At 43.9% G+C, this 288358-nt stretch overlaps 1 protein-coding gene across 1 annotated transcript; it reads right to left on the bottom strand.

Annotated features, from left to right (window-relative positions):
• Positions 1–40959: 40959 nt before the first annotated feature.
• On the bottom strand, positions 40960–42351 carry LOC134929553 (paraneoplastic antigen Ma1 homolog). Its single transcript, XM_063925147.1, has one exon. It carries the CDS (start codon positions 42349–42351, stop codon positions 40960–40962), a length of 1392 nt encoding a protein of 463 aa, XP_063781217.1.
• Between the last annotated feature and the right edge of the window lie 246007 nt (positions 42352–288358).

Raw genomic sequence — 288358 nt, 5'->3', positions numbered from 1 at the left:
AAACTGCAGCGAGCGATCCAGTCGGAATGACCCCCCTTTATTCAATGTGGAATCCAGTTTACCTCGCAGAACGATATTTAACAAAGGTAATTTCTTACCATAAATCTCCTTTTTCCTGTCTATTAGATAGGAAAAAACAGACTCCAAACTGACTTTTCAAACATTTGACTCCACCAGAAGTCATCCTGGCATCATCACCAGACCTCGAAAACGCTGCTCATTGCTCCGAACCAGGTAAGTCACCACTAGACTACCAGCGATGTTTCATTAACATTCTGATTATGTCTAGATTTAATCAGTGTCAACATGATAAATGACAACGGGGTCAATGGCGACATACCAAGCATGTCAGCACACTGCATGTCAACAGTACCACAATGTTGACATTCTTATGTTGACATTATGAATGTTGACACAAGGGCCCTCATTCCGAGTTGTTCGCTCGCAAGCTGCTTTTAGCAGCTTTGCACACGCTAAGCCGCCGCCTACTGGGAGTGAATCTTAGCTTATCAAAATTGCGAACGAAAGATTTGCAATATTGCGAAAAGACTTCTCTGTGCAGTTTCTGAGTAGCTCGAGACTTACTCTGCCAGTGCGATCAGTTCAGTGCTTGTCGTTCCTGGTTTGACGTCACAAACACACCCAGCGTTCGCCCAGACACTCCTCCGTTTCTCCAGCCACTCCCGCGTTTTCCCCAGAAACTGTAGCGTTTTTTCACACACTCCCATAAAACGGCCAGTTTCCGCCCAGAAACACCCACTTCCTGTCAATCACATTACAATCACCAGAACGAAGAAAAAACCTCGTAATGCCGTGAGTAAAATACCTAACTGCATAGCAAATTTACTTGGCGCAGTCGCACTGCGGACATTGCGCATGTGCATTAGCGACTAATCTCTCCGTTGCGAGAAAAAAATAACGAGCGAACAACTCGGAATGACCCCCAATATACCACCCTCTAAAAAGTCTGCCTTTAGAGTGTGCAGGTAACCTGCACTTTAAAAAAACATTGTTTCAGAATAATATATATATATGTGCTGGGCATACAGTAGGCCTTGTACCGCCATTCCTTTAATGAACCATTATGATTAAAAGCTATTAATCATGCATTTCTGCCTTTTCACACTTAATAACAGCGTGTTCATACCAAAAATATAAAACACTATCAGAATGGAGAGCGTGTGGGAGTCTTAATGCAAATAGCGGATTAGCAATCCTGAATATTTGCCTTCACTCCAGTCCTTTCCTGCAGAGCACTTTTTGATTAGCTCAAGGAAATGAAATTGGAAACATTTCATGTAATTTTAGAAAAGATCTGACTGGCAGAGTAGTCAATTGCCCCCTTTGCTTTTTCCATGTTCAATTGTACAGCTATAATTACAGATCCTTTGCAAAACTTTGATGTCAATCCTTATTAATTTCTAATCACAGGCAGAAGGAGTTTTAAAACTTCATCTAATACCTTACAAGAAAACTTCAATCCAAGGTGAAATTATATATTTTGCACCTTTAAACAGCTTTTAGAGCTTTTATAATGTGTTGTACTATAAAAGAATCTTGAAACCTTTACAAAACAAAGTGACTGCTTTTAACTCGCTGGAGATTTTATGTTGTGACTAAGTGATAATCACGAAGCATACAAAACAAAAACTCGTAATATTTAAGGGGAGATTTACCAAGTCTTGAGAGAGAGAGTGGAGAGAGATAAAGTACCAACCAATCATCTTCTGTCATTTTACAGTCTGTGCTTGCAAAATGACAAGAGCTGATTTCTTGGTACTTTGGGGGTCATTCCGAGTTGTTCGCTCGTTATTTTTTTCTCGCAACGGAGAGATTAGTCGCTAATGCACATGCGCAATGTCCGCAGTGCGACTGCGCCAAGTAAATTTGCTATGCAGTTAGGTATTTTACTCACGGCATTACGAGGTTTTTTCTTCGTTCTGGTGATCGGAGTGTGATTGACAGGAAGTGGGTGTTTCTGGGCGGAAACTGGCCGTTTTATGGGAGTGTGTGAAAAAACGCTACCATTTCTGGGAAAAACGCGGGAGTGGCTGGAGAAACGGAGGAGTGTCTGGGCGAACGCTGGGTGTGTTTGTGACGTCAAACCAGGAACGACAAGCACTGAACTGATCGCAGTGGAAGAGTAAGTCTCGAGCTACTCAGAAACTGCACAGAGAAGTCTTTTCGCAATATTGCGAATCTTTAGTTCGCAATTTTGATAAGCTAAGATTCACTCCCAGTAGGCGGCGGCTTAGCGTGTGCAAAGCTGCTAAAAGCAGCTTGCGAGCGAACAACTCGGAATGACCACCTTTATCTCTCTCTCTCTCTCTCTCCATTTTATCTCTCTCCAAGGCTTGATACATCTCCCCATAGTATAATAAAATAGCACATTGGTGTAAATACAGTTGAGATTGACTAATGTGGTGTCTGGAAGAAAATGAATTTAGTTATGGAACATATGTTATTGCTATAATATTTGCTTTGAAAAGTACACAGCAGGTAAAATGTCTGAGTTTAAAAAAGATTAGATTAGAATTTGACGGCAGATAAGAACCACTTGGCCCATCTAGTCTGCCCTAAAATACAAGTACACACACTCACTTACACACTAGGGTAATTTTTATTTTAGGAGACAATTTACCTATCAGTATATTTTTGGATTGTGGGAGGAAACCGGAGTACCCGGAAGAAACCCACACAGGCATGGGTAGAATATTCTCTCCACACAGCTAGGGTCGTGGTGGAACTCGTCTGTCTGGCAGTAATGTTAACCATTACACCATCCAAGATGTTCAACAAAAACATTTTTATTACTTTTTTTATAGTAAATACACCACTCCTATGTGCCCCAATCAGCTGCTGCTCCTACCTTTAGATTTGAGGAGGGCTACGGCTGCATGAAATTCTTCATGATGAGGTCACTCAGACTTATGTTGTAATTCAGCTGCTGTCAGCATGCCCATCAATTGTCGTTCATGTGCAGTCAGGCCCGGCTCTACCCACTCAGCGAAGGGATGCAGTGCAGGGAGGCGCTGGGATGGAGAGGCGCTGTCCCTGCTCTGCATCCCTTCTCTGCTGCTGCGATGTCCTGTCCTCCCTGCTGCTGCTGCCAGCTGCTGTGGCTGTCACTGTATGACAGGCAGCGGCGCCAGTAGCATGAAAAGCCTCCTCCCCTCCCCTCACCTGTGTGACAGCTCTGTGTACGGATCAGAGAAGGGGGCGGAGCTACATGGGGGACATAATGGGCGGAGCTACACGGGATGAGAGGGGGCGGAGCTACACAGACCAGGATGCTGTACAGAGGGAGACTGGAAAATAATTACAGTGGCAACCAGACAGACTTAGGTAAGTGGAGAGTGAGAGAGAAATGTATGTGTGTGTGTGGTGGGTGTGTATGTGTGTGTATGGTGTGTGTGTGTGTGTGTGTGTGTGTGTGTGTGTATGGTGGGTGTATATATATGTGCGTGTGTATGGTGGGGGGGTGTATGTGTGTGTGTGAGGTGTGTCTGTGTGCGTGCACATTATGGACGCTACTACTATTGGGTTGGCATTACATATAAGGACGCTATTATTATTATTATCCTTTATTTATATGGCGCCACAAGGGTTCCGTAGCGCCCAATTACAGAGTACATAAACAAATAATCAAACAGGAAAACAGCAACTTACAGTTGATGACAGTATAGGACAAGTACAGGGTAAATAAACATAGTTACATCAGCAGATGACACTGGAATAAGTTTCAGGTGGCAGAAGACCGCTGGATTTGGTGCAGCTGAAGATTATTAAAGTAAGAAAAGGGTAAGCACATGAGGGAAGAGGGACGCTACTACTGATGGGCATTATGTATAACGATGCTACTACTGGGGGGGCATTATGTATAACAACCCTACTACTGGGGGGGAATTACATTTATGGACACTACTACTACTGGGGGGGGCATTACGTATAATGATGGTACTACTGGGGTAGCATTACATTTACGGATGCTACTACTACTGGGGGTGCATTACTTATAAGGACACGTCTACTGCTGGGGGTGCACTACGTATAAGGACGCTACTACTACTGGGGGTCATTATGCATAAGGATGCCACTACTACTAGGGGGGCATTATGTATTATGATGCTATTACTGGGGTGTATTACCTATAAGGATGCTACTACTACGGGTGGGGCATTACGAATAAGTTGAATAAGATTGTGGTACTGTGTGGCGTAATTTTAAATGGCGGTACTATTGTGTGGCCATGCCCCTTCTGCGCGCTGACCCTTTGTGGGATATGGGAGGGCGCAAATTTATAGTTTGCAGGGGGGTGCCAAACACCCTAGCACCGGCCCTGTGTGCAGTCGCACTCATACAGATTCTATGCAGGGACTGCATAGTCTGCAGCCCCTAGAAACACTGTAAGTTCAGTGTTTAGCTGTGTGGGCTATCTGCTGGAAACTTTTAAGCCCTGTACACACTGGACGACCTACCCTAATTATCAATCAGCGCTATATCGTTCAGTGGCGTCATCCTCTGCACTTTCCAAACATGCAGCTCAATGATATAGTTAAAGTTGAGCTGCATGTTTGGTTGATAATGACTGAACGAGAAAGACCCGTGGGTGCGCGCATCGTTCATTATTCAGAATTATCCACTAGACGATATGAACAGTAGATCTTTTAAAAAAGATTGTTATCATTCATATTGTCTAGTGTATCGCCTAGTGTGTATGGGGCTTTAGTGCTGCTAATTGAACACTGGGCTGGCATTCCCAGGAGGTAGTGGTTCCCCCACCTGGTACTGCGAGCCTGGTGTGAGATTAGCACAAAGAGTTTCAAATAGGAAGTCACTACTTGCACACCCCTTCTTAGGTCTATGTGCTGCAGGGTCCATGCCCACCTACACTCCTGCACTACGGATGCAACCGGGACCAGGGCTCACTGGGGTTGGTGTGCGGTTGCAGGGGAGACTGCAGTCACTAATTAAAATTCACTTTCATTTCTTAGACCTTAGTGATTACTCTACTTGCACTTGCACTAGCCTCCATCAGAATCACATGGACCTTTAGAAATTAGCTCACAACACTCCCATAACACTCGTTGCCCAGTTCCCACCCTGAAACTCCCTATTCCACAGACATACTGATCCAGCCAAGTTCCATAGATTAACATCTGTGCATTCACAGAGATCCATTCAATTCAGAATCCTGTCCAAAGTGGTTTAAAGAGATAGTATACTTCAACTCTGTCAATACCCTAATATTGCAAGACCTACAACAACCAGAGAAAGTTATATTCTTGATGACATTAGTTCTTAAACAATTGCCTTAGATTACTTGTGTGTTAAGGGAAAGTCGACCAGAGAAAGTTATATTCTTGATGACATTAGTTCTTAAAAAACTGCCTTAGATTACTTGTGTGTTAAGGGAAAGTCGACCACATTGATAAGTCTTTTGCTCATATTTACCACCACCTGTGTTATTGGGTCAAGACAAGTTGGACCTTCTTGCCCTGTGAAATGAAGGAAAAAGTATGTTGATGGTCAGTAAAATTAAAAGCTGGAAACAAAAGAAAGAACACCATAAGGACTGGGTTTCTCAAGAAATCCTGTTAGGAGAGAGTGTTCACCAGAAACCATACAGATTTTCTGCAGGAAAACAATCCTATAGAAGAGTCTACTAGAGAGGGGTGTTGCTCATGTTGATGGTTCCTAAATCTGATGAGAGCACTAAGTTTTGTATGGATTTTCAAACAGCAAATATGGTCTCTAAGTTTTATACATACCCTTTTCCTACCATAGGTGAGCTCCTCGATTGTATGGATTCTGACAAATAAATCTCTACTCTTGATCTTGCAAAAGGCTGTTAACAGATTGAGCTGGCCAAAGGGTCTAAATATAAGATGGCTTTCTCCACCCACTTGGGTTTACATCAATTTGTAACCATGCTCTTTGGACTATATGGTGCTCTGACAACCTTTCAGCACCTAATGAATTCGGTTTTCCAGCCTCACCTAAGTTATGCTGGTAGGAATGAAAAGAATTGTCTTCCATTATGCACATAAAAAATATATAAAATATAACTTTTATGTGTTCCTTTTAATATTTTCAAGTGAAAATGTGATTTAAACATACTGTGAATGGTGTGTCCACTCAGCTCCCTCTATAATAAATATCCATTTTATATTCAAAACATTAAGTCTTGTGTTGTTTTCCTTGCACTCACATTTAAATGCAGGATGGAATTGGAGTTTTGGACTTCCATCTCAGTCAACCAGGGATCACCCATTAACAGGTGAGTTATGTGGCAAAGTTGCGAGGAATGGGTTAACCACCTTCTTTCAGGTGGTGACTCCACCCCTTTCTCACAGATAGTTGACCTCTGGCCTATTTGAGGTCTTTGTTTTAAATATATAAATGGCTAGTGTTAAAATAGTATGTTTGCTATCTCTTCATCCCACTGCAAAGCCTGAGCTGTTATCCATCTTTTTGCTGTGTGTTTGCCATGGTTACTAAATAAAGCTGTATAAGTATATATGCATATGAAATACAGTAACAACTCCAGACCTATCGGCTCATAGGATTGCTCACATTTTTACATTGCATTATATACAGGGCCGGTTCCGGGGCTTCTTGCGCCCCGGGCGGCATTAGGGGGCGTGGCTTCATACAGGGGGCGTGGTCAGCTCCGCCCCCTGTACTGTATTAGGAAGTGCGGTGCGCGATGACGTCATTGCGCACCGCACAGCAAAGGTCCTCTCCACGAAGGAAAACTAGACGCTAAGCGTCTAGTTCCCTTGGTGGAGAGGACCTATGCTGTGCGGTGCGCGATGACGTCAACGCGCACCGCACATCATTACAGTAAAGGTCCTCTCCACGAAGGGAAACTAGACACGTAGCGTCTAGTTTCACTTCACAACGGGCAGCCGACGATGGAAAACTAGACGCGTAGCGTCTAGTTTCCCTTCACAGCGGACAGCGGGCAGCAGCACGGGGGGCACAGCAGCAGCGGATCTTACCATGGTGCGGCGCCCTCCGGATGGCGCCGGCGCCCTCCGGATGGCGCCGGTGCCCTCCGGAAGGCGGCGCCCCGGGCAAAAGTCCTGCTTGCCTGTGGCAATATCCGCTACTGATTATATAGTAGAATGTGTTCCTCATGACTGTCCATGCACTGTCAGATGGAAGAAGGCTCATCCACGTTCCACATTTTGGCATTCCCATGTCTTGCTTTTAGAGTTCATTTTTAAATTGCTCATTATTTGGTTTTATGCTGTGTTTCCCTGCTATATTTTTAGAACATGGAAATGGAAATAGTAACTGATATTTCCATTAGCAAATAGGTAAAAAAATATATTCACTCCGTCATCACACAAAACACATTTATAAAGGATTGCAAAAAATGTGTATTTCTTTAGATTATTTTTGCTTTGTATGGGATATTTATTTTACTAATTTAAATGTTGTACATAAATTATGTGCAACTCATTTTTAAATGTTTTTTTTACATGAGAATACCTAGAAACAAGCAAAAACCACAAGTCAATATCACATGTAATGTAATTTAAAGTGCATCACTGTAAGTGTGATTATAAACTACTGTATTCAGCAATTCTACACACATATATACAATTAGCAACTTAATATATATTTTAATGAAGAGCTAATCATTTCTAATTTCAAAGCTTGTTCTGTGATTACAATGTATGCAGGTATAGTTTTCAAAATATTTTTCTCAAAGCTTGTTTTTCATCTGTGCCGTAATTAGACTCATATCAATAAAATGTATTTACATATGAAAGTGGTCTTTCATCAGGACCAACATGTATTTGTTTTCAAATTCAGGTTTTGTTGTTTTATTAAAATATCTGCTTTTAATCATGCAAATTAAAATTCATATTATTCATGCATTATTTATAAAATCTAGGTCATTCAGCTCATGTGAAAACAAAAACTTTAATTTTTATCTTTTTTTTTTGCTTTGTCTTATTTCTGTGTGTCCCCCCCCCCCATTTTGTATATTATTTGGACCAGATGGGATAATTCAGGGTTCAGGAAACTACTTTCATGGAAAGATAAAAAGTGAAATATGACGTAATTTATTTCAATTTAAAAAGATAAAAGGCCAAATTTATTTTCTTTTTTGTTCCCAGATATGATACATTTACTGAATTACACATTATATGACTGTCAATACAGAGTGAGTAAAACTGAAATATACTTAGATGAATTAAACCCATTCTGGACCAAAGAGATGAAAGAGAAAAGTGTGGTGAAAATATTAAGTCGCCCATAACTTTATTGTGACACACATCTACAATTTAGCTAGCTTAGCAATAAGAAATAACCACTTGATACCAACAGCTAGATTTAAAAGGTCAAAACAGGTATTTATTGTTTAGTGACCCAGATTTAAACTCATTATTGGAGAATGGCAAAGAAAAGTCGTTACCAACTCACCAGCACTAGTCAACTATAATAAAACCAATTAAACTAGGAGGGGACTTACAACCGCCCTCTAAAACATAAACCGCACTGTGCAGGACTCAGCCTCTTTACTCTAGCAGAGCCTTGGACTAAACATCATGGGAACGTCCGTAGTCCACCCGCAGGGTGAGGACACACTCGCCATCTAACCAAAAGGGGGTGCCCAACAATGACCACTCATGTAAACTTTGACCGCTGGCTGGTAGCGACTCTCCGCCCATCTGGCTATCAAAGCCAACAATTATAATGATCATTTAGCCCGAAAGCGGACCAAAAAGCACCAAATTACAGGGTGGGTGGGAGGGCATGCAAAATGGCAAGAGGAAGATGGCTGCCAAGCTTGACTATATATACCATGTATACACTCTTCCTACATAAAAGCCTGATAGGCCAACCAGGCCACATGACCCCCACATGTCAATCACTAAGGCCAGCCCTGCCCTATACTAACAAAATAGTCCCAAAAAATTAGGGCGCTTATGTGGCTTTGGGCTTATGCAGCTCCCCGCCTGCTTAAGTCGCCCTTAACTTTATTGTGACACACTTACATCTACAACCTAGCTAGCTTAGCACTAAGAAATAACCACACGGACACCAACAGCTAGATTTAAAAGGTCAAAACAGGTATTTATTGTTTGGTGACTCAGATTTAAACTCATTATTGGAGGATGGCAAAGAAAAGGCGCTACCAACTCACCAGCACTAGTCAACTATAATAAAACCAATTAAACTAGGAGGGGACTTACAACCCCATCCTAAAACATCCCACACTGTGCAGGACTCACCCCCTTTACTCTAGCAGAGCCTTGGACGAAACCGCACGGGAATGTCCGTAGTCCACCCGCAGGGGGAGGACACACTAGCCATCTTACCAAAAGGGGGTGCCCCACAATGACCACTCATGTAAACTTTGACCGCTGGCTGGTAGCGACTTTCCGCCACAACAAGGATTTCTAAACAGCAGACCGCCATCCAACAAGAACCAACTAAAAACCTAACCAGCCAAAACCCGAAAAATACTCTCCAAAAACACATTAATACCCGCAGGGGAAAGGTGAACACCATCTTCCCTATAAAACTGAGAATTATGGAGGACCAGAAGCAGATGCCTAACCACCAAACCACCTATCGCCTGAACATATACCGATACTGTGGAATTAACTTTTTTACGAGTCTTTTCAATGGCAGAAAAACAAACTGCACCCCACCAGTGAAAACGGGACAAAATGTCTGACCAAACCACTGTCACCTGAGGCCAGGAAGCTCGCAGCACGACCAAGTCCGCCTTGACACTCAGGATGAGGTCGATGCCCTTGACCCGACCCATATCATTCCCCCCTAGGTGAATGACGATCCAGCCGGGCCGGCCCCACCTTCGTTCATGGCGAAACAACAGCCGAAGCAAGCCAACCCAACTCAAGCCCCTAACGCTGAACCATCTGACTACTCTGTCCTCAAAGAAATCACCAGTTTGCCTTGCCATAGGATGCCTCTCTGCCCAAAAAATGTAAGAATGACCAATAAGCCAAATCTGTTACGAGAAATTCAATGCGGCTGCAAAAGAAAAAATAACATCAGCAACTATGCAAAATATTGAGATATAAATAAAAACAGCATGCATAAAGAAAACTCAAAAAACCTCCCGTGGACCGTAAATTATGCCAATTGTAATTCGGCCCCCTCGGAGGAAAATTTAAAAATTCACTTCACACCCTCAATTCCTGAATGTTAGCCATTCAAAAACTGACGGATAAAACACGTTTTTGGGTTAGCACAACAGGCGCAACAAACTAAAACTGAAACACTCTAACGTAAGCCTCCCAACAGCCCGGTCCCAAGACCAGCCGAATGAAGACACACTTCCACGGCCCGAGCAGCCATCCTCATCCGCATGTATAGGACCCACTCCCCGCAGCACCGCACTAGGGCTTAATACTGATGCCCAACCATACTCTGCTCATCTGGAACAAATACCACCAGCCAAGAAAATGCCTCCCACTTCCGAAACGTAGTCAATGAGCTTCCAAAGGAAGGGTGGAGCAGGTAAACCATATAATACGGCATCTGTAACAAGCTCCCGGAATTTTGCGAACTCAAAACGAGTAAGCGCATCCGCTATTCTATTGTCTATACCCGGGACATGCTTGGCCGTGAAATGAATATTATGTTTAAGGCATTTGAGAACCAAATATCGCAACAAGCGCAAAGCCTGTGGAGAGGAAGTGCGTTGATTATTAACCGCATGCAACACACCCAGATTGTCGCAGCGGAAAACAATGCACTGATCCGACAAGCTAGAGGACCATAATTCCACAGCCACAATTAATGGGAACAGTTCCAAAAGAAGCAAGTTCTTTGTGAAACCGCATGTAACCCATGAAAGGGGCCAAGGCGAAGCACACCACTCCCTCATAAAAAACGCCCCAAAGCCCGAACCACCGGCAGCGTCAGTAAAAAGTTGCAAGGAAACGTTCGAACAACACTCGGATGGCCATAACACCTCCCGGTTAAAAGAAACCAGAAAAGTGGACCATACCTGCAAATCTTCCCTGACATCGCGCGAAATGTATACTGTATGGTGAGGCTTACGAACACCCGCCGTGGACATCTCAAGTTTACGGCAGAAAACTCGCCCCATGGGGATGACCCTGCATGCAAAGTTAAAAGACCCAAGCAACGATTGAACCTGTTTCAGTCTGACCCTACGTCTGCGGAGGCATTCCTCTATGAGACCCAGCAGTTTGTGCACCTTATCGGCGGGCAGCCGTCAACAACCGAATCGATTTTCAATGCCCAAATAACTGAGACAATCAGTGGGCCTTATTAGTGGTCACAGGCACCCCAAGAAGATGGAACAAATGTTGGGCGAAACCCAGAACATCCTCGCAAACCGAACTATCTCTTGGGCCTATGAAGAGAAAATTGTCTAAATAATGGGCTACCCCCGCATGACCGGAGGCCGACTGTATACACCAATGTAAAAAAGAACTGAATTTCTCAAAGTAGGCGCAAGAGATGGAACAACCCATTGGTAAGTACCTATCGACGTAAAAACTACCCCCTAAGCGGAAACCCAGAAACCGCAGGGAATCGGGGTGAATAGGAAGCAAGCAAAAAGCAGACTCAATGTCCAATTTGGCCATAAAGGCGCCGAGACCGCCGTCGGAACCAAATGAAGGGCGTCATCAAAGGATTGATACCGAACCCTGCATGCCGCGGACGGGATCGCATTGTTGACCGAACCTCCATGAGGGTGTGACAAATGCTGAATAAGGCGGAATTGACCCGGAGCCTTCTTGGGGACCACACCCAGGGAAGAAATACAGAGCCCCGGCAATGGAGGGGACGGGAAAGGTCCGCACATGCGCCCGAAGCGAACTTCAACCTGAACCTTATGGGAGACCACTAGTGGAAAATCTTGCGCGGACCTCAAATTGCATTGGGCGACCACGACGACCGAATCTGCAATGGGCAGTTTAAAACCGTAACGGAAACCATCTAACAAAAATTGACCAGAGGGGATATCAGGATAAGAAACCAACCACTTGGCTAATTCCTCAATCTTAACGGGAGAAAGCGCTTTATTTACCACTGCAGAGTGCGTCAGCAGCGTCAGAGGACCGGGGCCCAGAAGTGGAAGTGCAGTCTTTTGCCGCGTGACCCCCACCACACATTTTGCATGAGTGGCGAAAACGGCAACTCGTCTCTTTGACACACTTGCAGTCTTTGAAGGCAAAACACTTTCCTTTATTCCCAGAGGCCAGACTTGGACGGACACCCGAGACCAATTTTCTGCCTTGGGAATCGACTGGGGGCTTACCGTGCTGCGTGACCTCAAGCCACACTTCAACATCCTTAAACCCTAACGGTTAGGTTGGGTTGCCGTCCTGGTTGCGACGGAACTTTTCGTCATTGTCCAGTCAAGCGTAACCCTTGGAGGTTAAGTACATTTCGTGGACCAGAAACAGATATTTGACCGTTTTGGGATACTCAGCTGGCCTCGTCTCGGTGTAGCACGCTGCAAAGACCCGCGGAGCCACTGATGAAAATTGCGAAAAGCATTTTCACCAATGCCTCCAACCTTCCTAGCTTTAGCGAAAGCCTTCCTCATGTCGTCCATAAGGGTGAGCATGTCACATATTTACCCTTCTTAATATTTTCCCTCATCCGTTTTCGTAAACCTCTGGTGACCGCCGTGTTTGCGCAGTGTACCATTTCAGTAAAACTGGGAGGCTCCGACGCACCCGCAGTACCCTTGCTCTTGGCCTTCCTATCCTTCTCGTGTATGCAATGCGCAATGAGTCTGGCTAATTTACGCGGGTGCCTAGGGGACCCAGAAGACCTAGTATCTGAAGAAGAACTGGAAGAGAAATGAGTAACCATCTCACCTGTTCCACAAGGACCTCTCGCCTCTTCGGACGCGGCGGCAGGGCCAGACAGCTCCTCTTCAGGGACCCGAGATCCCCCAGCTTGGCCTGCTCCTGATGGGTGCCTGCCGCTGCCCCCGGAAGGGTGGTCGAGCGGCCCTAAAAGTCGATGGAGGTGAGTGCACCTAAACCACACCAAACTGTAAATCACTACAGCTAACAATACAAACTACAACCTGCCGTTCTTTTCCGCCAACAGCGAAAGACTCCTCCCCAGAGTCTTCGCATCGCCACCATAACCTTACCCTAACTCCTGCAACACTAGACACAGATCCTCCAGGAAAAGCATCATCCCCTCTTTGGATAGATGCACACCATCAGGCCGAAAAAGGTGACTGTCTCGGAACCGAATCCTAGGGTGGCGAACCACTTTGCCTCCGTGAGACAACACCCACTTCACCACCGCCCCATTCACCTTTTGCCTGGCTTCATCAATCAGGCGACCATCCGCCACACCTCGCCAACTCAACCTTGGCACCATCAAAGAGAACACCAAGATACAATTGGTCCATGCTGCGGCCACACTGGCCAGATCCTTTATCATGGCCCACCGCAGCTCCAAAGATGTCCTCTTCCCCAGGTCGTTACCACCTAAATGGACAACCAGCACCCTAGGGACTCCATGCTCGCTGGCCTGACTGACTAGTCTACTCTTCAGATCTTTCCACATCATTCCCCGCCAACCAAGCCAACGAACTCCATGAGCCCTAGGAAACATCTGTGCCCCCTCCGAGGCCAAAAACCTGGCTCCATGATGGTGTGACAAATGCTGAATAAGGCGGAATTGACCCGGAGCCTTCTTGGGGACCACACCCAGGGAAGAAATACAGAGCCCCGGCAATGGAGGGGACGGGAAAGGTCCGCACATGCGCCAGAAGCGAACTTCAACCTGAACCTTATGGGAGACCACTAGTGGAAAATCTTGCGCGGACCTCAAATTGCATTGGGCGACCACGACGACCGAATCTGCAATGGGCAGTTTAAAACCGTAACGGAAACCATCTAACAAAAATTGACCAGAGGGGATATCAGGATAAGAAACCAACCACTTGGCTAATTCCTCAATCTTAACGGGAGAAAGTGCTTTATTTACCACTGCAGAGTGCGTCAGCAGCGTCAGAGGACCGGGGCCCAGAAGTGGAAGTGCAGTCTTTTGCCGCGTGACCCCCACCACACATTTTGCATGAGTGGCGAAAACGGCAACTCGTCTCTTTGACACACTTGCAGTCTTTGAAGGCAAAACACTTTCCTTTATTCCCAGAGGCCAGACTTGGACGGACACCCGAGACCAATTTTCTGCCTTGGGAATCGACTGGGGGCTTACCGTGCTGCGTGACCTCAAGCCACACTTCAACATCCTTAAACCCTAATGGTTAGGTTGGGTTGCCGTCCTGGTTGCGACGGAACTTTTCATCATTGTCCAGTCAAGCGTAACCCTTGGAGGTTAAGTACATTTCGTGGACCAGAAACAGATATTTGACCGTTTTGGGATACTCAGCTGGCCTCGTCTCGGTGTAGCACGCTGCAAAGACCCGCGGAGCCACTGATGAAAATTGCGAAAAGCATTTTCACCAATGCCTCCAACCTTCCTAGCTTTATCGAAAGCCTTCCTCATGTCGTCCATAAGGGTGAGCATGTCACATATTTACCCTTCTTAATATTTTCGCTCATCTGTTTTCGTAAACCTCTGGTGACCGCCGTGTTTGCGCAGTGTACCATTTCAGTAAAACCGGAAGGCTCCGACGCACCCGCAGTACCCTTGCTCTTGGCCTTCCTATCCTTCTCGTGTATGCAATGCGCAATGCGTCTGGCTAATTTACGCGGGTGCCTAGGGGACCCAGAAGACCTAGTATCTGAAGAAGAACTGGAAGAGAAATGAGTAACCATCTCACCTGTTCCACAAGGACCTCTCGCCTCTTCGGACGCGGCGGCAGGGCCAGACAGCTCCTCTTCAGGGACCCGAGATCCCCCAGCTTGGCCTGCTCCTGATGGGTGCCTGCCGCTGCCCCCGGAAGGGTGGTCGAGCGGCCCTAAAAGTCGATGGAGGTGAGTGCACCTAAACCACACCAAACTGTAAATCACTACAGCTAACAATACATACTACAACCTGCCGTTCTTTTCCGCCAACAGCGAAAGACTCCTCCCCAGAGTCTTCGCACCGCCACCATAACCTTACCCTAACTCCTGCAACACTAGACACAGATCCTCCAGGAAAAGCATCATCCCCTCTTTGGATAGATGCACACCATCAAGCCGAAAAAGGTGACTGTCTCGGAACCGAATCCTAGGGTGGCGAACCACTTTGCCTCCGTGAGACAACACCCACTTCACCACCGCCCCATTCACCTTTTGCCTGGCTTCATCAATCAGGCGACCATCCGCCACACCTCGCCAACTCAACCTTGGCACCATCAAAGAGAACACCAAGATACAATTGGTCCATGCTGCGGCCACACTGGCCAGATCCTTTATCATGGCCCACCGCAGCTACAAAGATGTCCTCTTCCCCAGGTCGTTACCACCTAAATGGACAACCAGCACCCTAGGGACTCCATGCTCGCTGGCCTGACTGACTAGTCTACTCTTCAGATCTTTCCACATCATTCCCCGCCAACCAAGCCAACGAACTCCATGAGCCCTAGGAAACATCTGTGCCCCCTCCGAGGCCAAAAACCTGGCTCCATGAGGGTGTGACAAATGCTGAATAAGGCGGAATTGACCCGGAGCCTTCTTGGGGACCACACCCAGGGAAGAAATACAGAGCCCCGGCAATGGAGGGGACGGGAAAGGTCCGCACATGCGCCCGAAGCGAACTTCAACCTGAACCTTATGGGAGACCACTAGTGGAAAATCTTGCGCGGACCTCAAATTGCATTGGGCGACCACGACGACCGAATCTGCAATGGGCAGTTTAAAACCGTAACGGAAACCATCTAACAAAAATTGACCAGAGGGGATATCAGGATAAGAAACCAACCACTTGGCTAATTCCTCAATCTTAACGGGAGAAAGCGCTTTATTTACCACTGCAGAGTGCGTCAGCAGCGTCAGAGGACCGGGGCCCAGAAGTGGAAGTGCAGTCTTTTGCCGCGTGACCCCCACCACACATTTTGCATGAGTGGCGAAAACGGCAACTCGTCTCTTTGACACACTTGCAGTCTTTGAAGGCAAAACACTTTCCTTTATTCCCAGAGGCCAGACTTGGACGGACACCCGAGACCGATTTTCTGCCTTGGGAATCGACTGGGGGCTTACCGTGCTGCGTGACCTCAAGCCACACTTCAACATCCTTAAACCCTAATGGTTAGGTTGGGTTGCCGTCCTGGTTGCGACGGAACTTTTCGTCATTGTCCAGTCAAGCGTAACCCTGGGAGGTTAAGTACATTTCGTGGACCAGAAACAGATATTTGACCGTTTTGGGATACTCAGCTGGCCTCGTCTCGGTGTAGCACGCTGCAAAGACCCGCGGAGCCACTGATGAAAATTGCGAAAAGCATTTTCACCAATGCCTCCAACCTTCCTAGCTTTAGCGAAAGCCTTCCTCATGTCGTCCATAAGGGTGAGCATGTCACATATTTACCCTTCTTAATATTTTCCCTCATCCGTTTTCGTAAACCTCTGGTGACCGCCGTGTTTGCGCAGTGTACCATTTCAGTAAAACCGGGAGGCTCCGTCGCACCCGCAGTACCCTTGCTCTTGGCCTTCCTATCCTTCTCGTGTATGCAATGCGCAATGAGTCTGGCTAATTTACGCGGGTGCCTAGGGGACCCAGAAGACCTAGTATCTGAAGAAGAACTGGAAGAGAAATGAGTAACCATCTCACCTGTTCCACAAGGACCTCTCGCCTCTTCGGACGCGGCGGCAGGGCCAGACAGCTCCTCTTCAGGGACCCGAGATCCCCCAGCTTGGCCTGCTCCTGATGGGTGCCTGCCGCTGCCCCCGGAAGGGTGGTCGAGCGGCCCTAAAAGTCGATGGAGGTGAGTGCACCTAAACCACACCAAACTGTAAATCACTACAGCTAACAATACAAACTACAACCTGCCGTTCTTTTCCGCCAACAGCGAAAGACTCCTCCCCAGAGTCTTCGCACCGCCACCATAACCTTACCCTAACTCCTGCAACACTAGACACAGATCCTCCAGGAAAAGCATCATCCCCTCTTTGGATAGATGCACACCATCAAGCCGAAAAAGGTGACTGTCTCGGAACCGAATCCTAGGGTGGCGAACCACTTTGCCTCCGTGGGACAAAACCCACTTCACCACCGCCCCATTCACCTTTTGCCTGGCTTCATCAATCAGGCGACCATCCGCCACACCTCGCCAACTCAACCTTGGCACCATCAAAGAGAACACCAAGATACAATTGGTCCATGCTGCGGCCACACTGGCCAGATCCTTTATCATGGCCCACCGCAGCTCCAAAGATGTCCTCTTCCCCAGGTCGTTACCACCTAAATGGACAACCAGCACCCTAGGGACTCCATGCTCGCTGGCCTGACTGACTAGTCTACTCTTCAGATCTTTCCACATCATTCCCCGCCAACCAAGCCAACGAACTCCATGAGCCCTAGGAAACATCTGTGACCCCTCCGAGGCCAAAAACCTGGCTGCCCAATACACGTAAGAGTGGCCAAGCACCCAGATAGCCAAGTCATCGTCAAACCAACCTGAAGAGAAGGAAAGGGGGGTAAAATCGGTTACTAATTATCTATAGCAGTGTTATTAAACGCATTAACCTGAAGGATCTGCCAAAAGAAAAAATTGAGTTTTCGTTATTGCAGAAGTCACGGCCTAGCCGATCTGCACAAGCTTCCAGCCAATTTGAAGCAGAACATAAACACACAAATGGGAAGATCAAATTAAAATAAGAAATTAAAAGGGGGGGGGGTATAAAATGGGGAAAAAACATGTAAGAACGCAGCTGGAGGTGAAAGCGTAAAAACCTGCTGAGGGACTTTGATTAGAACTGATCAGCCAAATTGTGGATTAGAATTCAGTCCGTCAAGTCAGGCAAAAAATCGCAAGAGAACTCCAGACCCCCGCTGCTAGCAGCGGCGAGTGGCTAATCCCTGAGTAGGATAAAAAACGGTGAGACAAACAAACGCACAACACAATAACGTACTGAACTGTACAACATGACTTATAACAATTAACTAAACAAAAATTTTATGCAAGCAAACATTTCCCGCAACGGGGCGAATATATCATCTGTAACTTGACGACTTCCATCGCCCCACCGCCTGGATTTCAGCCACGGAAAACCCTGCCGACGCAGCCGACGTCGCAGCCCCGATGCGGAAGGAATGCGTCCCGAAAGCAGCGGGTGGAAGGCCCAAGCTCGCCAGACAGCGACCCAGCATCCAACGAAACTGATATTTCGTCACTGGCAGACCGTCATAATGCAGCAACCATGACCCCCGACCATCGGGCCGTACTGCCGCATATCGAACTGCCAACCTCACTGGGCAAAAGCTCTCCTCAAGTGCCGGAACCAAGGTGACCTCTACCTACTTGGTCCATCTTAGAGCGACGCAATCTGCACAGCAAGGACCTCTCACCCACCACCACGTCCCCGACAAGCATGCGCGAATCTGCTCGCTTAGAAGGCGCTACCAGCTCCGAAAGGCACCGTGATAAGCCATTGGAACGCCAAACTGAACAGCAGCAACTCGCGGCATCGGCGCCACGCGCGCCCATCCCTTCATCGCCTTAATCAGAATCCCGCTTTTCGTCACGTCAGGGACGCCCTTTATTCTGCTAAAGAACGAAATACCAGCCAAGTACCGGGATACCACCGCTCTGGACCTACCCGTAACATACAGCTGCCAAACAAACGAAAGCATCATCCGATGGCTACTCTTACCTTGTTGACTTCGTCCTCGAACAAACTCCTCCCACTCGCTCCAAGCTTGTCCGTACACCTTAAGCGTGTTTGGAGCGACTGACCGCATCGCTAGACCCTCCAGTCCGGCCCGTTCACCTGCCAGACATAACCGGGACATTGAAAACCTTGCTCATCGGCCTCGGGTGCCAACAAACAAAACCTTTCCCACTGCCCTCGTGACAATGCGTCGGCAATTCCGTTTTCCAAACCAGGCACATGCTGCGCGCGGAACCACACATTCCTATGCAGGCATGTCAACAGCAACTGCCCCAGCACCCTAAGGACCACCAGCGACTTCGCCCTCTGGTTATTTATCGCATGCACCACGCCCAGATTGTCACATCTAAACAAGATGCTGCGATGCGCCAGACGATCGCCCCACACCTCAAGCGCCACCATAATGGGGAAAAGCTCAAGCAGCAAAAGGTCCTTAGTGAAACCCTCGCGATGCCATTACGCCAGCCACGAGGCCGTGCACCAAGATCCCTCCAGATAGCAACCGAACCCAGAGGAACCCGCCGCGTCGGTAAACAGCTGCAGCCCGGCGCTGTCGACCATTGGGGCCTGCCATATACACACCCCATTGAAATACTCCAGGAACGAGGCCCATACGGCCAAATCCCTCTGAATCTCGGAGGACAAGCACACGAAATGATGTGGTCTGGCACACCCTGCAGTCGCCCTTTCCAGCTTCCGGCAGAAATCCCCGCCCATCGGGATTACCCGACAAGCAAAGTTCAAAATGCCCAGCAAGGACTGCGCCTGCCGCAGAGTGACTTTGCGCGACCTTCTGAACCGGCATATAGCCTTGCGGAGCTTCGCAACCTTATCCTGAGGCAGTCGACACGATCCCGACACCGTGTCGATTTCAATCCCCAAAAATGACAAACAGGAGACCGGCCCCTCTGTTTTATCCTCGGCCACGGGAACGCCGAAGTGAAAAAACAGAGCTCGGATGCTGAACAGCAAGTCGCCGCACCGTGGTGAATTCACCGGACCCACACACAGGAAGTCATCGAGGTAATGGGCGACCCCGTGACCCCCTGACGAAGACTCCACGCACCAATGAAGGAATGTGCTAAACCGTTCGAAGAACGAGCAGGACACGGAACATCCCATCGGCAAACACTTGTCAATGAAATACTCCGATCCAATCCGAAAACCCATAAAACGGAATGAGTCCGGATGCAACGGCAGCAACCGAAACGCTGGGTCCACATCCATCTCAGCCATAAAGGCCCCAGGCCCGTAACCACGGACCAGCTCTAGCGCCTCGTCAAACGACTGATACACCACCGAGCAATGAGCCGGCGGTATCGCGTCATTGACCGACGACCCCGACGGGTAAGAAAGATGCGGAATGAGCCTAAAAGCACATGGAGTCTTCTTGGGAACCACCCCCACTGGGGAGATGACCAAGTCATCCACCGGGGGTGAGTTAAACGGTCCCTCCATCCTACCCAGCCTAACCTCCTTATCCACTTCCTCCCGCAGAACTGACGGCAAGGCACGAGCAGACTGGAGATTCCGTTGGGCCCGGACCGAAACCTTGCTCGCAACAGGCAAGCGAAAACCAAAACGAAAACCGTCAAACAAAAACTGCGCGTCCGCCCTATTTGGATACCACTTCAACCACTTGCCATTGTATCCAAATTAATTGGCGTGGGAGCTCTGCGGAGCGCTCCCGCTTGCGCCAGGTCTTGGGTAATTTTGCTTACCCCAGGCACCCTGGCGACTGCCTTTAAAGCAGGTAGAGGCTGGGCGGGAGCTGCCACATTGCAAGCACAAATGTCGAAACCGACACTGCTTGCCGAAGGAACTGGACGCATTGTTAAACGCGAAGCACTTCCCTTTTGCGACGGCCTGCCCCCCACCGCGGACGGCCGACCTACCTGCCTTGCCCGATCCACCGTCCGCGCCAGTCCCTTGGGCGGACGACCCTGCGCGGTGCCCGTCCGCCCCCGGAATCCGGAGCTCCCTAGCCTGTTGAGAAGCCAGGGTGACTTGGAGGCAGACTTCGACGTCCTCGCAACCGAAGTCTATCACTTGCAAGCAGTCCTGCTTTTCCCAGAATTTCTCGTCGTACATACGCCATTCGATGCCCAACGATGCGTGCTGCCTGTCATGGATTACATGCAGGTATCTAATGACTTTCACATGCTCGTCCGGCCTATCCTCCAGGTAACAAGCCGCGAAGACACAAAAACCGGCCAGCCAGTTATCGAAGGTACGGAAAGCCTCAGCTCCGATGCCCTTCTTTGCTGACGCCGACTTATAGGCCTTCTTTGCGTCCTACGTCAATACGAACATATCAACGCAATCACCCCTGCATATTTACCTACGGCAGCTGTCCCTCAGTCCCCTCATCACGGCAGTGTAATCGCAGTGGACTACCCCTGGCAAATCGCGGCACTTCTTGGCCCTGCGAGCGTCCTCGCTAAGCCGCTTCCGCCTCTTCCGTCTCTCCTGCTGACCCGCCGTCCTTTTGGCGTATGTCGTCGCGCGCTTCTTCGCCCTAGTCGTACTACTGACTTCGGACGCCGGCGACGACAGAGAAGAAGAAAAGGAAGAGCTGCGAGAACTAGAGCGCGTGCTGGAGCCCGACCCCGATTGTTCCACCTTACCAGATGCCGACGACTGCTCGGACACGGAATCCTCCGGTGCGGCAAATGCGACATCCTCATCCTCGGTCTCCGCCATCTCAACTTCTCCGCGATCACCTGGAGAAGAAGACGGAGCAAAGGACCCAGACAAACATTGCGGCGCATGCCTAGCACCCCTGGGCGTAGGCGTCCCCGCTTCGCTCTCCCGTTCGTCCTGCATGGCACGATAATCCAGCTGCTCCGCGGCCGCCCCCAGCTCCCGGCAGGCGCGAGCGACTCGTTGCGCCGCCGACAACGACCGCGTACCGGACCCGCCCGCTATTGCATGTGAGCCGGTACGCCTTGCCGCCCCCGGGGGACGTGGCAGCGGCCTGCGGGCCCAGTGCCGCCACCACAGTGGACAGGGCCGACGCCAGCTGCCCAGAGGGGTCCGGACCACCCCAAAACCCGTTGCCGTCCTGCGCGGGCTCCCCTGCTGATGCCGCGTGCGCCTTCCTGCCCGACATGTGCCGACGGGGGGCCCGACTCCCGGGGCCCAGACCGGCCCAGTGGGGAACCGGCAGCGCCCCCTGACCGGCAGCGGCCCGGTCCCCCACCAGTCGCTGATCTCCCCTTGCGCCTGCCTCGCGGTGCCAGCAATGCCCTAACTTCCAAAAAACCCCGCGCGCATCTTCCCCCCCGCAGGTCGGAGCTCCCTCCGCCTGCTGGGAGGGCGCCGCGGCATGACTCTCCCCTGCCCTGCATACTATACCCCCACTCTGTCTCCCCCACTGCCACTCCCCCTCCCCCGCTCCCTGCCGGACTCCGGCTGTAAGGGAGTGAGCCGGGGAGACAGGGAGACCCGCGGCGCCGCTGCGCGCACACGTGCGCGCACGGCACCGCTTGTGGAGAGCACGGTCGCACACGCACCCCGTGAGCGCGGCCCGCCTCTTTCCGCCCACCAAGCCGCCGACCGCGCCGTCATGGGATGCTGAGGGACGAGACCCCGCGACGGGCCTCGTCCCCCCTGTTACCGCCGCCAGTCCCCCCGGCCCCCCACGCCTGGCACCGCTCCGCGGCCGCGACGAGGGGGAAGAGACCGGGAACGATTCCGGCCCCCTTGACGGGCGCCCACCGCGGCGCGCGGGCGCCCGGCACAGGTTTTCACCGCTGAACCCGGAGGGGAGGGCCGATGCCCGTCCACCTCCGGGCGCCTCTATCCCCAGTATACAGTCAAATGTGTTCCTGGCTGGCCTCAAACTGACAACCCTTCTCACTGTAGCTCAGTTGCTTGTTCGCTGGGCTACTCTGTATGTAATAAATCACTAAGGAACAGTACACAGGCCAAATTAGAGGGGAGACTCTGCTATGCAGCACTCACCCAGGCAAAGGCAATTCAGCAGCAAGAGAGACCAGGCTGGGCCTAGCATTCCCTATATATATTAACCCTCCCCTTTTTCCAAAGGCTGTACTTTCCTCACAGCTGGGTCCACCCCCTCACAGGATGTTTAACTCTTTCATTTCCTATGCAGTCAATTCTCTCTCCTTAATGCTGCATTGAAATCCTGCAAGACTATGAAATGCTGTGCAAGGAACACCTCCTCGGCGGCGCTGTTAATTAACAGCTGAGCTGAGCCGCCAGGAGAGGGGAGACTACCATGCTCCTGGGTGTGGGGGCCCCAGGATGACCGCCCCTTTCACCCCACCCTTAATCCGGCCCTGATATTGGCCCTTATTCCGAGTTGATCGCTCGTTAGCTGCTTTTAGCAGCAGTGCAAACGTTATGCCGCTGCCCACTGGGAGTGTATCTTAGCTTAACAGAAGTGCGACCGAAAGGTTAGCAGAACTGCTCAAAAAAAATTTCATGCAGTTTCTGAGCAACTCCAAACCTACTCCTACCTTGCGATCACTTCAGCCAGTTCAGTTCCTGTTTTGACATCACATACACACCCTGCGTTCAGCCAGCCACTCCCCCGTTTCCCTAGGCACGCCTGCGTTATCTTCTGACACACCTGCGTTTTTTAGCACACTCCCGAAAATGGGCAGTTACCACCCAGAAACACCCACTTCCTGTCAATCACTTACCGATCAACAGAGCGACAGAAAAGCGTTGCTCAACCTTGTGTAAAACTGCATAGTTTTGTGTGAAAGTACTTTGCGCGTGCGTACTACGGCCCGTACGCATGCGCAGAAATGCCAATTTTTTTTGCCTGATCGCTGCACTACGAACAATAGCAGCTAGCGATCAACTCGGAATGAGGGCCATTAATATGTAGATGATGTATACACAAACCAATAACTGAAGTGTGCCGGTTCCCAGAGCAATTTTATAAGGAAGAAACAGCAACAGGGAACAAACTAGAGATGTGTGGCAGGCACTTTTCGTGTGTTTTGTGTTTTGGTTTTGGTTCTGGTTCCATGCTCGTGTTTTGGATCTGGATTGGTTTTGCCAAAACCACCCTTTCATGTTTTGGTTTTGGATCTGGATGATTTTTGGAAAAAAACACAAAAACAGCTAAAATCACAGAATAATTTTGATTCTACGCAGGGGCGTCCGAACATTTATAGGTTGGGGGGGCAAGATAGATCCTCATTTTGGCGCCCTTGGGGGCGGAGCCACCACCATGGTGGAGGAGGAGATGCACTATGTAGATGGAGGCCGGGACTCCCTCTGACGGAGGTGCTGTGATGGAGGAAAGAGGCAACAGGAATATTGGGGACCAGTATGCAGATATCTCTGGGCACCCTTCCCTACCTTGACCCCATACATCCCCATCCACTGCCACTACAATTCCCCTTAGGGGAGCAGAAGACAGGGGAGTGAGAGAGAAACAAAGAGGGTGTCGGCGAGGGGAAGCATTTGATATCCCGGCTGTGGGGATCCCGGCATTCAGCATACCGGCACCGGAATCCCGACCGCCAGGATACCGACAACTTTTCTCCCTCTTGGGGTGTCCACAACACCCCTGGAGGGAGAATAAATAGAGTGCCACCATGCCCGCAGCGTGGCGAGCGCAGTGAGCCCACAAGGGGCTCTTTTGCACTCGCCCCACTTCCGGCAGTCAGGATACCGGTGTCGGTATGCTGGGCGCTGGGATCCTGACAGCCGGGATATCATAGTCCCCCGTCGGCGAGAGAGAGAGGAGCAAGAGGAGAAAGTGTTAGGGAGAAAGAGAGGAGAAAAAGAGAGAGTGTCAGAGAGAGAGGGGCAAGAGGAGAGAGAGTGTTAGGGAGAGCGAGCATACGCGCACGCATGGGGGTTCTGAGTACCTCATATATAATATGAGGTAATCAGTTTGCGGCTGTCGCTATCCCGGCGGTCAGGATACCAACGCCGGAAACCCGTCAGCCAACTATACCGACAGCCGGAATACCGGCTCACAGGGGCTTTTCCCACTTGTTGGTGTCTACGACACCCATAGGGTGGGAATAGAACCTGTGGCAGCGCTTCATTGCGCTCCCCCCTGCTAGCATTTTGACGTACATGCTTTATGAATATATATATGTGTATATATATATATATATATGTGTGTGTGTGTATATATATATATATATATATATGTATGTGTATATATATATATATATATATATACAGGTTGAGTCTCCCTTATCCAAAATGCTTGGGACCAGAGGTATTTTGGATATGGGATTGTTCCGTATTTTGGAATAATTGCATACCATAATGAGATATCATGGCGATGGGACCTAAATCTAAGCACAGAATGCATTTATGTTACATATACACCTTATACACACAGCCTGAAGGTAATTTTAGCCAATATTTTTTATAACTTTGTGCATTAAACAAAGTGTGTGTACATTCACACAATTCATTTATGTTTCATATACACCTTATACACACAGCCTGAAAGTCATTTAATACAATATTTTTAATAACTTTGTGTATTAAACAAAGTTTGTGTACATTGAGCCATCAAAAAACAAAGGTTTCACTATCTCACTCTCACTCAAAAAAGTCCGTATTTCGGAATATTCCGTATTTCGGAATATTTGGATATGGGATACTCAACCTGTATATGTATATATGTATATATGTATATATATATATATATCTATCAAGAAATAGTATATCTCTGTGGAGCGCACTTAATGACTGAAATAAATATATTTATGTCTAATATAATTTAATATGGTTATATTGGTTTCTGACAAAGAGAGGATGACATCACACAAACACCCTTTAAACTTTAAAACATCTGTTGCTTTTTATTGCTAAAATAATTAAATTTCAATTATTGAAATTTAATTATTTTAGCAATAAAAAGCAACAGCTGGCATTACAGGAACCTGTCTGTAGAGCCGGAGCACCCAAGACTTCCTGTTCTGGAAACAGTGTAGCAGGTGGTGCGCAAGCTGTGCGTTGCCACAGCAACATGATGCTAGGAGCGGAAACGGAAGGGAACGTGGCGGCCGCTGACGGGAACCAGGTGCACAGCGGTGGTGATCAGCGGGAACTTTCACAGGTATTTAAATGTACGTTTGTGTCTGTATTGTTGTTTACTGATCTTGTAAGGTACTGAGGACGGAGCTTTAGCTCCAAAACGTGCATCTACCTGAATACAAGTCATTTGCTCATATACAAACTGTCTCCAGTGCCGTGATTTCAGGAGTATATATATATATATATTGTGACAAGAACACTGGGATAGTGTTTGAGGGCAGGTATATTTGTCCCAGGTTCTTGTCTTACATGTTTTAGAAAATGTTAACTTCTAGGAAAAATGCTTTTTGTTTTGTCTGAACCTTTTCAGTTTGCTGTAAAAGCTGGGTAAAGGCTCTGAGAGAGAGATAAGGCGAGTTCTAGACATTGGGCCCAGTTCGGGTCTTTGGCCTCACAGAGGGCTAATCAGGGTTTCAGCTGTGTAAGAGTGATATAGTGCTTCTAACCTGATTAGTATGGGCAGACTGCCTGGGAAGGCTGCAGGATCTGTGTGTGAGAGACACGCTTTCTGATGCAAGTAAGCTATACAGTATGTACTGAAGAACTCTGTGTTTTGTTTAGTGACAGTTAGGAACATCTTATGTTTAGTTAGTGCCGGACAGGCAAGGTATTTTTATTTTGGGGTTTGTTTTATTTTCTGTTTCAATAAAACTGGCCGGGGTCAGTTGTACCAGAAACTGGACTTGTGTTGTTCCTCAGCTGCTGCGTGCTGCCATATTCCCCAGGAAAAGGCACCTTGCACCCCTACAGTGTTACAACTTGGTGGAGAATGCGAGCAGGCCGTTCTGCGCATAAGTGAAAGCAGCAGCTTTGTGAGGCCTGCAGAAAACGGTGGTTTATGCAGATACAGCCCAGTGTGAAGTTACTGAGACTCACCCCTGAGGGTTTGATATATGTCCTGGGTGAAAGCAGCTGCAAAGCCGCCTGAAAAATCTGTTGACATGGAGGATCTGCTTAAAGCCTTGCTGCAAGCTACAGCGGCTCAGCAGGAGGCCAACCGACAGCAGCAGGTGGCAATGGAGGAAAATTGGAGACTACAGCAGGAGGCCAACAGACAGCAGCAGGTGGCAATGGAGGAAAATAAGAGACAACAGCAAGCAGTTGTTGATGAACTTTACAGGCAACAGCGTCAGGATAGAGAGGCCTTAGCAGAAGTGGTGCAGAGACTTGCAGCTCGGGTTGGAGATGTGGCCGTCAGTGCTCCAACCAGCTCTAGTTCTATACGAGCCAGTCACTTCCTGCAGAAAATGACAGAGGCTGATGATGTGGAGGCCTATCTAACCACGTTTGAAAGGACTGCCGAGCGTGAGAACTGGCCGAAAGCACAGTGGGCCAGTCTGCTGGCACCTTTCCTGTCAGGTGAGCCCCAAAAAGCTTACTTTGATTTAAGCCCTGCTGAGGCTCGGGACTATGATAAACTAAAGACTGAGATCCTGACCCGCCTGGGAGTCACGCTGTCAGTACGAGCACAACGGGTGCACCGTTGGCTGTACGCCATGGAGAAGCCTCCGCGCTCCCAGATGCACGACCTTATTCAGCTAACAAAAAAATGGCTACAGCCAGAGACATTAACTGGTCCCCAGATGGTGGAAAGAGTCGTCATGGACCGCTACTTGAGATCTTTGCCCATGGTCCTGCGCAAGTGGGTGAGCCATGGAAACCCGGGTACTGCTGACCAATTAGTGGACATGGTAGAGAGGTATTTGGCAGCAGAGGAACTACTGATGACCACCCAGCAACCCATAGATCCTCGACAGCGCCCTTCAGTAAAGACTGGTAAGACTGTTCCGTGGGAAAACGTTGCTGGGCGGTTAAGAGAACGCAAGGCTGGAGAGACTGTAAACACTGGCCCTGGAAACAGGCCAATGGGGCTAGAACGGTCTATGGTGCCCAAGTGGGTTGATAATCGTGTGGTTAAATGTTTTAGGTGTGGTATGCCAGGTCATGTTATTGCCAATTGCCCAGTCACGCAAGAACCCATGCAATGTGATGCTGCCTTTGAATGTCGCAGAATGTCTTTCTTTGCTAGGTTAGCCTGTACTGTGGTTCCTTCACCTGAGCTGGAAAAACAAATGTGTGATGTGTTCTTAGAAGGTAACCGGGTAGAGGCCTTGCTAGATTCAGGAAATTTAGTTACCCTCGTGAAAGCTGGGTTAGTGAACCCCTTAAAGGTCCAGCAAATACCTATTGGGGTAACTTGCATACATGGGGATACCCAACATTATGCCACTGCTGAGGTGAATATAGAAACTTGTTGTGGGTCAGCAATGGTTAAAGTGGGACTGGTCCCTACCTTGGTGCATGAGGCCATAATAGGGAGGGATTTTCCTCATTTTTGGAAACTGTGGGAATCACGGTTATCAACAGATGTGAGAAGTAAAAAGCCAGTTGATAATACCGGTGATTTTATGGATGTACGTGGGTCTTCGGAACTTTCTGGCCCTTTGCCTTTTGCTAGTTTGACTGGGGAAGTGACAGATGGGGAGTCCAGTGAGGACCCTCTTGCCGGGAACAGAGACATAGTAGTTAGAACTGAAAGCGTGCCTGACCTGGAGGTAAAGAAGGATCTGTTTGCGTCTGAACAGTTAAAGGATCCTACCTTAATAAAGGCTAGAGAGAATGTTAAGATTGTTAATGGGGAACCTGTGGTACCAGGTGACAGGGTTACGTATCCCCACATGGCCATCTGTAATGAGCTCTTGTACCACATTGTCAAAAGGGGTGAGGATGTGGTGGAACAGCTGGTAGTTCCCCAGCCTTATCGGAGAACGGTACTAGATTTAGCTCATAGTCACGTTACCGCAGGACATTTAGGGGCAGAAAAAACCACTGAAAGAGTTTTACAAAGGTTCTTTTGGCCAGGGGTTTATAAAGAAGTGTCTGAATATTGTTCTTCCTGTCCTGAATGCCAGTATCATGCCCCTAGACCCCATTTCAGGAGCCCACTAGTTCCCATGCCTATTATAGAGGTCCCGTTTGACAGAATAGCCATGGATCTCGTGGGGCCCTTGTTAAAGTCTGCTCGGGGCCATCAGTATATCCTGGTAATTATGGACTATGCCACTCGATATCCTGAGGCTGTCCCTTTACGCACTATCACAACCAAGGCGATAGCTAGGGAGCTGGTGCAGGTATTTAGTAGAGTGGGAATACCAAAAGAAATTTTGACTGACCAAGGTACTCCATTTATGCCAAGGATCATGAAAGAATTGTGCAAGTTATTCAAGGTCACTCACCTCAGGACATCCATCTACCATCCCCAAACTGACAGGTTGGTGGAAAGGTTTAATAAAACATTAAAAAGTATGTTAAAAAAGGTTGTTGAGAGAGATGGGAAAAACTGGGATTGTTTGTTGCCCTACTTGTTAATGGCCATCAGAGAAGTTCCTCAGTCCTCTACGGGGTTTTCTCCATTTGATTTGTTGTATGGTAGACACCCCAGAGGGCTGTTGGATGTTGCCAAAGAGACGTGGGAAGGACAGCCCACTCCTTATAGAAGCGTTATTGAGCATGTAACACAAATGCAGGATAGGATTGCAGCCGTGGTACCTGTTGTCAGAGAGCACATGGAACAGGCCCAAAGTGCTCAACAGAGGGTCTATAACCTGAGTGCCAAGATACGGGAATTTGCTCCTGGAGATAGAGTTCTTGTTTTGGTACCCACTGTGGAAAGCAAATTCCTAGCTAAATGGCAGGGTCCATTTGAGATTAGGGAAAAAGTGAATGAGGTTAATTACAAAGTTTACCAGCCGGGAAAGAGAAAACCCGAACAGATCTACCATGTTAACTTAATCAAACCCTGGAAAGATAGGTTGTCTCTGTCAGCGGAGCCTTGCCCTTCGGTGTCTTCACCCCGGTTGCTTCCCGCAGTGAAGGTGTCAGAGACATTATCAGCTGATCAGAACAATCAGGTTAAAGAATTTCTCATCCAAAATAGGGAGGTATTTTCAGAGCTGCCTGGCCGAACGACCATAATAAAACATGACATTGTCACAGAACCAGGGGTCAGGGTTCATTTAAAGCCATATAGGATTCCTGAAGCTCAGCGAGAAGCTATTTCTAAGGAAGTTAAAACCATGTTAGAACTTGGAGTCATAGAGGAGTCTAACAGTGAGTGGTCCAGTCCCATAGTGCTCATCCCGAAGCCCGACGGTAGCGTACGCTTCTGTAATGACTTTCGTAAGTTAAATGAGGTGTCCAAGTTTGACGCATACCCCATGCCCCGTGTGGATGAGCTTGTAGAAAGGCTGGGAACAGCCAGGTTTCTCACCACATTGGACCTGACCAAAGGTTACTGGCAAATACCTTTATCTGATAGCGCCAAAGAAAAAACAGCCTTTTCGGTTCCGGAGGGGCTGTACCAGTATAAGATGTTACCCTTTGGGTTGCATGGGGCTCCAGCAACCTTTCAACGGGCGATGGATAAAATTTTGAGGCCCCATAGAAAATATGCAGCTGCCTATTTGGATGATGTGGTAATTCACAGTACAGACTGGGGGTCACATTTGGTTAAAGTACAAGCAGTACTGGACTCAATCAGAGAGGCAGGGTTAACTGCTAACCCAAAGAAGTGCTGCCTCGCAATGGAGGAGGTCAAATACTTGGGCTTCACCATAGGCAGAGGTCTGATTAGGCCCCAATTGAATAAAGTTGATGCTATTCAAAACTGGCCTCGTCCAGTGAATAAAAAACAGGTAAGGGCTTTTTTGGGAATTACTGGGTACTATAGACGGTTTATTCCTAATTTTGCGACCACAGCGGTGCCGTTGTCAGACCTTACCAAAGGGAAGCAGTCAAATGTGGTGAAATGGAACCCTGATGCAGAAAAGGCGTTCCAAGCGTTAAAAGTGGCTTTGTGTTCACAACCGGTGTTGATAACACCAGATTTTTCAAAAGAATTTGTGGTACAGACAGATGCCTCAGAGGTAGGGATAGGTGCTGTGCTGTCCCAAACCAGAGATGGGGACGAACACCCTATCATTTATTTGAGTAGGAAACTCAATGAGCATGAAAAAAGGTATGCCATTGTGGAAAAGGAGGCTTTGGCCATTAAGTGGGCACTAGATACCTTGAGATATTACCTCTTGGGTAGACAATTCAGACTAGTGACAGACCATGCCCCTTTAAAATGGATGTATGTAAATAGAGGCAAGAATGCTCGTGTAACTAGATGGTTTCTAGCGTTGCAGGACTTTAAGTTTACTGTCGAACATAGACCGGGAACACAATTGGCCAACGCAGATGCATTGTCTCGCATCTTCTGTTTGGGGGCTACAAGTGTTCCGGCCCCTAGGTCGAAACAGGGGAGGGGGATATGTGACAAGAACACTGGGATAGTGTTTGGGGGCAGGTATATTTGTCCCAGGTTCTTGTCTTACATGTAAAAGCTGGGTAAAGGCTCTGAGAGAGAGATAAGGCGAGTTCTAGACATTGGGCCCAGTTCGGGTCTTTGGCCTCACAGAGGGCTAATCAGGGTTTCAGCTGTGTAAGAGTGATATAGTGCTTCTAACCTGATTAGTATGGGCAGACTGCCTGGGAAGGCTGCAGGATCTGTGTGTGAGAGACACGCTTTCTGATGCAAGTAAGCTATACAGTATGTACTGAAGAACTCTGTGTTTTGTTTAGTGACAGTTAGGAACATCTTATGTTTAGTTAGTGCCGGACAGGCAAGGTATTTTTATTTTGGGGTTTGTTTTATTTTCTGTTTCAATAAAACTGGCCGGGGTCAGTTGTACCAGAAACTGGACTTGTGTTGTTCCTCAGCTGCTGCGTGCTGCCATATTCCCCAGGAAAAGGCACCTTGCACCCCTACAGTGTTACAATATATATATATACATATATACAGATGTATCCTCATACAGCGTTGCTCATAGCGCACTATTTAGGGTCCTGTGTCGCGAGTTGGAAATAACGTTATGGCGTGCGTTATGTCCCGCGCCATGTAATACACAGTTTAACCGCTGGGTGGTGAATGCTCCACGTTGAGACTACAGTGCTGAATACAATGCTGTGGCAGTAAGCAGTGATCTGTGAAAGGCTGGCCAATCACATTCTTCCCTTTATAAAAAAAATCCCTTTCCACAAATTACAGTGCCACGCTGCCGCCCGTTCAGTCAATTAATTTTTTCGTTACGTTGTGTACAAAATACCGGATAGCATTAATATGACTCCCAGATGGTCTACAGCCACACTGCTGCCCGATCACGCTAGATATGGATATTGTCGTTATAGTACAGGTTGGGTATCCCATATCCAAATATTCCGAAATACGGAATATTCCGAAATACGGACTTTTTTTGAGTGAGAGTGAGATAGTAAAATCTTTGTTTTCTGTTGCTCAATGTACTCAAACTTTGTTTAATACACAAAGTTATTAAAAATATTGTATTAAATGACCTTCAGGCTGTGTGTATAAGGTGTATATGAAACATAAATGCATTCTGTGCTTAGACTTGGGTCCCATCGCCATGATATCTCATTATGGTATGCAATTATTCCAAAATACGGAAAAATCCGATATCCAAAATACTTCTGGTCCCAAGCGTTTTGGATAAGGGATACTCAACCTGTATTAGCATAACAGCATTCATATTTCGGACTAGCTTCGGCAGAAATATTGAATGCAAAGTGCACTGGGTCCCTACTGTACCTCATGATGGTATCCGTATTCAATCCGTTTTTTTGTTTTTTTTAAAGCACTCAGATACAACACATCACATATATACCCGGAGGGCCTGCCTGTATCGTGGTCGGCTGTGGCCTAACGAGGACAGCATCCGCCTGCAATGCTTGCACTCGTGGGTTCGATACCCATTAGTGCTTGATCACTGCTAGGGACAATGTTAAAGTTGTGGCCGATGCGTTGACCATAATTTTTTTTTTTGTGTATTTAGATATTCTATTTTAATACAATAAAGTTTTTTGGTGTATTGCTACTTCTCGTTATATAAAAAAAAGTCCGCTTCTACTAAATACAAGGCTACGCTGCAGCCCTGTTCACGCTATTCATCTAGTCGTTACGTTGTGTACAAAATGATGGTTACATTAGCATAAGCAGCAATACTATTTCGGACTAGCTTTGTGTCTCTGTTGTTTCAAATGGGCAGAAATATTGAATGCAAAGTGCAACTGGGTACCTACAGTATCTCATGAATGCACAGTATGACTACCAGATGGTCTACAGGCACACTGCCGCCCGATCACGCTAGCTATAGATATTGTCGTTGCAGTGTGTACAAATTGCAGGATCACATTGGCGTAAGCAGCTACCTTTATTTTTTTTAAAAGCACCAAGATACAACACATGACATATAAACCCGGAGGGCCCACCTCTACCATGGTCGTCTGTGGCCTAACTAGAACAGCGGCCGCCTGCAATGCTTGAAGACCCAGGTTTGATACAGAGTTCGGCACCCATTTATTATTTTATTCAATTTTTTATTCTTTTTTTAATACAATAAAGTTATTTAGTGTTTTAAGTTTCTACTTCTCGTTATATAAAAAAAGTCAGCTTCTACTAAATAAAAGGCCACGCTGCAGCCCTGTTCACGCTTGTCATCTAGTCGTTACGTTGGGTACAAAATGATGGATAACATTAGCATAAGCAGCAATCCTATTTCGGACTAGCTTTGTGTCTCTGTTGTTTCAAATGGGCAGAAATATTGAATGCAAAGTGCAACTGGGTACCTACAGTATATCATGAATGCACAGTATGACTACCAGATGGTCTACAGGCACACTGCCGCCCGATCACGCTAGCTATAGATATTGTTGTTATGTTCTGTACAAATAGCCGGGTAGCATTAGCATAAACACTCCATGTTAACTTGCTATCAAATACTGTATGACAAAGGATGACATTATTTTCCAAATTCTGATACAGGTGCATTTGCATTGTGTTCGACGAATAGCAGGGCAGACCCACCGGCAATGCACACAATGGCAATTAGCAGCATTGTCTAAGGTGTCAGCCGCTAAGAGCTCACACAAATGAGTCTTGCTTTTTGATAATTGGTATTACAGACTTGAGTGGCCAAACACTTTATAGACACCTCATACTGTATAAAGCCACTTTGTAGACACAAGAAGCTATCCATTCTGTGATTCTGCATCTTACAGTGTAGACTTGCTACTGGATTCGTCTCTTCGGCCGTATCACCCATACAAGCCCTTGAGATACATTCTGCCGCTTCTGCTGACTTCAAAGTCAAGTTGTTGCTGTATTCTACTTTTTCTACCACAAACTTTTTCTACTGAAGGATCATCTCGCTGGTATAGTAAGCACAGTAAGTACATGTAACCCCTCCCCTAATATTTTAATATAAGATCTGTAATTATCTCGATAAGGGGTGGTTACTTATCTCTGTGCCTCCACCCAAACTAATTATTTTGGGCTTGCCTGGGTAAGCCTTTTATTTTTTTAGTGATGAAATTGCAAATCAGTCTGTCTCATGAATGTATATGTATGTGCACAATCCATACAATATTATACCTGTTCTTCTGTTTGCTTTCCAGGATCTCCGGATGGAATTTTTCAAATCACATTACATATGGTAAGTATAAGTAAATGTATTTATTCTTTCACATAAGTGTTTAAAGAGTTAAAAGCAACCACATTTCACCAGCATAGTAAGACACATCACTTTTACAATCCTGTCTCACTAATCCCCCCTTTAGAAACCTATACAGGTTATTTGCATGCAATACAAAAATTACCTTTGTTAAGCAACACCGTTAGGTGTTAGAGTGACCCGGGTACTTTCTATAAGATAGTGCACTATTAGGGCCCATAAAAACTCATAAAAGAAACAATAAATGATTCTAAATATTTAACATCACACTTTAGTAATAATATTCTCCTTTCCTTTTTCAGTCTGTGGGAGAAATGTATGTATCTATACAGAATGCTACTGTAACACTTGCTGTCTAATATATTATAATATATTGCCACTTATGTTTCTCTTTTGTCGGCTAAGTAAAAAGTATCTTTTCCTCAGGTGTGGCTTGCATCAGAAAAAACGACTTCCTTATTTGCCATACAAGTAATAAAAGTGTGGTTGTAGCTGTACAATTCTATACTGAACTCCCTGGGTAACTTGGAAATACTTATTTCTGGCAGCTGTATTCCATTAGCAGGCTATATGTTGTAGTATTTCATGGCCATGTTTGTCCTCTATCCTGGTGTGGTGCAGCTTAAATGTAAACTGTCTCTTTGGCAAGGAGAAGTCTTGGTTAAAGGCACTAAATGAAATATACTGTGGATCTCAGTTAATTTAAACACTCCAGCTTTTAAACTGACAGTCTCTTCGCAATTAACATACAGTGTGGCTGGGTTTTGGTCAATAAACTCTTCAATGTGAATAACGTAGAGCTATCTCTTTACTATTTATTAACTGACTTGGCTTTTATCCACTTTACATACACTGTAGCTGTGATATAGGTTTCTGTCCCTAATAATCCTCTGGACTGCTTAACAATGCCTCTTTCCTCTGCTTAAACATTGCTTTATTTGCTGACAACTGACAACACCATAGTTATTTGCGCATATTAATATAATCTGTTCCACTCCAGTGACAACTAAAGCTATATTGCTGCTGGTATATGGTGTAGGTAGCGGATTAAATGCACCAACACCTCCGCTCACTGATGCTGCAGTATAAACTCCCCGACTCTCCTTCTCTGAACAACTGACAGCTCTTTCCTATGGCTTCAGGAATACATGTGGCACAATTAGATTAAAACGCTGTGAGTTAGCACATAGGCTTGAATGGCATGCTATTAGTAGTTCTTTTTGGTATTTATTCAATGTCCCTGAATATTCAGATCCTGCATAACTTTTTGTTCTTCAAGATATAGTTAACAGCTGCAGGAGACTACATGACTACTTTCCACTCATATAGCAATAAAATGTCTCTTACTCTCCTTCCCACTTTTAGTAATGCAAAGTATAGTTCACCCTGTGCACATTATATACTGTATATGTTCTCTGCTTAATTAATGCTGCCTAGCACTGTTGTTCATATCCTTTGTATAAGAGTTACTGGATATATGATAGTTAATTATACTTCGATGTGCTAGGGTAGGGTGTTAGTGAGGTGCATGATAATTTTCACTCACGCTTCAGTTGTACTGCTGTTGAACTGACTGCTTCCCCGACTCCTGCTAGATAAGTGTTGCGCTCTCTCTGCCAGTGCATACGTCAGCTTCAAGCCACTCTGTATTCTTGTGAGGAGAGACACATCTAGCATCAGCGTTGCTTTGGCGCTGGTCGGCTTCACCTGCCTCTTCCGGTCTCAGCACCCGCGTTGCTATGGCGCTGACCGGAGCTTCCCTCAGCCTCTTCCGTCGCTGCTCCCGGCCCCAGCAGGCCACTGCAGGCACCCCGCCAGACCACACCGTCCTCTCCTGCCGCCCGGACGACCCGGTGAGGCACAGCAGCGGCGCAGCAACTCCGCGATCTCCGCTTCCTCTCTGCTGCCGCGTCCGGAAGGCAGCTGGCAGGTACCCTTGACTCCGCTCCCCGCTTCTCCGGCCACCTTGTTTTGGCCGCGCTCTCTGTTGCCCTTTGCCGGCTGCGCTCCCTAGGCTCTCTGGCCGCCGCTCAGCTCTTATCGGCGCCAGAGGCTCAGGTGCTAGCACTCCAAAGGGGGATCAGCAGACTGGCTCCCCTCCAGTGAGGAGCTTTATTTATACTAATCTAAACTCACGGCTCGTGCCCCCCTCTTCCCGCCTAAGCCACGAGCTATACCCCCGGTCAGTAGCGCTCGTGAGGCGCTCGTGGCATTCTGGATCATTCTGTCAGAGCTGATATTGTCTGAAAGAATGATTACTGACAGCATTTATTGAGTCCATATAGCCTCTCCCTCTCTATATTTTATGCTACGTTAATACAAGCTGGATTGTTAAAAACTCCTGCACTCATAATAAATAAATTACAAATATTTAACCCCTTCAATCCATCTATACACATATATTTACATATCCATACATACATAATCAAATATATATATATATATACATCCATTAACACCACATTTCTCCTTTTAATATAACTTGCATTAAATATATACATAAATATATATATACACCTCAGAAATATAACATTTCACATATTAATAATTCAATAATTATATTACACTCTCCCCTTGGTGATTCATTTCAAATAATCCTTAAGCAAATGGATCACCATCTTTAATTTAATTAACTCTAAGCTTGTATTAGTAAGTATCCATAGTAAGGCCATACATCTACCATATTGGGATGTATTATTCTGGGTACAATGCTAGGTGTTCCCAACTCATCATAAGTAAGCATGGATGGGGGTTTACATACCCTTTTTGGCTTATCCCATACTTGCTCCCTCTCTATTTCGCTATAAGGATATGAAAACCTATCAGATTCATCTGATACTCTTGGACTTTCAGTATTACAATAGTCCAGATTTCCTTCCCATGGATAGTTATTATTAGACTTTTGGATATTACCTTCCACATGTTCGAGGGGACCCACAGTAACATGGTCATCATTAAATTTACCAAAGCCCAAACATTCATCCTTATAATAATACCCTTGTAACTCTGGTTCATCATCTAGGTCATTTATCATACTTAGTTCATTAAGTATTTCATCTCTACTTCTTGTTCTTTCATTAGTTATACTGGTAATATCGTTTAGTTCAAGCCCTTCTAACCGAACTTCTTTCCCTATAGGTAATAGATGCTGCCTATGATATGTCAGTATCCTGTTTTCTCCTGACTCAGGCTTGATCTTATATACAGGTAAGTTTGAAAATTTCTCAACAATCACAAAAGGATTTTCCCTCCACCTATTTGTAATTTTAAACTTTCTAGGTGTCCCTAGGTGTCTCAGTAGAACTCGATCCCCTGGAACTAACTCATGGTCACGTATTCTCCTGTCATATCTGGTCTTATTTTTTAATCCCAATTTCCTGGCTGCACATTCAGTAATATCATAAGCCTCCTGTAATTCCTCCCGCAATTTCTTTATGTATTTTATTTGGGAGATAGCAGGTTTGTCACTAGTGGATATCCCCATACACACATCTATGGGAAGCCTGGCTTCACGACCAAACATTAAATAGTAGGGGGAATACCCTGTGGCTTCATTTTGGGTACAATTATATGCATGAACTAACCGGTCAGTATGCCTTTTCCAGTACTTTTTATCAAAGGGGTTCAATGTTCCCAACATATCCAACAAGGTTCTGTTGAACCTCTCAGGTTGAGGGTCACCTTGAGGATGATAGGGAGTTGTCCTAGATTTAGTTATTCCACAGGTTACACAAAGCTCCTTTATTAGTTAACTTTCAAATTCCCTGCCTTGGTCAGAGTGAAGTCTGTTTGGAAAACCATAGTGGACAAAAAATTTGGTCCATAATGTGTTTGCCACTGTTGATGCCTTTTGATTTGGTGTAACATACGCCTGGGCGTATCTGGTGAAATGATCAGTTATCACCAATATGTGGCATTTCTTCCCTGGTTCTACTTCTAGTGTCAAAAAATCCATGCATATCAAATCCATAGGCCCACTACTTTTAAAATTTACCAAAGGGGCAATTTGTTTAATTACAGTTTTTCGAACTATACAATTTCCACAGTTCCTACAATAGGCCTCTACTTCTTCCCTCATTCCAGGCCAATAAAACCTATCCGATATTAGCTTAAAGGTTTTGTCATACCCTAAATGGCCATGGTCATTGTGCAAAGCTTTCATTACTGTATTCCTATGCTTTTTAGGCAGTACTAACTGTTTCCTTTCATCTCCTTCAGGTTTCTTAGTTACACAATATAATAACCCATCTGTTAGAAATAACTTGTTCCTCTGTCGTTCCAATAACTTGGCTCCCTTGGTAACTAGTGGGGGCTTAGGATTCCAACTCTGTTTCATTTTTTTTATTACATCTCTTATATCTGGATCCTGGTTTTGATCATTCTGTATCTGGCCTCTACGGAGTCTTGGCATCCCCTCTAGCTCTAAATTACTCAGCCAACAATATGATAATGGGAGAGCTTTAGAAGTGGCTCCCAAAGGACTCAACATTTCTCCTGGCATCATTTCTCCAATTTGTATTTGATGACATATCCCTTTCACATCTCCCATAGGCACTTCAATCCATTTTTCTTTAACGTCATTACTGCCTTGGTTGGGGATCCTAGACAATGAGTCAGCATCAATGTTATTAGTTCCAGGTCTATATTTCAGAGAGAGATTATACAAGGCCAATGCTGCAAGCCACCTGTGTCCAGTAGCATCGAGTTTTGCTGTTGTTTGTATATAAGTTAAGGGGTTATTGTCAGTGTGTACCTCAAAAGGTACACCATACAAATAGTCATGGAATTTTTCTACCACACACCACTTTAAAGCCAAAAATTCCAACTTATGGGTAGGATAGTTCCTTTCACTAATAGATAGGCCCCGGCTCGTAAAAGACACAGGTTTCAGTTCACCTTGGTGCTTCTGATATAATACCCCTCCAATTCCCTCTAATGAAGCATCTATGTGAAGTACATATGGAAGGGTTGGATCAGCATATGCTAGGACTGGAGCACCGGTCAGTTTTTCTTTTAAAGCTTGAAAAGCCATTTCACATTTAAGATCCCATCGATTTCCAAATGGTTCACTTGGTCTGAACCATTGGTTGGATATTGTTTTAGTGGTTTTCTTTTTATTATTTGGGGGATACCCTTTAGTTAAGTCAGTGAGAAGCTTTGAAATTTTAGAATAGTTTGGGACAAAACGGCGGTAATAACCACAGAAACCTAAAAAAGATCTAAGCTCTTTCAATTTAGTTGGACAGGGCCAATTTTTCACGGCATCAACTTTGGCAGGGTCAGTTGACACCCCTTCCCTGCCTACAATGTGTCCCAGGTATTTCACAGAGGACCTACACAGCTGGCATTTATCGATGGATAGCTTTAATCCTCCCTCTATTAATCTATCCAACACTTTTAATAGACGGGAGTTATGTTCGGCTAGGGAATTTCCAAAAACAATAATATCATCTAGGTAGACAATAACTTCTCTGTAATTCATGTCTCCTATAATTTTTTCCATAGTCCTTTGAAAAGTAGCAGGAGCTCCCTTTATACCTTGCGGCATCTTCAAAAATTCAAAGAATCCCAATGGGCAGATAAATGCTGTTTTTTCTCTGTCTTCTGGGCACATAGGGATCTGATAAAATCCATTTCTTAGGTCGAGTACAGAAAACCACCTGCTCCCTTGTAAGCAATCTAATGCCTCGTCAATCCTAGGAACTGTGTACTGGTCTGGTACGGTTCGAGAATTCAGTGTCCTATAATCTACACACATACGGATCTTTCCATTTTTTTTTTTGCTATTACAATAGGAGAGGCATATGGGCTACGGGACTCTATAATGATTTGGTTCTCCAGTAATCCCTTTAGATGTAACCGAACGTCTTCAAAATCTGCAGGTGCTATCCTACGGGAGCGCTATCTAAAAGGACTTGTATCATTCAGCTTTATGCCATGCTCTACTCCTTTTGCTTCTCCTAAGTCCCATTCTCCTGTTGAGAACGCTTGTTTCCTATTTTCTAATTCCTTAATTAAAGAGATCTTATTTTCTTCTAACATGTCACTTTCCTGAAAACAAACATCAAATTCGTTTCCACTTTCACTAAGATTTATTTCTGGTTGCACCAGCAAGGTATGTCCTACATCCATAATTCGTCCCTCTTCATTCTGGCACCAATTAGATAGTACGTGGTATAACTGAGTGTTAGTCCCCACAATCACAGGGGGTCCATTTCTTTCTCCCTGAATTTCAGGACATATAAGAGCAATAAAAAGTACTTCTAAAGGATCTTCAGGGGTTTTCCTATCAAACTTAAGGGTTACTTGTACATAACCCAAGTACGGATATCTTTCGACACTTAATCCCCAGATAACTAGCCCACTGAGTGGTTGTATGGGTACATCTGATATATGATCATCATACCATGTTTCAAATATTATGGACACCTGGGATCCACTATCTAAAAGTACCTTACAATTATTCCCATTAATAGATGCAGGAACTATGGGGGCAGGCCCCAATAAACCCTCTGGCACTTTCCCATTCCACCAGGAATTCCCCATGGCACAGTAGCTGACATCTAGGGGGACTGTGAGGGGTTCACAGCCCTCCCCTGTTCGTTTCCCTGCCCCGTAGCATTTCCTCTATGTGCGGTGTAATTAGTTACAGGAGTTCTTAAAGATGATTCGTCAGTATTAGTATTACATTCAAAGGCTCTGTGTCCCATTCTACCACATCTAAAACATCCTCTTCCCCTATTATTGTAAGAGTTTCCTCTTCCCATGCCTCGATCAGATGAATTGTTATTTCTCTTCTGAGAAGGGTTTCCAGAGTTTCTGCTACTTTGAGAGGCTATAAATTGCTCTATTTTCTTATTTTGTTCCTCTATCATTTTAACTATCTTATCTTCAAAAGGATTTACTTCTATAGAGAGTTGAACGACTTTAACCTTTTTTATAGTTTTTTCTCTCATTTCGATTAATACTTCTTCTTGCTTTATTTCTTTTAATAGTTCATTAAAAGTAGGAATAGGTTCCCTTGTTCCAGAGCATCTAATTTTCTGGGCTACAGAATCAGTTGTCAGTGCTCCCCTCAGTAACTGTTTCATTCTGCTTCTGTCTACTTCGTCCCGGGTGATTCCACCCTTTTCTACTATCTTGTATAAAAGTTTGTCCAATCTTATTAAGTATGCACTTAACTTTTCTCCAGGTTCCTGGAACGTATGATGCAACCTAGATGTTAAATCCCCTACATCTTCTAATGTACCATAGGCATAATCTAGAGCCTCAAAATACGTCTCAAGAGTAGCTTGTGGATTACTTCGTCTAGCTGCCTGTATTATTCCCATGGCAGGCCCTCTTAGGCTTTCAACCACTCTTTGCCTTTTTATTTTATCAGGGCATTGCCATTCCTCAGCTTGCTGAACAGCAGCATCCTTCCAGGACTCGTACGTTTCTTCACCTAGTGGTACAGGCACTATCCCCGAAAATATTCGTAATCTCCTATAGCTCCCTTCATAGTGCCAGCGTTCTAACTGGGTAACCACTCTATCTACCATTGTCTCAAACTGTGACGCTTCTACGTTTTCACCATTTCCTTGTGTATTACTATGTGCATTTTCCCTTTCAGGGGTATCCCTGGAAGTGGATATGTGTGCATTACTAGCTTCCTCATCTTTCCTCTTAGGCCAGATAATATACCACCGCCTGCCAATTTCCTCATTTACCATTATCATCATTGGTATCATACATGGATCTAACTCCCTTTCAGCTTCTATTAATATAGCTATTTCCTCTCTCCATTTATCCACAATTTTAGGTCTTTTAACCCCATATAATTTGTCTATAATTGTTCTAATGACTTCTTCATCTGAAAATTCAGAGAAATTTCCTCCTATTGCTAAACATTTTTTAGGATTTTTCTCCTTTTGCATACAACAAGTATATATATCCTCTCCTGTTAAATTCTCCATCCTTACTAACTCGTAATCTCAGCAGTGCCTCCAAAATGTAACCCCTCCCCTAATATTTTAATATAAGATCTGTAATTATCTCGATAAGGGGTGGTTACTTATCTTTGTGCCTCCACCCAAGCTAATTATTTTGGGCTTGCCTGGGTAAGCCTTTTATTTTTTTAGTGATGAAATTGCAAATCAGTCTGTCCTATGAATGTATATGTATGTGCACAATCCATACAATATTATACCTGTTCTTCTGTTTGCTTTCCAGGATCTTCGGATGGAATTTTTCAAATCACATTACATATGGTAAGTATAAGTAAATGTATTTATTCTTTCACATAAGTGTTTAAAGAGTTAAAAGCAAACACATTTCACCAGCATAGTAAGACACATCACTTTTACAATCCTGTCTCACTAATCCCCCCTTTAGAAACCTATACAGGTTATTTGCATGCAATACAAAAATTACCTTTGTTAAGCAACACCGTTAGGTGTTAGAGTGACCCGGGTACTCTCTATAAGATAGTGCACTATTAGGGCCCATAAAAACTCATAAAAGAAACAATAAATGATTCTAAATATTTAACATCACACTTTAGTAATAATATTCTCCTTTCCTTTTTCAGTCTGTGGGAGAAATGTATGTATCTATACAGAATGCTACTGTAACACTTGCTGTCTAATATATTATAATATATTGCCACTTATGTTTCTCTTTTGTCGGCTAAGTAAAAAGTATCTTTTCCTCAGGTGTGGCTTGCATCAGAAAAAACTACTTCCTTATTTGCCATACAAGTAATAAAAGTGTGGTTGTAGCTGTACAATTCTATACTGAACTCCCTGGGTAACTTGGAAATACTTATTTCTGGCAGCTGTATTCCTTTAGCAGGCTATATGTTGTAGTATTTCATGGCCATATTTGTCCTCTATCCTGGTGTGGTGCAGCTTAAATGTAAACTGTCTCTTTGGCAAGGAGAAGTCTTGGTTAAAGGCACTAAATGAAATATACTGTGGATCTCAGTTAATTTAAACACTCCAGCTTTTAAACTGACAATCTCTTCGCAATTAACATACAGTGTGGCTGGGTTTTGGTCAATAAACTCTTCAATGTGAATAATGTAGAGCTATCTCTTTACTATTTATTAACTGACTTGGCTTTTATCCACTTTACATACACTGTAGCTGTGATATAGGTTTCTGTCCCTAATAATCCTCTGGACTGCTTAACGATGCCTCTTTCCTCTGCTTAAACATTGCTTTATTTGCTGACAACTGACAACACCATAGTTATTTGCGCATATTAATATAATCTGTTCCACTCCAGTGACAACTAAAGCTATATTGCTGCTGGTATATGGTGTAGGTAGCGGATTAAATGCACCAACACCTCCGCTCACTGATGCTGCAGTATAAACTCCGCGACTCTCCTTCTCTGAACAACTGACAGCTCTTTCCTATGGCTTCAGGAATACATGTGGCACAATTAGATTAAAACGCTGTGAGTTAGCACATAGGCTTGAATGTCATGCTTTTAGTAGTTCTTTTTGGTATTTATTCAATGTCCCTGAATATTCAGATCCTGCATAACTTTTTGTTCTTCAAGATATAGTTAACAGCTGCAGGAGACTACATGACTACTTTCCACTCATATAGCAATAAAATGTCTCTTACTCTCCTTCCCACTTTTAGTAATGCAAAGTATAGTTCACCCTGTGCACATTATATACTGTATATGTTCTCTGCTTAATTAATGCTGCCTAGCACTGTTGTTCATATCCTTTGTATAAGAGTTACTGGATATATGATAGTTAATTATACTTCGATGTGCTAGGGTAGGGTGTTAGTGAGGTGCATGATAATTTTCACTCACGCTTCAGTTGTACTGCTGTTGAACTGACTGCTCCCCCGACTCCTGCTAGATAAGTGTTGCGCTCTCTCTGCCAGTGCATACGTCAGCTTCAAGCCACTCTGTATTCTTGTGAGGAGAGACACATCTAGCGTCAGCGTTGCTATGGCGCTGGTCAGCTTCACCTGCCTCTTCCGGTCTCAGCACCCGCGTTGCTATGGCGCTGACCGGAGCTTCCCTCAGCCTCTTCCGTCGCTGCTCCCGGCCCCAGCAGGCCACTGCAGGCACCCCGCCAGACCACACCGTCCTCTCCTGCCGCCCGGACGACCCGGTGAGGCACAGCAGCGGCGCAGCAACTCCGCGATCTCCGCTTCCTCTCTGCTGCCACGTCCGGAAGGCAGCTGGCAGGTACCCTTGACTCCGCTCCCCGCTTCTCCGGCCGCGCTCTCTGTTGCCCTTTGCCGGCTGCGCTCCCTAGGCTCTCTGGCCGCCGCTCAGCTCTTATCGGCGCCAGAGGCTCAGGTGCTAGCACTCCAAAGGGGGATCAGCAGACTGGCTCCCCTCCAGTGAGGAGCTTTATTTATACTAATCTAAACTCACGGCTCGTGCCCCCCTCTTCCCGCCTAAGCCACGAGCTATACCCCCCAGTCAGTAGCGCTCGTGAGGCGCTCGTGGCATTCTGGATCATTCTGTCAGAGCTGTTATTATCTGACAGAATGATTACTGACAGCATTTAATGAGTCCATATAGCCTCTCCCTCTCTATATTTTATGCTACGTTAATACAAGCTGGATTGTTAAAAACTCCTGCACTCATAATAAATAAATTACAAATAGTTAACCCCTTCAATCCATCTATACACATATATTTACATATCCATACATACATAATCAAATATATATATATATACATCCATTAACACCACATTTCTCCTTTTAATATAACTTGCATTAAATATATACATAAATATATATATATATATATATATATATATATATATACCTCAGAAATATAACATTTCACATATTAATAATTCAATAATTATATTACATACAGGTCATTTGTACATTATGCAGTATGCCACTGATTTCTGCATTCAAAGTATACACTAATGCTACGTCCAGTTACATGGCAGTTACTGTAGGTTCTGATTGGCTGGTACTTTGGGGAACATCTACTAAGCAGTGATAAAAGTGGAGAAGAAAGCCAGCTGCTCTGTATACTTTTATAGTATGCAACTTATTAATGTTACGTTAATGCTTATTGGTTGCCATGGGCAACTTCTCCACTGGCTAACTTCTCCACTTTTATCGCTGCTTAGTACATGTTACCCTTTATCTTCTACCACTTTATCTCCATCCAAGGCTTAGTAAATAGTCCCCTAAGCCCCCTGCTGCTACTGCACTGTATCATACTGTACCTCCCAACATGACCCTCTCCACTGGAGGGACAAAATGCTTTATTCCTGGAATAATTAAATTACCTGTGGGGAACTACAGTGTACTGTAGTTATTTGAATATGAAGGTGTTTCACCAAAGGTGATGGCTAGCATTAATAAACAGTGTGTCCTGTTGCTTTGCCCCCAGTAGATTTGCCCCAGTAGTTGTGCCCTCTGTTGCTTTGCCCCCATTAGTTGTGCCCACTGTTGCTTTTCCCCCAGTAGATTTGCCCCCTGTTGCTGTGCCCCCTGTAGCTGTGCCCGGGTGTAGTATGGTATGACGGCGGTCGGGCTCTCGGCAACCAGCATACTGGCGCCGGGAGCCCAACCTCCGGCATACCGACAGTGTGGCGATCGCAAATGAGCCCCTTGCGGGCACGGTGGGGCGCTATTCGTGCCACGCTATGCGCGCCACGCTATTTTATTCTCCCTCCAGGAGGGGCGTGGACCCCCACGAGGGAGAATAAGTGTCGGTATGCCGGCTGTCGGGATCCCGACGCCGGTATACTGTGCGCCGGGATCCCAAGAGCCGGCATACTGAAGACCACCCGCTGTGCCCCAGTAGTTGTTCCCCCTGTTGCTATGCCCCCCTGCTATGCATGGCAACCCTCCCCCCAGTCAAACATACTGTATTTCTAAACAATAGATGATGTCTCCTTTCACTCCAAAAGAGTTAATCCAATTAGCCCAGAATACACATCCATATGCAGATAGTGAATTTCTAAACAATAGATGACTTCTCCTTTCACTCCATCTGATCAGGCCGGCTCTGATGTTACACACTCGCCCAGAAAATGTTTGGGAAGGCCTGTATTTTTCCTCAGAAAACGGCCAGTTACTACCCACAAATGTCCCCTTCTTTAAATACTGTATTTTGTTTGAATTCATATCATTGTTTGGATGTCATTAGTCCTAGAACACAATGAAATGCATTGGTGTATTAAATATTGTATTATCACCCAAGATTGCATGGCAGAATGCAGTCACATTGGGTGAATGTGTCACCTGGAACAGGCAGGATCATACTGCATCTAACAGTATACTGTACTTCTTATTAGGCTCATTCAGATACTTTATACCCAAAATAGAAGGGATAAGCAAATACAGTACATTGTGCTCATTTATCAATGAGTACATCGCTGACTGTGTGTGGGCACCCTCCTCTCCTGTAGCTGTGACTGTCTCTGCTATCAAACTGAGCACTAGAGACTGTGGCACAGTGCCAGAGTCTACAGCGCGTGCGTAGGACTTTGAAAAAATGGCGCAGCGGCCATTTTTCGAAGTCCCGCGCATGCGCTGTAGACTCTGGCACTCAGAGTGCTAGCAGCAGTGGTGACAGCTACGAGAGAGGAGGGGGCCCAAACATGGAGTCTGCACACGGGTCTCCTCCTCTCTACAGACGCCCATGGTACTACTGTGTAGCATAACGTGAATAATGCCCTGCCTGACAGTACTCAATTCCAGACATCTACAGTATACTGTACTGTACTGTAGGCTGTATCTGAAACGTCAGATTTAGAGAAACACTTTGTTAGGTTTGTTAGGCATTGCTGTGACATGTTGCGAACATACGAATCATACTACTGTACTAACGATATTTTTATTATCTTCTTCCCGCCATGCACTGAACTACTGAGAAAAAGGAGGAAGAACTGCGTCGAAGAAGGTAAGCTTGTGATACTTACTGTGTACAGGTTAACAGTCTTTGGAAACTCTGTCCCTGATATTGGCCCTCATTCCGAGTTGTTCGCTCGCTAGCTGATTTTAGCAGCATTGCACTCGCTAGGCCGCCGCCCTCTGGGAGTGTATCTTAGCATAGCAGAATAGCAAACGAAAGATTAGCAGAATTGTGAATAGAAAATTCTTTGCAGTTTCTGAGTAGCTCGAGACTTACTCGTACACTGCTATACGTTTAAAATGGAGAGTAAACTTAACCAGCGCTTGTGTTTAGATGATCAGGGTCTGATGTATTCCTTATCTATCCGTCCTCATAGTGGATCCTCTCTCCTTGCAGGTAGACCGTAGAATGGTATCCAGTGACAGGGTCATGTTGGGAGGTGTGCTCTCATCAGTTCTCATCTAAATGCACAAGATACCATTCTACGGTCTACCTGCAAGGAGAGAGGATCCACTATGAGGACGGATAGATAAGGAATACATCAGACCCTGATCATCTAAACACAAGCGCTGGTTAAGTTTACTCTCCATTTTAAACGTATATTTGTGCACTTTTTGGTGAGGGGTTGGAGGAAACCTCACAGGAGTTTATACATTATTAGCAGCTTTTTGCGCACGGGACACTTTCATCTTGTTTTTGTTACAATATTACTCGTACACTGCGATCAGCTCAGGCCGTTTCGTTCCTGGTTTGATGTCACAAACACGCCCTGCGTTCGGGCCAGCCACTCCACCGTTTCTCCAGACAATCCCGCATTTTTCCCTGACACGCCTGCGTTTTTTAGCCAACGCCGGGAAAACTCTGAGTTGCCGCCCAGAAGCGCCCCTTTCCAGTCAATCATTTAGCGAACACCAGTGCGACTGAAAAGTGCCGCAGACGCTACAGCAAAACAGCTAAGTAAAATAACTAAGCGCATGCGCTCTGCGTACCTTGCGCATACGCAGTAAGCGACTATTCGCAGTATAGCGAAAATGGGCAATTCGGAATGACCCCCATTGTCTCTCCCCCTGAAACTGTATCTCTCTCCCACCCCACCCCACCCCTCTCTCTCACTCTCTCTCTCTGAAATTTTTGCAGGGCTACGATCTGGCCGGAATTAGCCCCTTAGTCATGAAGTAGTGACAAACATGAAAAAGTGGAGAAGTTACCCATGGCAACCAATCAGATTCTCGGTATTATTTAATACTATGCAATTTAGAAATGTTACCACAATGCTGATTAGAATTAGAATACTCTAATTGAACCATAATTTGCTACTGTACTGTAACTACTGTACTGTGCATGTACTTGAGTCTTATTATTGTGTATTGTAGAGTGCACTGCATAGTGTGAAGATGGTGAAAACCAAAGCATTCTATTCTGGAGCACAACCCTAGGGCTGGTGGAGACCTTCTGGGCAAGGTAACTCACCTTCAAGCGCAAATTGATGGACTGACAGGAAAACTGGATGGACTTTGTAGTGATAACAGCAAGGGGGAGGGAGTTTCAAGGCTCGTTACTGATACATTATACAGTGCACTGTAGACTCTTTCTACTAAGGGGAAAAATAACACAAAACAGAACTGTAAACTAGAAAAAGTTTAATAAAAAAAAAAACATGAACGAAATAAACAAAAATGAAATGTGCTGCAAAATAATTGCGAACATTCTGTTCACCACCGCCCACAGTATCAGAATCAATTGCCGGACTTGCTCTGTGAAAATAAAAAACAATGTACAGTATTAGAACAGTAACACAGGTTGAGTACTGTACAGTATACTGTACAGCACTTCAAAGTTTATGAACAGTATGCATGTAAAATAACATTATTATTATTATTACCGTACCCCTTGAAAGATTGTCCGGCCCATAGCCCCTCTGTTCTGGTCCTGTTTGGGTGGTGGTGGTGGTGGTGGAGGTGGAGGTGGGAGCCGGAGGGCGCAGTGGGCCCTGGTCCGCCTGGAGGCCTGTCAATGTGGAAAGATAATTAAACACATTGGACCCTGTACATTAGTTACTGTATCAAACACATTGGTCACAGCATTAACATTGTCCCCAGCAGTGATCAAACAGAAGCATTCACCCCCACAGGAATAAAGCACATTGGCGCCCCCACAGTAAGCAAACACATTGTTCCCCGTACAAGCAAAATCAGCAGGCCCAGCAGTAACTTTTGGGGTAGTAAAGCATAACACAGTATACAGTACTTACCATACCCCTAACCTTTAACCCACATTTTCTGCAACCTAACCCTAAAAACTCCTCCACAGCTTAGCCCTAACCCTCCACACCATAGAGTAACCTTTACCTCTACCAGCAATGCCTACACTTAACCATCCCTGGCGGTGACTTAGGCAAAGCCCTCTTCCCTGCAGCCTATTGACTTAGCTTACTTATTGAGGGTCCAGGAATGCCGGATGGTGGGGTGGTGGTGGTGGTGGTGGTGGTCATCACAGGACCTAGTAGGTCCAGGTAAGCCTGGAGGACTCTCACTGTGGAAAAAAAAATAAACATCATTGGCCCCTGTGCAGTAGTTACTGTATCAAAGACATTGCCCACAGCAATCAAACACAAGTATTCACCCCCACAGGAATAAAGCACATTGCCCCCCGCTACAGTATGCCTCATTTCCCCTGTCAAATACTGCATGTACTGTACTTTTTACTGTATATCCATATCCAGTATACTGTATTTAATTTGTCTGTTTGTTCATTCTCCATAACATGTCCATTGGTGCTCACCCAATACTGTGTTTAAATCAACCTACTGTAAATATTGTTAATACAGTATATGCAATTGTGTTATGTTATCTGTTACCTTTTAGATAATGTACCCTACTGTATATTTACTTTATGTTACACCTACTGTACTGTAGATTCCTATTGTTTTCATACACCGCAGTGGACCCTCAGAGGGTGAGTCATATAAGGTACCATTGTCTACTCTATGTTTGATTACTCCCTATTGTCCAAAAGTGAGCTGACTAGACAGGGTGGCTCTCTGGCTGATGTAATTACCTTGATTAGAATATATATTGTATTCCAATGCTGTAAGATCCTAAGACACAGAGGTCACACACACCCCAGCAATATGAAGCTTTGGGAGGTTCAGAATACAGTAAGTAGAGCTACCCAGAGAGGTGAAGAGAGATTCTTGGATACCAGGCTAAGAAGTAATGTTCTGCCAGGGATCGGCTTGGGACCCATTATATTGGATTTATCTGGGTCTCTGTGTTGCTAGAAGAGACTCTCTGCTCCCAGACTAAGAAGTAATGTTCTGTCAGGAGATTGTGGTGAGAAATGTCATGTGGAATTGGATTACGGAAGTGTGCTGAACTGTGTTATAGCCTATTCTGTCAATAAACCACTGTTGGTTTTTCATCTACCACCGTACCTGAGTGATTTGGAACACGGTATACTGTACTCAAAAAAAAATTCGAATCTGAAACGTCCGTTTTTTTGTCGAAAAGTACTGTATTGCATTGTCGAATCCAATTCGACATGTTTTTTTGTCGAAAATGCCCCGTTTTTTGACTTTTGCGGCAATTCGACCGCAATTGCTTATTTTGTACAGAACATAACGACAATATCCAGAGCTAGCGTGATCGGGCGGCAGTGTGCCTGGAGACCACCTGGTAGTCATACTGTGCATTCATGAGATACTGTAGGTACCCAGTTGCACTTTGCATTCAATATTTCTGCCCATTTGAAACAAATAGACCAGAAAGGATGTCTGAAATAGAAATGCTGTTTATGCTAATGTGATTCTGCAATTTGTACACACTGTAACGACAATGGGCCATATGCAATTGCGGTCGAATTCATGGAAATGTCGAAAAATGGGGCATTTTCGACAAAAAAAAACATGTCAAATTGGATTCGTCAATGCAATACACTACTTTTCGTCAAAATACCTGCCGTTTCAGATTCGACTTTTTGCAAATCGACATTTTCAAAATTCGACATGTCTGCAATGGTCAAAATGCGGCTTTTCGACAAAAGTATATTCAATTGAAGAATGTCGATTCTACAACTGTGCTTTTCAACAGCAATTTCGTCAATTTCATTCCGCCTCACTTTGCTGGCGGGCTCTAATAAAATAAAATAAAAATTATAATGGTTTTTTTTTTTTTTTTTTGCTTTTTGGATTGCTAATAGCATATCTATTTATATTTGAAGGGATTATCTACTTGGTTTGTCTTTTTATGACTCACAAGTATTATTTATTTGATTTTTTAAAAGAATATTTTTTTTTCACTCTGCTGAGGGAAATGTACCCATGATTTCACAGTTTTACCCATGATACACTTCTGCAAAGCCACTCCAGTATTGGACCAGTTTACCCCACTCTACCATGGACGTCCTACTTGTGATGTGGACCTGAACCACCGCCATGTTAGTCACTCTTTCAGGTGAGATGTATTGGCCAAAACTCCATCTTGTCTGAGTAACCTGTGTATATGTGCAGTGTTGCTGGGATCTTTTGTTCTTTCCCAGGGTGTAGGAAACGCTCTCAAATTAACTCCTCATTCTCTTCCACAGGTCTTGCGGAGTATCCTTCCCAAGGTGCAGAAACCAGCGTGGATGAAGTGACAGGACAGTTCCCCTGCTGTACCATGGTCGACCTACATGTGATGTGGACCTGAACCTCCGCCATGTAGCAGACACCCCCCCTCAGGTGAGATGTATTGCCCAAAACTCCCTCTTGTCCAAGTAACCCAGGCTTGTCCCAACTGCGGCCCTCCGGCATTTGCAAAACTGCACATCCGATCATGCCCTGATACACCAATGCTTACGCAGTGTCAGGGCATGCTTGGATGTGTAGTTTCTCAAGTGCCGGAGGGTTGCATTTGGGACAAAGGCCGATGTAACCTGCTTGTACCTTGTCTTTGGATGACACAATACTACTCTCTTCCACAGATCTTGTGGAGTATCCTTCCCAAGGTGCAGGAACCAGCGTGGATGAAGTGACAGGACAGTTCCCTTGCTGTACCATGGTCGACCTACATGTGATGTGGACCTGAACCTCCGCCATGTAGCTGACAACCCCCCTCAGGTGAGATGTATTGCCCAAAACTCCCTCTTGTCCAAGTAACCCCGGCATGTCCAAAGTGCAGCCCTCCGCCATTTGCAAAACTGCACATCCAATCATGCCCTGATGCACCAATGCTTACGCAGTGTCAGGGCATGCTTGGATGTGTAGTTTCTCAAGTACCGGAGGGTTGCATTTGAGAGAAAGGCCGATGTAACCTGCTAGTACCTTGTCTTTGGATGACACAATACTATTCTCTTCCACAGGTCTTGCAGAGTATCCTTCCCAAGGTGCAGGAAACAGCATGGATGAAAAGGGACACGACAGTTCCCCTGCTGTACCATGGGCGACCTAACACAATACCACGGCATCTCTGAAATTTTACATTTTATTTACTAATTATTTAAAGAAAAACACACAACTTCTCATTTTAAAAATTTATTGAAGAAATATAATTGTATTTAATTTTGGATTAAAAAATAAAATGTAATTAAACAAAAAGTAGTGTTTGTTCTTCTTTACATTCTTTTCTTGTGTAGATATCTGGAAAAAAAATACATTAAGTAAAGACACTAATGATGTCATGTTCATTCCTTTCCAAAGAACATTTGTGGAACCACACAGTCCAGCATGACCCAATGCTGGACTGTGTTGTTCCCAGGTTCAGACGTTGCAAAGTGGCAGAGTCAAGAAAGCGGTCAGCACTTTGACACGGCTGCACTTGTGGAACCACACAGTCCAGCATGACCCAACGCAGGACTGTATTGTTCCAAGGGCAGGCGTTCCAAAGTTTCTTGAATATATACATTGAAACATGTCTTTACTCACCTTGGTACGCACAACACGAACTACGCCGTCCACTTCAATTTTCCACCCAATCCTATGAAGAAGCCAAAAATAAACAGTAGTGAATAGTAAATTCACACAACAGTGAAAGCCTAATTTACACCAATACAAAAAGGAGTTTGTTTTTAAAAAAAGTGGTGTCAGAATAGCTCTTTGGCCCATCATATATGTAACCACAAGGAGCTTTCATCACTGACTACACGCGCGCGCATACATGCCCGTGCATGTATGCCTAGACATAAAGCTCCTTGGTAGTACCCGGTCACGGGTGGGGGAGCCCAACACAAATAAAAAACAATAGTAAGAAAAACAACAAACTAATGGGAGGGGGAGAAAGGGAAACATGAAAAACATAATAAAAAACAATAGTAAGAAAAATAACAAACTAATGGGAGGGGGAGAAAGGGAAACATGAAAAACATAATAGGGTAAATAAAACAATACGACCGGGCCTAGGGTGGTTGTCCGTCCGGATCCTGTTCTTCCTCCTGGTGTGGCGTCGATGCCCTGGGTGGCTGAGGGGTGCGTTGAGGTGGCCTCAGTGGCCGTGCTGGTGTAGACGTGGTGGCCGGTGGTGGAGGCATCTGGTAGGTGGGGTACATCCCTGGATATCCTTGGTACAGCTGTGACCGTCCATACCAGGATTGTGGTGGAGCAAGGGCAGGAGGCGTCCGTGTTGCTTATGGTGGCGGATGTGGTGGTTCACCAGCGTGTTGTTGAGCTGGCTCTGGGAGCTTGTCATAGATCATCTGTAGCGTAGTTGCGATGATCTGGCTGGCTGCCGAGTGTCGTTGGCTCTCCGACATGTTGTCAACGCTGTGTGCCAGGCACGATGTGTTATCCACCAGCCGGTTGATGGATGTGGCCAGAATGTGAAGGATGTCCATAGATTCCCTGTGATCTACTCTTCTGGTCTTTTGCATTTCTGCCATGCTGTCGGAAAGAGCCTTTTGCATGTCAACCAAACCGTTTGCCATCTTCTCCATTGTCTTCTCAATGGCGTCCAGTCTGGTTCCAATGACACTCGTGTAAGTATCCTGGCGGGAAGTCATCTCGGCTGTCAGGGTGTGTACCCTCTGTACATTTGAGGGATCCTGCCCTTGCTGTACTTCTGCCACCAATTGCATTTGTGAAGCTGAAAAGAAAAACTAGAAATTAGTATACACATTCATACATTTGTTTGAAGGCTCACAATTTGATAATTACTCACACAGGGATGTAGAAACAGCAGGCTGCTGCACTTCCACCTCGTCGTCGTCCGACTCATCCCGCAAGAGATCCGGCCTGAAGTAGGGACCAATCCCTGACGCAAGTCCGCTGCTGGTCCGTGGCACCTCTGTTTGCAAAAGAAAAAGAAAAAAAAAAGTTAATAAACTATACAAAAATGGCGACCCCCCCACACCCAAAAACCCCCCACCAAAAATAAAAACTTGCTCCATCCGATGGTGCCGCTGCTCCAGGAGCTTCACTTGTCCTCAATTTGGGAGACTTTTCAAGGGTCCGGCTGGATACTTCTGCACGGCTGTCTTCAAACCCTAGAAAAGTCTCGTCCGTTAACCCTGTTGACTCAAACAGTGCGGGTGATGGGTCCACAAGGGTAGTGTCTTGAGGATCTTCGGTCACAGTCCCAGAGCTCCTGGAGAGATGAGCTGGTGATGGCCTGCGCGCAGGAGCTGTAGTTTGTCACCCAGCTGGTGGTGTGGTCGCAGACGGTGTCTGGCGAGCAGGTGACGTTCTGCGCGCTGTCTGGCGCGCAGGTGACTTTCTGCGCGTTGATGACGTCTGGCGCGCAGGTGAAGATCTGCGCGCTGCCGATGCTTGCTGCGCAGGTGATGGTCCGCGCGCTGCTGCCGATGCCTGCTGCGCAGGTGATGGTCTGCGTGCTGGCGATGTCCTGTGCGCAGGTGATGTCCTCTGGGCAGGCGTGTCTGTGGGAAAGAACCAACACATTAGCAAATAAAAAATAAATAAAGATTTAGCACAGCTCATCTGAATGTATTCTTACCATCAGGCCTCCTTTTGGACTGCTTATCTCCCGCCGTCTTCCGTCTTCTTGGCGGTTCTTCCTCCTCAGGAAAGCCAGCAGGACGGCTGGAGTCCACACCTCCGCGAACTCCTTGGACCATGACAGTGTTCATGCGCCTTTTAATAACGTCCTCCCAGGGTAGCCACTTCAGATTGAGAGCCGGACCACCTCCCGTAGCTTTCTCATGTCGGCGCTGCATCCCCATCTTCTTCTTGGTCTGTCTGCGGCAATCACTGTACCGCTTCATGCAGTTTATGGTGCTCCGGCGGTTTCCAGATACTGCAGTGACTTGTGTCGCGATGGCATCCCAGATGTTTCGCTTGGTCTTAGCTGCTGTGGTCTGTGCCCTTGGTCCATACAGAACATCGTAGGACCTGTCGACACCATCCACTAGGGCACAGTTTTCCACCTCAGTGTATCTGGGTCCACGCGGCTTCTGTCCTGCGTCTTCACCAGAGGCTTCCTCCTCCGACTGATCCTCTGGCTGGCTTCTTGCCTTTAGGGATAAAAAAAACATGCAATTAATATGATTGGTATGTACCTGCGAGTGTGTCAGTATCCCTGGCAGTGCGCAAAGATACCTGTAGGTGTGTATGGCAGTGCGCAAGCTAGGGTGTGTCAAGTTGGATGCTATTGTGTCTGCAGGTGTTGTCAGTATTTACCTTTCTAGGCCTTTTCTTTTGCTTCCTCCTTTGGTCCCTTGACGACCGCGGCTGGTCACTGGATGCCTGGTCGGTCGTATCCTCCTCCTGGGTCGGCTCCCACTCCTCATTACTGTGCAGGGGAAATTCTTCTGAGGGGTGGGGGGAAGGGGGGGATCGGGGCCGCTTGTCACTGGACATCTCTGTTGTAAAAATAAAAAAATAAAAATTTTTTTTAAACACACATTACATAATTACATGCAACCACACGTCATGCTGCTGGGACCCCAGTGCTCAAGCAGGACAAACACACATCATTTTTTTTTGAAAATTTGAAGAAAAAAAACTCAGCCAAACAAGCCAAAAAGTATCTCCAGCATGTGCAGGGACGCACCAGTGCTAAATTAGAAGCCAAAAAAACACATTTTGGAAACAAACAAGACCACATGTGAGTTACCGACATACTCAAAACTACCCCAAACAAGCCAAAAAGTACCTCCAGCATGTGCAGGGACGCACCAGTGCTAAATTAGAAGCCAAAAAACACATTTTGGAAACAAACAAGACCACATGTCGGCCACATGTGAGTTACCGACATACTCAAAACCACCCCAAACAAGCCAAAAAGTACCTCCAGCATGTGCAGGGATGCACCAGTGCTAAATTAGAAGCCAAAAAACACATTTTGGAAACAAACGACATCACATGTCGGCCGCATGTGAGTTACCGACATACTCAAAAACACCCCAAACAAGCCAAAAAGCATCCCTGCACATGCTGGAGGTACACCAATGCAAAAGCATGACCCAAAATACATTTATGGCAAAAAAAACCAACGTGAAAAACCACCCAAACATGAAAAAAAAAACATTTAAAAACCACCCAAACATTACATACTGCACTCATACCTCATCCACAACAGTAGCCAAGCACTCAGAACACCATCCATACACTACACAAACACTTACATGCAACGCCAGACCACATGTGGTACTTACCTACAAATGCAGAAATCCCTCCAAAAACGACTCCCCTCCGGGGCAACAGGTATCCTGTCCGTCCTGGATTAAAGCCTGCTGGGTGTCCAAACGATACCACAGCAAACAAAACCACTTTGATCGCTCTGCAACACCTCCTCTCCACACTGCAGGGTCACAAAATGGCTGCTGAGCACGCAGCAAACAAGCCCTACAAAGGATTCCAAATGGCGGGAAGTCGAATCCAGGACGCCCACTACTCGACGATTGGTCCGTTATTCGACAAGGGGAGTGTCGAATCCGTTATGTATTGAATACTGTGTGTCGAATTCATGGTCCCGGGTGGAGGGTTTCGACTGTTGAGTACTGTCGAATCCTAAAACGGTCGAAAAAAAGGCGCAATTCATCCGGAATTGCCCATTTGAAACAACAGAGACACAAATGTGATCCTGCAATTTGTACACACTGTAACGACAATAAATATCTATAGCTAGCATGATTGGGCGGCAGTGTGGCTGAAGACCATCTGGTAGTCATACTGTGCATTCATGAGATACTGTAGGTACCCAGTTGCACTTTGCATTCAATATTTCTGCCCATTTGAAACAACAGAGGCACAAAGCTAGTCCGAAATAGGATTGCTGCTTATGCTAATGTTATCCATCATTTTGTACACAACATAACGACTAGATGAACAGCGTGAACAGGGCTGCAGCGGGGCCTTGTATTTAGTAGAAGCGGACTTTTTTATATAACGAGAAGTAGAAACTTAAAACACTAAATAACTTTATTGTTTTAAAAAAGAAAAAGAAAATGAAAATAAAATAATAAATGGGTGCCAAACTCTGTATCGAACCTGGGTCTTCAAGCATTGCAGGCGGCCGCTGTTCTAGTTAGGCCACAGCAGACCATGGTAGAGGTGGGCCCTCCGGGTTTATATGTCATGTGTTGTATGTTGTATGTGCTTTAAAAAAAAAAAAGGTAGCTGCTTACGCTAATGTGATCCTGCAATTTGTACACACTGTAACAACAATATCTATAGCTAGCGTGATTGGGCGGCAGTGTGGCTGGAGACCATCTGGTAGTGACTGAAACACAAAGCTAGTCCAAAATAATTCCCATATTATAAGGGAAGTGATTAATGGTTCGTCATTGTCACAATAAATGTCAGCCAATCAGCAGGCGGCGCTATGAAGGGTCCGTTGGCTATTTGAGGCATGCGCTGTAGAGTTTAGGAAAAGCGACATCTGGTGGACAGAAAGTAGAATGAACGTTACAATTATAACGTGACGTCACATTTACAACGCAACTTATAACGGGAGTTATAGCGCAAGTAGCTGGCGCGAGTTGCATGGCACCCGCTATGCGGTACGCAGCAACGATATATCAGGATACATCTGTATGTGTGTGTATATATATATATATATATATATATATATACATACATACATACCTACATACATACACACACAATATTTGCAGGGGGTCAGGGGTTTCCATATATGTGCATTTTACACATAGATATATACTGTATATAATATATATATTTTTTTATATGACATACAGTATATGGAAACCCCCACCCTCCCCTACAAACCCTGCATTTGCAATTGGAGTGGGTGAGAGAGAGAGGGAGTGGGAGGGAGCGGGGGAGACTCTTACCGGTCACAAATCAGCCACAGGTCTCTAATGAGGGGAAGGCAGACACTTCTCTTCATTAGGCCACGTCCCCTACACACCCGCGAATCGTGGCACTTCTCTAGGGCCGTGAGCCGACCCTGGTAAGAGGGGAGGGGCGGGCAGCAGCACCGTTGAAAACTGGGTCTGGGAGCAGGAGTGGCTGCACAGTGCACACAGCCACATCCTGCTGCTGCTGCCCAGTTCCTGCCTGCACGGGTCTTTCAGCTGACCGCACATCGCTCCTCCTGTATATCGGCGGCGGCGCCTGTCATATTTTGAGGGGGGCGAGCTGCCCCCTTGCCCCCCCCCCCCCATTCCGACACCTCTGATCCTATGGTATTTTTAACCTCAATAACATTCATTTCCACCCATTTCCAGTCTATTCTGAACACCTCACACCTCACAATATTGGCCATTATTCAGAGTTGTACGCTCGCTAGCTGCTTTTAGCAGCATTGCAAACGCTAAGCTGCCACCTTCTGAGAGTGTATCTTAGCTTAGCAGAAGTGCGACCGAAAGGTTCGCAGAATTGCTACAAAAAAAGATTGTGCAGTTTCTGAGTAGCTCGAGACTTACTCCTAGCTAGCGATCACTTCAGACTGTTTAGTTCCTGTTTTGACATCACAAACACGCCCTGCGTTCGCCCAGCCACACCTACATTTCCCCATCCACTCCTGCGTTTTTATCCGACACGCCTGCGTTTTTACACACACTCCCCGAAAACGGTCAGTTACCACCCAGAAACACCCACTTCCTGTCAATCCCTCTGTGGCCAGCAGTGCGACTGAAAAGCGTTGCTAGACCTTGTGTGAAACTGCATCGGCTTTTGTGAAAGTACGTCGCGCGTGCGCACTGCGCCCCATACGCATGAGCAGAAGTGCCGCTTTTTAGCTAATCGCTGCGAAAGAAAGCAGCTAGCGATCAACTCGGAATGAGGGCCATTGTTTCTAGGCCAAAAGGTTGCACCTAGGTGGCTGTATGACTAAGCTAAGCTAAATAAGTGTGCGGCACAAACACTTGGCCCATCTAGGAGTGGCACTGCAGTGTCAGACAGGATGGTAGATTTAAAAAATAAGTCCCAAACAGCACATGATGTAAAGAAGAAAAAGAGGTGCAATGAGGTAACTGGATGGCTAAGCTAAGCGACACAAGTGTGCGGCACAAACACCTGGCCCATCTAAGAGTCGAACTGCAGTGGCAGACAGGATGGCACTTAAAACAACTAGTCCCCATACAGCACATCATGCAAAGAAGAAAAAGAGGTGCAATGAGGTAGCTGTATGACTAAGCTGAGCAACACAAGTGTGCGGCACAAACACCTGGTCCATCTAGGAGTTGCACTGCAATGGCAGACAGGATGGCACTTAAAAAAAACTTAACCCCAAACAGCACATGATGCAAAGAAGAAAAAGAGGTGCAATGAGGTAGCTGTATGACTAAGCTAAGTGACACAAGTCTGTGCCACAAACAACATGGGACGTGCTGGAATTTGCCCAGATGTAATACATATACAGCAGTACCCCGGTACTTATATGGCAGTACCCCTGGAGTTGTACGGCAGTGTCAGACAGGATGGCATGATTAAAAATCTAGTCCCCAAACAGCACATGATGCAAACAAGAAAAAGAGGTGCAAGATGGAATTGTCCTTGGGCCTTCCCACCCACCCTTATGTTGTATAAACAGGACATGCACACTTTGACAAACCAATCATTTCAGCGACAGGGTCTGCCACACGACTGTGGCTGCCACACGACTGTGGCTGAAATGACTGGTTTGTTTGGGCCCCCACCAAAAAAGAAGCAATCAATCTCTCCTTGCACAAACTAGCTCTATAGAGGCCAGATGTCGACCTCATCCTCATCCTCCAATTCCTCACCCCCTTTCACTGTGTACATCCTCCTCCTCACAGAGTATTAATTCGTCCCCACTGGAATTTACCATCACAGGTCTCTGTGTACTTTCTGGAGGCAATTGCTGGTGAAGGTCTTCCTGCAGGAATTTATAATTCATTTTGATGAACATCATCTTCTCCACATTTTCTGGAAGTAACCTCCTATGCCGAACGCTGACAAAGTAACCAGCTGCACTAAACACTCTTTTGGAGTACACACTGGAGTTGGGGGGGGGGGAGGCAACTTAGGTAAAATAAAGCCAGTTTGTGCAAGGGCAATCCAAATTGCCTGTTTCCTACCAGTATACATACGAACTGTCTGACATGCCTACTTGGATGCTGTCACTCATATAATCATCCACCATTTGTTCAATGAAGACAAAATCATATGCAGTGACAGTAGATATGTCATTAATCGTTGGCAGGTCCTTCAGTCCGGACCAGATGTCAGCATACGCTCCTGACTGCCCTGCATCACCGCCAGCGGGTTGGCTAGGAAATCTTATCCTTTTCCTTGCAGCCCAAGCTGCATGAGAAAATGAAGGAGGAGCTGTTGATGGGTCACGTTCCGCTTGAGTTGACAATTTTCTCACCAGCAGGCTTTGGACCTCTGCAGACTTGTGTCTGCCGGAAAGAGAGATACAACGTAGGCTTCAAACCTAGGCTCGAGCACGGTGGCCAAAATGTACTGCTCTGATTTCAACAGATTGACCACCCTTGAATCCTGGCAAAGTGAATGAAGGGCTCCATCCACAAGTCACACATACTTAGCGTAATCGCTCCATCTTACCCCCTCCTTCAATTTCTTCAGCTGCTTCTACAAAAGCCTGATAAGGGGAATGACCTGACTCAAGCTGGCAGTGTCTGAACTGACTTCACATGTAGCAAGTTCGAAGGGTTGGCGATCTTGCACAAGACGGAAATCATTCTCCACTGCGCTTGACTCAGGTGCATTCCCCTTCCTTTGCCTATATCATAGGTGGATGTATAGGCTTGAATGGACTTTGCTGCTCCTCCATCCTCTGAAGCATATAGAGTGTTGAATTCCACCTCGTTAATAGGATGTCAGTGGTGTGCCTCTTACGGAAAGCGGTGATACATAGCGGAGGCTGCCTAGGAAAGAGTTGGCGTTTGCGAGATGCTGCTACTGGTGCCGCTGCTGTTGTTTCTGCGGGAGGCAATACATTTACCCAGTGGGCTGTCACAGTCATATAGTCCTTAGTCTGCCCTGCTCCACTTGTCCACATGTCCATGGTTAAGTGAACAGTGGGTACAGCTGCATTTTGTAGGACACTGAGGACACTTTTTATGACGTCTCTACATTCTCGGTATCGCCTGCATAGTGAAGTGGAATCTAGATGGGATTTGGTATGGGAGACATACTAACTCCATCAATTCTCTAAGTTCCACGGTGGATACCGGACGCACGTCTAACACCAGCACAGCTGTCAAGGCTTCAATTATCCACATTACAATAGGATGACTGCTGTCATATTTCATCTTCCTCGCAAGGGACTGTTGGACAGTCAATTGCTTAGTTAAAGTAGTACAGGTGGTCTTCCGACTTCCCTTCTGGGATGACGATCGACTCCCAGCAGTAACAACAGCAGTGGTGGCAACAGCAGCAGTAGGTGTTCCACTCAAAAATCCTCCAGAGGAATACCGGTTAGGAGAGGACTCCTCAGTCTTGCCAGTGACATGGCCTGCAGGACTACTGACATTCCTGACTGAGTAGGAAGTTGATGTTGAGGGAGTTGGTGGTGTGGCTTGCAGGAGCTTGAGTACAAGGGGAAAAAGGGATTTAGGAGTCAGTGGACTGCTTTTGCTCTTACCCAGAGTTTCTGAATTTGACAAGGACTTATGATGAATGCGCAGCAGGTGATGTATAAGGGGGATGTTCCGAGGTGGTTAACATCCTTACCCCTACTTATTATAGATTGACAGAGGTAACACACGACTTGACACCTGTTGTCCGGATTTGTGGAGAAAAAATTCCAGGCATCACAATGGGCTTATTTATCCCACGGACAACAAATGTCTCCCCTGATGCCTGATTTAAACAAACCACATCACCATTAGAATCCTCATCGTCAACTTCCTCCTCAGCGCCAGCAACACCCATATCCTCATTCTGATGTACTTCAACAGTGACATCTTCAATTTGAATATCAGAAACTGGACTGTGGGTGCTACTTCGAGCACTTGCAGAGTGCGTGCAAATGGTGGAAGGAGCCTCATCTTCCCGTCCAGTGTTGGGAAGGTCAGGCATCACAACCGCCAACACACTTGGACTCTCCTTGGGGATTTGTTATACCATCTTAGAATGCACAGTTCTTTGCTGTGCTTTTGCCATCTTAACTCTTATCATTTTACTAGCAGGAGGATAAGGGCTTCCATCGTCATGTGAAGCGGAACCACTAGTCATGAACATAGGCCAGGGCCTTAGTCGTTCCTTGCCACTCTCTGTCGTAAATGCATATTGGCAAGTTTACGTTTCTCCTCAGACCATTTAAATTTCTTTTTTTTGGGCCTTTTTACTGAACTTTGGCTTTTTGGATTTTACATGCCCTCTACTATCACATTGGGCATCGGCCTTGGCAGATGACGTTAATGGCATTTCATCGTCTATGTCATGCCTAGTTTCAGCAGCTTCAGCACTAGAAGGAAGTGGTTCTTGATCTTTCCCTATTTTATCCTCCAAATTTTTGTTCTCCATTATTTTTCTGGAGTTATATAACACAATATGCAGTACAGGAGAGTGTACCTCTACACCACACAGGCAAACCCTGTAACATTTATTTGGATTAAAAATTAATAACCCCTTTATTTGGAGTAAATAATATACAGCACAGGACTCTACCACTGGACTTATACGGCAGTACCACTTGAATTATACGGCAGTATCACTTGAATTATACGGCAGTATCACTGGACTTATGCGAAAGTACCACTGGACTGGATTTTTACGGCAGTATCACTAGATTTATATGCCAGTACCACTGGAATTATACGGCAGTACCACTGGACTAGATTTATGTGGCAGTGTCCCTGGATTTATATGCCAGTACCACTGGAATTATACGGCAGTATCACTGGAATTATACAGCAGTACCACTGGAATTATACGGCAGTACCACTGGAATTATACGGAAGTATCACTAGATTTTACGGCAGTACCACTGGATTTATGTTAGTACCACTGGACTGGATTTATATGGCAGTACCACTGGCATTATACGGCAGTATCACTGGAATTATACAGCAGTATCACTGGACTGGATTTATATGGCAGTATCACTGGATTTATATGCCAGTACCACTGGAAGTATATGGCAGTATCACTGGAATAATACGGCAGTTCCACTGGACTTATATGGCAGTATGGCTGGACTGGATTTATACAGCAGTACCACTGGAATTATACTGCAGTATCACTGGAATTATACACCAGTACCACTGGATTTATACGGCAGTACCACTGGACTGGATTTATATGGCAATATCACTGGACTTATACGTAAGTACCACTGGAATTATACGGGAGTATCACTGGAATTATATGACAGTACCACTGGATTTATACGGCAGTACCACTGGACTGGATTTATATGGCAATATCACTGGACTTATACGCAAGTACCACTGGAATTATACGGGAGTATCACTGGAATTATATGACAGTACCACTGGACTTATACGGCAGTACCACTGGACTGGATTTATACGGTAGTATCACTGGAATTATACGCAAGTACCACTGGAATTATACGGGAGTATCACTGGAATTATATGACAGTACCACTGGATTTATACGGCAGTACCACTGGACTGGATTTATACGGTAGTATCACTGGAATTATATGGCAGTACCAGTGGACATATACGGCAGTATCACTTGACTGGATTTATACACCAGTGCCACTGGATTTATACGGCAGTACCACTGACATATACCACAGTATCACTGGAATTATATGGCAGTACCACTGGACATATACGGCATTATCATTGGAATTATACGGCAGTATCACTGGATTTATACGGCAGTACCACTGGACTTATACGGCAGTACCACTGGATTTATACGGCAGTACCACTGGACTTATACGGCAGTACCACTGGACTTATACGGCAGTATCACTGGACTTATACGGCAGTATCACTGGACTGGATTTATACACTAGTGCCACTGGATTTATACGGCAGTACCACTGGAGATATACAGCAGTATCACTGCAATTGTATGGCAGTACCACTGGACATATACGGCAGTATCATTGGAATTATACAGCAGTTTCACTGGACGTATACGGCAGTACCACTGGATTTATGCGGCAGTACCACTGGACTGGATTTATACGCCATTACCACTGGATTTAAACGGCAGTACCACTGGACTTAAATGGCGGTATCACTGGACTGGATTTATACGCCAGTACCACTGAACATATACGGCAGTATCACTGGACATATATGGCAGTACCACTGGACATATACAGCAGTATCACTGGACTGGATTTATACGGCAGTACCACCGGACATATACGGCAGTATCACTGGATTTATACGCCAGTACCACTGGATTAATACGGCAGTACTACTGGACATATACGCCAGTATAACTGGAATTATTCTTCCCGGTCACCGGAAGAAGCCCCGAGTCCACAGCACTTCCAGACCAGGTCAGTGATACCAACAAATGCTCTTTTGGGTTACAATGTGGTAACTGAGAAGGCCATGACATATGCATACCATTAGTGTCATTATCATTAATCCAGTGGACAAACACATGTGCACTATGGATGGAGACATTAGCGATGTACCAAACCTTCAAGAGACAGATAAAGTGAAGAAGTTCTCCACAGAAACCAATCAACATCTACTGTAGCTATAATTTCTCTAGCACAGTCTATAAGATGTCAGTTTGAAGCTAATTGTTTGCTATGGGCAAACTTCTCCACTTTATCTCTTTCGAAGGTTTGATAAATCTACCCCATTATCTGAAAACACCCCTCACCCAAGCAGGGCTGTAACTAGAGGTGTTTCAATGGTGCCGTCACCCAGGACCCTGGGGCTGGCACCAACTCTGCCTCACGGCTGCTGTATTTGGCTTGACAGTACCCGGAACATTACCCTACAACCAGTAGTGCTACTGCAGAGCCATCCAGGCAGCATTCTACTTGCTAGGTATGGCAGACTATTGTCACAATCCTTACTGAAATTCTCATGTTGTGTGACTTACCTCTTCCATCACTCCTGCAGTTCAGTCTATCCTACATGTTGGGTTTAAGACAATACACCAGATCCAGGTACATCCTGACTTGCTTGACTTCAGCATACAAGCTGTAGTCTGTGTTTCTTACTCCTGATTAGCCACCGGAGTAGGAATTCCTCTGTGAGAGTAATCTGCAGAATCCTCTGTCCAGCATCTGGTCTCTCTGCTCATTGTGTCCACATGAAGTTCCCAGCAGCTACTGCTGTCTCTGTGAAAATTGCTGCACTGTGCTTGCTGCCACTGACTGCTGTTTTGGCATTGGTCCTCTATGATGTCCGCTTCCTGGTGTTTGGGCCTTGTCCAGAGTTCCCTCCAAAACCAGAACTGGGCGCTGTCATCTTGGATTCCATCAGCTGATCCTCCATTGTCCAATCCTGGAGCTCTTTCCAACCAGCTGATCGCAGCATCCAATCTCTGAGCACTCTGTGCTATAAAGGTAACTTCCTGCTGACATCAAATCACCAGTACAACAGTCTCTTCCCAGGAAGTACAGCTCTGAGCTGAGCTCCTACTTCTTGTGACTTTGCTCTGATCCAGTTCCAGCCTGGTTATTTCCAAGTATCAAGTGTTTCTGCATTTACATCTGCATCTTTCAGGACTTTTCAGTGTCATCATTCTGGATCCAGCCCGGTCATCACTTCAGTCTATTCCGGTTCCATTCCGGTCATCATTCTCTGCAAGTACAGAAAAAGTATAAACTGGCGCTAGGTGTTTCCCCAATAATAAAAACTGTGGATTGATTTCAATAAAATAACATACAATTTATTAATTAATTAACTAGACATCACATGCTAAAAGTAGGAATAAATTCCAATAAACACATGTAGTTAGGGCATTGATGGAGCTCAGAAAAATTCAATAATAGCTGCTGGTAAGTGTCCACAAAGGATCCCGGACTGAATTATTAAGCAGAGTTCCCTGGGGAGAAGAAATGCAAACAGCTGGTGTTACCCTTGTCGATGGAGGCTTCCAGAGAATTGCAATTGCCAGCAAGCAAGCTGTGCTGTTGGTGTAAGTGCTGGGTCTCTCCAATCGGTGCTGTATAAAGTCAATCCCACAGAGGAAACTTTTCAAGGTGGTTTATTCAAAAGTCCATATCTGGATCCATTTTAAGAGCAGGACACTGATGTGGTAGCAGCATACACACTTAACGCGTTTCCCTAGGCTCGGTCACCTAGCTTCATCAGAAGAAGAATTCTCTACAAGTACATCTGCATCTCCCAAGGACTCTCCAATGTAATAATTTAGGCTCCAGCCCAGTCAACACTCCAGTTCATTCTGGTTCCATTCTCATTCCATTATGGTCATCATTCCGGTTGTAGTCCAGCCAGCATTCCAGTTTAATTCCGGCCAACTTTCCATTTGCATTTTGGTACTAAATGTGGCTCCAGTCTGGTCACCATTCCAGTCACCAATCCAGTTACAGTTAACTCATTCTTCAGTACCAGCAGGGATCCACAGTTCCTGTTTAATAAAGTCGTTACTCATATTATTCCTCCTTTGGGCTTATCACTGCTAAAACACCTATAAATATTCTAAGTATTCAATGTCTACCAGTTCCAAGTTCCATGCACAAAGCCTGCTTAAAGCCTTGTTGCTTTATTCACATTCCCTCTGAGTCAGCTCCTTCCAAGAATGCCTGGCGCAAGTCGAACCCAACCCTCAAGCACCTAGAGACCTGCTCTGGCCCTGCACTCAAGTAAAGAAATGCAACATAGAATGAATCCATTGACCCTAACCCTTCCTCTACTGCCTAACCCTAACGTACCCTCCCACAGCCTAATCCTAACCCCTCGCTCCTGCAGGCTAAACCTATTCCTCTGTTCCCTAAAAAGAATGTCAACATTTTGAACATTTTGACATTTCAACAATGTTGACATAACTATCGACACAGTAGTGTTGATATTATGAATGTTGACATTGAGGGGTAAATGTAATAAGGTGTGAGAAGTCGGGGGTGCGGGAGTTTGTGCAAGAAAGCCCATATTTTTAAAGTGGTAATCATTTACAAGGCAAAACCAACATGGTTTTGCCTTCTGCTTTTCGTACCTTATGACATTTATGCTTGTAAATGTCAAAATTATAACTGCAGTCCAAAGTCCTTTTTGTAAGTTTATTATTTTCTATGATTATTCTAAGTCAAGAAACACCAATTTGGTCTGGCTGAACAAATTATATTGTCAAATCTTTACAGACTCAAATCAGCATTCATGTTATTTTTTTTGTCTTATATAGTTGTAAATAATTTAAAAAAATTGCAAGTAAAGATGGAAAAACACAATTTTTTTTGTTTTTGAAGTTTGATAAAGTAATATAATAAACTAGAACCCTATCAGTAATTGTTCTTTATATTTTTTCCTTTACTTATAAATGGAAGTTAGCCGGCTACAACTACTAATTGATGACGGTTTAATACTAAACTAAGCTGATGATTAAAATACTAAAGAATATTAGTTGACATCAATTTACTTTGACTCATATACTTTAACGATGTACACCTTCATTATTCCTTTCTAATTTCTTCAAATCTTTAAAACTTTCTGCGGCTTGTTTTAATTAATTCAGATCACTTAACTGCAAATAGTAATTAAAACAAAATATTATGTGGCATTTACCAAATGGAATTTAGTACTGTCAAGTTATTAAGTATAAATGTGAAAATTGAACCCATTACAACGACAATAGTTTTAATTTACTGTAAGGTTAATCAAAAGTATAATTATTCATTTATATTAAAAAGTGTAATAATTATTTTTTTAAATCTAATTTTGTGAATTGATAGCAAGATAACTATCCGAGCATCCATTTTATAAATATCTTGTTTAAATTGCATTTTTTTTTATATTTTAGTACTATTTCATTATATTATTATACTATGTCTACTGGACCTCTTCCTTTAATATAGAATAATCATTCTGCAACAAAATGTGTTTTGCATTAAACTGAACAAAACCACATACAGTATAAATGAGATGTGTGACAAAATCACCAATGTGCGCATAGTATTACAGTAATTGCGGCATTGGCCGCAACCGGGGCAGGGACTAATGACGTGGAGAACTGGTCCTGCCCCCAAAGTTACAGTATTAACCATGTCTTCTCCCCAGCCCAGGCATCTCCTAGTGAGGAGATAAATAAAGTAGGCAAGCAGAAGAAATATAACAATTTTGAGAAGAAAATTCAGTAAGATCTTTATATCATCTAGGCACAGTCCAGTTATTTTTTTCTAAAGATGTGTCCTCATACCCTGAGTGTCTTTACATCATACGACGCTCCAAGATGGCTATTGTACCATATTTTTGCATGGCATACTAGAGAAGCTGGGCTGTATCTTTAATTGTACAGGAATTAATATAACATACAGTACATACAAAGTCTCAGATAATGCCCAATTTGTCATATCGGAACCCTTTTTACACAGTTTCAGACTCAGTAGCACACAGATATACTGTACAAATGCATCAAGCTCCAATGGTCAGTGTACACTGGCAATGTAGTTTTATTGCTTTTAGTTGTTCTAATTATGCAAAATAGAGTCACAGTTTAAAAAGATGCTCTGTGCAACCTGGTGGGCAGAGAGGGGCTATTTGGTGTGATTTGAGCCAGTGTATAAGGACACATCTCTAATTATTCACTGGTATTGCATGAGCCAAATAAGCACTGTACATTGTAAATCATTTAATTTACAGAGCCATATTTCTCATAATTTCCACATACAGTATTGTATAAACCTCTTGTCTTGATAGGATACAGTCAATTTACCTACAATCAAAATCCCGGTGGTCAAAATACCGACAACCATTGACTGATGGTCAAAATATCGACAAGGTCAAAATATCGACAAGGTCAAAATACCGACATGGTCAAAATATCGACATTTAAAATGTCAACAGGTCAAAAAGTCGACATGAGTTTCTTCATGATTTTTTAATCGAAACCGACTTGTTCATACTTTACCATCCCAGTGGACCTGGAGGGGGAATGTAATAGTGTGCCGAGCGCAGCATGGCAAGCACAGCCACTTGTGTTGACTTATTGACCTGTCCACATTTTAAATGTCGGTATTGTGACCCTGTCGGTATTTTGTCCCTGTCGGTATTTTGACCATCGGTCAATGGTTGTCAGTATTTTGATAGTCGGGATTTTGCTGGTAGATAAATCATACTAAACCCATCTAGATGCTATAGAACAATGTAACCTTCAAAACATAGCACGATACCCTAAATCAGTAAGGTAAAGTAGGGGTGTTTTAAGAGATGGTGGGGCCTGTGTATAGCGGATTCCCACCACAGTCTAGCTAGCTTTCTGCCTACCTTTTGCCAGTGGTGACATTTTTCGGAATGATGGTACATCTTCAGAAAATAATGTGGTAAAGACTCTTTGCTATTTCCTGGTTCCACACCTACTAAAAATATAACAATGAGTTAAGCAATACATTGACTCAAAGAAATACTTATCTGTGATACCATATCAAAAGGCATTTTAATTTTTTTAAGAAACTGTAACTAACAAATATGACAATGAAAAGGGGGCACTGTAGTTGGGGACACAGGTGAAGGCTCGAAGGGTGGCATGTGCCCATGACTTAAGAAATAATAAAATGAAGTAAATATTACTGTTCTGTAAAGTATACACTTTTTCATTTACTTATGTTACAAACTTAACAACAACAAGGATACAGTAATTGACTTCGCATTTCCTCACCCCTACGTAGACTAAACATTGGCTTTGGATATTTGTTGGAAATATACACACTTCAAAAGGACAAATGTTCGAGTAGGTGCAATGATATGTCACTGACATACAGTACAGGCAAGTGAAACATTCTGAGCGATAGCATTTATCTCACAAAATATCAGAAATATTCATAGATTCAGAGGCCAGAATAGATTTATTGAGTGCTATAAATAATATACGATTTTGATAAACTGCTTTCCTGACCTTGGAGAACCTGGTTGGCATATTAAGGGTTTGTGATACACATGGAGAGCAGACAGTGTCTGTGTTGTGTTGTCATCATTCACTTAGATAGTGACTTATAATAACAACAGCACTGTGTTGTGTTCTTAGCATTGCCTTTTAATATTTTTATGTTTCGCTATTATATATTTTTTATTTGCTATTTTTTTATTAACTTCTTTTTATGTGTTGATAGCATACTTTACTGTCTTTTCATCTTTCAAATAAATGATGATGATTATTATTATTATTATTACTAATAATGACAACTATACTGAATGTTGAGATGTTTAAACAAATGCAATTTTAGTCAATTGCGTATCTTTTTGAGTCATGTTTTGGGTTTTTGTTTTTTTACTTGGCTGTTTTGTTATGATTTGGCAAATGTACTTTCTACATGATAATTGTGTAAGGCTGTTCCATCTCCTCAGTGCATGAGCTACAATGGCACCTACTGCAAGAGTGAGGAGGATTGACTGCCGAGGTAAGTATGGGAGCAAGATGGGGGTCATGATTCTGATGGGAAGTGTGAGGGGGGTATGGGAAGGATGAGATTGGGGTTAAGTTATCTGCACTGAGCTGTAACAGAGACGAGAAGAGCAAAGAGGGGTTGAGGTCAGTCGGAAGGGGAGGGGGCCATGCAGTGGGTGGAGACTGATGTGACCAGACATGTTCTGGGTCTGTTAAACTAGCCATTTTGAAATCATTACCATCATTTCAAAATGTTGAGTCCCATGTTAGTAATATTACGGCATGTTGCAGTTGTACATATTATGTCCAGAACTGGCAGTATGCTGAGCATATGGAGAACTTCATTCAAAGTTGCTGATGGGCCTTATAATTTTTTATCTGAGTATATAGAATGTGGCTTCATATTCATACATTTAATCATAACTAATCATTGCAATGTGCTACAATCTAACCATAGCTATCAAATTAACACACACATTTTCCTGATCATTTTGACACTAAGCATGATATGTTTAACTTGTTCCGTTCCAATAATACATATATATATGATATTATAACTCTCTTATATAAATAGATTATAATGTCTGGTGCTTGACATATGTGTTGAATATATCTTTGTGGCTTGTCTGTGTGAATGCGTAGGCTACCATATATAGCTGTGCACGCTGCGTGTATGCGCACACACAGAGACCCATCTGTTTGGAGTTTGTATTTGTTGTGTATGTAATATTTTTGACTTTGACAAGGTGTTCGTAAGTACTGCAGGTCATCTTGCACCTGTGGGTCACCTGCACATGTGCCTGTGGGGCAAATGCAAAAATTACAGTTAGATCGCGAATTGCGCTCCGACCTGAATTATCCCCCAGATTGGAGCATGCACAGTGTGGTTCTTTGCTGGAGAACAGCATGTAACAACAATGTACTGTTACTTTATGAACAGAACAGTTACAGATGTGGCCTCTTACATTGTTGCTGCGTATTCCGGTGCTGCCGTGATGCATACGCATCACAGCATATCACTTCCTCCTGAAGCCTCCTGAAGCCACAGGCTCCCCTATTATGTCATATGGGTAGCGGGAGCATGCGTACGTGTGCACCCTGCTGGCATATGCTATGCTGCGACACTTAGCCCACGATTCGAATGCATCGCAGGCAACAATGTAATAGGACACATCTGTACATAACAAGAACCAGGAAGTAACAGGTAATATGTTCAGGTGACTCCTTCCAACCAACTGTCTAAAACAAATAGCACTATAAACACCACAAGGTGGGTATCCCTCTTTTGAAGGAGGAAGCCAAGGAGCACATAGTTTGAAAGAAGGCACTCTGTCTCCCTGCAATTGTTTCACCTCTCACATCTTACCCTTCAAGTTTACCAGTTGCTACTGTGGGCATTAATGCAAAGGGATGAATACATTATTTCCAGGCTATACATGCACCTTGCCTTGGTCACAACATGATACAGACCTTACAACATGACCCCTTGCATCATGAACACAATGCTCTGCTCCTGGACTCTCTCTTAATCTATGATTGCTATCACCTGTGTTGAAACACCTTTCTCATCAATTAACTCCAGTACAGTATTCAGCACAGGTGGCTGCAATCACAAGTTAAGAGGGAAGTTCAGGAGCAGAGCATTTTCTATCTGATGGAAGGGGTCGTGCTGGAGGTTCTGCACAATATCTTCCAGTTATGGACCATCTGTCTGTTTGTAACATAAAGTAGCATCAAATTGGGTTCATGTACTGTGACATTAGCTCCACTGAGATACCAATTGTGTCAGTCCTTCTTACAAGGCCAGTTTTACATAGAAGGTGTTATACCTAACCTATGCTATTCTAGTATTATTGTACAGTAGTTTTCAGAAGTTCTGGCTGTTTTCTATTCATCACAACCTAATGATAATAGTTTCTGTCTCCCATAGGGTACCACTGACTGATTTACTTGCACACACTAATGAAAGTTCTCAATCATACACAGACAAACATCAGTTCTGTTCAGCTACTTATCATGCTTCTTTCCCAAACTGAATTAATAAAAATATACTCCAACAAACAAGTAAGAAAGCTAACGGATTCCACAAAGTGCACTATGTAATCACGTATCGTTCTCTTATAAATCTTACATACAGTGCCAATTATTAAGAAGAATACACATTAAAAATCTATGTGATGATGCTATCATTAATTCTTGTACTGACTTACATTAGTACCATATAGATCTCTGCTTTTCCTCCCCTGTTATGCACTGTATTCATAAGTTTGCATTTTGATAACTTGATAAAAATTGACTGCTGATAAAAAATGATGTCATCACTTTGGAATGTAATGACAGTTGGCCTGACCTCTGATCCCTCCCACCTGTGCCAGAGATGCACAGGAGAGAGTGAGAGGTAGCTGATACTGGAAGGGAGGGAGAAGAAGAAGAGGTGAGGAAAAAGTGTTGGGATGGAGAAAGGACCAAACTGGGGTGAGAAAAGAGAGAGTGTCGACAAGGAAGTGTCAGGGGAATAAGGAGAGTGGAAGAGGGCGGGGGGGGGGGGGTGTAATGAAGGATGGATAAATACAAATGGTAGGTTGCAGAGACAGAAAAATAAATAATCGTCTGACAAAGATGATGAATAAAGTAGTTTATAGTATACTGTATGAATTGAGCTGTGACATGTCAGCACCATAACAGGGTTTTACTGCACCCTGTGCCAGCCACCAGGGTTGGACTGGCCCACAGGGACACGGGGAAACCACAGCTTGGGGCCAGGGCCAGAGCTTCCACTAGGCAGCTGCCTAGGAGCGCCTGAACCTGAGGGGGCAACCTGCTACAGCTGCCTGAAAAAGGTAGTGTGGTCCTACCTCACAGCCGCCGCAATCCCCCCGGCACTCGTATCCTACAGTCGTTGCGACTGGCAAGCTCCGGTATTGCAGCCTCCAGCTCTGCCTCCACCTGGCACAGGTAGAAAGTTTGACAGCTCCTGGAGTCCTGGCTGGGGGTGACATATGGAGCTGCTCTTCATTCCAGACTCTTTCGCAGACTACAAAAAATAAGAACAAGAGAAAATTCTCTTTTATGGGGCACTCTTCAATTATATTGCTAAAACATAACTTTTATGTATGGACTCACTTGCAGACAAACACACGTTTAACATATAAACTATGACTGGTTAGGTCAAATTTGTGGACAAACTGGGTATTAGCATCCATAGAACCCAAAATGTATCTAATTATATAATTTTAGTAATGCGGGTTGTTATATATTGTGTGAAGGACACTTGTTCTACTAGGTGTTACTTGTATTGGCAAAGTATGATTTTTGTGTTGCCCATGAGTTGAATTGTATAGCCGTATGTAGGATCAAACTCCTCTGTAGTACCACATATTGCAATTCAAACATTATTCCTGCGACATCAGAATGGTACAATTTCTATATAGAAGACTTTTTTGTGCAGGAATCAATTATCTAAGCATTGTGCATTAAGACAGTACTGTCACTGTCTTTTGGAGACTACTCAGTCCCAACTCTGCTTCACAGCCTGCAGGTAAGGTGGCTGCACAGTGCACTGTCTGCATTTGATAAGGAAAGAGGAGATGAGCAGCAGGCATGCACACAGTCTGGGGGGATGAGGAGTAGCACGCACACAGATGGTGGGGGAGATAGAACAGCAGATATTTAACAGAGAGAGGTGGTGGGTGAGAGCAGCAGGCATGCACACAGTCTGGGGGGGGATGAGGAGCAGCATGCACACAGTCTGGGGGGGATGAGGAGCAGAAAGCACACAGTCTGGGGGGGATGAGGAGCAGCATGCACACAGTCTGGGGGGGATGAGGAGCAGCACGCACACAGATGGTGGGGGAGATAGAACAGCAGATATTTAACAGAGAGAGGGGGTGGTGGGTGAGAGCAGCAGGCACCCACATGGACTGGGGAGATTGGGAGAAAAGAGCAGCCATGCAACAGACTGGGGGTGGGGGAGAGCAGCAGCATGCCTTTCACCTGAAGGGTGGGTAGGGGGAAAGGGCAGTAGGCAGAAGTTTTACCTTGGGTGCCGAGAAACCTTGCACTGGCCCTGCTCTAGGAATCTGGTTCCAGACTGTGCACTCAAATTCATATTACCTTCTGCTTCACAGGACTATGATGCATTCCTGCTATTAATCTGATGCATTATTATGTATGTACTAACAGTATGTATTATATATGTTTATTAAAGGACCCAGACAATGTACTCTCTGATGGTTAGCCAAACCTCTGTGGCTGCTGGCCACACCCAATCTGGAGACCGACCACACCCCAAAACATGGGCCCCTGCCACTGCATTCCTTTGATGGGCCCTTCATGCCCCAGTCCGACACTGCCAGCCACTTCCCCTCAGTGCATGATGTCATGTATGCTCCGGAGAGCTGTAAGAGCTACAGTGTGCACATCTCAAGCATCCAAAGGATAATCCAGCCAACACTGCAGTAGAGACTTGGCTGCAGGGTCCCATTCAATGCACCTTGCTAGCCAGATGCATGGGTTGTGGGTGTCTGCAGTGCTGCCTACGTGGCTCTGCGCACCCCTGGTTACAGCCTGAGCTGTGTTATGTATTTGTGGTAGGACTGGAATGACTTAGGGCCTAATTCAGAGTTGATCGCAGTAGCAAATTTGTTATCAGTTGGGCAAAACCATCGTGGTCATTCCGAGTTGTTCGCTCGCAGCAGTTTTTAGCAGCCGTGCAAACGCTATGCCGCCGCCCACTGGTAGTGTATCTTAGCTTAGCAGAAGTGTGAACGAAAGGATTGCAGAGCGTTTTGTGCAGTTTTAGAGTAGCTCAAAACCTACTCAGCGCTTGCGATCACTTCAGACTGTTCAGTTCCTGTTTTGACGTCACAAACCCGCCCAGCCACGCCTCCGTTTTTCCTGGCACGCCTGCATTTTTTCGAACACTCCCTGAAAATGGTCAGTTGACACCCAGAAACGCCCACTTCCTGTCAATCACTCTGCGGCCTTCAGTGCGACTGAAAAGCTTCGCTAGACCCTGTGTGATACTACATCGTTCGTTGTAATAGTACGTCGCGCGTGCGCATTGAGCTGCATACACATGCACAGAAGTGCCGTTTTTTAGCCTCATCGCTGCACAGCGAACGAATGCAGCTAGCGAACAACTCGGAATGACCACCCATGTGCACTGCAGGGGAGCAGATGTAACATGTGCAGAGAGAGTTAGATTTGGGTGAGATTTGTTCAAACTGAAATCTAAATTGCAGTGTAAAAATAAATCAGCCAGTATTTACCCTGCACAGAAACAATATTACCCACCCCAATCTAACTCTCTCTGCACATGTTACATCTGCCACACCTGCAGTGCAACATGGTTTTGCCCAACTGCTAACACATTTGCCGCTGCAATCAATTGTGAATTACCCCCTTAGTGCTGAAATCTGCGGAAAAACATACAACATTTTTCAGGGAGCGCAGGATAAGTTGCAAAAAATCATACATGCTCCAGAAGAGTTTCACTTCAGCTGTTTGGCCCCATCCCATCCCCACCCTGTCCCAATATAGTAATCCCCCACCCCATTGCCAGTCCTCTTTTGTCCCATCACTGATAATGTGAAGTGCACACGTGAGCCACAGCCACGTTTTTTGCAAATGTAGAATGAATTTAAAAGCAAAATAAAAGATACACAACACACATATTACTGTGATTCTGGCACAGCAATTTAAGGGTTAAAGTTGTAGCCAACGATCATGGGATAATTCACCACAGTTCTCGCAGATCAGTGTAAAAGCCTTCTTCCCACTATTAGTCTTTCTCCTATATGCAGGTAATAGCTTCTGAAGCAATACAAGTGTCAGGCTAATGCCTTGTGCCAAAGGATGAGATGGACAGTGTGAACGTTTGAACTCTGCCTACAGTTTTAGGTTATTCTCAATGCAGAGCTTGTAAATTACTGTCAGTTGTCTGTGCAGCTTCCTTTCACAATAGATGTTAGCTTGGTCTTCAATACCATTCCCTATCACAGATATACTCATGCCTGTAAATCCTATCATTAGTTTCCTCTGATACTGTGCATGAGCAAATACACATGGCTGCTCTGACACTGCTCCCCTGAATGCCTGACAAAGAAATGATGTAATATCAAGAAAACAAAATACCTTTGCATAAATTCCCAATTGCATGGGATGTACCTGGGAGTCAGGGGGTTACAGGTGGAGGCTCAAGAAACTTGGGGCCTAATTCAAGGTTGATTGCAAAAGCAACATTTTCCTCTAATGGGCAAAACCATGTGCAGTGCAGGTGGGGCAGATATAACATGTGTAGAGCATACTTACCTACATTGTTTTTCTACTCTCCGGGAGAAGCCCGGAGAGGAGACGCTGCAGGTGCCTTCGGGGGGCGGGGCCGGGCTGTGACATCACTAAGCCCCGCCCCCACATCGGGAAATGCCGCGATTCGCGGGTCCGCGGGAAGGGGGCAGGGCTAAAATGACGCGATTAGCGTCATTTTAACCCCTTCTCCACCCGACGGACCCGCAAATGCGGGAGGTTATCTCTCCATCCTGCTTGCATCACTAGGGTGCGAGCAGGATGCGGGAGACCTGCCCACTCTTCCGGGGGTGCGGGGGGCTACCCCAAAAAACGGGAGCCTCCCGCAGCTTCCGGGAGAGTAGGTAAGTATGGTGTAGAGAGAGTTAGAGTTGGGTGGGTTATAATGTTTCTGTGCAGGGTAAATACTGGCTGCTTTATTTTTACACTGCAATTTAGATTACAATTTGAACACACCCCACCTAGATCTAAGCTTCTCTGCAAATGTTGGCCTTAATTCAGATATGGGCCAATATTTACTAAAAAGCCCTTTTTTGTCCGATTTGTGGTTTTTTTTTCTAAGTCCCAACACGGGAATTCACTAAGCACAAATCTCGGCAGTGTTTGGGCTATTCGTAATGGTTTGATTGGCAAAGTTCAGAAATACGAATGAATAGACCATCGGTCAAACGCGGCTGTTATTTCATACAACACGGGTATTCACTATTCATTCGTATTTGGGTGTAAGTCTCTGAGTGCTCAAGTGCGGGTGTATTTTTTTGCAAATCGTTAAAAAAAGCAGCAAAAAAATAGACCTGCTTTTTCCAGTCGAGTTTGGATAACCATGCACGGATCAGTGAGATCTGTGCATGGTTATCTATGGGAAAGGGTCTGTTTACTGTAAAAACTGGGAATTTTTTTTGCATGGGGTCCCCCCTCCTAAGCATAACCAGCCTCGGGCTCTTTGAGCCGGTCCTGGTTGAAAAAATATGGGGGGAAAAATGACAGGGGTTCCCCCATATTTGATCAACCAGCACCGGGCTCTGCGCCTGGTCCTGGTGCCAAATATACGGGGGACAAAAAGCTTAGGGGTCCACCTAAGGTGGACCGACCCTCGTGTGAACATAGGTAAGTATGTGTGAATGTAGGTGTGCATGTATGTAATAAAGTTTTACTTTCAAGGTGTGTGAGTTCTGTTTTTATTTGGGTATTTTTTTGTAGTAGTACTACAGGTTCCAGCGGGCCCGTTTTTCCACCGCATGCTAGTACTTGTGGTTCTCCAAGTACCAGCTTGCGGGGGAGGCTTGCTGGGACTTGTAGTACTGCTACAAAAACAATATTCTTATTTTTACACATGGCTATCAGCCCCCCATCCGCAGCCCTTGGATGGGGGGGACAGCCTTGGGCTTCACCCCTGGCCCTTGGGTGGCTGGAGGGGGGGACCCCTTGATTTAAGGGGTCCCCACTCCTCCAGGGTACCCCGGCCAGGGGTGACTAGTTAGTGATTTAATGCCAGGGCCCTATATAAAAGTGTCCCCCGGCTGTGGCATTATCTCTCTGACTAGTGGAGCCCGGTGCTGGTGTTAAAAATACGGGGGACCCCTACGCTTTTTGTCCCCCGTATTTTTGGCACCAGGACCAGGCGCAGAGCCCGGTTCTGGTTGTTAAAATATGGGGGAACCCCTGTCAATTTTTTACCCATATTTTTGCAACCAGGACCGTCTCAAAGAGCCCGAGGCTGGTTGTCCTTAGGAGGGGGGACCCCATGCAATTTTTTTCTTGATTTTTAACACTTTAATTTTTTTTTTAAAGGTGCACAATGAAGCCCTGCACGGATCTCACAGATCCGTCCGGGATTCCTTGTGTTTTTTCAGGCAGTGTTTTACTTATCACTCCCGTAAAACACTGCCTGACATTACGAATCACATCGACATCGGAAAAGACGAATGTTGCAAACTCGGCAGCTTAGTAAATGACCGTATCAGGATTCAAAAAGTTGCAGTAAAATGCACCCGATACCATTCGAGTTCAAATACCCTTAAAAACGGCTAAAACACGAATATTAGTAAATATACCCCATGGTCGCAGCAGCAAATTTGTTCTCTTATGGGCAAAACCATGTGCACTGCAGGGGGGGCAGATATAACATGTGCAGAGAATGAAGAGTAGGGGTTTATTCAGTAAGAATCACTTATGTGATTCAAAGTGCAGTTTCGCAATAATCCGGAAATGCACATGCACGGGACCCGTTCTGCGCATGTGCATAATGGGTCTTGCAATCACATCGCTGTATTGTGAATGCCTCTGCCTGACTGACAAGCAGAGGCATTCGGGAGGAGGAGCAGGGGTGGCCAGTGTTGCTGGAAATGGGAGTGGCAAGTCCAAGGATTGCGTTGCATACGAAGTTTCCTTGGTCTCACAAGCTGCCCTGCGGCAGGTAGTCTGAGTAAGCGCTGGCTTACAGAACAAAATGTAAGTTGCTCATATCAATTAGTCAATACAATTCAGGTGTGTGAAAGGGAGGGGGTAGTCTAAGCTAGAAATGCATTGGGGTTTAACCCCCTGTGACCCCCAGCACACCAAGCTGTGCCTGTACCAAGACTTGAAAGACTATATATATATATATATATATATATATATACACTGCTCAAAAAAATAAAGGGAACACTTAAACAACACAATGTAACTCCAAGTCAATCACACTTCTGTGAAATCATACTGTCCACTTAGGAAGCAACACTGATTGACAATCAATTTCACATTGTGCAAATGGAATAGACAACAGGTGGAAATTATAGGCAATTAGCAAGACACCCCCAATAAAGGAGTTGTTCTGCAGGTGGTGACCACAGACCACTTCTCAGCTCCTATGCTTTCTGGCTGATGTTTTGGTCACTTTTGAAAGCTGGCGGTGCTTTCACTCTAGTGGTAGCATGAGACGGAGTCTACAACCCACACAAGTGGCTCAGGTAGTGCAGCTCATCCAGGATGGCACATCAATGCGAGCTGTGGCAAGAAGGTTTGCTGTATCTGCCAGCGTAGTGTCCAGAGCATAGAAGCGCTACCAAGAGACAGTCCAGTACATCAGGAGATGTAGAGGAGGCCGTAGGAGGGCAAAAAGCCAGCAGCAGGACCGCTACCTCTGCCTTTGTGCAAGGAGGAACAGGAGGAGCACTGCCAGAGCCCTGCAAAATGACCTCCAGCAAGCCACAAATGTGCATGTGTCTACTCAAACGATCAGAAACAGACTCCTTGAGGGTGGTATGAGGGCCCGACGTCCACAGGTGGGGGTTGTGCTTACAGCCCAACACCGTGCAGGACGTTTGGCATTTGCCAGAGAACACCAAGATTGGCAAATTCGCCACTGGCACCCTATGCTCTTCATAGATGAAAGCAGGTTCTCACTGAGCACATGTGACAGACGTGACAGAGTCTGGAGACGCCAAGGAGAACGTTTTGCTGCCTGCAACATAGAGATGAGCGGGTTCGGATTTAACGCCAGAATTAACGCCAGTTCGGTTTTATCCGGATTTTTTCTATTGGCTATCCAAAACACGTGACACCCGTGAGCCAATAAGATGCCGTTTTGAGAACCGAGTAAATCCGAGTAAAACCGAGTAAAACAGAACCCGCTCATCTCAGTGCAACATCCTCCAGCATGACCGGTTTGGCAGTGGGTCAGTAATGGTGTGGGGTGGCATTTCTTTGGGGGGCCGCACAGGCCCGGCGCTGACCGCTCAGCAAGGTCCTGCAAAGCAGGGAGGCGCTGGGTCGGAGAGGGGCTCTCCCCGCTCTGCGACCTTACTGATGTGCGTTATTGCTGCCGGCTGCCAGCGCCGCTACTGCCTGTCAGAGTGACGGAGGAAGCGCGGCTCCCCCTCCCTGCCTCCTCACTGACAGAGCGTCACTATCCTGGCTGTTACTGCCGGCTGCCGCTGCTGCCAGCGCCTATCACACTTACCACAGGCAGCATCGGCACCAGCAGCATGAAGAGAAGAGAACTTAGCATGCGCCTGGCCGCCCAGAAAGACCAATCAGGGCCACAATTCCTGTAATAAAAAAAAATGAACAGGTCGCGACCCCCCTCCCCCTTGTCACATGGTCCAGTTTGTTGGCCCCGCCTCCTTTTCCGACGTCTCTGTCATTAATTTATGCGCGCTGCGCCTGTCCTTCCCCCTACCTTTCTCCTGCCGAGGAGCAGATAGAATATAGGGGGCAGGGCAAAAGAGTGAACAGGGCTTGTTTCCTGGACACTGAGGCAGAGATCACCCTCTTCTCCCATCACACAGTGCAGCTGCGATGTGCTGGCAGAGGGAGTCCAGCAGCCACAGCCAGCCTCTAAACACGGCAGGAGCTAGGACCCAGCGACTGCAGCACAGGAGATTGGACCAATCGGAGACTGTGCTCTCCGAAGTTCATTTCATAGTGGGGAAAACTGAAAAGCATGGCTTCAGCAGGAGGAGGACCTTCATCCCTAACAGTGGACGCCAGAGGTATGAGTCCAGCTAGTATTAAGAGGGATCTGTGACAGGTGCTTAGAGGAATAACATTTTCCCTGGAGCTGTGTGAGGTGGTCAGCCTCACTAGTGAACAGAAAGTGTCTAAACACTGGTGTATCCCTTAGAGATGAGCGGGTTCGGTTCCTCGGAATCCGAACCCCCCCGAACTTCAGCCTTTTTACACGGGTCCGAGGCAGACTCGGATCTTCCCGCCTTGCTCGGTTAACCCGAGCGCGCCCGAACGTCATCATCCCGCTGTCGGATTCTCGCGAGGCTCGTATTCTATCGCGAGACTCGGATTCTATATAAGGAGCCGCGCGTCGCCGCCATTTTCACACGTGCATTGAGATTGATAGGGAGAGGACGTGGCTGGCGTCCTCTCCGTTTAGATAGAGAGTGAGACACTTGATTTACTAGTAATTTAATTTTAGTAATTTTGGGGAGCATTAGGACTGGAGTACTCAGAGAGTGCAGAGTTTTGCTGATAGTTATACTAGTGACCACCAGTTTTATTTATTATTTAAAATCCGTTCTCTGCCTGAAAAAAACCGATACACAGTCACATACCATATCTGTGCTCAGCCTCAGTGTGCTGCATGATTGATAATATCATCTATGTATATCTGACTGTGCTGAATGCTCACTGCTCACACAGCTTAATTGTGGGGGAGACTGGGGAGCAGTTATAGCAGGAGTACATAATAGAGATGAGCGCCGGAAATTTTTCGGGTTTTGTGTTTTGGTTTTGGGTTCCGCGGCCGTGTTTTGGGTTCGACCGCGTTTTGGCAAAACCTCACCGAATTTTTTTTGTCGGATTCGGGTGTGTTTTGGATTCGGGTGTTTTTTTTAAAAAACACTAAAAAACAGCTTAAATCATAGAATTTGGGGGTCATTTTGATCCCAAAGTATTATTAACCTCAAAAACCATAATTTACACTCATTTTCAGTCTATTCTGAATACCTCACACCTCACAATATTATTTTTAGTCCTAAAATTTGCACCTAGGTCGCTGGATGACTAAGCTAAGCGACCCTAGTGGCCGACACAAACACCGGGCCCATCTAGGAGTGGCACTGCAGTGTCACGCAGGATGTCCCTTCCAAAAAACCCTCCCCAAACAGCACACGACGCAAAGAAAAAAAGAGGCGCAATGAGGTAGCTGTGTGAGTAAGATAAGCGACCCTAGTGGCCGACACAAACACCGGGCCCATCTAGGAGTGGCACTGCAGTGTCACGCAGGATGTCCCTTCCAAAAAACCCTCCCCAAACAGCACATGACGCAAAGAAAAAAAGAGGCGCAATGAGGTAGCTGTGTGAGTAAGATAAGCGACCCTAGTGGCCAACACAAACACCGGGCCCATCTAGGAGTGGCACTGCAGTGTCACGCAGGATGGCCCTTCCAAAAAACCCTCCCCAAACAGCACATGACGCAAAGAAAAAAAGAGGCGCAATGAGGTAGCTGTGTGAGTAAGATAAGCGACCCTAGTGGCCGACACAAACACCGGGCCCATCTAGGAGTGGCACTGCAGTGTCACGCAGGATGGCCCTTCCAAAAAACCCTCCCCAAACAGCACATGACGCAAAGAAAAAAAGAGGCGCAATGAGGTAGCTGTGTGAGTAAGATAAGCGACCCTAGTGGCCGACACAAACACCGGGCCCATCTAGGAGTGGCACTGCAGTGTCACGCAGGATGGCCCTTCCAAAAAACCCTCCCCAAACAGCACATGATGCAAAGAAAAAAAGAGGCGCAATGAGGTAGCTGTGTGAGTAAGATAAGCGACCCTAGTGGCCGACACAAACACCGGGCCCATCTAGGAGTGGCACTGCAGTGTCACGCAGGATGGCCCTTCCAAAAAACCCTCCCCAAACAGCACATGACGCAAAGAAAAAAAGAGGCGCAATGAGGTAGCTGTGTGAGTAAGATAAGCGACCCTAGTGGCCGACACAAACACCGGGCCCATCTAGGAGTGGCACTGCAGTGTCACGCAGGATGGCCCTTCCAAAAAACCCTCCCCAAACAGCACATGACGCAAAGAAAAAAAGAGGCGCAATGAGGTAGCTGTGTGAGTAAGATAAGCGACCCTAGTGGCCGACACAAACACCGGGCCCATCTAGGAGTGGCACTGCAGTGACACGCAGGATGGCCCTTCCAAAAAACCCTCCCCAAACAGCACATGACGCAAAGAAAAAAAGAGGCGCAATGAGGTAGCTGTGTGAGTAAGATAAGCGACCCTAGTGGCCGACACAAACACCGGGCCCATCTAGGAGTGGCACTGCAGTGTCACGCAGGATGGCCCTTCATAAAAACATTCCACAAACAGCACATGACGCAAAGAAAAATTAAAGAAAAAAGAGGTGCAAGATGGAATTGTCCTTGGGCCCTCCCACCCACCCTTATGTTGTATAAACAGGACATGCACACTTTAACCAACCCATCATTTCAGTGACAGGGTCTGCCACACGACTGTGACTGAAATGACGGGTTGGTTTGGACCCCCACCAAAAAAGAAGCAATTAATCTCTCCTTGCACAAACTGGCTCTACAGAGGCAAGATGTCCACCTCATCATCATCCTCCGATATATCACCGTGTACATCCCCCTCCTCACAGATTATCAATTCGTCCCCACTGGAATCCACCATCTCAGCTCCCTGTGTACTTTGTGGAGGCAATTGCTGCTGGTCAATGTCTCCACGGAGGAATTGATTATAATTAATTTTAATGAACATCATCTTCTCCACATTTTCTGGATGTAACCTCGTACGCCGATTGCTGACAAGGTGAGCGGCGGCACTAAACACTCTTTCGGAGTACACACTTGTGGGAGGGCAACTTAGGTAGAATAAAGCCAGTTTGTGCAAGGGCCTCCAAATTGCCTCTTTTTCCTGCCAGTATAAGTACGGACTGTGTGACGTGCCTACTTGGATGCGGTCACTCATATAATCCTCCACCATTCTTTCAATGTTGAGAGAATCATATGCAGTGACAGTAGACGACATGTCCGTAATCGTTGTCAGGTCCTTCAGTCCGGACCAGATGTCAGCATCAGCAGTCGCTCCAGACTGCCCTGCATCACCGCCAGCGGGTGGGCTCGGAATTCTGAGCCTTTTCCTCGCACCCCCAGTTGCGGGAGAATGTGAAGGAGGAGATGTTGACAGGTCGCGTTCCGCTTGACTTGACAATTTTCTCACCAGCAGGTCTTTCAACCCCAGCAGACTTGTGTCTGCCGGAAAGAGAGATCCAAGGTAGGCTTTAAATCTAGAATCGAGCACGGTGGCCAAAATGTAGTGCTCTGATTTCAACAGATTGACCACCCGTGAATCCTTGTTAAGCGAATTAAGGGCTCCATCCACAAGTCCCACATGCCTAGCGGAATCGCTCCGTGTTAGCTCCTCCTTCAATGTCTCCAGCTTCTTCTGCAAAAGCCTGATGAGGGGAATGACCTGACTCAGGCTGGCAGTGTCTGAACTGACTTCACGTGTGGCAAGTTCAAAGGGCATCAGAACCTTGCACAACGTTGAAATCATTCTCCACTGCGCTTGAGACAGGTGCATTCCACCTCCTATATCGTGCTCAATTGTATAGGCTTGAATGGCCTTTTGCTGCTCCTCCAACCTCTGAAGCATATAGAGGGTTGAATTCCACCTCGTTACCACTTCTTGCTTCAGATGATGGCAGGGCAGGTTCAGTAGTTTTTGGTGGTGCTCCAGTCTTCTGTACGTGGTGCCTGTACGCCGAAAGTGTCCCGCAATTCTTCTGGCCACCGACAGCATCTCTTGCACGCCCCTGTCGTTTTTTAAATAATTCTGCACCACCAAATTCAAGGTATGTGCAAAACATGGGACGTGCTGGAATTTGCCCATATTTAATGCACACACAATATTGCTGGCGTTGTCCGATGCCACAAATCCACAGTAGAGTCCAATTGGGGTAAGCCATTCCGCGATGATCTTCCTCAGTTGCCGTAAGAGGTTTTCAGCTGTGTGCGTATTCTGGAAACCGGTGATACAAAGCGTAGCCTGCCTAGGAAAGAGTTGGCGTTTGCGAGATGCTGCTACTGGTGCCGCCGCTGCTGTTCTTGCGGCGGGAGTCCATACATCTACCCAGTGGGCTGTCACAGTCATATAGTCCTGACCCTGCCCTGCTCCACTTGTCCACATGTCCGTGGTTAAGTGGACATTGGGTACAGCTGCATTTTTTAGGACACTGGTGACTCTTTTTCTGAGGTCTGTGTACATTTTCGGTATCGCCTGCCTAGAGAAATGGAACCTAGATGGTATTTGGTACCGGGGACACAGTACCTCCAACAAGTCTCTAGTTGGCTCTGCAGTAATGATGGATACCGGAACCACGTTTCTCACCACCCAGGATGCCAAGGCCTCAGTTATCCGCTTTGCAGTAGGATGACTGCTGTGATATTTCATCTTCCTCGCAAAGGACTGTTGGACAGTCAATTGCTTGGTGGAAGTAGTAAAAGTGGTCTTACGACTTCCCCTCTGGGATGACCATCGACTCCCAGCAGCAACAACAGCAGCGCCAGCAGCAGTAGGCGTTACACGCAAGGATGCATCGGAGGAATCCCAGGCAGGAGAGGAATCGTCAGAATTGCCAGTAACATGGCCTGCAGGACTATTGGCATTCCTGGGGAAGGAGGAAATTGACACTGAGGGAGTTGGTGGGGTGGTTTGCGTGAGCTTGGTTACAAGAGGAAGGGATTTACTGGTCAGTGGACTGCTTCCGCTGTCACCCAAAGTTTTTGAACTTGTCACTGACTTATTATGAATGCGCTGCAGGTGACGTATAAGGGAGGATGTTCCGAGGTGGTTAACGTCCTTACCCCTACTTATTACAGCTTGACAAAGGCAACACACGGCTTGACACCTGTTGTCCGCATTTCTGTTGAAATACTTCCACACCGAAGAACTGATTTTTTTGGTATTTTCACCAGGCATGTCAGTGGCCATATTCCTCCCACGGACAACAGGTGTCTCCCCGGGTGCCTGACTTAAACAAACCACCTCACCATCAGAATCCTCCTGGTCAATTTCCTCCCCAGCGCCAGCAACACCCATATCCTCCTCATCCTGGTGTACTTCAACACTGACATCTTCAATCTGACTATCAGGAACTGGACTGCGGGTGCTCCTTCCAGCACTTGCAGGGGGCGTGCAAATGGTGGAAGGCGCATGCTCTTCACGTCCAGTGTTGGGAAGGTCAGGCATCGCAACCGACACAATTGGAGTCGGACTCTCCTTGTGGATTTGGGATTTCGAAGAACGCACAGTTCTTTGCGGTGCTACTGCTTTTGCCAGCTTGAGTCTTTTCATTTTTCTAGCGAGAGGCTGAGTGCTTCCATCCTCATGTGAAGCTGAGCCACTAGCCATGAACATAGGCCAGGGCCTCAGCCGTTCCTTGCCACTCCGTGTGGTAAATGGCATATTGGCAAGTTTACGCTTCTCCTCCGACAATTTTATTTTAGGTTTTGTAGTCCTTTTTTTACTGATATTTGGTGTTTTGGATTTGACATGCTCTGTACTATGACATTGGGCATCGGCCTTGGCAGACGACGTTGCTGGCATTTCATTGTCTCGGCCATGACTAGTGGCAGCAGCTTCAGCACGAGGTGGAAGTGGATCTTGATCTTTCCCTAATTTTGGAACCTCAACATTTTTGTTCTCCATATTTTAATAGGCACAACTAAAAGGCACCTCAGGTAAACAATGGAGATGGATGGATACTAGTATACTTATGGATGGACTGCCGACACAGAGGTAGCTACAGCCGTGGACTACCGTACTGTGTCTGCTGCTAATATAGACTGGATGATAATGATATGAAATCAATATATATATGTATGTATATATAATATCACTAGTACTGCAGCCGGACAGGTAGATAATATATTTATTAGGTAATGATGACTGATGACGGACCTGCTGGACACTGTCAGCTCAGCAGCACCGCAGACTGCTACAGTAAGCTACTATACTATAGTAGTATGTACAAAGAAGAAAGAAAAAAAAAAAACCACGGGTAGGTGGTATACAATTATGGATGGACTGCCGAGTGCCGACACAGAGGTAGCTACAGCCGTGGACTACCGTACTGTGTCTGCTGCTAATATAGACTGGATGATAATGATATGAAATAAATATATATATGTATGTATATATAATATCACTAGTACTGCAGCCGGACAGGTAGATAATATATTTATTAGGTAATGATGACTGATGACGGACCTGCTGGACACTGTCAGCTCAGCAGCACCGCAGACTGCTACAGTAAGCTACTATACTATAGTAGTATGTACAAAGAAGAAAGAAAAAAAAAAACCACGGGTAGGTGGTATACAATTATGGATGGACTGCCGAGTGCCGACACAGAGGTAGCTACAGCCGTGGACTACCGTACTGTGTCTGCTGCTAATATAGACTGGATGATAATGATATGAAATCAATATATATATATGTATGTATATATAATATCACTAGTACTGCAGCCGGACAGGTAGATAATATATTTATTAGGTAATGATGACTGATGACGGACCTGCTGGACACTGTCAGCTCAGCAGCACCGCAGACTGCTACAGTAAGCTACTATACTATAGTAGTATGTACAAAGAAGAAAGAAAAAAAAAACACGGGTAGGTGGTATACAATTATGGATGGACTGCCGAGTGCCGACACAGAGGTAGCTACAGCCGTGGACTACCGTACTGTGTCTGCTGCTAATATAGACTGGATGATAATGATATGAAATCAATATATATATGTATGTATATATAATATCACTAGTACTGCAGCCGGACAGGTAGATAATATATTTATTAGGTAATGATGACTGATGACGGACCTGCTGGACACTGTCAGCTCAGCAGCACCGCAGACTGCTACAGTAAGCTACTATACTATAGTAGTATGTACAAAGAAGAAAGAAAAAAAAAACCACGGGTAGGTGGTATACAATTATGGATGGACTGCCGAGTGCCGACACAGAGGTAGCTACAGCCGTGGACTACCGTACTGTATCTGCTGCTAATATAGACTGGATGTTAATGATATGAAATCAATATATATATGTATGTATATATAATATCACTAGTACTGCAGCCGGACAGGTAGATAATATATTTATTAGGTAATAATGACTGATGACGGACCTGCTGGACACTGTCAGCTCAGCAGCACCGCAGACTGCTACAGTAAGCTACTATACTATAGTAGTATGTACAAAGAAGAAAGAAAAAAAAAAAACCACGGGTAGGTGGTATACAATTATGGATGGACTGCCGAGTGCCGACACAGAGGTAGCTACAGCCGTGGACTACCGTACTGTGTCTGCTGCTAATATAGACTGGATGATAATGATATGAAATCAATATATATATATGTATGTATATATAATATCACTAGTACTGCAGCCGGACAGGTAGATAATATATTTATTAGGTAATGATGACTGATGACGGACCTGCTGGACACTGTCAGCTCAGCAGCACCGCAGACTGCTACAGTAAGCTACTATACTATAGTAGTATGTACAAAGAAGAAAGAAAAAAAAAACCACGGGTAGGTGGTATACAATTATGGATGGACTGCCGAGTGCCGACACAGAGGTAGCTACAGCCGTGGACTACCGTACTGTGTCTGCTGCTAATATAGACTGGATGATAATGATATGAAATCAATATATATATGTATGTATATATAATATCACTAGTACTGCAGCCGGACAGGTAGATAATATATTTATTAGGTAATGATGACTGATGACGGACCTGCTGGACACTGTCAGCTCAGCAGCACCGCAGACTGCTACAGTAAGCTACTATACTATAGTAGTATGTACAAAGAAGAAAGAAAAAAAAAAAACCACGGGTAGGTGGTATACAATTATGGATGGACTGCCGAGTGCCGACACAGAGGTAGCTACAGCCGTGGACTACCGTACTGTGTCTGCTGCTAATATAGACTGGATGATAATGATATGAAATCAATATATATATGTATGTATATATAATATCACTAGTACTGCAGCCGGACAGGTAGATAATATATTTATTAGGTAATGATGACTGATGACGGACCTGCTGGACACTGTCAGCTCAGCAGCACCGCAGACTGTTACAGTAAGCTAATATACTATAGTAGTATGTACAAAGAAGAAAGAAAAAAAAAAACCACGGGTAGGTGGTATACAATTATGGATGGACTGCCGAGTGCCGACACAGAGGTAGCTACAGCCGTGGACTAACGTACTGTGTCTGCTGCTAATATAGAGTCTAGACTGGATGATAAATTATTGATAATGAGATGAAATCAATATAATATCACTAGTACTGCAGCCGGACAGGTACTATATATATTTATTATGTAATGACTGATGACGGACCTGCTGGACACTGTCAGGTCAGCAGCACCGCAGACTGCTACAGTAAGCTACTATAGTAGTATGTATAAAGAAGAATGAAAAAAAAAAAAAACACAGGTAGGTGGTATACAATATTATATATATATATATATATTATATACAATTATATATATATATATATATATATATATATATATATATTAAACTGGTGGTGATTGATTATTAAACTGGTGGTCAGGTCACTCACGTTGCAACTTGCAACTAGTACTCCGAGTCCTAAGCAGACAATCACAAAATATATTATTATACTGGTGGTCAGTGTGGTCACAACAATGGCAGTGTGGCACTGACTCTGGCAGCAAAAGTGTGCACTGTACGTTATATGTACTCCTGAGTCCTGCTCTCAGACTCTAACTGCTCCCCACTGTCAGTGTCTCCCCCACAAGTCAGATAATACAATACACTTACAGTCACACTATCTAATCTATATCACTTCAGCAAGTAGTATAGTAGTATAGTAGTACTCCTCCTAATAATGCTCCCCAAAATTACTACTACTGTGTCTCTCTCGTCTCTACTGTGTCTCTCTCTTCTCTAAACGGAGAGGACGCCAGCCACGTCCTCTCCCTATGACTCTCAATGCACGTGTGAAAATGGCGGCGACGCGCGGCTCCTTATATAGAATCCGAGTCTCGCGATAGAATCCGAGCCTCGCGAGAATCCGACAGCGGGATGATGACGTTCGGGCGTGCTCGGGTTAACCGAGCAAGGCGGGAAGATCCGAGTCGCTCGGACCCGTGAAAAAAAACATGAAGTTCGGGCGGGTTCGGATTTCGAGGAACCGAACCCGCTCATCTCTAGTACATAACAGTGCACACTTTTGCTGCCAGTGTGACTGACCAGTGACTACCAGTATATTGTCTGCCTGAAAAAGTTAAACACTCGTGTGATGTTTTTTTTTTTTATTCTATAAACGCATTCCTCTGACAGACAGTGTCCAGCAGGTCCGTCATTCATTATATTATAATATATACCTGCAGTAGTGATATATATATATATTTTTTATATCATTATCATCCAGTCTATACTAGCAGACGCAGTACGGTAGTCCACGGCTGTAGCTACCTCTGTGTCGGCACTGGCAGTCGCTCGTCCATAATTGTATACCTACCTGTGGTGGGGTTTTTTTTTTCTATCTTCTTCATACTAGTAGTTTAGGAGTCTGCTGACAGTGTCCAGCAGGTCCGTCATTATATAATATATACCTGTCCTGCAGTAGTGATATATATATTTTTTTTATATCATTATCATCCAGTCTATACTAGCAGACGCAGTACGGTAGTCCACGGCTGTAGCTAACTCTGTGTCGGCAGTGCTCGTCCATAATTGCATACCTACCTGTGGTGGTTTTTTTTTTCTATCTTCTTCATACTAGTAGTTTAGGAGTCTGCTGACAGTGTCCAGCAGGTCCGTCATTATATAATATATACCTGTCCTGCAGTAGTGATATATATATATATATTTTTTATATCATTATCATCCAGTCTATACTAGCAGACGCAGTACGGTAGTCCACGGCTGTAGCTACCTCTGTGTCGGCAGTCGCTCGTCCATAATTGTATACCTACCTGTGGTGTTTTTTTTTTCTATCTTCTTCATACTAGTAGTTTAGGAGTCTGCTGACAGTGTCCAGCAGGTCCGTCATTATATAATATATACCTGTCCTGCAGTAGTGATATATATATATTTTTTATATCATTATCATCCAGTCTATACTAGCAGACGCAGTACGGTAGTCCACGGCTGTAGCTACCTCTGTGTCGGCAGTGCTTGTCCATAATTGTATACCTACCTGTGGTGGGGTTTTTTTTTCTATCTTCTTCATACTAGTAGTTTAGGAGTCTGCTGACAGTGTCCAGCAGGTCCGTCATTATATAATATATACCTGTCCTGCAGTAGTGATATATATATATATTTTTTATATCATTATCATCCAGTCTATACTAGCAGACGCAGTATGGTAGTCCACGGCTGTAGCTACCTCTGTGTCGGCAGTCGCTCGTCCATAATTGTATACCTACCTGTGGTGGTTTTTTTTTTCTATCTTCTTCATACTAGTAGTTTAGGAGTCTGCTGACAGTGTCCAGCAAGTCCGTCATTATATAATATATACCTGTCCTGCAGTAGTGATATATATATATATATATTTTTTATATCATTATCATCCAGTCTATACTAGCAGACGCAGTACGGTAGTCCACGGCTGTAGCTACCTCTGTGTCGGCAGTGCTCGTCCATAATTGTATACCTACGTGTGGTGGGGTTTTTTTTTTCTATCTTCTTCATATTAGTAGTTTAGGAGTCTGCTGACAGTGTCCAGCAGGTCCGTCATTATATAATATATACCTGTCCTGCAGTAGTGATATATATATATTTTATATCATTATCATCCAGTCTATACTAGCAGACGCAGTACGGTAGTCTACGGCTGTAGCTACCTCTGTGTCGGCAGTGCTCGTCCATAATTGTATACCTACCTGTGGTGTTTTTTTTTCTATCTTCTTCATACTAGTAGTTTAGGAGTCTGCTGACAGTGTCCAGCAGGTCCGTCATTATATAATATATACCTGTCCTGCAGTAGTGATATATATATATATTTTTTATATCATTATCATCCAGTCTATACTAGCAGACGCAGTACGGTAGTCCACGGCTGTAGCTACCTCTGTGTCGGCAGTGCTCGTCCATAATTGTATACCTACCTGTGGTGGTTTTTTTTTCTATCTTCTTCATACTAGTAGTTTAGGAGTCTGCTGACAGTGTCCAGCAGGTCCGTCATTATATAATATATACCTGTCCTGCAGTAGTGATATATATATATATATATTTTATATCATTATCATCCAGTCTATACTAGCAGACGCAGTACGGTAGTCCACGGCTGTAGCTACCTCTGTGTCGGCAGTCACTCGTCATCCATAAGTATACTAGTATCCATCCATCTCCATTGTTTACCTGAGGTGCCTTTTAGTTGTGCCTATTAAAATATGGAGAACAAAAATGTTGAGGTTCCAAAAATAGGGAAAGATCAAGATCGACTTCCACCTCGTGCTGAAGCTGCTGCCACTAGTCATGGCCGAGACGATGAAATGCCATCAACGTCGTCTGCCAAGGCCGATGCCCAATGTCATAGTACAGAGCATGTAAAATCCAAAACACCAAATATCAGTAAAAAAAGGACTCAAAAATCTAAAATAAAATCGTCGGAGGAGAAGCGTAAACTTGCCAATATGCCATTTACCACACGGAGTGGCAAGGAACGGCTGAGGCCCTGGCCTATGTTCATGGCTAGTGGTTCAGCTTCACATGAGGATGGAAGCACTCAGCCTCTCGCTAGAAAAATGAAAAGACTTAAGCTGGCAGAAGCACAGCAAAGAACTGTGCGTTCTTCGAAATCACAAATCCACAAGGAGAGTCCAATTGTGTCGGTTGCGATGCCTGACCTTCCCAACACTGGACGTGAAGAGCATGCGCCTTCCACCATTTGCACGCCCCCTGCAAGTGCTGGAAGGAGCACCCGCAGTCCAGTTCCTGATAGTCAGATTGAAGATGTCAGTGTTGAAGTACACCAGGATGAGGAGGATATGGGTGTTGCTGGCGCTGGGGAGGAAATTGACCAGGAGGATTCTGATGGTGAGGTGGTTTGTTTAAGTCAGGCACCCGGGGAGACACCTGTTGTCCGTGGGAGGAATATGGCCATTGACATGCCTGGTGAAAATACCAAAAAAATCAGCTCTTCGGTGTGGAAGTATTTCAACAGAAATGCGGACAACATTTGTCAAGCCGTGTGTTGCCTTTGTCAAGCTGTAATAAGTAGGGGTAAGGACGTTAACCACCTCGGAACATCCTCCCTTATACGTCACCTGCAGCGCATTCATCATAAGTCAGTGACAAGTTCAAAAACTTTGGGCGACAGCGGAAGCAGTCCACTTACCAGTAAATCCCTTCCTCTTGTAACCAAGGTCACGCAAACCACCCCACCAACTCCCTCAGTGTCAATTTCCTCCTTCCCCAGGAATGCCAATAGTCCTGCAGGCCATGTCACTGGCAATTCTGACGAGTCCTCTCCTGCCTGGGATTCCTCCGATACATCCTTGCGTGTAACGCCTACTGCTGCTGGCGCTGCTGTTGTTGCTGCTGGGAGTCGATGGTCATCCCAGAGGGGAAGTCGTAAGACCACTTTTACTACTTCCACCAAGCAATTGACTGTCCAACAGTCCTTTGCGAGGAAGATGAAATATCACAGCAGTCATCCTGCTGCAAAGCGGATAACTGAGGCCTTGGCATCCTGGGCGGTGAGAAACGTGGTTCCGGTATCCATCATTACTGCAGAGCCAACTATAGACTTGTTTGAGGTACTGTGTCCCCGGTACCAAATACCATCTAGGTTCCATTTCTCTAGGCAGGCGATACCGAAAATGTACACAGACCTCAGAAAAAGACTCACCAGTGTCCTAAAAAATGCAGTTGTACCCAATGTCCACTTAACCACAGACATGTGGACAAGTGGAGCAGGGCAGACTCAGGACTATATGACTGTGACAGCCCACTGGGTAGATGTATGGACTCCCGCCGCAAGAACAGCAGCGGCGGCACCAGTAGCAGCATCTCGCAAACGCCAACTCTTTCCTAGGCAGGCTACGCTTTGTATCACCGCTTTCCAGAATACGCACACAGCTAAAAACCTCTTACGGCAACTGAGGAAGATCATCGCAGAATGGCTTACCCCAATTGGACTCTCCTGTGGATTTGTGGCATCGGACAATGCCAGCAATATTGTGTGTGCATTAAATATGGGCAAATTCCAGCACGTCCCATGTTTTGCACATACCTTGAATTTGGTGGTGCAGAATTATTTAAAAAACGAGAGGGGCGTGCAAGAGATGCTGTCGGTGGCCAGAAGAATTGCGGCACACTTTCGGCGTACAGGCACCACCAAAAACGCCTGAACCTGCCCTGCCATCATCTGAAGCAAGAAGTGGTAACGAGGTGGAATTCAACCCTCTATATGCTTCAGAGGTTGGAGGAGCAGCAAAAGGCCATTCAAGCCTATACAACTGAGCACGATATAGGAGGTGGAATGCACCTGTCTCAAGCGCAGTGGAGAATGATTTCAACGTTGTGCAAGGTTCTGCAACCTTTTGAACTTGCCACACGTGAAGTCAGTTCAGACACTGCCAGCCTGAGTCAGGTCATTCCCCTCATCAGGCTTTTGCAGAAGAAGCTGGAGACATTGAAGGAGGAGCTAACACAGAGCGATTCCGCTAGGCATGTGGGACTTGTGGATGGAGCCCTTCATTCGCTTAACAAGGATTCACGGGTGGTCAATCTGTTGAAATCAGAGCACTACATTTTGGCCACCGTGCTCGATCCTAGATTTAAAACCTACCTTGGATCTCTCTTTCCGGCAGACACAAGTCTGCAGGGGTTCAAAGAACTGCTGGTGAGAAAATTGTCAAGTCAAGCGGAACGCGACCTGTCAACATCTCCTCCTTCACATTCTCCCGCAACTGGGGGTGCGAGGAAAAAGCTCAGAATTCCGAGCTCACCCGCTGGCGGTGATGCAGGGCAGTCTGGAGCGACTGCTGATGCTGACATCTGGTCCGGACTGAAGGACCTGACAACGATTACGGACATGTCGTCTACTGTCACTGCATATGATTCTCTCCCCATTGAAAGAATGGTGGAGGATTATATGAGTGACCGCATCCAAGTAGGCACGTCAGACAGTCCGTACTTATACTGGCAGGAAAAAGAGGCAATTTGGAGGCCCTTGCACAAACTGGCTTTATTCTACCTAAGTTGCCCTCCCACAAGTGTGTACTCCGAAAGAGTGTTTAGTGCCGCCGCTCACCTTGTCAGCAATCGGCGTACGAGGTTACATCCAGAAAATGTGGAGAAGATGATGTTCATTAAAATTAATTATAATCAATTCCTCCGTGGAGACATTCACCAGCAGCAATTGCCTCCACAAAGTACACAGGGAGCTGAGATGGTGGATTCCAGTGGGGACGAATTGATAATCTGTGAGGAGGGGGATGTACACGGTGATATATCGGAAGATGATGATGAGGTGGACATCTTGCCTCTGTAGAGCCAGTTTGTGCAAGGAGAGATTAATTGCTTCTTTTTTGGTGGGGGTCCAAACCAACCCGTCATTTCAGTCACAGTCATGTGGCAGACCCTGTCACTGAAATGATGGGTTGGTTAAAGTGTGCATGTCCTGTTTATACAGCATAAGGGTGGGTGGGAGGGCCCAAGGACAATTCCATCTTGCACCTCTTTTTTCTTTCATTTTTCTTTGCGTCATGTGCTGTTTGGGGAGTGTTTTTTGGAAGGGCCAGCCTGCGTGACACTGCAGTGCCACTCCTAGATGGGCCAGGTGTTTGTGTCGGCCACTAGGGTCGCTTAGCTTACTCACACAGCTACCTCATTGCGCCTCTTTTTTTCTTTGCGTCATGTGCTGTTTGGGGAGTATTTTTTGGAAGGGCCATCCTGCCTGACACTGCAGTGCCACTCCTAGATGGGCCCGGTGTTTGTGTCGGCCACTTGGGTCGCTGAGCTTAGTCACACAGCTACCTCATTGCGCCTCTTTTTTTCTTTGCGTCATGTGCTGTTTGGGGAGTGTTTTTTGGAAGGGCCATCCTGCGTGACACTGCAGTGACACTCCTAGATGGGCCAGGTGTTTGTGTCGGCCACTTGGGTCGCTGAGCTTAGTCATCCAGCGACCTCGGTGCAAATTTTAGGACTAAAAATAATATTGTGAGGTGTGAGGTGTTCAGAATAGACTGAAAATGAGTGGAAATTATGGTTATTGAGGTTAATAATACTTTGGGATCAAAATGACCCCCAAATTCTATGATTTAAGCTGTTTTTTAGGGTTTTTTGAAAAAAACACCCGAATCCAAAACACACCCGAATCCGACAAAAAAAATTCGGTGAGGTTTTGCCAAAACGCGTTCGAACCCAAAACACGGCCGCGGAACCGAACCCAAAACCAAAACACAAAACCCGAAAAATTTCCGGTGCACATCACTATGACCCTCCCTCACTCACTGCCCCTGGTCTCTGTGTCTCTCTTTTCTGTCTTTCTATTTCTCCCTAGTGTCTCCCTCTCTCTCTGTCCCTGATCTGTGTCTCTCTGTGCCCCAGGTCTTTCCCTGCTGCTGCTGGTCCCCCGCCCCCTGTCTCCCTCACTCTCTGTCCCTGGTCTGCCCCCCCCCCCCCCTCTCTCTCTCTCTCTCTCTCTCTCTCTCTCTCTCTCTCTCTCCCCCTCTCTCTCTGCTCCTGGTCTCTCCCTCCCTCTCTCTCTCTGCTCCTAGGTGGTCATTCTGACCCATTCGCACGCAGCAGCTTATCGCTGCGGTGCGAACGGGTACAGAATGCACATGTGCAGCAGCCACAGTGCGCGACATTGCGGTTACGTCAAGAAGAACGAACAAAGCGGTCGCAGAGCCAACATCAAGAAGATTGACAGGAAGAAGGCGGTCCTGAGCGGCACCGAAGCGTTTCCAGACGTTTTCGGGGAGTGGATTTGAAAACGCAGGCGTGTCCAGGAGAACGGAGGGCGGATGTTTGACGTCAAAGCCGGGACCTGCATCGCTGAGATCGTCGCACAGGGTAAGTATGTCCAGGGCTGGTCTAGTTTTACTTGAATTTTTTTTTAGCATAGCAGGACTGCACAAGCGATCGCAACCCTGCTAAGCTAAAATACACTCCCCCATAGGCGTGTACTAGTTGATCGCACCAGCAGCAAAAAGTTGCTGGCTGCGATCAACTCGGAATGACCACCCTAGTCTCTGTGTTTCTCTCACTTTGGTCTGTCTTTCTGTCTCCTTGGTATCTCCCTCTCTCTCTCTGTCCCTGACCTGTGTCTCTCTGTGCCCCTGCCCCCCCCCCCCCCCCCATCTCTCTCTCTCTTTCTTTCTCTCAGCGCCTGGTCTCTCTCCAAGCCTCTGGTCTTACCCACTCTTTCTGCCCCTGGTCTGTCTCCCTTTTCTCTCTATCTCTGGTCTCTCCCTCTCTCTCACTCTCTGCCATTGTAGTAAATAATTAAAATTAATCATTTGAATGATATATATAGAATTATATGTGTGTGTGTGTGTGTATGTGTGTGTGTTAAGGAGGGCCCCGGAGATATCAGAGTAACGGGACCCAAGATTTCTGTTGCCGGCCTGCTTACTCTGCACATATCTGGTAAGTGACGAAAAGTGGGGGGGCTGGCTCGCTCCATAGCTTATAGTCTGTACATGAATGTTTACAGTATTTTATTTATTCTAAAGCTATTTTTTTAGGCCCCTGCCCTCACCCTCCTTGTAGCTCCCCCCCTCAGTGTGCCTTCACCCTCCCTCTAACTCCCCCCTCAGTGTCCTTACCCTCACCCTCCCTGTAGCTCCCCCCTTGGGATCCCTACCCTCATCCTTCCTGTAACTACCCCCTCAGCATCACAGCCCTTACCCACTAACTCCCCTGTCACTGTCCCTGTCCTCACCCTCCCTGTTACTCCCCCCTCAGTGCCCCTGTCCTCCCCCTCCCTGTTACTCCCCCCACAGTGCCCCTGCCCTCACCTTCCCTGTAATTCCCCCTCAGTGTGCCCCCACCCTCCCGTAGCTCCCCCCTCAGTGTCCTTACCCTCACTGTCCCTGTAACTCCCCCATCAGTGCCCCTGCCCTCACCCACCATGTAGCTCCCCCCTCAGTGTGCCCTCACCCTCCCTCTAACTCCCCCCTCAGCATCCCTACCCTCACTCTCCCTGTAACTACCCCCTCCGCGTCCAAGCCCTCACCCTCCCTGTAACTCCCCCGTCACTGTTCCTGCCCTCACCCTCCCTGTTAGTCCCCCCTCAGTGCCCCTGTCCTCACCCTCCCTGTTAGTCCCCCCTCAGTGCCCCTGTCCTCACCCTCCCTGTTAGTCCCCCCTCAGAGCCCCTGCCCTCACTCTCCTTGTAGCTCCCCCTCAGTGCCCCTGCGCTCACCCTCCCTGTAGCTCCCCCCTCAGTGTGCCCTAACCCTCCCCGTAGCTCCCCCCTCAGTGTCCTTATGCTCACCCTCCCTGTAACTCCCCCTTCACTGCCCCTGCCCTCACCCTCCATGTAGCTCCCCCCTCAGTGTGCTCTCACCCTTCCGCTAACTCCCCCCCCAGCATCCCTACCCTCACTCTCCCTGTAACTACCCCCTGCAGCATCCCAGCCCTTACCCTCCCTCTAACTCCCCCGTCAGTGTCCCTACCCTCACCCTTCTTGTAGCTCCCTGTCAGCGTCCCTGCCCTTACTCTCCCTGTAACTCCCCCCTCAGTACCCTTGTCCTCACTCTCCCTGTAACTTCCCCCTCAGTGCTCCTCACAGTTCACACTCCTTCCAACTCCCTGTCAGCTTCCCTGCCCTCACCCTCCCTGTAACTCCCCCTCAGCGTCCCTGCCCTCACCCTCCCTGTCACTCCCCCTCAGCGTCCCTGCCCTCACCCTCCCTGTAACTTCCTATTTAGTGGGATTAAGAAGGGGAAAGAGGGGATGGAAAATAGATGGGGAAAGGGGTTACTGAGAGAGTGGAGGAAAACGAGAGAAGAAAAAAATAATAGCTTAAAAATAAAAAACCCAGGCAATGCTGGACATAAGTATATGGGGCACTACTATGTTGTGTAATATGAATCATGGGGACTTTGTGCAGTATATATCGAATAAGATTGTGCTACAGTGTGGCGTAATTTGAATTGGAGGTACTGTTGTGAGGTGCTATTGTGTGTCCGCACCCCTTCCATGTGAGACCACACCCCTCTTTTGTGACGCACACTGACCCTTTATGAGTCAAGGGAGGAAGGGCGCAATTTTATAGTTTGCAGGAGGGCGCCGAACACCCTAGCCCCGGTGGGCCGCACAGCCTTCCATGTGCTCGCCAGAGGTAGCCTGACTGCCATTAGGTACTGAGATGAGATCCTCAGACCCCTTGTGAAACCATATGCTGGTGCGGTTGGCCCTGGGTTCCTCCTAATGCAAGACAATGCTAGACCTCATGTGGCTGGAGTGTGTCAGCAGTTCCTGCAAGACGAAGGCATTGATGCTATGGACTGGCCCACCCGTTCCCCAGACCTGAATCCAATTGAGCACATCTGGGACATCATGTCTCGCTCCATCCACCAACGCCATGTTGCACCACAGACTGTCCAGGAGTTGGCGGATGCTTTAGTGCAGGTCTGGGAGGAGATCCCTCAGGAGACCATCCGCCACCTCATCAGGAGCATGCCCAGGCGTTGTAGAGAGGTCATACAGGCATGTGGAGGCCACAGACACTACTAAGCCTCATTTTGACTTGTTTTAAGGACATTACATCAAAGTTGGATCAGCCTGTAGTGTGTTTTTCAACTTTAATTTTGAGTGTGCCTCCAAATCCAGACCACCATGGGTTAATAAATTTGATTTCCACTGATAATTTTTGTGTGATTTTGTTGTCAGCACACTCAACTATGGAAAGAACAAAGTATTTAATAAGAATATTTCATTCATTCAGATCTAGGATGTGTTATTTTAGTGTTCCCTTTATTTTTTTGAGCAGTGTATATATACTGTATACTAACACTTTACCTTCTCACATTGTGCTGCCCTTGGGTAGCTGGCCTTTGCCGGTTTATAGGGTTCTGCACTGCTGGCCCAGACCTAGAGTTAGGGACCACCTGCATCAGAGGAGCCTTGTTGGGGCCTGGTGGCTTTTCATATATTTGCAATTGTAAGTAACAAAGACCTCTGGATTTCTAGTATATATATATATATATATATATATATAGCAATGCATACAGGGTCCCTGGCACTCCGGTCTTACGTATATCTTGCTCCGGTGCCCTCCCCTCAGATCAGCATCTGAAGATATCTCCTTTCTTATGGGCGGCACTCAGAGACTTGTATGAAACGGATTAAGTGAAAAAAAGACCCCACCGGGCCGTTTTATTGGTCTCTGAGTGCCGCCCATAAGAAAGGAGATATATATATATATATATATATATACTGCAAAGTCGGTGCGGCACTCCAATGATTTTCACACAGAGTATGGTTTGAAAGTATATATATATAGGGTATAGACTTTCAAGTCTTGGTACAGGTACGGCTTGGTGTGCTGGGGGAAGCTGGGGGTTAATCCCCAATTTATTTCTAGTTTAGACTCCTCCCTCCCTCCCTTTTAAGTACCTGAATTGTATTGGCTAATCGATATGAGCAACTTACATTTTGTTCTGTTAGTATGAGGGTCACGGATGAGTCCAGTGTTTGGAGGGTATGCTGGTCTCTGTAGTGCTATTTGGAGATCCTGGGGGGATCTTTAGGTAAGTAAGCTCTCAATTCGGATACATTTTTTCAGATACCATTATCATGTGGCATTATGTTATATTTAGAGATGAGCGGGTTCGTTCGCCGAGAATCGAACCCCCCTGAACTCCACGTGTCAAACACGGATCCGAACCTGGCTCGGTTGTTCCCGCCTGACTCGGAAAACCCGAACGAGGCAAAACGTCATCATACCGCTGACAGATTCTCGCGAGATTCGGATTCCATATAGAGAGCCACGCCTCGCCGCCATTTTCACTCGGGCATTGTAGAGAGTACAGAGAGGACGTGGCTACGTTCTCTCAGTGTCAGTTCTCAGTATCAGTGCTCAGTATCAGTGCTTATTGCTGCTCAGTAATACTAGTACAGTGTCTCTCTTGTGCTGCATCTTGCTGTTGTAGGGTGCTCTGGTAGTAGTGTCCTGTGACTGTGCATCGGTCATCATCATTCCACTCACAGTGGCATCTGGGGGGTGACAATTCTAGAGTGCTTTTGTGCTGCTCACTAATACTAGTACAGTGTCTTGTGCTGCATCGTGCTGCTCAGTGTCACTTCTCTGAGTAGTATCATCAGTACTCAGTATCAGTGCTCAGTATCTTCAGTGCTCAGTATCACTGCTCATTGTCTTGTGGTGCTCAGTAACACTACATTACTAATACCAGTACAATGTCTTGTGTTGCATCGTGCTGCTCAGTATCAGTGCTCAGTAGTATCATCAGTGCTCAGTATCAGTGCTCATTGTCTTGTGGTGCTCAGTAATACTATATTACTAATACTAGTACAGTGTCTTGTGCTAATCGTGCTGCTCAGTATCAGTGCTCAGTAGTATCATCAGTGCTCAGTATCAGTGCTCATTGTCTTGTGGTGCTCAGTAATACTACATTACTAATACTAGTACAGTGTTTTGTGCTAATCATGCTGCTCAGTGTCAGTTCTCAGTAGAATCATCAGTGCTCAGTATCCCTGCTCATTGTCTTGTGCTCAGTAATACTACATTACTAATATTAGTACAGTGTCTTGTGCTAATCGTGCTGCTCAGTGTCAGTTCTCAGTAGTATCATAGTAGTATCACCAGTGCTCAGTATCAGTGCTCAGTAGTATCATCAGTGCTCAGTATCACTGCTCATTGTCTTGTGCTCAGTAATACTACATTACTAATACTAGTACATTGTCTTGTGCTCAGTAATACTACATTACTAATGCTAGTACAGTGTCTTGTGCTAATCGTGCTGCTCAGTGTCAGTTCTCTGAAGTATCATCAGTGCTCAGTATCAGTGCTCAGTAGTATCATCAGTGCTCAGTATCACTGCTCATTGTCTTGTGGTGCTCAGTAACACTACATTACTAATACCAGTACAGTGTCTTGTGCTGCATCATGCTGCTCAGTATCAGTGCTCAGTAGTATCATCAGTGCTCAGTATCACTGCTCATTGTCTTGTGGTGCTCAGTAATACTACATTAATAATACTAGTACAGTATCTTGTGCTAATCGTGCTGCTCAGTATCAGTGCTCAGTAGTATCATCAGTGCTCAGTATCACTGCTCATTGTCTTGTGCTCAGTAATACTACATTACTAATACTAGTACAGTGTCTTGTGCTAATCGTGCAGCTCAGTATCAGTGCTCAGTAGTATCATCAGTGCTCAGTATCAGTGCTCATTGTCTCGTGGTGCTCAGTAATACTACATTACAAATACTAGTACAGTGTAACAGGCTAGAAACGGCAGGGCTGGAGCAGCAACAAAGAACCGACCAAGCAGGATCAGGAGGAACCAGAATACACCAGGAATCCTGGGAGCACAGGCTAAAGCACCTACAACAGGGTTGTAACTTGAAGCACTGGCATCCCTGTCCTAAACCAGCCCCCTTTTATAGGGAGAGCTTCCCCTGGATTGGCTGGTAGAAACAGGAACTATGCTTAAAACTTGGTCTCCAACATGGCGGCGCCCAGTAATGCAGACCTTTTTGCAAAGCCACAATGCTCACTGCCCCTGGTCTCCTAGCAACGGCTCAGCAAGAGCGACCCGCTGTAGCGGCGTCCCGCCGCCACGAGCGGACCCCCTCACCGCCGCTACTGCTGCCCACAGATCCGGCGCAGCAGCCCACCTCCGCCACTGCCCGCACATTGCCAAGGAAGCCAGCCCCGCGGCCCCAGCGTACCGGTAAGACTCCGGACGCTGACAGTACCCCCCCCTTTGCGGGTGGACTCTGGACACCTATGTGGTTTAGTTGGAAACTTGGCATGAAATGTCCGAAGAAGTCTTGGAGCATGGACATCCTCTGCATCTACCCAAGATCTCTCCTCTGGCCCATACCCCTTCCAATCAACAAGGTACTGGATGCGACCATAACGTCTGCGAGAATCGTAGATCTTTTGAATCTCAAATTCGTCTCCATGTGCTGATTGGATCTTGGGTGATTTAGGCACAGCGGCTATGAACCGATTAAGTACCAATGGTTTTAAGATAGAAATATGAAATGCATTAGGAATTCTCAACTGCGGAGGTAATTTCACTTTGTAAGCCACAGGATTCAACACTTTTTCGATTGGGTAAGGCCCAATAAATCTGGGAGCAAACTTTTTTGTAGGAACCTTTAATCTTAGGTTACATGTGGAAACCCAAACCCGATCTACTACCTTAAGGCTTGGTACAGCTTTTCGTTTCAGATCTGCATAGGTCTTATATCTCTTGGATGTTTTGAGCAAAGTCTTGTGAACTTGTTTCCAGGCTTCAGTAAATTGTCGAAGTGTTGACTCTGCGGCAGGAACCTCGAGCGTAGTCAGAAGTTGGAAGTCAGGAACTCTTGGATGGTAACCATAATTAATGCAGAATGGAGAAGAGTTTGTGGCAGAGTGATAAAGATTGTTATGGGCAAATTCTGCGAATGGGAGGAAGTCCAGCCAGTCGTACTGTGAGGAGGACATGAATAAACGCAGAGTCCTGGTTCACTCTCTCTGTTTGACCATCCGTTTGGGGATGATATCCTGAGGAGAAGTTTAATTTCATGCCAAGAGCAGAACATAGGGATCTCCAAAACTTGGCCACAAATTGAGGACCTCTATCAGACACAATTTCCTGTGGTAGACCATGGAGTCAAAAAATCTCTGCTATAAACAATTTTGCCAACTGGGATGCAGATGGAAGATTAGCCAGAGGAACAAAGTGTGCCATTTTAGAGAATTGGTCAACTATGACCCATACGGTGTTCTGCCCACCAGACGTAGGTAAATCTGTAATAAAGTCCATAAAAATATGCGTCCATGGTCTTAGTGGTACCGGCAAAGGATGGAGTAACCCAGCTGGTGGTCCCTTGGGATTTTTATGCTGAGCACACTTTGGACAGGCAGCTACGAATTCCTGAACGTAAGTCCTGAGATGAGGCCACCAGTAGGAGCGCTGAATGAATTTAAGTGTCTTATGACCGCCCGCATGGCCCATGAAGGAGGAGGAGTGAGCCCATGTTAGAAGTTTTTTACGAAGATCTTCCCTGGAGGAGGAAGTGGAGAGGTAATCGTTGCAGAAAAAGAGGTGGATTCCAAGATAAATTGCTCTTTTGAACGGTCAGAGGGTTCTTCTGAACTTAGGGAGCGATATAATGCATCTGCCTTTTTGTTGAGGGAACCTGGTCAGTAACTGAGTTTAAAATTAAAACGGGTAAAGAAAAGTGCCCATCTTGCTTGGCGTGGGTTCAGACATTGGGCTGACTGTAGATACAGAAGGTTCTTGTGATCCGTGATCACCGAAATTGGATGCTGAGCTCCCTCCAACAAATACCTCCACTCCTCAAAGGCCAACTTAATTGCCAGTAATTTCTGTTCCCCAATAGCGTAATTATGTTCAGCGGGGGAGAATCTTCGCGAGAAGAATGCACAAGGATGGACCTTCTTGTCCTCGAAAAGCTGGGGTAATACTGCTCCCACTCCCACAGTAGAGGCAGCAACCTCCACCAAGAACGGACGGCTGAGTTCGGGTTGTCGAAGAACTGGAGCAGTCGTGAAGGCCTCCTTTAAAGATGAAAAAGCTTCCAAAGCCTCAGGAGACCACTTGTCAGGATCGGCTCCCTTCCTAGTTAATGCGGTTATAGGAGCTATGATAGAAGAATAATTTTGAATGAATCTTCGGTAGAAGTTAGCAAACCCTAGGAAACGTTGAATTCCTTTAAGGGTAGCCTGAAGCGCCCAATCCTGAATTGCCTGGAGTTTAGCGGGGTCCATCTGTAACCTCTGCCCTGAGAGAATGTAACCGAGGAATGAAATTGTCGGTACTTCAAAGGTGCACTTCTCTAACTTACAGAATAACTGATTCCTTCGTAAACGAGTTAACACTTCTTTGACTTGTTCCCGATGGGTCTTCAGATCCCTAGAAAAAATGAGGATGTCATCCAGATACACTACCAAGCAGTCGTAGAGGAGATCTCTGAAGATTTCGTTAACGAACTCTTGAAAGACGGCTGGGGCATTACATAGGCCAAAAGGCATTACCAGGTATTCGTAATGGCTGTCGCGGGTATTAAATGCCGTCTTCCATTCGTCCCCTGGGCGAATACGTATAAGATTGTAGGCCCCCCGTAAGTCCAACTTAGTAAATACAGTAGCTCCTTTAACACGGTCGAACAGTTCTGGAATCAGAGGTAACGGATATCTGTTTTTAACTGTTATGTCATTGAGACCTCTATAGTCAATACAGGGCCGCAACTCCCCATCCTTCTTTTTGACGAAGAAAAATCCTGCTCAGGCCGGAGATGTAGAAGACCTGATGAACCCTTTCTCCAAGTTCTCCCGGATATGCTCCGACATGGCCTGTGTCTCGGGAAGTGAGAGAGGGTAAATTCGTCCTCGGGGAGGAGTCTTACCGGGTACTAGCTCAATGGGACAATCCCAAGTACGATGCGGAGGCAAGGTGTCTGCCCCATGCTTACTGAAAACATCTTGAAAAGCTTGGTACTCCACAGGAAGGCTGGAAGGGCTGGAAGAACAGAGAGGTCTAACTGAAGGTAAACAGTTCTGGAAGCAGTCTTGTCCCCAAGAGAGAACATCCATAGTTTGCCAATCTATGTAGGGGTTGTGTATGATTAACCCTTAGTTCATGAGAGGCTTTAGGAATTACAAGGAAAGAGATTTTTTCTGAATGGAGAACTCCGACCTTCATCTTGAGAGGAATAGTACGAAAGGATATAATTCCCTCAGGGATATAACTTCCATCCACTGCGGTAACAGAAATGGTACGATGCAAAGGAACCGTTTGTATTCCAGATCATTTGACCAGAGCTGACGTAATGGAACTTTCGGCGGCTCCGGAGTCGAGTAGTGCAGAGATGAGAAGAGAAGAAGAAGGGAGCTCCAATTGGGTTAACAGGACAGACTCTTTCTTGGTATGTAATTCTGAGAATTCTCCTAGCTTGACCTCTCCAGCACAAACTAGGAGCGTGCGTTTCCCGACGTAGATTGCAAGTTTTAACAAAGTGAGCAGATGCACCACATACAGGCAGAGGTTCCCTTGTCGCCGTCTCTGACGTTCTTCATTGGAGAGGTGGGAGCGATTAATCTGCATGGGTTCATCCGCAGTTGGTGATGATGGTGTTGGTGGAAGAACAACTCTAGGCTTAGGGTGATCTGACCGCAACCTCTCCATACAGCGCTCTCTGTACCTTAGGGCTAACTTATTGCATAAAGAAATTAGTTTATCCAACTTATCAGGTACGTCCTGAGTTGCGAGGTCATCTTTGATCTTTTCGGAGAGACCGCTCAAGAAAGCTGCAATGAGAGCCTCCTCGTTCCAGTTCAGTTCTGAGGAAAGGGTGCGAAACTGTATCACGTACTGACTGACTGTACGCATGCCCTGACGCAGGCGCAGGATCTCCAATGAGGCGGCAGAAGTCCTGCCCGGTTCATCGAAGATTCTTCGAAAGGTGGCCATGAATTCTGGATAGTTAGATAAGATGGGATCCATCCTCTCCCACAATGGTGAAGCCCATTCCAACGCTTGCCCGGTAAGTAAAGAAATTATATAGGCTACTTTGGTTCGTGCTGATGGGAAGTTGGCCGACTGTAGTTCAAACTGGATTTCGCACTGGTTAAGAAACTTGCGGAATTGTTTTGGATTCCCATCGAATTTACTGGGAGGTGGCAAATGCAACCGTGTAAGTGGTACTGGTACAGGAGGGAGCGGGACCGGAGGTGCTAATGTGGGAGCAGCTGTAGATACTTGAGGGACCGTCATGGCAACACAGAGAGAATTGAGACGTTCGGACATACTCTGCATGAACTGCACGATTTGAGATTGTGTGGCCTCCTGCTTATTTAAGCGAGACCAGATATCTGCAGTTGAATCCCCTCCTGAGGCCTGATCACCCGTTGAATCCATTGGGCCAGTGCTTACTGTCACGTCTAGCAAAGTTTGAGGATCCGGCAGCTGAGATTTGCCCGAGGAGGTAGCAGGCTGTGAATGAACCAGATGAGGGGGCTGGATATAGTTTCTTCGCATGGGACACGGAGCAATGAAAACGTAGGCGGGGTTTGAGAGTCAATGGAAAGTATTTATTATGTACAGGGCTGAGGTAGAGGACCGAGGCTGGAGCACGATGGTTAAAGACGTGGCAGGGGGGCGAAGAACTGTGGACTGTGATTTGAAAGACGAGACTGTAGATGAACTGTGGATCTGTGGATGGTGGTTGAAGACGTGGCTGGAGACAAGGACTGTGGACTGTGGTTTGTTAAACGAGGCTGAAGATAATAATCTGCAGGCTATGGTCGGTGGTACAAAGGCGTGGCTGGTGAAGGAGATCTGTGGAGTGTGGCTTGAAAGACGAGGCAGAAGACCCAGGGCCGACTGTGCCCAAAGAGTTTTACTGGACTGGGTTTTCCAGGAGCGCTACCACAGGCAGTAACAGGCTAGAAACGGCAGGGCTGCAGCAGCAACAGAGAACCGACCAAGCAGGATCAGGAGGAACCAGAATACACCAGGAATCCTGGGAGCACAGGCTAAAGCACCTACAACAGGGTTGTAACTTGAAGCACTGGCATCCCTGTCCTAAACCAGCCCCCTTTTATAGGGAGAGCTTCCCCTGGATTGGCTGGAAGAAACAGGAAACAGGAACTATGCTTAAAACTTGGTCTCCAACATGGCGGCGCCCAGTAATGCAGACCTTTTTGCAAAGCCACAATGCTCACTGCCCCTGGTCTCCTAGCAATGGCTCAGCAAGAGCGACCCACTGTAGCGGCGTCCCGCCACCACGAGCGGACCCCCTCACCGCCGCTACTGCTGCCCACAGATCCGGCGCAGCAGCCCACCTCCGCCACTGCCCGCACATTGCCAAAGAAGCCAGCCCCGCGGCCCCAGCGTACCGGTAAGACTCCGGACGCTGACAGTCTTGTGCTAATCGTGCTGCTCAGTGTCAGCTCTCAGTAGCATCATCAGTGCTCAGTATCAGTGCTCAGTAGTATCATCAGTGCTCAGTATCACTGCTCATTGTCTTGTGGTGCTCAGCAATACTACATTACTAATACTAGTACAGTGTCTTGTGCTAATCGTGATGCTCAGTGTCAGCTCTCAGTAGTATCATCAGTGCTCAGTATCAGTGCTCATTAGTATCATCAGTGCTCAGTATCACTGCTCATTGTCTTGTGGTGCTCAGTAATACTACATTACTAATACTAGTACAGTGTCTTGTGCTAATCATGCTGCTCAGTGTCATTTCCCAGTAGTATCATCAGTGCTCAATATCAGTGCTCAGTAGTATCATCAGTGCTCAGTATCACTGCTCATTGTCTTGTGCTCAGTAATACTACATTACTAATACTAGTACAGTGCCTTGTTCTAATCGTGCTGCTCAGTATCAGTGCTCAGTAGTATTATCAGTGCTCAGTATCAGTGCTCATTGTTTTGTGGTGCTCAGTATGTTGTTATTATTATTAGCACCTGGGTCGAGTGTGGGGTGTGGTTCCCCCTGGATTGGTGGGGTTTGGCTGCTTTGGGGTAGCACACTGTGAGATCTTATTTAGCACCCCCCTTAACACATTTATTAATCCTTTTGATCTTTTAATTACACCTTTACTTATATGTTTTTGTATATAGATTTTGTTTTCTTTTTATTAACATGTATTAACACTTTACCTCTCATGTCATGCTGCCCTTGGGTAGCTGGCCTTTGCCGGATTATGGGGTTCTGCACTGCGGGCCCAGACCTAGAGTTAGGGACCACCAGCATTAAAGGAGCCTTGTCGGGGCCTGGCGGCTTTTCATATATTTGCAAATGTATGTATCTAAGACCTCTGAAATTCTAGTATATATATATATATATATATATAGTCTTTTAAGTCTTGGTACAGGTACAGCTTGGTGTGCTGGGGTTATTTCGGGGGTTAATCCCCAATGTATTTTAAGTTTAGGCTTACTCAGCCTGCCTCCGCAAATGAACATCACGTCCATTGGTCGTGATGTTCATCCTGGACTGTGATTGCATTGCAGTATTACTGACGCAAATGCAGGAAGGAGATGGTTTGCACCTCCTACAGCACTTGCATTGCAATGGATTGCAATTGCAATCTTTGCTGATTTAGCCCCATTGTACATAATTTTGAGTTTTAGCTGTCACCAGTATGCATTCCTTTCTGCAGCTGCTACATGTGCTCCCACTGTACAAACATTGCAGATCACAAATACCGAGAAATGAAATGCACCCAAATTACACACCACTTTCCTAAAGTATAACAAACACATTTCCACTTCAGTATTGTTTTAAATGATAAAATCCAACCCAGCAATCCACTAGACTAAGATCTCATGACTATCATCATTATCAGCCCAATTTTCACCAACTTTGGACCACACGTAAGTGATCCATCTGTTCTGGGCATATTAACATCATTGTCCAGCTTTGCATGCTGACAAGCTTGCTATACAGTACATTGCCTATAGGACGCTCCCGTCCTGTAAGTGCAGATTCACAACTTCTGACACTTCCTACTGCCTCCAGAGGCTTATGACAGAAAGGACAAATCAGTGTAGGATAGTTATTAAATACAGAGCTATTAGACAGCAGTCTGATGACAGCGATCATCAGGTTGCAATAGACGGCAAAACCGATCCTTAGTAAATGTACCCTGATAAGTAGAGATGTGCGCAACCCCGTATTTTGGTTTTGGTGCTAATTCATCATTGTGTTTTGGTTTTGTTGAAACCACCCTCAAGTTTTTGGTTTTGGTTTATTTTTTTGTTTGGTTAAAAATCTGGATTTTTTTTTTTATAGTTTCGATAAAAAACTAAAATGCTAAAATCATTTAATTTTTGCAGTCCAAAACCCGAAATTCGGATTTATCATCCCAATATCCCAATTCCAAACCGAGGGAAGATCCGAACCGGGACTCTGTTTGGATCAGATCTGCTTTGGAGATCCGGATGGGGTATTGGCTCAGTTCGGATCAATGCCAAACTGGCTAACCGGGGATTCGCTTCTGGTCCATTTATGCCAGAACAATGTTTAGAGGCACCCGACTCTTTACACCTGCTACCTGCATCACAGGTGAATGCAGGTGCGAGTACTGAGAACTGTCTTCCTCTAAACATTGTCCCAACATAAATGGACTGGAAGCGAGTCCCTGGTGAACCAGTCCAAACCAGGGTCGTATCCACAAAATTCAGGTAGATTTGGACTTCTGGAGAACCGAACCACGCATCTCTACCAATAATACCCCTTTCACACCGCACAAATAACCCGGTATCAACCCGGCATATTGCCGGGTCAACATGGGTTGGCGTGCGGTGTGAAAGGGGCATTGCCGAAATTGCGGGTCGCCTGACCCGGCAATTCAACCTGGGTATAAAGCAGTGTTATACCCGGGTTGAACACTGGGTCCCGTTTACTAGATAGGGAGAGGTGGCGCGGAGATGAGCTCATCTCCCAGCGCCACCTCCACCTCCGTCCCCGCCGCCGGCTCTGCCCCCCCCCCGCGCTGCTATGGCAACCCGCCCGGCTTATTGCCTGGTCGGGGAAGCCAGCAGCAGCTGCCAATGCCGGATCCTACCCGGGAAGGACCTGCTTCCAATTCCCGGGTGGGATCTGGCATTGGCAGTGTGAAAGGGGTATAAGTGTTTCAAAAGTGCAAATGCAGAATAACCTGGAATAAGTGGTGCAAAAAATAAAAGGTAGAGATCCTGGAGCAACCAATGAATCATTTACATTTATTATCTAAGTTGCACTCATTTGATCAACATTACATAATGCTCAGTTGCTAATATGAGTTACTGCACATCTGAGAGGGCTAAGGGGGTAATTCAGATCTGATAGCAGCGGGCGTATGCACAGCAATGCGCAGGCGTGTCGGACGGGATGGTGCGAAGGATCTATTCGCACGGGTGTTATCAAGGTGATTGGCAGAAAGAGGCCGTTCCTAGGTGGCAACTGACCGTTTTCAGGGAGTGTCCGAAAAAACGCAGATGGGCTCAAGCGGTTTCAGGGAAGGTAAAGAAAAGTTATACCAAGGTATGTTTGGGTGCTTGATGTATGAGGCACTCTTGCTAAGCTGCAGCCAAGGATAGGGGAAAGTCACTCCCTCAATAATACGAGATAAAGTGGAAAGGAGGCTGCGTTCTGATATTATAAAACAATGGTTGCTAATAGCGATTGCATATAGTTATACAAGCAGCATATAACATGAATTCATGTATATTATTAAAAAGGAATATATTACCCTGGATTTTAGGTCAGGAAATATAGCAAGACTTCACTGGAGGAGTCCGTCCCCAAAATGGCCCTTGTTTGTGTAAAAGTCCAATACAGAGCTGAAGTAGGCCCCAAGAGCAAACAGTAGTTTACATTTAGTTTAAAGCTATTTTACAACACATTTTTCCAGAACCAAGATCTTGAGAAATAATAATTGGCCATTTATTGGCTATTATTAAATGAACAACAGTGTTACCTTGTATTGAAAAGAAAAGTATTGAAAAAGCAAAACGGAGTTATATTCAGAATCGACAATTTAATCTTTATCAACTAGGACATTGATTTGTTTGCTATTGATTTCTCATTTGTATTGTAATTGTGAGCTTGTATTTTTTATGTGATCAATTAGAAGAATAGTGTAAATTACTATGTCAATATAAATAGCACATCTTCCTAATTTACAAATAAAAACCTCATGCATTATAGTTATGAATGCAATTGAAACGTTTATTAATAATAATAATAATAATAATAATAATACTATAATAAGTAAAATAAGTAAAATAAGTTTAGTAAATATACACGTATGAGTATGATGTAGCTCTGGTACTTGCACAATGGGGACTAGATGTTACAAAATACAGATATGTATGGTCCATATTTGTATACAGTGTATGTTTATAAATAATTAATATTTAAAAAAAAAATTAGGATAAGGTGTAATAATGTGTGGCATATATATAAGGGGCATTACTGTGTGGCACAATGTATAAAGGGCACAACGCTGCAGTGTATTGTGAATATGGAGCGATATGGTGTGGTGTAATTTGAGTAAGGAGCGATATGGTGTAGTGTAATGTGTATTAGGAGTGATATGGTGTGGTGTAATGTGAATAAGGAGTGATACAGTGCGGTGTAATGTGAGTAAGGAGCGATACAGCACAGTGTAATGTGTATTAGGAGTGATACGGTGTGGTGTAATGTGAATAAGGAGCGATACAGTGTGGTGTAATGTGAATACGGAGCGATACGGTGTGGTGTAATGTGTATTAGGAGTGATACGCTGTGGTGTAATGTGAATAAATAGTGATAAAGTGCAGTGTAATGTGAGTAAGGAGCGATATGGTATGGTGTAATGTGTATTAGGAGTGATACAGTGTGGGGTAATATAAATAAGGAGTGATACGGTGCAGTGTAATGTGAATATCGAACGATACTGTGTGGTGTAATGTGTATTAGGAGTGATATGGTGTGGTGTAATGTGAATAAGGAGTGATACAGTGTGGTGTAATGCGAGTAAGGAGCGATACGGTGCGGTGTAATGTGAGTAAGGAGTGATACGGTGTGGTGTATTGTGTATTAGGAGTGATACCATGCGGTGTAATGTGAATATGGAGTGATATGGTGTGGTGTAATATGAATAAAGGGCAATATAGTGTGGTGTAATGTTAATAAAGAGCGATATGGTTCGGTGAATGTGTATAAGGAGCGATACAGTGCTGTGTAATGTGAATAAGGAGCTATATGGTATAATATTTGGTGCACAGTGCGCATGTGCAGGACCCACACTACGCATGCACACACAGTAAACTGCTATCGCATCTCACTTTTGCGAATGCCTCTGCCTGATTGACAGGCAGGGGCATTAGCGAGGTGGCAAAGCTGCGTTGCTGTGGCATTGACTCAGCATTGAGTGGGTGTGCTGGTGAAATGTAAATAAGGAGCTCTATAGTGTGTTGTAATGTGAATAAGGAGTGATACAGTGCAGTGTAATGTGAGTAAGGAGCGATATGGTGTGGTGTAATGTAAATAAGGAGCGCTATGATGTGGTGTAATGTTAATAAGGAGCGATACAGAACGGTGTAATGTGTATAAGGAGCGATACAGTGCGGTGTAATGTGAATAAAGAGCAATACAGTACGATGTAATGTGAATAAGGAGCGATATAGTGCAGTGTAATGTGAATAAGGAGCGCTATGGTTTAGTATAATGTGAGTAAAGAATGATACGGTGTGGTCGAAATACCGGTGCCGGATCCTGATTTTTATGAAGCCGACAGGGGTGAGTAAGGGGTGTTCTCCAATCTCCAGAAACCTCTAACCCTAACCCTACCTCCCCGCAGCCTAAACCTAACCTCCCCCCTTGGTGCCTAACCCTAACCTCACCCCGTAGGTGCCTAAACCTAACCCTCCCTCCCCCCCGCAGCCAAACCCTAACCCTCTGAGGGGGTGCCTAACCCTAACCCCCGGTCTCTCCTCATTTGAGTTTCTGTCTGTTGGTGTTCTGGTGCTGGGATGGTATACCAATTATGGATGCCGGTGTCGGAATTCAGAATAGGGTCAGTTTTCCGGCATGGTATTCGTACTGCTAGGATACCGACAGCCAGGATCCTGACTGCTTCCCATAAGGAGCGATATGGTGCAGTGTAATGTATACAAGGAGAGCTACGGTGCGGTGTAATGTGAATAGGTAGCAATATGGAGTGTTGTAATGTGAATAGGGAGCGATGCAGTGTGGTGTAATGAGAAAAACAGACACTACTGTATGATATATTGTAACTAGGCGTGTGCACCGGGCCATTTTTCGGGTTTTGTGTTTTGGTTTTGGATCTGTATCTCCTTCATGGATTTTTTCTACTAAAATAACATTAATTTCCACTCATTTCCAGTCTATTTTGAACACCTCACAGCTCACATTATTGGTTTCATCCAGTTTAGGCCAAAAGGTTGCACAGAGGTAGCTGGATGACTATGGTAAGTAACAGAAATGGATGGCACAAACACCTGGCACATCTAGGCGTGGCACTGCAGTGGCAGACAGGATATCAGTTTTATAAACTATGCCCAAAAAATTCTCCAAAAAACACATAATATAAAGAAAAGAGGTGCAAGATGGACTTGTGCTTGGGCCCTCCCACCCACCTTTGCAAAGGGATGCAAAGTTTAACAAACCAATAATTTCAGCGACAGGGACTGTCACTTTTGGCTGAAATGATTGGTTTGTTTGGGCCCCCACAAAACAAGCCGGCAATGGGCAGTGCACAAACTGGCTTTAGCACTTTAAATAGACACGATGTTGTCATCAGCATCCGATTCCTCACCCCCATCAGTGTGTACATCCTCTTCTTCACAGACTATTAATTTGTTCCCGCTGGAATCCACCATCACAGGTCACTCTGTACTTTTTGGAGGTAATTGCTGGTAAAGTCTTCCTTGTGGAATTTGTAATTCATTTTTAGGAACATAATCTTTTCCAGATTTTGGATGTCGATTGCTGACAAGGTTCCCGGCTGCACTAAAAACTCTTTCTGAGTACACACTGGAGAGTGGGCAATTTAAGTTAAACAAAGCAAATTTGTGCAAGGGCCTCCAAATGGCCTCTTTTTCATGCCAGTATTAAAACAGACTGTCTGACATGCCTATTTGGATGCTATCACTGAAACAATCATCAACCATTCTTTCAATATTGACAGCATCATATGCAGTGACAGTTGACATGTCAGTAATTGTAGGCAGCTCATTCAGTCCAGACCAGATGTCAAAAGTCTTTCCTAATTGATGTTCATCATTGCCAGTGGGTCTCTTTGAATAATTTAGTTTTTTCCTCACAACTGCAGTTGCCAGAGTAAATGAAGGAGGAGATGTTGCCATATCACGTTCCACTTGAGCTGACAACAGCTCTTTGACTCTCTGCAGATTTATGCCCATTGGAAATAAAGACATATTGTATGACTTAAAACTAGGATCAAGTATGGTCGCTAAAATATAGTGATTTGATTTCAAGAGATTGACGACCCTTGTATCCTTGTAAAGCGAATGCAGGGTTTGATCTACAAGTCTGACATACTTAGCAGAATGGCTCTGTTTCAGCTCCTCCTTCACTTTATCTACCTGCTTTTGCTAAAGCCTGATGAAGGAAATGACCTGACTCAAGCTGGCAGTGTCTGAACTAACTTCACATGTGGCAACTTCAAAGGGTTTGAGAACCTTGCACAACATGGAAATTATTCTCCACTGCAATTGGCTCAGGTGCATTTCCGCTCCTCTCCCTGTGTCATAGGTGGATGTGTAGGCTGGAATGGCCTTTTGCTGCTCCTCCATTCGCTGAATCACATAAAGGGTAGAATCACACCTCGTTACTACATCTTGCTTCAGATGATGGTAGGGCAAATTTGAGAGTGTTTGCTGGCACTCCAGTTTTCGACATGCACTTGCTGAATGTCGAAAATGTCCCAACATTTTATCGGGCCACCGACCGCATCTCCTGCACGTCCCTGTCATTTAAAAAAAACCTGCACTACCAAATTAATTGTGTGAGCAAAACATGGGACATGTTGGAATTTGCTCAGATGTAATGCTCTCACAATATTAATGGCATTGTCAGATACAGTATCACAAATCCCGAGGAGAGTCCAAGTGGCGTAAGCCATTTTGCAAAGATTTCCCTGAGTTTTTCTAAGAGGTTCTCAATGGTTATACACAGTGTAGTCTGTCTCTGAATGAGTTGGCCTTTGTGAGATATTGATGTTGCTGCTGCTGCTGTTGGTGCTGCGGAAGGCAATACCTCTACCCAGTGGGCTGTCACAGTCATGTAGTCTTTACCACTTGTCCACATATCCGTGGTTAAGTGGACAGTGGGTACAAAGGCATTTCTGAGGACACTAATAACAATTTTTTTAATGTCCATGTACAAGCTGGGAATTGCTTGTCTGGTGAAGTGGAATCTAGTTGGGATTTTGTACCGGGGACACAGTATGTCAATCAACTGTCTGAATCCCACTGCACTAATGGCAGATACTGGATGCACGCCTAACCACAGCATAGTTGTTATGGCCTCAGTAATCCACTTTACAACTGGGTGACTGCTGTCATACTTCATCTTCCTTACAAATGATTGTTGAACAGTAGTGATGTGCACCGGAAATTTTTCGGGTTTTGTGTTTTGGTTTTGGGTTCGGTCCACGGCCGTGTGTTTTGGGTTCGGACGCGTTATGGCAAAACCTCACCGGAAATTTTTTGTCAGATTCGGGTGTGTTTTGGATTCGGGTGTTTTTTTTAAAAAACACTAAAAAACAGCTTAAATCATAGAATGTGGGGGTCATTTTGATCCCATAGTATTATTAACCTCAATAACCATAATTTCCACTCATTTTCAGTCTATTCTGAACACCTCACACCTCACAATATTATTTTTAGTCCTAAAATTTGCACCAAGGTCGCTGGATGGCTAAGCTAAGCGACACAAGTGGCCGACACAAACACCTGGCCCATCTAGGAGTGGCACTGCAGTGTCAGGCAGGATGGCACTTGAAAAAAATAGTCCCTAAACAGCACATGATGCAAAGAAAAAAAGAGGCGCAATGAGGTAGCTGTGTGACTAAGCTAAGCGACCCTAGTGGCCGACACAAACACCTGGCCCATCTAGGAGTGGCACTGCAGTGTCAGACAGGATGGCACTTGAAAAAAATAGTCCCCAAACAGCACATGATGCAAAGAAAAAAAGAGGCGCAATGAGGTAGCTGTGTGACTAAGCTCAGCGACCCAAGTGGCCGACACAAACACCTGGCCCATTTAGGAGTGGCACTGCAGTGTCAGACAGGATGGCACTTGAAAAAAATAGTCCCCAAACAGCACATGATGCAAAGAAAAAAAGAGGCTCAATGAGGTAGCTGTGTGACTAAGCTAAGCGACCCTAGTGGCCGACACAAACACCTGGCCCATCTAGAAGTGGCACTGCAGTGTCAGACATGATGGCACTTGAAAAAAATAGTCCCCAAACAGCACATGATGCAAAAAAAAAGAGGCGCAATGAGGTAGCTGTGTGACTAAGCTAAGCGACCCTAGTGCCCGACACAAACACCTGGCCCATCTAGGAGTGGCACTGCAGTGTCAGACAGGATGGCACTTGAAAAAAATAGTCCCCAAACAGCACATGATGCAAAGAAAAAAAGAGGCGCAATGAGGTAGCTGTGTGACTAAGCTCAGCGACCCAAGTGGCCGACACAAACACCTGGCCCATCTAGGAGTGGCACTGCAGTGTCAGACAGGATGGCACTTGAAAAAAATAGTCCTCAAACAGCACATGATGCAAAGAAAAAAAGAGGCACAATGAGGTAGCTGTGTGACTAAGCTAAGCGACCCAAGTGGCCGACACAAACACCTGGCCCATCTAGGAGTGGCACTGCAGTCTCAGACAGGATGGCACTTGAAAAAAATAGTCCCCAAACAGCACATGATGCAAAGAAAAAAAGAGGCGCAATGAGGTAGCTGTGTGACTAAGCTAAGCGACCCTAGTGGCCGACACAAACACCTGGCCCATCTAGGCGTGGCACTGCAGTGTCAGACAGGATGGCACTTGAAAAAAATAGTCCCCAAACAGCACATGATGCAAAGAAAAAAAGAGGCACAATGAGGTAGCTGTGTGACTAAGCTAAGCGACCCAAGTGGCCGACACAAACACCTGGCCCATCTAGGAGTGGCACTGCAGTCTCAGACAGGATGGCACTTGAAAAAAATAGTCCCCAAACAGCACATGATGCAAAGAAAAAAAGAGGCGCAATGAGGTAGCTGTGTGACTAAGCTAAGCGACCCTAGTGGCCGACACAAACACCTGGCCCATCTAGGCATGGCACTGCAGTGTCAGACAGGATGGCACTTGAAAAAAATAGTCCCCAAACAGCACATGATGCAAAGAAAAAAAGAGGCGCAATGAGGTAGCTGTGTGACTAAGCTCAGCGACCCAAGTGGCCGACACAAACACCTGGCCCATTTAGGAGTGGCACTGCAGTGTCAGACAGGATGGCACTTGAAAAAAATAGTCCCCAAACAGCACATGATGCAAAGAAAAAAAGAGGTGCAATGAGGTAGCTGTGTGACTAAGCTAAGCGACCCTAGTGGCCGACACAAACACCTGGCCCATCAAGAAGTGGCACTGCAGTGTCAGACAGGATGGCACTTGAAAAAAATAGTCCCCAAACAGCACACGATGCAAAAAAAAAAGAGGCGCAATGAGGTAGCTGTGTGACTAAGCTAAGCGACCCTAGTGCCCGACACAAACACCTGGCCCATCTAGGAGTGGCACTGCAGTGTCAGACAGGATGGCACTTGAAAAAAATAGTCCCCAAACAGCACATGATGCAAAGAAAAAAAGAGGCGCAATGAGGTAGCTGTGTGACTAAGCTCAGCGACCCAAGTGGCCGACACAAACACCTGGCCCATCTAGGAGTGGCACTGCAGTGTCAGACAGGATGGCACTTGAAAAAAATAGTCCCCAAACAGCACATGATGCAAAGAAAAAAAGAGGCGCAATGAGGTAGCTGTGTGACTAAGCTAAGCGACCCTAGTGGCCGACACAAACACCTGGCCCATCTAGGCGTGGCACTGCAGTGTCAGACAGGATGGCACTTGAAAAAAATAGTCCCCAAACAGCACATGATGCAAAGAAAAAAAGAGGCGCAATGAGGTAGCTGTGTGACTAAGCTAAGCGACCCTAGTGGCCGACACAAACACCTGGCCCATCTAGGAGTGGCACTGCAGTGTCAGACAGGATGGCAATTGAAAAAAATAGTCCCCAAACAGCACATGATGCAAAGAAAAAAAGAAGCGCAATGAGGTGGCTGTGTGACTAAGCTAAGCGACCCTAGTGGCCGACACAAACACCTGGCCCATCTAGGAGTGGCACTGCAGTGTCAGACAGGATGGCACTTGAAAAAAATAGTCCCCAAACAGCACATGATGCAAAGAAAAAAAGGGGCGCAATGAGGTAGCTGTGTGACTAAGCTAAGCGACCCTAGTGGCCGACACAAACACCTGGCCCATCTAGGAGTGGCACTGCAGTGTCAGACAGGATGGCACTTGAAAAAAATACTCCCCAAACAGCATATGATGCAAAGAAAAATGAAAGAAAAAAGAGGTGCAAGATGGAATTGTCCTTGGGCCCTCCCACCCACCCTTATGTTGTATAAACAGGACATGCACACTTTAACGAACCCATCATTTCAGCGACAGGGTCTGCCACACGACTGTGACTGAAATTACTGGTTGGTATGGGCCCCCACCAAAAAAGAAGCAATCAATCTCTCCTTGCACAAACTGGCTCTACGGAGGCAAGATGTCCACCTCGTCATCATCGTCCGATTCATCACCCCTTTCACTGTGTACATCCCCCTCCTCACAGATTATTAATTCGTCCCCACTGGAATCCACCATCTCAGGTCCCCGTGTACTTTCTGGAGGCAATTGCTGCTGGTGAATATCTCCACGGAGGAATTGATTATAATTCATTTTAATGAACATCATCTTCTCCACATTTTCTGGAAGTAACCTCGTACGCCGATTGCTGACAAGGTGAGCGGCTGCACTAAACACTCTTTCGGAGTACACACTGGAGGGAGGGCAACTTAGGTAGAATAAAGCCAGTTTCTGCAAGGGCCTCCAAATTGCCTCTTTTTCCTGCCAGTATACGTACGGACTGTCTGACGTGCCTACTTGGATGCGGTCACTCATATAATCCTCCACCATTCTTTCAATGGTGAGAGAATCATATGCAGTGACAGTAGACGACATGTCAGTAATCGTTGGCAGGTCCTTCAGTCCGGACCAGATGTCAGCACTCGCTCCAGACTGCCCTGCATCACCGCCAGCGGGTGGGCTCGGAATTCTTAGCCTTTTCCTCGCACCCCCAGTTGCGGGAGAATGTGAAGGAGGAGCTGTTGACGGGTCACGTTCCGCTTGACTAGACAATTTTCTCACCAGCAGGTCTTTGAACCCCTGCAGACTTGTGTCTGCCGGAAAGAGAGATACAACGTAGGTTTTAAATCTAGGATCGAGCACGGTGGCCAAAATGTAGTGCTCTGATTTCAACAGATTGACCACCCGTGAATCCTGGTTAAGCGAATGAAGGGCTCCATCCACAAGTCCCACATGCCTAGCTGAATCGCTATGTTTTAGCTCCTCCTTCAATGTCTCCAGCTTCTTCTGAAAAAGCCTGATGAGGGGAATGACCTGGCTGGAATGACCAGGCTGGCAGTGTCTGAACTGACTTCACGTGTGGCAAGTTCAAAGGGTTGCAGAACCTTGAACAACGTTGAAATCATTCTCCACTGCGCTTGAGACAGGTGCATTCCACCTACTTTGCCTATATCGTGGCCAGATGTATAGGCTTGAATGGCCTTTTGCTGCTCCTCCATCCTCTGAAGCATATAGAGGGTTGAATTCCACCTCGTTACCACCTCTTGCTTCAGATGATGGCAGGGCAGGTTCAGGTATTTTTGGTGGTGCTCCAGTCTTCTGTACGCGGTGCCTGAACGCCGAAAGTGGCCCGCAATTCTTCGGGCCACCGAAAGCATCTCTTGCACGCCCCTGTTGTTTTTTAAATAATTCTGCACCACCAAATTCAAGGTATGTGCAAAACATGGGACGTGCTGGAATTTGCCCAGATGTAATGCATGCACAATATTGCTGGCGTTGTCTGATGTCCGAAATCCCCAGGAGAGTCCAATTGGGGTAAGCCATTCTGCGGTGATCTTCCTCAGTTGCCGTAAGAGGTTTTCAGCTGTGTGCGTATTCTGGAAAGCGGTGATACAAAGCGTAGCCTGCCTAGGAACGAGTTGGCGTTTGCGAGATGCTGCTACTGGTGCCGCCGCTGCTGTTCTTGCTGCGGGAGGCAATACATCTACCCAGTGGGCTGTCACAATCATATAGTCCTGAGTCTGCCCTGCTCCACTTGTCCACATGTCCGTGGTTAAGTGGACATTGGGTACAACTGCATTTTTTAGGACACTGGTGAGTCTTTTTCTGAGGTCTGTGTACATTTTCGGTATCGCCTGCCTAGAGAAATGTAACCTAGATGGTATTTGGTACCGGGGACACAGTACCTCAATCAAGTCTATAGTTGGCTCTGAATTAACGATGGATACCGGAACCACGTTTCTCACCGCCCAGGCTGCCAAGGCCTCAGTTATCCGCTTTGCAGCAGGATGACTGCTGTGATATTTCATCTTCCTCGCAAAGGACTGTTGGACAGTCAATTGCTTACTGGAAGTAGTACAAGTGGTCTTCCGACTTCCCCTCTGGGATGACGATCGACTCCCAGCAGCAACAACAACAGCAGTGCCAGCAGCAGTAGGCGTTACACTCAAGGATGCATCGGAGGAATCCCAGGCAGGAGAGGACTCGTCAGACTTGCCAGTGACATGGCCTGCAGGACTATTGGCTTTCCTGGGTAAGGAGGAAATTGACACTGAGGGAGTTGGTGGTGTGGTTTGCAGGAGCTTGGTTTCAAGAGGAAGGGATTTAGTTGTCAGTGGACTGCTTCCGCTGTCACCCAAAGTTTTTGAACTTGTCACTGACTTATGATGAATGCGCTGCAGGTGACGTATAAGGGAGGATGTTCCGAGGTGGTTAACGTCCTTACCCCTACTTATTACAGCTTGACAAAGGCAACACACGGCTTGACACCTGTTGTCTGCATTTGTGTTGAAATAATTCCACACCGAAGAGCTGATTTTTTTTGTATTTTGACCAGGCATGTCAAGGGCCATATTCCTCCTACGGACAACAGGTGTCTCCCCGGGTGCCTGACTTAAACAAACCACCTCACCATCAGAATCCTCCTTGTCAATTTCCTCCCCAGCGCCAGCAACACCCATATCCTCATCCTGGTGTACTTCAACAGTGACATCTTCAATTTGACTATCAGGAACTGGACTGCGGGTGCTCCTTCCAGCACTTGCAGGGGGCGTGCAAATGGTGGAAGGCGCAAGCTATTCCCGTCCAGTGTCGGGAAGGTCAGGCATCGCAACCGACACAATTGGACTCTCCTTGGGGATTTGTGATTTTGAAGAACGCACAGTTCTTTGCGGTGCTTTTGCCAGCTTAAGTCTTTTTTTTTTTCTCTCGCGAGAGGATGAGTGCTTCCATCCTCATTTGAAGCTGAACCACTAGCGATGAACATAGGCCAGGGCCTCAGCCGTTCCTTGCCACTCCGTGTCGTAAATGGCATATTGGCAAGTTTACGCTTCTCCTCAGACGCTTTTAATTTTTATTTTTGGGTCATTTTACTGAACTTTTGTGTTTTGGATTTTACATGCTCTCTACTATGACATTGGGCATCGGCCTTGGCAGACGACGTTGATGGCATTTCATCGTCTCAGCCATGACTAGTGGCAGCAGCTTCAGCACGAGGTGGAAGTGGATCTTGATCTTTCCCTTTAACCTCCACATTTTTGTTCTCCATTTTGTAATGTGTGGAATTATATGCCAGTATCAATAGCAATGGCCTACTACTATATTTACTGCGCAAAACTAAAAGGCACCACAGGTATACAATGTAGATGGATGGATATAAGTATACTTAATGGATGACGAGTGACGACACAGAGGTAGGTACAGCAGTGGCCTACCGTACTGCTAAATACAGTATAATGGACCTGGTGGACACTGTCAGCAGACTGCTAAACTACTAGTATAAAAAAAAGCCACCACAGGTATACAATGTAGATGGATGGATAGTATACTTAATGGATGATGAGTGACGACACAGAGGTAGGTACAGCAGTGGCCTACCGTACTGCTATATACAGTATAATGGACCTGGTGGACACTGTCAGCAGACTGCTAAACTACTAGTATAAAATAAAAAGCCACCACAGGTATACAATATAGATGGATGGATAGTATACTTAATGGATGACGAGTGACGACACAGAGGTAGGTACAGCAGTGGCCTACCGTACTGCTATATACAGTATAATGGACCTGGTGGACACTGTCAGCAGACTGCTAAACTACTAGAATAAAAAAAAAACCACCACAGGTATACAATATAGATGGATGGATAGTATACTTAATGGATGACGAGTGACGACACAGAGGTAGGTACAGCAGTGGCCTACCGTACTGCTATATACAGTATAATGGACCTGGTGGACACTGTCAGCAGACTGCTAAACTACTAGTATAAAAAAAAAGTCACCACAGGTATACAATGTAGATGGATGGATAGTATACTTAATGGATGACGAGTGACGACACAGAGGTAGGTACAGCAGTGGCCTACCGTACTGCTATATACAGTATAATGGACCTGGTGGACACTGTCAGCAGACTGCTAAACTACTAGTATAAAAAAAAAGCCACCACAGGTATACAATGTAGATGGATGGATAGTATACTTAATGGATGACGAGTGACGACACAGAGGTAGGTACAGCAGTGGCCTACCGTACTGCTATATACAGTATAATGGACCTGGTGGACACTGTCAGCAGACTGCTAAACTACTAGTATAAAAAAAAAGCCACCACAGGTATACAATGTAGATGGATGGATAGTATACTTAATGGATGACGAGTGACGACACAGAGGTAGGTACAGCAGTGGCCTACCGTACTGCTATATACAGTATAATGGACCTTGTTTACACTAGAGATGAGCGGGTTCGGTTCCTCTGAATCCGAACCCGCCCGAACTTCAGGTTTTTTTACACGGGTCCGAGCAGGCTCGGATCTTCCCGCCTTGCTCGGCTAACCCGAGCGCGCCCGAACGTCATCATCACGCTGTCGGATTCTTGCGAGGCTCGGATTCTATCGCGAGACTCGGATTCTATATAAGGAGCCGCGCGTCGCCGCCATTTTCACATGTGCATTGAGAATCATAGGGAGAGGACGTGGCTGGCGTCCTCTCCGTTTAGAGAAGAGAGAGACACAGTATTTTGGGGAGCATTATTAGGAGGAGTACTACTATACTGTATACTACTATACTACTTGCTGAAGTGATATTTATAGATTAGATAGTGTGACTGTAAGTGTATTATCTGACTTGTGGGGGAGACACTGACAGTGGGGAGCAGTTAGAGTCTGAGAGCAGGACTCAGGAGTACATATAACGTACAGTGCACACTTTTGCTGCCAGAGTCAGTGCCACACTGCCATTGTTGTGACCACACTGACCACCAGTATAATAATATATTTTGTGATTGTCTGCTTAGGCCTCGGAGTACTAGTTGCAAGTTGCAACGTGACCTGAAGTGACCACCAGTTTAATAATCAATCACCACCAGTTTAATATATATATATATAATTGTATATAATATATATATATAATATTGTATACCACCTACCCGTGTTTTTTTTTTTTTTTTTCAGTCTTCTTTATACATACTACTATAGTAGCTTACTGTAGCAGTCTGCGGTGCTGTGCTGACCTGACAGTGTCCAGCAGGTCCGCCATCAGTCATTACATAATAAATATATATAGTACCTGTCCGGCTGCAGTACTAGTGATATTATATTGATTTCATCTCATTATCAATAATTTATCATCCAGTCTAGACTCTATATTAGCAGCAGACACAGTACGTTAGTCCACGGCTGTAGCTACCTCTGTGTCGGCACTCGGCAGTCCATCCGTAATTGTATACCACCTACCCGTGGTTTTTTTTCTTTCTTTCTTCTTTGTACATACTACTATAGTATAGTAGCTTACTGTAGCAGTCTGCGGTGCTGCTGAGCTGACAGTGTCCAGCAGGTCCGTCATCAGTCATCATTACCTAATAAATATATTATCTACCTGTCCGGCTGCAGTACTAGTGATATTATATATACATACATATATATATTGATTTCATCTCATTATCAATCATCCAGTCTATATTAGCAGCAGACACAGTACGTTAGTCCACGGCTGTAGCTACCTCTGTGTCGGCACTCGGCAGTCCATCCATAATTGTATACCACCTACCCGTAGTTTTTTTTTCTTTCTTCTTTGTACATACTACTATAGTATAGTAGCTTACTGTAGCAGTCTGCGGTGCTGCTGAGCTGACAGTGTCCAGCAGGTCCGTCATCAGTCATCATTACCTAATAAATATATTATCTACCTGTCCGGCTGCAGTACTAGTGATATTATATATACATACATATATATATTGATTTCATCTCATTATCAATCATCCAGTCTATATTAGCAGCAGACACAGTACGTTAGTCCACGGCTGTAGCTACCTCTGTGTCGGCACTCGGCAGTCCATCCATAATTGTATACCACCTACCCATGGTTTTTCTTTCTTTCTTCTTTGTACATACTACTATAGTATAGTAGCTTACTGTAGCAGTCTGCGGTGCTGCTGAGCTGACAGTGTCCAGCAGGTCCGTCATCAGTCATCATTACCTAATAAATATATTATCTACCTGTCCGGCTGCAGTACTAGTGATATTATATATACATACATATATATATATTGATTTCATCTCATTATCATCCAGTCTATAGTAGCAGCAGACACAGTACGGTAGTCCACGGCTGTAGCTACCTCTGTGTCGGCACTCGGCAGTCCATCCATAATTGTATACCACCTACCCGTGGTTTTTTTTTTTCTTTCTTCTTTGTACATACTACTATAGTATAGTAGCTTACTGTAGCAGTCTGCGGTGCTGCTGAGCTGACAGTGTCCAGCAGGTCCGTCATCAGTCATCATTACCTAATAAATATATTATCTACCTGTCCGGCTGCAGTACTAGTGATATTATATATACATACATATATATATATTGATTTAATCTCATTATCATCCAGTCTATATTAGCAGCAGACACAGTACGGTAGTCCACGGCTGTAGCTACCTCTGTGTCGGCACTCGGCAGTCCATCCATAATTGTATACCACCTACCCGTGGGTTTTTTTTTCTTTCTTCTTTGTACATACTACTATAGAGTATAGTAGCTTACTGTAGCAGTCTGCGGTGCTGCTGAGCTGACAGTGTCCAGCAGGTCCGTCATCAGTCATCATTACCTAATAAATATATTATCTACCTGTCCGGCTGCAGTACTAGTGATATTATATATACATACATATATATATTGATTTCATCTCATTATCAATCATCCAGTCTATATTAGCAGCAGACACAGTACGTTAGTCCACGGCTGTAGCTACCTCTGTGTCGGCACTCGGCAGTCCATCCATAATTGTATACCACCTACCCGTGGTTTTTTTTTTCTTTCTTCTTTGTACATACTACTATAGTATAGTAGCTTACTGTAGCAGTCTGCGGTGCTGCTGAGCTGACAGTGTCCAGCAGGTCCGTCATCAGTCATCATTACCTAATAAATATATTATCTACCTGTCCGGCTGCAGTACTAGTGATATTATATATACATACATATATATATATTGATTTCATCTCATTATCATCCAGTCTATATTAGCAGCAGACACAGTACGGTAGTCCACGGCTGTAGCTACCTCTGTGTCGGCACTCGGCAGTCCATCCATAATTGTATACCACCTACCCGTGTTTTTTTTTTCTTTCTTCTTTGTACATACTACTATAGTATAGTAGCTTACTGTAGCAGTCTGCGGTGCTGCTGAGCTGACAGTGTCCAGCAGGTCCGTCATCAGTCATCATTACCTAATAAATATATTATCTACCTGTCCGGCTGCAGTACTAGTGATATTATATATACATACATATATATATATTGATTTCATCTCATTATCATCCAGTCTATATTAGCAGCAGACACAGTACGGTAGTCCACGGCTGTAGCTACCTCTGTGTCGGCACTCGGCAGTCCATCCATAATTGTTAACCACCTACCCGTGGTTTTTTTTTTCTTTCTTCTTTGTACATACTACTATAGAGTATAGTAGCTTACTGTAGCAGTCTGCGGTGCTGCTGAGCTGACAGTGTCCAGCAGGTCCGTCATCAGTCATCATTACCTAATAAATATATTATCTACCTGTCCGGCTGCAGTACTAGTGATATTATATATACATACATATATATATTGATTTCATCTCATTATCAATCATCCAGTCTATATTAGCAGCAGACACAGTACGTTAGTCCACGGCTGTAGCTACCTCTGTGTCGGCACTCGGCAGTCCATCCATAATTGTATACCACCTACCTGTGGTTTTTTTTTTCTTTCTTCTTTGTACATACTACTATAGTATAGAAGCTTACTGTAGCAGTCTGCGGTGCTGCTGAGCTGACAGTGTCCAGCAGGTCCGTCATCAGTCATCATTACCTAATAAATATATTATCTACCTGTCCGGCTGCAGTACTGGTGATATTATATATACATACATATATATATATTGATTTCATCTCATTATCATCCAGTCTATATTAGCAGCAGACACAGTACGGTAGTCCACGGCTGTAGCTACCTCTGTGTCAGCACTCGGCAGTCCATCCATAATTGTATACCACCTACCCGTGGTTTTTTTTTTTTCTTTCTTCTTTGTACATACTACTATAGTATAGTAGCTTACTGTAGCAGTCTGCGGTGCTGCTGAGCTGACAGTGTCCAGCAGGTCCGTCATCAGTCATCATTACCTAATAAATATATTATCTACCTGTCCGGCTGCAGTACTAGTGATATTATATATACATACATATATATATATTGATTTCATCTCATTATCATCCAGTCTATATTAGCAGCAGACACAGTACGGTAGTCCACGGCTGTAGCTACCTCTGTGTCAGCACTCGGCAGTCCATCCATAATTGTATACCACCTACCCGTGGTTTTTTTTTCTTTCTTCTTTGTACATACTACTATAGAGTATAGTAGCTTACTGTAGCAGTCTGCGGTGCTGCTGAGCTGACAGTGTCCAGCAGGTCCGTCATCAGTCATCATTACCTAATAAATATATTATCTACCTGTCCGGCTGCAGTACTAGTGATATTATATATACATACATATATATATTGATTTCATCTCATTATCAATCATCCAGTCTATATTAGCAGCAGACACAGTACGTTAGTCCACGGCTGTAGCTACCTCTGTGTCGGCACTCGGCAGTCCATCCATAATTGTATACCACCTACCCGTGGTTTTTTTTTTTCCTTTCTTCTTTGTACATACTACTATAGTATAGTAGCTTACTGTAGCAGTCTGCGGTGCTGCTGAGCTGACAGTGTCCAGCAGGTCCGTCATCAGTCATCACTACCTAATAAATATATTATCTACCTGTCTGGCTGCAGTACTAGTGATATTATATATACATACATATATATATATTGATTTAATCTCATTATCATCCAGTCTATATTAGCAGCAGACACAGTACGGTAGTCCACGGCTGTAGCTACCTCTGTGTCGGCACTCGGCAGTCCATCCATAAGTATACTAGTATCCATCCATCTCCATTGTTTACCTGAGGTGCCTTTTAGTTGTGCCTATTAAAATATGGAGAACAAAAATGTTGAGGTTCCAAAATTAGGGAAAGATCAAGATCCACTTCCACCTCGTGCTGAAGCTGCTGTCACTAGTCATGGCCGAGACGATGAAATGCCAGCAACGTCGTCTGCCAAGGCCGATGCCCAATGTCATAGTACAGAGCATGTCAAATCCAAAACACCAAATATCAGTAAAAAAAGAACTCCAAAACCTAAAATAAAATTGTCGGAGGAGAAGCGTAAACTTGCCAATATGCCATTTACCACACGGAGTGGCAAGGAACGGCTGAGGCCCTGGCCTATGTTCATGGCTAGTGGTTCAGCTTCACATGAGGATGGAAGCACTCAGCCTCTCGCTAGAAAACTGAAAAGACTCAAGCTGGCAAAAGCACCGCAAAGAACTGTGCGTTCTTCGAAATCCCAAATCCACAAGGAGAGTCCAATTGTGTCGGTTGTGATGCCTGACCTTCCCAACACTGGACGTGAAGAGCATGCGCCTTCCACCATTTGCACGCCCCCTGCAAGTGCTGGAAGGAGCACCCGCAGTCCAGTTCCTGATAGTCAGATTGAAGATGTCAGTGTTGAAGTACACCAGGATGAGGAGGATATGGGTGTTGCTGGCGCTGGGGAGGAAATTGACCAGGAGGATTCTGATGGTGAGGTGGTTTGTTTAAGTCAGGCACCCGGGGAGACACCTGTTGTCCGTGGGAGGAATATGGCCGTTGACATGCCTGGTGAAAATACCCAAAAAATCAGCTCTTCAGTGTGGAGGTATTTCAACAGAAAAGCGGACAACAGGTGTCAAGCTGTAATAAGTAGGGGTAAGGACGTTAACCACCTCGGAACATCCTCCCTTATACGTCACCTGCAGCGCATTCATAATAAGTCAGTGACAAGTTCAAAAACTTTGGGTGACAGCGGAAGCAGTCCACTGACCAGTAAATCCCTTCCTCTTGTAACCAAGCTCACGCAAACCACCCCACCAACTCCCTCAGTGTCAATTTCCTCCTTCCCCAGGAATGCCAATAGTCCTGCAGGCCATGTCACTGGCAATTCTGACGATTCCTCTCCTGCCTGGGATTCCTCCGATGCATCCTTGCGTGTAACGCCTACTGCTGCTGGCGCTGCTGTTGTTGCTGCTGGGAGTCGATGGTCATCCCAGAGGGGAAGTCGGAAGACCACTTGTACTACTTCCAGTAAGCAATTGACTGTCCAACAGTCCTTTGCGAGGAAGATGAAATATCACACCAGTCATCCTGCTGCAAAGCGGATAACTGAGGCCTTGACAACTATGTTGGTGTTAGACGTGCGTCCGGTATCCGCCGTTAGTTCACAGGGAACTACACAATTTCTTGAGGTAGTGTGCCCCCGTTACCAAATACCATCTAGGTTCCACTTCTCTAGGCAGGCGATACCGAAAATGTACACAGACCTCAGAAAAAGACTCACCAGTGTCCTAAAAAATGCAGCTGTACCCAATGTCCACTTAACCACGGACATGTGGACAAGTGGAGCAGGGCAGGGTCAGGACTATATGACTGTGACAGCCCACTGGGTAGATGTATGGACTCCCGCCGCAAGAACAGCAGCGGCGGCACCAGTAGCAGCATCTCGCAAACGCCAACTCTTTCCTAGGCAGGCTACGCTTTGTATCACCGCTTTCCAGAATACGCACACAGCTGAAAACCTCTTACGGCAACTGAGGAAGATCATCGTGGAATGGCTTACCCCAATTGGACTTCTCTGTGGATTTGTGGCATCGGACACATCAGCAATATTGTGTGTGCATTAAATATGGGCAAATTCCAGCACGTCCCATGTTTTGCACATACCTTGAATTTGGTGGTGCAGAATTTAAAAAAAAACGACAGGGGCGTGCAAGAGATGCTGTCGGTGGCCAGAAGAATTGCGGGACACTTTCGGCGTACAGGCACCACGTACAGAAGACTGGAGCACCACCAAAAACTACTGAACCTGCCCTGCCATCATCTGAAGCAAGAAGTGGTAACGAGGTGGAATTCAACCCTCTATATGCTTCAGAGGTTGGAGGAGCAGCAAAAGGCCATTCAAGCCTATACAATTGAGCACGATATAGGAGGTGGAATGCACCTGTCTCAAGCGCAGTGGAGAATGATTTCAACGTTGTGCAAGGTTCTGATGCCCTTTGAACTTGCCACACGTGAAGTCAGTTCAGACACTGCCAGCCTGAGTCAGGTCATTCCCCTCATCAGGCTTTTGCAGAAGAAGCTGGAGACATTGAAGGAGGAGCTAACACGGAGCGATTCCGCTAGGCATGTGGGACTTGTGGATGGAGCCCTTAATTCGCTTAACAAGGATTCACGGGTGGTCAATCTGTTGAAATCAGAGCACTACATTTTGGCCACCGTGCTCGATCCTAGATTTAAAGCCTACCTTGGATCTCTCTTTCCGGCAGACACAAGTCTGCTGGGGTTGAAAGACCTGCTGGTGAGAAAATTGTCAAGTCAAGCGGAACGCGACCTGTCAACATCTCCTCCTTCACATTCTCCCGCAACTGGGGGTGCGAGGAAAAGGCTCAGAATTCCGTGCCCACCCGCTGGCGGTGATGCAGGGCAGTCTGGAGCGACTGCTGATGCTGACATCTGGTCCGGACTGAAGGACCTGACAACGATTACGGACATGTCGTCTACTGTCACTGCATATGATTCTCTCACCATTGAAAGAATGGTGGAGGATTATATGAGTGACCGCATCCAAGTAGGCACGTCACACAGTCCGTACTTATACTGGCAGGAAAAAGAGGCAATTTGGAGGCCCTTGCACAAACTGGCTTTATTCTACCTAAGTTGCCCTCCCACAAGTGTGTACTCCGAAAGAGTGTTTAGTGCCGCCGCTCACCTTGTCAGCAATCGGCGTACGAGGTTACATCCAGAAAATGTGGAGAAGATGATGTTCATTAAAATTAATTATAATCAATTCCTCCGTGGAGACATTGACCAGCAGCAATTGCCTCCACAAAGTACACAGGGAGCTGAGATGGTGGATTCCAGTGGGGACGAATTGATAATCTGTGAGGAGGGGGATGTACACGGTGATATATCGGAGGATGATGATGAGGTGGACATCTTGCCTCTGTAGAGCCAGTTTGTGCAAGGAGAGATTAATTGCTTCTTTTTTGGTGGGGGTCCAAACCAACCCGTCATTTCAGTCACAGTCGTGTGGCAGACCCTGTCACTGAAATGATGGGTTGGTTAAAGTGTGCATGTCCTGTTTATACAACATAAGGGTGGGTGGGAGGGCCCAAGGACAATTCCATCTTGCACCTCTTTTTTCTTTCATTTTTCTTTGCGTCATGTGCTGTTTGTGGAATGTTTTTTGGAAGGGCAATCCTGCGTGACACTGCAGTGCCACTCCTAGATGGGCCCGGTGTTTGTGTCGGCCACTAGGGTCGCTTATCTTACTCACACAGCTACCTCATTGCGCCTCTTTTTTTCTTTGCGTCATGTGCTGTTTGGGGAGGGTTTTTTGGAAGGGCCATCCTGCGTGACACTGCAGTGCCACTCCTAGATGGGCCCGGTGTTTGTGTCGGCCACTAGGGTCGCTTATCTTACTCACACAGCTACCTCATTGCGCCTCTTTTTTTCTTTGCGTCATGTGCTGTTTGGGGAGTGTTTTTTGGAAGGGCCATCCTGCGTGACACTGCAGTGCCACTCCTAGATGGGCACGGTGTTTGTGTCGGCCACTAGGGTCGCTTATCTTACTCACACAGCTACCTCATTGCGCCTCTTTTTTTCTTTGCGTCATGTGCTGTTTGGGGAGGGTTTTTTGGAAGGGCCATCCTGCGTGACACTGCAGTGCCACTCCTAGATGGGCCCGGTGTTTGTGTCGGCCACTAGGGTCGCTTATCTTACTCACACAGCTACCTCATTGCGCCTCTTTTTTTCTTTGCGTCATGTGCTGTTTGGGGAGGGTTTTTTGGAAGGGACATCCTGCGTGACACTGCAGTGCCACTCCTAGATGGGCCCGGTGTTTGTGTCGGCCACTAGGGTCGCTTATCTTACTCACACAGCTACCTCATTGCGCCTCTTTTTTTCTTTGCGTCATGTGCTGTTTGGGGAGTGTTTTTTGGAAGGGCCATCCTGCGTGACACTGCAGTGCCACTCCTAGATGGGCACGGTGTTTGTGTCGGCCACTAGGGTCGCTTAGCTTAGTCATCCAGCGACCTAGGTGCAAATTTTAGGACTAAAAATAATATTGTGAGGTGTGAGGTATTCAGAATAGACTGAAAATGAGTGGAAATTATGGTTTTTGAGGTTAATAATACTTTGGGATCAAAATGACCCCCAAATTCTATGATTTAAGCTGTTTTTTAGTGTTTTTTAAAATAAACACCCGAATCCAAAACACACCCGAATCCGACAAAAAAAATTCGGTGAGGTTTTGCCAAAACGCGGTCGAACCCAAAACACGGCCGCGGAACCGAACCCAAAACCAAAACACAAAACCCGAAAAATTTCAAGTGCACATCTCTAGTTTACACTGTCAGCAGACTGCTAAACTACTAGTATAAAAAAAAAGCCAGAGAAGAGAACGGATAAAAAACTGGTGGTCACTATCAGCAAAACTCTGCACTGTAGTGTACTCCTCCTAACAGCTGCTCCCCAATCCTCCCCACAATAGTAAAATAAACAAGCAAAAAAGCAATCAGATCAACTGTCTCCTCTCGTATATAAACGGAGAGGACGCCAGCCACATCCTCTCCCTATCAATCTCAATGCACGTGTGAAAATGGTGGCGACGCGCGGCTGCTTATATAGAATCCGAATCTCACGAGAATCCGACAGCGGGATGATGACGTTCGGGCGCGCTCGGGTTAGCCGAGCAAGGCGGGAGGATCCGAGTCTGCTCGGACCCGTGTAAAAAAAGGTAAAGCTCGGGTGGGTTCGGTTTCTCGGAAACCGAACCCGCTCATCACTATTGAACAGTCTATTGTTTTGCTAAACTACAAGTAGTCTTCTTGGTCCCCTTATAGGATGAAGATCGACTCCCAGCAGCAACAGCAGCAGCAGTAGGCGTAGCACTCAAGGATCCTCCGGAGGAATCCTGGATAGGAGAGGAGTCAGTCATGCCTATGAAATTGGATGCAGGACTACTTCCGATCCTGGTTGAGGAGGAAATTGATGATGAGGGTGTTGGTGGTGGGGATTGCAGGTGCTTGGCTCCAACAGAAAAAAAGAAGCTAGGTGTCACTGGACTGGTTACATTCTTAGCCAAAGTTTCTGAATGTTTCAACAACTTGTGATGTATGCTCTTCAAGTGGCATAACAAGGAGGAGGTTTTCTAGGTGATTAAGGTGCCTACCTCTACTTACAACAGATTTACAAAGGCTACAGATGGCTAGACAGTTGTTGTCCAGGTTTGGGAAGAAATAATTCCATACAGAAGAGGTGATTTTTTTTGTCTTTTGCCCAGGCATGACAAAGGGCTTTTTCCTAACATGGGCAACAACTGTCTCCACTGGTGCCTTATTTAAACAAACCACATCCCCATCATAAAAATCCCCATCGTCAACATTCTCATTAACGCCAGCTACACAAATATCCTCCTCATCCTGGTGTACTTCTACAGTGATATCCTCAATCTCAACGTCAGCACGATGACTGGCGCTGCTCCTCCTAACACTTGCAGAGGGTGTGCAAATAGTGGAAAGAGCCTCCTCTTCCCGTACAGTATTTGAAAGGTCAGGCTTATGTATCGCAAATGCGGACACACTTGCACTCTCCTTGGGGATTGTTGATATTTCTGAATGCACAGTTAGTTCCTCTGCGTTAACAAGTTTCATTTTTTAAACTCTTCAACATGGAGGAAGGCTTACATCATCATTATGAGATGCAGGACCACCAGTCATAAACACAGGCCAAGTCCTTAGCCTTTCCTTGCCACTTCGTGTAGTGAATGGCATATTGGCAATTTTACGTTTCTCGTCAGCTAACTTTACTTTTTTTATTTATCACTGTAAAATATTGCTTATTTGATTTTACATGCCCTCTAAGCCATTGGGCATCGGACTTAGCTGATGACGTTGATGGACTTGCATTCTCATGACTAGCGGCAGCAGCTTCAGCCCTAGTAGTAGTAAGTGGGTCCTGATCTTTCAATTGTTTCTCCTCCATTTCTATCAACACAAAGTGGGGAAGAGCAACAATGTAACACAAATGAGTCAGAAATATTTATTTTTACACTGCAGTTTAGCTTCTTCGACAGTGTTGCACAAATGAGTCAGAAATATGTATTAATTTTTTTAAATCACACACAGGTGGTTACAGTGTCGCACAAATGAGTCAGAAATATATATTTTTAAACACTTCGGTTTAGCTTCACTGACAGTGTTGCATAAATGAGTCAGAGATATGTATTATTATTTTTTATATCACACACTGGCAGTTACAGTGTTGCACAAATGATTCAGAAATATATATATATTATTTTTTATATCACACAGTGGCAGTTACCGTGTCACACAAATGGGTCATAAATATGTATTATTGTTTTTTTTATATTAGACACAGGTGGTGACAGTGTCACACAAATGTGTCAGAAACATATATTTTAATACACTGCAGTTTAGCTTCACCAACAGTCTCGCACAAATGAATCAGGAATATGTATTATTTTTATATCACACACCGGTGGTTACAGTTTCTAACAAATGAGTCAGAAATATATATATATATATATATATATTTATTATTTTTTATATCAGACACTGGTGGTTACAGTGTCACACAAATGACTTTGAAATATATTTTTACACACTGCAGTTTCACTACACTGACAATGTTGCACAAATGAGTCATAAATATGTATTATTATTTTTATGTCACACACCGGCGGACACAGTGTCGCACAAATGAGTCAGAAATATATATTTTTAAACACTGCAGTTTAGCTTCACCGACAGTGTTGCACAAATGAGTCAGAAATATGTATTATGATTTTTTATATCACACACGGGTGGTTACAGCGTTGCATAAATGATTCAGAAATATATATATATTATTTTTTATATCACACACTGGCGGTTACAGTGTCACCTAAATTAGTCAGAAATATATATTTTTAAACACTGCAGTTTAGCTTCACCTACAGTCACACTAATGAGTCAGAAATATGTATTATTTTTTATATCTTACACTGGTGGTGGCAGTGTCTCACAAATGAGTCAGAAATATATATTTTTACACACTGCGGTTTAGCTTCACCGACAGTGTCACACTAATGAGTCAGAAATATGTATTATTATTTTTTATATCACACACCAGCGGTTACAGTGTCACACAAATGAGTCAGAAATATATATTTTTACACACAACTCTTTCGTTTTGCCATCAGTGTCACACAAATGAGTCAGAAATATGTATTATTATTTTTTATATCACACACTGGTGGTTACAGTGTCACACAAATGAGTTAGAAATATTTCTTTTTACACACTGCAGTTTAGCTTCACCAACTGTCACACAAATGAGTCAGAAATATATATTATTACACACTGCAGTTTAGCTTCACCAACAGTGTCACACAGTTTGTGTATGAGTCAGGAATGGTAGTCGAATACTGTGGTTGACCTTTACCAAGTGTGTCGCACAATACATGTATGAGTAGGAAATAATAATACTGCGGTCTGACCGTCAGTGTCACTGTACTTATAAAAATAAAATATAAATTGTATAGTACACTGGGGTATAGAACAATTATACATATTTTTTGTAATTATAATTTTAGGATTTCAAGTTTTTAGCCTTTATTATTTTAATTTTACACTGGGGCGGAGCCCCTGATGGATAGACAGAACACCCATATAGGATACAACAGGCAGAGCACCCCTTTTTCAGATACAGCAGACAGAGCATCCATGGACTGATACAGCAGACTTAGCACACCTAGATTGATACAACAGACAGGGTACTCCTGGACTGATATGGCAGATAGGGCACTGGTTATGAAAAATGGTTATGAGAAATGTATAATTTCTCATAACCAGTCTTTAAATTGGAACTGTAGAGATTTATACAATTTTTACCTAATTTCCAGGGTGTCTCAGCATCCACTGGACATATATAGTCTTCAAAATAAATGAGAGCACTCATCAGGCTTGCTTAAAGTTATGCAAATTTTACTGGTTACCTACCAACAGTGTATTTCAAGAATTTAGACTTTTTTGCTTAGTTTGTTTGACAAGTTCAAGGGCTTGACAAAGGTCAATATAGGACCAAAACGTTGACAAATCCACATGTACACTGTTGGACTGTAACTAGTAAAATGTGGTGGGTGCTGTCATTTATTTTAAAGAATATTTATGGACCAACTAGAATACACAAATTACACTGAGATTGTGCACACCCCAGCAACGGGTGTAGTATGGTATGCCGGTGCTCGGGCTTCCGGCGACCAGCATACCTGCACCGGCATACCAACAGCGTGGCAAGCGCTAAGGAGCACCTAGCGGGCTCGCTGCACTCACCATGCTGCGGGCACGGTGGCGTACTACGCGTGCCACACTGTTTTATTCTCCCTCCAGGGGGGTCGTGCACCCCCACAAGGGAGAATAGCTGTCGGTATGCCGGGTGTCGGGATTCCAGCGCCGGTATACTGTGTGCCGGGATCCTGACATTTGGCACACTGAAGACCACCCCCAGCAACAGCTACCGAGGATGATGGTTGTGAGTGCTGCTCTATCACATAGCTATATATATATATATATATATATAAAAAGTATATGTGTGTGTGTGTATATATATATATATGTGTGTGTGTGTATATATATTTATATATACAGTATCAGTCAAAAGTTTGGACACACCTCATTCAATGGTTTTTATTTATTTTAATTATTTTCTACATTGTAGATTAATACTGAAGACATCAAAACTATGAAATAACACATATGGAATTATGTTGTAAACAAAAAGTGTTAAACAAATCAAAATATGTTTTATATTTTAGATTCCTCAAAGTAGCCCCCTTTTGCTTTGATGACAGGTTTGCACACTCTTGTCATTCTCTCAATCAGCTTCATGAGGTAGTCTCCTGGAATGGTTTTAAATTAACAGGTGTGCCTTGTCAAGAGTCAATCTGTGGAATTACTTGCCTTCTTAATGTGTTTGAGACCATCAGTTGTGTTGTGCAGAGGTAGGGTTAGTACGCAGTGGACACCCCTATTTGACTACTGTTGTAATCCATATTATACAGTAGAACGAACCACTCAACTCAGCAAAGAGAAATGACAGTCCATCATTACTTTAAGAAATCAAGGTCAGTTGATATGGAAAATTTCAAGAACTTTGAATGTATCCTCAAGTGCAGTTGCAAAAACCATCAAACGCTATGATGAAACTGGCTCTCATGAGGACCGCTCCTGGAATGGAAGACCAAGAGTAACCTCTGCTGCAGAGGATAAATTCATTACAGTTATCAGCCTCAGAAACCACTACTTAACAGCAACTCAGATTAGAGCCCACATAAATTCTTCACAGAGTTCAAGTAGCAGACAAATCTCAACATTAACTGTTCAGAGGAGACTGCGTGAATCAGGCCTTTGTGGTTGAATTGCTACAAAGTAGCCACTACTGAGGATGAACAACAAGAAGAAGATAATTATTTGGGCCAAGAAACACAAGGAATAGACATTAGACCAGTGGAAATCTGTACTTTGGTCTGATGAGTCCACATTTGAGATTTTTGGTTCCAACCGCCGTGTCTTTGTGAGATGCAGAGAAGGTGAGCGGATGGTTTTTGCATGTGTGGTTCTCACTGTGAAGCATGGAGGAGGAGGTGTGATGGTGTGGGGGTGCTTTGCTAGTGACGCTGTTGGTGATTTATTCAAAATTCATGGCACACTTAACCAGCATGGCTACCACAGCATTCTGCAGCACCATGCCATCCCATCTGGTTTGCACTTTCTGAGACAATCATTTGTGTTTCAACAAGACAATGACCTCTAACACACCTCCAGGCTATGTAAGGGCTACTTGACCAAGAAGGAAAGTGATGGAGCGCTGTGTTAGATGACCTGGCCTCCACAATCACCTGGCTTAAACCCAATTGAGATGGTTTGGGATGAGTTGGACCACAGAGTGAAGGACAAGCAGCCAACAAGTGCTCAGCACCTCTGGGAACTCCTTCAAGACTGTTGGAAAACCATTCCAGGAGTCTACCTCATGAAGCTGATTGAGAAAATGCCAAGAGTGTGCAAACTGTCATCAAAGCAAAAGGGGGCTACTTTGAGGAATCTAAAATATAAAACATATTTTGATTTGTTCAACACTTTTTTTGTTTACAACATAATTCCATATGTGTTTTTTCATACTTTTGATGTCTTCAATATTAATCTACAATGTAGAAAATAATTAAAATAAATAAAAACCATTGAATGAGAAGGTGTGTAAAAACTTTTGACATGAACACCCACAAGTGGGAATAGCCCTGGGCCTCCTGCCAGAATTATGGTGGCCAGGATCCCGATGTCGGTATGCTGATCGCCGGGGTCCGGACCACCGGGATCGTAACTGCATCCCCTTTAGACGCCATCGGTCACATCATCCGAACTTGCACCTGCCCTGTTGTAGGTGCAATTTCTTCATCTTAGTATGGCCTCCTATGTGAGTGGTTGAGTTTTGGCTGTACAGAACTCAGCCCAAGAGAGATTGATACCTTATCATATTGATAGCTGTTTCTCTTAGATTACCTATATCCTGTTTTCTTCAATAAAACCTACACTGGCATTGGAATCAATGTGTGGACTAACCTCCTTGCTCACATCCGCTAACCACTACCAACTTGTAGGTATCTGCCAATAGGTTCTGGGCCTAAAACTACAACTGTGAAACACACATTCAACAGGATTACAACTTCATATTGAAGGTGAAAATGTATACTCAAAGCTCAAGTATGAGCTTCAGAAAATTGAAAGGCTCAGAGAACTACTTTACTTGGAAATTTGCTACAGAAATTTTGTTAAAGTGTGAGAAGCTGTGGAAAGTCACACTCGATCCAGGAGACTACCCAAATCCTGGTAATATGGTCACCTACAGACATATGTGAACACGTTGTCCAACCTGTGCACTTAAAGCAACCGTTCTTCCGCCTCAAAAAATGTTTGGGTTCCTCTCTGAATTTAGCCATATCAGTCTTAACGAGCATATCCTTGATACTGCGGCCCTTAACATAGCTAGGCACGATTCGCTGCTGCTTAAACACTGACAAATCAGGATCAGATGTCACCAACGGCCACAACTTTTTGACCTGTTTTTGCACATGTTGACTGTGTATATTGAACTAAATGACGTGTTCTCATATGTCTGTAGGTGACCATATTATACATATTATACATCAATGTTCAGGGAAAAAATTCCCTATTAGATGGCCTTTAACATGCACCACTAAATTTGTGGTCTATGCCATAATATGCCCATGTGGCAGGTACTACATAGGCAAAACCGAGTGTCAATTCAAGATCAAGATGGCACAACACATGTTGGCCATTAGAAATGCCCTTATAGCAGGAAAGGGTGACCAACCTGTGGCCAAACATTTTGTGGAACATAGACACATCATGGCCACTTTCAAGCATAGAATAATTGACCATGTGCCCGAATCTCTGCGAGGTGGAAATAGAGGAAAAAAACTCTTACAATTAGAATCACGGTGGATCCACAGGTTAAATACACTTAGACCCGTGGGTCTCAATGATAATCTAGGTCTCATTAATTTTATTTAATAGTTAAATTTTATTCATGAGTCTTTGAATTAAGTATGAAAATCAGAAAGTATTAGGGAGTAGCAGTAGTTTAATTTAGAGTTTTTGGCATGGTTTAAGCAATTGATGTGCATTTTATATGAAGTTTTGATACATGTATGTATATGTTTTTTATTGTAATTGGTGTGGTTTCACGAATAATTTTTTAGCAACCTGGCAGCTTATATGTATAACACTGAATGCTTTTAGATATTGAGTTGTTGGAGATAGCAATGAGCACTGTATATATACACTACACGCTGGTGTTCCTAGCGGGCACAATGCTGTTTCACTGGAGTTATTGTTAACATCTCTGTTGCCAGGTAGCGTTGCCATGGACGCGCCCCCAGGCACCGGCGCGTCACTTCCGCGGAGACGCTGGTGACGTCAGTCTGGAGGCCGGGATGGCGCGGCCAGCGGCATATGCTTGTGGGGATGTTCTTATTGGGGGTAAGTAGTATTTAAATGCACAGATTGTCATTTTGCACTAATCCTGATGAAGGGGGAGACCCCGAAACGCTGATATGCACTAATACAAAGTTTCTGCCGTTTTGAAGACTCTGAGTGCCGCCTCATTATTGTATGCTTGTATATATAAATATATATATATATATAGTCTAGGTGAAATCTGCGCAAATATCAAACAGTTGCAATGATTTTTTTCACATGCAGGAAAATAGGAGAGCACACTCGTGAATGAATGATAATAAGACTTTTACTCATAAAACATATCCACGTACATGTAAGTTTAAAAAGGCACACTTAGCCAACTCCACCGTCACGTCCAACAAGGTATCGTTATCTACGAATACTGGTGTCCATGGAGGAGGAGCCTGCCGTCTATCTGGTCACAGAACAGTTTCAGCAAACAGCCGACCTTTGTGGTCGCATGTAGCATGTATGCAGATAACCCAACTGAAAATATTGATTATTCGGGCATGGCAGATCATCCAGTATTTCGCTCTGATTCAATATTTTCTAAGGGCGATATTCAAATGATATATCTCAATCTCCTAGTTGCGTAAAGGGTTGGGTGCCCTCACTACCCCGGGGCTAGCAAACTGAAATGATTATACCATGCCTGTCAGCAGAAGTAGAATGGGTGTGGAAAGGGGTGAAAAGAATTGAATACCTGCCTATGTGTCCGGTCAGTCACATAGAGCAGTGTATGCCCTACCCTGTTCCGTCATATGGGAAGAAATATGGGAAATGTCTCCTTCCTGAGGGCATAGCATTGATATCATGTGACATACACAGTGAGTGATCTCACAGTGTATGTCCCAGATATCTGCAGGGTCCATGTATGATCGTGTATGCCCAGCATAAACACTAGCATCACTCACAGAGACACTACAGTACTGACAGTAAAGCAGCACATCCCTGTCTCACTAACAGCAGCACATCACAGCAGCACATCCCCACCTCACTGACAGCAGCACATCCCTACTTCACTGAGAGCGGCACATCCCCACCTCACTGACAGCAGCACATCACCACCTCACTGACAGCGGCACATCCCCGCCTTACCAACAACTACATCACCGCCTCACTGACAGCGGCACATCCCTGCCTTACTGACAGTGGCATATCCCCTCCTCAGTAACAGCAGCACATCACCACCTCACTGACAGCAGCACATCACTCCCTCACTGACAACAGCACATCATTCCCTTAATGACAGCAGCACTTCCCCCCTTACTGACAGCAGCACAGCCCCGCCTCACTGACAGCAGCACATCACCACCTCACTGACAGCAGCACATCACCACCTCACTGACAGCAGCACATCACCACCTCACTGACAGCAGCACAGCCCCGCCTCACTGACAGCAGCACATCACCACCTCACTGACAGCAGCACATCACCACCTCACTGATAGCAGCACATCACCACCTCACTGACAGCAGCACATCACTCCCTGACTGACAGCAGCACATCACTCCCTCACTGACAGCAGCACATCCCCCCCTTACTGACAGCAGCACAGCGCCGCCTCACTGACAGCAGCACATCACTCCCTCACTGACAGCAGCACATCCCCGCCTCACTGACAGCAGCACATCACTCCCTCACTGACAGCAGCACATCCCTGCCTCACTGACAGCAGCACATCACTCCCTCACTGACAGCGGCACATCACTCCCTCACTGACAGCAGCACATCCCTGCCTCACTGAGAGCGGCACATCACTCCCTCACTGACAGCGGCACATCCCTGCCTCACTGACAGCAGCATATCCCTGCCTCACTCATATACACATTTCAGAAAAATGTCATGTATTTTATTCACTTAACATCGGGGTCTATTGTATTTAAGCTGTCTTGATAGATTTATATATATATATATATATATATATATATATATATATAGAAATCCAAAATGGAGTAGGCGGCACTCAGAGGCTAATGACCACAGGTAAACGTGAAAAAAGCCCCGTGGGGCCTGCTTTAATGTGACGTTTCGGGGATGCTACCCCTTCTTCAGACAAAGTGCAAATAAACAGTGAAACAATTTAAATACCTACAGAGGACTTACCCCTCCCCGTCCGTCACGGTGTGTGCCCGGTATCCACGGCCGCCTTCTCCAGCGAGCGCTTCCGGACGCGGCTGCCTCGGACGCACCGGAAGTCGCGTCACTTGTCCGGCGCCGGTAACCACGGCAACTCCCCGCATACGGACGAATAGTTTAGTTAAAGTCCCCACAGTGCTGAAACACAAAACACAATCAAAATTAAGATTAAGAGTGAGACACACCGGCCCCACATTAAAGTGCCAAGTACATTTAGTGATGATCAAAATAATGTTAAAAGCAGAATAGCTAAAAACAAAATAGCTAAACTTGCATGTGCTCATATGACATGTTAGACTTGGTGATAGTCGTAAAAAAGTTTTTTGCTCTAAGAGTTTTAGACAGAATTTTTTGAACAATTTTTTAAAACAATTTTTAAAAATTTTTAAACATTTTTTAAACATTTTTATAGCGGCAATTCACCTGTACATTAGCAACCTGATCTGACCCACCTAATATATTACTTATATGTACTAACCTCCCTAACGTAAAAATCTGTAACAAATAAGTGGAAGACGAATCCCTGAATTTGAGCTATTTTCTATAACTTATTGTGCAACGTGCTGGTCTTAGTATGTAGGGGCAAGTTCGGACACACTTTTTCAGAGTATTCGTTTTTATTTTTCATTTTGTCATTTGCATCATCCCCTGCTTTTTGAGGTTAATACATAAACACCCAAAGAGGCACAAATAAGGTCCATGATCAGCGAGGGGCAGGTACACCACATAAGAGTTATAAGCCAATAGAGGATACAATTTAACAAGCTCCACCCCCTCCGTTTCACGTAGCTTTTACACCTCTTGTCTTCCACTTATTTGTTACAGATTTTTACGTTAGGGAGGTTAGTACATATAAGTAATATATTAGGTGGGTCAGATCAGGTTGCTAATGCACAGGTGAATTGCCGCTATAAAAATGTTTAAAAAATGTTTAAAAATTGTTTAAAAATTGTTTTAAAAAATTGTTCAAAAAATTCTGTCTAAAACTCTTAGAGCAAAAAACTTTTTTACGACTATCACCAAGTCTAACATGTCATATGAGCACATGCAAGTTTAGCTATTTTGTTTTTAGCTATTCTGCTTTTAACATTATTTTGATCATCACTAAATGTACTTGGCACTTTAATGTGGGGCCGGTGTGTCTCACTCTTAATCTTAATTTTGATTGTGTTTTGTGTTTCAGCACTGTGGGGACTTTAACTAAACTATTCGTCCGTATGCGGGGAGTTGCCGTGGTTACCGGCGCCGGACAAGTGACGCGACTTCCGGTGCGTCCGAGGCAGCCGCGTCCGGAAGCGCTCGCTGGAGAAGGCGGCCGTGGATACCGGGCACACACCGTGACGGACGGGGAGGGGTAAGTCCTCTGTAGGTATTTAAATTGTTTCACTGTTTATTTGCACTTTGTCTGAAGAAGGGGTAGCATCCCCGAAACGTCACATTAAAGCAGGCCCCACGGGGCTTTTTTCACGTTTACCTGTGGTCATTAGTCTCTGAGTGCCGCCTACTCCATTTTGGATTTCCATATACTGGGTTTACAGCCCCATAGGAGGGCACCGGAGCAAGTTAGTTTGTCTGGAGTGCCGGAAGATTCCAAGGTTGCTATATATATATATATATATATATGTAAACATATCCTGGACCAAACCCAGCACTCTAAATGGGACAGAATAATCCCCTTACATCAGCAGACTGCTTGGGTGCCCTCCTAGGGAGTAGTAAACCCACATCCCACATATATGCATAGAGAAACGAGGCGGCACTCCAAGATTTGTAACCAGTGATTACAAGTCCTGGAGTGCCACCTTGTTTCTCTATGTATGTGTGTAAATATATATAATATATAAAAATATATATGTGTGTATACTAAATAGTCCAGCACTCCACTTACTTTAGTATTGTCTGTCCTGGTGCCCTCCGTACGTTGCAAGACACATATACAGAAAAAAGACAGCGGCACTCAGGGGATTTAGGTGAAAAGAATATTTTTCAGGGTGTCACATATCAAAAAGCCAACATTGCAGGGCCGTAGCCCCTACGGGCCCCGACTTGTTGGCTTTTTGATATGTGACACCCTGAAATAGATTTTTTCGATTTTTTCTTACCCAAAGTCCCTGAGTGAGCTTTTTTTTTGTGTGTGTGTGTATATATATATATATATATATATATTGTGCAGCCATTTCTTTTAAACAGGGCAGGTACGCACTATGTAATTACCTACTAATGGTACTTAGTCACTACAGTCAGAATTGGGAGGCTGCCGGCTCCGGTTGTGGCTGCTGCAGCCGCTTCTTTAAACAAACTGTGAAGTGAACATGGGGCTGGAGGGTAGGCAGAGCCGTCTGCGGTGAGGTTCCGGTATGAATGGTCGACAATGTTAAGGTCGACACTCATTAGGCCGACCACTATTGGTCGACATTGACATGGTCGACATGGACTAATGGTCGACAAATGGGAATGGTTGACACATGAAAGGTTGACACATGAAAAGGTCGACATGAGTTTTTTTACTTTTTTTGGTGTCGTTTTCTGCTGGGGAACCCCAATTAGTGTACTGTGTCCCCTCGCATGGCTCGCTTCACTTCGTTACCGTTCCCAATCGTAGTCCACGTGGATCGTAAAGTATGAAAAAGTTCCAAAAAAGAAAAACATTTTTAAAACTCATGTCAACCTTTTCATGTGTCGACCTTTCACGTGTTGACCATTTTCATGTGTCGACCATTAGTCCATGTCAATGTCGACCAATAGTGGTCGACCTAATGAGTGTTGACCTTAACATTGTCGACCATCTGACCAGATACCCTGCGGTGATGGACGGGCCAGCTCTGCAAAGACTTATGGGTGAGGAGGGCTGCTGCGCATGCGCAGCAGCTCAGACAGCTGCCATTTTCTTGGAGCTTGAGTGAGCCCCAGTTTTCTGTTAATGACGCTGCCGCAATTGGTGCTCGACAGTTGGATGGCATGGGAGATGGCGGGCGCCAGGAAGCCACTGAGGGGACGACCAGACCGGCCAAATGGAATCCGGTCCGGTGTCCTGGCGTACCAATCCGCCCATGGGCGCACAGCATTTTCCTTCCGAGGAGAGGACCACATTATTCAACCTATATTTCAATGTCAAAAAACAATCAAGCATATAAAAATAACATATATTAAAGAAAGTACTGAAATTCGCAAACTCTCATGATTACGTTAAGTAGTAAACTAAGCTAAACTAAGCAAGATTTTAGAGCAAAATGTAAAAGAATTTCTTATATGTAATGTTTTCACCATTTACACCCTTTACAGAACACGTCACACTGCGCTATGAGGCAGTGAGTCAAGGGGCCAGGTGTGAGCTGTCTATTCAGTTGGGGTAAAAGTCTGCTCCAGAGTTTGTTTGAGCACTGGGTGCTGCCATCTTGGTGTAGTAACCAGAGCTAAAGCTTTGATCTCCACTTACAGGTGCTACTATTTTGCCGAAACCTCAACTCCCGAGTTTCTTCTCATCTGACCACTGCAGCCTATAACAATGGCCAGTGTCCTATGTAAAACCACTTCCTCTTTGTCAGGTCCTTGTCTAACTCCTGGGTTAAGACTTCATGACTCTCCTGCACTCTTTTCTCGTGGCAACCTCCAGTGCTATCTGCAGGGCCGGATTAAGGTCCTCATGGGCCTGGGGCTGAAAATGATCAAGGGCCTATTGTGAGAAGTTGAGTAGGTGTATTAGCTTCTATTTACGAACCTCTGTTAGTGACCACGAAAAATTGGCTTGATTGACCTTGATTCTTCAATTGTACTGCAAAATGTAACTTTCAGTACAACTAGCTTGACGTTAGGTACTCAAGCGGGGGGCAGAGACCTTGTGTTCCTACTCGGGAATCCATATCACCTTGTGGGGTTCCCTGGCGAAAACTATATCACAGATAGTCTCTATGCGGTTAGTTTCACCAAACCAACTGTCATTAATAGAATCCTTAAACTTCCTGTGAATTCTGACAGAGCATCTGTAAACCCATAAATGTAGGTACACTATCATTTCGCATAGGTTTTTCTTGCAGTAAGTTGTTTTATTTTGAACTGTATCTGTATAGGCTATATATGATATAATAATGATAATAATAATTTTATTTATATAGCGCTGTTTCTCCAACAGGACTCAAGAATATCCCGGCGGATGGGATGCCGGAGGTCATATTTCCGACACCGGGGTGCTAAAGAAGACCCGTCAGGGGTTGGGTAAGCATGTTAACCCTCCAAGAAAAGGAATGTTGTATATATACACTGGGCGCTGGAGTGTTTACCAAATGGGCTGGATGTTTAATAAGGCACATAAAACAATGAGACAACATAAAATGAAACAATTTAAAATATGAAACAAATGGTGCTTGGGAGCCAGCAAAGGTTCTCCTTATTTAGTAGGCATCTCAAGATCGTTTTTGTTCATAGCATGCATATGAAATCCTTTACAGGATGCAGAAATTATCTTACCCGATTCCTAGTGATGGAGCCACAGGTGGTATTGCAATGTGTTGTCCGGAATATACACACCGTTGGGCACCATAGCTTAAAACCGGGTCATCACTGAAAGTGGTAGTCACACGCCGACATGTTTCGAGCCTCCTTGGGCTCTTTTTCAAGGCTGTTAACTCTCCACCCCTACCCCCGTAACCCTAACCCTCCCTTGACGCAGCCTAACCCTAACCTTTCCCCCTCACACAGCCTAACCCTAACCCTCATTGGTGGTGCCTAAGCCTAACTCCCCCTTCCTGCTGCCTAAACCTAACCCACCCCAGGTGTGCCTAGCCACCCTCCCAAAAGCATAAACCTAACCCTTCCTTCTACACAGCCTAACCCTAACCCTCATTTTGCCGCAGCCTAGCCCTACACCGCGGCTGACCAAGCAGGAATTCCGGGAGAGCTTGATCAGGATTCCAGCGTTCGGGAACCCGGCGCCGGCATTTCTATCCATGTCAGGATGCCGTTTGCATTTTGAGCAGAGTCGGGAATCCGGCGTCAGCATTCCAACTGTCGGAATGCTGACGCCGCTATCCTGAATGGATCCCATCTGTATGGAACGGGAGGCAACTCTAACAGAACTTTAAAAAAGTATTTATCACTCACTGGAATTTTTGGGCTAGGCAGATAAGATCAAAATATATTTTATATGTATCTGTTTATTAAGCAATAGTTCAATGACCCTGTAAATATTAAAGGGACATTGAACTATTGCTTAATGAACAGATACATGTAAAATATATTTTGATCTTATATCTTCATATCAGACATTTTACTATGCAATAATAAACAATATTTTTATAATTGCATAATAAAATGTCTGCTATGAAGATATCAATAGGAAAAAATATACGTTCAAAATAATTTATTGCAACAAACTTTTTTTTATCGACCAAAATATGACAACTATTGATAGTTCTGAAATGTTTTCTGACATTGGTGTATAGGTTATAAAACCAATTTTGATGCTTTTATAAGATTAAAGTCTCATTTACTATTTCAAAGTTGCCATCTCTGTCCAAATTGAAGAGAGTGGGCTATTAATATCTTTCAAATATAGATGCAGCTTCATAGATAACTGCTTCCCAAATCAGGCAATATGGCTTTTATTGCATTATTAGCACTGAATTTGAAATTACTTCAAAGACCAAATGGCGGTGAAGCAGTGCATTATGTGTTGAAATCAGATGGTCATTCTCCCTGAAAAATGTCATCTATATTACAGTATCCATTCATGTACTAATCAAAACTGAATTAGCAGACACGAAAACTTCAAGCACCATTTGTCATCTGGAACTTGTGTTCATCAGCTGTGTTCCTCGCATTCTCTGCTGGGTAGAGAGATGAAGCCAGGTCTAAAATTACCATAATATTCAGTGCTAAAGAGTAATGCATTTAAAAGTGGAATGCACAGAAAATTGAATGCCAACCAAGAATAAATGATGGCACCTTTTAAAATTAATTATAAAACATTTTTTTTCTCTCTGTCCTTCTCTTTCTGTCATCTTCATTCACAGCACCTGTCACTTTTTTTCCATTTATAACCTGTGAGAAGAAAGGTTTTGAATATGAAACAAGACACAGATCGTGTTTGAGTTTGATGAAATGTTTTGTTCCATAACTCTAGTCTCTGGTTATGGCAGAGAGTATCAATAGGAGACAGTACATACACATGCATCTATTATGGGTAGATGATAATGGAAGTAAATTATTTTTGACTTTGATATTATAGACACAAAATGCAAATGTGGTAGTCAGTTTCGTTAAACTGATAATAACATATATAATATATACGTGCAGCCAGTGTCGGACTGGAGCAAGAAGGGTCCACCAGGGAAAGCACTGACAGCGGTCCACAGGGGCAAACGCAGGATTTAGCGAGGGGGGTTTCCGTGGGTGTGTATGTATATATGAATGTGTGCTCCATATATATATATATATATATATATGTGTATATATATATTTTTTTCCAATATATATATATATATATATATATATATATTTATATATCAACCCCTGCATTCCATACAGCGGCACTCGGAGTCTTGAAGTAGATGTATAAAAAGTGCTTTTAATGTATCATAACATCAATTTGCATACTATATATTTATATATATACATATATAACACACATTCATATAAATATACACAAACACAGATATACTGTACACATACACACATACATACATGCTGTACATGCACCAGCGCGCAAACACACATCCATACATACATACAAATGCACACATAAACTCAAAGTTCAAACTTACATAATCTAGCAGGCAGGCGGTGGGAGCAGAAGCCAGGGCGGTAGTGTGAGAGGACGGAGGGAGCTGCTGTGGCTGAGTATGCGCAGCCAGCAGCTCCCCCGGACGTTCTGTAAGCAGAGAGCTCCATAGCTCTCTGTTACTGCTGCAGCTCTGCGGTCGCGCCTTTTGCTGAGACGGAGACAAAGCTGTCTCCGTCTCAAAATGTATAACTCAACTCATATGGGGGGGTTTCCAGGTACTCGGAAACCCCCCTGCGTGCGCCACTGGTCCATACTTAGGTGTGTGGCCAGCCCACACAGAGTCTTGAAATACACCATTGTCCTGTGTGGTGTAATGTAACATACTGCACAGGACTATTGTTGAAGACAGTTCCCTAGAGGAAGGGGCAGGCCATCAGGTAGTGGGGCCCACCGGGGGGGGGGGGGTTTCCCCTGTAGCTCTGTAGGCCAGTCAGACCCTGTGTGCAGCAGAATGTAATGGAGACCAAGGCCACCAGAGGTGTGGGATGCCGGCTGATCTTGGACATTTTTTAAAGGGGCAATTACTTACAAGGCATGGATTTGCCTTGTAACTGATTGCCTCTTTAAAAAAACACCCAAGATCGGCCAGGCATCCTCTGGTGATCTTGGACTCCCTTACATCCCTCCGCTGTTCTCCTTAACCGATCAAAATCATACAGATGGAGTCGCAGTCATCTAGTGCGGCTCCATCGCACACAGGCACTCCCGGCATGACTAGGCGATCTGTCCGCCTAGCCCCGCCGGGAGTGCCCACAGACGCTCCCGTTCCAGTGCGCCCGGGCATAGACGGAGCCACGATTAGCGTGGCTCCATCTGTATCTGATTTGAATCAAATCTGGAATGTTAGTGAACCTCATGGACATTCAAACTATGGAGGGTATTCAGTTATCATCGATGTGCAGCCATGATGCGTCGCTGCGCAAATCACCCGTAATTACGACACAGTAACTTTGCACAGTTTCTTGTGCACCTCTGTAGGATGTGACAAAAAATGTGCAATGGTGGTGCTAGAGAAATTATTGGAACGCTAGCACCTAGCAGCCACCATCACTAATTGAATACCTCCCTATAATTATAGTATATTGCATAATGATCCTGTTATATGATTGTGCACGGGATCAATGCAATTTGATCAACCCGTTGTGGCAGCACGTGAAGTATGCAATAAGTTTCCAGACGTGAAGTGCATAGGTAGAGAACCTATGGGTAAACAAGTGGTTCAACCACCCAGGGCACATGTCAGGGTCAGATTAAGCCTACAGGGAGACCAGAGCACTTAAGACAGAGAGGCCCTCCCCCTCCTGTCAGCACTGCCCCCCAATAACACTTCTTACCTGCACTTAGGGCACTACAGATGGTGTAATGGTTAGCATTACTGCCTCACAGCACTGAGGTCATGGGTTTGATTCCCACCATGGCCCCAACTTTGTGGAGTTTATATATTTTCCCTGTACTGGTGTGGGTTTCCTCAGGGTACTCCGGTTTCTTCCCATAATCCAAAATTATATATTGCTCATGGAGCAATTTTTGAATTCTCATTGAGCTCTGTAATACACTATAATAAAATGTTAGATCATTATATTTAGTTTATATTATCCAAAATAAGGCAAAATGCAAGCTTAATTTTTGTTGAAATCTTTGCTTTGCACTAGAGATGTGAGCAGACCCTCGTTTTTTGTGCTAAATCATTGTAGTGTTCTGGTTTTTGGTTATGGATCTGGATTTCATAAATATTTGGTAAAAAAAAAAAAAAAGCTAAAGTCAGGTAATATAGATCTGTTTATGTTCCTACAGTATTATAATCATCAGTTGCATTAATTTCCAGTCATTTCTAGTGTAAAATGGCATCTAAAATCATGAGGGAGAGACTTAAATGCAATCTAAAATGGATTTGGTTTGCAGATCTAAAATCCGAATTTGACGAGATGGTCCAAATTGAGACTCAGTTTGACTCGGAACTCCAAAGTTTGAGTGTATTTGGTATTCAGTAAAACAGAGTCTACACAAAAGAGTAGACAACAGCATTTGTTACAAATCAAACAACCAGGTGTCCCCAGGAGTAGTTGTATCCAGCCAGGCAAGAGCTCCACACACGTCCTGCTACCTTCACCAAAGCGTTTCGATAACAAATGGTTATCATCTTGAAAAAGATGGTTGTTTGATTTGTAACAAATGCTGTTGTCTACTCTTTTGTGTAGACCATTCAGTCTGGTAAGAACCCACCTTTTAAAGTTTTAAATCTTGTGAATAAATTTTTTATGGTAATGCACTATTGGAGTACCATTTTCATTCACATGCACCTTGGCTTGGAATAAGAAGGAGATATCCTCGAGGCGTTGGAAGGGGTCAGGATATACCTAAGACGGTGACCCGCTCTAAACACTGCGCAATTGTCTACAAAAAGTAGACCACCTGATGCGGTACGAGTCTGGCACCTCTAGAGATTCATATACCTGTCTTCTCCTATTGTTACAATATCACACTATGTATTTTTATGTTCCATTTTCCAAGGGCATATGTCTTCTGTAATCTGAGAGATTGAACACTATATTAGTTGAGGAGCGCCTGAGATAAAAGGTGGTAAACTATTTGTTACACTTGATAAATGTCTCCTTGGGAGACTTAATAAGAAAAATAAAGCTGTTTCACTATTTTGGATTTACCCAGATGTAGGTTTCCCACCAAAAGGCACTCACTGGTGAATGTTTAATATATATATTATTTACGTATTACCAGTCGTTTGTTTAGCAAGACATAAGGTGCTGGTGCTCACCAAAACTTCAGAGCTGGTTAGTGGTTTTCATACACTGGACAAGTCTTCAGGCACATTTCAAGCCTGCTCTCTTCCATTGTGCAACCAGATGACACTCCAAAATCATTTTCACTAGCTGACTGAAACTACTGTACAGTATATGCACTTTTAATTGTGCATGCCGGCCCCTTCAGTGGCTGCTCTGTGACTCTTGTCACAGTCAAAGTTTGGTCTCCTGTTTCCAGCAGGATGGAAACTGTTTGATCAATTGGCTCTGTTGGTGTAGAGCAGAAATGTTCAAACTTTTCAAACTGACATCACTCTGAGAAAGATGCTAAAATTGTCAAGGCACACTAAAGAGTGCCCCAAGTCCATGTGATGCAGCACAATGCCCCCATTAGTTTACTAAATGTCACCCAGTGCCCCTCAATTCACATGATGCCACAGAAAGGCCCCCTATTCACAAAAATATAGCACACTGTGACCCCAGTTCACATGGGCCTAAACTGTGCACATGATGCCACATAGTACCCCAAGAAATTGGGTTAGGGTTGGGCACTTAGAAGGGGGAGGTTAGGGTTAGGCAGCGGGGAAGGGAGGGTTAGGGTTAAGCACCACCCGGGAGGATTAGGGTTAGGCACCCAGAAGGTTGGGTTAAGGTAGGAAAAAGGGGAGGGTTAGAGGGTAAATGGGGGGCTGTTGGGATTATGATTGACGGGATGCTGCTGTCGGTACACTGACAGCCGGCATCCCATCCATCTGCAAATCATACTGAACCCAGAAAAAGTACCAACCAACCAGCTTCTAACTGTCATTTTTCAAACACAGCCTGTAATATGGCAGTTAGGAGCTGATTGGCTGGTAGGAGCTGAAATTTTTCTCCCCCAAGCCAAAACATTCTCTGGCACCCCCCCCCCATAATTGCCACTAATAAAGTGATGAATATGCGAACGCCGTAGGCGCGAGCCACAAAAAAGGCAACGTGGCCTTGCTGAAATGGGTGTGGCTTTGCTTAAAGGGGCATGACATTGCAGGAAAAGACTACCTTATACCCCAGTTTTGCAACCTGCATGCCCAGACGTTGGCCACCACAGGAAAAAAAAATCCCGATTCATGCCCCTTACATTATTTGTCATTTTTCCTCCTTATAGTAATGCCCAGTATACATTATGCCACATACTGTAATAGCCCTTAGACATTATGCAACACACAATAATGCCCATTACACAATATGCCACACACCATAATGCCCCTGACACATTATGCCACACACCGTATTGCCTGTGACACATTATGCCACGCATCGCAATGCCTGTTATACATTATGCCACACACTGCAATGCCCGAGACATTATAGCACATGCAATGCCTGTGATACAGTACACAATACACCATCATGCCTGTGACACATTATGCCACGCATCGCAATGCCCGTTATACATTATGCCACACACTGCAATGCCCCTGAGACATTATACCACATACCAATAGTATACCACACACCGCAATGTCTGTGACACATTATGACACATACCACAATGTTCGTGACACATTATGACACACACCGCAATGTCCATGATACATTAAGCCCTACAGTAAGGCTTCTAATTACTTTTAAATTACCTGCTCGTTGCCAGGGGTTTCATGCTCTTGGTTCCATGCACGGTGTCAGGCGTTTTCATGCTCGTTGCCAGGGGTTTCATGTGCTAGGTGTTATGCTTGTTGCCAGGGGTATCATGTGCTGGGTGTCAAGCTCGTTGCCAGAGGGTAATATTCGTTGCCAGGGGTTTCATGCACTGGGTGTCATGCTCGTTGCTAGGGGGTAATGCTTGTTGCAAGGGATTTCATGAGCTGGGCGTCGTGCTTGTTACCAGGGGGTAATGCTTGTTGCTAGGGCTGTACCCCCAGTGCCACATATGCCCCCAGTGCCAGATATTCCCCCACAGTGCGAGATAAAAATATGCCCCATAGTGCAAGAAACACATATTCCCCCAGTGCCACATATGCCCCCACAGTACCAGATACACATATGCCCCGAGTGCCAATTATGCCCCCCCAGTGCCAGATACACATATGCCAGTTTTCAAGTGATTTCCGCTGGGAAAGTGCGCAATTAAGACACAAGTGCAGCTGATGTATAAAATACACAAGTGTACATCCAAAAGACAATTACACAGATAATACGTAGCAAAATGATAGTATTAATACATGAGCGCTCAAGTGACAAAGTAATGAGGAGCATGCATAGGGATTAAAAACAAATATAATCACCATAAAATCCGAGGTATTTTTATTGCAGTAACCTCAATTCCTCTCAAGTATCAGAGTCTTCTGATGAAGGACAGGAATGACCGAAACGTGTTAAGACTGTCCGAATCTCCCACAGCCTGCCCGCTTTCTAGTGAAGGAGGATACAGTATTATAGCTGGAATTTCCTGCTGGAGGGCAGAGCTAAATGACGCATATTCGCCCCATCTCCTCACCGCGGACAGGCAAAAAGCAGCATTTTTCAGTGACAGGGGTGGGGACTCATGCCTTGAAATGTCCTGCAGTGTCTCCTCTCCGGGCTTGACAATTATGAAACACAGTGTCTCCAGTTCATGTGATGCCACACAGTGCCCCTAATTCACAAGACACACAATTCTCTTAATTCCCATTATATCACATGTACAGTACATCCGGAAAGTATTCATAGCACTTCACTTTTTACACATTTTGTTATGTTACAGCCTTATTTCAAAATGGAATAAATTCATTTTTGTGTGTGCAAATTTAATAACAATAAAATACTAAGAAATCACATGTACATAAGTATTCACAGCCTTTGCTCAATACTTTGTTGATGCACCTTTGGCAGCAATTACAGCTTCAAGTCTATTTTGAATATGATGCCACAAGCTTGGCACACCTATCTTTGAGCAGGTTCGCCCATTCCTCTTTGCAGCATCTCTCATGCTCCATCAGGTTGGATGGGAAGCATCGGTGCACATCCATTTTCAGATCTCTCCAGAGATGTTTAATCGGATTCAAGTCTGTGCTCTGTCTGGGCCACTCAAGGACATTCACAGAGTTGTCTTGAAGCCACTCCTTTGATATCTTGGCTGTGTGCTTAGGGTCGTTGTCCTGCTGAAAGATGAACCGTCGCCCAAGTCTGAGGTCAAGAGCGCTCTAGAGCAGGTTTTCATCCAGAATATCTCTGTACATGGCTGCATTCATCTTTCCCTCTATCCTGATAAGTCACCCAGTTCCTGCCGCTGAAAAACATCCCCACAGCATGATGCTGTCACCACCATGCTTCACTGTAGGGATGGTATTGGCCTGGTGATGAGCGGTGCGTGGTTTCCTCCAAACCTGACGCCTGGCATTCACGCCAAGAGTTCAATCTTTGTCTCATCAGACCAGAGAATTTTGTTTCTCATGGTATGAGAGTCCTTCAAGTGCATTTTGGCAAACTCCAGGTGGGCTGCCATGTGATTTTTACTAAGGAGTGGCTTTCCCATCTGGCCACTGTACCATACAGGCCTGATTGGTGGATTGCTGCAGAGATGGTTGTCCTTCTGGAAGGTTCTCCTCTCTCCACAGAAAAATGCTGTAGCTCTGACAGAGTGACCATTGGGTTCTTGGTCACCTCCCTGACTATGGCCCTTCTTCCCCGATCGCTCAGTTTAGATGGGAGCCAGCTCTAGGAAGAGTCCTGGTGGTTCCGAACTTCTTCCATTTGCAGATGATGGAGGCCACGGTGCTCATTGGGACCTTCAAAACAGCAGATATTTTTCTGTACCCTTCCCCAGATTTGTGCCTCGAGACAATCCTGTCTCAGAGGTCTACAGACAATTCCTTGGACTTCATGCTTGGTTTGTGCTCAGACATGCACTGTCAAGTGTGGGACCTTATATAGACATGTGTGTGCCTTTCTAAATCATGTCCTATCAATTTCATTTACCACAGGTGGTCTCCAATTAATCTGTAGCAACATCTCAAGAATGATCAGTGGAAACAGGATACACCTGAGCTCAACTTTGAGCTTCATAGCAAAGGCTGCGAATACTTATGTACATGTGATTTCTTAGTTTTTTATTTTTTAATAAATTTGTAAAAATCATGTTGTCATTTATGGGGTGTTGTGTATAGAATTATGAGGGAAAATGTGTTTATTCCATTTTGGAATAAGGCTGTAACATAACAAAATGTGGAAAAAATGAAGCGCTGTGAATACTTTCTGGATGTTCTGTACATAATACATACAATAGTTCATCTGCTGCTTTCTGGATGCCAAAATAATCGCATGAATTATAGTCCTGCAGGGGCACATCAAGAGAGGAGTATGCCCGTGTGCAGTCGCAATCTGGACCCCTCCTCTCTAGCCAGCAGAGCAGGCAGTAGACTCTGTGCTCTAGGGTCACTAATACCCCTTTTCCACTAGCTGTTTTTACCCGTGTTTTTGCACGGGGGCGCGCATCGACACGGATTTTTAGTAGAGATGAGCGCCGGAAATTTTTCGGGTTTTGTGTTTTGGTTTTGGGTTCGGTTCCGCGGCCGTGTTTTGGGTTCGACCGCGTTTTGGCAAAACCTCACCGAATTTTTTTTGTCGGATTCGGGTGTGTTTTGGATTCGGGTGTTTTTTTCAAAAAAACCTAAAAAACAGCTTAAATCATACAATTTGGGGGTCATTTTGATCCCAAAGTATTATTAACCTCAAAAACCATAATTTTCACTCATTTTCAGTCTATTCTGAATACCTCACACCTCACAATATTATTTTTAGTCCTAAAATTTGAACCGAGGTCGCTGGATGACTAAGCTAAGTGACCCTAGTGGCCGACACAAACACCTGGCCCATCTAGGAGTGGCACTGCAGTGTCACGCAGGATGGCCCTTCCAAAAAACACTCCCCAAACAGCACATGACGCAAAGAAAAAAAGAGGCGCAATGAGGTAGCTGTGTGAGTAAGATAAGCGACCCTAGTGGCCGACACAAACACCGGGCCCATCTAGGAGTGGCACTGCAGTGTCACGCAGGATGGCCCTTCCAAAAAACACTCCCCAAACAGCACATGACGCAAAGAAAAAAAGAGGCGCAATGAGGTAGCTGTGTGAGTAAGATAAGCGACCCTAGTGGCCGACACAAACACCGGGCCCATCTAGGAGTGGCACTGCAGTGTCACGCAGGATGGCCCTTCCAAAAAACACTCCACAAACAGCACATGATGCAAAGAAAAAAAGAGGCGCAATAAGGTAGCTGTGTGAGTAAGATAAGCGACCCTAGTGGCCGACACAAACACCGGGCCCATCTAGGAGTGGCACTGCAGTGTCACGCAGGATGGCCCTTCCAAAAAACACTCCCCAAACAGCACATGACGCAAAGAAAAATGAAAGAAAAAAGAGGTGCAAGATGGAATTGTCCTTGGGCCCTCCCACCCACCCTTATGTTGTATAAACAGGACATGCACACTTTAACCAACCCATCATTTCAGTGACAGGGTCTGCCACACGACTATGACTGAAATGACGGGTTGGTTTGGACCCCCACCAAAAAAGAAGCAATTAATCTCTCCTTGCACAAACTGGCTCTACAGAGGCAAGATGTCCACCTCATCATCATCCTCCGATATATCACCGTGTACATCCCCCTCCTCACAGATTATCAATTCGTCCCCACTGGAATCCACCATCTCAGCTCCCTGTGTACTTTGTGGAGGCAATTGCTGCTGGTCAATGTCTCCACGGAGGAATTGATTATAATTCATTTTAATGAACATCATCTTCTCCACATTTTCTGGATGTAACCTCGTACGCCGATTGCTGACAAGGTGAGCGGCGGCACTAAACACTCTTTCGGAGTACACACTTGTGGGAGGGCAACTTAGGTAGAATAAAGCCAGTTTGTGCAAGGGCCTCCAAATAGCCTCTTTTTCCTGCCAGTATAAGTACGGACTGTGTGACGTGCCTACTTGGATGCGGTCACTCATATAATCCTCCACCATTCTTTCAATGGGGAGAGAATCATATGCAGTGACAGTAGACGACATGTCCGTAATCGTTGTCAGGTCCTTCAGTCCGGACCAGATGTCAGCATCAGCAGTCGCTCCAGACTGCCCTGCATCACCGCCAGCGGGTGGGCTCGGAATTCTGAGCCTTTTCCTCGCACCCCCAGTTGCGGGAGAATGTGAAGGAGGAGATGTTGACAGGTCGCGTTCCGCTTGACTTGACAATTTTCTCACCAGCAGGTCTTTCAACCCCAGCAGACTTGTGTCTGCCGGAAAGAGAGATCCAAGGTAGGCTTTAAATCTAGGATCGAGCACGGTGGCCAAAATGTAGTGCTCTGATTTCAACAGATTGACCACCCGTGAATCCTTGTTAAGCGAATTAAGGGCTCCATCCACAAGTCCCACATGCCTAGCGGAATCGCTCCGTGTTAGCTCCTCCTTCAATGTCTCCAGCTTCTTCTGCAAAAGCCTGATGAGGGGAATGACCTGACTCAGGCTGGCAGTGTCTGAACTGACTTCACGTGAGGCAAGTTCAAAGGGCAGCCGAACCTTGCACAACGTTGAAATCATTCTCCACTGCGCTTGAGACAGGTGCATTCCACCTCCTATATCGTGCTCAATTGTATAGGCTTGAATGGCCTTTTGCTACTCCTCCAACCTCTGAAGCATATAGAGGGTTGAATTCCACCTCGTTACCACTTCTTGCTTCAGATGATGGCAGGGCAGGTTCAGTTGTTTTTGGTGGTGCTCCAGTCTTCTGTACGTGGTGCCTGTACGCCGAAAGTGTCCCGCAATTCTTCTGGCCACCGACAGCATCTCTTGCACGCCCCTGTCGTTTTTTAAAAAATTCTGCACCACCAAATTCAAGGTATGTGCAAAACATGGGACGTGCTGGAATTTGCCCATATTTAATGCACACACAATATTGCTGGCGTTGTCCGATGCCACAAATCCACAGGAGAGTCCAATTGGGGTAAGCCATTCCGCAATGATCTTCCTCAGTTGCCGTAAGAGGTTTTCAGCTGTGTGCGTATTCTGGAAAGCGGTGATACAAAGCGTAGCCTGCCTAGGAAAGAGTTGGCGTTTGCGAGATGCTGCTACTGGTGCCGCCGCTGCTGTTCTTGTGGCGGGAGTCCATACATCTACCCAGTGGGCTGTCACAGTCATATAGTCCTGACCCTGCCCTGCTCCACTTGTCCACATGTCCGTGGTTAAGTGGACATTGGGTACAACTGCATTTTTTAGGACACTGGTGAGTCTTTTTCTGACGTCCATGTACATTCTCGGTATCGCCTGCCTAGAGAAGTGGAACCTAGATGGTATTTGGTAACGGGGGCACACTGCCTCAATAAATTGTCTAGTTCCCTGTGAACTAACGGCGGATACCGGACGCACGTCTAACACCAACATAGTTGTCAAGGCCTCAGTTATCCGCTTTGCAGCAGGATGACTGCTGTGATATTTCATCTTCCTCGCAAAGGACTGTTGGACAGTCAATTGCTTACTGGAAGTAGTACAAGTGGGCTTACGACTTCCCCTCTGGGATGACGATCGACTCCCAGCAGCAACAACAGCAGCGCCAGCAGCAGTAGGCATTACACTCAAGGATGCATCGGAGGAATCCCAGGCAGGAGAGGACTCGTCAGAATTGCCAGTGACATGGCCTGCAGGACTATTGGCATTCCTGGGGAAGGAGGAAATTGACACTGAGGGAGTTGGTGGGGTGGTTTGCGTGAGCTTGGTTACAAGAGGAAGGGATTTACTGGTCAGTGGACTGCTTCCGCTGTCGCCCAAAGTTTTTGAACTTGTCACTGACTTATTATGAATGCGCTGCAGGTGACGTATAAGGGAGGATGTTCCGAGGTGGTTAACGTCCTTACCCCTACTTATTACAGCTTGACAAAGGCAACACACGGCTTGACAAATGTTGTCCGCATTTCTGGTGAAATACTTCCACACCGAAGAGCTGATTTTTTTGGTATTTTCACCAGGCATGTCAACGGCCCTATTCCTCCCAAGGACAACAGGTGTCTCCCCGGGTGCCTGACTTAAACAAACCACCTCACCATCAGAATCCTCCTGGTCAATTTCCTCCCCAGCGCCAGCAACACCCATATCCTCCTCATCCTGGTGTACTTCAACACTGACATCTTCAATCTGACTATCAGGAACTGGACTGCGGGTGCTCCTTCCTTCCAGCACTTGCAGGGGGCGTGCAAATGGTGGAAGGCGCATGCTCTTCACGTCCAGTGTTGGGAAGGTCAGGCATCGCAACCGACACAATTGGACTCTCCTTGTGGATTTGGGATTTCGAAGAACGCACAGTTCTTTGCGGTGCTTTTGCCAGCTTGAGTCTTTTCATTTTTCTAGCGAGAGGCTGAGTGCTTCCATCCTCATGTGAAGCTGAACCACTAGCCATGAACATAGGCCAGGGCCTCAGCCGTTCCTTGCCACTCCGTGTGGTAAATGGCATATTGGCAAGTTTACGCTTCTCCTCCGACAATTTTATTTTAGGTTTTGGAGTCCTTTTTTTACTGATATTTGGTGTTTTGGATTTGACATGCTCTGTACTATGACATTGGGCATCGGTCTTGGCAGACGACGTTGCTGGCATTTCATCGTCTCGGCCATGACTAGTGGCAGCAGCTTCAGCACGAGGTGGAAGTGGATCTTGATCTTTCCCTAATTTTGGAACCTCAACATTTTTGTTCTCCATATTTTAATAGGCACAACTAAAAGGCACCTCAGGTAAACAATGGAGATGGATGGATACTAGTATACTTATGGATGGACTGCCGAGTGCCGACACAGAGGTAGCTACAGCCGTGGACTACCGTACTGTGTCTGCTGCTAATATAGACTGGATGATAATGATATGAAATCAATATATATATGTATATATAATATCACTAGTACTGCAGCCGGACAGGTAGATATATATTTATTAGGTAATGATGACTGATGACGGACCTGCTGGACACTGTCAGCTCAGCAGCACCGCAGACTGCTACAGTAAGCTACTATAGTAGTATGTATCAAGAAGAAAGAAAAAAAAAAACCACGGGTAGGTGGTATACAATTATGGATGGACTGCCGAGTGCCAACACAGAGGTAGCTACAGCCGTGGACTAACGTACTGTGTCTGCTGCTAATATAGACTGGATGATAATGATATGAAATCAATATATATATGTATATATAATATCACTAGTACTGCAGCCGGACAGGTAGATATATATTTATTAGGTAATGATGACTGATGACGGACCTGCTGGACACTGTCAGCTCAGCAGCACCGCAGACTGCTACAGTAAGCTACTATAGTAGTATGTATCAAGAAGAAAGAAAAAAAAAAACCACGGGTAGGTGGTATACAATTATGGATGGACTGCCGAGTGCCGACACAGAGGTAGCTACAGCCGTGGACTAACGTACTGTGTCTGCTGCTAATATAGACTGGATGATAATGATATGAAATCAATATATATATGTATATATAATATCACTAGTACTGCAGCCGGACAGGTAGATATATATTTATTAGGTAATGATGACTGATGACGGACCTGCTGGACACTGTCAGCTCAGCAGCACCGCAGACTGCTACAGTAAGCTACTATAGTAGTATGTATCAAGAAGAAAGAAAAAAAAAAAACCACGGGTAGGTGGTATACAATTATGGATGGACTGCCGAGTGCCGACACAGAGGTAGCTACAGCCGTGGACTAACGTACTGTGTCTGCTGCTAATATAGACTGGATGATAATGATATGAAATCAATATATATATGTATATATAATATCACTAGTACTGCAGCCGGACAGGTAGATATATATTTATTAGGTAATGATGACTGATGACGGACCTGCTGGACACTGTCAGCTCAGCAGCACCGCAGACTGCTACAGTAAGCTACTATAGTAGTATGTATCAAGAAGAAAGAAAAAAAAAAAACACGGGTAGGTGGTATACAATTATGGATGGACTGCCGAGTGCCGACACAGAGGTAGCTACAGCCGTGGACTAACGTACTGTGTCTGCTGCTAATATAGACTGGATGATAATGATATGAAATCAATATATATATATGTATATATAATATCACTAGTACTGCAGCCGGACAGGTATATATATTTATTATGTAATGACTGATGACGGACCTGCTGGACACTGTCAGCTCAGCAGCACCGCAGACTGCTACAGTAAGCTACTATAGTAGTATGTATAAAGAAGAAAGAAAAAAAAAAAAACACGGGTAGGTGGTATACAATTATAATATTATATATATATTAATTATATACAATTATATATATATATATATATTAATTAAACTGGTGGTGATTATTAAACTGGTGGTCAGGTCACTGGTCACACTATCAGCAACTTGCAAGTAGTACTCCTAAGCATACAATCACAATATATATTATACTGGTGTGGCACTCTGGCAGCAAAAGTGTGCACTGTACGTTATATGTACTATGTACTCCTGAGTCCTGAGTCCTGCTCTCAGACTCTAACTGCTCCCCACTGTCAGTGTCTCCCCCACAAGTCAGATAATACAATACAGTCACACTATCTATCACTTCACTTCAGCAAGTACTAGTAGTAGTAGTACTCCTCCTAATGCTCCCCAAAATTACTACTGTGTCTCTCTCTAGTGAGACTGTCTCACTCTCTTCTCGAATCTCTATATATAAACGGAGAGGACGCCAGCCACGTCCTCTCCCTATGAATCTCAATGCACGTGTGAAAAATGGCGGCGACGCGCGGCTCCTTATATAGAATCCGAGCCTCGCGAGAATCCGACAGCGTGATGATGACGTTCGGGCGCGCTCGGGTTAACCGAGCAAGGCGGGAGGATCCGAGCCTGCTCGGCCCCGTGTAAAAAACCCTGAAGTTCGGGCGGGTTCGGATTCCGAGGAACCGAACCCGCTCATCTCTAATTTTTAGTAGGTGGAAACGGGTCAACACGGGTTGAGTGACCCGGGAATCCAACCCGGCTATTTACCTGGGTAGAACACGGTAATGACACGGATAGCGGTGCAGTGGAAACGGTCATTACACGTGTTTTCAGACCCGAGTAACGCTCTGAGACGCTGATTGGTGCTTCTGGGGCACTGGAAGATGATGTCATCCCTGGGAGACACGCTGGGCACATGCAGGCACCGCAGCAGCAAACAACACTACGCTGGGCACATGCAGGCATTGAGGCAGCAAACAAAACACTCTGAAGTCGCGCTGGGTACATACAGATATTTTTATTGCAGCAGCTTCCAAACAAACAGACAATATACAGCAGCAGAAGCTCCAGCACAGCAACATGGCTAGCCATACCTGGTCAGACACAGAGATCAAAGAGCTGCTTAATATTCGGGGAGAGGAAGAAATAAGAAGGCAGGTGACTGGAACAGTTAAGGATGCTATCGTCTACAAGAACATATCCCTTATGCTGGCAGAAAGGGGCATCCAAAAAACTCAGCAACAAGTCGTTAACAAATTGAAGGCACTACGCAGACAATTCACCAAAGTACACGACCATAACCGCAAGAAAAGTGTCCATTGCTGCAATGCTGTGAGCAGGCCCCACCCCTCCGTTTTGGTCCTTTTGATGACATCATCTTGATGAGACAGTAAAAAGTCCATTTGTAATGACAGCAATAGGCTTTTACAGAGCTTACCCGGGTTAGGTGGAAACAGATCAGACACGGGAATAACCCGTGTCGAAGTGTAGTGGAAATGGGGGAGCCGACACGGGTTGTAGCCGTGTTAAACATCCCGGATCGGACACGGTACGTAGGTGGAAAAGGGGTATAAGAGACCCTAGCGCTGTCCCAGAGTCTAGTGTGCATGTGCAGGTCTCCAGGAAAACGGCATGTTGCACTTTTTTTTGCAATTTCAACCATGTTTAAAATGTTAGTTAAATAACAGCTTTTATATAATTTAGGGGTATATTTATCAGCAACCATAGTAAATGTCTTTGTGAGTTGATATTTACTCACCAACTCACAATGCTGTAATGTTACTTATCTCAGCTGGGGCTGAACTTCTTGAAGCAAAGTGACAGCTGACGCTATCACTTTGCTTCACATCCTCCACGTTACTAGAGATGTGCGGTTCGGTTCTCCAGAAATCCAAATCCATGCAAATTTTGTGGATCCAAGCCAAACCAAAACCTGGTCTGGATCTCACAAGGAGATATGATCCGAGTCCTGATTCGGATCTTCCCGCAGTTCAGAATTCGGGTATTAAATCTGAATTTTGGATTGCAAAATTGATATGATATTTGCTGTTTTTTTCCATATTTTTATCAATAATTATTGTGTTTTTTTTAGCGATTTCTTTTCTTTTGTTTTACCAGACCAAAAAGAGGATCCAAACCAAAACACTTGAGGGTGGTTTTGCTGAAACCAAAACCAATACACGATGATGAATTAGAACCAAAACCAAAAACATGGGTGTCCATGCACATCTCTATTTGTTACATCTATTGGATACTTTGGTTTTGCAAGGACCCACCAAAAATGTCTGTTTTCAGGGATTTTCTGCCAAATAACATTCATAAATATGCCCCTTAGTTGTGAACTGGTCAGATTAAAAAGGTAGGCTGAGTGGTAGAGTAGAAAATGGAAGTAATGAACCCTCGCAGGGCTGGTCTTATCATGAAGTGAGGTGAAAGTATCACCTCAGAAGGCACCATCCTGGGTGCACCACAATGCAACTTGCCCCTCCTCTCACATTGACACAGTTCTCCTGTACTACTTCCTGCAATCTTTGCAGTGCAATGGTTGGCAACATGAGCAGGAATAGGGGCCAAAGAGGCAAAGAAAGTGTTCTTCTACTCCCACTGTGTTAGGGTGGCTTAAGTACCTCATTACACTATAGGAAGGTTGGTGTGGAAGAGTCTAGTTCCCAGGGACCTCTCAATGGAAAGCTACTGTCCAAAATAGAAAAAACCTGGAAACCATACTTTAGAGGTGAACCTGATTCCTTTGGGATCATAAACCCCAAATAGATACATATTAGAATCTACAGCTATACATGGTTAGGTCAATGCCAGGGTTTACAATAATCCACTCGTAGCTTATACAATATATCCATTACTTTTAAAAAGCACAAACAAGGACCTACAGTAACATGTCACTGGTTATTTAATAGGGTTATAAAGCACTGAACCAGTAAGAATTTCTTGGCTTCCATCATGTACTATTCTGATTTACAGTAAGCAACATCTGCATCTAGTGTATATGGTCAAAAAAATGTGTTTACGTATTTACTATTTGTTGCAGGATAAAGTGAAAATGATCTACTGATTATTTTTTTTTTACCTGTTCACGTCCGTTCTAAGATAATACGTTTTCTTTATTATTGAATAAACTTAAAATATATTATTGTGCTCCTGCTCTTGAGAATGGGGAGAGGAGACACTTGTCTTAAATATTAGAATCACTTCATTGCTTTCCGCCGTTATTGCGCTATGACTTTTCCCTTGAGTTTCTTTTATGAGACCAATGACATTTTGAATAGACAGGTAACTCATGAATTACATTCCCTAAGTGGCGACGTGCAGACTTTTGGACCTATATCATTAGGAATCTGGTGTCTTGTGGGTAATAAAAGTGAATAGTTTTTGGTATAGACATTTAGTACATGGCTGATTCGAAGGTACAGATTAAAAAAAGCACCAACGTCGTACAGGTATTTCAAATGATTTTAAAGGACAGCCGAATACAAACTGGATTTTAAATATGTTAGAGCTAAAAAAAATGTTCTTAAAACTTTCCTTGATGGTCAGAAGAGATCTGTTTACTAAATTTCTGTGTTTACTTCTGCTCCCAACTGAATGAAACCGTAACTTGGAAAATGGTCATCGGGTGTGCAATATTAGAAGTAGATTTGGGTGGGGTGTGTTCAAACTGAAATCTAAATTGCAGTGTAAAAATAAGCAGCGAGTATTTACTATGCACAGAAACAATATAACTCACCCAAATCTTACTCTCTCTGCACATGTTACATCTGCACTACCTGCACTGTAAGATGGTTTTGCCCAGTTGCTTGCTCTTCTGGTTTGCTAACAAATCCAAATAACCCTCTAAGGAAAAAAAGAGCGTAACAGTGGAGAGAATCAGATTTTGGGGGGAGTGTGGCATGTTCCAGCTCAAATCTAAATTGCTGTGTAAAAATTAAGCTGTCCAATATCTGTGGGCTACATGCAAAAGCAGCCGGTATTTACCCTGCATGCAAAAAAAGAAAAAAAAATGTATTTGCAGTTTGCACCCCTTGCATTGCAACATGGTTTGTTCAGGTGAAAAGCTACTTACTCGTTTTTGCTCCCCTCCCAACTCTGAATCAGACCCCTTATCCGCATAAATTGTGCCCAAATTATAAATACAAGGGTACCATGTTATGTGTAGGATTATATGTATATTACAATACCTCTTTGGTATAAGCAGGTCATTTTTGTAGGCAAAATAGTCTATTTGGCTTCCTATAAACCAGGGATCATCATTATATCTGCATCCCTTACCATCTTGAACCTATTTTAAATATTTCTTCCCAGAATGTAGTTTAGTTTATGCAGCCGTGAGCAATTAAAGAGGTATTCATGCACCCACGTTTGCTCAGTTTGTTCCATTAGAAGAAAACTGTGCACATTCTGAAGTCAAAGAACATTTTAACAAGGAGATCTGTGCCACTGAAAATGGGTGCAATTGACCAAAAATAAGCTGATGATGTCACAAAATGAAAAGTGTACTGTACCACAAGAGGGCAGATTTGCATAAATGACTCTTACAGTTATTAAGGACTGTCACTGGGATGGTATTTACCTTAATACCCCCCTGCTGGTTTGGTGCCACAAAGTCTGATGAGGTACCCCTTTAGAACAATGTACAATTCAGGGGCCGAACTGCCAGAAACAACAGAAAAACAGTTACAGCCGGGCTCCAGCCTTGAAGGGGGCACCTCTACTCTATTGTCCCAGCCAGCTTCCAGCCCATAATTCATCTAATGGCTGCAATAGCTGCGGCTAATAATAGCAAGCTGACAAGGCCCACCTACTCCTCTAGGAATTAGGTTCCAGACTGTGCACCTGAAATATACATTATACATATGTTACCTTATACTGTACAGGTCTATGATGTATTCCCTACAGCACATTGCTGTTATTAATATGGTACATTATCATGATGCACTAGCAGTATTTACTATATATAGTTATCAAGGGGCCCAGACCATGCACTCCCTATGTTCAGCCAAACCTCTGTGGCAGCAAGTCATACCCCCTCTGGATACTGGCCACACCCTAAAACATGGGGCCCTACCACTGCATTCCCCCCAGTGGGCCCTTCATGTCCCAGTTCAACACTGAGTGGCAGCCACAAAAATGCTTTCCATATTGTCTGGCAGTCACAGAAAAGGTTTAAGTGGTATCTGGCAGTGATTAAAATGCTATCAGTGTTGTTTGGCGGTCATTAAATTGCTCTCAGTATTGTCTGGCAGTCGCAAAATTGCTCTCAGTATTGTCTGGTGGTCACTAAAATGCGCTATGTTATCTGTCGATCACAAAGATTGCAGATGATATCAGTGATTTTTACGCTACTGCACATTCGTCATTGGCTAAGCTTTCACTTTGCGCATGCATCAAATTTGCAGTTGAAATTTATGCCACTGGCACAATTCATCATAATAACTAAGAGGTTTTGCTTGTCAGTAGGGATGACACTCCAACAGTATTCAATTAAATCCAGGGGACCAGCTTGCTGTGTTCTTTGCAAAGGAGGGAGTTTAGTCCAGCTGACAAATACAAACATCCTACCCAGAGTCTTTAACAATGCACCCCAGTGTAGCCCTGCTGAAAGGACTATGTTGAACACACAAATACATCAAAGCAAAGCACCTGAACAAACATCATGTCTATTTTACCTACAAGGATGAGATCATATATACTGTAGAAACATAGAAACATAACATCTGACAGCAGATAAGAACCACTTGGCCGATCTATTCTGACCCCTTTTTTTAAGCTTTAGGTAACCTTAACCCTATACACTTGATAAAATAAAAGGTTAGTGGCCCCTCATCGTGTCACTGGAGGGCTAGTAGGATTTAATGATTCGGTGCATCTTAAGGTCAGATTTGTACCTCTGCAGACTGGTAGCGAGTCTAACAGAAAGCAAGAGCAAACTCTAAAGGAGTTATAATAATGTGTCTCATAATGTGGGTGTGTCTTATAGTGCACACATATTTATAATGAGCACATCAATTATGACATCACTATTGACCACTGCCGCTGAGAGGGAGGGGGGCGCGCTGGTACTAATAACCGGGGGCCTGGGCCTGATGGAGGGATCTGGAGGGAAGCGGATCTTCGCTGTCCCCCTGCCCCCCTTAGCTGTCAGCAGCAACAGCTTCATTCTCCAGCCAACACACACTGCTGCATATATATATATATATATATATATATATATATAGTGTATACGGTGCAAGTAGCGCTAACCCTTGTATTCAGAGGAGCTCTTACACAATACCAAATATGTAAAAAGGTGCTAATGAATAAATACAGTGAGTAAACAAATAAATAGATAAATAAATAGTCCTTAATTGGACATAAAAACACTCCAAAATTTATGTAGTGGCAGCGGCCAGATTTCAAGATAGTCCAATTTCCAAATGAACAAAATAGTGAATATTGTTAGGTGGTAAATCGGCTGCGCCTTCAGTGTTCTATAATAACAAGGTATCCTTAAGTAGTAACAAGATATGCGTACCAGACACACAAATGAGTAATCACTTCTCGCAATTTTCTTTGAATCGACTGTCTCCCTCCTTATTCACCGTCTCCTTTTATATCCACCCGGATATAATGCGACTTGTTCGAAAATATTACTGTATTTGCGGTTTATAGATGACCTGTTGGTCCTATGGACAGGCACTAAGGAAGCATTAATTACTTTGATTGAAACACATAATGAGTCTCCATCTCCAGTAAAATTTACATATTGTATAGACACGACCAGCGTCAATTATCTTGATGTACAAATTACGATTTGTGATAAAATTATTATCGATATGTATGTGAAACCTACCGATTGTAATAACATTCTACTCCCTTCCAGCTATCACCCTATTCCATTACGTAAGGGGCTCGCATACTCGCAAATGCTGAGAGTATGGAGAATAGTGAGTGATGAGACAAAGGTTGGCATAGCATTAGACAAAATGATAAGAAAATTTGTAGACAGAGGCTATCAGCTCTCTGAACTGAATTCTATAAAAACCAAAGTTGTGAGAATACCCCGTTCTAAATTGTTGAAACAGGTAAAGAAAAAAACAGGTCCTAACAAATTTATCTGGGTTAATAAATTTAATACCCTAAGTCATAAAATGAATCGCATCAGCAAGAACTTTTGGCCAATAATACAATCTGACAAACAGTTGAGCTCACTATCCAACACTCATCTGATGCCTGCCTACAAACGTGGGCGCAATTTGCGCGATCATTAAGTCAAAACTAACATCCAGTTTCCAGCACCCTCTTTGTCTACAGCCAAAACCTTCTTGAGTCCCTTAAAAGCAGAATGTGTTAAATGCTTGGGTTGCACCACTTGCAACCACATGATAGTGGGAAATAGTTTCTGCCACCCCTATACGGGTAAATGATATAAAATTCGTCATAGGTTGACATGTTCCACCAAATTTGTTATATACCTTTTAAGTTGCCCGTGCGGCCTACATTATGTAGGCAAGACTGAATGCACGTTCAAAGAACATATGGCGGGTCACCGCACGTCCATCAGAGCAGCTTTATCAAGTGGCAGAAGCGACCACCAGTCGCACGACACTTTTTTGAATGCGAAGCATTCACATGCCGTCCTGAGACACCAGATTATAGATCACGTTCCTCCTCTTAAACGCGGATGAAATAGGGGACTCATGTTACTTAGAGCAGAAGCAAGATGGATTTTCCTACTGGACACTCTGTTGCCCAAAGGGCTTAACCAGCATTCGGGTTTACATTGTTTCCTTTAAATTATGATACACACGTTTATGACCAACAGTGCACACATACATGTGTCCCTTTTTTATGTTTGAGGTTTTATTTTTAATGTATGATCCCAGCATATGGTCTTTTACAGTGTTTAAATTGTGTCCCCCCCTAAACCAAGCAATGTTTCTGCTGCTGGGTACACTGGGCTGCACAAGGATTGGACAATGGGGTGTAGAGTAGGATCTTGATCCGAGGCACCAACAGGCTCAAAGCTTTGACTGTTCCCAGAATGCACAGCGCCGCCTCCTATATCACCCCACCTCCCAGCACAGGAGCTCAGTTTTGTAGGTTGTTGCTGCAGTAAGCAGGCACTTAACAGAGGGGCTGCTCCAAGCAGCCCTAAGAAAAGCTTTTTATGAGGTAAAAAGTGAAGACTTCAAGGGCAGCAGCGGTGGTAAATGTCTTGTGACATTCACTGCTGCAGCTCCAGCTCTCCCCAGCGGCGCTGTACACTCCCGAGCCCTGGTTGCCGGGTACCTACAGCAGAGGCTCTGGTTTTCTTCACGTTAGACACACACGGCTGGGGCTCTCCAGGATCACGTGGCCGTGCTTCGTGAGGTGGTAAGTGGGTCCCGCTTGCGGGACCCGGTCTTTATCGCGATCCGGCGCGGTCAGTGGGAGGCGGGCCGCACGCGCTGGAGGTGGACACTGTGGCAGTACAGGCAATCCCACTAGATCACCAGGGCATGGGCGCAGGTCAGGTTTTCTCTCTAAACCAATTCTTATATCGCCCACAGTACCCGGTGGTTTTGCCAGCAGGGGGATAAGGCTTAGACCTGAAGCCCCTCCCCCAGCCCCAGGGCGCCATTTCTAGCAAGTGTTCCCGCCCTGGAGCTGCATATCTGTCTTTTCCTCACTCCCTGTCAGTGTCTGCGGCGCCATTATCCCTCAGCTCACTGTTCCTGGGACTGCTTGGGCAAATCCTCCTATGTAAAGCCGCCTGGTTGTCAGCGCTGTGCCTTTACATGACACTTAAGTATTCTACCTGCCTTTTTAGACAGTGATAGTTAAAAAAAGAGTGCACTTAGTCAGGGTTTTATAGTACAATTACCCTGTGATATACATCCAGTTCTTACTGTGTACTGTTATATCTATTGTTATATAGCTGTGTAAGCTAGTCCAGTGCAGTATTATTGTCAGTAATAACCTCTGCATTGTACAAACTGTGACTTTCTGTGTGTGCATTTGATAGCTGAGTGGTGTCCATTCGTGTCTTTCACTCAACCTGCTATCCCTATATTCTATAACCTGAGGGGGCTTGGTGCGTCAGGTTTTATCTAATATAGGATTTTCACAAAGATATACTGTATTAAGTATTTTTCTCTGTGATTTAGTCACCATATCTCTCCTTTATCTCTGCTAGTGCTGACTACACTGCGCAGGGGTTTGGGTTTAGAGGTATAGTGCTGCTGATAATTGTACTGTGTTAACCTCATACTGCAAGTTATATCACGTCTGCTTCTGAGGGTAACGGTCCTGGGGCTGAACACACTGCCGGTGTTGCTGACGCCACAGAGCCATATGAGGAGAATATAGCAGCTGTGGGCTCTGGTTCTGGGGGCTCCTTGCCCCCCAGTGGGACTGTGGCAACGTAGGCACACCGTGGGCCGCTTTTTCCACGCTTCTGCATACGCTAGTTCATAAACTAACTCCCCCTATGGGACCCCCAATGCCGGTACAAACGTATGTGCTCCCTGCAGCTAACCCGCCGTGGGCGGACGATTTATCTGCTCAATTAAAGAAGTTGAACCAGTCCTTGACTACTAAAAAGTCTGACCAACGCTCGCCTAAGTCCAAGAGGTCCTCTAAGCGAGCACTTATCTCCTCACTGCTGTCACTGACACCTCCTCTGATGAAGACGGCACATATACTGACCCCTCAGGTTCTGACTCAGATTCGGCTGATGGGGAGGGTAGTTCACATGTGGATGTTCCTGATCTTGTGGAGGCTATTAAATTAATTCTGCAGATTAAGGATGATCCCGAGCCATCCGTTCCTCCTAAGAAACCAGATAGGTTCAAGCGTCAGAAGGTGGTTAAGCAAGTTTTACCTCACTCTGACCACCTAGTGGATATACGTCAGGAACCCTGGGAAAACCCGGGTACGAAGTTTGTGCCTCAAAAGAAGATGCTAGCTCGCTATCCCCTCGCGCCAGAGCTGTCTAAAAATTGGGAAACGCCTCCTCCAGTGGACTCACATGTGGCTAGGATGGTGGTTTCCTCAGCTCTACCTGTCACTACCGTCACATCTCTAAAAGAGCCTACGGATAAACGTGTGGAGGGTTGTCTGAAAGCGATTTACACCCTCACAGGTGCTGCACAAAGGCCCACTATTGCAGCTACATGGGCTGCAGAGGCTATTGAAGCATGGGCCTTGGAGTTAGAAGCTGAAATCTCTTCTGACCATGCTAGACAATGCTTGTCATATATTGTCACAGCTTCTCGATATATTAAAGAGGCAGCTTCTGATGCCGGTATCCTAGCAGCCAAGGCCTCTACTACGTCAGTCCTGGCTCGCCGGATATTGTGGCTGAGATCCTGGTCTGTGGATCTGGACTCTAGAAAAACCTTGGAGGTACTCCCTTTCAAGGGAGATATTCTGTTTGGGGAGGACTTAAATAAGATTGTGGCTGACTTGGCTACTGCCAAAACTGCCTGTCTGCCTAATACCACTCCTTCTGTGTCGAAGGCTAAAAGTACGTCCTTTCGCCCCTTTTGTCCTTCAGGTAAAGCAAAAGGTCAGGCGTACCATAAGCAGGCCCGCACTTCCAAGCCTGGTAAGCCGAAGCCCAAAAGAGCCTGGGCTGCCCGTCAGCCAGCTGCTAAGACCGATAAGCCTGCCGCATGACGGGGCGGTCCTCCCCCTGGGGGATCCCAAGGTGGGGGGCCAGCTTCTAGGGTATACCCAGGAATGGTTGAAGACCACTTCAGATGCCTGGGTACGGGAAGTCGTCACTCGAGGTTACGCCATAGCCTTCAAAAACCGCCCCCCTCATCGATTTTGCCAGACAGACGTCCCTTTGGATCAGACAAAAGCAAAAACTCTACACTCAGTGGTACAGACCCTCCTGGATACAGGAGTCGTCGTACAGGTGCCTCTTGCTCAGAGGGGCCGGGGGTACTATTCTCCGCTGTTTCTGGTCCTGAAAACCGAATGTGTCCTCCCGGCCCATTCTCAACCTCAAGGCATTGAACAGGTTTGTGAAGGTTTCCAAGTTCCGTATGGAAACCCTTCACTCTATAGTTCTGGCCTTGGAACCTGGGGACTACATGGTCTCCCTGGACATACAGGATGCTTTCTGCATATTCCTATAGCAGTGTCACATCAACAATACCTGAGGTTTGCTATTGGCAACCTACATTACCAGTTTTGGACGTTACCTTTTGGTTTAACAACGGCTCCGCGAGTCTTCACCAAATTATGGCGGTGATGACGGTGGTACTCCGCCGTCAAGGGGTCAGGATACTGCCGTATCTGGACGACTTGTTAATCCTGGAAAATTCCCCAGATCTTCCCCTGCGTCATCTGGATATGACGGTCCGGTTTCTACAAGCCCACGGGTGGCTCATCAACTGGAAGAAATCCTCCCTGGTCCCTGCTCAGATCATGGTGCACCTGGGAGCGTTGTTGGACACTCACAACCAGAGGTTGTTCTTGTCTCAGGGGAAAGTCCTGAAGATTCAGGACAGGATTTGTTGCTTCCTTTCTCATCCTCAAGTGTCGATCCATTGGGCGATGCAGGTGCTGGGCCTAATGGTATCAGCATTCGACATGGTGGAGTATGCTCAATTCCATTCTCGCCCCCTCCAGACGCTGATTCTTGCCAAGTGGGACGGCCTGCCTCACCGGATCAGATCTCAAATGATCTTCTTGACTCCGGAGGTCCGTCTGTCGCTACACTGGTGGCTCCGGGGCCAACAATTGTGCAGGGGTCGTCCCTTCTGGATATCCATCTGGGTCCTGTTGACGACAGATGCCAGTCTAAGAGGTTGGGGCGTGGTACTGGAGCAACACTCCCTTCAGGGTCGGTGGACCAAGGAGGAATCTCTCCTCTCGATCAACATTCTGGAATTGCGGGCGGTCTTCAATGCGTTGAACCTGGCCCAGCATTTAATTCAGAACCGTCGTGTTCAAGTACAGTCGGACAACGCCACCACAGTGGCTTACATAAATCATCAAGGCGGCACTCAAAGCCGTTTGGCAATGAAGGAAGTCTCACGGATTCTACGTTGGGCGGAGCGCCATCTACCGGCTATATCGGCAATATTCATTCCGGGAGTCCTGAATTGGGAAGCAGACTTTCTCAGTCGTCAGGACGTGCATGCCGGCGAGTGGGGCCTCCATCCTGAAGTGTTTCAACTCCTCGAGGAAAAGTGGGGTCTTCCAGACGTGGATCTGATGGCGTCTCGACACAATCACAAGGTTCCAGTCTTCGGAGCAAGGACAAGGGATCCTCAAGCAGCATTCAAGGATGCGCTGGCGGTACCGTGGAGGTTTCGGCTGCCAAATGTGTTCCTTCCGGTGTCACTCCTGCCCAGGGTAATTCGGAAGTTCAAGCAAGAAAAAGGAAATCTGCTTCTCATAGCTCCAGTGTGGCCCAGACGGCACTGGTTCTCAGACCTGCAGGGCCTATCGTCAAAGCGTCCAATTCTACTTCCACAACGCCCAGACCTCCTCGTTCAGGGCCCCTGTGTCTACCAGGACCTAGCCCGGCTGTCTTTGACGGCGTGGCTCTTGAAGCTTCCATCTTAAGGGCTAAGGGTTTTTCTGAAGAGGTCATTAAAACTATGTTGCAGGCCCGGAAACCGGCTTCTGCTCGGATTTACCATAGGGTCTGGCATTCCTACTTTGTTTGGTGCGCATCTAACAATCATGACGCTTCCAAGTTTAGTACAGCCAAGCTTTTGGCTTTTCTGCAGCAAGGCCTAGCGTTGGGCCTGCGTCTGGCCTCCCTAAAGGTTCATATTTCTGCCTTGTCGGTGTGGTTTCAGAGAAAAATTGCGACTTTGCCTGATGTTCATACTTTCACTCAGGGTGTGTTGCGTATCCAACCTCCCTATGTCCCGCTTGTGGCTCCTTGGGATTTGTCGGTGGTTTTGGAGGCGTTGCAGGAGCCTCCGTTTGAACCCCTTGGTTCAGCTGACCTTAAATGGCTTTCCCTTAAGGTGGTGTTCTTGCTGGCTATTGCCTCTGCTAGAAGAGTGTCGGATCTGGGTGCCTTGTCTTGTAGTTCCCCATACCTGATTTTTCACTGTGATCGGGCGGTTCTTAGGACTCATCCCGGATATTTACCTAAGGTGGTTTCTTCGTTTCACCTTAATCAGGAGATTGTGGTTCCGGCCTTTGTCTCTCCTGATTTGTCTCCCAAAGAGCGGTCTTTGGATGTGGTACGGGCTCTCCGTATCTATGTGAAGAGAACTGCTTCTATCCGAAAATCTGATTTTCTCTTTGTTTTTTTTGGATTTCACAAACGTGGCTGGCCTGCTCACAAGCAGACCCTGGCCAGATGGATTAGAATGGTGATTGCACATGCTTATGTGAAGGCTGGTCTCTCTGCTTTGTTCACATTAAGGCCCATTCTACTCGGTCTGTTGGACCTTCTTGGGCGGCCCAACATGGTGCGACCCTTGAACAATTGTGCAAGGCGGCTACGTGGTCTTCCGGGAACACGTTCATTAGGTTCTATGCCTTCGATACTGCCGCTTCCCAGGATGCTTCCTTTGGACGCTGGGTTCTTGTGCCCGCTACAGTGCGTCCCCTCCCATAAGGAACTGCTTTAGGACATCCCCATTGTCCAATCCTTGTGGAGCCCAGTGTACCCCGCAGCAGAAAATTAGTTTTATGGTAAGAACTTACCTTTGTTAAAACTCTTTCTGCGAGGTACACTGGGCTCCACAAGGCGCCCACCCTGACGCACTTAGCTCCTTCGGGTTGGTATGGCATTAGCCGCTGACACTTCTCTTGTTGTGAGAGTGTGGTGTATGTGGCTACTAACTGTTGTCGTCTCTTTTCCTGCTACTGCATTGGGCTGGTTAACTAAAAACTGAGCTCCTGTGCTGGGAGGCGGGGTGATATAGGAGGCAGCGCTGTGCATTCTGGGAAGTCAAAGCTTTGAGCCTGTTGGTGCCTCGGATCAAGATCCTACTCTACACCCCATTGTCCAATCCTTGTGGAGCCCAGTGTACCTCGCAGAACGAGTTTTAACAAAGGTAAGTTCTTACCATAAAACTCGTGATCATCATGGATCAAGGTATAACATAATTGTTCTTTTTTTGACACAATTAAACTTTTGGCAACATTCTCCTTTAAGAGCCAAAAGCGAGCATCAGCAGGTGAACATTTTAAGTTCCCACTCATATTACTACAGCTGTAAGTAGTTTTTTCACAATTTTGAATTCATATATGCTAATACATGTTGCTTTATTTAGTTCACTTTATGTGTTTGTAATGCTGTAACTTATCCAAGCTGATCTCATTTATTGAAGTGCAACAGTTTTGTTATGCACTATACAGCTTACGCTGCTATTTGTTCACACAGGTGGTCCGGGGTTCTCCGTGACGCTGCGGCCGGCGCGGCTCCGTGACGTCATCACTGATGGACTGAGACCCGGCGGACGGTGGGCGCCATAGACTTCCTCGGACAGGTATAAAGGTATGTACGGTAATTGTTTGTGTTTTATGTCCTGAAGAAAATTTTTATTTGAACAACATTGAAACGTTGACCGCACATTGACTGTGTCTCGTCCTTTCCCTGCTTGGGAGCCATGAGTGCCGCTGACTGTTTTGCATATTCATGGACACCCACCTCGTGGTTGTCACTTGAAAGGCACTGGCCTAATCACTATTTATTACTCTTGAATGGAGTGCTGCTGATCTCTACAGAATATATATATATATATATATATATATATATAAAAGTCCATATAATGACGGCACTCAGAGTCAGCGAAATTGCAAAGAAAAAGCTGTATTTAGGTCGAGTTCTTTTGGGGACAGCACCCTGTCCTCAGGACCATACATAAACAGAGACATCACAAGCATAGACACTTACCCACTTTTAAACCCCCTTGCACCTATCAGCTCTGTTCACGGACCGCCGCGCTCCGGTAGCCGCCAGCCCGATCCAAACCTGTTTTTCTGGCGGAAGCTCAGTCATCACCATGGAGACCGCATTGCTTGTGCTCCACTCGTTCCGGACAGCGTTGCATCGTACACCACACACAGGACCACCGTAACTGTAGACTATCGGGCGCAGAGACACAGGCCACAACACGGATCAAACATAGATGAACAATACATATATTCAAAAAAGACCCACAATCATTACAAAAAGGTCTGTCCGACATAGAATAACCCACATGGACAGACCACCACGTAAACCACAAAAGAAGTATTACACGTCAACACAAATCTTATATCATATTTCTTATGCACATGGGGATGTTTAAATTTAGTACAGGGGATGATAAATTGACAAGTAGTGCAATCATTACAAGAGTAGCAGCCAGGGGGTTTTCTATACACATTAGGGATCTTAGGAAGATTATGACCTGAAATGTCAGTGTGAACGAGTAAATCTCTCAAATTACTGCCTCTTCTAAAGGCAGCCACAGGACGTTTACCCTTAAACATAGGAAGATCACTATCAGAACTCACGAGAGGCCATAAGGCCTTCGTTGCTTGCTTAATAATAGGGCTGGCCACAGTATAGTCACTCGTCCTAGGCAAGACTTGCTCATGATCTCATTTACTTGGGTTCAACAACTCAGATCTAGACATATTCAGAACCCAACTATTCTGGGCCAATAATGCACTTCTATCATAGCCTTGTGCTAGAAACTTATTAACAATTTTGTCCACTTTTAAGGGAACTGAGGTAGATTCGCTAGTGATACGAGCTACTCGCATCATCTGAGACAGAGGCAAACCCCTCTTCAGGGCAGTAGGGTGGTGACTAGATGAAACCAACAGTACTCGATCTACATACAGCTTTTTCTTTGCAATTTCGCTGACTCTGAGTGCCGTCATTATATGGACTTATGCATTGGGATTTTCGCTGCACCGGAGCAAGCTGTTTTATTCAAATGAGTGCTGGCATAATATGGATGTATATATATATATATATATATATATATATATATATAATTATGTATTTATTTATATTAAATGTGTATTTCACAATATTAGTAAAAGTTTCTGCAATGGAGACTAAGAGTGGGGCATGTAAATGTCATGGAAAAGGCTCCATGAAAATATTGCTGTCCATTAATGGCATATTATGCTGCTTTCACATCGCAAAACCTGCTTTTGAAATGGTTCTTTAAACGGTTCTTAAAACGGGTCTGAGCAGTTAAACCCCCTTCACATCGCATGTTGTTACCAGTATATTACCATTTCATTACCGTTTTGGTACCTTTCACACTGAACCCGTTTCACCCATACAAAACAGTGGTTGTCATTTTAAATGTTTATTTCCTGCTTCTGCCTGGTGACATCACACATGGAGACAGCCTATCACCTTCTGGGTCTTGCAAATACCGTTTCAGACCCTTTCACACTGCACAATGAAACGGGTCTGAAACGGGTAGGACCCTGCTTTTTTACCGTTTCAAAATACCGGTATTTTAAAAACGGTAAATTGAAGGTGACCCTTTCACATCGCAGCTCGAACCGTTTAGGAAGCCTTAAAAATCGGCAATTTACCGGGATCAAGCTGCGGTGTGAAAGGGGTATTAGAGTGTTACCACACACCGAAGATGTGGGGGCAAACGTAGGATTGCTTCTGATTATGATAATCACTTCTGTCCTAAGTGAAGAGAGAAGTTTCATAATCTGCCCAGTGTCACGAACCGGTCTCTCACCTCTGCGGGTTCTGGGGTTCGTCCGTTGCCAGTGCGGTTGCTCGCGGTGCTGTGCGCCCGTGTGGGGACGCGGCGTGATCAGTGGCACAGGTAATGCAGAGTCTGGGAACTGGGAGTGCGGGGACCAAATGGCCTAAGGCACTGCGGTGTGTCTGCTGTATAGGAGGTGGCCATGTTGGAGACCAAATAGGTAATACAGAGCACTTGTGAAAACACCTGTGGGCAGGTGTAAGCCAATCCCGTGCTTGTGCTGCCTTTAAGTAGGCTGGGATTATGTTACTCTGGGCCAGTGCTTTGTTGTATCAACGCTGTGCTCTAGCTCTGAGCTCTCTCCGTGCATTCCTGTGTGATTCCCGTGGTCCAGATATCGCCTCCGTTCCCAGAGGTCCGTCTGCAGCCTTCACTGCCAAAGATCCACCGGCTCTCCGCTGTGCTGTCAGTTAATTGCACACCTACTGGAAACAGTTGGATTCCCAGAGTCTTGCATGAGGTTACCTTGTCTGCCTGCCTTCAACCATACAAAGTTTGGAGGATTCCACTACCCTCAGCTGTTCGTTTGTTCTACTCTGCATTTAACACGTTCATCACCTTGTCATCTGCTACAGTTTTCACAGTGATCTCCGGAACCCGCAAGTAACCCAATTCAGTACTTTTATTTCTATGTTACCATAACAAGGATAATTCTTCACAGCCTCTCAGTTAACTCTCAAAACTTCATTGCAAATCCTTACAGTTATTTCTTCATGTCTGCATTACCCAGTTAAACACATTCTGCAGTTCAGCATCAAAGCTTGTTTATATTTGGACAATTCAACATTTATTCATCAGCTTGTTTTATATACAGTTCCATGAACATTTCTTTTATTTGTCTTTGAGATTTATCCTGCATATTATTTCTGCCATTCCTGCAATACTTCAGTATAATATGATGATTAACAACTTGTCATTTAACTCTTTACTGAATTGTTATTTTTAATAAATATATGAAACGGAACTTTCTTCGTCCTCCCTGCTTTCTTCATACCCCAGCACCTACACCTGTGGTTGGTCCCGGGTTAACGGATTCACAAAAACACCCGGACCTGACACCCAGTGGATAAGGGCAGTGGAATTTTTATACAGGACCTCGAACGATATAAAGAAGAAATTTTGAGACAACTTACAGACATGGAAGTATACAGGAAAACACCCAACAAATCCTACAATACAGTTTCAGCAGGAGTTAACAAAGATGAATGCTAAATGAATCCAGCAAAAAATGTCTCAGTCAACAGAAAAACAACAAAACAAAAATCTCCCATCCTGCCCGTCATCTGTACTGTGCCTAAAGTGTACAAGAACAGCACTTTTCCCTCTGGTAGGCTGATCATCTCGATGCAAGATTTGATTTACCAGCCAGTGTCCCAACTATTGGACATGTTTATACAGCCTTACATTGCCAAACAGACCACATATTTAAAAGATACAACAGCATTCTTGTAACTATTAGATAATGTTACAAACATCAACAAAAACACAATCTTGTGTGTTATGGATGTGGCAAGTTTATACACATCCATTCCACATACAGTACAGCAAGGCTGGAAGCTATGAGGACATTTTTACACAGCCTTGAGACATTGTTGGAGTTTGACCACAACTTGTACTTAGAATTGCTGAAACTCACATTAACCCAAAACTATTTTCTATGATGGTGATTATTATCTGCAGCTATCGGGATGTGCAGTGGGGTACAATGTGGCTCCATCTTTTGCAAATGTATACATGTTCCAACAAGACAAGGAAATGTTTTTTGAGTTGCCTGAAATTCAACAACACATTGGTCTCTATGCTAGATTTATAGATAACCTATTTATGTTGTGTGATGGGGGCCTTACTGCATTTGATAACATGATGACAGACATTAACAATTCATCATCACCGATCAAGTTTACCTACCATTGGAGTAGTGCGCACATATATTTTCTGGATGTATCTATACATATTCACAATGGGAGATTGTCAACTAATGTGTTTCATAACAATATGGATAGAAACGCATTACTTCATGCTGGAAGCCATCATCCACCACCATTGAAAAAAGGGCTGGCATATTCTCAAATATTACACATTGGGGGTAATTCTGAGTTGATCGCAGCAGGAACTTTGTTAGCAGTTGGGCAAAACCATGTACACTGCAGGGGAGGCAGATGTAACATGTGCAGAGAGAGTTAAATTTGGATGTGGTGTGTTCAATCTGCAATCTAAATTGCAGTGTAAAATAAAGCAGCCAGTATTTACCCTGCACAGAAACAAAATAACCCACCCAAGTCTAACTCTCTCTGCACATGTTATATCTGCCTCCCCTGCAGTGAACATGGTTTTGCCCAACTGCTAACAAAGTTCCTGCTGCGATCAACTCAGAATTACCCCCATAGGGCGTATTACAAGCAATCCTCAGGAATTACCATCAAATTGGACATGGTCATTGAACAATTTAGAATAAGAGGAATCCACATAAGCAACTCTTGCCCAGCAAACAGAGGGTTCTAGATTTGAACAGAGACCAATTATTAAAATTAGCCAGGCACAAGTTAAGTGATGATCGCTTTTCCTGGATCGTGACTTTTTCCACATCAAGTACTGTAGTACCACAAGCAACCAGTGCATTGTGACCCATTGTGGCTAGTGACTCTGATCTTTCAGTCTTCAAAGAGACATGCCCAACAGTGTGTTACAGATGGGGTAAAAAATTGTGAGATTACTTGATACACACAGATGTGACTCATTACCAGAAAAACACACCATTCTTTGTCACCAAGAAACCTGGTTATTACAGATGTCCAGCTTGTGCCACCAGCAGCCATTTACAAAGTGGATATATATTCCATCACCCATAGACAAGTAAGACATTTTACATCAAATGCTCTCCACCGTTCTGCCATCAAGGTGGCAAACACAGAAAATACATAAATGGAGCAACCAGTAGCAAAACATTAGTTGAGAGAAAAGTCACCAGTTGTCTGCACTTATACAAAATCATTGACCATGTGACCTCCCCACCAACCCACCGAGGGGAGGGGACAGGGCGGCATCATTAATGAGACTTGAATCTGCATGGAGTTTCATACTTAGGCCCAGATTAATAAAGCCTTGCAGAGTGGAAAATAGCATGGTGATAAAGTACCAACCAGTAAGCTCCTGTCATTTTCCAAACACAGCCTGTAACATGTAAGTTAGGAGCTGATTGGCTGGTACTTTATCACCATGCAATTTATCACTCTCCAAGGCTTGATAAATGGGGGCCTAAATACTGTGCAAACCATGGGTTTGAATCAGTAGCGGATCTTGCCACGGGCAAGCAGGACTTTTGCCCGGGGTGCCGCCTTCCGGAGGGCGCCGCACCAGGGCAAGATCCGCTGCTGCTGTGCCGCCCGCTGCCCCCCGCTGCCGCTGTGAAGGGAAACTAGACGCATACGCGTCTAGTTTCCCTTCGCGGAGAGGTCCTTTACTGTGCGGTGCGCGATGACGTCATCGCGCACCGCACATCATTTCAGTCTGTACAGGGGGCGTATATGACCACGACCCCTGTATGAAGCCACGCCCCCTATTGTCGTCCGGGGCGCACAGCGCCCAAGAACCGGCCCTGGTTTGAATGACCGCGTTGCCTGGAACAGTCTCAGTCAATTTAATAATTACTATTCGAGTCCTTTACAATTGCGGTTTTACATGTTCTGTAATTAGATGTAGAAATGTTTAATCTATTCCTCCATTAGGTATTATTATACTGTCATTTATCTTAGTGGTGGATATATTTCAGTGACATGCATATACTATAATTCAACTGATGCATTGTATTTGTAGGTGCCTTTGCTTCATATAATATAATATTCTTTTCAGGTATTTTAGCCTGTACAGATTTTGTGTGAGGTCCTTTTCATATTTATCTTTGTATATAGTTATGGCCCTATTATTGGCCCTCATTCCGAGTTGTTCGCTCGCTGCTATTTTTAGCAGAATTGCTAATAGGCTAAAATCCGGCAGTTCTGCGCATGCGAATGCACAGCAGGGCGCACGCGCTAAGTATTTTTACACAGAACTATGCTATTTTACTCACGGGTGAACGAAGCTTTTCAATCGCTATTCTGATCGCTGAGTGATTAACAGGATGTGGGTGTTTCTGGGCGGAAACTGAGCGTTTTCAGGGAGTATGCTAAAAAAACGCAGGCGTGCCAGGTAAAAACGCAGGAGTGGCTGGAAAACGGGGGAGTGGCTGGCCGGACGCTGGGCGGTTTTGTGACGTCAAACCAGGAACTAAACAGACTGAGGTGATCGCAATCTAGGAGTAGGTCTGGAGCTACTCAGAAACTGCAAGGAAATACTTAATAGCAGAATTGCTAATCTTTCGTTAGCAATTCTGCTATGCTAAGATACACTCCCAGAGGGCAGCGGCTTTGCGTTTGCATTGCTGCTAAAAGTAGCTAGCGAGCGAACAACTCGGAACGAGGGCCATTGTCTTATTGCTGTATGGGCTTCCTTTTATCCTTACCAGCAGGGCCAGAATAACAATGTAAATTCTTACTAATCACACAGGTGACTACACAGAGGAGAAAAAAGACTAAAATATATTGAGATTCAGAGTTTCATTTAACCCTCTAGGGACCAGCGTACCTAATCTATGTATCCATCTAGATTCACATTGTAGTTTTAAACCACGATTGCCCCCTTACAGTGATTCCAGGATATGGTCAATCATTCTATATTTAAGAGTACATAATGCATGAGATTTTTCGGCAAAATTCCTAGCAACAGGTTGCTCACTAGTGCCTGAAATTAGTGCTGCTCTGATTGCAGAGTGGAGAGCTGTTTAAAATGCTGTCTCTGGTTTGCCTATATAGGACAAACCGCAAGGGCATATAATTTGGTATACCACAAAATTTGGTATACCACAAAATGAGTGTTACACGTAAGGGTATAACCAGTGGTGCAAGTAGAAAAAAATGTCTTACAGGTACTGTGTGCGCACGCCGAAGGCGCGCGTGCCTAAAAATGGGTGTGGCCAAATGCCATATGGGGCGTGGCCAATGAAAATGTGGGCGTGATACACATATGGGGGAGGGGCAGATACACATATGACCCCCACAGTGCCAAATACACGTTGCCCCACAGTGCCAGATACACATTGCCCCACAGTGCCAGATACACGAATGCCCCACAGTGCCAGATACACGAATGCCCCACAGTGCCAGATACACGAATGCCCCCCACAGTGCCAGATACATGAATGCCCCACAGTGCCAGATATACATTGCCCCCACAGTGCCAGATATACATTGCCCCCCACAGTGCCAGATATACATTGCCCCCCACAGTGCCAGGTATACATTGCCCCCCACAGTGCCAGGTATACATTGCCCACAACAGTGCCAGATATACATTGCCCGCCACAGTGCCAGGTATACATTGCCCCCCACAGTGCCAGGTATACATTGCTCCCCACAGTGCCAGGTATACATTGCCCCCCACAGTGCCATGTATACATTGCCCCCCACAGTGCCAGGTATACATTGCCCCCCACAGTGCCAGATATACATTGCCCCCCACAGTGCTGCCTCCCCCCCTTCCCCAGCTCACCGCTGCTGCTGTTGTGTTGTCTCCCATGTGTGAGGGGAGGAGAGCGCAGCCTGCGCCTCTCCTTCCCCTCAGTCTCCGGCGGGTGAGTTCAATATTCAGCGCCGATCCGTGAGCCAATTAAAGCTCCGCGAGCTCTGATTGGCTCACGGGCGGCGCTGATTTGAACGAAGACACTGAGGGCAGGAGAGGCGCAGGCTGCGCTCTCCTCCCCTCACATCAGCGGTAGCAAGCGGCGGCCCGTCGGTGTGGGTACGGCGTACCCACGGCAAAATTCTTAAGGGTACGCCGTACCCACCCGTAACCGCATACTTGCACCGCTGGGTATAACAGATAACATATTTTTTTCCAGTAAGTGGATGGAAAAAATTACTACCTGGGATGAGGTAGCTGCATATTGTACAGGTACATCTCTGACAACATAACCGGCCTAGATTTTGATTACGTCGGCCATCGGAGATATCCGTTTTAACCAAAATATCACATAAACACCTGCACCTAGTGTAGCAGGACATGACTTTAGTATTTTGCAGGTTCAGCTCAGGGTCACTTTGGATAATGGGCCATAACTTTTTTATAGTATGATTGATTTGGCCACTAGCCTGGTTGTATCTGTTAACCCAAGGAATAAAAGGGTTTTTTGTCTTTATGGTCCTGTTGTTTAAGTAATTGTTCCCTATCAAGAGATCTTACCTGTTGCATAATATTTTCCAGATGGCTATCCCCATAACCACTCTCTAAAAACTTCTGTTTTATTTGTAACAATTGAATATCAGCAAGTTGTGGATCTGATGTAAATGCATCTCACCCTAAGGAACTGTGAGTAGGGAAGTCCGTGTACCAATGGCTTAGGCTTAGGGTGGCAGCTGTCATACTGGCGCAGATTATTATGATCTGTCTCCTTAGAATACAGGCAGTTAGCGATTTTACCTACACATAATGAGATGCAAACATGAAGAAAATTAATCTGTGAGTTACTCATAGTTAACGTCAATTTTATGGGACCCTCTGAGTTATTATGATTATCAACTAGAGATTCCAAATCTTCTCTGGGGCCCTCCAAAGCAACAGCAGATCGGCAATGTACCACATGTACATAACGATTCTGCCGGCAATGTTGGGTTCACAAAAGAAGATGGATTCTTCCACATCAAACATAAAAATATTGGAGTATGATGGGGCCACACTGGACCCTGTAGCACATCCAATCAGCTGTAAATAAAATTGATTATCATACAGAAACATTTTTTTTGTAAGAATCTGCCACAACAGTGTTTTGTGAGGCATGGCCACGGCAGTGCGGGACTAGGACGCTGAGCTGAAGGTCTCTTCGACCACATCCTGATGTCCCGTATGTGTCTTTCTGATGGAATTGACCAGGTTCCGGAAGCAGCAGCCCATGCTGAAGGATCGTGCGGTGAGAGCATGGTCAGGTGGATGGAGGCGGCCTACCTCTCTCTCCCTGCATGGCTCTGTGGCAGCGTGGACTGGGTCCCGGAGGTGGTGGCAGGCAGTGGAGGTCCGCGCTGGAAGTTCCCCTGCCCTAGGTGAGAGCGTGGTCAGGTGGACGGAGGCGGCCTACAACTGTGGCTGCAGACATTGTGGGAGCCCGCTTCAGTCTCTCCCTGTGCTGCTTCCTGGCAGCGTGGATCGGGTCCCAGAATTGGCAGCATATGGTCGAGGCCCGGGCTGGAAGCATTCAGTCCGCGGTGAGAGCGTGGACAGGCAGACGGCGGTGGACTACCCCCAACTAATACTTTCATTTTGGGAGCCCATATGGTCGTATAGAAGCACTTAACATGATTCCGGTGGCTGTTATTCAACTAAGAGCACAGTGCATCAAAGGGTGAGGAGAGACGACCTGGTGAGTGACATGAGAGACTTTTTATAGTATATAAGAACTTTTGAATACTCTCCCAGGGCTGCGGCTGGTGCAGGGGCCTGTTGAGTGATAAACCCTGTAGATTGGCCATATCTGGTTTGCCTCTGGAAACATAGAATGGAAGTTTGTGTCATTTCATTGGAAATATAAATCTTCCTATGCTGTTAGAAATAAAACACCCTTATGCTACAGGGGAAATATGGCATGCAGCCAGAAATATAACATGAACTATACCCCCACGAAATTAAAATGCTGCTAGAGATTTAATTACACCTTTAGTCCCTTGCTGCTGGAAATATAACATTGATTGTGCTGATAAGTTTCTGGAGATATAGCAGTGAATGTACTATTAATTGTATATGCTGGAACGGCAATATCTTCGATATTCTCATCTCCATGCCTCTGGAAAATACAACGGTGATTATATTACCACAGGGAAAATAGCATTGACCATGAACTATATGAAATTTAATTATTGAATATCTTCAAAAATAGTGTATCTAGAGCTTGGGGTAAGAATGGGGAAAACGGGGCTGAATACAGCGGCTGCAAGGCTAGAAAAGTAAGCCCGTTTCCAAACCCAGTCAGGGACAAGTTCACAGACCCATACACCCCATACTACTCCATCTAAAACTCAGAGCTCTCCTGCTTTACCTGAAGTGACACTTCAACAAGTATTGGAAGCTGTTAACACCAGCGAACAGCGTCTCGCAGAAAAAAGTGTGCAAATTCATATTTCACTCCTGAGGCAGGATATGCAAAAAATGCATGAAAACTGAAAAGGTGAGCGAAGTGGAAGTCCAGGTTGGCCCTTTAGAAGATCTATGCAACCCCATGCAAGTACAAGTAAAATCACTATCAGAACAAGTGGCATCTATGCAAAATAAGATGATAGATATAGAAGGGAGACTCCACAGAAATGATGTCAGGTTCATAGGTTTCCCTGAGAGTGTGGAGGGAAAAGCACCTGAAGAATTTTTAAGTAAATGGTTATGTGAAAAATTTGGAAGAGAATAATTTTCAGCACAGTTTTCAGTAGAAAGGGCTCATCGTATACCCTTCCTCCCGCCACCACCAGGAGCTTCACCCCGTACATTAATTGCAAGAGTACTGCACTTTCAGGACTGAGACAGAGTTTTGAAGTTGGCCCCGAGATAAAGGATCTTTAGAGTACAACGGTGCAAAAATGTCAGCGTTTCCAGATTTTGCAGTAAAGGTGCAAAAAGATCGAGCAAAGTTTGCAGCAATTAAAAAAAGGCTACGTGACTTGAACTTGCAGTATTCAATGCTTTATCCATCTAAACTCAGGGTGTTGATGAATGATGAAACCAAGTTCTTTTTAACACCAGGAGAAGCTGCAAAATGACTGGATTGTCAAGCACCTGGAACCAGGCAGATGGCCGTTGATTAAGATCAGCTATCAGGCTGGCTCGTATATAGATGTATTATAAAATAGCCTAGGAGGCAATGTATTAGAGGTGGGACATGAAGGGAGAGATATAAGTATAGATATTAGCTATGAGTTAAGATCATTAAAAATAAAAGGTGATTAGATCTAGAGTAATGTAGGATAAATAGAAGTAATATAGAGAGATGAAAATATGGTTTCTAATTAAAGGTCGAAGAGACTAACGTGCTATGGTGGCCATTAGAATTTATTGCCTCCAATGAAAGAGAAGTGTCTTTGTGTATTTGGTATGTTTTGAATGTATTGTATTTTGTTGTTGAGGGGGAGGGTATTTGGAGGAGGTTGTAAATATGCCACTGTTAGAATGGTATATAGGGTTGGGGGAGGGGAAGGGAGGGTTGATAGGAGTGTTTGTCTGTAAATGTACTTTGCTGGTGCGCAGCTACACGAAACTGCTAATTACAAAAGTTCCTAACCCAAAAATCGGAATTGGGGTAACAACGATTGAGATTATATATTATGTTATGGGTAGACCTTTTTGGAAATAAATGCCTAAAATATTAACTTGTAACGTAAGGGGATTAAATGACAAACTAAAACGCTCCTTAGTGATAAAACTGATATGGCAACATGGCGCAGATATTGTGTGTTTAATCAAGACTCATTTGACAGGAGGGAAACTTATGACCCTAAAGAGGCCCTGGGTAGTTTGGGCATATCATGCACCATTTACAACATACTCTAGAGGGGTTTCTGTTTTGGTTAAAAAGACAATACCCTTTGAATGTATCTTGGTAAAAGTGGACTCTCAGGGTTGTTATGTCTTTTTGGACTGTAAGATATACTCAAGATGGATGATAATACTGGTAGTATATATTCCTCCTCCCTTTTCGTATGAAGTCCTAAAAAAGGCTGTGGAATTTGTAGCAATATCTCCAGAAGTACCAATTATATGTTTGGGCGATTTTAACAATGTAATAGACCCATTGTTGGATAGATGGCGAAAATCCCCAACCCCCTCCTTGAGTGGGGGGGGTAGGATTTGCATCTTTTATGGGAGAATTGGGGTGGATTGATCCTTGGAGTGATAAATATCCAGGGATACAGCAGTACTCATGTTATTCAAATACATACCATTCCTTCTCTAGGATAGATCTAGCATTTGTATCCAAAAAATTGCTAACCAGTATTTCAACAGTGGAATACAAAGCTAGAGGGATTTTGGACTATTCTCCACTGATTATACAGCTGGATATTTTAGTGGACAATGGACAATTCTTCTGGGAATTGCATCCCTCCTGGTTATTACATATGGGAGAAGGATTTGAAATGGAAAATTTATGGCAAGAATTCTTTGGTGATAGTATGGGTTCAGCTACAACAGCGGTAATTTGGGATGCCTTTAAGGCATATATACGAAGGTCATTAATTAAGAGAATAGCTGAATTAAAAATCTCATATAGGAAAAAAGCATTGGAACTGGAAAACAAAAGTAATAGTTTGGAATGGGTGTACTTGAGAGATAGATTGGAATAATCTAGACTAGCCTGGTTGGAAGCACAAAAGGAGTGGATTATATATATGAAGTAGGGAACAAAACATCAATTACTATCTAATAGGCCCGGGTTTTATTAAATGGGTCCAGTTGTTATACAGGAACCCTAAAGCCTGAGTATCAGTTAATGGATATGTTTCGACATTATTCCCCTTGGGTAGGGGTACAAGACAGGGGTGCCCACTATCTCTGATATTATTCTCACTAGCAATTGAACCATTAGCATGTTCCCTGAGATCACATCCTGAGATATTGGGTCTTAAGGTTGGGAAAAGATGTAGATACAGTGACCCTATATGCGGATGATTTATTGATTTTCCTTTCAGATTACGATAAATCAATGCCGGTAATTTAACAGGTAGTTCATGAATATGGATCATATTCGGGTCTTAGTGTTAACTGGGGAAAGTCATATATCCTTCCACTTAGGGGTATATGTCCAAATTCAGGGCAGGCTAATCTTCCACTTAAATGGGTAGATCGTTTTAAATATTTAGGACTCTGGATAACTAATGTGCCACAGGACTTTATTCCATTGACTATCCAACCTTTATTTGAATATCTACATACTAAGATTAAATCATGGAGTAGATTACCTCTCACCGTAACAGGTAGAGTTAACCTGATAAAAATGGTTATATTACCTAAGGTTCTCTATATACAGTAATACAACAGTCACCAGTATATATTGATGATACGATATTTAGGAAATTAAATAGTATTATATCTTCCTTTGTGTGGTCAAATACGCTCCCCATAATTAAATTGGGTACTTTAACAAGACCTAGATACCGGGGGGGAATTATCAGTGCCGGACTTTAAACTATACTATGTTGTTGCTCAGTTGGTTCATATGCAGGGTTGGGTCAGAGATAAAGATGATACTCCATTGATTAGGGGTATAGTTGCACAAGTTACACCAGAACATACTCCTTTACAAGCAATTCTTGCAAATAAGGTTCTTCAAAAGGATCCACCCGTTTTCATACAGGCAATTAAAATATGGAGATATGTAGTAAAAATTGTGAAAAATGAAGAGGTGAACTTAGATACTCCATTATATAAATCTAAAAACCTGAATGAATTGAGATCTTTGCAAGTGAGGCAGACATGGGGGCGACATGGTATTGATACTAATAGGGCAACTGTATGTTGATCAAACTCTAAAAACACTTGCCCAATTGCAAAGGGAATATGATTTACCTGCCTCATATTTTTTCAGATACCTTCAATTAAGACACGCTCTTTCTAAGCAGTTTAATAGTAATTCAGTATGTAAAGCCGATTTACCCATTAAAAAAATATCTGAGAGGCCTGGGTCCAAATACAATATTGTCACGGATATATGGTTTTCTTACAAATATTCATCATGGGGAAGATCTTCCCAAGTTAAAGGAAAAATGGGAAATAGATTTGGGCATAATAACAGAGGAAACATGGAGTATGGCATTAGCCTCACCCAAAGGATCAACTATGTCAATTAGATTTCAACAAATACAGTTATTCACACTACATAGGACATACCTTAAAGAGAATTGCAGGTAGTAGTTCACATTTATGCCCAAGATGTAAATTGGAGGTGGGAACATTCTGAATTTTATTGTGGGAATGTCAGGGGGTAAATAGATTTTGGAATAATGTGAAACATGCCATTATAAATACAAGGGTGCCCCCAGTTATTTTAACACCTAAATTATGTATTTTGGGAATATGGGAGCAGTTAATGCTTGATAAATATGATAAGCAATACGTTATTAATTTATGTTCAATTGCAAAAGTTAGTATTGCTAGAACCTGTATGGCATCGGAAGAACCTAAGTTTAAAGCCTGGATAGCATTGGTAAATTCTACGGTCTATCATGAAAAATATGGCTATGGAGTACGTAACTCTAGTCACAAGTTCGAGAAAATTTGGGGCAGGTGGTTTGAATCTGGATATTTTTGTGTAATAGCGGATCAGATTTGAAGATAAATGAGAAATAAATGGGGACATAAGCATCAATTGATGCAGAGCAAGTCATTGCAGACAGAGATGTTGTAGGTCGCAGTGAGTGTGTTAAGTGTTGTTATATAGGATATACACGCTGTATTCAAAAAAAAAGGAAGATAAATGTTATAGAAAGTAAAGTATTTATTATTATTATTGAGGTAAATCCAAACTATGAAATGAAAAAAATTGTATGTGTTGCACAAAAGTTTGAAATTAAAAGTAGTGCACAAAAGTAACACAAATACATATGAGTGAAGAGATTTTGTAAAAAGTGATAAAGGATACAGCCAATTAAATATTTATTTTTATTAGGTAAACACACAATATTAGTATAAACAAATATGAGAGTGATCACAGAATATATAGTACTAGTGTACACCATCACAGTGGCTTATAAAAGTCGCCTAAATTCAAATATAGAGTAGGTTCAAATTAATATTAAGATTGTGATAAAAAAAATGGATTTGGGAAGATAAAAACCACAATTGTAAGAATTTTAGACGATATTGACTCAGATATGTGCAATGCATAGGTATATGTAATATAAAGAATGTATGTATGTAAGATGTTGTAATGTTGTCAATGTACTAAATGTGTCAATGTATTTTTTGATATAAGGGGAAAAACTCAATAAAGACAACTCAATTTAAAAAAAAGGATCTGCCGCAATAACTCAATAACAAGATCAAGACTAGGACCCTCATATAATGGGTGTCCATCAAGGAATCTTCGTACAGCAGCAAGTCCCTTGGTGTGTGGAATAACAGTATATAAACTCTGGACATCCATACTGCAAAGCCAGATGTTATCCTCAAAAGTAGGTAGTACATTCAATTTTCTAAGAAATGTGGATGTATCCAGTAGGTATCTAGGGTGCGCCCTGATACATGGCTGCATTAGCGAGTCCAAGTATATAGCCACTGCTTGATATAGCGATCCATTGGCAGCTATGATGGGTCGTCCAGGTGGGTTCTGTAATGATTTATGCACCTTAGGTGTCATGTATAAGATAGGTACCACGGGATGCTCATGAATCAAGGCATTGCCAAGTTTACTTGAGATCACATTGATTGCTTGTTGTATTGTGTGCACCAGCTCCTTTTAAAAAATACTTGCCGGATTGGCTGGAAGTAATTGATAGGTTGTCACATCTGCCAATTGTCTTTTAATTTCATTCTTGTATGTCAGCAAATCCTGGATAACCAGGGCACCCGCTTTATCAGCTGGCCGAAATATAAGTGACTTATTATCAACCAACCTTTGCAAGGCTGTATGTTCATCCTTAGTTAAATTGTATCTGGAACTGGACGGCACCTGTGTAAAAGCAGTTACCTTGGTATCCATCAATCGCATATAGGTCTTTTTTGACAAATTAAACAATTGAGGTTCAAACATTGAGCGTGGTTGAAGTTTCAGGAGTTGCAGCAGCAATTTGTCCATGGTAAGATCAGGTACTTGCAGAGTCTTGGCAAAAAACTCACATAATTTTAACTGGTGATACAATTTGTGACATTCCAATTGCCATTGAAACGGATCAAACTTAGTTGTGGGTACAAAGGAAAGGCCTTTAGAAAGGACCCTCTCCTCAATGGTGGAAAGTTCATACCCCGACAAGTTGCTAATTAAGTTTTCGGTTGTTTGGGGGGCTTTCTGCCATGTCCCTTTCCTTTTGTTTTGTCCTCCTCGTCTTGTGTACTGTCTCGTCCGTGGCCTCGTCCGCCCTCCTTTGATCTAGTGGTTACCCCTAAAGGGTGATTAGGTTCTCCTTGTCTTGTATCGCCAAACTGTGCTTCACTCTCAGAGGATTAAAAATCTCTGGAGGATTCAAACTTACGTTGCCCCTGATGACCACGTCGGAAAAAAGTTTTTTTATAATCTCTATTAGTAGCCTTATTCTGTGTCCACTGGTAGACTGTGTGATATTCATAATCTGCGTCTACCTTAAAATGCTTCTCTTTTTTGTATTTGACAATATCACACTTATATATTTGCAATTGATTCTACAGTTTTTCATACCACTTGGTGTCTGGATCATCAAGTAAAGTGCTCTTGTGCAAAGGTTCAAACTGTGCTATTTTTTCTTTAAGTCTATTGAACTTTTTAGTGCTTTGTTCAATAATTAACAATGTCAAGTTGAATACTTAGCTTGGTGCCTGCATGGTAGGTAGATGTAAATGAATGTAGGTAGCGGCACTCCTAATATAATAGACACTCAAGGCAGCGTAGGATAGGAACGTTTCAATGCCATTTAATCCAATATCTGCATTTTCATCAGACGATACAAACAAGTATAATCTCACCTAATAAAAGAAGTCTCACCCAATGACTGCACGGTTGGTTCCAAATGTAGTCTGCAGCAGGACAACAACCCCAAACATACAGCCAATGTTATTAAGAACTATCTTCAGTGTAAAGAAGAACAAGGAGTCCTGGAAGCGATGATATGGTCAACACAGAGCCCTGATCTCTACATCATTGAGTCTGTCTGGGATTACATGATGAGACAGAACGATCTGAGCAAGCCTACAGTACATCCACAGAAGATCTGTGGTTAGTTCTACAAGATGTTTGGAACAACCTCCCTGCCGAGTTCCTTCAAAAACTGTGTGCAAGTGTACCTAGAAGAATTGATGCTGTTTTGAAGGCAAAGGGTGGTCACACCAAATACTGTATTGATTTGATTTAGATTTCTCTTCTGTTCATTCACTTTGCATTTTGTTAATTGATAAAAATAAACTACTAACACCTCTATTTTTGAAAGCATTTTTACATGGGTGTAGCATGTTATGTCGGCAGTTGGGCTCTCGGCGGCCAGCATACTGGCGCCGGAATCCTGACCGGCGGCATACCAACAGCTGGGTGAGCGCAAATGAGGCCCTTGCAGGCTCGCTACACTCGCCATGCTGCGGGCATGGTGGCGCGCTATGCGTGCCACACTATCTATTCTCCCTCCAGGGTGGTCGTGGACCCCCAAGAGGGAGAAAAGCTGTCGGTATGCCGGCGGTCAGGATACCAGCGCTGGTATGCTGGTCATCGGGAGCCTGGCCGCCAGCAAACTGAAGACCACCCTTTTTACATATCTATCTATCTATCATGTAAAGGGACAAAACGCGTTGGGTACGAGACCCCTGATTCTCCGCTGTACTATATGCTATACAGATAAGCTCATACATATTATAAGCATTGTACGAGTCCAATTTGATGTTTTGTTGTTTGTTGTGTGTAATAAATGTTTAACTAAAAACGATATTACACTATCAGAGGCTTTTTTTTCACTTTTGGGGAGACTTTTTTGGTTTTAAGGTTCCAATTCGAAGAACGTACATGAGGAATCCACCCAGATTTAATACTTGTACGGAAATGTGAGTGGTACCTCAATTTCTAAAAGGAGTTATTGCACTTTTTGGATTTTTGGTGAATAGAGTATCACCCAAAGCCAGCACTTAAAAAAAAATCTCCTTTTTTTGCACAATAAGCACTTAAGCACTTTATTTTTTGCACGTAAGCACAAAATCACTTTGTTGTGGAAGTGCACTTTATTTACATTTATATATTGTTTCCACCCTCCAAATATGTGATGATCTGCATGAGTTCTGAGGATCTGACAGAGGAGGAGGCTACTGAGAAGGAATATCTATAGATACCTTTACAAGCTGATCATCTTCATATGTTTGGTACAAGAATTTGATTGTCACTAGAGGATAAGAATTACTGTCACATTTGATTTTTGTTGATTCTTGAACACTGAAGGCGCAGCCGATTTATCACCATAGAATATATATATATATATATATATATATATACTGTGTATATATAAACATGTATTATATATATATATATATATATATATATAAAACAATGTTATTATGAGTACACTGTAAGTGCCACACAAAGATAAGCACATTTCTGAGTAAGACGTTGAAGCAAAATAAAGCTACTTACTTTTTTCTCGTTCTGAAGCGCAATTAAACCAGCTGTTTTCAAAAGTACACAAATCTGCTAAAGCCGCTGTTGGGTAACTGTTAAATGTTACAGCAGCAAATGATCAGTGTAGCAGATGGTCTGGGCACAGGTTGGGAAATGGCAGAGTTAATACCACCAGACTAAGATGTTCTTTTCTGCTGTGGCATAAGCAGACCGGGTGAATAATGAAGATTCTGTAATAATCGTGTAAATCCCAACATTATTAAATTGATTCATCAGGGAGCTCTTAATACGTGTGAAGTATTTCATGTACTCCGAGAAATGCGCTCTTTCACTTTGTGGTTTATGCTTTAACCATCCCTTCTCTAATTAATGCAAACTTCCTTATATCCTGGGAACACCATGTTCTTGGTTTAGAACAAGAGGAATAAGGATTAATCTTTCATTATATTGTTTTTTCAGAATTCTTTAGTGAAGTGTTGATGTTGTGAAAAAGTTAGAGAGTGAATTTACACAAATAAATGTGACACACGTTCAGTGTAATCTGATTCGAGTACTTTTTTTTTTTTACGACTAGGATTTCATTACGGGAAAATAAAATTCAACTTTGATGGTTTCATTTTAGTGGGGCTATTTGAAATTCAATAGTCATGCCTTGAATATCAGTCAAACTAACTACCTCCTGTATTCTCATCTGAGTGTGTGAGATAACTTCCCGGATCCATAAGATATTCATCTTGCGATGCGGCATTAATGTTTTCTATCTAAAAAATGTACCAATAAAAATATTAGTTATGATCATCATTTACAAATACAACTAAGGCTATTGGATATACATAAAAAAATATTAACACCTCGTATTACATTTTGTGTAATTGGGTAATAAGGAAACAAATTCAGAAAGAAAAAGGGGTAATTTAAATCTGGATTTGTATTCATGTATATTTAAATTTAGCATTTTATTTAATTTTTGAAAATGTTGAGTCACTGATAGGGGACAATTATTTAAAAAAAGACTTTCTTCTACAATCTTTAATGGCTTAAGGTACTCCTAGGAAAACTGTTACTCATTAAATTGTAAGTTCTAAAGCTGCATACACACGTTGAGATTTTGGCTATTTTAGATTTTGGCTATGCGATATAGACTATACGATATGGACTATGCGATATTGACTATGTGTGCTTGCGATATTGGCTATGGGGGTCATTCTGAGTTGATCACTCGCTAGCAACTTGTTGCTGTGCTGCGATCAGATAGTCGCCGCCTATGGGGGAGTGTATTTTCACTTTGCAAGTGTGCGAACGCTTTTGCAGCAGACGGCACAAAAAAGTTTTTTGCAGTTTCTGAGTAGCTCTGGACTTACTCAGCCCTTGCGATCACTTCAGTCTTTCTGGTCCCGGAATTGACGTCAGACACCCGCCCTGCAAACGCTTGGACACGCCTGCATTTTTCCAAACACTTCCAGAAAACGGTCAGTTGACACCCACAAACGCCCTCTTTCTGTCAATCACCTTGCGATCGGCTGTGCGAATGGATTCTTCGTTAAATCCATCGCCCAGCACCGATCCTCTTTGTACTCAAACGACACACCTGTGCATTGCGGTGCATACGCATGCGCAGTTTTGCAGAGATTTAACCTGATTGCAGTGCTGCAAAACGTTGCTAGTGAGCGATCAACTCGGAATGACTCCCTATGTGCAATTTTGACTTTTTACTATACTTCAGTTCTAGATTGTCAAAATTGACTTGCCTGCACAGTCTATGGGTGGTCTTCTGTATGCCGAATGTTGGGATCCCGGCGCACAGTATACCGGCGCCGGAATCCCGACACCCAGCATACCGACAGATATTCTCCCTCATGGGTATCCACGACCCCCCTGGAGGGAGAATAAATAGCATGGCGCGCATAGCGCGCCACCGTGCCCGCAGCGTGGGGAGCGCAGCGAGCCCGCAAGGGGCTCCTTTGCGCTCGCCGCGCTGTCGGTATGCCGGCGGTTGGGCTCCCGGTGCCGGTATGCTGGTCGCCGGGAGCCCTGCCGCCGGCATACCATACTACACCCCAGTCTATCTAGCCTTGTGATACCGATGCAATCCCGATGCGCACTCCCGCGGGGTCGGAATCACAAGACTAGATAGACTAACACCTTGGGGCTAACACCTCGCGATTTGCACTAACTTTCCTTGTAATTTTGACTATATAGTCAAAATTGTAAGGATAGATCTCACCGTGTGTATGCACCTTAACGTGCAGGTCCCTCTCTCTTAATCACGTCATGTTCTCTCTTACCTAGGGGGAGATTTATCAAAACTTGGGAAGATAAAGTTGAGAGAGTTAAAGTATTAACCTATGATCTTCTAACATTCTACAGGCTGTTTACAAAAATTGTAGAAGCTGATTGGTTTATACTACAGTATATCTCTCTTCACTTTATCTCTCTTCAAGCTTTGATAAATCTAATGCTGGGTACACACTGGCCGATATATCGGCTGTTCTATTGAATGACCGATATATCGCTGCCCCGTCGGCCAATGATAAGTCTGTGAACGCCGTAGTTCACAGACATATCATGTCGGTCCTGCAGCACACACGATGTAGAGCCGTCATTGTGTGTGTACGGGCGGTCCACATGCTGCAGCAGACGGCGGTGATTGGCGGCTGAACTGGGCGGGCATATGTAAATTTACATACACCCGCCCAGTTTGTGATGTCAGTCATGACGGATCGGGCAGTGTGTATACACCACACACTGCCCAATGCCGCTATAGATATATGTGCAGATCCATTGATCTGCAGATATATCTACCAGTATATAGTCAGCTTTAGTCTGCCTGTGCGCCCTTGTGTTATTCATTACCTCTTAGAAGTTTTGCAATAAACTTCAAGACTATTCTGTACTTTGCCTATTACATCTAGCGTATTATGCTTCCTTTTTAAAAAATTATTAATGCATTCATGTTTCTTCTTTTGCATGCTGTTTTTGCTTGTTGTGTATTTGGCTTGTCCGTTATATGGCAAAATGTATTGCTACATTATAACTGAATAGAAATCAAATTAATAATTATAGTATTTAATTTTAAGGCCAAAGGATTTGATATACTAAAGCTTCAACCCAAGAATAGCAGATCTAACCTATTCAATAAGGTGACTGGCTTTAGTAAATTGCCCCTTTAGTTCTGCCCAATACAGTATGTCATGCTTTCTATGTACATATCTTTTTGCTAGAGCGTTAGACATTATTAAACTCTTATTCCACAATTTTTGTAGCCTTGATTTATAATTCTACAATTTATTATGCAATTTTGAACATTAATAAATCAGGGAATGGGCAATTAAACAATGAAATGAAAGGTAATTAGTGCATTTTTAAGTATCCTTAGAATCTAATAGGACTATTAAACATTTGAAATGCATGGATTTAAATGGAGCAATGTTGACTGCTACTGGTTGCAAAAATACTGTTAAAACTGAGCAGGTGTTCAATTAAGAGGTAGTTTGGAATGTTGGAATGATTAAAATGTTAATAGGCTTGTTTGAAGGTGTGGGCCTTTAGCTTGTATTTAAGGTTTGAAAGTTTGATGATAACCGTAGGACAATGGTGTGGGAAAAGACGCCAATACAGAGATGGTTCAATTTGGCAGACATTGGAAATGAAGTAAATTGATAGGGCCATGATATGTAGAATCATAACAGATGATCAGTGGGGGTCATTCCGAGTTGTTCGCTCGCTAGCAGATTTTAGCAGCATTGCACATGCTAGGCCGCCGCCCTCTGGGAGTGTATCTTAGCTTAGCAGAATAGCGAACGAAAGATTCGCAGAATTGCGAATAGAAAATTCTTAGCAGTTTCTGAGTAGCTCCAGACCTACTCACAGATTGCGATCAGCTCAGGCCGTTTCGTTCCTGGTTTGACGTCACAAACACGCCCTGCGTTCGGTCAGCCACCCCCCCCCCCGTTTCTCTAGACACTCCCGCGTTTTTCCCTGACATGCCTGCGTTTCTCCGCACACTCCCAGAAAATGGCCAGTTTCCGCCCAGAAACACCCACTTCCTGTCAATCACACTCCGATCACTTCAACGATGAAAAATCTTCGTTCGGACGTTAGTAAATCTGCTAAGTTTTGTGCTAAAATACTAACCGCATGCGCATTTTTGCCTTAATCGCTCCGTTGCGAAAATCGGCAATGAGCGAACAACTCGGAATGACCCCCAATGTTAGGAGATGTTGCCTGCATTTATGCTGCACTGCAAAGGACTTGCTAGTGGAAGTTGGTTGAGAGGAATTTACAGTAGCTGAGTTCTGAGAGAACATTTATCTACACTTTGAATTTTTAGTATATATAGTTATTCCCTATCTATGAGGTGCGCCAATGCTGATGTATTTTTGTCTCAGTTTCTCAGGAAGGTTAATCTTTCATTTTTAACAGGATTTACCAAAATCTTGAGTGCTACAGTACATTCAGATATCTCCCACCAGATCTGTGTAGACTATACTGCACAGGCACAGAAAAGATTTTCACCCATTCCATAGAAGTAAAGATATTAATGATGAAACAGAGGTTAGTTCAAATGCCCCAGAATGTCAAAGCAGCAACCTCCTTACGTCAAAGGAAAAAGCATTATATTCTGATTTTTTTTGTTTCTATTTTGATATTTCAGTTCATTACAATTTATTTTTCAAGCAATTTTGTTTGTGATGTCAAATTACTTGGGATATGCTTTATATCAGATGTGGCAGAAAACTGTTGATTGTGCTTCTAAGCAGTGGTGGCTTCAGAGGTGGGGCTTCATCTCAGTCCAAACTAAAAAATAAGGGAGCCACACCAACTGCCACCCTAAACACTTCCAATCAGGGTCGGTGCTAGGGTGTTCGGTGCCCCCTTGCAAACTATAAATTTGCGCCCTCCCATATTCCTTTGGCACGCGCCGGGAAAAGGGGTGTGGGCTCACAAGTAAGGGGCATGGCCACACAATAGTACCCCCATTTAAAATGACACCACAATGTAGCACAATCTTATTCCTCTTATACATAATGCCCCACCCGTAGTAGTAGCGTCATATGTAATGCCCCCCAGTAGTAGTAGCATCCTTATACATAATGCCCCCCAGTAGTAGTAGCCTCCTTATACATAATGCCCCCCCAGTAGTAGACGCGTCCTTATACATAATGCCCCCCAGTAGTAGTAGCCTCCTTATACATAATGCCCCCCCAGTAGTAGACGCGTCCTTATACATAATGCACCCCAGTAGTAGTAGCCTCCTTATACATAATGCCCCCCCAGTAGTAGTAGCATCCTTATATGTAGTGCGCCCCCAGTAGTAGACGCGTCTTTATATGTAATCCCCCCCTAGTAGTAGTAGCAGCGTCCTTATACGAAATTCCCCCCCCAGTAGTAGTAGCGTCATTATGCGTAATGCCCCCCCCCTGTAGTAGTAGCGTCCTTATACGTAATGCCCCCCCCCCCCAGTAATAGTAGCGTCCTTATACATAATGCCCCCCTAGTAGTAGTAGCGTCCTTATACGTAATGACCCCCCAGTAGTAGTAGCGTCATTATGCGTAATGCCCCCCCTGTAGTAGTAGCGTCCTTATACGTAGTGCACCCCCAGTAGTAGTAGCCTCCTTATACATAATGCCCCCCTAGTAGTAGTAGCATCCTTATATGTAGTGCGCCCCCAGTAGTAGACGCGTCCTTATACGTAATTCCCCCCTAGTAGTAGTAGCGTCCTTATATGTAATGACCCCCCCCCAGTAGTAGTAGCGTCATTACGCGTAATGCCCCCCCTGTAGTAGAAGTGTCCTTATACGTAATTCCCCCCTAGTAGTAGTAACGTCCTTATACGTAATGGCCCCCCCAGTAGTAGCGTTGTTTCACAAAATGCCCCCCCCCTGTAGTAGTAGCGTCCTTCCATGTAATGCCCCCCTCAGTAATATCGTCATTATACGTAATGCCCCCCCAGTACTACCATCCATAAAGTGCGAGTACACAGACATACCTCACACACACACAAACAATTCACACATATATACACACACACATACACACCCACCCACCATATATACAAACACACACTTCTCTCTCACCCTCTACTTACCTAAGCCAGTCTCCCTCGGTACAGCAGCCTGGTCCGTGTAGCTCCGCCCCTTCCATCCCATTTAGCTCCGCCCCTTCCGTCCCGTTTAGCTCCGCCCCTTCCGTCCCGTACACAGCCGCTGTCACACAGGTGAGGGGAGGGAGGAGGCTTTTCATGCTGCAGGCGCCGCTGCCAGTGACTGTCATACAGTGACAGACACAACAGCAGCAGCAGCAGCAGCAGGGGTCCAGGACGGCGCAGCAGGGAAGGGATGCAGAGCAGGGGGAGCGCCTCTCCGTCCCAGCGCCTCCCTGCACTGCATCCCTTCGCTGAGCGGGTAGCGCCGGGCCTGCTTCCAATCATCATCATTAGTGACTCCCTGGCAGTTGGTGCGGCTCCCCTATTTGAACTTTGGACTGAGCTGCAGCCCCACCTCTGGAGTCTCCACTGCTTTTAAGTTAAATACTGTATATAAAAGAATTTATTTTACCAGTTGCAACATATCTTAAACATAAGCATATACTGTAGTATTTCAAACAGAAATTTTCTCATCTTATTTGTCATTATTGGTCACACAATAGGTGGATCAAACAAGACGTAGTTATGTGACCGGCGGTCTCCTGACCGCCGGTCACATTACCGGCACCTACATCCCACCCACTCACAATCCCGACGGTCGGCATGCCTACCAACAGGGACTATTTCCACTCATGGGTGTCCATGACACCCATGGAGTGGGAATAGAACCTGTGGCGAGCGCAGCGAGATACCAAGCACGCCGATTGGCGAGCACAATGTGCCCGCAAAGGGCATTGTTGTGCTTGCCCCTCCCTCCCTAGCAATCTCACAGCTGGGATCTTGCCATTGGTATTGGGACCGCTGGTCACACATACCCAACCCGTTCAAACTGCTAACAAGACCTACTACTTTTTGTTCATTGTAGACCTCAGTATGCATTTTTTTTATAGTATGGTGGCAGAAATTTTTTGAAACATGATGATCTGCAATAAGAAAGAGAAGTTAAACAAACAGACAAGTTACCTTTATTTGTAGATATAACTCAAACAAGCAATTGGTGACAATGTAACCTCAATTCAATTATAATAGCTATTATTACATTTTTTGGTGCAGACGTTTATTAGTCACAATTTGCTAAACAAAAAAATAACGCAAGCAACCATCTATAGGAAACATTTTAAGCAGTGAGATGCAATGCATTGAATGTAGTTTTTGTATTGACAAACTTTACAGATTTATTGAGGTTGCTTTTATTAGAGGGTATTGCCATAAGCAGAAACAATGGTCTCTTCTGTGCTATATATACTATATCTAGCATATTGATGTCAGTGAGGGACAATTAAGACATATTAGCCCAGATTTGTCAAGCCTTGGAGAATGATAAATTGCACGGTGATAAAATACTAACCAATCAGCTCCTAACTGCCATGTTACAGGCTGTGTTTCAAAAATGACAGTTAGGAGCTGATTGGTTGTTACTTTATCACTGTGCAATTTATTACTCTCTTAGGCTGGATAAATCTGCACCATTAGGTCAACATTAGGCCATGTATCATCAATCAGTCAATTCCATGTGCAGAATCATCCAAAACGGTATTCGGTTGATAGATTTACAGTAAAAAGACAGACAGTCAATAGGTCAACCCCAAATGGTCGACATGAAAAAGGTCAGCAGGGTCAAAAGGTCGACAGGTAAAAGGTATACTGTGCTTAAGGTTGGCAGGTTCAAAAGGTCGACAGGTTAAAAAGGTCAACAATACAATGGTTGACACACATATGGTCAACATAAGTTTTTTCTTTTTAATTGTTTTCAACATTTTCATCATTTACCATCCACGCGAACTATGATTGGGAGCAGTAATCTGCCAAAAGCAATGCGAGTCAAGCAAACCAGCTAAGGTATAGGTTTCCACTAACCTGGCTCAGATATGGTGAAATATACAAAATGACATATAAAAACTTGTGTCAACCTTTTTCATGTTGACCTTTTGACCTTTTTGACCCTTTGTACCTGTCAACCTTTTCTACTGTCTACCTTTTCTATGTCAACCTTTTGACCCTTTCAACCTTTTGCATGTTGACCATATGTGGTCGACCTACTTACTGCCTATCAATTTCCTGTAGATCTATTGAACCACACCCATCCAAAATATGACTATAAACTGCAAGATTTCATCCATTTTCTAGTTGTGACTGCAGTATTTAGAATCAACAACTGTTGCAATATGCCTTGTGGCAGGTACCGAGGTATAGCCAAATATTAATTTGACATGTAAGCATAAGTATAAATAGAAACCTAAATATTTATCTTTAAAATGAAAATCATGTTCTGAAAGCAATATACTGTATCTAAGGGAAGAATATTTCATATGCGGCTTAGGTGAGGTACAATATAAAAGAGCATGTTCACATTTTCTGGTGACTAGCACATACTGTGGCAACATTATGATAATTTAACGAGTATATCAATGATAACGGCATTACTGCCTTACAGCGCTGAGGTTGTGGGTTCGATTCTCACCATGGCCCTAACTGTATGGAGTTTGTATATTCTCTACAAGCTTGCGTGGGTTTTCTCTGGGTACTCCAGTTTCCTCCCATAATCCAAAAATATACTGGTAGGTTAATTTTCTCACAACAAAAATGAACCCATGTGTGTGTGTGTGTTTACATGTCGTAGGGAATAAAGATTGTAAGCTTCACAGGAATGGCCACAATTTCTCTATAATAATGGCAGAATAGAAGATAATATCATGGATCTGCAGAGGAGAGTATTTAAAACTTTATAATTACAATAAAGAAACAACCTCAGTATGTAATACATACTTCACATTAAAAATTGACTCCATGCATCAGGACATCACATCCCACCAGAAACTGAGCAACCCCCATTCTCCATTCCTTGTGTCTGGAGAAGAAGTCATGGTCCTCATATGTTCCTCACCCCCTCCACCTCCCCACTTGACCCTATTCCCTCCCACCTCCTCTGCTATCTCTCTTCTTGTGCCTGTTCCAATCTTGCCCATCTACTCAATCTCTCAATCTCATCAGGCACTGTCCCCTCTGCCTTCAAGCATGCACTTGTCTGCCTTATTCTTAAAAAACCTACTCTTGATACAACCTCTCTCTGCAACTACTGACCAACCGCTCTCCTCCACTTTACCTCCAAACTCCTTGAGCGTATTGTCTACAACCACCTCACTCTTTGTTTCCTTCCACTTACTGCTTGTCCCTTTCCAGTCTAGCTTCTGTCCTCACCACTCTACTGTCCTTTTCTCTCTCTACACATCCTCATTAGGTGAGCTCATTAACTCTTTTTACTTGCAAAATCATTCCTATGCTGATGATACTCAAATCTTCTTTTCCTCCCTTGACCTCTCCCCTGCTCTTTTCAATTGTATCTCCAACTGTCTCTTTGTTATCTCTTCCTGGATATCCCAGTGCTTTCTTAAACTTAACATGACTAAGACTGAACTGATCATCTTCCCTCCCTCCCATATAACCTCACCTCCTACAATTCCATTATCTATTAATGGCACTACTATCTACTCCCCTCAAGTGTGCTGTCTTGGAGTAATCCTTGACTGCTCCCTCTCCTTCAAGCCACACATTCAGTACTTCTCACAAACCTGCCATTTTCATCTCAAAAACATCTTCAGGATCAGACCCTTTCTCACCCAGGATGCTACAAAGACACTCATCCACTCACTGGTCATCTCCGGATTGGACTACTGTAATACCCTGCTATCTGGCCTCCCTGGCAAATGCCTCTCTCCACTCCATTATATCCTCAATGCTGCTGCTCATCTCATCTTCCTCACTAAATGTACTGCATCCACCTCCCCTTCACTGGCTACTCTTCACATTTAGAATCCAATTCAAGCTTCTCACACTCACCTACAAGGCCCACTCTTCTCCATCTTACATCTCTGACCTTATCTCTCTTTACACTCTAACCCGTCCTCTTCACTCTACTAATGTACGTCTCCTTTCCTGCTAACCAATTACTTGCTCCCACTCCTACCTACAAGATTTTGCATGTATGGCTCCCTATCTCTGGAATTCTCTACCTCTCCCCATCCAACTTTCCACTTCACTACAATATTTCAGATGGGCTGTCAAGACCCACTTCTTCACCTATCCCAGCCAAATCTCCTCCTAATCCTCACTGTCTGACCCTTCTGTGTCATCTTGATTTGTTAGCCCTTTCCCTTTTAGATTTTAAGCTTGCAAGAGCAGGGCCTTCTACCATCTTGTGCCTTTCCTTCTCTTACTTACACTATCTTGTACTCCATACTCACTTTAATTGCACCTAACCCCTGGTTTTCCATACTTGTCCTATATTGTCTTGAACTGTAAGTGCTGTTTTGCTCATTTGTTTAAGTACTGGGCACTGCAGATCACTTGTGGTGCAATATAAATAAAGGATAAAAATAATAATACTATTTCGTTTTAAGTATATGTTGTTGTGTTATTTATATAATGTCGGTAGATGTAGTCTGTCTATTTTATACTATTTATTATTCTCTAATAGAAAATGACATAAAGATTAGCTTTTAAATATGTATATATCTGGGGTGTAAGATCAGCACTCGCAAAAAGAGTGTACACAACTGGCCGGGTGCCTCACTGACACCATAAGGTATAATGTAACAAAAAAAGAATGTAGTTGGCACTCCAGGCAAAATAAATGGATGCAAACACGATGTTAAGGTCAACGTTCCAGGGACTTCCGTCCCTTTTATCAAGACATAGTCTTGATAAAAGGAACGGAGGTCGCTGAAACCTTGACCTTAACATCATGTTTGCATCTATTTAGTTTGCCTGGAATGCCAACTACGTTCTTTTTTGGTTTTATATATATATATATATATATATATATATATATATATATATATCTTAGGTACAAATGTATATTTTTAGCACAGCTATAATCTTTCATATATTAATTTACTGTAAGTCTATATTACTAATTGCCTGTTAGGAATTTTTATCCCCCATGTTAATATAATTGAAATCATTAACTAATGTGAAAGATTTTAACACCGATAGTACTTTTACCTGGGCAAGGCTAAAAAAATGATGGCCAATTGTGTCAACAGATCCTGAGTTGCCATCTTTACATTCTTAAGAAACTGATGCCCAGTTATACTCGCGGAAAAAATATACGTGGTATAGTGGTCACAACAGATATTACTAACTTTAAGAGCAAACCTATAAATTTTTTGACTAGGAAAAATGGGTGTCATAAATGTTTAGGTTGTACCACATGCTCTTACATGTCCTCATGAGACAACATCACACATCCCTATTCAGGGAAAAAGTTCCCTATTAAGTGGCCGCTTTCTGTACATGTAGTACCAGATAAGTGGTCAATGTGCCCGTGTGGCACATATTACGTATGGAATGTGCCCATTTAAGGTTTGCATGGCACAACATTTGCAGGCCATAAGAAATGCATTAACATCTGGCACTGCTGAGCAACCAGTAGCTCGACACTTTCTGGAACAAAAACATGGCATGGCTACACTAAGATACAGAATTATCAACCATGTTCCAGAAAGTGTTAGAGGGCAACTGTTGTAAAAAGTTGCTACAGTTGGAATCACAGTGGATTCACAGGTTACAAACGATGCGCCCTAGAGGACTAAATGACTAACTGGGCTTAATCCATTTTTTATAACCTGTTTATCTAGGAATATCTGTGAGGCAGAGTATGTATGGGGCATAGTCGACCCTGAAAAAGTAGGAGATTTGTTCTCTTAATATAACATAGAATTGGAATTATCATAATTACAGGTTGAGTATCCCTTATATATCGGATTTTTCCGTAGTTTGGAATAATTGCATACCATAATGAGATATCATGGCGATGGGACCCAAGTCTAAGCACAGAATACATTTATGTTTTATATACACCTTATACACACAATCTGAAGATAATTTTAGCCAATATTTTTAATAACTTTGTGCATTAAAAAAAGTTTGTGTACATACACACAATTCATTTATGTTGCATATATACCTTATACATACAGTCTGAAGGTCATTTAATATAATATTTTAATAACTTTGTGTATTAAACAAATTTTGTGTACATTGAGCCATCAGAAAACAAAGGTTTCACTATTTCACTCTCACTCAAAAAATTCCGTATTTCGGAATATTCCGTATTTCAGAATATTTGGATATGGGATACTCAACCTGTACCAATATATCTCTATATGTTATATATCATCGTTATTATTGGTTCATAGATTGTGGTAATGACATTGTTTTCTCACTATTGGTTTTATCACAGAAACAAATTTTTAAAGTTGGAGACACCATTAAATGTATATGTGGATGCACTCTCACATTCTATATAGACTGAGCCGGGTTTGTAAATAGTAAAAAGGATGGCAGTCTTCTACTTTATGTTGCCTATAAAATTGTGACATTCTTTTTGTAACAAGTATTTGCACACTTTGCTTCACCATATTTGATATAATGTCGCTGTTTGGTTTTTAACATATATTTTTTGTATTTGTGTATTTGTCATTATCGTTACCAAGGTCATGCAGCCAGGAGCCAGAATGTCACTTCCGCCGGCTGTGAGAAGCAGGAAGTGTTTGGCCGGAGCTGCGGGCGGTGTGACTGAGGACAACGCCGGTGGGGGAGGTCTGAGGGGTAAGTTTTAGGTATTTATCGTATTTGTTATTCACTTGTTGTTTGGTCTGAAGAAGGGTAGCACATCCTCGAAACGTTACCTTTTCAATACACTGTTTTTGGTTGATAAGCAGTCACCGAGTGCCGCCTCATCAGTTCCGCAGCATGCATCAGGGTTTCGCCCCCAGTGGATGGCATGGGACAAGTAAGCCTGTCAGGGCAACAGGAGTGCCGGGATTTTCAAGTATATATATATATATATATAGGAAAGAAAAACTGCGGCACTCGGGGACTGAGGAAAAGATGATGTATTCAGCAATACATGATTTACATCAACGTTTCGGGGATTTTAACCCCTTTTTCAAGATGTACATCTTGAAAAAGGGGTTAAAATCCCCGAAACGTTGATGTAAATCATGTATTGCTGAATACATCATCTTTTCCTCAGTCCCCGAGTGCCGCAGTTTTTCTTTCCTATGTTAGTCGTTCCTGAGGGCACCGGGGCAAGTTGATATTTTTTGTGGGAGTGCCGGGCTTTTTGTTCCAATATATATATATATATATATATATATATATATGATACAAATGTATATTTTTAACCCAGCTATAATCTTTCATATATTAATTTACTGTAAGTCTATATTACTAATTGCCTGTTCTGAATGCTTATCCCCCATGTTAATATAATTGAAAACATTAACAAATGTAAAAGTGTGTTATAGTTAATACCTGTCATCTAAGTCATGAAAGAAAAGAGTACAGATTGAATGATTTTTCATTTGTGGAGTGCAGGTATAAAAATTGAATCCTATGGTATCAAGTTATTAATCAAAGTATTCACATAAATGATCTCTCTACCCCTTTCTTTCTTCATGGTTATCAGAAAAGCCATTTAATTGGAAGCCAACCTTCCTAATGCTCTGTGTTTGTAGATTAAGAAATAAATCAGGTGGATGAAGTTCCTTGATTTATCACCTTGATTTGAATTAGATTTATTAAATTCTTATCTTTACAAGCTCACTGACCTAGTGAGAATTTAATTGAAGTTATAATTGCTGCTATTACACTGCATGTACTGAGCATGTACTGCTAGTTTTGATTAAACAGATATGGAGCATTCCAACTGGTCAGTGATTGTTCGTCTTCATGATCTTTAAGCTGCCACTTTCTTCCATTAGTATTTAATTTTTATAAATAAAATGTTAAATTTTTAATGAGTCATATTTAATGAAAAATAGCGACGTTAATGCAATGACCAACTGTTTTTTTAGCATTATTTTTTTCATTTAATAGTTTTCCAGTAATACCTTACAAAGTGTGTCAGATTTGACCCATGTGATGTTCTCAAAACAGCATTAAAAAAATAAACAACAACAGTATGTTCAAGGACTACTTAAAATTCATTGATAAAATCTTGTTGGGGTTTTTTGAACAGCAAATTTTATAAATACTGTATGTAAAACAAAACAAATTGAACAAATGTACATTCTCAACAACATTGTATACTATTTTATAACTTTTTTTGCTATTTTCTGATATTTTTCCACGGAATTTCTTTTTTTCATAGTTACATAGTTACATATACATAGTTACATAGTTGTTGAGGTTGAAAAAAGACAAATGTCCATCGAGTTCAACCTATTGTACATTACATTATATATATATATATATATATATATATATTTTTTTTTATACATTAATTGTATATCATGGTCCGCACAACACTGTCCACATCTCATGCAGGGTGCCCGGTTTGGGGTCATTCAGATTAAACACTGCCACACCATGAGGCTCCAATTGGGGCTTATGTTGTAGAAGAAAACCAGCACTCCTTAAATATCCAAAAAGTACGTTTTATGCCAATTCGAATAAAGTGACAAACTTATAGTGCAAAATAGCAGCTTGGAAATACAATTCCATCAGTCATATAAATCTTACGTATCCTGAATCATGCTGGGGATACACATCAGACCCAGCCGGGTCTCCCTACAGCTGTTTCGGCTACCGCCGTCTTCAGGGGAGTACTCCCCTGAAGACGGCGGTAGCCGAAACAGCTGTAGGGAGACCCGGCTGGGTCTGATGTGTATCCCCAGCATGATTCAGGATACGTAAGATTTACATGACTGATGGAATTGTATTTCCAAGCTGCTATTTTGCACTATAAGTTTGTCACTTTATTCGAATTGGCATAAAACTTACTTTTTGGATATTTATGGAGTGCTGGTTTTCTTCTACAACATAAGCCCCAATTGGAGCCTCATGGTGTGGCAGTGTTTAATCTATATTTTTTATACATATATTTTTTTAAATATTAATTAAATGCTGTATCCCTGGATATTTTTTTCAGCTAGGAATTTATCTAATCCATTTTTAAACTTATTGATTGAGTCCACCATTACTACCTTCTCTGGCAGAGAATTCCAAATCCTTACTGCTCTTACTATGAAGAATCCTTTTCTCCGTTGGGTATAGAATTTTTTCTCCTCTAACCTCAGGGGGTGTCCTCGTGTCCTATGTAGTGTTTTTTTGGTAAACAAATCATTTGATAGATCCTTGTATTGTCCCTTAATGTATTTATAAATATTAATGATGTCCCTTCTCAGTTGCCTCTTTTCCAGTGTAAACATATCAAGCCTTTTAAGTCTTTCCTCATAGTCCAGTGTCTCTAACCCCTTAACCAGTTTAGTGGCTCGCCTCTGAACCCTTTCGAGTTCCAAGATATCTTTTTTATAATATGGTGCCCAAAACTGTACACAATATTCCAGGTGTGGTCACACCAATGATTTATACAGAGCCAGGATTACACTCTCATCCCTTGTCTCCATACCCCATTTTATGCATGATAACACCTTATTAGCCTTTGCTGCTGCATTTTGACATTGCGTACTGATACCAAGTTTATTATCGATGAGCACACCCAGATCCTTTTCAACTACCGTTATTCCTACATTTTCCCCATTTAGTTTATAGGCTGCCTGATTGTTCTTAGTCCCAAGGTGCATAACTTTACATTTGTCTATATTGAACCTCATTCTCCATTTGTCTGCCCAGGCCTCCAGTCTAAATAAGTCATTCTGTAGAGACTCAACATCCTTGTCTGAATTAATTATTCTACATAATTTAGTATCATCTGTAAAAATTGACACTGTGTTTTCCATTCCCTCACCTAGGTCATTAATGAATATATTAAACAGCAATGGCCCAAGTACTGAGCCCTGCGGTATTCCACTGAGTACTGAAGCCCATTCAGAGTACATCCCATTAACCCCCACTTGCTGTTCCCTATTAAACAGCCAATTACTCAACCAAGTACAGATAGTGTTTCCTACCCCAAGCTCTCTTAGTTTGAGAATTAGTCTCCTTTGTGGAACTTTGTCAAAATCCTTAGAGAAGTCTAAAAAGATCACATCCACTGCTTGACCCTTATCAGTATTATCGCTCACTTTCTCGTAGAAGCTTATTAAGTTAGTTTGACATGACCTGTCCTTCACAAATCCATGTTGATTCCTAGTAATAACTTTGGAGGTATCCAAGTACTCTAGAATGTTATCCCTTAATATACAGTACCTTCTAGTATTTTCCCCACTATAGATGTCAAGCTAACCGGTCTATAGTTCCCGGGGAGTGTTTTAATACCCTTCTTAAATATTGGGACTACCTCTGCTATACGCCAGTCCTTTGGTATCATTCCTGATCTAATGGACTTGCTGAAGATCAAATATAGAGGTTTTGATATCTCTACGTTGAGTTCCATAAGAACCCTGCAGTGGAGTCCATCCGGCCTAGGAGATTTATTTATCTTAATTTTACTTAGTTTCTCCTGGATTACTCCCTCATTTAAGCAAGTAAAAAGCAATGGGTCATTATTATTATTATTTAGGTTATGCGCTACTTTCATCAACCTGTCCTCTTTCATGAATACTGATGAAAAGAATTTATTAAATAAATCTGCTTTCTCCCTATCATCATTAATCAAGACATCCAGCTTACCCTTTAAGGGCCCAATATTCTCCCTTTTCAACCTTTTACCGTTTATATACTTAAAGAACTTTTTCGGGTTTGTTTTACTCTCCTTTGCGATTTTTTTTCCGTTTTCTATTTTAGCTGCTTTAATCGTTTTTTTTGCATTTTTTGTTACATTCCTTGTAGAACTGGAATGATTCCACCTTTCCATCAGACTTAAATGCTTTGAAAGCACAACCTCTTTTTATCCATGTGTTCCTTTTTCCACACAAATGTACTTGCATTATTTTGTTTGCACATTTAGGTCTGCATAACTTTATACAGTATGTGTGTCATTTCTATGAAGTTCAGAAAATTTTAATAATGTGTGATCATACTTTACAGGAAGTGTTTTATAGGGCACCATTACTCCAGTGATGCAACCAGCAGTACATCAGATCATCCCCATGTCATTTAAGGGGCTAAAGCGCTAATATTTCATATTGCACCACATTGGTCAGGGTCTGTCCTGCCAGCCACTCCTGTACTTTTAGGTTAGCTGTTGTCACTTTCCTCTATTCTCCATTTGACATTACCCCCTGAAGAAGCTTTAAAGAAAATTAGTAATGGTTTGGATACAACTGTCAGATTTAAGGCAAGTGTGCAGCGTTTTCATATTCCTGTGGAGGAAAAACTTAATTTGTTATATGTTTCCACCAAGATCATTGCCTGGCAATTGGGTCAGTGTTCCGGTTAAATAGTGCAAATGACATCCCAATTAAATCAGTAGGGCTGCGATCAGCAATCGTGGGCCCAGGACTAACAAAATAGGCACCCCCCCCCAACAAAATAAAAATAAATTATATATATATATATATATATATATATATATATATATAATTTAATAAAAATAAATAAATATATATAAAAGTTTACATACCCTAGCAGAATTTGTGATTTTCTGGCCATTTGTCAGAGAATATGAATGATAACTCACAAACTTTTCTTTCACTCATGGTCAGTGGTTGTGTGAAGCCATTTATTGTCAAACAACTGTGTTTACTCTTTTTAAATCATAATGACAACAGAAACTACCCAAATGACCCTGATCAAAAGTTTGCATACCCCAGTTCTTAATACCATGTATTGCCCCCTTTAACATCAATGACAGCTTGAAGTCTTTTGTGTTAGTTGTGGATGAGGCTCTTTATTTTCTCAGATGGTAAAGCTGCCCATTCTTCTTGGCAAAAAGCCTCCAGTTCCTATAAATTCTTGGGCTGTCTTGCATGAACTGCACGTTTGAGATCTCCCCAGAGTGGATCAATGATATTGAGGTCAGGAGACTGAGATGGCTACTCCAGAACCTTCACTTTATTCTGCTGTAGCCAATGACAGCTCGACTTGGCCCTGTGTTTTGGATCATTGTCATGTTGGAACGTCCAAGTACGTTACATGCGCAGCTTCCGGGCTGATGAGCGCAAATATTCCTCCAGTATTTTCTGATAACATGCTGCATTCATCTTGCCATCAATTTTGACCAAGTTTCCAGTGCCTTTGTAGCTCACACATCCCCAAAACATCATTGATCCACCTCCGTGTTTCACAGCAGGAATGGTGTACCTTACATCATAGGCCTTGTTGACTCCTCTCCAAATGTAATGTTTATAGTTGTGGCCAAAAAGTTCAATTTTGGTCTCATCACTCCAAATGACTTTGTTCCAGAAGTTTTGAGGCTTTTCTCTGTGCTGTTTGGAGTATTGTAAGCGGGATGCTTTGTGGCATTTGCGTAGTAATGGCTTTCTTCTGGCGACCATGTAGCCCATTTTTCCTCAAATGCCTCCTTATTGTGCATCTTGAAACAACCACACCACATTTATTCAGAGAGTCCTGTATTTCAGCTGAAGTTATTTGTGGATTTTTCTCTGCCTCCCAAACAATTTTCCTGGCAGTTGTGGCTGAAATTTTGGTTGGTCTACCTGACCGTGATTTGGTTTACACAGAATCCCTCATTTTCCACTTCTTTTTTTTTTTGTAATGTTTTTATTGAGAATTTTTCAATAATGAATACAAACAGACAATCAGTATCAAAAAGCCATGTAGCATTAGAATTGTACAAATCAGAATGTGATGAGATGGAGGGGATCATAAACCGTCATCTCAAAAATGTATTCTTCAAACAACTCCCCAGAGATATAAAGAATGGCAATACACATAACCAATAAAACAAACAGATTTGAAAGAACATTCAACAACACATTCATACCACAAGACACTCAGACGAAAAAAATGGAAGGGGGGGGGGGGTTGATCAGGACTCCCCTACCAGTAGTCAAAAAGAGAATACATTATTTTTTGTTTTTTAAAAACATATATTGGGGCAATAACAGAACAAATAGACAAAATGATCAGTCATCAGACACAGTTTTGTAAGATGTCAAAGAAAGGCCATCAAACAGTTGTAATATATGAGTGCACTGCAAAGGAGCTAAGGATTCCACCAGGGGCCCCCATTTCTTATAAAAGTGAGTTACTTTGGTACCTAAATCTGGCAAGGTGGATTGCCTCTCAAAGTATAATAGTGTTATCAAAGAGGATTTCAAAACTTCCAACCTTGGGGGGGACGCACAGATCCAATGAGTTAAAATCAGTTTCTTCCCAACTGTAAGAATCACCCATAATAGGGGAATAAAATTTGAGTGAGAGCGAGGTAAGTTCCAGGTCGAAACAAACATGCCCAGAAAGAAATCAGGGGGATGTTAATACCAAAAGTGTGGCTTATGTACCATTGTACCTTGTGCCAAAACTTCATTATCTTGGGGCAATGCCAGAAATTATGCATAAAGGAGGCATCTGGTGCCTTACACTTGGGGCACCTGCCTGATTCCGCAGGAACCATATGTTTCCGCCTTCCCGGAGATATATAGGCTCTGTGTAAAAACTTGTAATGATTTTCCTGCAGTTGGAAAGAATGTAACACTTTAAATACATTTGGTACAAGTTTAAAGATATCTGCCCAAGCTACATCCTGGGAAAAATCAACACTCCACCTCTATGACCAAAGTAACCACATCTTATTTAACTTATTACCCGTAGGTAGTAGGTCCCAGTAAATCCATTGGGTCTTAAAACCTTGTTTGTTCGTCTTAGTGAGCAAATCTACTAGGGGATCAGGCCCATCCTCGGATCTCCACACAGGCAGTAAGGACTGGACATAGTGGCGAAGTTGGAGATACATAAAAAAGTCTGAGCAATGAAGTCCAAACTTCTCCACTAGGTCCTGAAAGGAGTACAGAACACCTCCTGGGTCAAAAACATCTCTCACCACCGCTATACCTTTCTGTTTCCAATTTTGAAACCTGATGTTTTCCAAAGCCGGTGTAAAACAAGGGTTGCCCAAAAATGGAATAAATCTAGATTGCCCAGGATGTCTATCTAAGGCAAAATGTATGGTCCCCCAAGCTTGGTAAGTATCCCAAAATATTATATTGTTCTTGACACTTAAGGGTAACAGATTTTTTGGGGTATGCATCAGTGCACGCAGATCATACGGTGCCACAAGGGCTTGTTCAATATCATAGTATAGGTGGAAGATTCTAATAACCAATCTGAAAGGTATCTAAAAGAAACTGCCCTAGAGAACTCTGCTAAATCCGGTACCACTAGACCCCCATTGGCTTTCTTAAGCTTGAGTTTGGATAGGGCTATGCGGGATCGTTTTCCACTCCATAAAAATTTTGTGAATAGTCTGTCATAAGCAAGAAGATCAGCCTTGTTAAGTTGAAAAGGTAATAATTGAAGAGCATAAGAAATCTTAGGGAATATGATGCTTTTTAGTACGTGTTCAGGATTGGGCCGCGAACGGGCTGATTTCCTCGGCATCCCAGCCAGGAAGCGATCCATACACAGGGGGGGCAACCTGAGGCAGGTATGGGGTGCTGTAAGGGGGTGTTTAGATGCCTGGAACGGCGTGTAGCAGGGTAGATAGGTGGATGGCACTGGAGCTGGCTCAGGGAGCTGCTACTCCATGCAGCACCAAACAGGAAGTCCATTTTCCACTTCTTATTAGAGTTTGAACACCGCTGATTGGCATTCTCAAATGCTTGGATATCTTTTTATATCCCTTTCCTGTTTTATACAGTTCAATTACCTTTTCCCGCAGATCTTTTGACAATTCTTTTGCTTTCCCCATGACTCAGAATCCAGACACGTCAGTACAGCACTGGATGAAAGATGCAGGGGTCTTTCAGGAGTCCAGAAACTCACTGACCTTTTATACACACACACTGATTACAAGCAAACAGATCACAGATGAGGTTGGTTACCTTTAGTAGCCATTCAAACCCGTTTGTGTCAACTTGTGTGCATGTTATCAAGCCAAAATCTCCAGGGTATGTAAACTTTTGATCAGTGTCATTTGGGTAGTTTCTGAACTGGAGGCTTTTTGCCAAGAAGAATGGGCAGCTTTACCATCTGAGAAAATAAAGAGCCTCATCCACAACTACCACAAAAGACTTCAAGCTGTCATTGATGTTAAAGGGGGCAATACATGGTATTAAGAACTGGGGTATGCAAACTTTTGATCAGGGTCATTTGGGTAGTTTCTGTTGTCATTATGATTTAAAAAGAGTAAACACAGTTGTTTGACAATAAATGGCTTCACCCAACCGCTAACCATGAGTGAAAGAAATGTTTGTGAGTTATCATTCATATTCTCTGACAAATGGCCAGAAAATCACAAATTCTGCTAGGGTATGTAAACTTATGAGCACAACTGTGTATATATATATATATATATATATATATATACAAAAAATTCCTACGCACAAACAGAGAAACACCATATTATACCCCTTATACCATATCAAATTCCCACAGTAATTTCCCTGACAACATATTATGCCCCCACATTAATGCCCTTGTCACCATATTATGCCCACACACTAATTATGGCAGTACCTGATCGTTGTCAGGGGTTCTGCTTGTTGTCAAGGGTTTTGCTCATTGTCAGGGGATTCCCCCAAAGCTACCGCTGTTGGTCTGCTGTCCCCGCGGGTCCGCTGTTCACGCCTGCCTGCTTCAAACTATTGAACACATCCTTCCCAAAATGGTCACCGCCTCAGAAGAGACAGTTATTCCAGATACTAGAGCCTCCTCTAGTATCTTTAATAACTGTCTCCTCTGAGGTGGTGGCCATTTTGAAAAGGACATTTTTAATAGAGTGCTGCGAGAAGACGGGGATGGGCTGATGGCGGCATGAGCAGCTTGGGCCCTCCCCTCTATTTTAGAAAGGGCAGGCTGAGGACAGCTGTGTCTCCCATTACCCCCTGTGGTGGCCCTGCCTGCGGGTCATCCTGGTAAACTCATTGTTCAAATCTTAAATAAGCACACCATAGTAGATCATGGTCAGGTTAGTTGACCTGTGGGTCATTCAGGTAGACCTATTGCTAGAATCTGTAATAAGCACAGCTAAGCAGATTGTGGTCAGGTTAGTTCTGTTAACTCCAATCGGTCTCCCTCTAGCAGTCAGCTGTGCAGATGAGGTTTCATTGTGCTGGGCTTTCTTCTGACTCCTGATTGCAATTGGAGTAAGAATCTTTCTTGGTTCCTTGCCTGGTGCTGAATTGATGACTCCACCTTTAGAGGACATCCCTGGAAACTCTGTTGTGGGATGGAATCAGTCTGATCCTGCGTTGTCTTGATAATGAATTCCTGCTCTGAGCTGGTCAGCAAAGTTAATCTGCCTGTATTATTTAAAAAGCATGTTACCTGTTGATATTTCTCTATGGTGAAGCTAACCTGTGAAAGGTCTGCTAAGTTTCTTACTGTGGTTATAATTGTTTGTGCCTATTGAAAAGAACTGTGTGGCATGTTATAATAGTGCAATTAATCATCTGAAGTATTCTGAAGATCTACTCAAAAGCTTGCTTCTATTCAGGAAATACATTAGCTGTTTGCAAATATCTACTGTGTAGTTTAGTATTGTTCTACCAGGCATTAAGTTATAAATGCACAAAATGGGTTACATCTTATCAATATTCTATTGTAAAAAAGACTTATTTAAGAGAATTGTTCAGCAAAATATTTATGCTATTGTGCTATTTGGAAAACTGATGAGCATACTCTTCAGAGAAGTTTGCCCATCCTATAGTGAAGATCTGACATGCTGTTTTCTGTATATCATGTTAGTAGCCTCTGAGGTGTCCGGTTCATGTTTTATTTTGTGTCTGTGATTCTGAGCTTACATTACTTAATGTCCTGGCAGCCGCTGAGTACCAGAGAATGATTGTAGGTCCAGGAAAGGGAGATATTATTGGCAAAGCACTCAGCAAGTGGTTTCTATAAGCTCAACATCACAGTAGGCATTCATAACACTGATCTAGTCAAAGGATGTTGCAGCATAATTAGGCTCATTCAGACATTGCACCTAGAATGTATATGTGAATGTGATCAGTGCATTAGTAATTTGGAGGTAAAATACAGATGGGAGAGCCCTATATTGATGATGTATTGATGGATAAAATTATCCAGTAGTGATTATCTTGTTGAAAACACTCCTGTTGGCAGACAATTCTGGAAAAAGGGGGGCCTGGACTGCACACCCTAATACTAAAGATTTCAAGAGGTGCTATCATGCTGAGGCTTCTAATACTATGCTGGAGGAAGAGAGATGCAGATGCACAATTCTGACAATGATCATAATTACATTTCATTAACTGCAATTTTATTACTAGGGGGAATTCAATTTAACATTATGGATGTGATTTCCATTCTATAAAGGCATATTGTGTCCAACTATATACCAAAGCTCACCCCATAGAGAAGCACAGGAATACTTGCAATGGCATGACTACCGCAACTGCCCAAAATGTAAAATAAATATTAAATAAGCTGTGGGCTTATTTTAAATTGTTCAATGCAGAAGTTCTTAGCCTTTTGCTGGTATAGCAGGTGCCAGCCTTTGGTGTCAAAGTGGCCACTGGCTTGTTGGTATGGAACCATTGCAGCCTTTGCAGTCTAGTCTTTCTGCTACATCCTCCTGTTTTGCACAGTAATAGATCCCAGATCCACAATAAATGGAATGAAGTTGCCAGCCTTCCTTATGAGAAGCTGATTCACTTTCAATCAGTTGCATGTTGTGAGTTGCAGTGAAATGTTAGCAGTCATCCTCTATTAAGTGGACCAATAATATGGCACAAACTTGCCATGGCTATTTTTATTAGCCTCAGGAAAAATACCAACATATACAGTAGTATACAGTACACTCTATTTGTGGTGGACCTGTGGTGGACCTAGTGTCCAACCACATACACAACAGTTGTAAACAAGTTTGTCTGATTTATAAGAAGTCTCTCTCTCTCTGCATTGGTGTCTTGCCTCTTTTCCCAGGTAGTGTTATGCTGTGTACACACTTGCTCATATATTGTACCTGCTGGACCATTGGCTCACAAGTACAGCTTAAATGTCAGTGAAAGATGTTAACCTCATGAAAGTTGTAGTTCATTTTTATGAACATAATTTTTTCCACATTTTGAGGATGTAGCCTCCTATGCCAATTGCTCACAAGGTTCACGGCTGTGCTGAAAACTCTATCTGAATACACACTGGAGAGTGGGCAGCTTAAGTAAAGCATAGCAAGTTTGTACAATGGGCTCCAAATTGCCTTTTTTTTTTACTCCCAGTAGTCAAAGGTACTGTCTGAAATGCTTATTTGTACTCTGTCATTAAAATAATCCTCCACCATTCTGTGGATGTTTACCATATTAGATGAGTCATGGTAGAGGTGTCACTAATGTTGGGCAATTAAAGTGGTGGCACAGCACCTACAGATCATTATTGTACCCCAGTGCCATTACCTGCCCCTGAACTTACATTAGTTTTACAAAAAACTTTTTTTTTCAGTTTGTTAACAGAAGCCAACAACTTCACACTGCGACTTACACATTGCTTATATTGTTGACGTTGTGGCATGACACCTATAGAGCATTATTGTAACACAGTGCCAATGCCTTGCCCTGAACGCAAGTTTTTTTTATATATTTTTTTTACACACTGCTATGAGTCACTGCGCTTATATTATAGTAATGTTGGCACACAATAGAAACTTTTATGGGCACCTATGTGCTCTAATAAAGGGTTAATACTGTCCTGTCTTACTTTTAGGAGCTCTGGGCTGCACTATGGAAGCTCTGGGCTGCACTATGGGCAGTTACAGCAATAGGGTGCACCAGTAAAGCATTAATGCTGCCCTTTATTAAGAGCTCTGTGCTGCACTGTAGGCAGTGACAAAAACAACACCAGTGTGTGCACCAATGGTTAATGCTGCCCCTGTATTAGAAACACTGGGCTGCACTGCCGGCAGTTACAGCACCAGTTTGACTGTACATCTATAAAGGTTTAAAGTAATGGTTAATATATATTGCTGCCTTTTATTATTTAGGGGGAGCTCTGGGCTGTGTGCAGAACACCAGTAAAGGATTAATATCGATATATAATGCTTTGGCAGTCTAGTGAATGTGCTTTCGGTCTGGAGTTCCTGTGTGAAATGGTGCCCGAATCACAGCAGGAGGGACTTATATTGAATCCAAAACACGTGAGAACTGATGCTAAGGATAGAGATCGTACTTTCTATTTTCTACCATAATTAACTATCATCTTCTTAATTTATCATATGATTTAAAAGATTTTTACAAATAAATTTGAGAATAAAGTGGGACCGTACACCAACTGATGTAAAATTTCCATATATGATAATCAAAACAAACACTGTACTACAGTATGTCAGTGGCACTAAAGAGTTAAAGTGACACATTTGTTCTAAATTCTCTATTTCCTTTTAGATGAACTTCAGATTTTTTGAATTCTTGTTGCTGATGTCTAGAATTATTGCTTTAGTAGAGTATTTATGTACTATTTGTGAGTCATTTTCTGGATTTTTAATGTCACATTCCACAGTAAATGGCCTTTATTTACAGATGTCAAACAAATTGTATAACATTCTCCATGCTTAAACTGCTTTACAATTCAATAAACAGGAAATTATTTGTACGCTGAATACCTAAAACAAGCAAAATGTAGACACTTAAATGGTATAATAATGTGCATAGTAAAACAATAGCAAAATAAAATTAGCTTGGAAAAATATAAATTGTTATGTATCACAACGCATATAGCCATATAAATTATGTTCCCTTCTTGGAAGTGACTAAGAATGCAGTGAAAATGATACATGCGGGGGGGAAATAATAATTGCAAATGTGCTTTGAAAGGAAAATTTGAATTTATTTATTAAATACATTCCATGAATAATGAACAGCAAAAAAATTTGTAATAATTAGGGAAAGGTTCATAAGTGCTCTTTCAAAACTGAGGAAATTAAATATGCAAATTAATTATTATCAGAGACGTAGTTATCAGACAAATGAGTGAACAAAGATTGCGCTTTACAATTCATCATTGTTTAAGACAGGTGCAAGTTCTAAGTTAAAAACAAAATTACAATGCTGAGTTAGGCAGATGCTGGCTTTTTACTTTTTCTTTTTTTCATGGTAATTAGATGAAAATTCATTGTACATGAAAATGATAATGTTCTGCAAATTCTTAAATATTTATTTATATAACAGCAATGATTTGCAGTGTTCAGAAACTATCCAAAAAATATGCATTAGCTATTTGCTAAAGTATGGTTATGCAGGCTCCTTCTAGTACATGTGATGTTCACACTCTCACTAATACTAAAGGCATAGTTAGAAATTTAGAAAATGACTTACTTCATGTTGATATATACAAATATATTTATTTTTTAAGAAACTGTACAATTTATGAAGGTGTGATGGGTCATGTTGGAGGGTATGAACTTGACCCGAGGTTTAGTGAGGGTGTCTTGGTCGTGCAAGGAAGGGTCTAGTGAAAAGTGAATAATAGTGATGGTGACTGGGAAAACAATTGTATTGATATGGGTGGTCAGGACCAGCTTAATAATGGGGCAGAGAGGACTACAGCTCCAGACCTCCACATTAAGATAGACCCATGACAGCATGATAAATAACAACAACCAGGCTTGTCACACTGTCAGCCATGTATCATAAGTATAAAAACTGCATTTCTATTTTACTCAAAAAGTGATACAATTTTCCTACGATTTACCAAAGCTTGGTGGGGCCTATATACTAATCCTTTTACAGTAATAAAATGGAGAAAGGTAAAGTACCAACCAATCAGCTCCAATTGTAATTTTTCAAACACAGCCTGTAACATGGCCAAATCTGACTGGTTGGTACTTTATCTCTCTTCATGCTTTTATAAATAACCCCCATAAACAGACAATGAGGCTGATAGTGTCGTGGATGTACTCACCCCAATGGCACTGGCTGCACCCACACAGTAAAGGCCACAGCCACACAACACTATTCACAGCTCCTTGGCTTCTCCCAATAGGCTCTTGATCATTTTCAGACACAAATGTGTATGTGTATATGTAAGCATTGTATAGATGCAAAAACTCTTCACTTTGCCTACAGCAAATTCCTGCATTTAGCTAGGTGCATACAATGTAAGTGTATTTCATCCTCATTGACTTTAACATACTTACCGACTTTCTGGCTGCCCCATGCGGGAGGGGGCAGCCAATTCGGTATTACAGGGGGCTTGGACCTCATCGCGGAAGGGTGGAATGGGGGCATGGACACGCGATTGTGTCCTCATAGCCCCACTCCCACTATTCAGTGCACTGATTACCAGCATTGACTAGCAGGGGGCGGGACGATGATGACGCGATTCAGCCAAATCACATCATAGGCCTTCCTGGACCGCCCACTATGGGGGTGGGTTTCTGGGTGAGGCCAGATACAGGAGCTTTGCCTACCTTTTTTGGGGGGCTGGAGCTCCACCCAATTTTCGGGAGTCTCCCAGCCGATCTGAGAGGGTAGGCAAGTATGACTTTAATTGCTCATAAAATATTGATGTAAGATAGAGAAATTCCTCCTACTTAGATAGTATTTGGCACACAACAGTTATCTGCAATAGAATCTAAAATACAATCTGGACATATTTATGTAAGTACAGTTCAAACATTTAGTTTTTTTATTTAGTCATATTCAGTCATTTACACAACTTGGTTTTTATTCATGTGGTTTAACTTGCTCTTTATAAATGGAACTGTTTTAGATTTGATAAAAGGTTTGGGATATTTCCACTGAAATTACTTGGAAAGTTAAACGAGACACAGAACCTGGTATTTAAAAAAAATTTGAAGGGCAATTTCATCCTCTTATTCTTTTAGCCTAACGTCTTTAGTGTTGAATGAAATAATCAGCTTAAATATATGTACACTAATGATGTGTTTGTTATGAATATAGCCCACAAGTCCTTCATCAATGTGACAGGAAAGAACAATCTTGTTTAATTCACCACTCGGAGATGACTGTTTATGGTGACTTTTTTGGAGTGTAATGATACATTACAGAACATTTGCAAAAAATAGAGATTTGCTTTTCTTACAAAGCACACAGTTGCCTCTGTTAACAATGTTTTAATTTTGGATTAAACAGCTGAATTCTATAAAAAATTGAATGCATATTCATTGGAGAATCATGGTGAAATTGCAAACGAAATGTACTCAGTAAGGGTAATAAAGTAACCACATAATCTGAACAATATTTCATTTTCAAAAATTGCACCTTCTGTGAGGACACCGGGTATAGGTCTGCATTAAACTTGCAAACAGCTCTTTCACGGCACCCCGTTTCCTTTTTGAATTCCATAGATTGGACAGGAATGCATCAGTAATGTGAAGTCAATGGCTGGTGGAGGCACCCAGCACCACTAATCTATCTGTAAATCAAGGGATGAGGAAGGTTACTGGGGTGGGGATGGGGGTTGGAGCATTAAGGAGAGAGCTGTGAGAGATGATATGGTGTGGTGTGGGGATCGGGAGTGCCACAAATGGGGGGAAGGGGGCTTTCAACATTGAGAAGAAAGAGCTTTGACAGAGGAACTGCTGTGGGGGAGGGAGGGGGACGGGGTGTGCCACAAATGGGGGGAAGGGGTAGGAGAATTGAGGAGAGAGCGCTGTGAAAGAGCGAATGGTGCGTGTGTGTGTGTGTGTGTGTGTGTGTGTGTGTGGGGGGGTGGGGTTTGTGGATCCTTAAAATGGGGGGGTTTGAAGTATTGGGGGGGGAGTGCTGTGTGTATTTTGATGTGAACGGTGTGTGTATTTTGTATTTTAAAACATATTTCACCCAAATTTGTGAAATGGGCTCCCTCGTGGGCTCGCCACGCTTCAGGCTTGGTGCTTGCTGCGCTTCGCTCGGCACAAGATTGTTATAGGTAATAGTCTGTGACATGGATAGTAAATGCAGGAAAAGTTGCAAAAACATGGAAAACCCTCTAAAAAACAAGTGTTGACCATGTGTCCACCATATGTGTGTGTCAACCTTTTGACCCTATTGACATTTTTACTGTCGACATTTTGACACAGTTGATCTTTTGACTCTGTCAACTTTTTGACTGTTGACCCTATGGTGTCGACCTATTGTCCGTCGACCTTGTAACTGTCTATCTAGCAACCACCTCCTGAGAGAGATGCGCTGCCGACTTCACATTCTGAGGACTTGGCTTCTCCGAATCCTGGCCTGCAACTTGCTGATCCCAAACAAAAAATTAAACCGGGCGCAAAAAAACATATAATAACAATTAGTGGATTGTGTTATTAAATGCAGCTCAGCAGTCAGTAATTCTGGATTACTGAATCTATACAAACTAACAAGTAAAGGTAAGGTAACAAACCATCGCCAATTGGGGCACCAATATACTCTGTATGTAAAACAAAAGACTGTAATTAATAAGCATTAAATATATAACTTAATTAAAAACAAAAACAAAAAAACATCCATATAGGTGGTAGTGAGCACACAATAATAATTTAATATGCAATACAAAATTGATAAAGACTAAATATCTTACAGATGTCACTGATGACAGCAACTGCTAGACAACCCATGTCACTTTCACCCTGAAATTGTATATAGACGCTTACAGGTACAATAAGGGTTAATAAATACCTATTAATTATTTTGTTGTTTGTGCACATGCTCACAGTCTCACCTCGTATAGAGATGATGATAACTTGATTTTAAGTTTTTGCTTACCAGCGCTGCTCCTACAGTCGGTTTGTAATATGCCCGTAAGCGTTGGAAGAATGATGAGATGTGCAGTAGAACAGCAGTATGACCACACTAACAACTCTCCTTCCTGGAGAGGTGACAAAGAATGTGGTCATCATCCGAGGAAAGTTCCCAGCTGGTGTGTCTAGCTGGTGAAGGTATGCTGGTCTGGGTTTAGTTCACCACGATCAGGTCTCCATTGACACAAGCTGAGTGGACCTAATCAGGGTGGTCACAGTCACTTGCAAATGCTGTGGTGGAGCTTCAAAAAATGTGTTGTAGTGACAGTGATAAGTCAAAGTAATTTTATTGCCCTGACTGGTTTTTCCATCTCTGTATATGTGACGGTTTCCTCAGAGCAAACGTCACATCTACAGTTTCCAATGGAGCATACACTTTGACTGTCTATCTTTCACTGGACCTTCTCCATAAAACAAGGTCTTCCGAGGGCAGGCTGGCAGGATCCCCTGAATCGTAAGCCTGTTCCACATACATCCTGTGACTCAGGCCAGAAACTGAACTCAAACTAGAACTCTCTAGAGAATACTGTACTTGTCATTTTAAAGCATCTAATTTTCACACGATGAGGTGATTTACATATCCCTAAGCCCTGGTTTTGGTCATGGAACAGTCAGTGACCCTATCTTCCCCCTTAAGTCCCCTGTTGTTTCATGGTGCCACAATGTCTATTGAATCCCATTTATAACTAGTGATGAGCGGGTCCGGTTTCTCGGAAACCGAACCCCCCCGAACTTCACCCTTTTTACACGGGTCCGAGGCATACTCGGATTCTCCCATATGGCTCGGTTAACCCGAGCGCGCACGAACGTCATCATCCCGCTGTCGGATTCTCGCGAGATTCGGATTCTATATAAGCAGCCGCGCGTCGCCACCATTTTCACTCGTGCATTGGAAATGTTAGGGAGAGGACGTGGCTGGCGTCCTCTCCGTTTATTCATTGTTGAGTTGATGCAAATATTTGTGCTTGCTTATATCATTGTGGGGACTGGGGAGCAGCTTTATATTAATATAGGAGGAGTACAGTGCAGAGTTTTGCTGATCAGTGACCACCAGTTTTATCCGTTCTCTGCCTGAAAAAAACGCTCCTTATCTGTGCTCAGTGTGCTGCATATATCTGTGCTCACACTGCTTAATTGTGCGGACTGGGGAGCAGCTGTATTATATAGCAGGAGTACAGTGCAGAGTTTTGCTGACAGTGACCACCAGTATACGTTGTCTGCCTGAAAAACACTCCATATCTGTGCTCAGTGTGCTGCTTTATTGTGGGGACTGGGGAACACCAGTATAATATATATATAGGAGGAGTACAGTGCAGAGTTTTGCTGACCAGTGACCACCAGTATATAATATATAGCATTACGGTACAGTAGGCCACTGCTGTACCTACCTCTGTGTCGTCAAGTATACTATCCATCTACATTTTATAGCTGTGGTGCATTTTAGTTTTGCAGTTTGCTGACACAGTGACCACCAGTATATATAGCAGTATGGTACGGAAGGCCACTGCTGTACCTACCTCTGTGTCGTCAAGTATACTATCCATCTACATTCTATACCTGTGGTGCATTTTAGTTTTGCAGTTTGCTGACACAGTGACCACCAGTATATATAGCAGTACGGTACGGAAGGCCACTGCTGTACCTACCTCTGTGTCGTCAAGTATACTATCCATCTACATTCTGTACCTGTGGTGCATTTTAGTTTTGCAGTTTGCTGACACAGTGACCACCAGTATATATAGCAGTACGGTACAGAAGGCCACTGCTGTACCTACCTCTGTGTCGTCAAGTATACTATCCATCTACATTCTATACCTGTGGTGCGACCTTGGTGCGCCTCTTTTTTTCTTTGCATCATGTGCTGTTTGGGGACAATTTTTTTGAAGTGCCATCCTGCCTGACACTGCAGTGCCACTCCTAGATGGGCCAGGTGTTTGTGTCGGCCACTTGTGTCGCTTAGCTTAGCCATCCAGCGACCTTGGTGCACCTCTTTTTTTCTTTGCATCATGTGCTGTTTGGGGACTATTTTTTTTAAGTGCCATCCTGCCTGACACTGCAGTGCCACTCCTAGATGGGCCAGGTGTTTGTGTCGGCCACTTGGGTCGCTTAGCTTAGTCACACAGCTACCTCATTGCGCCTCTTTTTTTCTTTGCATCATGTGCTGTTTGGGGACTATTTTTTTGAAGTGCCATCCTGCCTGACACTGCAGTGCCACTCCTAGATGGGCCAGGTGTTTGTGTCGGCCACTTGTGTCGCTTAGCTTAGTCACACAGCGACCTTGGTGCGCCTCTTTTTTTCTTTGCATCATGTGCTGTTTGGGGACAATTTTTTTGAAGTGCCATCCTGCCTGACACTGCAGTGCCACTCCTAGGTGGGCCAGGTGTTTGTGTCGGCCACTTGTGTCGCTTAGCTTAGCCATCCAGCGACCTTGGTGCACCTCTTTTTTTCTTTGCATCATGTGCTGTTTGGGGACTATTTTTTTGAAGTGCCATCCTGCCTGACACTGCAGTGCTACTCCTAGATGGGCCAGGTGTTTGTGTCGGCCACTTGGGTCGCTTAGCTTAGTCATACAGCTACCTCATTGCGCCTCTTTTTTTCTTTGCATCATGCGCTGTTTGGGGACTATTTTTTTGAAGTGCCATCCTGTCTGACACTGCAGTGCCACTCCTAGATGGGCCAGGTGTTTGTGTCGGCCACTTGGGTCGCTTAGCTTAGTCATCCAGCGACCTCGGTGCAAATTTTAGGACTATAAATAATATTGTGAGGTGTGAGGTGTTCAGAATAGATTGAAAATTTGTGGAAATTATGGTTATTGAGGTTAATAATACTATGGGATCAAAATGACCCCCAAATTCTAAGATTTAAGCTGTTTTTGAGGGGTTTTTGTAAAAAAACACCCAAATCCAAAACACACCCGAATCCGACAAAAAAATTTCAGGGAGGTTTTGCCAAAACGCGTCCGAATCCAGAACACGGGCGCGGAACCGAATCCAAAACCAAAACACAAAACCCGAAAAATGTCCGGTGCACATCACTATTTATAACACAGCTCACTTCATCATGTGTGGTCGAGGGGGTTTAGCTTCCTGAGTGCCATAAAACCAGTGACGGTAACCATTTGTAGTAATCTGTGATGTCAGAGGCTATTCAGCTGATGCTGGCTTCCTGCATGCAGCTTAGAAAGGGTGGGTTGTGCGGGGCTGTCATATTGGTACTTTCTGTGGTGGATTCTTGTAGCACACACAAGTCACCTGGCTGTCTGGACACAGGACAGTAATACTTAGCTGCATTTTCACACAGGATAATAAGGCATCACAAACAATAACACACAATCACTATACCTCTGTTCATGCAGCACTTCCTCACGTAAACATATGTCATATTAATCCTGTGAGTAACAGTTAAATCTAGATTCACTGTCAGGCACAAAGCAGCTATATAGTAAAACCAGTAGGCAGAGGCATTGCCAGGTCTGGTGACTCCCGCTGCGCACACTGTTAATCCCTTCAACTGAAAAGGGGGCGTGTCCTAAATTACAGGGCATGGCCTCAGTGGGAATCCTTGTGACATCACTCAAGGGGCATCCCAGTATTCCCCGGGGGTTGCTGGGCTGACCACAGAGACCAGTGCTGTAGTGTCGGCTCCCCCTCTATGACAGCAGCCAAGGTGCTGTCACACTACAGCACCCGGATACTGTCACTGTGGAGAATCTGGAATTTTGGTGTCACCCTCTCCAAGGGGGATACCTGGGTGCAGGATGCAATCTCCTCTCCCCCCCTTCTGATGCGACTGTCAGTAGGGTAGATTCCAGTGCAAAACTGATAATAGTACAAAAATGCACAAAACGATGGTAGTTTCATGACAATTGTCACAGATTTTATTAATGTATAATGAAATTGAAAAAAATAATAAATGGGAATATGAGATAATAAAACACCTAATACCAGTATACTGACAAACACAACAATAACATAAAAAAAGGATGAATGTTATTATTACTTTTTGCAGTGAGATTGCTCATATATCTGTGGAAATACTGACATTTTTTCCTCAGATGTTATTTGGGACTGCTTTATGTCATTGATATTATCTTACCGGGCTGTTTTTTTCATGAGAGATTATCCCTACAATATTTTTCAGAAAACCTTTCTATTTTTCAGGTTTTTTGATCGTCTTTATTTTTATTTTCTCTCTCTCTCTCTCTCATATATATATATACACATAAGTCTTTTGGGCAGCACTCACATATACCCCAGTGAAGTTCAACAGGAGTGTCACGTCTGTTTTTTTCTGAGTGCCGCCATCTTGTCTGTATATACTGTACTTTAATACAGTTTATATACTGATGCCCTCGTAATTTTACTGATTATTATATTGTATGCACTGATTGCACTATACACAATGGTTATGGAGAGTGATGTCTGGTTTGTTTATGTTTTAGCGTTGCCTGGGTCACGCAGCCTGGACCCGCAATGTCACTTCTGCCGGATGGGGCCACGGGTAGCGTGACTGAGAGGGGGGGGGAGGAATCCTAGTGGGTAAGTGGGTATTTATTGATCATTGTTTGCACTTGTAGTTTGTTCTGAACAAGGGGAGGTTATCTCCAAAATGTCAACACCTCAAATACATGTTTGAAATTGTTGGTGTTCCAGAGGCTCTGCCCCCAGTGGACGGCACAGGAGCAAGTACTGTAAGTCTGGGATTGGACATCTGGAGTGCTGGGGTATATATTTGCTGTATATATATATATATATATATATATATATATATATAAAGACAGGGAATATGCTGCGCCAAATGTGAAATGAATACTCCAAAGTATTAAAAAACACTCCCAATTATCATGGGCATCTGCTGTCCCTTAAGTATGCAGTAATGGTAAGTTACTGGAAGATTTTTTATAATAAAGTAGTATAAGGGTTCTAGCGACCAATGGTGTCAGAGTAAATAAATTAGATATTTATCAGACCATATATATATGAATACTAAAATAATTTATTTTAACACAAGTTAAATGAATGGTGGATTACTAAAAAAAATTAATAATAAAAAATTACATAAAAAGTACCCTTTGAAGAAGTCTACAGGATGAAACGCGTTGGCCTCTCCCTCTATGACCTTCTACCTACTAAGTTAAGACTCTCCTTGACATTACTTTTAATATTTCACCTATTTATTTAGTGGAGGATTGTAATATCCCTTTTTATGTGATTTTTTATTATTCACAATTTTTTTAGTAATCCACCATTCATTTAACTTGTGTTAAAATAAAATATTTTAGTATATTGATAAATATCTAATTTATTTACTCTGACACCATTGGTCGCTAGAACCCTTATACTAGTTTATTATATATATATATATATATATATATATATATATACATACTGTATATATATATATATATATATATATATATATATGTGTTTGTATGTATATATATATATATATATATATACACATCAGAATCAGCTTTATTGGCCAGGTGTACATTACACATATGGGTTCATACTGCACATTGCAACTGTACAACAGACTCGACATATTCAACATATTATACAGTACATGTTAGCCTTTTTATATATTGTTCAGCTGGTTGACAGCTAGTGGGAAGAAGCTTTTAATGGATCTGGTCGACTTTGCGGGAATGGACCAGTAGCGTATGCCTGATGGAAGCGGTTCAAACAGTTTGTGACCTGGGTGCTGCATATATGCCATGATTTTCTTTGCTCGCTTTCTGGCCCTTGACTGGTATAATTCCTGGACTGGAGGGAGGTCAGCCCCAACAATCTTTTCAGCTGTCCTCACCACCCTTCGCAGCCTCCGTCTGTCACTCTCATTAGTAGCTGCATACCAGACTGTGATCGAGGAACATAGGACCGATTCTGTGATCGCTGTGTAGAAGATGAGCAGCAGCTTCTGCGGAATGTTGAATATCCTGAGTTGCCTTAGAAAGGACATCCGTTACTGGGCTTTCTTTATGACAGTGCTTATGTTAGGTCCCCATTTGAGGTCTAAGGAAATTTTTGACCCTAGGAATTTGAAAGAGTCGACCCCAAAAACTATGCTTTCGGCTATTACGAGTGGTTGCATGGCATTGGGTTTATTTCTGAAGTCCACCACCATCTCAACTGTTTTGAGGAGATTTAGGTCAAGGTTGTTCCTGCTGCACCACTGCTTTAGCCACTCCACTTTGCATCTGTGTGCAGATTCAGCTTTGTCCTTGATTAAGCCGATGAGGGTGGTGTCATCTGCAAATTTTGTAATTTTTACTGATTGCTCGGCTGAGGTGCAGTCGTTGGTATATAGAGAGTAGAGCAGGGGGGAAAGGGCACATCCTTGAGGGACCCCCGTGATGATCGTGCGCCCACTAGACGTGAATGACCACTTGTTTCCTTGCTGTCAGGAACTCAATGATCCAGAAGCATGTTGATTCTGGGACCCCTAAGGAGAGGAGTTAGGCTTGCAGGATACTGGGGACGATTGTGTTGAATGCCGAACTGAAGTTGACAAATAGGACCCTCGCATAAGAGCCCGGTAGGTCTAGGTGCTATAGGACGTAGTGCAGCCCCAAGTTAAACGCATCCTCAACATTACTATTCGCTCGGTATGCAAGTTGCAAGGGGTCTAGGTGGGTGTTAGTCGCTTCTCTCAGGTGGTTCAGCACCAGCCGTTCAAACACTTTTATTGCCACAGTTGTTAGTGCAATCGGCCTGTAGTCGTTTAGGTCTTTTGCAGCTGCGCTTTTTGGAACTGGGACGATTGTTGAACATTAAAGCAGGGGGGAACCTTGCACATCTCCAGTGAGGTGTTGAAGATTTTGGAGAAGATGGGGGAGAGCTGAACAGCACAGTTCTTTAGGGCAGATGGCGATACTCCTTCCGGGCCTGTGGCTTTCCTAGGTTTGACCCTTCTGAACATTCCTTCTACCTTTCTGGTCCACCCGTGGTTGGGAGTGAAGAACAGGATAGAGGAGTGGGTGGTCAGCTTCACACGAGACAGGGGTAGGACTGGGACAGGGGGCCTCCTTCTCAAATCTGTAGTAAAAGTTGTTCAGCTCGTCCGACAGTTCCTGGTGCATGACAGTGGGTTTTCGTTTTTTTTGTAGCTGGTTATTACTTGCATACCTCTCCAAACTGATGCAGGGTCAGCTTGTTGGAGAATCGTTTTTTAACCAGCCTGATTTTGCGTGTCAGGTAGTTCCTGGCCTGTTTGTACAGGGGCCTGTCCCCGCTGCTGTATGCCTCCTTCTTGGCCCGTCAAAGCTTCCTGAGCTGGTAGTTGAACCAAGGCTTGTTGTTATTGAAGGTGCGGACAGTTTTTGTTGGCACACATGTGTCCTCGCATAAGCTGATGTAAGATGTCACTACAACAGCCAGGTCGTGCAAGTCGGTAGCAGAAGTTTCAAAAACTCTCCAATCTGTGCAGTCAAAACAGGCCTGAAGCTTCAGCTTGGCTTCGCTTGTCCAGCGTTTGATGGACCTGACCACGGGCTTTTCTGTCCTCAGCTTGTGGATGTATGTGGGGAGCAGATGGACTATGCAGTGGTCGGAGAGGTTCAGGGCTGTACGGGGGATGGACCGGTTAGCTGTCTTGATGGAGGTATAGCAGTGGTCCAGGGTTCGCCCCTCCCTGGTATGGCACTTGACGTAGGTAGCTCCTGGCTCAGGTTGGCGTTGTTGAAGTCTCCCAGTACTATAAGCAGTGAGTCCGGATATTTGACTTCCGTATCTGTTATCCTGGTGGCCTGATGTTGCAGGGCATCATTTGCGCTTGCCTGGGCGGGATATACACCCCCACCAGTACTGCTGAGGCAAATTCCAGGGGGGGGGTAGAATGGGTTGCAGTTAATGATTAGCATCTCCAATTGCTGGTTGATTTACTTAGGATTGTAACTTTGGAGCACCACCCTTCGTTTATGTAGAAGTATATATATATATATATATATATATACATATATATATATAGTTACTTTTTCAGTTAATAATATGATTGTTGGCACAATAAATTGTTTGCAGTTTTAAACAATGTACTTTATATTTCAAGAAAAAGTATTACAGCAAAACAACCATTAAATAATGAATATATTCACATTGAGTTTTCAATCCCAAAAGCTAGAGAAAGGTTGTGCGCAGTGGATTTCATTTCCATGCAGTTCATTAGCTCATGATTATTCATTATTATGTATGATATGGTGATCCACATTCTGAGAACAGGACAGATAGAATCTCTTAAAGTGAAAAGTCTGTAATATCACTGGTAGAAGAGAGTTTGCGGCAATAGGCATTCAAACGTCATTGGTCAGCCAGTCCAAGTCATCATTGTCTCTAACTCATTATCATAACATAACAGGTGCCAGCAGTACCGAAACTTGTATTAAGGTGTTGCTCCATCTTGGCCAGATCACGTACTGCACGTACTTCAGCTGAGCAAAGATTTAATCTTGCAGACAATTTTTCCGAACAATACTCATAGACAGCTTACAAAGGAAGTGTAGCCTAAATACAAAAATAACACGTCTACTATACATCTACTGTAGCATTAAATAGAAACTTGTGTCTTACCAAACTATCACCTTAAACATAACAAAATCTTACATTCCTACTATTGCTAAATATATAATTATCAACTTAGAAACTTGTTATTATTATAATAATAATTAATTATTATTATTATTAGTACTATAACACAAAGGCCTTCTGTTGTATTTAGGCAGACATAGGGCCTAATTCAGATCTGATTGCCGCAGCAAATTTGTTAGCTAATGGGAAAAACCATGGGGGTAATTCCAAGTTGATCGCAGCAGGAATTTTTTTTAGCAGTTTGGCAAAACCATGTGCACTGCAGGGGAGGCAGATATAACATGTGCAGAGAGAGTTAGATTTGGGTGGTGTGTTCAGTCTGAAATCTAATTTGCAGTGTAAAAATAAAGCAGCCAGTATTTACCCTGCACAGAAATAAAATAACCCACCCAAATCTAACTGTCTCTGCAAATGTTATATCTGCCTCCCCTGCAGTGCACATGGGAGGTCATTCCGAGTTGTTCGCTCGTAAGGCGATTTTAGCAGAGTTGCTCACGCTAAGCCGCCGCCTACTGGGAGTGAATCTTAGCTTCTTAAAATTGCGAACGACGTATTCGCAATATTGCGATTACAAACTTCTTAGCAGTTTCAGAGTAGCTTCAGACTTACTCGGCATCTGCGATCAGTTCAGTGCTTGTCGTTCCTGGTTTGACGTCACAAACACACCCAGCGTTCGCCCAGACACTCCTCCGTTTCTCCAGCCACAGTTTTTTCCCACACGCCCATAAAACGGCCTGTTTCCGCCCAGTAACACCCATTTCATGTCAATCACACTACGATCGCCTGAGCGAAGAAAAAGCAGTAAGTAAAAATCCAAACTTCATAGCAAATTTACTTGGCGCAGTCGCAGTGCGGACATTGCGCATGCGCACTAAGCGGAAAAACGCTGCGATGCGAAGAAATTTTCCAAGCGAACGACTCGGAATGACCTCCTTGGTTTTGCCCAATTGCTATCAAAAATCCTGCTGCGATCAACTTGGAATTACCCCCCATGTGCACTGCAGGGGGGGGGGCAGATATAACATTTGCAGAGAGAGTTAGATTTAGGTGGGTTATTTTACACTGCAATTTAGATTTCAGTTTGAACACAACCCACACAAACCTAACTCTCTCTGCACATGTTATATCTGCCTCCCCTGCAATACACATTGGGGGTAATTCAGACCCTGATCGTAGCAGCAAATTTGTTAGCAGTTGGGCAAAACCATGTGCACTGCAGGTGTGGCAGATATAACATTTGCAGAGAGAATTAGATTTGGGTTTGTTATTTTGTTTCTGTGCAGAGTAGATACTGGCTGCTTTATTTTTACACTGCAATTTAGATTTCAGTTTGAACACACACCATCCAAATCTAACTCTCTCTGCACATATTTTATCTGCCCACCCTACAGTGCAAATGGTTTTGCCCAACTGCTAACAACTTTACTGCTATGATCAGATTTGAATTAGGCCCATAACATGCTTACAATTAGTGATGAGCGGGTTCGGTTCCTCGGAATCCGAACCCCCCCGAACTTCACCCATTTTACACGGTTCCGAGGCAGATTCTAATCTTCCCGCCTTGCTCGGTTAACCCGAGCGCGCCCGAACGTCATCATTCCGCTGTCGGATTCTCGCAAGATTCGGATTCTATATAAGGAGCCGCGCATCGCCGCCATTTTTCACTCCTGCATTGGAAATGATAGTGAGAGGTCGTGGCTGGCGTCCTCTCACTTTGTTTCAGGGGGCTGCAGTGCAAATATCTTTATTCTGGGGATCAGCAGTATTATAGGAGGAGTACAGTGCAGAGTTTTGCTGACCAGTGACCACCAGTATTATACGTTGTCTGCCTGAAAAACGCTCCATATCTGTGCTTAGTGTGCTGCATATATCTGTGCTCACACTGCTTTATTGTGGGGACTGGGGACCAGCAGTATTATATAGGAGGAGTACAGTGCAGAGTGTTGATGACCAGTGACCACCAGTATACGTTGTCTGCCTGAAAAACGCTCCATATCTGTGCTCAGTGTGCTGCTATATATCTGTGCTCACACTGCTTTATTGTGGGGACTGGGGACCAGCAGTATTATATAGGAGCAGTACAGTGCAGAGTTTTGCTGACCACCAGTATATAATATATAGCAGTACGGTACAGTAGGCCACTGCTCTACCTACCTCTGTGTCGTCAAGTATACTATCCATCCATACCTGTGGTGCATTTCAGTTTTGCACAGTTTGCTGACCACCAGTATATAATATATAGCAGTACGGTACAGTAGGCCACTGCTCTACCTACCTCTGTGTCGTCAAGTATACTATCCATCCATACCTGTGGTGCATTTCAGTTGTGCGCAGTATATATAGTAGTAGGCCATTGCTATTGATACTGGCATATAATTCCACACATTAAAAAATGGAGAACAAAAATGTGGAGGGTAAAATAGGGAAAGATCAAGATCCACTTCCACCTCGTGCTGAAGCTGCTGCAACTAGTCATGGCCAAAACGATGAAATGCCATCAACGTCGTCTGCCAAGGCCGATGCCCAATGTCGTAGTAGAGAGCATGTAAAATCCAAAAAACAAAAGTTCAGTAAAATGACCCAAAAATCAAAATTAAAAACGTCTGAGGAGAAGCGTAAACTTGCCAATATGCCATTTACGACACGGAGTGGCAAGGAACGGCTGAGGCCCTGGCCTATGTTCATGGCTAGTGGTTCAGCTTCACATGAGGATGGAAGCACTCATCCTCTCGTTAGAAAACTGCAGTGCCACTCCTAGATGGGCCAGGTGTTTGTGTCGGCCACTTGGGTCGCTTAGCTTAGTCACACAGCTACCTCATTGCGCCTCTTTTTTTCTTTTCATCATGTGCAGTTTGGGAACTATTTTTTTGAAGTGCCATCCTGTCTGACACTGCAGTGCCACTCCTAGATGGGCCAGGAGTCTGTGTCGGCCACATGGGTCGCTTAGCTTAGTCACACAGCTACCTCATTGCGCCTCTTTTTTTCTTTGCATCATGTGCTGTTTGGGGACTATTTTTTTGAAGTGCCATCCTATCTGACACTGCAGTGCCACTCCTAGATGGGCCAGGTGTTTGTGTCGGCCACTTGGGTTGCTTAGCTTAGTCACACAGCTACCTCATTGTGCCTCTTTTTTTCTTTGCATCATGTGCTGTTTGGGGACTATTTTTTTGAAGTCCCATCCTATCTGACACTGCAGTTCCACTCCTAGATGGGCCAGGTGTTTGTGTCAGCCACTTGGGTTGCTTAGCTTAGTCACACAGCTACCTCATTGCGCCTCTTTTTTTCTTTGCATCATGTGCTGTTTGGGGACTATTTTTTTTAAGTGCCATCCTGTCTGACACTGCAGTGCCACTCCTAGATGGGCCAGGTGTTTGTGTCGGCCACTTGGGTTGCTTAGCTTAGTCACACAGCTACCTCATTGCGCCTCTTTTTTTCTTTGCATCATGTGCTGTTTGGGGACTATTTTTTTTAAGTGCCATCCTGTCTGACACTGCAGTGCCACTCCTAGATGGGCCAGGTGTTTGTGTCAGCCACTTGGGTCGCTTAGCTTAGTCACACAGCTACCTCATTGCGCCTCTTTTTTTCTTTGCTTCATGTGCTATTTGGGGACTATTTTTTTGAAGTGCCATCCTGTCTGACACTGCAGTGCCACTCCTAGATGGGCCAGGTGTTTGTGTCGGCCACTTGGGTCGCTTAGCTTAGTCACACAGCTACCACAGTGCACCTCTTTTTTTACTTTGCATCATGTGCTGTTTGGGGACTATTTTTTAAATCGACCATCCTGTCTGACACTGCAGTGCCACTCCTAGATGGGCCAGGTGTTTGTGTCGGCCACTTGGGTCGCTTAGCTTAGTCATCCAGCGACCTCGGTGCAAATTTTAGGACTAAAAATAATATTGTGAGGTGTGAGGTGTTCAGAATAGACTGGAAATGAGTGGAAATTATGGTTATTGAGGTTAATAACACTAAAAATTACCCCAAATTCTATGATTTAAGCTGTTTTTGAGGGGTTTTTGTAAAAAAAACACCCGAATCCAAAACATACCCGAATCCGACAAAAAATTTTCAGGGAGGTTTTGCCAAAACACGCCCGAATCCAAAACACGGCCGCGGAACCGAATCCAAAACCAAAACACAAAACCCGAAAAATGTCCGGTGCACATCACTACTTACAATTAAGCCATTTTTCAGGTTTTGAGTTTTGGATCTGTATCTCCTGTGTGTTTTGGATTGGGATTGGTTTTGTCAAAATTACCTTTGCAGGTTTTGGTTTTGGATCTGGATTTTTTTTTTTAAAATCATCAGAACAGCAATAATTACAGAATTTGGTGGTGTTTTTGTTCCTACAGTATTATTAACTTCAATAACATTAATTTCCATTCATTTACAGAATATTCTGAACACCTCACAGCTCACAATATTTTTTTTATTCAGTTTAGGACAAAAGGTTGCACTGAGGTAGCTGGATGGAGCAGCAGCAGCCCTTGGATGTATGTACTAGGAGGACAAAATATTTAAAAAAAGAATGTATTTAAAAAAGATGCAACAGGCAAGGCTCAAAATTTCAGTTCACAAAATGATGATTAAGGCAGGTTTTGGATCCCATATAAGGAGCCACGCGTCACCGTAATTTTCACTCCAGTCTGGAGAGTGTAGCGAGAGGATGTGTCTCCTCAGTGTCTGTGTGGGAAAGTGGCACGGCATGTGGGGTGGCAACCTGCTCTTTTGTATCATTCCAGTGGTGCTGTCTTGTGCTGCATCAGTCCAGTGGTGGTGTCTTGTGCTGCATCAGTCCAGTCACAGTGGTGGTGTCCTGTGCTGCTGTAAGTCCAGTATTCTGCATAAGTCCAGTCCAGTGGTGTTTTTTGCTGTATCAGTTCAGTGGTGGTGTCCTGTGCTGCCATAAGTCCAGTGGTGGTGTCCTGCGCTGCCATAAATCCAGTGCTGCTGTATAAGTACAATTCAGTGGTGCTGTCTTGTGCTGCATCAATCCAGTGGTGGTGTCCTGTGCTGCCATAAGTCCAGTGGTGCTGCCATATAAGTCCAGTCCAGCGGTACTGCTGCATAAGTCCAGTCCAGTGGTGCTGCCATATAAGTCCAGTCCAGTAGTGCTGCCATATAATTCCAGTCCAGTGGTGCTACCATATAAGTCCAGTGGTACTGCCGTAAATGTCCATGGGTACTGCCGTATAAGTCCAGGGGTACTGACGTATAAGTCCAGTGGTACTGCCATATAAGTCCAGGGGTATGGCCATATAAGTACAGGGTTACTGCCGTATAACTCCAGTGGTACTGCCGCATAAGTCCAGTCCAGTAGTGCAGCTGTATAAGTCCAGTGGTGCTGCCATATAAGTCCAGAAGTACAGCCATATAAGTCCAGGGGTACTGCTGTATAAGTCCAGTCCAGTGGTGCTGCTGTATACGTCCAGTCCAGTGGTGCTGCCATATAAGTCCAGTCCAGTGGTGCTGCCATATAAATACAGGGGTACTGCCATATAAGTCCAGTCGTGCTGCCGTATAAGTCCAGGGGTACTGCCGTATAAGTCCTGGGGTACTGCCATATAAGTCCAGCGGAAATGCCATATAAATCATGGGGTACTGCCATATAAGTCCAGTGGTGCTGCCGTATAAGTCCAGTGGTGCTGCCGTATAAGTCCAGCCGTACTGCCAATAAGTCCTGGGGTACTGCCGAATAAGTCCAGTCCAGTGGTGCTACTGTACAAGTCTAGTGGTGCTGATGTATAAGTCCAGTGGTACTGCTGTATAATTCCAGTGGTCCTGCTGTATAAGTCATGGGGTACTGCCAATAAGTCCAGGGGTACTGCCAGTAAGTCCAGGGGTACTGCTGTATAAGTCCAGCGGTACTGACATATAAGTCCAGGGGTACTGCAGTATAAGTCCATTGGTGCTGCCGTATAAGTCCAGTGGTACTGCCGTATAAGGCCAGGGGTACTGATGTATAAGTCCAGTCCAGTGTTGCTGCCATATAAGTCCAGTCCAGTGGTGCTGCCATATAAGTCCAGTCTAGTGGTGCTGCTGCATAACTTCAGGGGTACTGCTGTATAAGTCCAGCAGTACTGCCGTATAAGTCCAGGGGTACTGCCATATAAATCCATGGGTACTGCCGTATAAGTCCAGTCCAGTGGTGCTGCTGTAAAAAGTCCAGGGGTACTGCCATATAAGTCATGGGGTACTGCCATATAAGTCCAGTCCAGTGGTGCTGTGATATAAGTCCAGTGGTGCTGCCGTATAAGTCCAGGGGTACTGCCATATAACTCATGGGATACTGCCATATAAGTCCAGTGGTACTGCCATTTAAGTGCAGCTGTACTGCCATATAAGTCCATTGGTACTGCCATATAATGCCAGGGGTACTGATGTATAAGTCCAGTCCAGTGTTGCTGCCATATAAGTCCAGTCCAGTGGTGCTGCCATATAAGTCCACTCCAGTGGTGCTGCCGCATAACTCCAGGGGTATTGCTGTATAAGTCCAGCAGTACTGCCATATAAGTCATGGGGTACTGCTGTATAAATCCAGGGGTACTGCCGTATAAGTCCAGTCCAGTGGTGCTGCTGTAAAAAGTCCAGGGGTACTGCAATATAAGTCATGGGGTACTGCCATATAAGTCATGGGGTACTGCCATATAAGTCCAGTGGTACTGCATTTAAGTGCAGCAGTACTGCCATATAAGTTCAGGGGTACTGCCGTATAAATCCAGGGGTACTGCTGAATAAGTCCAGGGCTACTGATGTATAAGTCTAGAGGTACTGCCATATAATTACAGAGGTACTGCCATATAAGACCAGTCCAGTGGTGCTGCTGTATAAGTCCAGGGATACTGCCCTATAAGTCATGGGGTACTGCCATATAAGTCCAGTCCAGTGATGCTGCCGTATAAGTCCAGTCCAGTGGTGCTGCCGAATAAGTCCAGGGGTACTGCCGTATAAGTCCAGCGGTACTGCCGTATAAGTCCAGGGGTACTGCCATATAAGACCAGTCCAGTGGTGCTTCCGTATAAGTCCAGTGGTACTGCCGTATAAGTCCAGGGGTACTGCCGTATAAGTCCAGGGGTACTCTCATTTAAGTCCAGTCCAGTGATGCTGCCATATACTGTAAGTCCAGTCCAGTGGTGCTGCCATATAATTCCAGGGTTACTGCCGTATAAGTCCAGTCAAGTGGTGCTGCCGTATAAGTCAAGTGGTGCTGCTGTATAAGTCCAGGGGTACTGCCGTATATGTCCATGGGTACTGCCACATAAGTCCAGTCCAGTGGTGCTGCCATATAAGTCCAGTACAACCAATTTTTACAGGGTTTGCCCTGTGTGGTGTAGGGATACGCTCTCCTGTGCCACATATTGTTATATAACTCCAGAAAAATAACGGAGAACAAAAATTTGGAGGCTAAAATAGAGAAAGATCAAGAACCTCTTCCTCCTAGTGCTGAAGCTGCTGCCACTAGTCATGATGACATAGACGATGAAATGCCATCAACGTTGTCTGCCAAGGCCGATGGCCAATGTCATAGTAGAGGGCATGTAAAATCCAAAAAGACAAAGTTCAGTAAAATTACGCAAAAAAATGAATTTAAATCGTCTGAGGAGAAACGTAAACTTGCCAATATGCCATTTACGTCACAGAGTGACAAGGAACGGCTAAGGCCCTGGCCTATGTTCATGGCTAGTGGTTCAGCTTTACATGGCAATGGAAGCCCTCATCCTCACACTAGAAAAATGAAAAGAGTTAAGCTGGTAAAAGCACAGCAAAGAACTGCGTTCTAAGATGGTATCACAAATCCCCAAGGAGAGTCCAAGTGTGTCGGCGGTTGCAATGCCTGACCTTCCCAACACTGGACGGGAAGCGATGCCTCCTTCCACCATTGTCACACCCTCTGCAAGTGCTGGAAGGAGCACCCAGAGTCCAGTTTCTGATATTCAAATTGAAGATGTCACTGTTGAAGTACACCAAGATGAGGGCCCTAGTTTTTAAAAGTGCCATCCTGTCTTACAGTGCAGTGCCACTTCTAGATGGGCCAAGTGTTTGTGCTGCCCACTTGTGTCCCTTAGCTTAGTCATCCAGCTACCTCATTGCACCTCTTTTTCTTCTTTGCATGATGTGCTGTTTGCGGCCTAATTTTTAAAACTTTTATCCTGTCTGACACTGCAGTGCCACTCGTAGATGGGCCAGGTGTTTGTGCTGCACACTTGTGTCGCTTAGCTTAGTCACCCAGCGACATTGGTGGACCTCTTTTTTTTTCATTGCAGTATGTGCTCTTTGGGGCCTAGTTTTTAAAACTGTCATCCTGTCTGCCGCTGCAGTGCCACTCCTATATTTGGCCAGGGTCATTGTGTTGCCCACTTGAGTCGCTTAGCTTAGTCATCCAGTGACCTCGGTGTAACCTTTTGGCCTAAAAACAATATTGTGAGGTGTGGGATGTTCAGATTAGACTGGAAATTAGTGAAAATGAATGTTATTGAGGTTAATAATACCGTAGGATCAAAATTTTCCCCACATTCTGTGATTTTAGCTGTTTTTTGTGTTTTTTTCCCCAAAAATCATCCAGATCCAAAACCAAAACCCGAAAGGGTGGTTTTGGCAAAACCAATCCAGATCCAAAACACAAGCGGGGATCCAGATACAAAACCAAAACACAAAACACGAAAAGTGCCCACCGCACATCTCTATATATATAATTGTGTTATTGTTGTGTTTATCAGTAGGTCAGAGAGGTGTCCCTCACCTTGTCAGACGTTCGTTGAATTGAAGGTGTGAGAGGTGTCTGTTACCATACCAGAGGTCCAAGTGGCATTCATCACCTTGCTGGAGGTCTGAGAGGTGTGCCAGAGATCCTAGAGATGTCCATTGCTTTGCCCACTTGAGTCGCTTAGCTTAGTCATCCAGTGACCTCGGTGTAACCTTTTGGCCTAAAAACAATATTGTGAGGTGTGGGATGTTCAGATTAGACTGGAACTTAGTGAAAATGAATGTTATTGAGGTTAATAATACCGTAGGATCAAAATTTTCCCCACATTCTGTGATTTTAGCTGTTTTTTGTGTTTTTTTTCCCAAAAATCATCCAGATCCAAAACCAAAACCCGAAAGGGTGGTTTTGGCAAAACCAATCCAGATCCAAAACACAAGCGGGGATCCAGATACAAAACCAAAACACAAAACACGAAAAGTGCCCACCGCACATCTCTATATATATAATTGTGTTATTGTTGTGTTTATCAGTAGGTCAGAGAGGTGTCCCTCACCTTGTCAGACGTTCGTTGAATTGAAGGTGTGAGAGGTGTCTGTTACCATACCAGAGGTCCAAGTGGCATTCATCACCTTGCTGGAGGTCTGAGAGGTGTGCCAGAGATCCTAGAGATGTCCATTGCTTTGACAGAAGTCAGGTTGGTGTCCACTTCCTTGCCAGATGTTCAAAGCAAGCCTCTGCCAGAGGTCGAAGAGGTATTTGTCAACTTGCCAGAGATGCCTGCTGTTTTGCCAGAAGTTCAAGAGTGGTCATCCGGGGTTCTTGATCAGCCAGGGCCATCCAGAGTTCCTGCCCACTCAGTGCCATCTGAGACTCCTGCTTAGCTGGGACCATCTAAAATTAGTGCCCAGTTGTTGCCCACTGAGTCTCCAGCCTGGCCTCAGCCTTCCAATTATCCAGTATCTACTCAATTCTCAGAGTGACCAACTAATGCTCTGATTCCACATTCCGGAGCACCAATGGTTTAGATAGTACCAGGGTACATCTTCAGTCCCTGCCACTATGGTTTCGATTGTGTGCTACCTTTTCAGAGGAGAAGCATAGGAGCGAGGTACGCCTCTCATTGAGGTCAAAGACCAAGTGTTCTGAGATCTTCCAGCAATCTGTAATGTAGTATTGCAAACATTTGGCCGCCAGTTGTTTTTCCCTCAGGAAGGAGTTTCTGTTCTGAAGCCAGTACAATTCCCACAATCCACTGCCTTAGGAGTCAATTTCACCTTCCTTGGTTCTTCCTCGGGTCACTCGGAAGATCTTGGTACCACAGGTTCACTTCCCAGCACAAATACCATTTCTAAGAAGAAGGAAGCAAGTAATTTTATTTTTTTGCTCTGAAAAATTCCTGATGCCCAAGTCTCAAAGAAATCCAAGAAGACAAGGTGATAGAATGAGAAAAAATTATTTTAACAGCGTCTGGATTCCATTCTTAGGGAGGAGTGTACTGTCACAATTCTGTGCAGTACCACTGTCATTTCTTTGGTGCTTCTAGCACATCCTGGACTCAGTGTTAATTGATTGATTTAGAAATTGTGGCTGCACCTGTGACTTGCTAATATTATACAGCTCCAAATAAGCCTTTTTGCCAGAGCATCAAGTCAATCTCTGGTGTCTGGACCTGTGTGTTGTTTCTCGTCTACTGTACTTTACTAATTCATAGACATTAACTACAATTTGTTCTGTTTTTTTTTGCTAAGGGTGTATGACCACGCCTCTTTTTATTGGGCCATGCCCCTTGAAAAGTACCTGGCCCAACCAGGCTCTCTACTGCCCTCTATATACCCCTAGTGCTTTTATCAATTGCAAGAATCCTGCATACTCCAAGTGCCTTTGTTTACTGCTTAAAATCTGCTTCTCCTTGCACTACCTTGTGTGTTTGATAAAGCCCGTGTAACCTGCAGATTATACACTATGCCCTCCCTGTTCTCTTTCATGCCATGTGCGGCAGGATGCCTCTGTGGGAGGGAGTGTTTCACTAACTGATCAGACCAAGACTGATTGGCTTAGACAGGGGTGGATTGGGATAGAAAACCAGCCCGGGAAATTATGGAAGCAGCCCCAATGGGAGAGCAATCTGGTGAGGGTTTGGGGGGATCTGTTGATGGGAGTCGGAATCCCTCCTCATAGGACCTGATTGAATGCACTTGCAGCCTTTCTTGTGTGTTTTGCTACAGTTGCGTCTGAGACCAAGGGCGGATTGGCAACTAGAAGTGGCCCTGTAAAATTTTGTAGAAGTGGCCCGACATGGACAACACAAGAGGTATATCATACTGTGTAGCCATGTCAGCCTACCAGGAATCTATATGGTGAGAACAATTGCCTATCCGCCCCTGGGCTTAGATACTTGCTGTTCAGATTTGCACTGTATAAATTGGAAGATAATGATACAGGTAAATACAGAGCTGTCTTAGCAGCAGTGTCTGCCCCTGGGCACAGCAGTGCACTGGGGCCCCTACCCACCCATCAGTGGTAGGGGTGGGGGGTGCTATCAGCGGCAGCTTTGATGTTCTGCGGGGAATCGGGGGGTTCTATCTTTCACTCAGCATGTAGGACCTGGAGAAATAATTTCTGCTAATTACTCCTTTACTGCACAAATAAGGCGGGAAGGAGAACACTAAACTGTAAAAGGGGACATTGTGCTGAATGAAGGGGCCCTGGTATATGACTTCCAGGGTGGTAGGGGGTGTTTAATACACAGGGGAGGGGTGGATAATGAAGGGGGCTTAATATTCATCATTTTCCGCGGGTCAAGGCAGCTTGCTTTTCTGCAGATATCTCCAGTTCCCGGATATAGATTTCTGAGCTTTAATGGGATAAAAATAAACTAGAGAGTCCCACCTTTCAGGAGGTACGGAGACTTGGGGATCAAAGTTCTGGAACCAGAGCAATCCACCAACAAAAATATAAAACTGCATATTAGGCGTGTGGAGCTGGAGCAGGGACCAGCTGCTTGAAGGCTGATATCTCTGGTTCTGGGAATAGTAGAGACAAGCTTATACCCTCAGAAAAACTCTAAGTCAGACAGAACCCGAGATATCTGGCTGGTAAAAACAATTAATAGGTTTAGATGGGGACCACTGCTTTGAAGTCGGATATCTCCAGTTCCCCAGGGCCGATTTTCAAAAATCTGGTACCCCTGGAAAGAAGGGACCCTCAGCTATCAGCCTATGGCCCTTTTACTCCTGGGGCCCTTGGGCGATAGCCCATTGAGCCCATACGAAAAGACAGCCCTGGGTAAATATACTAAAGTGCGAATTTACAAAAGCGAAAGTGTTAGCTAAACAAACTAATCAGATTCTGGTTAACATTTATCTATTGCATTCTAAAAAATGATAGAATTTGATTGGTTGGTATGGGCAACACCTCCACTTTTATAAACCCACACTTACTAAATTTATCAGAGGCTGTGCCAATCACAACACAAGTAACAGCATTCTTGCAATTACCAGAGGATACAGTAGATCATTTAAAAATTGCATTTCTATGAATTTTGCTTACTATTCATGGAGTATAGTAAAGTAATTCCCCCATGATATTCCACTCTTAACTGTTTGGGTTTGATTGTAAAGGCAGACAAAAGGCTATTTGGTTATCAATGTGCTTTTGTTGATGCTAGTTTTTTTATTTTTTATTTTACACACTAAAGTAAAATGATGATTACATAGATATGGGAGTAGTAACTTTGCTAAAATGTTTCTGTCAACAGACACAATGTTGGTAGCATTATGTCAACAGAAGAATGCCGACACAGTTGTAATGTTATTTTAAAGCATTTTAACAATTTTTGGTTTATAGCTTTTACGATCATGTTAAAAGTTATAATGCACATATGGTTAAAATCTATAAATAAAAATACAACCGTGTCAGCATTGTCCCGCCAACAATAATGTATAGAAAATAACTACTTTCTGTTTCTTTTCATTTTTGTGTAATCATAATGTTATCACAGTAACATGTATATAATGAACATATTATTTACTTACAAAAAAACTGGTACATGCATTAAAAGTCTACTATTAAAATAAGAGTATTTGAAACGATTTCCTATTGCAACACAATTGTCATTTTAAGACCCAGTTGTTAGATTCAGGTCACTATTCTATAGTACTAGAACAAATCCCTTTGATTTGGAAATAGTGAGTTATTTTCCCTTATTCAATGTGGGATTGAATAAAATATCAGTGATAAAAGATTGTGTGTATCTGCCGGACAAAAATTAACTACATAAAGATTAGAAAAACATGATAAAATAAACTAAAATTCCTGAGTACTTTTGGAGAAAAACACTACAAGAATAAAATTATTATTATTATTATTATTATTTATTTTTACTGTGGTTTACAAACTTTCTTATATTACTTGTGCTTTCAGTTCAAAACCAAAGGATTCACTAACCTTCTCCAACCTCAAAATGCGTGCAATATGTGACTTTTTACAAACACCTACTGTAAGCCATAGGTGGTTAAGGCAAAAACCACAAAAAAGCACATTTTTCATTCCTGGAGATGGAATTTTTCAAATAACATGCTAGAACAGAAGGGAGCCTGAACTGAAGTATTTATAGTAGGTGAACATAATTATTTATTAAAAAAGCTAAATTCAAATTTTCATATTTTTTGGGGGGGGGGGGGGGGGCTGGCAAATTATTTTCTATTTTCATTAAGAAGACATTATTATTTAGTATTTTATTAGAAGCACTAATAATATATTATTTTATTATTTGGGCAAAATTATTTAATTTACAGTGTTGTGAATAAGCTGGCACTTGCACTTAAAAGTATTCCCCCATCATGAAATATTAAAAATTCAATATGTTTGGTTGGCATGGAGGCCTATATAATCAATCAACACTATGGATATGCTTTGTTATATAGCATTTCATACTATAAATAAAATTATTTACTTTCATTTGTATTTGTTACCACCATTTGCTAATAGGGACCATGGAATCCCTCTAAGAGTTACATCATTCTTCACTGGTTATCATTAAAAATGTCTCCATAAAGAACACAGTTAAAATCACGAGTTAATATGAGTCATTAAAATATCCAATAAGTCTTTTTTTTAAATCAGTGAGCATGCTTTCAAAAAAAGGTGTTACTAGTTTATTTTTGTCAATTAATAAAGTGCAAAGTGAATGAACAGAAGAGAAATCTAAGAAATCTAAATCAAATCAATATTTGGTGTGACAACCCTTTGCCTTCAAAACAGCACCAATTCTTCCCGACACTTGCACATAGTTTTTAAAGGAACTCAGCAGGGAAGTTGTTCCAAACATCTTGGAGAAATAACCACAGATCTTCTGTGGATGTACTGTAGGCTTGCTCAAATCCTTCTGTCTCTTCATGTAATCGAAGACAGACTCGATGATGTAGAGATCAGTGCTCTGTTGGGACATATCACTTCCTGGTCTCCTTGTTCCTCTTTATGCTATAGATAGTTTTTAATGACATTGGCTGTATGTTGGGGGTCATTGTCCTGCTGCAGAATACATTTGGATCCTCCCTGATGGAATTGCATGGTGAATAAGTACCTACCTGTATTTCTCACCATTGATCCTGACCAAATCCCTAACTTCATTTGCTGAAATACAGCCCCAAACGTGCAAGAAACCTCCACCACGCTTCACAGTTGCCTGCAGACACTCATTATTGTACCACTCTCAGCCCTTTGGCGAACAAACTGCCTTCTGTTACAGACAAATATTTCACATTTTGGCTCATCCATCCAGAGCTCATACTGCCATTTTTCTGCACCCCAGATCCTTTTTGTGCATAGTTAAGTCACTTGGTCTTGTTTTTATTCAAGTATGCACGAAAACATATGAACTGGAGTGCAGAAAAATGGCAGCAGGTGTTCTGGACTGATACTACTTAGACCTAATATAATGTCCATACTGGCAGCAAAGGCATGAACATGGCCATCGGGAAATCACCATGCTACAATAGGGCATGGCCACATTCCAATGGGAATACTTGGACTCTCTTTACTTACTGCATCATTCACGAAAGAGGCATGGACATGCCATTTTTGGGGTGTTGCTGCACCTCCTTGGCATCCCAGGCTTCTTGACAAGTCTGGGCTTTGGTGCAATGTAACCCCCCCCCCCCCCCTCTCCCTCTTAGCATGACTTTTGTATAAAAGGGGATTTGAATCTTCAATTTCTGATTGAACTCGTCAACATTTGCTGGCCAGTCAATAGTAGTACTTGGTTGGCTCATATCTACAAAAGTATTTATTAATGCAATTCAAAATCTCTAAAAAGTTACTAAGAGTAGGTGGTGATAGTTACAGGAATATAGGGGAAATTTATTAAAACTTGGGGAGGGATAAAGTGGAGAGAAAGTACCAATCAATCAACTCCTAACAGTCAATTCTCAAACACATCCTGTAAATGATGGTTAGAAGCTGATTGGTTAGCACTTTATCTGTCTCCAAGCTTTCATCAATCTACTCCTATATTTTGTACATATTTGTTGCAAAAAATCCATCACCTGCGATACTTGGGTGTTTGATCACCTATATTGATAATAACAAGTACAGAAACAATTTTTTTTAGATTTATTACAGTAGTGAATTAAATAAAAAAATACTTTGGTGTTTCAATATATGGTTAAATCAGGAAATGCCGCTATAATCCCAGCGGTGAATTTACCATTAAGCACATGAGGCATGTGTTTAGGGGTGTCACTTGTAGGGGGGCTGCACTTGGATTCATGTTTAGTACTGTCAGTCTGAAATTCCTGGTAACTGCAAAATATTTCCACTCTACCACAGCAAACGCCATTTTGAGTGGAGTATAAATAGGTAGGACATGCAGAGTCTTCCCCTATAAGCTGTCCTACTTATTCAATATATGAACATAACTAAAAATAACACATAATGTCATAGTTCATGTTTTTTTTACTATTACTTTAAATTGCCAATCATCAATTAAGGACCTGTAACCAAAACAATATAAAACAATGAAAATTATAAAAATTGGGCAGATTTATTACTGTAAATTGGGCACCATTACTGTAGTGCTGAGGGGTGCATAGGGGGTTGCGCATAGCGTCTAGTTCCCTTCAGGAGGCAGACGGGGACGGGGATCGGGACGGGGACGGCAGCGGAGGCGGACATAGGGGGTTGTCCACAGTTGCTGCGACCACAATTAAATTGCGGTGGCCTGGTCAGCATGTTGGTCGGCCTTGGCTTGCAATGGACGGCCCCCAGCATGCGGAAAAAAGAATTGCAGATTCTGCTTTTTAGCAGAATGTGAAATTCAACCTGAATACCCCCCAAGTCTGCAAAATGGCAATTACAGGCTAAAATAGAAAAGTATTCATAAATATTTTCAAACACAGCAAAGCCAAAATGAAACACAAAATCTTATGGTGCATTAATATTCAAAAGGGGCTGTTAGAGTTGCTATAAAGACATAGGGCCTGATTCAGGTTGGATTGCAAATTCTCCTAAGTAGCAGATTTTGCAAACCATGAGATCGCATGCTGGGGGCAGCCCATCGCAGGGCAAGGCAGCCCAGCCTGCTGACCGCCGCTCCCCCCCTCGATCAAGCAGAAATTAGGGTTGCCGTCTGCAGGAGGGCCGCCGCCATCTTTCCAATAGCGGCGGCTGTGTATGACGTCATGCAGCCCCCGTAATCATGCCCACGCCATGCCCCAATTTTGATGTCGCCGCCCCCATTTTGCCTTCCCCATTCCCGCAGCACTCCATCTCTACCTGATAAACAGAGCGTTGCCACCCGCCCCGCAAATGCCTCTTTCTGATTGACAGGTAAAGGCGTTCGCATTTTTTGCCCCCCCCCCCCCCCCGGCAGAAAATGCAGGCGCATGAGCAGGACGGGTGCTGCATACGCGCCCGCATCCTTTTCATTTTGTGATCCAACCTGAACCAATCCCATGAAGGAGAATTTCAAGTTCCCCCATCTCTAATGTAATCCCTTGCACTTGGTGGAGAGGCGAGTCGATTTTCGGTTGGGAATCAATGGTTTATAATAAGATCAATGACGTTATAAGATCAGCTACTAATGGATTAGGCCACAGGTTCTCAAACTCGGTCCTCAGGACCCCACACAGTGCATGTTTTGCAGGTCTCCTCACAGAATCGCAAGTAAAATAATTAGCTCCACCTGTGAACCTTTTAAAATGCGTCAGTGAGTAATTAATACACCTGTGCACCTGCTGGGTTACCTGCAAAACATGCACTTTGTGGGGTCCTGAGGACCGAGTTTGAGAACCTGTGGATTAGGCAATGGTCATTTTAGCAGATAGTATTGAGAAAGTGTTAAATGTCGTTCTACCAGAATATACTACAGACGTTAACGTATATTAGCATAACATTGTAGCATGTGACCAATGGAAGGAATTTAAGAACGAATTAAACATTCTTAATATAATGGACATGCATTTTTTTTTACAATCACGATTATTACCAATGCGTGTCTCTATGAATTGACTACTGTTGCTTAATACTGTTTTGACCAAATAGCATTAGTACAAGATTTGGACTGCAGTGTGTGTTGCATACTAAACATACATTTAAACACCTCAATCCGAAGATGTATTACTTATTTTTTTAAATATTATTTGATTTAAACTTAAGCAGCCAAAATCACATTCATTTAACTTCAATACTGTGTCCTCTTTTTTCACAGTAAAATTGGGTATTTTCGTACACACAATAGAGGGAAAAAAAGCAATTACTATCAATCAGTGACTAGGCAACAGATTGGAGCATTTTGAAAGACTCATTCATACACAGATTTGCAGCAGTGTTCAGCTCCTCTGATTAGAATCCATAGATTTTAAATTGTCGCTAATTAGGCTGTCATAGGTTCATTAATGGCTCTACTGATTCAGCACTCCCTCACCTGCATGCATATTAAAGCTCATTAGCTCCCTTGTCTAAAATACCACTTGCATTAATTGCTACTGATGTACTAAGGCTTTTCAAAAAGGGTCTTCTAACAAGTTGTATCCCTGCCAGTAACACCAATTGCCCCAGAGTTATTTACTAAGAAAGTTCAAAACAGGTAAAGTATAGCTACTTACAGGAAGCTTAAAAAATACCCTCAACACCTGCAAGCCATGTTTTTGTGTGCAGGAGTGTACAGTATTTACAAACATCCAACATGACCCATCTCATCTGATGCCTAATGGTCTGTCCCCTTCCACTCTAGATATTTACCAAAGCAATTATGCCAAGATTGACAATCTTGCAAGTCTGGAATTTGTTGAAAGGGCCGTTATGTTGAGAAGTATCTGTGAAATTGTCTGGGATCATAAACGTTTTGTGAAAATTACTTTTCAGCCTCAGTAATATTCCCTGCAAATCTTGCAAGATGGGACAGATTGGATACTTAAAGTGGCTCTGAAAAAAAGTTGTCTCATGTAGGTGGGACCAAATCAACTGTAGGTGGCGATAGCACAAGAGTAGGTGGTGTTATGGGGGAGATGTTCCATGTCTTCCAAAGAAGACGATTGGAGAAGTTGCCCATATTTTCCAATTTGCTTGTAGCTATCATTTAGCATGTATATTCTATAAAATTAATGTTACATACAGTAGCTACCACAAAGTCCTTGCTATTGCATGAATCCTGTCCACCATTAAGCAGATTATTGTAATTTACTGTAGGTCTCATCCCTGGTTTTAAAATCTCACTACCAGTATAAGAGCAAACAAATAATAAAAAAAACCTTTAAGCATACTTTAGTGCATCCCAATCATGGTGGTAATTGTCCCTTTATCCCCAAGAAGAGGTTTCCACCCAACCAATAATTTCTTATATATTATTGCCAGCAAGGGTGGATTTCAAATCCATACAGTACTTTAACGACAGTTTAACTGTGATTACTTATAAACACTATCAAGAACGAATTAAAACAAATATGTTTTTTATTTTCTATTTAATGAAAAATACTCCTATGGATGCATCATACAAAATGTGCTCCAAGAAAAAAAAAATGTTTTGCATGAACATATTGACATAATTAGTGATATTATTATTATTATCTTTTATTTATATGGCGCCACAAGGTTTCCGCAGCGCCCAATTGCAGAGTACATAAACAAATAATCAAAACAGGAAAACAGTTACTTACAGTTGAATACAATATAGGACAAGTACAGGGTAAAAAAACATAGCTACAGTATTTAACATATAGAGCATTCGTCCGACCACCCATGGCAAAGTAAGGGACTGACACCACCCCATATCTGAAATAGGGAAGGCATGTGTGCTGAAAAAAGGGTGTGGTCTTGTAGGGAAGGGACGTGGCCCACAATAGTACCCTCAATTCACATTATGTCACACAGCAGTGCCCTCTAGTCACAATACCCGTGAAAGGGTTGATTTGCATACAGTAAATAAGCTACATGCACATTTTTAAAATTCAAGATTGTAATGCCCAAATGCTACCTTTTATAAGGGATTATACACTGCTCAGAAAAATAAAGGGAACACTTAAACAACACAATGTAACTCCAAGTCAATCACATTTCTGTGAAATCAAACATGTCCACTTAGGAAGCAACACTGATTGACAATCAATTTCACATGCTGTTGTGCAAATGGAATAGACAACAGGTGGAAATTATAGGCAATTAGCAAGACACCCCCAATAAAGGAGTTGTTCTGCAGGTGGTGACCACAGACCACTTCTCAGCTCCTATGCTTTCTGGCTGATGTTTTGTTCACTTTTGAAAGCTGGCGGTGCTTTCACTCTAGTGGTAGCATGAGACGGAGTCTACAACCCACACAAGTGGCTCAGGTAGTGCAGCTCATCCAGGATGGCACATCAATGCGAGCTGTGGCAGGAAGGTTTGCTGTGTCTGTCAGCGTAGTGTTCAGAGCATGGAGGCGCTACCAGGAGACAGGCCAGTACATCAGGAAACATGGAGGAGGCCATAGGAGGGCAACAACCCAGCAGCAGGACTGCTACCTCCGCCTTTGTGCAAGGAGGAACAGGAGGAGCACTGCCAGAGCCATGCAAAATGACCTCCAGCAAGCCTCACATGCCTCACATGTGCATGTGTCTACTCAAATGATCAGAAACAGACTCCATGAGGGTGGTATGAGGGCCCGACGTCCACAGGTGGGGGTTGTGCTTACAGCCCAAAACCGTGCAGGACGTTTGGCATTTGCCAGAGAACACCAAGATTGGCAAATTCGCCACTGGCGCACTGTGCTCTTCACAGATGAAAGCAGGTTCTCACTGAGCACATGTGACAGACGTGACAGAGTCTGGAGACGCCAAGGAGAACGTTCTGCTGCCTGCAACATCCTCCAGCATGACCGATTTGGTAGTGGGTCAGTAATGGTGTGGGGTGGCATTTCTTTGGGGGGCCGCACAGCCCAACATGTGCTCGCCAGAGGTAGCCTGACTGCCATTAGGTACCGAGATGAGATCCTCAGACCCCTTGTGAGACCATATGCTGGTGCAGTTGGCCCTGGGTTCCTCCTAATGCAAGACAATGCTAGACCTCATGTGGCTGGAGTGTGTCAGCAGTTCCTGCAAGACGAAGGCATTGATGCTATGGACTGGCCCGCCCGTTCCCCAGACCTTAATCCAATTGAGCACATCTGGGACATCATGTCTCGCTCCATCCACCAATGCCACGTTGCACCACAGACTGTCCAGGAGTTAGCGGATGCTTTAGTCCAGGTCTGGGAGGAGATACCTCAGGAGACCATCCGCCACCTCATCAGGAGCATGCCTAGGGGTTGTAGGGAGGTCATACAGGCATGTGGAGGCCACACACACTACTGAGCCTCATTTTGACTTGTTTTAAGGACATTACATCAAAGTTGGATCAGCCTGTAGTGTGTTTTTCCACTTTAATTTTGAGGGTGACTCCAAATCCAGACCTCCATGGGTTAATAAATTTGATTTCCATTGATAATTTTTGTGTGATTTTGTTGTCAGCACATTCAACTATGTAAAGAACAAAGTATTTAATAAGAATATTTCATTCATTCAGATCTAGGATGTGTTATTTTAGTATTCCCTTTATTTTTTTGAGCAGTGTATAATAAAAAAAAAACCTAATGTGTAAGCCATCATAACATATGAGAATGTTTCACTACAATCGTACACTTTTATGCAGGCTTGAGAGCCTAGAGCACAGTTAATTGCAGGGCCGTAACTACGTGTGTGCCAAGTGGGCTTGGCACACAGCGCAGTTGCCCTGAGGGCGCACGGCCAGCGGCATGTAATGAGTCAAATTGACTCATTACATGCCGCCTCTGCTGTGTGCGCCGTGCGCCGCGCTGTGGAGGGAGAAGAGGACCAGCGCCGGGCAGCGGAGTAGGAGGAGGAGGGAGGGGGAGCAGGGAGCCGCAGCAGCGCTATGTCATTGGTAGTAAGCGCCGCTGCAGCATCCCCCTCTCCTTCTGTATTGGCTGCCCGGCGCTGCTGTGGATGCTGGGATGCGGTTCCTCCATCCCAGCATCCACAGCAGCGCCAGGCAGCCAATACAGAAGGAGAGGGGGATGCTGCAGCGGCGCTTACTACCAATGACATAGCGCTGCTGCGGCTCCCTGCTCCCCCTCCCTCCTCCTTCTCACCTCACTGCCTGCACCGAGGGAGCTGCACGAGGAGCCTGACTGCCAGCAGGGAAATAGTAAGTACATCTCTCTTTCTCTTTCTCTCTCTCTCTGTCTCTCTCTCTCTCTCTCTCTCTCAGGGGGTCACCGTCTGCCGCAATGTGTAAAAAGGGGGATGGCTGCCGCAATGTGTAAAAAGGGGGACTGGCTGTAAAAAGGGGACTGGCTGCCGCAATGTGTAAATAGGGGGCCTGGCTGCCACAATGTGTAAAAAGGGGGCCTGGCTGCCGCAATGTGTAAAAAGGGGGACTGGCTGCCGCAATGTGTAAAGAGGGGGCCTGGCTGCCGCAATGTGTAAAAAGGGGGACTGGCTGCCGCAATGTGTAAAAAGGGGGCCTGGCTGCCGCAATGTGTAAAAAGGGGGACTGGCTGCCGCAATGTGTAAAAAGGGGGCCTGGCTGCCGCAATGTGTAAAAAGGGGGACTGGCTGCCGCAATGTGTAAAAAGGGGGACTGTCTGATGTAATGTGTAAAAAGGGGGACGCTGTCTGCTGTAATGTATAAAAGGGGCTCTACCTGGTGTAGTGGCGCTACTGTGCAGCGTAATTTGAATAATGTAGACTACTGTGCACCGTAGTATTAATTGCTATTATTTTGTGGCCACACCCCATCCCCATGAAGCCACGCCCCTATAAATCTTTCGAGCGCCTGCGGCGTGCACTGCCCCTATCTTACATGGGGGGGGGGGGGGGTAGGCGCCACTGTCGTTTCTTGCACACAGCACTAAAATGCCTAGTTACGGCACTGGTTAATTGTGTTTATGTGAAATTTGTATATCAAAAAAGAAAAAATCATTAAAATTTACTCTTATTCCAGTAAGAGTAGACCTTGCCTGAAAAGCTTACAATCTATGTCTGTGTCTATATTGACCCTCACTTTTGTATCACTGTGTATATGGATACAAGTCATGAGTTATCACTAGATAAATTGAAAATGAGGTGAGGTGTCATAACCAGAGGAGTGGTCAGTCTGGCTCGGATGGGATGAAAGCTAGAGAGGCGCCCAGGCAGATGGTGGTGGTAGGGGACTCTATCATTAGGAAGGCAGATAGGGCAATCTGCTACCAGGACCGTGATCGCCGTATGGTCTGTTGTCTCCTGGGTGCTCGGGTATGTCACATCGTGGACCGGGTAGATAGATTGTTGGGAGGGGCTGGGAGAGACTCGGCGGTCTTGGTGCACGTTGGCACCAACGACAAAGTTAGTGGTAGTTGGGATGTCCTTAAGAAAGATTATAGGGACTTAGGCCAGAAACTAAAAAAAAAGGACATCTAAGGTAATTTTCTCAGAAATATTACCAGTGCCACGCGCTAGCCCAGGGAGACAGAGGGAGATTAGGGAGGTAAATGTGTGGCTCAGAGACTGGTGTAGGAAAGAGGGGTTTGTGTTCTTGGAACACTGGGCAGACTTCTCAGTCAGGTGCCATCTTTTTTCTCGTGACGGATTGCACCTGAATGAGGAAGGGGCTGCAGTGCTGGGGGGTAGGATGGTTAGTAGGTTGGAGGAGCTTTTAAACTAGGAGCCTGGGGGGAGTGTTTAGCTAGAAACTATGGGTCATGCAGCGAGTATAGTAGGGATGGTGGTAGTGAGATAAATGGGGGTGGAGAAGGGGGGAGGGAAAGTGCAGCCAGCAAGGGTATTTACATGGGTTCTATTAAGGGTGTTAAGAAAGGTATTGCTAAAGCATTATATAATAACAATTATGTGTCATCATTACAGACTATAGAAAATGTTGTATGGGACTTAAGGAAAAATACTTATGTCAGGGCGGTGAATTTAGATGGGAACATTGGGTTGACCAAAGAGAAAAGTAAGGTGGGCAATACTAAGTATGGTGGGGTTGGAGAGGGAGTGAGAAGGACAGTCTGTATCAGTAACTCTACGGATGCACTAGCTAACCAGGATGGGAAATCTTTAGGAAAACAAACAAATAAAGGAACCGATAAACTAAAATGTATGCTTGCAAACGCAAGAAGTCTAGCAGGTAAAATGGGGTAATTGGAATTGTTAGCATCAAAGGCTGAGTATGACATTATAGGTATTACGGAAACATGGTGGGATGACTCTCACGACTGGGTTGCTAACTTGGGGGGGTATTCTCTTTTTAGGAGGGACAGGGCTAACAAAAGAGGAGGAGGTGTATGTCTTTATGTTAAACCATCACTTAATCCATACCTAAAGGAGGTTATCTATGAGGAGACTGGCGATAATGTGGAGTCACTATGGGTAGAAATCTCAAGTGGGGGAATTGATGCAAAAAAACTAGTCATAGGCACGTGCTACAAACAGCCGGATATTAGCATACATGAGGAAGAACAACTATTGCAGCAAATCAAAACGGCTGCGGTATAGGGGGACATCCTTGTCATTGGGTATTTTAATTACCCGGATATAAACTGGAGTAACGATCCATGTGCTAAAGCGAGGGGCAGCAGGTTCTTAAATATGTTTAGGGATCACTACTTGTCTCAATTGGTCGAGGACCCAACTAGAGGTAAAACTACCCTGGATCTAGTAATTACTAATAATGTGGACATTATATCAAACACTGAAGTTGGGGAGACTTTGGGTAACAGTGATCACTATATGATCACATTCAACAACAGTTTCAGGAAACATAGATATAGGGGTTCCACCAAAACTTTTAACTTTAGAAAGGCTAATTTCAGTATGCTTAGATGTGCACTTAACAACATAGAGTGGGAGGTTCTGTTTAATAACAAGAACACTTTGGAAATGTGGGATGTTTTAAAAGGGTTGCTGGATAGCAATATTCAGAACTTTATTCCCATGGGCAGTAAACACAGTAGTATTAAACTCAAATCGATGTGGCTTAACAAGAAGGTTAAGGCAGAAATGGATAAAAAAAAAAAGCGGGCTTTCAAAGCATTTAAATCTAATGGAAAGGATGAGTCTTTCAAGAATTACAAGGAGTGTAATAAGAAATGCAAAAAAGCAATAAGAGCAGCAAAAATGGAAAATGAAAAGCAAATCGCTATAGAGAGTAAAGCCAATCCTAAAAAGTTTTTTAAATACATAAACGGTTAAAAAAGGAGAATATAGGTCCATTAAAAGATGAATTAGGAGAATTGATAAATGATGACAAAATAAAAGCGTAAATACTGAACAAATTCTTTTCATCAGTATTCACCAGTGAAGAACTGATGGTGGGAGTAGAGCATAACAAATGTGACAGTAAGGATTCATGGTTAGATACTTGTTTAAGCAAAGAAGTAGTCCGGGAGAGACTAAGCAAAATTAAGATTAATAAATCACCTGGTCCTGATGGACTTCACCCGAGGGTTCTTATGGAGCTTAGTTCACAACTAGCACAACCCCTATACTTGATTTTCAATAGTTCAATTAGATCAGGCATGGTACCGAAGGATTGGCGTATAGCTGAGGTAGTGCCATTATTTAAAAAGGGATCCAAAAATCTTCCGGGAAACTACAGACCAGTTAGTTTAACATCTATAGTGGGGAAAATATTGGAATGAATTCTAAGGGACGTCATACAGGAGTATCTAAAGTCCGCTAGGATTATTAGCAAGAACCAGCATGGGTTTGTGAGGGATAGGTCATGTCAGAATAACTTAATTAGCTTCTACGAAGAAGTGAGCAATAATCTGGATCAAGGAAAAGCAGTGGATGTGGTCTCCTAGATTTTGCAAAAGCCTTCGACACAGTTCCTCACAGGAGACTGATGATCAAATTAAAGGAGATTGGCCTAGGAAAAACTATTTGCACATGGATAAGCAGCTGGTTGGATAGCAGGGTACAGCGAGTAGTGGTCAACGGGAAGTCCTCAACCTGGTCCCCGGTAGTCAGCGGAATACCACAAAGGTCCGTACTCGGACCACTACTGTTTAACATATTTATTAATGACCTAGAAATAGGCCTGGAAAGTACAGTGTCAATCTTTGTGTAAGGTAATTAATTCAGAATTGGATGTGGAGTCCTTGCAGAATGATCTATCTAAACTTGAACTCTGGGCGTCTAAATGGAAAATGAGGTTCAATACAGACAAATGCAAGTTTATGCATATTGGGACTAAAAACAAACTTGCATCCTACATATTAAATGGGGAACGCCTAGGGGAATCAGAGTTGGACAAGGGACTCGGATGTAATCATGCCGCTGTATAAGGCATTGGTACGTCCGCACCTGGAATATTGTGCTCAGTTTTGGGCACCATTGTATAAAAAAGACATCAGTGAACTCGAAAGTGTTCAAAGGTGAGCTACTAAATTGATTAAAGGCCTAGAAGCACTGGACTATAAGGAAAGACTTACTAGGCTGAATATGTATACACTAGAAAAGAGGCGACTAAGAGGAGATATTATTAATATCTTCAAATATGTAAAGGGACATCACAAAGAGTTATCAGAGGAATTATTTATTAAAAGAACACAGTTTAGGACACGTGGGCACTCGCTGCGACTGGAGGAGAGAAAGTTCCTAACGCAACGGAGGAAAGGGTTCTTCACTGTTAGGGCAATCAGGATGTGGAATGACCTGCCAGGGAGGATGGTAATGGCGGACTCTGTAACAGTGGTGGATTTAGACTTTTCTTTTAGGGGGGGGGGGGGGGGCGGTTTATTGGGTAGACACGACTCCTCCCCTCTGTAGTCTCATCTCCTCCCCTCTCTGGTACTGACTCCTCCCCTCTCCAGTCCTGACTCCTCCCCTCTCCTGCAGTTGCTGCACCCTACTCTTGTCAGATCATACATCAGGCCCCTGTCAAAAAGCAATGTGGATGATTGAATTGCATGGAATCTTTTTATGAAACCTACCAGGCTACTGCTGCAAATAATTAACACATGAATCCTTTTACTATTTAAATATACATTTTAGCTTATCAGCATCAACCCATTTCCATCTCTATACCACACAGCAGTGTGATGCAGCATGTCTCTTATCAGCTCTAGCACTAGCCCTCATCCAATGACGCTAGCTCTGCAGCTACTCCCCGTACCCACCTCATCCCAATTCTATTGGCCCGTGGCAGCAGCTACTTCCTCTACCCAGTCCCAAGCTCCGCACCCACCCCTGGACGGACTGGAGCAGAGATGGAGGAAGAGCAGTGTGGGGAGCAGTATGAGCGCATTCATTGTGGAAGCACCCGGCAGGATATTTTGTGGCAGAAACTCAGCCAAGTACACCATTGTGGCCAATGGAGCTCTCTAAGTCTGGTGCCCAGGGCAAACACCCTGCTCTCTTCATCTTACCCCAACTCTGCCTATGAGTTATACAGGATAGTGCAGTACCAGCAGAAGTTCCATAAGGTTCATTTCAAATTGAAAAGTAAAGTTGTACTGATTCCAATAGAAAGTTATAATAGAACAGTAGGAAATGAGTGAAGGAAGAGAAGAGGCTGAGCAATCAGTAATAGTGAGACATTACTACAGCACACATTAAATATACAGATAAATGACACATAAAGGATTTCACACAGAAAACAACCAGCCCATCTAATTATAAAAACAGTGGTAAAATAGGTGACCCCTGAATGAAAGGGTAAATATACCCTGAATAAGAAGAGGCTGGCATATCAGTGGTGCCCTTGCTCTCACACTGGAGAAAGTACCTGTTGGAGTAGTCCAGATGTCTCTGAGAAGATGATGTGGCTACCCTCAAGGGAACACTCTGTTTCTCTCCTTACCCACTGAAGGGTGTGAAAGCGAATGCTGGCAGGGACCAGTAATTTGCAGCTGAGAGAAAAGTTGTGGACCTGAGACCTGGGAGGGGAGCAGTGACTGTAGAACTACAAGTGCCAGCATGGTCATTCAGGTCAGGCTGGAACTTGTAGTTACACATGATCCAGCTGCTATAGGTAGCAGATATCGGTGGGGGGAGTAAGACACTGGGGAAGGAGGGAATATACCGGGAGATCAGACACAACCAGAACGATGGGAAGGTAGAAAGTGAAAGTGAAACTCAGGGTTGCAGGGGGGTGGGGGGGGGGGGGGGGGGGGGAGGGGACGGCTGCTGCTGCCTCCTCTCCCGGAGATCGTGACAGATAGAACGAAATAACGTTACTGGCAGCTGGTGCTGGAGGCAGAGGGGAGAGATGTCTCATAGTGTGTGATGAGTCCCAGGAATACAGCGCTGACTGTATGTGCCGCAGTGGCCGGAGTTGCAGACAGCTGGGCATGGCTGAGACTATGTTAGGGGGAGCGAATGCCCTGATCGCCCCCTGCTGGATCCGCCACTGCTCTGTAATTGGATTTAAAAAAGGAATGGATAAATTTCTGAATGAAAAAGCTATCCTAGGTTATAATACTTAAAATATCAACGTGGTTAATCCGGGGGTAACATGAGTTATAGTAGCTAACTAGTCATAAAACATTATTTAGCAAGTATGTAGAATCATCACAACTTAAAACAGGTTGAACACAATGGGCAATTTGCCTCTATTTAACCTCAAATACTATGTTACTATTTTACTATGTATATCACAAACTAGATTTCAATTATTGAAATTATTCTGTTTAAACAATCTAAAAATGAAGATCTGGGAAAATTGGGACTTGATGCAGACTGTGAATGTATTTCACAACATACTTACAGACCGTTGTCAAATAAAGTACTTGAACTCATAAGGGGCACTAGCCTAGGAGGAGAGCTGCCTAGAGATGCCACCCGCAGCCATAGGCGTGCGCACGGGGGGTGCCTGGTGCGCATAGGCACCCCCTAATGTCCGTCACCCCCCCCCCCCCCCGCACGCCAGGACTGCAGCACAATGATCGGGGCCGCAAGGTACACTGCAGCAGTTTTACGCGGCCTCCCCCACCTGCCTTAGACACTGGTGCACAGACACTTGTGACGTGACACCCATGTGTCTGCTGCTGTCCCCGCGGCTGCCGGCTCATGTCAAATGTGCAGGACAGCCAGGCAGCCGTTCAGATGTGCTGTGGGGCCGGACCGCAGTGTGACAGGCGGCCGCTGATGAGGGATCACAGGCAGCTATACTGTATCAGCCAGCCGCCGAAGCTCAGCTAGGGGGCCGGGCTGACTGACAAGGCTTGTGGCGGGCGGAACTGAGGGGCGGCACAGTAATCTAAGGCAGCTGGCTGTGCTTTAGTGATGAGAGGCCGGGCTGACTGAGGACAGAGATGGGCAGCAGCTGGAGCCGATTCTGAGAGGCACGAGGATTATATCCTGCAGTGCAGACTCAGTGGGACAAGGTGGGAAGTAAGTACCACTGACAGAGAGGTCCGCTGGTGCTGATGATCCAGTCTGTATCTAAGTTCTCACTCACAGGCAAATGTCTGCCTGTGCCAGTGTGATCAGCACCAGTGGCTTCCTCTGTCAGTTGATCATCAGATCCAGGTGTAACAAGGTGGCATGGGGGTTGTGTGCTCCCCCTCTTTCCAGAGAACTTCAGTCCGGACTTGGAGTAGTTCTGCTCCATCTCCATATGTTGCCACGGTTGGTTCTATATCGGAGTGGCTGAAGGGACCTTGTGACGTACCTAGGGGAGGAGCTACGTCACCAGGGGGAGGAGCTACGGGCGAACAGGGTACCCGAAAAGTACCCTCGCGGGCTCGCTTCGCTCGCCACGCTTCGGGCATGGTGGCTCGCTCCGCTCCGCTTCGCTCACCACCTAATTACTAAAGGTAATAGTTGGTGGCGTGGATAGTAGAGGAACTATCCCGCTGGCCCAGCTCCTCCCCCTTGCGTCGTAACTCCTCCCCCTTACGGAAAAGGTCCCTTAGCCCACTTGATTCTAGCATCTACCATGTTGCCACTCCCCAAAGTCTCAGCTCCCTCCTTATCCCTTGCCCCCATGCTTCCCCTGGGTAGGCTGGACAGAGTCACTCAGTAGACATTCCCCATCTGCGTCTCTACTCCTATCCACCACTGCCCTTTACGTTTGCTCCTCCCCCTTATGTGCCTCTGTCCCCTTTCTTTTCGTTCTGTATTTCTCCAGCTGCTCTCTCCATTTGCCCCCCCTCCCCTCCTCGTGTGCCTCTGCCCCTTTCCCTATCAGTACCTCTGCTACCTCCTGACGTGTGCTTCTGCCACCCCCACCTCTCTGTGGCAGGTTGCTGCCATCTGTGCCAAAGACGATATCCAGGGCCACATAATTCATCTGATAGCAGGTAAACACAATTTTCCATCGATAATTTTATATTTCTGTTGTATGTGTTTGCGTATATAATTACATTTCTATTTTATGTGTATGTGTCTGTGTGTCTACAGTATGTACTGTGTGTGTGTGTATATGTGTATATATATATATATATATATATATTAGCTAAGCCAAGCACTCAGTATTTTCCTGAGTGGGGTTTTAATGGTATCTGGCACTGCTGGGGGCTTACTGTGCGGCGTAATATGAATTTGGCTCATACCGAGTGATGTAATGTGTATGTGGCTCATACTGTGTGGCGTAATGTGAATTTGGCTCATATCGTGTGGTGTAATGTGAATTTCCACTCATACCTTGTGGCGTAATGTGTGTTTGGCTCATACTGTGTGGCGTAATTTGAATTTGGCTCATACCATGTGGTGTAATGTGAATTTTTACTCATACCGTGTGGCGTAATGTGAATTTGGCTCAGACTGTGTGGTGTATTGTGAATTACTGCTCATACCTTGTGGCGTAATGTGTATTTGGCTCATACTGTGTGGCGTAATGTGAATTTCCGCTCATACTGTGTGGCGTTATGTGAATTTCCACTCATACCATGTGGCGTAATGTGAATTTCAGCTCATACCGTGTGGCGTAATGTGAATTTCCACTCATACCATGTGGCGTAATGTGAATTCAGCTCATACCGTGTGGCGTAATGTGAATTTGGATGATACCGTGTAGCTTAATGTGAATTTCTGCTGTTATCGTGTGGCGTAATGTGATTTCCACTCATAATGTGTGGCGTATTGTGAATATCCGCTCATACTGTGTGGCGTAATATGAATTTCCGCTTATACCATGTGAGTAATGTGAATTTCCACTCATATCGTGTGGCATAATGTGAATTTCCACTCATACTGTGTGCTTTAATGTGAATTTCAGCTCATACCGTGTGGGGTATAGTATGGTATGCAGGCAGCTGGGCAAGCGCAAATGAGTCCCTTGCGGGCTTGCTGCGCTCGCCACGCTATTTATTCTCCCTCCAGGGGGGTTGTGGACCCCCTAGAAGGAGAATAGTTGTTGGTATGCCGGGTGTCGAGATTCCGGCACCGGTATACTGAGCGCCAAGATCCCAACAGCCGGCATTCTGAATACCACCCCCGTGTGCCGTAATGTGAATTTCAGCTCATACTGTGTGGCGTAATATAAATTTCGACAAATGTCACACGTACTATGGAGGAGGAGACTGGTGGCATAGAAAGAGGCAGATGTGGCTGTGATTGCACATGTGTAAATATTAAACTTTACTTGTGTTGTATTAAAGCTCAAATGTTCGGCCCCCTAAATCTCCTATACTTTTCAGAGTGGCCCACTCAAAATCAGGGTGTTAGTGCTGGCGGGTGCAAGGGTTGGGGTGTAGTGGGGGAGGGGAATGCATATGCACCTAGGCCCACCACTCTCTATTTCTGCCACTGGATCAGGGATAGGTTGGGGAAGTGTAAGCAACGATAAGGTGCGGCGGCAGCTAGAACTTAGGGTTATGCCGTAGCAGACACTCAGTACCAGCCGGTGGTTGCACCATAATGTTTTATTTTATTTCTCTGGGGTGTATTATATTAACTTTATTAGGAACTAGGGAGAAATTAGATTAAGCCATGTGATTTTACTGAGGAAATGTGAAATTGTGCTAGACATGTCCCTGGGCGGTGATAGACACGCCCAAAAGGTATTGCTAGATATGCCCAAAAGGCGGTGCTAGACACACCCCTCCTGCGGTGCACCCCCTAATAAAATTAGCTGCGCACGCCTATGCCCGCAGCCAGGAGGTAGAATCACATCGTTGTGGCAGTAACTGGTGTGAGCCCCTGGGCAGTGCCTGGTCTGGAGACTTGCATAGCAGTCTGGACTCGAGCAACTGTTACTGGTGCCAGTGTCCGTGCCATCAACAGTGATCAAATTGAAAATAAACTAGAAGGGCTGCTGGGAGCTGTAGTTTATTTTCAGTTTATTCAATGTAGTGCAGTGCGGTGCTGGACACCGATGCCAGTAACAGTTGCACAAGTCCAGCCTGCTGTGGACACCAGGGGGGCACACCAGGTACTGCCAAACTATGTGATTCTGCCTCTTGGCTGCAAGTGATGCCACCCCTTGGCTGGCACCCCTGGCAAGTGCCATCCTGGTCAATGGGTCGATACCCCCCACTGGTGACCACCATTCTTTACAGAGAGAATCCCAGTGAGTTACAGAGACCATCCTAGTGAATTATATACAAAAAAAAGAGCCAAGATCTTTTCCTTGCCAAACATTATGTCCTCTCATACAACCATTCTTTGGCCACATATTGTGCAGTATTCTGACTCCTCCGTATGGATTTTCCAAATATCATGTCTGACCTTAATTTCTTCTTTATATCCTGCAACTCCATATTAATTATCCTCAATATTATGCTTTGTTGGCTTATATATATTCTGCCCATATAATAGCACCTACTGTATTAAATGATCTTTCATACAGTATCTTGACACCCTGTATTAACTCTCTCCCCATATCATTTATGTACCCCTCCCCATACTGACTCTCCCCCATGTAATAGATTGCCTTCATGGGTGTGGATCTTTGGGTCGACAGTAACTAGGTTGACAGTCATTAGGTCGACCACTATTGGTCGACAGTGAGTAGGTTGACACATGAAATAGGTCAACACGGATTTTAGGTTGACAGGGAAAAGGTCGACATGGGAAAAGGTCAATATGAGGTTTTTTTTTTTATTTGGTGTCATTTTATTCGTAAAGTGACTGGGCAAGGTGCTTCACTCCACTATCACTGCGTTTGGCAAAGGCTACTATTCCCAGTCGTAGTCCACGTGGATCGTAAAGTATGAAAATGTTTTAAAAAATGGAAAAAAAAGTGAAAAACTCATGTTGACCTTTTAATGTGTCGACATTTGCCATGTTGACCTAGTGACCATGTCGACCTGATGCATATCAACCAATGAGTGTCGACCTAAAGCCCAGATACCTGCCTTTATATACCCTCAATTCCCTAATGAATTATCCCTGTGTCTGTGGAAAGTGTCGTACAGTAGATCTTTTGATTTCATGCAGAACATGCACAGAGAAGACTTCAATGAGAATTTTCTTTTCACAATCGCAAAACTAAGAACTCAGTGAATCTCTCTCATTCTGATTTGCTGCCAGGCTGCCTATCAGTGCATGCTCACTGACAAAGCCCTACCCTTTGGGCCAGGACCTGCCCCAAAGAGTTGTAAGTGCCCAACCCCCACTACCCTGCCTGTAGGGTTAAAAGTAACTGAATTTTTTTTTTTTTAAATCTGGGAAAATAATTGATAAAATGCACCAGGTGGCCTGCTGAGATGATCATTTTTAGGTCAGAATCAGTGAATCATGTATTTCAAACATGTTTGATTCTCTAATCCTGCCACCCATGAATTGTAAGAACATTGAATTGTCTCAATTTTCCTCTGATGTACTGTATGGCCCCTTTGATATGCCATAATGCAATACCCAGAACATGAAGGATATGGCCATATCTGGGTGTCCCTGATGAATCATCTTAAACTTCTACTCATCTGCATCACAAAGTAATGACATTGCATGCTCTATGCTTCTTTGGTACAACATCCTAGAGTCTATATGACTGAGCCATGAGTTTGGAGTAAAACCTAAGGCTTGGATCCCCTTAGTATTGGAACTTTTAAGGTGAATGAGCTGGGTGGCACTCATCATTGTCTGGCACCCAACCAGTGACCCTAATATTTGGACATTATTAAGCTGAGTAAGACCTTTTGACTCTAGGCATGAACATACAAAGTATGTGGGCTTGTATGCTGTTTATGGCAGTACCACATCAAGTCCATCCTACACCAGCTAGTGTTCTGCACCTGTGTTACACTGAAGCTCTGATCAGACTGTAGACATAATTAGTCTCTACAGCAAATAGGATAGTGCACATAAATCATTGTGCCACCCCTTAATAGACCATAAACTCTGTTTGTTGCAACTTTATAACAATTGAATAGACTTCCTCATGGTCTCCCATTTGGCTGAGATTGACATTATGATGTGTTACATAACATATGTATATATAAAATGATCATACTGTATGTTTTATATATGTGACTTTCTCACACCTTAGAAATCTATTTATGTAGCTCCGTTAATAGACTGTATTTTGCTCCATGGTGAATTCACCTGTTACAATAGGTTACCATATTTTTCATGTAAACCTTTGTGCAGACTTTTATGTCATACAGAGATTATGTGTTAAATCCTACATTCAAATACGCTTTAAAGTGCTTTAAAAATCAACAAAGGATGTGAATGAACTTCCATTGCTTAATAGCTTTCTGGGTTACATTTCTTTATTTTATAGTTGATTGTTTATTTTTACACATTCTTCCAGTTTATTTTTCTCCATTTTACTATGTGCCCTGCTGTGGTGTACTTGAAAGAATTTATTTAAGTGTTTATTAACATATTTTTTGCCTGTATAGCTCTATATTGTAGATGCTTTTAAAATAAATAAATAAACAAATAAATATATGTTTTAAGTGGCTACTTCAGCATTTTTCCTTCTTCTCTAGCCTGCTGGTGAAATAACAGCTTTAATAAACTATTTTTCCAAAAATGAAATGTAACTATTTTAACGTTTTCCCTTCATCCCGCTGTTTTATGCTGTATGCCTGATAAAAGTGAATTCCTTTTAGGAAACTGTCCTTCGTTGTCTTTATATATGATTCCTGGGCATATAGATTTCTCTGAGTGTTTTGTCTTATATCACTTACAGTATACTGTAATTTTTTTTGCTTAGATTACATTTTCATTATTTAGTGCATCATTTCTCAAACTAAGTCGTCTGGACCCCAAACAGTTCATGTTTGTCTAGGTCTCCTCACATTATCACAAGTGAAATAATTAGCTCTAAATGTGGATCTTTTAAAATGTGGCAGTGAGTAATGAATACAACAGTGCATCTGCTAGGTGACCTGGAAAACGAAAACTGTTTGGGATCCTGATGACCAAGTTTGAGAACCACTGATTTCACTTGAAATTACTATACTGCCTAATTAATGAAAAATATCATGTTATTACTAATATTGTGCATACATTAAGAATATTATTAACTTCTTAATGCTACTCCTTAGTGCTTTGTTGCCTATTAATATTACTCAGTATTTACTGATTAAATTACATAAGCAGCTACAACATCTAATTACCAATAAACAGACTAAGTCAGTTTCCCTAACTCTGCCATTACGGTTCAGGTTTGAGGCTGTACTTGAGTACAATGGTTAAATCATATTGAGTGAGGTACTTACTTAGCCACCTGTGCTCAAGCATGGATATCCTTAAAACCTGGACTGTAATGGAAGGGTTTAAGAAACTCTGGACTAGCTTATATATGTTATGTTAATATAATATAAATTTCTAATACATACCAGTGAGTCTTACATCAGAAGTAGGGAAATTGATGGAAATACTCTTAAAAGATAGAGTTGTAGATTATCTCAAATCCGGCAATTTACAGGATCCCAAACAGCATGGATTCACTGGGGGGAGATCATGTCAAACAAATCTTATTGACTTTTTTGACTGTGTGACTAAAGTGATGGATAAAGGTGGAGCCATGGATATAGCTTATCTAGACTTTAGTAAGGCTTTTGACACTGTTCCACATCGCAGACTGCTAAATAAACTTGAAAGTTTGGGATTGGATATTAGGATTATTGAATGGATAAGATCTTGGTTGAAGGATAGAAAACAGAGAGTTGTGGTAAATGGAGTGCATTCACAGGAGGGAAATGTTATCAGTGGAGTACCCCAGGGTTCTGTACTTGGACCCTTGCTTTTCAATATCTTTATTGGTGACATTGCAAATGGCATTAAAAGCAAAGTATGCCTTTTTGCAGATGCCACAAAAGTATGCAACAGGGTAGACACACGAGGTGGGCTAAAACAAATGATTGAGGATCTAGGTAGACTAGATGAATGGTCAAGAGTGTGACAATTACAGTTTAATGCCAAAAAATGCAAAATCATGCACTTGGGTCTCAAAAATCCAAAGGCTAAATATAGTATTAATGGCACTATACTGGAAACTGAGGAGGAAAGGGATCTAGGAGTCACTATTTCAGATGACTTAAAGGCAGGTAAGCAATGTAACAAAGCAATGAGGAAGGCTAGTCAGATGCTTGGCTGCATTGGGAGAGGAATCAGCAGCAGAAAGAAAGAAGTAATAATGCCACTGTATAGGTCATTGGTACGGCCTCATCTAGAATACTGTGTTCAATTCTGGAGGCCATATCTTCAAAAGGATATTAATACATTAGAAACTGTACAAAGAAGGGCAACTAAAATGGTGCATGGCCTACATCACAAAACACCCAGAAAGACTAAGAAATCTCAATATGTATAGTTTGGAGCAGAGAAGGGAAAGGGGGGACATGATAGAAACTTTCAAATAAATCAAGGGTTTTAACTAAGTCCAGGAGGGAAACATTCTCCAAATGAAGAGAAGCAATAGGACATGAGGATATGCACTGAGACTGAAGGGGGGGAGGTTCAGGGTAAATTTGCGGAAAGTTACTTCACAGAAAGGGTAGTGGACAAGTGGAATAGCCTCCCAACGGAGGTGGTAGAGGCCAAGACAGTAGAGCAATTTAAACATGCATGGGATAGACATAAGGATATCCTTACAAAGAAATAAGGATCAAATAAGGTTAGAGATAAAAATAATGTAAAAAAAAGGGGCAGACTAGATGGGCCAAGTGGTTCTTATCTGCCGACAAAGTCTCTGTTTCTATTTCTGTTTATAGGATTATATCTATATTGGATACATGATTTGCAGTCTGTTTGGTAATACTATTTGTAACTGATATATTTATATTTTTTAACACCATAGTTCAGCCCTGGCCTCTTTTTTAATTGGTTACTAGTGAACAGTTTTTACTAATCCTTAACAAGATCCTCATCTATTATTTCTGTGTTGTGTATACTTGTTTTTCACAATTATTTGTTTCTTGGACTTAATATCTTATTATGTAAGATTTTGGCCAAAAAGAGAACCATAACAAATAAAATATATTAATCAAGAATTGTATAAAGTACATAGTTCAAAATATAAAATGTCTCATACTTAAAATTACATTTTAGGTAATGACCTTGTTATATTTTTGTATGTTGTTTACATGTTTGTTTTACTGTCAAATTAGCCTTAAACCTGGGTAGATATATATTTTTTTAAATAAATCCATTAATGAGCGTAGTTAGGATAATAAACAAAAAAATAATATATTACATGGTTATTCCATTCAATAATTTCATTAAGTTCACCACCTGTAAATTATAGTATATTTCCCCTTGCTCTAGAAAGGACCTAATCTAAAGTTAACATACATAGTAACATAGTAACTAAGGTTGAAAAAAGACAATTGTCCATCGAGTTCAACCTATTTGTGGTCTCCTATGCAGTGTTATTATAGGACTAGTTATTTTTATGTCAGGACTAGTTATAGTAACTATAATGCATGCCTACACACCATAACCCTGAATATCTTTATCCAATAGGAATTTATCTAACCCATTCTTAAATGTGTTGACTGAGTCTGCAGTTACTACTCTCTCAGGCAGGGAATTCCAAACATGTATTGTCCTTACTGTGAAAAAACCTTTTCGCCTCAATGTGCGGAAACTCCTCTCCTCTTACCTAAGCGAGTGACGTGTTCTCTGTGCTGATTTTATAGGAAACAGGTCCCTCCCAAGCTCTGTGTATTGACACCTTATATATTTGTAGATGTTGATCATGTTCCCTCTTAGTCTCCTCTTTTACAGTGTAAACATGCCTAGCCTTGCAAGCCTTGACTCTATTAAATCCTAATTTAATCTAATTTTATCTATATGTTTTGGCTTTGCAACACATTCAAGTGTTTTGGATCAGAATTCAGATTTAAAATACAAATTTGAACAGCTAATATCATGTTAGTTAAAATCTAAATTCCGAACCACAGGGAGAGGCAGTTTGGATTCAGTTTACTTCATATCTCCTCAGGAGATCCTAACCAGTACTCAATTTTGGTTTGGAGCCACAAAATATGGGTGGATTCAGATTTCTAAAAATCTGAACTGCTCATTTTTGATTGAGATATCTGTGTTTTCTCTCCAAGCTATTAAAGCTTTCAACTCACCTTTATCTTATGCCTGTTTATTGACCTTTGTATAAAAATAGATTAGAAGCAGCAATTGTGTGTTCTGAAAAATGTATTAAGTGTAAAGTATTATAATAATATGCAGATGATCAATGCAGTGATAAAAACATTATTTAATATCAATAAAATATAAAACAAATGTAGATAATGAAAATAAAAATAGTTATAACTAATCATATGAAAAACATATACAGACAGGCATTGTCCCCCTCAGTTAAAATCTCCCTGGCTATATAGACTATTTTTTACAAACTAAAAAGCTACATCAAAGACTCAACATCAGTTCTACAAATTATTTTAAATAAACAATGGGATTAAAATTTCATACTGGCCACATGCAACATCAGATCCTTATTTACCTACATTCAATATGCCTATGGTTTTGTGCATACACACACATACACATGCACACCACATTACTTGTACATACAAACAAAACATGCTAGAACCCATACAATTTTATTATGAGTGGAATTAAATATATTTTAGATCACAATTACTTCTGGAAAAGGCTAATTTTATAAACAAACAACTGGAACCACAATGGGAACAGGTTTAGTACAGATGTACTCAAATTTATTTGTAGCCAAATGGGAGGATGAGTTCATTTGGAATAATAATCTCTTCATCTCCTATATGAAATGCTGAATCAGGTTCATAGATGATATTCTGTTAATTTAAGAGGGTGAAGAATTACAATACCCTCAATTTGGAATTCACACTCCAGCTATAGCAGAATAAATGTGCTTTTTGGACATAGTGATATATGTAGAAACTGAACATTAAAGACCAAAGCATCCATAAAAGATGTATACTGCAACAATTACCTTCTGGTCCCCAGCAACAACCTTCCCAAATGTATTAAAAATATCCATGGGGACAATTTCAGAGGATTAAATGGAACTGCATTAGTGATGATATATTTGAAGAACAAACAGCCTCTCTAAAAAATGTGTTTATTGAAAAAAGATATGAATCTGAAAACACAGACAGATCACCAAATAAATGGGCTCATTTATCAATGATTGATAAATTTCACTGTGAGTGATACATTTCACCAGCCAATCAGCTCCTAACTGCCATGTTACAGGCTGTGTTTGAAAAATGACAGTTGGGAGCTGATTGGCTGGCACAATTTATCACTCACAGTGAAATTTATCACTCATTGATAAATGAGCCTAAAAGTAAGAAACCTGAACGAAACAAACTTTTAAAGTGCAATTCTAAGAAGAACCCCCCAAATCCATTAAGGATTACATATATCACTCAGTATAACAGCAGCATGAAACATTTAGAAAAATAATTCTTAAAGACAAATGTCACCTACTTAGGCTGGCTGATGACTTAAAAAATCTAATACAGTACAGACAGTTTTAAGTAAACAAACAATAATTTACAGAAAGGCACAGTCACTGAAACATATACTTACTGACAGTTATATTCCATTTCCTATCCAAACTACAAATTAAAAAAACAAGGCCAATACCACTTATGCAATAACCGTGAAGGATGCAAAAATATATGAATCGCTACTAAGAAATCTATTCTCTCATTCAAACAAACAAATAAAATGTCACAACAGCTTTCATACAGAAGGAATCTTACTTATTAAATTGCCTGTGCAGACTCCAATATGTGGCCAGAACAAACGAAACATGAAAATAAGAATAAGAGAGCACATTTTTAATATAAAAAGAGGCCTTACTATTTACAGTGTCTCTAACTATTTTTTAAAACATGGAAAAGACCACAAAGGTCTAAATTTCCTTGGAATTTGGACAATACGTGAAAACTGGAAGGGAGGAGATTTTAATGAGAAAATGTTAAAAGTTAAAAGCTAAATGGATCTAAAATTAAAGTGCCTTGCACCTCTTGGACTAAATCTGGACCTTGATCTAGCATCACTTCTTAAACACTAGTGTAATCTGCTACATATTTTTTTATTTTAGTTTTACTAATGTTTATGTATTTCTTTGTTTTTGTATTAAAAAAAGTTTTAATATATTTTAGATTTATATTTAAATGTATTTTATTTTATTATTGAGGGACAGTTGAAAGGCTGGGGCATTGCAGCACTTTGATACAGTATGCATGGCTGAAAAACCACCTTACATAATATTTAATATACATTCACTTGGAGTTACATATATCCATTTGATTTAAATTTTGTACTTGTGAAGCTTAACATGTATATGTTTTTGAATTTAGATGATTTAAAAAATAATAATTTTACATTACAGAAAACCAAATAATTGCAGCACTACCTGTTAGATAAGGATTTTTATTTTTTATTAATATTCACAAAAATATGATAATATTAAAATATATCATACAGACAGTAAAAAACAATATATAAAATAATGATAACACTATCACAATAAAATGCATATACTGTACCATTATTAAATGGCTTCAAAACAATAAAATTATGCCCAATTAGTTGATGCAATTAATATCTTGCCGATAAACTGTAAATGGTTTGTATGTAGAAAATGTTTGTCAATAATCTGGAAATAATTAATATAATAAATATCTGTATGCAAATCACATATGAATTACATGTTTAGGTTGTAGAAGCAGCCACAGTGTCAGTAGCAGAATAGCTAAATCCAAGCAGCCTCAATATTGGTGAGGCATGAGTAGCAGTAGTAAGTAGTAATCTTCAACAATATAGAGAGCAACAGTGGCATTTTGTTAGTAGTCCCCAAATAATACAGAATATTAATATCATTTTTAAATCCACATCATTGCAATCAGTCCCAATCAATTGACTTCCGGAATTACTGCATACTTCTACATCCCATTCTGGGCTCAAGAAGGCAAGTAGGGAAGCAGACACCCCAAGGGACAGTGATAGGGTAAGTGAACCTGACTGTGAACTAAGTATGCCAGTCTCAAACCTCATCCACACATCTTACATTTTCAAAAAGAACTGTAGCATTACCAATTTTTGTGTATCGACAGCCTCTGTCTTCCTATACGTTTTTCATGTATTGGGTTATATTTATTTATTTTTATTTTCTTACTTTTCAGCTTACTTAACATTTAGGTGCAATTGGATTTTTTTACCTTTGAAAGTGATCTTAATTATTTTGTAACATTCTGACTGATATTTGATTACTCATACCCATCTGCTGCCATTTTACTGAACCCATATAGGTATTCAAATACTGTAGAATAAATAAGGTCTGGGACAACTGGGAACACACTGGACACATCTAATATTATTTACCCCTTTATTTATTGTCCCTTCTTTTCCCCATCCATTTGTCTGTATCCTTGGGAGGGAGAGAGAGAGAGAGAGAGAGAGAGAGAGAGAGAGAGAGAGAGTCACTCCCTGACTTCCTCATTATCACAGTTTCCCCTGTCATTGCAATCAGTTCACTCCCTTGCAGGTCACATTTTCAAGCTCCTTTTCTACCCTCCTTCACCTCCTTGCTCTATACTTTGTCTAGCCCCGCTCCTGCACTATATCTTATACCTATAATCCCCCTATCTCACTCCCACAGCCAAATGACCAAATCTACTTTGTACACCAGCAACCTGAACTACATCATCCCCATTCCTGTTATTTTATTTACCCCCTCCTTTTCTCCTGTTCCCTCTGAAACTCCAATTCTGTTTGTGCTAAGCTGACCTCCTTCCATAACTACTTAATTTCCTGGCCATAGTAGAAATCCCTCACTTCTTGGTGACCAGGTTGGAGTTTAAGCAGATACACATCCTGCATTTATTTTAGATGTTTGTATACATCCATGTATTGAAATAAACTCAGTATTATAAGCCTATTGTGATAGAGACTGTCATTTGTTCCCACATATTCCACCAATATCACAGGGAATTGGAAGAGATGGTCGCAAAGATTGTTCTGATGGGAAAAGAAACCTTGATGCATATTGTGCGACATTTGCAGCTTGAGGGATGGGTACGCCCCACTTGTTACTTCTTTTTGCACTGTTGAGTGACCCATTGTATGTAGTGGCTTTTGGAGAATCCCCATAACAGTGGACCATAAAGAAACCTTTATATGTGGACCCTATTTCACTTGGGTGTGAGTATGGTACGATAATTTTAGTTCACTCATCAGTGAAGGAGAAGCCATTGTTGAGATCATCCTTGTTATTTGAAGTATCTGCCTATTTGGAACATACTACACTATATTCCTTTTATTATTTGTGTTTTCTATTTAAATTAACATTGAGAATATTTTCCTCTGAAAACCAACAAACGTTTGAAAGTTCAAGAAGGAGTTGAGACTTCATACAGTCTTCGGGGGAATCCCTGATATCAACTTATCTCTTGATGTATAGAAATATTTTTTGTTAAAGTGAGCACAGTATTGACTGTGCCCCTCTGTTCTTGTAAGTTGTAGAAAGTGTATGTTGGGTGACATACTGTGTGTGTAGTTGTTAATGCTGCTCCTATTGTGCGTAATGTTTGATCCCTCCTTTTTTTCTGCCTTACTGCTTATACCGTTTATGACTACAGATTTACACTGCATACCTAAATTCGTTTTCTATTCAACCTGTGTCAGAAAGTCAAATGATAATTAATAGGTATTTGTTTGAGTCACCTAAACCACCTTAAAAAATAAGGAGTTGGGAGGAGTATGTCATTATGGAGTTGACCACATATGACAGTGTGAAAAGCATGAGTAACAAAAAATTTATTTAGGAGACTTGAGCATATTAAATATTTATATTGTTCACTAGAGCAATAATGTTATATACCTTATATATAATTTACTGTGAGATCTCAATGACTGATATCATGTTTCATTGGCTTTTTTTTAGAAAGAGTTAACTGACCTGATTGGAAATTACTTATCAACAGGTGCGTACTGGCCATTTGGTACTTCTAGCTGATGTCAGAATGACTGTGGGCCTCATGGGCCTTTCCGACCACGCATCCTGACACTCTTCTCGGATGGCATGCTGAGACCTGGGGTGTGCCACGAGGCCACGCCATCAGGACTCTCTGCAGGCCCCATGATGCGTGGCCACACCCCCATTAGACAGATAATTGCCCCCAGTTTATCAATACTTTTAAGCTTTTACCTTAGTTTAGAATCCTTAATTTAACCCAAGTCCTAGTTTGTCAGTTCAGTAAGATACAGTGTATGATTGCACATTCAGGCTCAATGTATGGGCAATGTGTAATGAGCAAAAATCCCATACACATGGTAGGCTAACATTGGGGGTCATTCCGAGTTGATCGCTCGTTAGCAGTTTTTAGCAGCCGTGCAAATGCATAGTCGCCGCCCACGGGGGAGTGTATTTTCGCTTTGCAGGAGTGCGAACGCTTGTGCAGCAGAGCGCCTGCAAACACATTTTGTGCAAAACAAGACCAGCCCTGTAGTTACTTATCCTGTGCGATGATTGCTGCGATGAGTGACACGGTAATGACGTCAGATACCCGCCCAGCAAACGCCCGGCCACTCCTGCGTTTTTCCAAACACTCCCAAAATACGGTCAGTTGACACCCAGAAACGCCCTCTTCCTGTCAATCTCCTTATATTCGGCTGTGCGTTTGGAATCATCGCTAGAACCAGTGCAAAACCACAATTGACTTCGTACCCGTACGACACGCGTGCGCATTGCGGTGCATACGCATGAGCAGATTAGCTGTTTTTTTCGGCAGCTAGCGATCAACTCGGAATGACCCCCATTGTGCACTTTCCTACACACCACTATCATTCTATGCAGTAAAAATGCACAATGTAGCAGTGATGTAGGGTGCTGTTGCCAGTTTTCAAATGCTGTCACAACAGCAAAATGCCGGCGTCAACAGTACCATGCATCTAATTAATTTGACCGCTACCAATTCTGCATCTGAATGACTCGTATCCTCATTTTCCAGTCACATAACTTCAGATTAGGATTTGCTTGCTCTAACTTTTCATCGTTTGCTAAAAGTGGCCTTTATTTGTTGTAATGCTGAGTTTACCATGTTGTATTGTTTTGTATTGTTTAAGCAGATGTGCAGTGTTTACAAGCCCAGTAATATGCATCTGTGCTCTATGTAAATTGCCAGAATGTTCAGAATGCACAGATTTTGCCATTTCATTATTTTGACAACATGTTTTGTTGTATTTTACTAACATTGAAAGCAAATAAACACGCTTGATATTCATCATTAAAGCTAGCAAAGGATGTTTACATTTCAAATTCAGTTAATTTGGCTATATTGCAAAGCTTGAGTAGCCTATGCACATGAGTATTGCTAGATGCTGCCCGTAGGATACAGAGCTGCTCTTTTCCAATTAGACACTCATCAATGAATGTTCCACTATCTCCAAAGTGCTATTTTGGTAAACTCTACCATGTCTGATACTCATTCACATTGTATTCTTAGCTGCAGCCAATAGCACATGGCTCACATGTAGAGCAAATCCTAGACAAAAAGGATGAGTGAACATGTAGACACCATGCAATGCATCGCAACGTATCTCCAGTGACAGGTGGAACTGCATGATCACTGGGGCTTCCTGTATGAGAAAGTTCTAATTAGACTCAGTAAAGCTCTCAGTATTGTTTTCATTGGAAACAATGGATGGACAGGGTGCAAACTAGAGATGAGCGCCGGAAATTTTTCGGGTTTTGTGTTTTGGTTTTGGGTTCGGTTCCGCGGCCGTGTTTTGGGTTCGACCGCGTTTTGGCAAAACCTCACCGAATTTTTTTTGTCGGATTCTGGTGTGTTTTGGATTCGGGTGTTTTTTTTAAAAAACACTAAAAAACAGCTTAAATCATAGAATTTGGGGGTCATTTTGATCCCAAAGTATTATTAACCTCAAAAACCATAATTTACACTCATTTTCAGTCTATTCTGAATACCTCACACCTCACAATATTATTTTTAGTCCTAAAATTTGCACCTAGGTCGCTGGATGACTAAGCTAAGCGACCCTAGTGGCCGACACAAACACCGGGCCCATCTAGGAGTTGCACTGCAGTGTCACGCAGGATGTCCCTTCCAAAAAACCCTCCCCAAACAGCACATGACGCAAAGAAAAAAAGAGGCGCAATGAGGTAGCTGTGTGAGTAAGATAAGCGACCCTAGTGGCCGACACAAACACCGGGCCCATCTAGGAGTGGCACTGCAGTGTCACGCAGGATGTCCCTTCCAAAAAACCCTCCCCAAACAGCACATGACGCAAAGAAAAAAAGAGGCGCAATGAGGTAGCTGTGTGAGTAAGATAAGCGACCCTAGTGGCCGACACAAACACCGGGCCCATCTAGGAGTGGCACTGCAGTGTCACGCAGGATGTCCCTTCCAAAAAACCCTCCCCAAACAGCACATGACGCAAAGAAAAAAAGAGGCGCAATGAGGTAGCTGTGTGAGTAAGATAAGCGACCCTAGTGGCCGACACAAACACCGGGCCCATCTAGGAGTGGCACTGCAGTGTCACGCAGGATGGCCCTTCCAAAAAACCCTCCCCAAACAGCACATGACGCAAAGAAAAAAAGAGGCGCAATGAGGTAGCTGTGTGAGTAAGATAAGCGACCCTAGTGGCCGACACAAACACCGGGCCCATCTAGGAGTGGCACTGCAGTGTCACGCAGGATGGCCCTTCCAAAAAACATTCCACAAACAGTACATGACGCAAAGAAAAATTAAAGAAAAAAGAGGTGCAAGATGGAATTGTCCTTGGGCCCTCCCACCCACCCTTATGTTGTATAAACAGGACATGCACACTTTAACCAACCCATCATTTCAGTGACAGGGTCTGCCACACGACTGTGACTGAAATGACGGGTTGGTTTGGACCCCCACCAAAAAAGAAGCAATTAATCTCTCCTTGCACAAACTGGCTCTACAGAGGCAAGATGTCCACCTCATCATCATCCTCCGATATATCACCGTGTACATCCCCCTCCTCACAGATTATCAATTCGTCCCCACTGGAATCCACCATCTCAGCTCCCTGTGTACTTTGTGGAGGCAATTGCTGCTGGTCAATGTCTCCACGGAGGAATTGATTATAATTCATTTTAATGAACATCATCTTCTCCACATTTTCTGGATGTAACCTCGTACGCCGATTGCTGACAAGGTGAGCGGCGGCACTAAACACTCTTTCGGAGTACACACTTGTGGGAGGGCAACTTAGGTAGAATAAAGCCAGTTTGTGCAAGGGCCTCCAAATTGCCTCTTTTTCCTGCCAGTATAAGTACGGACTGTGTGACGTGCCTACTTGGATGCGGTCACTCATATAATCCTCCACCATTCTTTCAATGTTGAGAGAATCATATGCAGTGACAGTAGACGACATGTCCGTAATCGTTGTCAGGTCCTTCAGTCCGGACCAGATGTCAGCATCAGCAGTCGCTCCAGACTGCCCTGCATCACCGCCAGCGGGTGGGCTCGGAATTCTGAGCCTTTTCCTCGCACCCCCAGTTGCGGGAGAATGTGAAGGAGGAGATGTTGACAGGTCGCGTTCCGCTTGACTTGACAATTTTCTCACCAGCAGGTCTTTCAACCCCAGCAGACTTGTGTCTGCCGGAAAGAGAGATCCAAGGTAGGCTTTAAATCTAGGATCGAGCACGGTGGCCAAAATGTAGTGCTCTGATTTCAACAGATTGACCACCCGTGAATCCTTGTTAAGCGAATTAAGGGCTCCATCCACAAGTCCCACATGCCTAGCGGAATCGCTCCGTGTTAGCTCCTCCTTCAATGTCTCCAGCTTCTTCTGCAAAAGCCTGATGAGGGGAATGACCTGACTCAGGCTGGCAGTGTCTGAACTGACTTCACGTGTGGCAAGTTCAAAGGGCATCAGAACCTTGCACAACGTTGAAATCATTCTCCACTGCGCTTGAGACAGGTGCATTCCACCTCCTATATCGTGCTCAATTGTATAGGCTTGAATGGCCTTTTGCTGCTCCTCCAACCTCTGAAGCATATAGAGGGTTGAATTCCACCTCGTTACCACTTCTTGCTTCAGATGATGGCAGGGCAGGTTCAGTAGTTTTTGGTGGTGCTCCAGTCTACTGTACATGGTGCCTGTACGCCGAAAGTGTCCCGCAATTCTTCTGGCCACCGACAGCATCTCTTGCACGCCCCTGTCGTTTTTTAAATAATTCTGCACCACCAAATTCAAGGTATGTGCAAAACATGGGACGTGCTGGAATTTGCCCATATTTAATGCACACACAATATTGCTGGCGTTGTCCGATGCCACAAATCCACAGGAGAGTCCAATTGGGGTAAGCCATTCCGCGATGATCTTCCTCAGTTGCCGTAAGAGGTTTTCAGCTGTGTGCGTATTCTGGAAACCGGTGATACAAAGCGTAGCCTGCCTAGGAAAGAGTTGGCGTTTGCGAGATGCTGCTACTGGTGCCACCACTGCTGTTCTTGCGGCGGGAGTCCATACATCTACCCAGTGGGCTGTCACAGTCATATAGTCCTGACCCTGCCCTGCTCCACTTGTCCACATGTCCGTGGTTAAGTGGATATTGGGTACAGCTGCATTTTTTAGGACACTGGTGACTCTTTTTCTGAGGTCTGTGTACATTTTCGGTATCGCCTGCCTAGAGAAATGGAACCTAGATGGTATTTGGTACCGGGGACACAGTACCTCCAACAAGTCTCTAGTTGGCTCTGCAGTAATGATGGATACCGGAACCACGTTTCTCACCACCCAGGATGCCAAGGCCTCAGTTATCCGCTTTGCAGTAGGATGACTGCTGTGATATTTCATCTTCCTCGCAAAGGACTGTTGGACAGTCAATTGCTTGGTGGAAGTAGTAAAAGTGGGCTTACGACTTCCCCTCTGGGATGACCATCGACTCCCAGCAGCAACAACAGCAGCGCCAGCAGCAGTAGGCGTTACACGCAAGGATGCATCGGAGGAATCCCAGGCAGGAGAGGAATCGTCAGAATTGCCAGTGACATGGCCTGCAGGACTATTGGCATTCCTGGGGAAGGAGGAAATTGACACTGAGGGAGTTGGTGGGGTGGTTTGCGTGAGCTTGGTTACAAGAGGAAGGTATTTACTGGTCAGTGGACTGCTTCCGCTGTCACCCAAAGTTTTTGAACTTGTCACTGACTTATTATGAATGCGCTGCAGGTGACGTATAAGGGAGGATGTTCCGAGGTGGTTAACGTCCTTACCCCTACTTATTACAGCTTGACAAAGGCAACACACGGCTTGACACCTGTTGTCCGCATTTCTGTTGAAATACTTCCACACCGAAGAGCTGATTTTTTTGGTATTTTCACCAGGCATGTCAGTGGCCATATTCCTCCCACGGACAACAGGTGTCTCCCCGGGTGCCTGACTTAAACAAACCACCTCACCATCAGAATCCTCCTGGTCAATTTCCTCCCCAGCGCCAGCAACACCCATATCCTTCTCATCCTGGTGTACTTCAACACTGACATCTTCAATCTGACTATCAGGAACTGGACTGCGGGTGCTCCTTCCAGCACTTGCAGGGGGCGTGCAAATGGTGGAAGGCGCATGCTCTTCACGTCCAGTGTTGGGAAGGTCAGGCATCGCAACCGACACAATTGGAGTCGGACTCTCCTTGTGGATTTGGGATTTCGAAGAACGCACAGTTCTTTGCGGTGCTACTGCTTTTGCCAGCTTGAGTCTTTTCATTTTTCTAGCGAGAGGCTGCGTGCTTCCATCCTCATGTGAAGCTGAACCACTAGCCATGAACATAGGCCAGGGCCTCAGCCGTTCCTTGCCACTCCGTGTGGTAAATGGCATATTGGCAAGTTTACGCTTCTCCTCCGACAATTTTATTTTAGGTTTTGGAGTCCTTTTTTTACTGATATTTGGTGTTTTGGATTTGACATGCTCTGTACTATGACATTGGGCATCGGCCTTGGCAGACGACGTTGCTGGCATTTCATCGTCTCGGCCATGACTAGTGGCAGCAGCTTCAGCACGAGGTGGAAGTGGATCTTGATCTTTCCCTAATTTTGGAACCTCAACATTTTTGTTCTCCATATTTTAATAGGCACAACTAAAAGGCACCTCAGGTAAACAATGGAGATGGATGGATACTAGTATACTTATGGATGGACTGCCGAGTGCCGACACAGAGGTAGCTACAGCCGTGGACTAACGTACTGTGTCTGCTGCTAATATAGACTGGATGATAATGATATGAAATCAATATATATATGTATGTATATATAATATCACTAGTACTGCAGCCGGACAGGTAGATAATATATTTATTAGGTAATGATGACTGATGACGGACCTGCTGGACACTGTCAGCTCAGCAGCACCGCAGACTGCTACAGTAAGCTACTATACTATAGTAGTATGTACAAAGAAGAAAAAAAAAAAAAAAACCACGGGTAGGTGGTATACAATTATGGATGGACTGCCGAGTGCCGACACAGAGGTAGCTACAGCCGTGGACTACCGTACTGTGTCTGCTGCTAATATAGACTGGATGATAATGATATGAAATCAATATATATATGTATGTATATATAATATCACTAGTACTGCAGCCGGACAGGTAGATAATATATTTATTAGGTAATGATGACTGATGACGGACCTGCTGGACACTGTCAGCTCAGCAGCACCGCAGACTGCTACAGTAAGCTACTATACTATAGTAGTATGTACAAAGAAGAAAGAAAAAAAAAACCACGGGTAGGTGGTATACAATTATGGATGGACTGCCGAGTGCCGACACAGAGGTAGCTACAGCCGTGGACTAACGTACTGTGTCTGCTGCTAATATAGACTGGATGATAATGATATGAAATCAATATATATATGTATGTATATATAATATCACTAGTACTGAAGCCGGACAGGTAGATAATATATTTATTAGGTAATGATGACTGATGACGGACCTGCTGGACACTGTCAGCTCAGCAGCACCGCAGGCTGCTACAGTAAGCTACTATACTATAGTAGTATGTACAAAGAAGAAAGAAAAAAAAAACACGGGTAGGTGGTATACAATTATGGATGGACTGCCGAGTGCCGACACAGAGGTAGCTACAGCCGTGGACTACCGTACTGTGTCTGCTGCTAATATAGACTGGATGATAATGATATGAAATCAATATATATATATATGTATGTATATATAATATCACTAGTACTGCAGCCGGACAGGTAGATAATATATTTATTAGGTAATGATGACTGATGACGGACCTGCTGGACACTGTCAGCTCAGCAGCACCGCAGACTGCTACAGTAAGCTACTATACTATAGTAGTATGTACAAAGAAGAAAGAAAAAAAAAAAAACCACGGGTAGGTGGTATACAATTATGGATGGACTGCCGAGTGCCGACACAGAGGTAGCTACAGCCATGGACTAACGTACTGTGTCTGCTGCTAATATAGAGTCTAGACTGGATGATAAATTATTGATAATGAGATGAAATCAATATAATATCACTAGTACTGAAGCCGGACAGGTACTATATATATTTATTATGTAATGACTGATGACGGACCTGCTGGACACTGTCAGGTCAGCAGCACCGCAGACTTCTACAGTAAGCTACTATAGTAGTATGTATAAAGAAGAATGAAAAAAAAAAAAAACCACGGGTAGGTGGTATACAATATTATATATATATATATATATATATAATATACAATTATATATATATATATATATATATATATATTAAACTGGTGGTGATTGATCATTAAACTGGTGGTCAGGTCACTCACGTTGCAACTTGCAACTAGTACTCCGAGTCCTAAGCAGACAATCACAAAATATATTATTATACTGGTGGTCAGTGTGGTCACAACAATGGCAGTGTGGCACTGACTCTGGCAGCAAAAGTGTGCACTGTACGTTATATGTACTCCTGAGTCCTGCTCTCAGACTCTAACTGCTCCCCACTGGCAGTGTCTCCCCCACAAGTCAGATAATACAATACACTTACAGTCACACTATCTAATCTATATCACTTCAGCAAGTAGTATAGTAGTATAGTAGTACTCCTCCTAATAATGCTCCCCAAAATTACTACTACTGTGTCTCTCTCGTCTCTACTGTGTCTCTCTCTTCTCTAAACGGAGAGGACGCCAGCCACGTCCTCTCCCTATGACTCTCAATGCACGTGTGAAAATGGCGGCGACGCGCGGCTCCTTATATAGAATCCGAGTCTCGCGATAGAATCCGAGCCTCGCGAGAATCCGACAGCGGGATGATGACGTTCGGGCGCGCTCGGGTTAACCGAGCAAGGCGGGAATATCCGAGTCGCTCGGACCCGTGAAAAAAAACATGAAGTTCGGGCGGGTTCAGATTCAGAGGAACCGAACCCGCTCATCTCTAGTGCAAACCCTGTTTTGTGTGAGAGTACAAAGCTTTTTACTCTTGATAAAAGGACTTGGCTTTTCCTGGACCCTGGAGGTGTCAGAAATCATAACTAATAATAAACATTTAATGTGATGTATTTTACCATTTACAGATGCATTCTTTGGCCATTGTAATAAGAACCTTTGAATAGGGATGGATATCAGAAACTGATGGTTGGCAACTGATGTATTTTATCCTTTATTTTAGTAATAGACCCAAACACTGACATATTTCTTCAACTTTTCACTGTAAAACAGAACAACGGACAAAATGGACATCCCCTTGTTTGTTTTGTCCCATTTTAGCTACAAACTGATATGTAACTGAAATTGATACATTTTTTTCTCTTATAGACTTTGGGTTGATCTATGAATTCTGGCTGGGTAATGTTGTTGAAACCCATGAGGTATGGTCTGGGGTTCTAAAACTTTCTCTTTGGAGACAGTTGGAATTTCATCTTCCAAAACTCTCTTCTAATTCAAAGGGAACATTACCTATGTACATGTGATTTTTTAGTTGTTTATTTTTAATAAATTTGCAAAAATAGGATTTTATTACCTACCGGTAAATCCTTTTCTCTTTGTCCGTAGAGGATGCTGGGGATGCTTCAAGAACCATGGGGTATAGACGGGATCCGCAGGAGACATGGGCACTTTAAGACTTTAAAAGGGGTGTGAACTGGCTCCTCCCTCTATGCCCCTCCTCCAGACTCCAGTTATAGGAACTGTGCCCATGCAGACAGACATTTCGAGGAAAAGGATTTATTTAATTTTTAAACTAAGGTGAGATACATACCAGCTCACACCTCAAACACGACGTACAACATGGCATTCAACAACAACGCATGCAACGCAATGAATAACATCAGCCACAGACTGACTGAAATCAACACAACATGTGTGTAACCATAACCAATAACTGCAGATACAGCCCGCACTGGGACGGGCGCCCAGCATCCTCTACGGACTAAGAGAAAAGGATTTACCGGTAGGTATTAAAATCCTATTTTCTCATACGTCCTAGAGGATGCTTGGGATGCTTCAAGAACCATGGGGTTTATACCAAAGCTCCAGAACGGGCGGGAGAGTGCGGATGACTCTGCAGCACCGATTGACCAAACAAGAGGTCTTCCTCAGCCAGGGTATCAAACTTGTAAAACTTCGCTATGGTGTTTGATCCCGACTAAGTAGCAGCTCGGCAAAGCTGTAATGCCGAGACCCCTCGGGCTACCGCCCAGGATGAGCCCACCTTTCTGGTAGAATGGGCCTTCACCGATTTCGGTAACGGCAATCCCGCCGTAGAATGAGCCTGCTGAATCGTATTACAGATCCAGCGTGCATTAGTCTGCTTGCAAGCAGGAGCCCCAATCTTGTTGGGAGCCCACAGGACAAACAGAGCCTCTGTTTTCCTAATCTGAGCCGTTCTGGCGACATAGATTTTCAAAGCTCTGACCACATCGATAGACTTCGATTCCGCCAAGGCGTCAGTAGCCACTGGCACCACAATAGGCTGGTTTACGTGAAATGATGAAACCACTTTTGGCAGAAATTGCTGACGAGTTCTCAACTCCGCTCTATCTGCATGGAAGATTAAATAGGGGCTTTTGTGAGACAAAGCCGCCAATTCAGACACCCGCCTTGCGGATGCCAAGGCCAACAGCATGACCACTTTCCAAGTAAGGAATTTCAACTACACCTTACGTAAAGGTTCAAACCAATGAGATTGCAGGAACTGCAACACCACATTAAGATCCCATGGTGCCACTGGGGGCACAAATGGAGGTTGGATGTGCAGCACGCCTTTCACGAAGGTCTGAACTTCTGGAAGGGAGGCCAATTCTTTCTGAAAGAAAATTGATAAGGCCGAAATTTGTACTTTAATGAAGCCTAACTTTAGACCCGCATCCACACCCGCTTGCAAAAAATGGAGCAAACGCCCCAGCTGAAATTCTTCCGTAGGAGCCTTCTTGGATTCCTACCAAGACACATATATTCTCCAAATACGGTGGTAATTCTTCGACGTTACTGCTTTTCTAGCATGAAGTAGTGTGGGAATGACTTCACTGGGAATACCCTTTCGGGCTAGGATTTGGCGTTCAACCGCCATGCCGTCAAAAGCAGCCATGGTAAGTCTTGATACATACACGGTCCTTGCTGTAGAGGAAGAGGCCAGGGATCTTCTATGAATAATTCTTGAAGATCCGGATACCAGGCCCTCCTTGGCCAATCTGGAACAATGAGTATCGCCTGAACTCTTGTTCTTATTATGATCTTTATCACCTTTGGAATGAGTGGTAGTGGAGGGAACACATAGACCGACTGAAACACCCACGGTGTCACCAGGGCGTCC

Source organism: Pseudophryne corroboree, chromosome 5 (genome assembly GCF_028390025.1).
Source record: "Pseudophryne corroboree isolate aPseCor3 chromosome 5, aPseCor3.hap2, whole genome shotgun sequence".
NCBI classification, from domain to species: domain Eukaryota; kingdom Metazoa; phylum Chordata; class Amphibia; order Anura; family Myobatrachidae; genus Pseudophryne; species Pseudophryne corroboree.
Note: the sequence above shows the minus strand (reverse complement) of the source record. Positions and strands in the feature narration are given on the sequence as shown.

What these genes read in the sequence shown, in the direction of transcription:
- LOC134929553 (XM_063925147.1), bottom strand. Translation starts at nt 42,351, where the DNA reads ATGGAGAATTTAACAGGAGAGGATATATATACTTGTTGTATGCAAAAG.